The sequence below is a fragment of the Canis lupus genome, chromosome 27, assembly GCF_003254725.2.
Source record: "Canis lupus dingo isolate Sandy chromosome 27, ASM325472v2, whole genome shotgun sequence".
Taxonomy (NCBI): domain Eukaryota; kingdom Metazoa; phylum Chordata; class Mammalia; order Carnivora; family Canidae; genus Canis; species Canis lupus.
The window spans coordinates 29,109,805-29,398,162 of record NC_064269.1 but is presented as its reverse complement, the minus strand read 5'-3'; the positions used below and the strand labels follow the sequence as shown (position 1 = coordinate 29,398,162).

At 34.2% G+C, this 288,358-nt stretch overlaps 1 protein-coding gene, 1 long non-coding RNA gene and 1 pseudogene across 3 annotated transcripts; 1 reads left to right on the top strand and 2 right to left on the bottom strand.

The window, feature by feature from the left end:
* Nucleotides 1–89,002: 89,002 nt before the first annotated feature.
* Nucleotides 89,003–90,643, bottom strand: LOC112665660 (importin subunit alpha-1-like; annotated as a pseudogene).
* An 83,246-nt stretch (nucleotides 90,644–173,889) lies between these two features.
* On the top strand, nucleotides 173,890–287,837 carry LOC112665454 (uncharacterized). Of its 2 annotated transcripts, XR_004809697.2 has the most exons (4): nucleotides 173,890–174,110; nucleotides 178,745–178,848; nucleotides 279,130–279,254; nucleotides 287,543–287,837. It is a non-coding gene; the product is annotated as an uncharacterized LOC112665454 (long non-coding RNA). The 2 variants fall into 2 exon arrangements; XR_004809698.2 differs by lacking the exon at nucleotides 178,745–178,848 and having other exon boundaries at nucleotides 173,902–174,110.
* On the bottom strand, nucleotides 219,359–235,024 carry RERGL (RERG like). The gene is made up of 5 exons (XM_025455230.3): nucleotides 234,496–235,024; nucleotides 233,073–233,129; nucleotides 229,090–229,163; nucleotides 228,058–228,206; nucleotides 219,359–225,698 (listed from the first exon to the last, which is right to left on the bottom strand). Exons 1-5 carry the CDS (start codon nucleotides 234,596–234,598, stop codon nucleotides 225,416–225,418), a joined length of 666 nt encoding a protein of 221 aa, XP_025311015.1. The 5' UTR covers nucleotides 234,599–235,024; the 3' UTR covers nucleotides 219,359–225,415.
* Nucleotides 287,838–288,358: the final 521 nt, after the last annotated feature.

Here is a 288,358-nt window from a genome sequence, read left to right as displayed (position 1 = left end):
TAGATTTAACAAGTATTTGAATGTCTCTAGGTTTTATCATATGCACTTAGGAAACTAATACTTGTTGAAGAGTTGTTTTATACTATCTGGGCTCAAAGAAGTTGAAATCTTATAAAAACATTGAAAACTCATATAATAAAGCATGATATTTCTATAAAAGAACTGACTGAATGGTTAGGAAAATATTGAAAGTCACCATCAAATCTAAACAGTTTACCCTAGAGTTTATAGGTCTGAATGTTGAGCTTAGCTAAACAGGGTACTTAACCTAGTAGTGTCTTTGCCTCTTATTCCAGCCTGAAAGCAGTGCTATAAAATCCTCTATAGATATATAAGGGGGTCACTCTTTCTCTGACTCTCCAGTGGGAAAAGAGAGAGCAGATTCCAAAGAACAGGTTGATCTCTGACCCTGAAAGCACCATTGTACTGGTTAGGAACAGAAGTTGTTTCTTTCGAGAGAAGAAAGGAGTTGATGTTTCTTTCAGTATCCTCATTGTATCTTTCCTGAAGCAAAGCTAGATCAAATTTTAGGAAATCAATAACCCTGTGATTCTATTATTTAAATTCCAATTATAAAGGTAGAATAGATTAGGTAGAGAAATGTCATTCCCTGCCCAAGGCTGCATTAGAAACCTCTGTCACAGGTAGAATTGGAACACAAGCCTCCTTCACAGTATTGAGTCACACTCTTCTCTGTCATGTTCTTTTACTTACCTAAAACAGCTCTTTTTCATATTTAAATAATACATATACTTGAAAGGGTAAAAGCTACTGGTATATAATCTCATTTTCTGTGTCTTATAAGCCAGACTGCTCCCCAGAGTCTCATAAATGATGAGAGAAATTCTTCAAATCATGATACTGTGAATTTAATGTCATCTAAAAGAAGGATTCTTTATGCTATAAGCAGGTGTGCCGGTGTGAATGTGTAGCTGTCCCATATTGAGGAGCCGTATATTTCACAGTTAGGCTCTACACACAGAAATAAACAGCCATATGGCAAACAAACTTACTTTTTACTGCTTCATTTTATTTGTTTCAAAATAGTGCAATGCCACAAATCCAGAATATTAACAACGCTCCATCTGGAAAAATGTAAGTTTTGGAGTTCCGAACCAGCCCGTTAGCATTCCCACAAAACTTTGGAACATCAAATGATTCCAAATTTGGAACAGGCTTTATGTCAACCCAGCGTGTCTTCCTAATGTTATGCTAGTGGCTCCGAGAAAAATGTGCATAAAAATGGGAAAATTTATCACTCTGAAAATATTTTTTTAAAATTATGACTATGTTATAGTCTATAAAAGGGGGGTCATAGTCTAATGCCTAATAGACTATGATATAATTTTTATTAACAAAGAGCTCTATCAGTTTAGTTTGCTTTATTTGTCCCTATTTTGCAGGGAATAAAAAAGAACATACAGAGTGTTCTCTGGATATGTCTGTTATGCATTTGGAATTCTAGCTTTTTTTTTTCTTAAAGATTTTATTTATTTATTAGACAGAGAACAAGCAGGGGGAGTGGCAGAGGGAGAGAAAAGCAGATTCTCTGCTGAGCAGGGAGCCTGCTCAAGGCTCAATCCCAGGACCCTAGGATTATGACCTGAGATGAAAGGAAGACATTTAACCAACTGAGGCATCCAGGTGCTCCAAATCCTAGCTATTTAGATGAGAAATGAGTGAATGATGTTTTCTTTCACAGTTAGGCTCTACATACAGAAATAAACAGCCATGTTTATTTATAATAACAAACATGTTATTTAGATTTATTGGGATTTTCTAGGCAGAATATGAGAGATGAAAATGAACAGAAGATGAGTTCTGATTTCAAGGGACTTTACTAAATATAAACATCTATAATAGATTGCAGAGGATTTGAAGTTCTGTTAGGTATATACTTTATTTGATGAGAAGTTAAAGGCATTAGTTGGAAGTGACATCTTTTTTGAACATTAGGAAGGTGCAGAATTTGTATAGTGGAAACAGAAAAATCAAAAACAACCAAAAGAAATTCAGTGTTATGTGTTTATGGAAAGCCCTAGCATATTGTTGCTTTATTTTCTGTTTTCCATTTTTGTTTTCTTTTAAACCATATTAAAGACATTTAATTATAAAGTATTATAATTTGCATTAATGCATATACAGTTTACTGAACATTTGATTGAATACACATAAAAACAACATAGGCTAAAAGAATAGAATACTAGTAGCAGTGCAGAAGCTCCTTGTATGTCACTTTGTTTGTTCATTTTTAATTTTTTATAGATTTTATTTATTTTAGAAAGAGAGAAAGAGCAAGAATGAGCAGGGGGAGGGGCAGAGGAAGAGGGGGCCACAGTAACTTCTTGCACGATACATCTATGAAGGCAAAGGAAACAAAAGCAAAAATAAACTATTGGGATTTCATCAAAATAAAAAGCTTCTGCACAGCAAAAGAAACAGTCAACAAACTTAAAAGACAACCCACAGAATGGTAGAAGATATTTGCAAATGACATATCAGATAAAGGGCTAGTATCCAAGACCTATAAAGAACTTATTAAACTCAACAGCAAAGAAACAAACAATCCAATCATGCAATGGGCAAAAGACATAAACAGAAATTTCACCAAAGAAGATCTACATATGGCCAACAAGCACATGAGAAAATGCTCCGCACCACTTGCCATCCAGGAAACACAAATCAAAACCACAATGAAATATCACCTCACACCAGTATGAATGGTGAAAATTAACAAGACAGAAAATAGCAAATGTTGGAGAGGATGTGGAAAAAGGGGAACCCTCCTGCAGTGTTGGTGGGAATGTGAACTGGTACAGCCACTCCGGAAAACTGTGTGGAGGTTCCTCAAAGAGTTAAAAATAGACCTGCCCTACGACCCAGCAATTGCACTGCTGGGGATTTACCCCAAAGATACAGATGTAGTGAAATGCCGGAACACCTGCACCCCAATGTTTCTAGAAGCCATGTCTACAATAGCCAAATTGTGGAAGGAGCCATGATGTCCTTCAACAGATGAATGGATAAAGAAGATGTGGTATGTATATATATATATATATATATATATATATATATATATATACACACAATGGAATATTACTCAGAAAGGATGAATGCTCACCATTTATTTTGACATAGATGGAACTGGAGGGTATTATGCTGAGTGAAGTAAGTCAATCAGAGAAGGAAAATCATCATATGGTTTCACTCATACGTGGAATATAAGTGAAAGGGATTATAAGGAAAAGGAGGGGAAATGAGTGGGAAAAATTAGAGAGGGAGACAAACCATGAGAGATTCCTAACTCTGGGAAGCAGCGAACAAAGGGTTCGGAAAGGGAGGTGGGCAGGGGGTTGGGGTAACTGGGTGACCAGCACTGAGGAGGGCACTTTGATGGGATGAGCACTGGGTGTTATATTATATGTTGGCAATTCGAACTTCAATAAAAACAAATTAAAAAAAAAAAGAGGGAGAGGGAGAGGCAGAAAAACCCAAGCCGACTCTGAGCTGAGCCTGGAGCCAGACTCAGGTCATCTCACACCAGAGATGATGACCTGAGCCAAAACCAAGAGTCAGATGCTTAACTGCCTGAGCCACCGAGGCTCCCGTTTATTTGTTTTTAATTTTAATTCCAGTATAATTAATATACAAGGTTATGTTAGTTTCAGGTTGTACAATATAGTCATAAACAATCCTATACATCACCCAGTCCTCATCACAAGTGCCCTCCTTAATCCTCATCATCTATTTCACCGATCCCCTACTCCCTTCCACTCTGGTAAACATCAGTTTGTTTTTTTATAGTTAAAAATCTGTTTCTTGATTTGCCTGTCTTTGATCATTTTTTTCTTTCTTAAATTCCACATATGAGTGAAATCATATGGTATTTGTTTTTCTCACACTGGTTAATTTAGCTTAGCATTATACTCTCTAGCTCCATCCACGTCATTGCAAATGGCAAGATTTCATTCTTTATGGCTGAATAATATTCCATTATATATATAATATCCCATTATATATATGGCTGAATATTAATATTAATATATAGGACAATAATATTCATATATACCACCTGTTCTTTATTCATCTACCAATGGGCATGGGGGCTGCCTCCATAATTTAACTATTGTAAATAATGCTGCTATAAACATAGGAATGCATATATCCCTTTCAATTAGTGTGTTTGTATTTTAGGGGTAAATACCCAGTAGTGCAATTACTAGGTCATAGAGTAGCTCTATTTTTAACTTTTTGAGGAACCTCCATACTGTTTTCCACAGCAGCTTCACCAGTTTGCATTCCCACTAATAGTGCAAGAGGATTCTTTTCTCTCCACATCCTCACTAACACTTGTTGTTTCTTGTGTTTTTTATTTTAACCATTCTGGTAGGTATGAGGTGATAGATCATTATGGTTTTGATTTGCATTTCTCTGATAATGAGCATCTTTTTATGTGTCTGTTGGCCACCTGTATGTCTTCTTTGGAGAAATGTCTTCTGCTCATGTCTTCTGCTCATTTTTAAATTGTATTGTTTGGATTTGAGGTGTTGAGTTGTATCTGTTCTTTATATACTTGATTTATTAACCCTTTATTTGATATGTTACTTGCAAATATCTTCTCCCTTTCAGTAGGTTGCCTTTTCGTTTTGGTGATTGTTTCCTTCACTGTGCAGAAGCTTTCTGTTTTGATGCAGTCCCAGTAGTTTAGTTTTGTTTTTATTTCCCTTACTTTTGGAGACATATGGAAGAAAAATATTCCTATGGCTAATGTCAGATATTACTGCCTGTGCTCTCTTTTAAGATTCTTATGGCTTCAGTTCTCACGTTTAGGACTTTAATCTATTTTGAATTTATTTTTTGTGTGTAGTGTAAAAAACGGATCCAGTTTCATTTTTTTTGCATGTAGCTGACCAATTTACCCAATACCATTTTTGAAGAAACTCTCTTTTTCCCATTGAATATTCTTTTCTGTGTTGTTTAAGATTAATTGGCCATACATTTGTGAGGTTATTTCTAGGTTTTCTATTCTGTTCCATTTTTCTATGTCTCTATTTTTATGCAAGTACCATACTGTTTTGTTTATTACAGCTTTGTAATATAACTTGAAGTCTGGAATTGTGATACCTCCATCTTTGCCTTGCTTTTTCAAAATTGCTTTGGCTATTTATGGTTTTCTGTGATTACATATAAATTTTAGGATTGTTCTGTGAAAAACGCTATTGGCATTTTGATAGGAATTGCATTAAATCTATTGATTACTTTGGTGGATATAGATATTTCAATAAAATGTATTCTTCCTATCCATGAGCATGGAGTGTCTTTCCATTTCTTTATGTCATTTTTCATTTCTTTCACCATTGTTTTATAGTTTTCAAAGTATAGGTCTTTAGGTTTATTCCTAGGTATCTTATTATATTTGGTGCAATTGTAAATATGTATGTCAGTTTGTGATTACAATCCCTTTCTCCCAACCTCAGAAGGAAAAATTAAGCTTACTATCATTTTCATGTTCTTTGTTTGTTTCTTAAGGTTTTAGCACTAATGTATTCATCCCTAAAGAATAAGTTTAGTTAAGTGATCACCAAACATTTTCTGTAGAGACTGGATAGTAGGGGCACCTGGTTGGCTCAGTGCTTGAGCATTGCCTTTTGCTCAGATCGTGTTCCTGGGATCTGGGATAGAGTCCCACATCGGGCTCCCTACACAAAGCCTGCTTCTCCCTCTGCCTATGTCTCTCCTCTCTCTGTGTGTCTCTCATGAATAAATAAAAATAAAATATTTTTTAAAAAGACTGGATAGCAAATATTTTAGTCATTGCAGGCCACAGGGATCTTTGTCGCAACTGCTCTGCCATTGAAGCACAAAATAACCATAGATAATGTAAAGGAATAAGCAGGTTTATGTTCCAATAACATCTGAAACTAATATAATACTGTATGTTAATTAACTGGAATTAGAATAAAAACTTAAACTAACAAACAGATGATAAGTCAGACTTGACCTACAGGCCATAGTTGTTCAAGCCTGTTCTGATTCTTCCTCCTTTTGACTTTATGTAAACAAAATCATAGTTCAATATATTTAGTTTTTACCTTTTGTTCTTCTCACTCAACATTATGTTTGTAAAATAAATACACTGAAGCTATAGTTTGTTAATTTTCATTGTTATTTACTATTCTATTTCATGAATTTTTCATCATAATTTATTTTTCCATTCTATTACTGATGAACATTTGACTTTATTTAAAGTTTTTGGCTATTACAGTGCTGCTATGAATATTCCAGTATATGGATTCCAGGTGTATACGTGAATGAATTTTACCACTGTACATACTTATGAATATAATTAATGAGCCATAGGGTGTGCATAACTTCAAATATAGTGTTTGATGTCAACCTACTCTCCAAAGTGGTAGAATCAAGGACACATCAAGACCAGAGTGATAACGTGAATTTCAGTAGTTCTTTATCCTTATAAATATTCAAGTTTTGGTAGATTTTCTATCTTGTACTTCAAAATAAAGTTTACATAGTATTTCTTTTTTTATTTCATTACTTTCACCTATTTTATATTTTGTATTTTAGGTTTGTCTCCAGTTAGTAGCATATAGTTGATTTCTGCCAGTGTGACAGGAAAATATTTAGCCCATTTACACTGAATGTAATCATAACTGACATTTTGGATTTAAACTGTCCCATGTTGCACTGTTTTCCAACTTTCATTCATTATTTTCCTCCTCTTTCTTTCTTTTGGTTCAAATAAGTATTTTTAATCACTTTCTATTACCATTCCCTATTTGGAATACTTACACTGTATTCTCTTTTGTGTTAGGTGATCTCCTACTGTTGTTTTCCAGATAAATATTATTGGTGGAAATTTCCTGAGATCTAGGATGAAGGTTTTCCGACAAAAGATTTTCATTTAGTTCTGTTAGGAACAGAGATCACTATCAGTTGCAGACTATCTCAGACCCATTCCAGTTTTGAATTTATCTGGCTTATAACACAAGCTATGCATATCTGGACACAAATCCATGCAAAGACCATAGAATCTCAATTTGTATGGTTTGTTTGTTTGTTTGTTTTGTTTTGTTTTGTTTTTATTTCACTTTCTATACTCAACTTCTAAGTAAAATTAGCTGGTGGCTCTGACATTTAGCGAAGGTGAGAGTGTTTAATTTTTGTTAATCTTTAGCTGAGAGTGGTCATTTTATTTCAAGCTTCTTATGAAGCGGTTTTCTTTAAATTCCACATTCTTGTCTCATTTTGGACCTTTACGTCACATACTCATATTTGAACTGGAGCAAATACCAAAACAAGAGATAATAGTATTTTGGACATTATTCACATCTTTCTAGGATAAAGATACCTTCAGATTTTGGCCTAGCAGCTTTTCATTTTCAGCTCAATCATTCAATGTTATTGAAATTTAAAAAAATTTTACCAATAGTATTTCTTTAGGTTTTTTTTTCCATTAGTAGTTTGATCCACCCATTATTACTGGGAGAAAAAAGTTCACAGAAAATTTTTTATCTAGGTTATTTTAGTAGGTTTAGGGAAATCATGGGAAAAAAAAGGTTTTGGAAAGAAAATCATATATTTTGCTATAAAGTATAAAAATAATTCAATGGAATCTCCATTTATCAAAAGGAAAATGGTGAGAAAAAGCTCAATGAACTATTAACGAACCCAAGGAAGTTAAAAAAATAAATTAAAACTCAGAAAAAATGGAAAATGATACTTGCAAGTTCTAGAGTAATAATCACTTCTTATAAGGAAAAAAAGAAGAAGAAGAAGAAGAAGAAGAAGAAGAAGAAGAAGAAGAAGAAGAAGAAGAAGAAGAAGATTCTACTAGGGAATGCCTAACCATATTAGAAGGAAATAGCCAGATCCAGTCTCAACTCTACTCAGAATTTTCCTTTATTGGAAATATAACTTAAAAAAAAAGAAACATATCCCAATGAGAAGAGCTTTATGTTGATCTTTAATAAGCAGACCAGGTGAAACACATATAGAACATAATTAGTAGGTAGTAAGTCAAAATGTGAAATGTTGTTGGATATTAACATGGATATGAAGAAACAAAATGCGTTTATCACAGAAACATCAACAGCATTTTCAACAAACATGAAAGGATTGTGTGCTCTTAAAAAAATGAATAAATAAATTCTCTAAAAGTTTAAAATGCAAAACACATTCACACACACTGTTACAAAAGATCTCAAAACAGAGCAATGAAGCCAGCCTTACAATATTTTGGAAGTGATAAAAATGTCATGAAGTACAAGCGAATACATGGGAAAGTCATGATTAAAACCAGTTTTTCTAAGTTTGAATCATGTCCTCTTTTTACTATGTTACACATGCACTTTTCCTTGAAGTTAAAAAAAAACCACAGATATCTCTATTTATCTATAACCAGAAAATGTATAGATTCTTGCACAATAATGAGATATTTTTAAATGAGAAAAATAGTTTATGTTACATTATTGTAATTTCCTACTAAGACTCAGTGGTAAATCTGATAGGCCAAAAAAAGGGGCAGATATTATATTTTATATGCTTATAAATTAAATATGTCCTGAATTTAACGGGACCAAAGTCATTATATATTTTTGACAGCAAGCTAAGTTAGGCACCTGAGGATGCACAAATGTGTATCAGTGAACACAGCATGCTTTCAAATGTCAAATACTTAAGCTATATTCTTCGGTCTAGAAATAGAATGATATTTGGGCTAAACATGATTTATATAAAGAGACAGAATATAAGGAAGAGGTGGTTAACCATACTGAAGATAGTAGGAATCTTTTCACCTATGAGATAGTGCCTAAACAAGTTCTAAAGGAAAACCAGATCTATAGTGTTTAAGGGAGAAAGAAAGGGCATTCCAAACTGAATGCATAACACTGACAGAAAAAGATAGCACGTAGTAGCCTGGATCCCCTAAGAAATTTACTTTGATAGGTTATATGAGATGTGAGGAAGGGAGAGGTGCTAAATGGTCTTCCTGGCCAATCAAATAAAGGTAGATACTAAGAAGGAGAGCCTAATAACCCCAAGGTAATTAACACTTATCCTATATTTAATGGGGAACTATTGTTACATGTTGAATAGGAAGTAATATGACTAGAACTTCATTTTAGAACGTTTATTCTGGTAGTTAGAGGTCTCTGAGACTGGAGAAATAAAAGCCAGTTACATGTCACTATTTCATAGAAATAACAAAAGCTGAACTGAGGTAAAGCTGAAGAAATAAATGTATTTCTTCAAGAAGCACAGAAAATTAAGTTCAGCTTACTAATACAAAAGAGACTACACAGGAGAAAAGAGAATATAGACAATCAACTATTAAGGCCAAAATAATCTAGAACAATTCTGTCCTTTTTAAAAAATTTTATTTATTTATTCATGAGAGACACAGATTGAGAGAGGCAGAGACATAGGCAGAGGGAGAAGCAGGCTCTATGCAGGGAGCCTGACCTGGGACTGGATCTGGGACTCCAGGATCACACCCTGAGCCAAAGGCAGATGCTCAACCGCTGAGCCACCCAGGTGTCCCATGAATAATTGGGTCCTTAAAGCTTCAGTTAATTGGTCTCTTGTTTGAATGGAACCATTTGTATAAGAGGTTAGATAATTTGGCTATGGAGATAGGTGAAGGCAAATCCAATGACAGCATGGAGCTATAAAAGAATGTCATAATTAACAAAATACAGAAGTTAGCTTTATCAGTGAACATAAATCTGAACTGAAGAATAATAGACTATCCCATAGAATAACCAAGCTAGGAAAAAGACAGGGATGTGCTAAATCTCAGGAACACACAGAACATGGGTCCTCTATTACGGCATGCTGTCCAGACTTTGCTATTCCTTGAACAGTAGTTTCCTCTTTTGCTCTACACATGGGGAAAAATGTCACTAATATCTCCCAATCTTTATGTCTCCCAACATTGATACCTGAGAGAAGGACTGTTTCAACTATTTGGGTCACTTTAAAACCTAGGGGAAAGAACTGGCCCAGGCACAGAAAAGAGAGAGAGAGGAAGAGAGAGAGAGAAGCCATAAGAGACTTTTTTTAATTAATTAATTTATTTATTGAAGAAAGCACGATCGGAGGTGAAGGGCAGCAGGAGAGGGACAAACAGACTCCTTGCTGAGCAGGAAGCCTGATGTGGAGCCCAGCGTGGGGCTCCATCCCAGGACCCTGAGATAATGATCTGAGCCAAAGGCAGACACTTAACCCATTGAGCAACCCAGACACTCCACCATAAGAGACTCTTTTTTTTTTTAATTTATTTTTTATTGGTGTTCAAGACTCTTAAGAATAGAGAACAAACTAAGGGTTGATGGAGGTAGGTAGGTGGGGGATGAGCTAGATGGCTGATGGGGGTCAAGGAGGGCACTTGTGATGAGCCCTGGGTGTTATATGTAAGTGATGAACCACTGAATTCTACTCCTGAAATCAATACTATGCTGTATGTTAACTAACTAGAATTTAAATAAAATATTTTTTAAAATGAAATGTTTTTTGGTGATTTACTCTGGTATTTGAAACCCTTTAAAATCCAAAACTAAAATTTTAGTGAAGATAACATGCTTTAAGCATAATAGACAATACAAAGAAATTTAATGTATCTAATTTACTCTGTGGAAAAATAAAAATTTCCTTATCACAAAAATGAACAAAAATCTCTTGAAATAAAAAGCTTCAGCTTCGGATATCAATTCTACCTCCATTACTTTACCAGTTTGTCTCCTCCCTTCAAAATCACATGCATGACACAATGATGAAAGAAATAAAGGTATTTATAAGTACAGGAAGTATCCATCTACCCTATATGTTAAGGAAAAAGAAACTATTAAAACCTCTTATAGAAAGAAACTTCAGACAATTGCACCACAGATGGTGCAAGATTAAGGAGGAATATCCATCATAAGTGCACAAATGATCTTCCTCTTTTCAGAAAGGAAAAAATATATACCTAAACCCCACTAATTCCCTGGGCTTAAAGAGCTGGTGAACTGTGGAGAGGTGTGTCAGGACTGGATTGTACATGTCAAAGTTACTTTGTCAGAATGAATGCAGATAGAAGTAAACAGTAAGAAATAATAAGTGAATAATGAAGATACTATTAAAATATCCAAAATTCATAATTGTAAAATTAGTCTTGTAATTTGATTAAAAAACATGATTGAATAAATTTAATTATTGGGAGGATGATTTAGCATTAGACATATACTTTATCATTTGAATACATCAAAAAAGTAATCCTTATGGTTACCTTTATAGATACCAAAGTTGTTTAAATAAACATATTTATCCTAAGAAAAAGTTTGTAGAGATAAAGATAGTTAAGTAAATGCACACATACATGCAAACACATGAACACAGACACTCAATAAATACAGTGGGCAGTGCACAGGAGGCAAGATATGGCTACTTATATCATCTGTGAACAATTGGTAATTCTGAGTAGATATTTATACACTGCAAAACAACAGAAAAATAGACAAAAGCATAATGTCTATAGGACTACCTATAAATTGAATTAAAATTTCATCAATTTTGAAGATTTGGTAGTTAAACTATTATTGAAAAATCACTTACCAAATGATTTAGACCAAAAAATTGGAAAAATTTACACATCTTTAGAAGAAAGCAAAACAACATAGCCTCTATACAAGATTGGTAACCCAGGAAAACAGAATGTGCTGAAAAAAGGGAAAAGTTTAAAATTAGTAAATTTAGTTAAGAAATATGGAAGACATATTTGGCTATTGCTGCTGTCACATTTGTTCCAACCTCCTATATACATCAATTAGATCATATAGTTATTATTTTCTCGTTTCTCTATAGTTAGTAACTTTATACTCGTTATACTTTTTCCTGGCCATTTTCATCCATGACCTTAGATGGGATCTCAAGTTATCCTTTATATTACCTATCCTACTAATATTATAAAGCTTTAAATTTTTCTTTTTTACAAGTCCTGACATAGATTTCAATTCTGCTATTGCATCTTTTACTGTCTTTGCAATCTTGTTTTACCTTATCCAAATCTCTTTTCATCTCATGCATTTGTCTCATTTATCATTATAAATCATGTAGCTGGAAGAGAGTCTGTGTCTTCCTACACACTTTAAAGGTGTCAAACATTCTTGCGAAATTTCTCCTCAATCTTGCAATAGATAATTTTTCAAAGGAATATTCTTCCCCTGATTCTTCTAGATGCTGACAATTTTGACAAAGCTTTACCAGGCCATTTTTGTTGGTTGACAGGTAGGTTCTTTTCTTGCACAGTATTAGCCAATATGTGTGCTAAATGGTTTGCCTTGTTGTCTTTTGACCTTTAGTGTTATTGAACCTACAATCTCCAGAATATATTAAAATGCAATACCATTTCTTTTGAAGACCTTTTTTTTTGTTTGTTTGTTTAATTTGCAGTCTCTATGAGAATATAGAAAATGGTGGAATGGGCCAGCATTCTGACTACCCTTCATTTCCATGTCATTTAAATGACATAGAAGTTGAAACTAGATATACGTAGAAGAATTTCAATGGAAATCAGTTTTTCTTTTTCCTCCAAATCATACGTATAAACCAGCTCCAGATACACTAAATCAGAACCATCAGGAGAGGCAGATGGGGAGAGCAGGAAAGCATATATATTTTTTCCACTCTCAGCAACTTTAATCCTGGCTTTTGGTAAAAGACTGTCTAATAGAGAGCTATCTGGTTTTCCAGTTGCTACAGCCCCTGATTTTCCAACAAACAAACAAAAATAAACAATGACAACAACAACAAAAACAATGGAATGAACAATAAGAGATGTACATTTCTTTCCATACAATTTTGTGTTTCATGAGAAGCCAAGAAATTATGGCCTGTCAAAGGTAGAGGTAATTTCTTTGGTTCCATTTTTCTTAGTAAGGATTTCTAACTACATCTTGATGTCACATTGTAAATCTTAGTATGAAGTATGATTGTGAATTTCTAATATTTTCTTTTTTAACTCATAAGTTGTTTCATGAAAGTTTGGAAGACTGTATCAGGGGCTTTCAGATACATTTTGAACCAGAATTTCTCAAAATTATTTCTAATGGTACTTACAACTATGTTGTAGTTGTTCAGAAAATTCACTTAAAATAACATATATCTTGATCTATGTAATAAAAAGGAATTTATATCTATTTGAGTGCTGTTTCGCACTCTCCCAAATTGCACATTTATATGAGCTTAAACATTTTGAATTACTTTTTTCATATACGGGTATGCCACTAGCTTTAATGTCAATGACATTACAAGGTAATAATCACAGATTCATTCTTTCCTTATTTCTAATTAAGGCATTAAAACATATCGGCTGTGTTGCAAGCTATTCAATTCTCCAACATATACCTGGGATTGTCTCACTTTATATTTTAAGGTAAGAAGCACAAATAATAACCAAAATGCAAAATTTCTTTCATTGTCTGCCAAAATTTAAGTCCTATTTTTGCCAAACTAGAAGAAAAGCACAGGATACAGGATATGCCTCTCTGGTTGTTAGCTTTCCTGCCAGTTTCATGTGAGTACCATAGAGCTATGACAGCAGATGGACTCCCAAGTTAACACTTGGAATCAAAAGGTGTTTTAAGGACTGTGACACTAAGTGTAATCCTTTAATGAGAGATTATAAAGACAGGAAGAAGGAGAGAAACCTATTAAATTGTGCAACTAAATAGTGGATTTTAATCAATCTGCAAGTTTTTTGTTTGTTTATTTTATGTGTGTTTTGATCCTGGATTTGGGATCAAAAGATGACTTTGAGTCTGCTTCTCAAAACCAATAGCTAATCCTTAGACATCATATTGTCAGCATCTGGCACAGTTGATTACTTTCTAAAAATTTTTCTTCACATTTATATGAACTATATTTGAAGGGTTTGTTTGTTTGTTTTCTAACCTCACTATTACTTCCATTTTTTCTGGAACTTCTTTCATCTTCAGAAGTTCTAAACTATAGAAGGCTATGGGTCTGAGTCTTCAAGATTTCTCTCTCTCTTTTTTTCCCTAGGTGATATCATTTAACCTCATGACTTTAAAAGTCATTTATATGCTGATGACCTCAAAATTTATATATTTCATTCAAACATCTTATATGAACTATAGATTTGAAATGTTTAAAATATTTAAAAAATAATTCACTTGAAAGCCTGTTCAGCATTTCAAAAGTATGAGTCCAAAATTTCTACTTTCTATTATCTAATTTACCACTTGTTCTTTCTATCAAAAAAATGGTACATTGTTCTACTTCTACCAGAGAAGGTGTAAATTTTGTGGGATTTACCTTCCCATTGTATACAACTATAAAACATTACAAATTATATGAAGTGACTGTTTTGAGACATTGAACAAGAGATAGCTAATTACCTGGATGCAAGGAATCCTTTCACAATGGACATATATAAAATTATCACATTGTACACTTTACATAGCTTACAATTTTGTCAATTATACCTCAATAAAGCTTCAGGGTGGAGGAGGGGAGAGAAAGAAAGAAAGAGGGGGAGGACAAATAATAGTAGCATGGAAGCTAGCATCAAAAATGGCCCTCAAGGATTCTTTCTTTCCTGTACCCCCATCTTAATGTATTTTCCTTTCCAATCTAAAAGGAACGACTTAGGGAACCAATGTGATTTTGTAGAAATTCTGGCATTTTACTTCAAAGCAGGAGTCAAAAAGAAATTGTGATTTCTATCTTGCTGTCTTATAGAAAACCTTTTAAAATTTATTTATTTATTTATTTAATTATTTATTTATTTATTTATTTATTTGTTCATGAAAGAGGCAGAGACTTAGGCAGAGGGAGAAGCAGGATCCCTGCAGGGAGAATAATGCAGGACTTGATTCTAGGACCCTGGTATCACCACCTGAGCCAAAGCAGATGCTCAACTGCTAAGCCACCTAGGTGCCCTTAGAAAACTTTTGATGGGGGAAGCCGGATGAAACAGACATTGAATATAATCAAGGACCTTATGGAGGGTTCCACATGGTGAGATCTGAAATCTCCTGTTCATAGCCATGTGGATCAGACACTCCAGCCCTCTGTGTGCTTCCAAATGATTGTAGCCTAAAACAACATGTTGACTATAACCTCGTGAAAGACTTTGACCTGAAACCACCCCAAAAGACTGTTACTTGATTCCTGACCTCCTAAAACACTGTATAAAATAATACATTTTTATGGTTTAAACTGCTGTGTTTGGGAGTATTAACCTTCTCAGCAATAAATAACTAATATGGATCTAGGAATGCTAGATGAGAAAAGCTGCTGTAACAAATAACTGTGATGGGGAGGATTTTAGACTCAGACAATGAGCAGAAACTGAAAGGAGTCTGATGAGAGAGTTAGTGAAGGACTGAAATGGTTGACTAGAAGGCTGAGGACTCTGAAGAGGCTGCCAGCAGGGGCTTATAGGAGAGTGATGAAATGATTTTAGAAACCAGATGACTGGAAACACCAATGATTTAGTTGCAGAAAGTTTAGCAACAGAGTCATCTGAAGTAATGTGTAAACTAGAAAATGTGCCTAATTAACTGGATGATCAAATCAAGGAAACTCTCAGGGAGTGTTGGTGCCATGTGGTTTTTTATTGTTGCCTCTGATAAAATGTGAAGTTTGATGGATATACATAGTTCCCAAACTACACTCCAGTACAGACACAAGCTTGGTCTGGGGCAGTTCTGCAGATCTCTGTGCTCACAACCACTGCTTCGTACTTTGCCACTTTAAAAATACTTAACATGCAAAACACCACACTCTCCATACCACATATATTGGTACCATTTCTTGACCCTTTGTTCTGAACTTCCAGAATGCTTTGCAGCTCAATCTTCACTTACTATGTCAGAATTTGTCTGCATGTTTTTCTCATAGCATATGATTCTATGAGAAAAAGAGGGATTTAAAATAAAATAAATTTAAATCTTATTGCCTCAAAAATCTGCAAAAGTTGCCCCCTTTCTTAGTTTGAAAACTTATATTTCCGAACAAGTGGGCAAAATGGGAATGATTATAGGGTCTTATAGGCTTTCAAAGGGGCAGAGCATGAATGACTTGGACCCACATGTTCCCTTCTGTTGAGCTTGCCTTGTATTTAGCATGTCTGAAAATAAGTTCCTAAAAGTTTGGCTCATTATAGTATATGAGAATCTTTTAAAGAAACTGGAAGGAGGCAGCTCTGGTGGCGCAGCGGTTTAGTGCTGCCTGCAGCCTGGGTTTGTGATCCTGAAGACCCAGGATTGAGTCCCACATCAGGCTTCCTGCATGGAGCCTGCTTCTCCCTCTGCCTGTGTCTTTGCCTCTCTCTTTGCTCTCTCTGTATGAATAAATAAATAAATCTTAAAAAAAAAAAAAGAAAGAAACTGGAAGAATTTAGATGACAGACAAGAAAACCTAAGGAAGAGCGAAAAGCTATGACAATTATCTCCAAACATTTTAAGGGAGATCATTTGCCAATGGTACCATTTGGCCTATTTGTAAACACAAAACTAAAGTTAATCTTTAAAAATACAAGAGAGAGAGTGAGATGCCTGGGTGGCTCAGTGGTTGAGCATCTGACTTTGGCTCAAATGGTGATCCAGGGGTCCTGGGATAGAGTCCACATTCGGCTCCCCACAGGAAGCCTGCTTCTCCTTCCGACTATGTCTCTGCGTCTCTCTGTGTCTCTCATGAATAAAAATATAAAATCTTTTTAAGAAAGAAAGAAAAAGAAAGAAAGAAAAGAAGAAAGAAAGAAAGAAAGAAAGAAAGAAAGAAAGAAAGAAAGAAAGAAAGAGAAAGAAAGAAGAAAGAAAGAAAGAAAGAAAGAAAGAAAGAAGAAAAGGAAAGAAGAAAAAGAAAGAAAGAAGGAAAAAAGGAAAGAAGAAAGAAAGAAAGAAAAAGAAAGAGAAAGAAAGAAAAGAAAGAAAGAAAGAAAGAAAGAAAGAAAGAAAGAAAGAAAGAAAGAAAGAAGGAAAGAAAGAAAAAGAAAGAAACTGACTTGTAAAAAAAATTTAAAAATTAAAAATACAAGAGAGGTGTCTTTCTATTCGATGTGGAACCATATAATGAACTTTGCTTTATAATATATAAAATTAAAATTATATAAATTAAAATTAATATATTAAAAATAAAAATTATAATATAATTTGCTTGTGGAATGACTGACCTATTCAGTTCTTGAGATTTTCAGCACTGTTAGAGAAGAGATTCATGGGCTCAGGAAGAATTTGTTCCAAATGATTTGTAATTCATTTCTAATCTTGAGATTCTGGGATGCCTGAGTGACTCAGAAGCCAGGCTACTGTCTTCGGCTCATGGCCTAATCCTGGAGTTCTAGAATTGAGTCCCACATCAGGCTCCCTGCATGGAGCCTACTTCCCCTTCTGCCTAAGTCTCTGCCTCTCTCCTTCTGTGTCTCTCATGAATAAATAAATAAAATCTTTAAAATAAAAAATAAATAAATAATCTTAAGATTCTGTGCTTTTCTCTTCTTCACCTTTTGTTATTTCAGAAAGGAAAACGACTTTCAGTGCGGTAGGAATTAAAAATTAATTCCATAGTTTAAATTAATTTTAATTAATTAAAAAACTAAAATACTGGGATCCCTGGGTGGCGCAGCGGTTTGGCGCCTGCCTTTGGCCCAGGGCGCGATCCTGGAGACCCGGGATCGAATCCCACGTCAGGCTCCCGGTGCATGGAGCCTGCTTCTCCCTCTCCCTGTGTCTCTGCCTCATTCTCTCTCTCTCTCTCTCTCTCTGTGACTATCACAAATAAATAAAAATTAAAAAAAAAAAAACTAAAATACTAAATTTTCAAAACATACACCATCTTTTTTAAAACAGCTTGCATTAAAAGAATTGGAATATTTAGAGTCTTTTTTCCTGTGTAAATTAAGCCAAAGCAACTGAAATAATATTGGATATTAACTTAGCTTGCTTAATTTTATTTTTCTTTTATATTCTGGAAAAAGTAAAAATATTAGATACATGACTAGGCTGGTTCCTAAGAGTTGACATTCACCATTAACATAAAATATATTTAATAATGATTATGATACAGACACCAAATATAAGAAAAAAATAAACAGTTGGTAAATGATTGATTCAGCTGTACCAGTACCATCCTAGGAATCAAATGTGTTTATATTTATCTATTTATTCACTGGGGGGAAAAAGAACTCTGTTAGATGCTGAGGTTTCAAAAAATAACATTAGTTCTATTCTCAGGATCTCACAACCTAGAGGACAGATAAATCTTTAAAATAGTAAATTCAAGAGTTAGATAAGGAAATAAAAACGAGGTAAAGAATAATGTGGTGTTTTAGGGGTGAAAACTTATTCCCCACCTCTCGGCAGGGGGAGACCTATTAACTGTTTTCTTTATAGCCTCCTTAAGGGGCAAATATCTTACTTGATTGGTGACATTAGTTGCATAAGAGACTGGGAGTATATAGCTCTGGCCTTTCTCCTGGGATCCAATCTGTCTATAGAGAGCATGTGTTCTGTTCTACACTGGAGAAATCTGTGGTGATCACACATAGGCTGTGAAAATTTCAGTATCAGGAAGTCCACTTGCTGGCAGCAAAACACATGTGTCCAGTATTACCTTTATCATTAACAAAATTGATATTCTGCTCTTCTGTTATTTTCTTTTTCAAATATCCTCTTCATATACAAGGGTTGTTTTTTGTTTTTGTTCTTGTTTTTGTTTTGGTTTTTTTTTGTTTTTTTTTAGCTTTACTGAGGCATAATTGCTATCTAACTATTAGAGATTGCTTAGAGAATGTTCTCAGATTCTTGCCACCTTGTCACCTCCATCAGCATTTCACAATGTCACTGCTTTTTCAAGGCTGACAAGAGAATGTCTCATACTCTACTCATACAACATAAAAACATCACTACCTCATCACCTTTGCCATATTACTTAACCTCATCACATTAATTACTCTTCCATCATTTTCACAGAGATTGAACAGAGCATGTACTCCAGGGGCAGGGAAGCTTGGAACCATCTTATAATTCTCCCTTCCATCCTCCCTCATTTTCCTACATGAATTTCATATTAGATATTTCAGAAAATATATTTTTCTCTTAAATATCTGACTTCTTTATTTTGACCATTAGTGATCTTACCGTAAGGTAAGACACTTTTTCATCTCTAGAAACAAAAAGATAAAATTTTAAAGATATCACTTCAGTGATTTTTGTGTTTCTGAGTAAATCTTTCCAGCTACTATTAAAATCGTGCATTATCTAAGAACTAAACATCAGAAACAACATGTATTGCTAAGATACTTGCTTATCACTTACTAATACATAGGTGCTCATATATACTATTTGTTAAAAAAAGGAGAAAAGTTCTAAAGAAATGTTCCAGAAAATATCTTTCCACAAGAATTCTAAAGATGTATATATATGTAACCCATTGAGAGGAGCCATAACCTTCAGTTACCATTATAATCGTGAGTTCTTATGATCAAACAATATCTGATACCATATATTATACACAAATTGGAATAAAGACAGTGGATATTTATATGCAATGCTTGCTTTTACCAGCAGTTCTGTCAACTACGTTGCATTTTCTAAACCAAAATTTGAGTTGACTCAAATGTTCTAATTTGAATTTCCCCCTTCTGTTCAATGTCATCTTAGCTTTGTTCAGGTTAAATTTTCAAATTTAGTAGTAAAAGAAAGTGTATTTTTGTAAAGAGTTTAATTTGTTTATATTCTTGAGTCAAGTGATAACAGGACTGTTTTACAGAAAATATGTATATGCTCTGAATTTTTCTCTGGGAAGATACTCAAATGTAATTTCAGACTAATACTCTTTGGACTTCTGAAAAAAATATCAAAATCATAAAAAGTTAAAATTAGACACAAGTATTGAGGTGTCTAACTCACCACCTAAAGCATGCTGTGTACCAAATAGAAATATAAGTACAAAAATTAATAGAGTAAAAGTGACTGACAAATCATCATGGTATTCTTACCAAAGAAGATAAATAACAATTTCAGGTAGATTTATATGAAGAATATAATAGGATGCATCTCTAATTGTTGGAAAACCATAGAGTCCAGAATTCAGATGACTTGATATCAACACATGAAGCTAGATTTAGGTTTTCTATTTCCCGTTGGTATACCCACCCTATCAATAAAATATATTTATTGAGCATTAAAAATGATGGTTGCTGTATAAAAACATTATATTTATTACTTCATTAATCCTCTCAAGTATCCACTGCACTCACACAGAAACAAAGGCATAGTATTTAAGATCATGTATTAACAGTAGATCTGGGATTTAAACTCACATAGCAACACTTTTCAAAGTGTGTTATAAGGGTTAGCTTTTCAGAGTCAAAGCCATCTCCAAAATAAAAAGCATTTCCAAAATAATTTTACTAAGAGAAAATAAAGAAAAAGAAAAATTTCCACATTTGGGTCACCTGGGTGTCTCAGTCACTTGAACATCTGACTCTGTCTTAAGTCAGGTCATGATTTCAGGATGGTGAGATCCAGCCTTGCAACAGAGCACCTCTGCTCGAGTGCGCACACATGCTCACACACATATTCTCTGTCTCTCTAAAATAAATAAATCTTAAAAAAAAAAAATTCCACAACTGAATCCTTAATAGTGAATCCATGCCTAGGTTTAAGGTTTTGAAATTTTAGATATCTTGTGGAATTTTTTTTTTTTCGATGTCTTCTGGAGTTTTAAAGAAACTTTCCAGGTCCGTTTTCAAAAATTTTACTTAGCACATAAGTAAATTATATTATTATTATTAACCATATAAATAATCTATGCACTAATATGATACTCATATTTCTTTAGTTAATATGTAGAAATGTACTTGTGATAAATTAAATATGGATTTCAATTAATTATGACCTATAAGTTGTTTTTGATCATTTATCTTGCCATTTAGTGCTATATTCTTCTATATAAATCCCCTCTACTGTATAAGTTATCAAATATGAAACATTTTGGCATCTTATCTTTCCATTTCATTGTCTTTCTTCTCTCTCTCTGTCTCTCTCTCTCTCTTTATTTATTTTTTTTTTTTAGTTAGAGGACTTTATGGTGGATCAGAGTAGTCGACTACCTTTGCTTCTGATTGAATCTGACATCTTGCACATGAAAAAGTTCAGGGAATTTACTTTGGACAATCACTAATACAGCTTTCTCGACAATATCTGCAATTGAGGTATTTTCCAAACCTGCTTAAACTCTGAAATTGTTCAGCTTACACTTCCTTTGTTCTTTGTTCAGACTTGTAGCTTGTTACCCAATGCATATGCAACTTAACATTCAAAGACTCAACATAGCCCTTATTCAAATACTGAAATTTTTTTCTGGGAAGTTCCTATATTTCCAGTATTCTTTCTCAAATTCCAGTGTCCTAATCTTTCCAAACCTCCACTTCATTCTCCTCAATTTAGTAAGACTTTTGGGACTCCTTTTGGGATTCCCTTCCTATTGTTATCCACTCTAAAAATAGTTATTTTATTAGTTTTGTCCATTTTGAAATTTATTTATGGTGGAAGGGGAAGTATATGGTCCCAGTTATTCCATTAAAAACATAAAAGTAAGTCTCTCACTTTTATTTTTTTAATTAAGATGACATTTGCTGCAGTACAATTTGTCTCTTTTTCTTTTAAGATGACATTTGCTGCAGTACAATTTGTCTCTTTTTCTTTTGATGTCCAGTTCTGAAAATATTGACAAATGCACTCTGTCTTGCAATGACCATTATCATCAGGATATAGATCATCAGGTTCTATCACCTCTCCAGATTCCTCCAATGCCCCTTTGGAATTGATGTGTGCGTGTGTGTGTGTGTGTGTGTGTGTGTGTGTGTGTTTTACTAGCTCTTGAAAAAAATTGTTCATTATGCCTTAAATATTTTCTCTTCTATTTTCTCTCTTGTTTAAGTTTTTGATTCTTGAATAATATGAATGTTAGAAATTTGATCTTGTCACACAGGTCTCAAAAACAGTTTTCCTCTTTTTCTATCAGTTTACTATTTGTGTTCATATGTATTGATCAGGCTTCAAATTCACTAAATCTTTCTTTTGCTGTGTTTAGTCTAATGCTAAGGCAATCAAATTAGTCTTTCAATGCAATTTATGATTTTTCCCCCAGAATTCATACATAGTTGTTTTATAGGTGTCCTTTTTTAATTGAAATTTTCTATCTTTCCTCAATTTTGTCCATCTTGTCACCTAAATTATCTAATATAGTTCTTCATATAAGATAGTTATTTTAAGGTCTTGTTGATTCCACTGTTAGGATCATGCGAATATGCATTTATTATTTTTTTATTTTTATCTATAATAATTTTTTCTTGTATTTTTTTCTTCTTTGATAAGCATTGTGGATAATATATTTTGGAATCTGGATTATATTATCTTCTCTTAAGTAGCTTTGAGTTTTTACCAGGCAGTTCATTTACTGGAAGTTTTTGTTAATCTTACTGAGATATTTTAAAATTTGTATCTATGTATCTGTTTCAAATTTTCCCTTAGTCTATGGCATAGACCTTATTCCTAGCGCATAGCCCTTGGTCTTTCTGGCATGTCAACTGAATACTCTTCTCCAACATCAACTTTTCCTGATTGGAAAGAGCTCTGATGTCTCCCTTGGAATTCTCTGTTCAATTTTCAGATTCCCAGGAGATGTTCATGATATGCCTCAGAATCTCATCCTGAAGATGTGTGGTTTGGAAGTTAGCCAAAGACTAGACTAACTCCAATGCAATTTTTGCCTGGGGCTTCTTCTCTGTCTCTTTCTTTTCTAGCACTGTTCTTCACAAATTTAGCCATCCTAACAGCCTCAAGCTCCATTTTCTCTCTTTCCTATTCAGAGACACTGCTATTCTTAGTATGGCTCCATTTATGGCTCCGTTTACTTGCTTTGCAATTTTGAAAATGGTCCAATAAATATACTCATGACAAACTCGATTTCATCATAGGCAAGATACTTAACCTATCAGCCCCATTTTCATCATCTGTTTAACTACATATTTGGACGCAAGGTTTTCTAAATTTCCTATTAATTTTGAAATAGTTTTTGTTGTGGGACACCTAGGGTGATCAGTTGGTTAAACATCCAACCCTTAATCTTAGCTGAGGTTTTGATCTCAAGATCATGAGTTCAGACCCCACTTTGAGTGTGAAGCCTACTTTAAAAAAAAAAAGAAAAAAGTTTTACTATATCTATGAGCCCAGTTATTTTCCCTTATTCAACTTCCTTCATAAAAATTTTTGACAAAAAAAAAGTTTTACACATATAAAATTAGGCCAGTGTGTTCATAACTAGATGCTAAATAAAAAATAATTCAGTTATAAATTACTTCATTCCCTCAATTGAGGGAATAATCCTTAAGGAATGAATTTTTCTCCCCAAATTAATCTATTTTCAGTAAATTATATGTTTTCATAATTTAAGATAGATATTATGTTCAGGGCTTATATCTTATCATTATTGATAACATACAATCATTTTTAACTTAAAATTCAAACACAAAAAAATCACTATTCAATAAATAGGCTTTAATTGTTACATTGCTTATTCACTTAGACCTTAAAGGATTAAATAAAATATAAATTTAAATATTATAAGCTATTGACACTGGAAGTAATTCTGGTATCATCTTCTCTAGCCCCTTGATTACAACAGGTATTATGTTATTGAAGGGAAGTAAAAAACCCAGGAAGTTAAATTATTTGCATCAGACCTCAAAGATAAGCAATGGCAAAACTGGGATCTCATTAGGCTTCCTTAGATCATGTCATAATACTTTCCTTTATGCTATAAATCATATCTAATTTCTTTCTTTTTTCTTTTTCTTTTTTTCTTTTTTTTTTTTTTTTAGAAAAAAAACATACATATAGGATGATAATGGCTTTCTCCATAATGGGTGAGTGAAAGTTTCTTATTTATTTTTACAATGTCACTATGTAAAGGAAAGCTTAAATTTGAACAGAATTTTTTTTTCATATTATCTGATCAATATAGAGTAGAATAGTATTTTACTTTCCAAGAAGCTGAGTATACCTGGTTGGTAATGTGCTTATGGATAATTGAAACAACTGTGAATATTTTGATACCTCTCTATCATATATTTGAAGAATTGATAAACATTAAGTTCAAGCCTGTATGCTATTTACCACTCAAGTTTATCTTAGATTTTGAACATGATTCTAGCATGTTATAAGCTTCTTGAAACTTGAATATGCCTCTTAAAATACCATCCTCCGTCCTAATATTTTGATTTTGAAGAATTGATATAGCATGTTCTATGTATTTCATAGAAAGTATTGGTTAAGATATTGTAAAGGTATTTATTTTCAAAACTGCCTTGTAGGGAAATACAGACAAGGTAGGAAAACAAATAAGGATGCTGGAGGTGTTTGAAGCTGCTGACATGCAGAAAAAAAAAAAATTAAACACAGATTAACTCCCAGTCCAATAAACATAAAGTCCCACACTAAGGCCTATATATCTCAGATTCTATTACCTGACATTATATCTTTATATATATGTGTATATATATATATATATATATATATATATATACACATATATATACACATATATATATACACATATATATAATGTGTGCCAAAAGTCAAGGAAAAGAGAATTTGAAGAGGCAAAGCAAGCATCAGAACCAAGCATCAGATATGGCAGAGATTTGGGGATTATCAAACAGGGAATTTAAATTAATATATTAAGAGCTTTAATGGAAAAAGTAGACAACATGCAAGAACAGATGGTAATAAGAACAAGAGAGATGATCACAAAAAGAGAATCAATAAACACTAGAGATCAAAAGCACTGTAACAAAAATTAAAAGTATCTTTGATTGGTTCATAGTAGACAAAACAAAACTAAGGAAAAAAATTAGTGAACTTGACATATCAGTGAGGATTATTAGCAAAACTGAAATTCAAGGGGGAAAAATTGGGTCAAAAATTGAACAGAATGATGAACCATGTGCCAATTGCAAGAGATGTGACATACACATAGTAGAAACAATAGAAGAAAGAGTAGAGACAAACTGAAGAAATAATGATTGAGAATTTTTTAAATTTAGTAATAAAAAAAAACTTAGTAACAGACACTATATGTGTGTGTGTGTGTGTGTGTGTGATATCATACTCAAACTTCAGAAAATAAAAGATAATAAAGAAAACTTGGAGGAAAACAGAGGAAAAGAAAAAACTATCTGGAGAGGAACAAGGGTAAGAATTGTATAGGACTTCCCTTTAGAAACCATGTAAATGAGACAACGAAGTAAAAGATTTAAAGTGTGTAATGATAAAATCATCAACCTAGAATTCTGTATCCAATTTTCCTTTATAAACAGAGAAAAAGAATGATAAACAAATATAAACAAATAAAACTTTCTCAGTCAAACCAAAACTAGGCAAATTTCTTTCCAAAAGAACTGTCTTAAAGAAATGCTAAAATAAGTTCTTCAAAGAAAAGTAAATTATGCAATTCAGAAACTTGAATCTGCATTTAGAAAGAATAGAAAAAAAATAAATGAAGATAATATAAAATCTTTTATGTTTCTTATTCTTAATTGTTGTAATGGGCAACTACAAAATAATAGCAGCAATGTGTTTGATGATGACAGCTTACAGATTAAGTGAACTGAATTACAGCAGTGTTATAAGGGATGAGGGAAGAATGAAGTAGTATAGGGTTATTTGAATAATATTACTCAGGACGCCTGGTGGCTCAGTGGTTGAGCGTCTACCTTTGGCTCAGGGCGGGATAGAGTCACACATAGGGCTCCCCGCGAAGAGCCTGCTTCTCCCTCTAAGTCTCTGCCTCTCTCTGTGTGTCTCTCATGAGTAAATAAAATCATTTTTTTAAAAAAGAATTATATTAGTTGTAAAAGTATATTTCAAGCCTTATGTCAACCAATAAATTTTCAAATATATGGAAATTGTTATGCTAAAAGAGAGAACATAAGATTATATAAAATGCTCAATCAAACCAAAAACAGAAGATAAAAATGAAACAAGCAACCAGAACAACAAATAGAAAGCAGTGGTACCAAAAAATTAAATACTTAGATTTGAATTTAACAAAATATATACAAATCTATGTAAGGAAAACTATAAAATCCAGCTGAAAGAAATCATGGAATATCTAAAGAAATAAACCCCATGTTGAGTATAGGAAGACTCAACATTATAAATATGCTACTTCTTCTACATTAATCTGTATATTCAGCACCAACATAAAAAAAATCCCAACATATCATTTTGTGTATATAACTTTTCAAAGAAAGAGAAAAGACTGAAAATAGCCAACACAATCCCAAAGAGGAAAAGCAATTTCAGAGGAATGATACTTGCTGACATCAAAAACTACTATAAAGTTTAGGGAGTAAAGACAATATGATATGGTGAAAGAGTGGAAAAATAGATTATTGGAATAAAATAAAAAGCCTAGATATAGATCCACACAAATATAGGCAGTTACTCTTTGAAAAAGAGCAAAGGTAATTAAATGAACAGAGAAAGGTCAGTTTTTTAGCTAATGTTACTGGAACAGCTGGACACTGAAATATAAATAAGTGAATTTAGTAAGTCAAAGAAAATCTAAAAAGTCAAAACTCTAAAAATATTAAAATTACAAGTGGTCACTAGGGATTTAAGGAACTGGAAGATGCAGTGGAGTATAAATAGGATAAGCACAGGAAACCTTACAGTGCTGAATCTATTCTGCATGATACTATAATGGTGGACACCTGACTTTACCCATTTGCCAAAATCCGTAGAATTTTATATAACACAGAATAAACTCTGATGTAAACTATGGACTTCAGCTAATAACAAGGTACCGGTGTTAGTTCACCACTTGTAACAAATGTACCACACCAATGGGAGATGTTAATAATAGTGGAATCTGTTAATAGGAAGAAGGGATATATGGGGAACTCACTGTACCATCTGCTTAATTTTTCTGTAAATCTAGAAGTACTAATATGCCTATTGATGTTTTTCATATTTTAAAGATTTATTTATTTGTTTGAGAGAGAGAGAGAGAGAGTGTGTGTGTGTGTGTGTGTGTGTGTGTGTTTATACACGCCTGCACAAGAAGGGACAGGGAGAGGAAGAGAATAGAATCTACAGGCAGACTCCCTGCTGAGCAAGGAGACTAATGTGGGGCTCAATCTCACCACCCTGAGATCCTGACCTGAGCGAAGAGCAAGAGTTGGATGCTTAACTGATTGACTCACTCACACCCTACTCAGCTATTAGAAATGACAAACACCCACCATTTGCTTCAACGTGGATGGAACTGGAGGGTATTATGCTGAGTGAAGTAAGTCAGTCGGAGAAGGACAAACATTATATGTTCTCATTCATTTGGGGAATATAAATAATAGTGAAAGGGAAAATAAGGGAAGGGAGAAGAAATGTGTGGGAAATATCAGAAAGGGAGACAGAACGTAAAGACTGCTAACTCTGGGAAACGAACTAGGGGTGGTAGAAGGGGAGGAGGGCGGGGGGTGGGAGTGAATGGGTGACGGGCACTGGGTGTTATTCTGTATGTTAGTAAATTGAACACCAATAAAAAAAAATAATAATATTTTTCAGAAAAGATATTATAGTGCATTTCCCATCATCAACAGGTTTATAATTTGATTGGTAAAACATCTCAGATATCAAGCTAATATAGACCTATGACAGGCAGAAGAATTTTAGGCAGGGAAATATTCAACTTTAGCATTGAGGTGTCTTTAATCTGCTTTATTTAAACATTTTCTCTTAAACATTTAAAGCACAAATTTTATATGTGCGAATCTTCCCAATTAGAATATGGCAAAAAGAAGTTCTGTTGAGTAGTCAATATTATAAGAAGCCTACCTATTCTATTTTCATCATAAGTTTCTTCAAAGTGCTTGGTGGAGTGAGAGTCTTTTAATGTTACACTTAGCATTAAAATTTTTATTTAAAAGGGGCTCAGTCAGTTAATCATCTCATTCTTGATTTTGGCTCAGGTCATTATCTCGGTCATCTGATTGAGCCCACATAGGGCTCCAAGCTCAGCAGGGAGTTGCTTGAGATTCTTTCTCTGCTCCTACACCTGCTCAGAGGTATGTGTGGGTTCTCTATCTCCAAAATAAATAAGTAGGGGCCCCTAGGTGGTGCAGTTCGTTAAGCAGCTAGCCCAGGTAGTAATCTCAGGGTCATAAGATCAAGTCCCATGTGGGTCTCTGCAATCAGAGTCTGCTTGGGTTTCTCTCGCCTTCTCCCTCTGCCTCTATGCCCATGCTCAAATGTGCACACACTCTCTCTCTAAAAAATTAACCTTTAAAAAATTAAATATCTTTTTAAAAAAGAAAAAAATACATTTAAAAGTAAAGGGAGATCTGTTAAAAACATTTAGTCAACTAAATTAAAGTTCTAATTTTAAATTCACTGTAAAAACCATAAAAACCAAAAATTCTTACCTTCCTCTTCACTTACTTAAAATGTTTTTACTGGGATCCCTGGGTAAGGCAGCGGTTTGGCGCCTGCCTTTGGCCCAGGGCGTGATCCTGGAGACCCGGGAGACCCGGGATCAAATCCCACGTCGGGCTCCCAGTGCATGGAGCTTGCTTCTCCCTCTGCCTATGTCTCTGCCTCTCTCTCTCTCTCTCTCTCTGTGATTATCATAAATAAATAAAAATTAAAAAAAATATTTTTACTTTGAGGGGCACCTGGGTGGCTCAGTAGATTATCTGTCATCAGTTCAGGTCATGATCCCTGGATCCTGGGATCAAACCTTACATTGGGCTCCCTGCTCAGAAGCCCTGCTTCTCCTTCTGCCCACCCCTCTGTTTGTTCTCTTTCTCTGTCTCTCAAATAAATAAAATCTTAAAATAAAATAAAATATTTTTACTTTGGTAGGAGCAATGGGATTTGAACATGTCCATCTTTAAGATGTCTTTAATATTTCTCATTGTCATTGATAGCCACAGTATATTATTATTATGGCATCTTATTTTGATTAGATGGAACCATAAATTAACCATAATTTAAGATTTTTTTAATTCCTTAAATAACCTGCATTATCTTTTGCAGACTGTATTGTAAATATCCTCTACCACAATATATTTATAATAGGTGGTTATTAGACATAATATCATGACATGTATTTGTGAAATATGAGATTGAATTTAAAGCAAGAGAACAGCTATATATTCTGAATTTGATTGTGTATTTAGTTGTTTTCTAGTGGGAATTTCCACAGAAGATATAATTCAACCTAGAAAAGATTGAGCTAATGAATGTGAGAGAAACAAATTAAACTTCTGCCAGACATTGATGGACTGCAAATTTGTTTAATTTCTAAGGAAAGAGATCCAGGTGCCATTGTGAACAGCTCAATAAAGATGTCAACTTAATATTCAACAATAGCTAAACATGATGTTTATTTGAATTATGAAAAGTGGGAGGAGTGGAACATAAGAAAATAAAATTCTATAAAGAGATCAACCAAATGTAATGTTTTAGCAATTGTGTTTATTGTTAGGTATTTCCTCCTCAAGATATTTCATCAATTCTACATTCATTAAATATATATGGAATTCCTACTTATATAATCGGGGGAAATGGTCAAGAATATTCCATAGAAAAAGCAATTCTTGAGCCTCATTTGAATAGTTAGCAGCAGATGCTAAACTGACAATGGTATTAAAAGTGCTGAGGAAAAAAGAACAGCACCAGCCAAACCTTGGGGATTTAAAACAAACTTATATTTGGAAGACAGCATGTAGCTCAGTAAAATTTCTCTTTGTGTTCCCCAAAAAGTAGACACAATCAGATAACAGAATTCCCAAATATCATGAAAGAGAGGATTTGGAATTACATAATGATACAAATAAAAAGAACGTATTTTAAGAGTTTATTGTATCTCTGGTACGATACTAAGTAGTATAGCCTTCTGAGGATTCTATAAAGTAGATGCTATTACTCTTTCTATGCAAATGAGGAAACCAAAATATAAAAATAGTAATTTACCCCATGTCCAAAATAGTTGATAATAACTAGTGCCAAATGTATGTATGGCAGGAATCAAATCCAGCATATTTAACTTTCGAAAATTACACTTAAAAAATTGATATCAACAAGGCTACTAGTCTTATGTACTGAGCAAGAATTCCCTGTGCATCACCCATGTACAGAGAGCCTTGTTTTAATAGCTTGAAGGAAAGTCTCTGTGACTCACTAGTAGATTCTTTGCCCAGGAAGCATACTTGTTCTTCACTGCTATATATTTATTTTTATATGTCTTTATGTCCTTTGAGTGATGAGACTTTTTTTATCTTATCTCTTGAGATTTATCAATCATTTTTAGCCTTTCTTTTCTAATTTCTGCACTTAAGGCTCTGTATTGCCCTTTAAGCCTTGCTTTAGCCATTTCCCACAAGCTTTCTTACAATTTAGCTCAAAATACTTTTTTATTATTAATTGTAGTTTTAAATCAATAGCATCTATGGAAAAGTGTTTTATAACTGCCTGTGATATGTAGACTTTAAAAGTTTTTAAAACTGATTTTCAGTTGTATTTCACTGTAATCAAAAAGATACTGTGTATGATATCAATCATTTAAAGTTTGTTGAGATTTGTTTTATGGTTAAGAAATTATCTTTGAGGGGTCACCTGGGTGGCCCAGTTAGTTAAGCATCCAACTCTTGATTTTGGCTTGGGTCATGATCTCAGGGTGGTGAGATCGAACCCCACATCACATGCTTGAGCCTCTCTCTCGCCCTTCTTTTGCCTCTTCCACCCCTAGCTCTTGTAGGCATGCTTTCTCTCTCTCTCTTTCTCTCTCTCTCTCTCTAAAAAAAAATTAAAAATGCTGTATATACTCTATAATTGTATACTGTATAGTTCTGGTCTTGTAGTATTTTGAACATGATAATTATTTCAGGTTTGCTAGTCATATTGTTAAAATATCCCACATACTATTTTTTTACATGCTGGATTGATCAAGCACTGATGAAGTTGTGTTGAGCTTTCTCACTATAATTTGGAATGATTTATTGGTCAATAAAAACTATTACTGGGATGCCTGGGTGGCTCAGTGGTTGGGCGTCTGCCTTTGGCTCAGGGCGTGATCCCAGAATGCCTGCATGGAGTCCCACATCTAGCTCTCTGCATGGAGCCTGCTTCTTCCTTTGCTTGTGTCTCTGCCTCTCTCTCTCTCTATGCCTTTCATGAATGAATAAATAAAATATTTAAAAACTAAAGAGAACTATATTACTATTAAATAACCTTGTTCATCTCTAGGAAAACCTTTTCACTTAATTTTTATTTTCTTTTACTTTCGTTCTTTCTTTTTTTTTTTTTTTTTTTTTTTTTTACTGAGAGTATATTTTTAGGGCAGTTACAGTGTCACAGCAAAATTTAGGAGAAGGTATAGAGATTTTTCAGATACTACCTGTCCCCACACATGCAGAGCCTTCCCCATTACCAACATCTCTCATCAGACAGCTACATTAATTACAATGGATGAACCTATATTAACACATCATTATCAAAGTCCAAAATTTACTTAACGGTTCATTCTTGGTGTTGCAAATTCTAAGGATTTGAACTTTTTTTTTTTCATTTTAACAGAATTAATGTGTTGATATTTGCACAATACCTCGATACCTCTTCTTCCTTCTTTTACTTCAACTTTGAGTCCTTATGCTTACACCATAAAAAGCATATAGTGAAACTTTGTTACCATTTTGAAATTATTATCTTTTAAGTAGGTAATTTAACCAATTTTCAAATTAATGTCATTACTGATACATTTAGGTTTAAATATCTTACTGTTTACTATTAGCGCTGCCTATTCTATCTTCCTAATTTCCTCCTTTTTCCTTTTCACTATACTCCTTAGAGTCATTATTTTTAGTATTCCAGAAGGACATTAGTCTTTAGGACATTAATCTACAGAAGAAACAAATTTGTGCCCAGAGATTATAAATATACATGATATACTGGGAAAAAATTAAATATATAATAAAGTTAGCCTAAAACAATATAAAGAGAAGGCAATAAGAAAAAAATAAGGTGGGGGCACCTGGATGGCTCAGCCGGTTAAATGTCTGCCTTTGGCTCAGGTAATGATCCTGAGGTCCTGAGATCAAGCCCTGTGACAGGCTCCCTGTTCAGTGAGGAGTCCGCTTCTCTCTCTCTCTCTCTCTCTTTGCGCCTCCTCCTGCTCATGCTTTCCCTCAAATAAATAAATAAAGTCTTAAAAATAGACAAGGGTCTGTTAGATAAAAGAGCATTTATTAAGCATGTGGTAACATAATAAAGTAAACAAAATAACAAGAGCTCTAAAAAAGGTATAAATAAAATGTGGGAAGACAGAATACTAATATATAGCCAAAACATAATCATTGAAGTAAAAATGTAAAGTCTTAGGAATAACTCTCCATGCTTCTCTAGGGAACTGGAAAAAATGCTGTAGAAAATATATAGAGAGTTAAACTATCATTGAACTTAGTTAAATTCTTGGAGCTCCAGATGTTGGGAAAGAAGCACACAGCCAGCTGCCCTCAGTCCAGCATAAGAGTTGGCTCAAGGAAATACTGAAAAGAAAGGAAGTTCTCAAGTCCTGATCTTTGGGACTCCATCTCTCAAGCAAACACCAGTGTTTCAAAAGGTAAATAATCACAGTCCTCATCATGTTATAAACTCATTAACAATGACATAGAAAAAAATATATCTAAAGCTTCCCTCGAGGAAAGATCTATCTTCTAAAGAGGATGGAAAACAATCGTTGCATAATAAGGGAAAAATATTTAGTAACTCATAGAAATAGAAGTGTTTATAGACAGTAGGGTACAAGTTGTAGTATTTTCTAATAAATTTAAGTTATTTCCGCCTTTATCCTTGCATAGTACAGGTTTGAATTATTGCTAACTCATTATCTTGTAAAGGAAATACCATCTATCTAATTCAACAATTTTCCATGAAGAGTGAACGCTATTTTATTTCTTTATTTTTTTATTTTTCATCATAATCTTCTTTGTTGTACTAATCATTGTAAACATTGTCTTCAATAAATTCAATTTGACTGCACTGGGCTCATTTGATAATTATTGCTTAGTTTTAAAAAAAAGTAGTAAATGTCTGGTACAAAGGATAATATGAAATATGGGGCTACAAAAAATTAATCTTTTCTCCCTAATTGTCAAAATAGTTCTCTATTTAAATCAAATTTCATTTTTCATCAGATAAATGAATCTAGGTTAGGATTAATAGTTCTTAAAAATGCTGTTACTAAATATGAGTGATAGTATGTTCGAGTTTAAACTAAAAGTTATGATACCTTGGGACTTAGTTAAGCTTTAGCTGAGCTTAGTTGAGCTTAGTTGAGCTTTAGGTTTCAGGCTAGAGTTTTAACCAGAAATGGAGGATTGACTTTTAATTATTATTGATTTGGGAGCATAAAATTAAGATGTACACATATCTGCAAAAGAATACAAAACATCGCTATTCTCACACACTTGATTTTAAAGGTGCTTATCTCTTGCTATATTCGTTTTCATGTGTTATAGATGTATGTACATACCTTAAATGTATGTGTACAAGTTTTACATGTCTTTATAATTGTTATTGATAATATTGAAAATAGTGTACCTAACTCTGTGCTCACAATAACTCTATGATTAACTTTCATTGGAAATCTTACACCCACTTGTAGGGAACAGGTTTCTCACCTGACCAAAGTTCTACAATGCCCAGAAACCACAGTTCCCATATGTACCAGTGCAGCCTGGCTGATGCAAAGTATTGTGGGATGACAAGTCTTAAAGTCTATCAATAATGTAGGCAGAGGCAAAGGGTAAAAATATCAATGACCTATTAAAGTTGGAGAGAAGTCACTCACTTAGAAATGCACTTCTGTCTCTCATCTTTATGGTGGTATTGATTTCAGTTGTGGTAGAATTTTGGGGGGTATTTTAATTGACGGTTAAAGCAAGATAAATAATGCACTGCGTGACAGCTAACTAACATATTTGTTGCATTTGCAGAATGCAGAATCTTCTGAGTTGCATTTGTTTAAAAGTATTTTTTAAATAATGTACTATGTAGAGAGAGACAATTTAGAAATTATAATAGAAAACACATAACACTTATCATATGCCAGATAATGTAGTAAAAGCTTTAAATATATTGTCTCCTCTAATCCTCAAAATGTACTGGGTAGGTGTAGTATTATTATCCCTACGGTGATATACTAAGTATACTTGGTATACTAAGAATTCTACATTCCATTAATTAACTTCTCTGCGCTCAGTAAGTTAGAGCTTTCATTCATTGGGAAAATGAAGTATTCCAAAATTCATAAGTCCAAAAGGTGTCATTTTATCAAACAGAAAACATAGGCTTCAATGCTAGAAAAAAATGGATGAGAAATCACCCTGAATGTGTTAGCACTATGTCTGGAAAAGGAAATAAAGAAGCAATACAAGGTAGATGCTAGGGCAAGTTAGAAGTTTTCTAACCAAATGGATAAAGACAATTGAATATTTCCCTATTGTCTAATATAGTGACTTTGTTCATCCGATTATTTTAAAAATCTTTTAGTAGTTCTAAATCTAGGAGCTTCCAGATATTTTAACAAAGATACCAGAGAAGTATAATGAACTAAGACATAAATATACTTGTTTTGTTTTAATCAAGATAGAGACAGAGAACATAATTTCATTCTTATTTAATTATGGCCTAAGATGAGTAGTTTATTTACTTAGTCCTTCTTTTGAAAAAGTTTTCTAAAAAAAAAAAAAAGAAGAAAAAGTTTTCTAAAGGTTTCAATTCACCTTGAAAATAATTGATTGTAACTCAATGATAAATATGGATGCAAGATGTTGGAAATATCTATGCCAACTTAGAAACAACTATTTGTTAAAATCAATGCTTTTTCCCCTAATTTTTAAGATTATCAGGCAAAAATTTAGAAATTGTTTTCTCTATAAAATTTATGATAATCTACTTCTTTCCTTGGATTCTCATTCTAAATATAGTTGGAATGGCTCTTGGTCTAAATACTCCATTCTTCCATGCAGCGGATATACATCTTGTGTATAATAGCCAAGTGGCAATATTGTTCTTTCCTTCTTTTAAAAGATTCATTTATTTAGTTTTACAGAGAGAGAGCATAGGGCAGAGGAGGGGAGAAGAGAGAGTCTTAAGCATACTCCATGCTGAGCATGGAGCCGGATTCTGGGGGGCTTAATCTCAGAACCCTGAGATCACAACCTGAGCTGAAAACAAGGGTGGGTAGCTTAGCTGACTGCAACCACCACCCAGTATTGCTCTTTCTAATGAAACAATTTACTTAAGGAAATCACCATCTGGGTAAGATGCAGCCATTCAAACTCCCAGGCTGTTTCAATTAGTATTTAGTATTCCACTTGAAGAAGTATTTCCCATCTTTTGCAAGTCTGAATTAGTACAGAGCAAGAAGAGTTGGTGCCCAGAGTATGTACAATGAGATAAAGATGCCTACAGAAAATTGGGTAGGTAGGTCAGAGGTTTTAAGAACCCTCAGGTAGAATTCTGTATGTATTCACGTATTAGAAATGAACCTAATTAAACATCACAAGATGGAAAAAATTATGCATTTTGAGAAAGAATTCTTAAAATGGGCTTCGTAGTCTTTATATCAAAAGTACAGAAGTTTGATTTTAAATTAAGTTAATAAAATTTAAGACTATCCAAAAATCTCTTCCCCCTCTCCCATGTCTTCTATTTTCTTGCTTTGTTCTCATTTATTCCTCTCCCCCTCTATTTTTTCTCTCCTGCTTATTTTCACTATTCTATCACACTTTTCTTCCTCCCTTTCTCTGCCTCTTTTCTCAAAATTGGGCTTCCAGGAATGGCAGTAATGTTTGTGCCTTCAGAGCAAACAGGAACGCGTAAATATGACTTTCAGACCCAAAGAATATAAAACAATTTACAAACACACACACACACACACACACACACAGTCTATTCACTTACTAGCATCACCAAGCTATTAAAACACGTAGACTATTTCCTAGAGGGGGAAAAAATACTAAGCTATTTCTTTTCCTGGCAAAACAAACTATCACAAATGGTGTAGCATAACTGCTAACCCGAGAATATACCTTACCCTGACTTTTGGGTATAAGATAGAACTGTCTTCTTTAAAGTAAGTTTTGGCCAAATGACTTGCTTTGGTCTACAAAATGTGAGTGGAAGTGACATGTGTCACTTTTGAACAAAAGCTTGAAAATAGAAATGATTCGCCCCATCCTCTCCTCCCTGCTGTGGCCATCCTAGAAGTGTGTTTCCAGATGAAGCAGCTGTCAGTTTGGGAGCTGCTGGGCCTGCAATGAGCCCAAACCTCCTTGTGAGCCTGAAATGGACACGGAGTGAAGAGTGAGAAATAAGATTTGGTTTGTTAAGGCTCATATTTTCCAGTACTTTTCAGTTACACAAACCAAAACTATTTTTGAAATATTTCTGAAGCTAAAAATGTACCTCCAGTGAGAAATCCTAGAGGTACTTTGGAATGATCATTCCAAACAATATACACCAATATTAAATATATGACCAACAATCAAAGCAGAAGGACCAACATTTATTTGAAAACAATCAAATGCCAAACATCCATCTGAAAACTATTTTTTTCTGCTTGAATTATCTTCTATATAATTTAGTTGACAGTTCTATTTCCTGTGAAATTAAGACTTTTTCAATTTGAAGAATTTTGATTTTCATTCTAAACTAAATATCGAAGTAAAAGATAATCATTCAATTGCAATAGACAGGCATACAACTTTATAACAAATAATTCATACTAAAGTCTTAATTTTAAAATTTGATGGATATAAATCTCAATATCAATCAAAAACTTGGAGAAGATAATATTTGCAAAAGTTTGAAAAGAGGCCATTTGTCCAAAGGAAAAGTTGAAAAGGACTTAGTATTTAGTGAAATAATTTTAAGTTTATATTCTAGTTATTGAATAGTTTTAAAGTATTTGGGTTTTTTGTGAATACACTGTAAAGTTTAATCTGTTTAATAATTTAACTCAAAATAAATGGCTTTATTTTTCAGAAAATGTTACTGGACATGGGGTAAATTAAATTGTTTATAAAAAGTCTTGTAATAACTTCCATTTGAATCTTAAGAACAACATGATTTCTCCAAAGAAAATTTAACATTACAATGCATTTTTTAAAATAATAGATTGTTAAAAAGATTTTATTTATTTATTCATGAGACACACAGAGAGAGAGAGAGAGAGAGAGAGAGAGAGGCAGAGACACAGGCAGAGGGAGACGCAGGCTCCATGCAGGGAGCCTGATGCGGGACTTGATTCCCAGACTCCAGGATCACTCCCTGGGCTGAAAGCAGGAGCTAAACTGCTGAGCCACCCAGGGATGTCTAGATTTTATTTTTTAAAGCAGTTTTAGGTTTATAGAAAAATTAAGCATTTAAATGCAGTGAATTTCCACACACCCCCTCCCTTCCCACATACATACAGTTTCCCCTATTACTAACATCACATATCTAATTGATGAACCAATATTTATATATTATTATTAGCTAAAGAGCATAGTTTGCATTAGGGTTCACTCTTTGTGTTGTACCTTCTATGGATTTTAACAAATGTATAAAAGCACGCTTCCACTATTACAGTACCATACAGACTAATTTCACTGCCCTAAAATATCCTATGCTTCATTTACCTATTCACCCTTCCCTTCCCACAATCCCTGGCAACTGCTGAACTTTCTACTGTCTCCATAGTTCTGCTTTTTCCAGATATACCGTTGGAATCATACAGTATGTAGCCTTTGCAGTTTGACTTCTTTCACTTAGTAAGATGCAGTTAAGTTTCCTCTGTGTCTTTTCATGACTCAATAGTTATTTCTTTTCAGCTCTAGATAATACTTCACTATCTGGATGTACAACTTTATTTATCCATTCATTTACTGAAAGGCATCTTGGTTGCTTCCAGGTTTTGGCAATTATGAATAAAACTGCTATGAACATTTGTATAGGTTTTTGTGTGAACATCAGTTTTCAACTGTCTTGGCTAAACACCAAGAAACTCCAGTGCTAGATGGTATGATATGAGTAATGTTTAGTTTTCTAAGTAACTGCCAAATTGTCTTTCAAATTAGCTACACCATTTTGCATTCCCATCAGCAATGAATGAGCATTCCTGTTCCTCCACATTCTCAAAAACATTTGGTACTGTCAGTGTTTTGGATTTTAGCCATTCCAATAGGTGTGTAGCAGTATCCAATGGGTTTTAATTTGCCTAATGATATATAATGTAGAACATCTTTTCATATGCTTATTACCATCTTTATGTCTTCTGGAGTAAATGTCCAGATGTTTTTCACACTTTTTGGTTTTTTTTTTTTTCTTATTGTTGAAGTTTAAAAACCTTTGTATATTTTAGATACTTGTCCTTTAATGAATATGCGGTTTGAAAGATTTTTTTCTATGGCGTGTTTTAGTCTCTTATCGTTACCTTTCATAGAACCAAAGTTTTTCATTTTAATGGAGTCTAATCATTTTTTTCTTTTAGGTATCATATTTTGGTGTTTTTACTAAAAATTCATTAACAAATCCAATAACACCAGACTGTCTCCTATGTTATAGGAATTCTAAAGTTTTGGGTTTTTAAAATTAATTTTTTTGGAAAGATTGCAAGACCTCTGTCTAATTTTTTTTTTTGCAGTTATTCCAACATAGTTTGTTGAAAAGACTAGCTATTTGCCACTGAATTGCCTTTGTTCCTCTGTTAATCATAAGTCGACTATATTTGTGTGGACCTAATTTGAATCCTCTATTCTGCTCTATTAATCTATTTGTCTAATCTGCCATTACTTCACTCTTTTGGTTTTGTCGCGTTTTAGTGATTTTAGGAATCAGGTACTGTTAATGCTCTAACTGTTCTTCTCCTTCAAAATTGTATTGGTTATTCTGGATCAATATTGAATATTCTGAATCAGTGGCCTTTCCATATAAACTTCAGATTCAGTTTACTTATATTCATAAAATCATGTGCTAGGATTTATATTGGGATTATGTTGAATCTATAAATAAAGTTGGAAAGAATTGACATTTTAACAATATTGAGTCTTCCCATTAATGTATGTGGAATATATTCCCATTTCTTTAAATATTATTTTCTTTTATCAAATATTTTTCCTTATATAGTTCTTATACATGTTTTGTTAGACTGAAACCTAAGTATAGTGTGAGTTTTTGTTTGACTAGGAGTTCAGCTATGTTACTGTTTACTGTAGCTATAGGTGTCATAGTCTACATTTTCCCCTGGTAACTTGTTTTTTTGTCTCCTCTTTTATCTTTGGTTGTCCATGGAGACTTCTTTGATCTGTCATCAGCAGTTCTTTCAGTTGTTATCCCTTATTATATAGAGCCTCATTGGTGTGGTATTACTTTGTGGGGAGGGTGAAGAGGAGGGTTGTGTAATCTTATGATCGGTTCTCAGTCTTTTAGAGAGCCTTTGAGCCTTGGCTGTGAATTTTACAAGTAAAGGACAGAGGCTGGGTATTTTCTTCCCCATGTGGGATTCTAGAACACACTGACATTGTATTCCTTTTCCCCAGGCTGGGTAGGCTCTGGTAAAACTCCAACTGGTTTATTCTGGTAAAATAGTTTCAAGGGCAAGCCTATTAAGGAGAACAGAATGCTCTGGGTGTGTTTCAAAATGGCTACTTTGTTGTAAGAACCTGGTAAAGCTCCTGGAAGTAAAATTCCCAAAAGTTTGTTCACCCCCATAATAATGGATGTCTCTGGAGTTTGTAACTCTCAAACTTGTCCAAATTGAGCCCCCAGCAATTCATCAGTTGCAATTTAAGTTTGCCTATCCCTGTCCTGGCTCCAGTGGTGGTTTCTATTCCTCCACTTTTGCTCCCATAAGCTGTGATTCTTCATATTGACCTGTCAGTCTTCAATTTGGGTTGGGGGAGGGGCGGCAACAGTAATTGGCTCCATGACCTCAATTCTCTGATACACGTAAGGTTTGCTGATTTTATTCCGGCAAGAGTTTTCTCTGTTTTTGACATTCCAGAGAGAATGGAAATAGCAGAGACTAGAGAAAAGACAATGTTTGGATTTTTTTTATTTTTTTAGAACTGATACAAGACATATATCTGCAGACATTTATCTGTAAATAAAAAGAAACTCACTCCTATGTCCTGTCGTGAAATTGCTAATATGAAAGGCAACACGATGATCTTAAGGGTATCCAGGAAGGAGAGAAAAACTATCCCGAGAGACATCTAATTAGACTCTGACTAGACCTCTCCATGGTAAATAGTGCCAGAAGCCAGTGTGATAACACTTTCTTTCACAGTGCAGACAAAAACTACAATCAGATATTAGTATGTAACCAACATACATGGATAATTTGAGGAGCAGAAGGAAAGAGGCAGAGAGGGAGAGGGAAAAAGAGAGAGAAGAGGGTAAAGATAAAGAGAGAAAGAAGAAGGGAGAGAAGCAGAGAGAGCTTCATTCTCTCACTCAAGGAGAATGAAAGGGGAACATGAACATCAATGGGGATGTATGTCAAAGGGTCCCTTAGTTTCTTCTGTAATCTTTGTTTACTTTAAATACTATGTTCATATGATATAGAATTAAGGTAGTTTAAATTTTTAGAGAAAATCAACCTCTTTCTTGATTTCTCTGTTTCTCACTTATTTAAAATACCAGAAACCATAAGACCCTGACTTACTAAAGCATTGATAGAAAAAAAATAATAAATGGTATCTTTATACTTATCTTCATTTGGCTCGTTAGCACAATAAAGATTACCAAAATAATTAGGATATTACCTTGAATTTTTCTAATTGCCCTGTTGATCTAAGTAAACCACTTTTTGTTCATAGGTAAAAATGTTCTTACTTTATACTTTTATTTTCCTGAAAGTGGAAAATTTTTACAATAACTGTATTTACTTGTGAATTTGGCTTGTATTTTAAAATAGCAATTATAATTTGTCCAAAACTTTTAATATTTTATCTTATACCTTTTAAATAAATTTTACATAATATTTATATGCTATGTATATATACACACATATTAAATATACATATATTACCATATAATTTATTTATAACATATAGTAATTTATATAAAACATTATATGTATATACTGTATACATTATATGTATACCATAACTTCTATGATCTTTTAACCTTTTTCATTAAGAATGTGGATAGAGGGCAGCCCGGGTGGCTCAGTGGCTTTGAGCCGCCTTCAGCCCAGGGTGTGATCGTGGAGACCCGGGACTGAGTCCCACGTCAGGATCCCTGCATGGAGCCTGCTTCTCCCTCTGTCTGTGTCTCTGCCTCTCTCTCTCTCTCTCTCTGTGTCTCTCATGAATAAATAAATAAAATCTTAAAATAAAAGAATGTGGATAGATGATGTTATATAACTATTATAATTCATTCCAGATTTTAGGCCTACTTCTATGTTATATTTCAAAACCAATAATACTTAGATGTCATGTACAAATAAATGAAAGCAATTTCAAATTATAGTGCCAGAGTGAATAATTTTACTTTTTAGGTAAACCAAAGAAATTATCATCACCTATCTTATTATTTTCATCCTGATATCAATTTTCTTTATATTTGAGCAATGGATCAGTTAGAGGTCTCCAGAGGGGAAAAAAAAAAAGAGGATGTATATATAGACAGAAATATGTACAGAATTATTGTACATATTTAGGTGATGTGGATGTGGATGCCTAGGTGGCTCAGCAATTGAGCATTTGCCTTCATCCCAGGGCGTGACCCTGGAGTCCCGGGATTGAGTCCCACATTAGGCTGCCTGCATAGAGCCTGTTTCTCTCTCTGCCTGTGTCTCTGCCTCTCTCTCTCTCTCTCTGTGTGTCTCTCATGGATAAATAAATAAAATCTTAAAAAAAAAAAAAAGATTTAGGTGATGTGATTATGGAGAGTGGAAGTCTAAATCTGTGAAAAGAATTGGTAAACCCAAGACTCAGGAGAGATAATGCTGCAATGAGAAAATTTCCTTTTGTCAGGGAAGCTAGTCTTTCTAGGGCCTTCAACTGTTTGGATGGGGCCCATCCATACTATGAAGGATAATCTGCTTACTTAGAACTCACAGAATTCAATGCTAATCTCATCCAAAAACACTCTCAGCAATGTACTTCAGCTAAGACTTTGCCTTATCATTTAAGTAACTCTTTGTAATTCACTCACACATACAAAATTTGAAAAATCATCTATTGAATACTTGTATTTATTTCAGATATTATTTTTAAAAACATACCATCACACTAAGGCAGTATATTTTTTATTTATGTTTTTGAAGACTTATATGTTCCAATTTTCTAGTCAATACTATATTCTCCAGTTGTATCCATTCTCTCCTTTAGCCTACATTATTATTATTACTATTATTTTAATTGTTATTTTTAAGAGCTCTAATTAATTACCTCTACATTTTAAGGATACTTACCTTATCTGCAGTAAATATTTTTATTACCCTGGTCATATGATTAGTTTTCTTCAATAAAATATTAATCTTTCTGGGTTCTCACAAAGAAACAATAAAAACAATGAATAGCCACATTCTGAAATGAAGAGTGCTACAGTACATTAGAGGAGCAAGTTATGGAAGGAAAGAAAATATTTGCAAGCCATATATCTAATAAGAGATTAATATTCACAACAAAAAAAGAGATTAATATTCAAGATATATAAGGAACTAATACAACTCAAGAGAAAAAATTTTGATTAAAAAATAAAGGATATGGATAGACATTTTTCCAAGGAAGACATTCATTGAGAGTGAGGATGAACTAGATTTTCCACATAGGTGATATTTGTCACCATTTTCAATCTTAAATTTTACGATTAATATGAAGCTTCTGGTAAAATTAGTACACTATATTATTTCATATTGTTTCCTCTTATTGTCCCTTCTACTCAAATTACTTCTTTTAAAAATAAATATTTATCAAGTATCTAATATATTTTCTAAAATACATTAGGTATCTAAGCAAGAAATAAGCAGAATCTTCTCCCCTGTAGTTTATTCCATTCAACAGTATTAACTTTCCTTACTCTTCAAATTTTGAGTCAATGTCATCTAAAAATCCTTATTGGAACCAAGAGAATTTGCTCTAGGGTCTACTCTCAGTGCCCATATACTCATATTTGTACTTAACATTTTTCCTTTATATTAAAAAACAGACAACAACAAACAGTTCTTTCATTTCTCCCACACTAACACTCCTACCTCCAGCAACATTTAACATGTAACACAATATGTTGACTTGATTTGCTTGTAAGTCTATTGCTTTCATTTTACTATAGCCCTACATCAAGACAAGGACTATAACTTTATCATATTTGTATTTTCACAAAAAGTCTATACCCCTGATGAAGTAAATACTCATAAACATTTGAACACTTGAACATGAAAGCAGCTTCTGTAATACATAAATTGTGCTAAAATATTTAACTGTATTTTTTCACTCAAATTCAGGAAATCATACTCTAGCAAATTTTCTCAGGAAATTTAATTAAATCTTTGTACGCTACCTAATAGAATTATGAGTAGACTTGTGATGGGTATGCTGAATGGAATAATGTGCAATGACCTTTATGGGATTAATATAAATTCAAGTCTCAGAAGAAAACACAGGGCTTAATCTATGAAAATAAGTTCAAGAAATACAGTTTCACAGTTTCATGTTGGAAACAAGAACTGCTATTTTTTCCCTGTTTATATAGACATTTTCTGTATAGTAAATTTCTTACACATCTATTTCATAGACAATATTTTTATTTAATTGTATTTGCTATGACAAAAATTCTCAAACTACAGAATTATTTTTAATATGGTAATAGCAAATTACAGAGCATAGAAACATTCCTGAAAATTAAATGGATATCATAATTTCATATTATATATATAGAAATTAGGATCACTTTTTCTACTGGATACAATTAACTTTAGTTTTCTGGCACTTCTATAGAGGAAACAAGATAGCCAAATTGTTATCAATTAAAGAATAAAAATTTGGGCAGCTAGGTGGCTCAGTCTCTTAAGCATATGCCTTGGACTCAGATCATGATCCTAGGTTCGTGGGATCGAGCCCCACATCAAGCTCCCTGTTCAGCAAAGTGCATTCTTTTTTTTTTTTTTTAAGATTTTATTTATTTATTCATGAGAAACACACAGAGAAAGAGAGAGAGAGAGAGAGAGAGGCAGAGACACAGGCAGAAGAAGCAGGCTCCATGCAGGGAGCCTGATGTGGGACTCGATTCTGGGACTCCAGGATCAGGCCCCGGGCGGAAGGCAGGTGCTAAACCACTGAGCCAACTAGGGATTTCCCAGCAGGGAGCATTCTTCTCCCTCTCACTCTGCTGCTCCCTCTGCTTGTGCACGCTTGCTCTTTTCTCTCTCTGTCAAATAAATAAAATCTATAAAATAAAATAAAATAAAATATAAAAATTTAATGCAGGTGTTCTCAATGCCAACATGTTCATAAACAAACTCAAAACAGATATACACACAAACAAAAAATACACACCTATACAAAAATATTAGACTCCTAGAATTAATAAGCAATTATAACAAGACATTTCAGGATACAAGGTTAATATTTAAAAGTCAATTTATTTTCTATATACCAATAATCAACAGGTATAATTTGAAATTAACAATGCAATATCATTTACATTAGCAGCCACCAAAATAAAATACTTATGTATGAATCTAACAAAATATGTACAAGACCTACATGAGGAAACTATAAAACTCTAATGAACAAAATCAAAGAATAACAGGAAATATTCCATGTTCATAGATAGAAAGACTCAATATTGTCAAGATGTCAGTTCTCCCCAATCTGATTTATAGATTCAATGCAATCTCAGAATATCAACAAGTTATTTCTCAAAAATCAACAAACCATCTAAAAAATGTATATGAAGAAGAAACAAAAGATCCAAAACAGACAACATAATAATGGAGATCAAAGTTGTAGGATTGATATTGTCCAACTTCACAATTTACTGTAAAACTATGATAATCAACACAGTATTGGCCAAAAGAAGAGACAAATAAATCAAGTCGCCTGGGTGGCTCAGTGTTGGACTTCCGCCTTTGGCTCAGGGAGTGATATCGGGGTCCTACATTGGATCCCACCTTGAGCTCTCTGCAGGGAGCCTGCTTCTCGCTCTGCCTATGTTTCTCCTCTCTCTCTGTGTCTCTTATGAATAAATAAATAAAATATTTTTAAAAAAGAAAACAAATCAGTAGAACAAAATATAGTTTAGAAATAGACCCACATAAATACAGTCATCTGATCTGTGACAAAAGAGTAAAGATAATATAGTGCAACAAAGATATTCTTTCCAACAAATGATGCTAGAACAAATTGACACACAATTGTAAAAAATTAATTTAGACATGGGCATTACTTGCTTCACAAATATTGTCTCAAAATGGATCAGAAACCTAAATGTAAGATGCAAAACTATAAAATTTCTAGAATATAACATAGAAGAAACCTACATGAGCATTGGTAGAGCAATGACTTTTTAGTTGCAACACTAAAGATATGTTCCATAAAAGACACAATGAATAAGTTGAATTTTATTAACATTAAAAACTTCTGTGGCACCTAGGCGGCTCAGTTGGTTAAGCATCTGCCTTTGGCTCAGATCATGATCCCAGGGTCCTAGGATCTAACCCCTCATCAGGCTCCCTGCTCAGCAAGGAGTCTGTGTCTCCCTCTGCCATTACAACCTCCCCCAACTCCTGTGCTCTCTCTTTCATGCACACTCTAGTCTCTCTCTCAAATAAATAAATAAAATATTTTTAAAAAATTAAAATTTCTGCTCTGCAAGAGACAATACCAATAGAATGAGAAAACAAGCCACAGACTGGGAAAAAAACATTTGCAAAAATCACATCTGACAAAAGGACTAATTATACAAAATAAGCAAAGAATTCCTAAAACTTAACAATAGGAACACCATTAACCTGATTAAAAAATGAGCCAAATTTCTTAACAGACATCTAACCAAATAAGATATACAGATGGCAAATAATCATTTGAAAAAATGTTCCACATTCTATGTCATCAGGGAAATACAAATTAAAACAACAATGAGATATCACTCTACAATTATCAAAATGGTCAAAACCCAGAACATAGACAACACCAAATGCTGATGATGATGTGTAGCAAAAGGAACTCTCACTCAATGCTGATGGGAATGCAAAATAGTACAAATACTGTGGAAGATAAACTAAATATATTCTTATCATAAGAACCAGCAGTTGTCCTCCTCTGTATTTACCCAAACTGGAAACTGTTATCCACAGAAAAACCTGTACACAAATATTTATAGTAACTTTATTCATAATGGCCAAAATTTGAAGGCAACTAAAATGTCCTTCAGTAGGTGAATGGATAAATAAACTGTGGTACAGGCAGACAATGAAATATCATTCAGTTCCAAAAAGAAAAGAACTATTAAGCCATGAAAAGATATGGAGGAAACTCAAATGCCTGGAAGAAGTCAATTTAAAAAGGTTACATACTGTATGATTCCAGTCATTTGAAATTCAGAAAAAGCCAAAAATATGGAGGCAATAAAAATATCAGCAGTTTCCCAAGGATGACTGGAGTTTTAGGGAAGCAAAAATTCTCTGTATGATATCATAATGACGGATATATGATATTTCAAATCCATAGAATATAGATCTCCAAATTGAACCCCAAAGTAAACCTTGAGCTTTATGTGATTGTGATGTATCAGTATAGGTTCATACATGGTCAGAAAATGTACCCTTCTAGTGAGATCATGAGAATGGGGAGGATATGCATATATTGGGACAGAAAAATATGAGAAATCTCCACACCTTCCTCTCAATTTTGTTGTTAACCTAAAACTGCTCTTGAAAGACAAATCTTAAAAAAAAAAAACACATACATTATAATTTGAACCTATCTACCAAGCCTTAGGTAATTTTAAATTTTGACCCTTATGAAATCCACATATTAATTATTGAAATTAAAATTTCTAATTTTTAATTTTCATCTGTATCAAAGTTCATGAAAGAAAGATAGTTACTTCTTGAAAGTAACTTCACAATATTAAAGACAATTAAGCAATATTTGTAATACTAAGTCAAATTACTTTTTATTCTCCTCCTACTAATAAATATAATTACTTGAATTATATATTAGCTTATATAAAAAATGAATTTTGATCTCAAGTATCATATTAATTGAATATTCCTCCACTATATTTTTGGGATTATAAATTAAGTTTAAAATTAAAAGTTGCTAAAGAAATATTCTATGCCTGGGTAGCTCAGTGGTTGAGCATCTGCCTTTGACTCAGATCATGAACCCAAGGTCCTAGGATGGAGTCCCTCATCATGCTTCCAGCAGGGAGCCTGCTTCTCCCTCTTTCTATGTCTCTGCCTCTCTCTGTGTGTCTCTCATGAATAAATAAAATCTTAAAAAAAATTTTCTAAGAAAATTACTGGCTTAACTTTTATTTATCTTGTTTAATATATCACAAAAGAAACATAGTGTATCAAATAAATTCCTAAATTTCCAGCCTGATATGTAGGTCTGGTATTGTTTCTATAATTTGATTTATTTCTGTAACTGATTAGAATTATACCTTTGGATGTCTTATAGTTACTATACAATTAGATTAATCAATTAAGCTTTTTACTTATATTGCTTTGTTTCTACTTTTGTACTCCAACTATCCTTACTTTTTCCAATTTACTGTAAGGTGACAAAATACATTCAGATACTGAAATAATTTACACTATACAGATCAGTCAACTTGATTTAAAATCACTCACACAAAACATACTAAGACCATCTATGTCCAGACCAAGTTTTATTTTTATTTTTTTAAAGATTTTATTTATTTATTTATTCATGAGACACTAAAAGAGAGAGAGAGAGAGAGAGAGAGAGGCAGAGACATAGGCAGAGGGAGAAGCAGGCTCCATGCAGGGAACCCAATATGGGACTTGAACCGGGAACTCCAGGATCATGCTCTGAGCCAGAGGCAGATGCTCAATCGCTGAGCCACCCAGGCATCCCCCAGACCAAGTTTTAAATAAAGGGTTTCCTATCACAAAAAAATAATGGAATATAGAATGCAGACTCCTACAAATATGTTTAGAAGTGGTCACCCAAAACGGAACAGAATATGCAAGAAGTTGATTCCCTGACAAATAAATACTCCAGTTTTCATTAATAAAATATTTTAGGTAATACAAAATTCATTTTTAGGAACCTGTTTTTCTATAAATGTGATGCATAATAGAGCCCATAAATTACCAAAAAAAAAAAAAAGTCCTTAGATTTTGGCCAAAAGAATAATCTTTAATATTAAAATAGGTTTATAGTGTCATTTAAATCTTTGATGTCTTGCTTGGAAATGAGCATGTTTCATGAATATTTCAAATAAGTGAGGATGTCAATTGCTGATGTTGCATCACTTCCAGCCACTCAATATTAAACAGAGAGAGAGAGAATAATCCACTCAATTATACATTTACCTTTTAATAGATGATTCAGATTCTTCACATGAGTAGAGGAAAGATTGTAGTATGGTTTATAGGGTGTTGTCATCTATTGCTAAAATTATTGTGATATTTTCATAAATTCTGAATTTACTTTTTAAGTAGTGGTAAGTAAGGAATAGTGAGTTGCAATGATCTTTGAAATGATACAGTATGGATATGTAATTCTTGATTTTATTCTTTTAGCACAAGGAGATTTTCTTATTTATTTATATTTGTTGGTCTACTGTCTATCTTATTGTATGTATATTTTGCTAGTCTAACATTTTCTTTAAAAAATTATGCAGTAGTTAAATTTGTTTAAGAATATTTTTCAAATTTTTTTCTAATATTTCCATCATTTAACATTTTTATTGCTTATTTAATATTCTCCAATTATGAGTTTTGTTCAAATATAGGGTTTAAATCTCACCTGGTATACAAAAAGCTGAATTAGCTCAGTCATTGAAGAACTACACAGGGAATCAATATCCCACTGGGACTGCGGTGAAAACATCTAAGTGGAATTCCAGGCAGATTTTGGCAAAAAAAGAATCTTAGAACAAATACTCACAGGATGTTTCAATGTCTACTTTTCAACTTTCCAAAGTTCCTTAAGAGCTACACTTCTGCTGGAAACTCAGTCCAAGTAAATAAGGCACAGTAATGTTTGTTTGGAGTTTTGTTGTTGTTATTGTTATTAATCCATTGAGAAAATATTGGCAATGTCCTGAAGGAGAAACATGCAAAAACTAGATGTGATATTATTTGGGGTTTAAGCTGTGATTTGAGAAATGAATTTTGAGGAAACAAAAGAGCGTGTCTATGTCAACAATACAGTCAAATTTTGAGGAGTTAATGTTCAAGATAAATAATCTTTAAAAGAATCTAGAAAAACAGACATAAATCAAATTTTAATAACTCTTAATCTCCACCTACAGAATATCTAAATAGCAATAAACAGTACTTGTAAACTGTAAACATTGAGTGTCTTATAGAAAAAAAATAATTGACCTATATACATATGTTACAATTCAAGTGAAAATTCCAGTGAATTTTATACTATAAATTGAAAAGAAGACCCATTTTTTATTTTTTTTAAATATTTATTTATGAGAGAGAGAGAGAGGCAGAGACACAGGAGAAGGGAGAAGCAGGCTCCATGCTGGGAGCCTGACTGTGGGACTTGATCCTGGGACTCCAGGATCACGCCCTGGGCCAAAGGCAGGTACTAAACCGCTGAGCCACCCAGGGATCTCCGAAGACCCATTTTTTTAAAAAGATTTTATTTATTCATGAGAGACATGGAGAGAGAGACAGAGACATAGGCAGAGGGACATGCAGTCTCCTAGCAGGGAGCCTAACGCTGTACTCAATTCCCAGACCTCAGGATCACTGAGCTGAAGGCATACACTCAATCACTGAGCCACCAAGGCACACCAAGACCCATATTTTTATGTTGAAGAGCAAACAATCGGAAAAAAAAAAAAAAAAAAAAACTAAGGCATTCCTGAAAAGAAGTAAAAGAGATGAGCACTGACCTTTCAAATTCAAAGCTTAATTAAGACAGCATATTATAGGTATTACATCAGACAAATCAGAGAACAGCAAAGAGAAACAAAACCCTGCCCCATAAATATATAGATAGCTTATTAACGGCAGAGCTTTCATAGCTTTGCAGGATTAAGGATTAGCAATATCTGGTACTGGGACAATTATTGCCAACATGGAAAAAAAACTGAAATTTTGTTTCCACTGCACACCAGGCACTAACAGGAAGCTACACAGATTAAAAACAAATCAATCCATGTGGCCTAAATGTAAAAACATAAACCTTTTAGAAAACAATAAAAAAAATAATATTCTTTGTGACCTTTCTTAAACTTTAAAGTAAATCTTTAATAAATTTAATTGTTTTAAAATTCAGCTTCTGGGATACCTTGGTGGTCAGGTAGGCTGAGCATCTGCCTTCGGCTCAGGGCGTGATCCTGGGATCCAGGATCAAGTCCCACATCAGGGTCTCTGCAAAGAGTCTGTTTCTCCCTCTCTCACTGTGTCTCTCATGAATAAATAAATAAATATTTTTTAAAAATTCAGCTTCCTATCAAGTGAAATATACTTGAAAGAAAGTAAAATAAAAAGTGAGAGACTGAAAAGGTATTAATGACTGTAACTTAAAAAAATAATAATATCTAGAATATCTAAAGAACTCCCTCAAATAAATACTAGAAGGCCAAAACCCAACAGAAAAAAAAAAAGAGTAAAACAAAAGTAGGTTCTTTTTCTTTTCTTTTTCAAGTTATTTAAATTCTATTTAGTTAACATATAGTGTAGTATTAGTTTCAGGTGTAGAATTTAGTAATTCATTATTTACATACCATAAGCAGTGCTCATCACAAGTGCAGTCCTTAATACCCATCACCCATTTATCCTGCTCACCTCCCCTTCAGTAGCCCTGTTTGTTCTTTATAGTTAAAAGTCTGTTTTCTAATCAAAACCACAATCAGATACCACCTCACACCAGTGAGAATGGGGAAAATTAACAAGGCAGGAAACAACAAATGTTGGAGAGGATGCGGAGAGTAAGGGGAACCCTCTTACACTGTTGGTGGGAATGTGAACTGGTGCAGCCACTCTGGAAAACTGTGTGGAGGTTCCTCAAAGAGTTAAAACTAGACCTGCCCTACGACCCAGCAATTGCACTGCTGGGGATTTACCCCAAAGATACAGATGCAATGAGACGCCAGGGACACCTGCACCCCGATGTTTCTAGCAGCAATGTCCACAATAGCCAAACTGTGGAAGGAGCCTCAGTGTCCATCGAAAGATGAGTGGATAAAGAAGATGTGGCTTATGTATACAATGGAATATTACTCAGCCATTAGAAACGACAAATACCCACCATTTGCCTCGACGTGGATGGAACTGGAGGGTATTATGCTGAGTGAAGTAAGTCAGTCGGAGAAGGACAAACATTATATGTTCTCATTCATTTTGGAATATAAATAATAGTGAAAGGGAACAGAAGGGAAGGGAGAAGAAATGGGTAGGAAATATCAGAAAGGGAGACAGAACATGAAGACTCCTAACTCTGGGAAACGAACTAGGGGTGGTGGAAGGGAAGGAGGGCGGGGGGTGGGGGTGAATGGGTGACAGGCACTGAGGGGGGCACTTGACGGGATGAGCACTGGGTGTTATTCTGTATGTTGGCAAATTGAACACCAATAAAAAATAAATTTATTATTAAAAAATAAAAATAAAATGAGTCTCTTGTAGACAGCAAAAAAAAAGTCTGTTTTCTGGTTTGCTTCTCTCTTTTTTTATATAATAAATAAAATGCGATAATGAATAAGCAGGTTTTTTTAATGAAAACATTTAAATATCAATGAAATATCGTTTTGCATCTATTGGATTGACAAACTTTTTCTTAAAGATTTTATTTATTCATGAGAGATACAGAGAGAGAGGCAGAGACATAGGCAGAGAGAGAAGCAGCTCCCTATAGGGAGCCCAATGCAGGACACAATCCCGGGAATCTGGGATCACGACCTGAGCCAAAAGCAGATGCTCAACCACTGAGCCACCCAGGTGCCCTGACAAATATTTTTATATAATATTTGAAAATATCATCTATCAGTGAAATACGAAGCATCTGTACCTTCATATGCTGCTGGCTGGAGTGTAAATTATAAATCATGTTGGAAAATAACTATTTTTCCTAGTACAAGCTATATGTGTATATATTTACAACCTAGAAATTATTCTATGCTCTAGAAAAATGCTTTTATTTGTGTACCAGTAATATCCACGAGAACATTACTTGTGGTAGAAATAAAAAGCAGACTAAATATCCATCAACAGAAGAATGGATAAAGATCTAATGAAGTAGTCAAGTATGAAACACTATATAGAAGTAAAATTGAATGAATTACAATTATGCATGTTGTATCAGTTTTAGTCCAAATGGGGAAGAGAAATTACACAGTGTTTGAAAAATAAAAGTTAATATAAATAATTATTAGCTTCAGTGGGAAATTGGAGAGGGACCCACAAAGGATTGGCTAGGAAAATGTAGGAGAATTCTAAAGAACATAGAAATAGCAGATATAAAGAGCAGCCAGTATTCCTCAGGCTAAGATGGTGCTCCCAGAAGAGCTCTCTCTCTGTCTCTCTCTCACACACACATACACACACCACCTTGAAGAGAGATCCAGTGAAACAGTGTTAAAATACTTAGCAATTGGAAGCATGCTAAATGCCTAAGAACTATAAAATTGGTACAAAAATTATGGAATACTAAATCTTTAAAACATAAACTACATTTCATTGATATTCAAAATATGTTCAGAATATGTTTATAATTTGAAAATAATAATAATAATATACAGTATAATCTAATTTATTTTTATGTTTATCAAAACTCAAATAAGCGATTACATTATCAAAAACCCAGAAAGAGATGCATCCATAAGTTTCAGCTCTTTCCTTCTTGGGGTAGCTAAAATTGGAAAGTAAGACAATACTAACTAAAACTAGAAATAAACTATATATTGTCTAAATATTAAAAATTAATAATAATTTAATAATAATAATTAAAAATTTATTTGAAATTGTGAACAGAATGAAGTTTTCCAATTTGATGAAAAATAAAGACAATTTGGAACATGTATATAATCCTAAAAGGCCTATGATCACAGAGAAATTGCTCAAGCTCTATTAGAACTGGTTTAGTATATAAATAATATTTTTGCTGATCTGAATTGCTTATATTTAAGTATATAAAATAAAGTCATATTTAAATTGTTTAAGTAGTCTGAGAATATTACATACCCTAAATGAAATTTTTTTCAATTATACATTTTTATCCATATATGGTATAAAAGCATTTTTCCTTTACATTGCATAGATTCAAATTGGATGTGAAAAATCAGTTTCATAGGTCAGTAGAGGAAATTAATCAAACACGTTATCTACTCTTTTCTTATCAATTATTTTCAAACAAAAAGTTAATGGAGAAAGTTGTTTATAAAGAAATTTCAGCTATCAGATTGAAATGGAATGGCACAATTAAAATATCACCACTTTGCAGCCCCACAAATAGTAAATCTAGCTAATAGTAACCAATGGCTGACTTATATCATTAGATGAAAAGCTAAAATGGATGAAAACTTATAATGGATGGATCAAATTGACAAAACTTTAAGCCAGTGCTTGATTTTATCATTATAAAAAGAAAAATAATGAGATATCTTGTGCTTCCTAGTGTGTCCCAATTTGGAAGCGTAGAATACTGTCTTTCAAAAATTGTTTATGTAAATACAGAACACGAATTTAATCATACCTCTAGATCCAACTTTCAGTTTATGGGAACTATATAGATCAAAGAAACACATGGAGACACCATGAAGATGCAATTAACAAAATTCAGAATTGGAAACTCCATAGGACAAATGATTTGTTTTTTCAAAAATAGTGAAAAAATATACATGGTGGAATAAAGATCCTCAAAAGCTTTAAGAGATATAAAAACAAAATGCATATTGGATCTGAACCAAATTAATTCTAGCAAACTAAATGTAAGGGAAAAAATAGATGAGAGAGTTGAGAACTACACACACACACTGGACTACTGGTAAACATTGTATATTTGATAATATAATTTAAAATTATAAAAGTTTGTTGGGATAATGTGTAGATTATACTAAAGAAAAGTCTTCCTTATTTAAAGATATATTTGAAAAAAAATATTAAACTTATCTGAGCTTGGGGTTCTAATTAATGTCAGAGGGAGAAAGAGGGCTGCAGTTAGAGGAAACTTGATTAGCCATATGTTAAAATTGTAAAAGCTGGATAGTGAGTACAGGAGGATATATGAAATTATTCTGTTTGGTTTATGTGTAGAATTCTCCATAGTTAGTTAACTAACTCCAAAGTTAGTTATTAAGATCTTGAAACATTTCAGCTCACAGGTGATAACAAGGGGAAATGAATGCTACTACATCAAGTATTACTAATTGACAATGTGTAAAACAGCTGTCAATACTCTGTTAAATACAAATACAAATAATAATAATAATAATAATAATAATAATAATAATAAAAGTATCTGATCAATTGTTTTGGTGAGATACATGTTTAGGTCACCCTTTCTCAATGTAGTTTGTATATTGTCTTAGTATATGTGCTGCCGAAGTAAGCACTAGTTTGTATATTGTTAAGAGTAAGCTATCTTACAAACACTGACAAATAGAGATTTAGCATATCTTCCAAAGAAAACAGAGTTACAATTATTTATCTCCTAATTTTCAGTTGCACTCTCTACATAGTACAAGAGGCTTTCAGTTTGTGCAAATAGAAGATAAAGGGGCCATGGAGTAGAGAATAATTTGTATCATGACCTTTCTTTATGAATGTATTCTCTGATGATAACAGTGATACTAAAGAAGTAAGGTATAGATTTAAAGTCTCCTGCAAAAAAACCAAAATAATCAGCAATGACTTTTTGCCTTTTATTTATACATCATGATATTTACAGGTATATGAATATATGACATTTGTATATAAAGTAAAGATACTATACAGAACACTGTTTCATTTAAAATGAGAATGGGGCACCTGGGTAGCACAATCAATTAAGTGTCAAACCTTGGTTTTGGCTCAGGTATGATCTCGAGGTCCTGGGATCAATCCTCACATTGGGCTCCATACTCTATGGGGAGTCTGCTTGGATTCTCTCTCCTCCTCCCTCTGCTCCACCCCCTCTTTAAAATAAATAAATAAATCTTTAAAAATGAGATGATATACTCTCCATATTCATACATATGAACACATTTTTATGTGCACATGTATGTGTTGAGTGCATGTGTGTGAGTCTTCACTTGTGAACACTACTTGCAATGCAAATAGATTGAGGTCACTTTTTTAATCTAAAAAAAGGATCTATATAAGCTAGACATTATTTTCATAATAAAATTCCAACATTCTTTTAAATAATTTCCCCATACCTGATTGGTTATGATTTATTAAGATAAGTAATAGTAAATGGTCTACAAAAGCATACCAGTAACTTCTCTGATAACATATCCTAATATAATCTTCATGCTCGGTTAAATATATTGCCTATATACAATTTTGTTAAATAAGAAAGGTAGTCAATTTCTTTTGATCTTTAAAGACCAGGGCTTGAGGGTATCCTGGCAATTTGACAAAACAAAATATGTCTGTTGGAAATTAGAAATCATTCAAACCAATAACAAAATACTACAAATGGAAAAAAGTAGGGCCCAATGAGATTAAGTAATCTGATTAAGGTTAAACAACTATATGTAGGATTCTTTGAAGTTGGATTGGGTTGAGTACAGTCTCTTGGTTCTGTGCTGTTCTGTAACTACACACTACATAAAGCAGGAACATTGAAAGAACAATGACTTTTTTTGGCACTTAAATTTTAATGCACTGCTTCTTTCTTCTTATAACAAGATCTCAACAAAATGAATTTGGTCTCATAAATGATTATGCTAATTCTCCTGGAAGTATATTGTTTGCCTCTTCAAAAATGATCAATTTGAAAACACATGAAATAACCATATAGAGTCCCTGCTAAGATTGAGATACCAATAGAGATTTAGATGAACCAGATAGGGTATTCAAACAGAAGTCTGACTTTTACATGACACCTGTTAAACACAAGTTTTCACAGGATAGAGGCTGAAAACCTTATCCAAGAGCTTCTGGAATAATAGAAAAGTTGTTTCACAGTTTTCTGATCAAATTTAAGTTTAGAACCCACAAGATTATAAACTAGAGACCCACTAACCAAGGAAGCCTTGATTCAGTATGGAAGCTAATGGGATGTAAGTCATCAACCACAAATCTATTGTAATTGTTTGGAGAAGAACAAATCATATATATATATATATATATATATATATATATATATATTGCACTTAAGGACCAGAATTTATAAAAAAAAATGACAGACTAGATAACAGAACCAAATGACTAAAACACAAGTAAAAAAAAAAATCAGATAATAGAAACTAAAACACAGTTTATTCAGATATTGGAATATTGGAGTAGATTGAAAAGAACTTTAATCATGTTTGGAATATTTAAGGGTATAATGAAAAAATGGCAAACATTGAAAACAGATGAATAATTATGCCAGAAAATTATAATTCATAAAAATAAATAAGTATATTTAGAAATGAAAGACACATTCTGAAATTAATAAATTAAATTATATTAATGATAAATTAGAGGAAATAGAAATTGGAATTTGTGAGTGGAAAAGCTAGAAAGTAGAATATAAATCATCCAAAGTTAAGAGAAAAGAAAATTTAAAAATAAAATAAATGTAAATGTTAGAGGGTTCATATAAAACTATGACACATATGAAACTGAAGTTCAATAAAGAAATCAGAGATTCAAGAAAAAAATTTCTAAATATATAAGGAATGAGAATTTTCCAAAATGTATGACAATCTTATGTTTTATTGAAAACACATACAGAATAAATACCAACAAAAAAAGTAGAGTTAGATTAAGACTGCTGAAACATAAAACAATAAGAAAAGCTTGAAAGTAGAAAGAGGAAAAGGGTGCCTGGATGGCTTTGTTGGTTAAGATCTGCCTTCTGCTCAGGTCATGATCTCAGGATCCTATGATCAAGCCCCACACTGGACTTCATGCTCTGTGTGGAGTCTGATTCTCCCTCTGCTTCTTCCCCTCCCCCCATGCTCTCTCTCTCTCCCTTGCTCTCTCAAACAAATAAATAGTATCTTAAAAACAACAACAGAAAGAGTCAAGTCAGGGGAGGGTAGAGAGACAGGGATAAACAGCTTGTGCTCTCTCCTTTCTCACCCATTCTCTCAAATAAGTAAATAAATTTTTTTAAAAGAGGAAAAAAAGATAGTATCTTCAAAGGAACAATACAAAACAGGTACTTATTTCTCAGATTAATGGAAACAAGATGAAATTAGAGTGACATCTTTAAAGTGCTAAAAGAATTTTTACATACTGAAAAAATACACTTCAGAATAATGATAAAGGGGAGATTCTAAGAGGAGTACTAAGAACCAAGAATCTGTTTTCTCACCTAGACAACAATGGCACTGGTAGAATTTGGCCAATGTAATTATATTGAAATTCTGGAGTCTAGTAATGGTTTGAAAATTCTAGAGGAGGCTTGGATGGCAAATATTAATCCATTTCAACTCATAATTCATCAGTACTCATCTTCCACCCTCAGCCCTGTAGCAACAGCTAGACTTCTATTCCTGGAGTCCCTTGTATGCAGCTTTCAGGAGTCAGGTTGGACAATGCAGACACCGTTCTCCCCAAATCAGGGATCTGTGTTATGGTTAGCAATTGCTGCTTCTGATCATGGAGGTGGAGACACAGAAGTAGTATTGTTGTATTGTCCTCTTGCTAAAAGCCCTTATTCCAACTAAATTGACCTCTAGGGAATTTAAAGGGCAGGTACCTTTTCCTTTCTATATTAATCTCTTTTCTCCCTGTTTGGAGCCAGACAAAAAGATGGAATTCAAAAGTAACTCCATACATGGGATAAATTAGAAAGTCACTTCTCATGCCTAGGGAAGGGTGCAAGCTCACACAAGACCCAGGAAGACCTCATGTTTATAGTATAGGATGACTTTTAGCAGAAAGCTGCCTATAATAATATTTTTAAAAAAACAGCAAAACAAAGCAAAAACACATTTTTAAAAACCTAGCAAATTCAAGGAAAGGGAAGAATCTGAATTTTAGAATTACCACATGATTAGATTCATATATACAATTTGCAATTTAGAAAAAAATCAGGGAAAATGAAGAAACAGGAAAGTATATATTTTTTTCAAACGAAGCAAAAACCAAGAAAAAATTATCTTAGAATGCTTGGCAGATGTACTGGGCAAAGATTTTTAAAACAACTTTCTTAAAGGTGCTCAAAGTATAAGAGGAATACATGGAAAGAGAGAGGGGAAAAAATCCAAAACAAACAAATGAATAATAATGACATATGAACAAAATGGAAATATCATTAAAGCAGCAGAAAACAGAATCCACAAATTCTAGAGCTTAAAAGTAATTAAAATGAAAAATTCACTAGAGGGATTCAAAAACAGATTAAAGCAGGTAGAAGAAAGAATCTGTGAACTTGAAGGTAAAAGAAAAAAATATCAAATTTGGAAAATGGAAAGAAAGCAAGATTGAGAAAAAGTGAACAGAGCCTAAGGGACCTGAGGGACATCATCAAGAGGACCAATAGATATACTGTGGAAGTCTCAAAAGGAGGAATGAAAATGAAACAGAATATTCAAAAATAATAATAATTGAAAACTTCCCAAGTTTGATGAAAGACATGAATAAAAACATCCAAGGTGCCTGATAAACTCCAAGTAGTGTGAACTCAAAGAGAATCACACCGGGACAAATTATAACCAAGTTGTTGAAAGACAAAGACAGATTCTTGAAAGCAGTAAGAGAGAAATGATTCATCATATACAAGGGATCTTCTAAATATTAGCAACAGGTTTCTCATGAGAAACTTTAAAGACCAGGAGCTATGGGCTTATTTATTCAAAATACTAAAAACAAAAACAAAACCCAAAAACCATTTAACCAAGAATCCTATATACAACAAAATCTTTCTTCCAAAATGAAGGAGAAATTAAGACAGTACCAGGTTAAAAAAAATGTGAAAGAGTTTATTAATATCAGACCCATCCAGCAAGAAAAGCTAAAGGGAGTCTTCAAAGTTGAAATGAAAGAATACTAGCCTAATAACTTCAGGAAAAGTAAATACATGGGCAGTTATAAAAGCGAGTATTGTAAGAATGATCAATCTTTTTTGTTCTCTACAAATTTTGAGACAAATCTGTTTTAAAAATATGTTTATGTTTTTGAACACATTGTATAAAGATATGATTTTGTGACATCAGTAACTAAAAGTGATGAGAGACTGGAGCTGTTACGAGGGCAGAAAATTTTGTATGTTATTTATATTAAGTTGTTATAAATTCAAATTAGAGCACTCTATCTTTAGAATGTTAAGTATAATTCCCCAAGTTTATCAAGAAAAATATTATAGCGTATACACAAGTGAGAAGGGAATTAAATTGTTTCACTATAAATAAAAAACTATCTAAAAGTTTGTTTTAAAGACAGTAATGCAGAAAATGAGAAAATGAATGAGAAAAACTAAAAAGATATATAGAAAACAAATCGTAAAATGACAAAAGTAAGCCTGTTTTTTATCAGCAATTACTTTAAATGTAAACTCTCTTGTTAAAACTCAAAGATTGGCAGAATGGATTTAAAAAAAAGCAAATGAAGGAAAACATGATCCAACTCTATTCTGTCTACAAGAGACTTTCTTTAGATGAATTACTAAATTGGATACAAAAGTGGGAACATTACTCTCTGTTATGCAGAAACAAAAAAGATTATAAAAGGATACTATGAACAATTGTATGCCAACAAATTGGATAGCCTTGATTGTATGGACAACTTTCCTAGAAACATGAAGTGTGTCAAGACTGAATTATAAAAAATATATAATCTGAACAAACCCATAGTAATCACCATATTGATTTCCACAACAGCTATATCATTTTACATGACCACCAGTAGTGCAACAAAGATTCCAATATCTTCACACCCTCATTGATACTGGTTTGTTTGTTTGTTCTTTTGTTTGGTATTTTTTGTGTATGTTGACTTTGTATCTTGCTATCTTGTTGAATTCATTTATTTTAATACTTTTTGGTCATTCTTAGAGTTTTTGACATATAAAGTCATATCATCTGTGATCAGAGTTCATTTTGCTTCTTCCTTTTCAATTTGAATGACTCATTTCTTTTTCTTGCCTAATTGTTCTAAATAGAACTTTCAGAACCATGATAAATGTATACAGTGAAAGCAAGTGTTCTTGACTTGCTCTTGTACTCAGTGGAAAATTTTTTATCTTTTACCATTCTGATGTTCATTGTGGATTTTCATTTATAGCTTTTATCATGTTGAGGTAGTTCCCTTTGTGAAAAGGTATTGAATTTTGTTTAATTCTTTTTTTCTGCAATGAGATTACTTTTTCAATTGGTATTGTTTTTCAGTCGATCATTCTGTTAATATGATATATTACATTGATTTTTATATGTTGAATCATCATTTTATTCCAGGATAAATTTTTCTTTGTCATGACATATGGACATTTTAATATTCTGGTGAATTCAGTTTGATGTAATTTTGTTAAGGATTTTTGCTTCCATGTTCATAAGGGACATGATTTCTTGTCGTGTCTGTCAGGCTTTATTATGAGGGCAGTGCTGGCTTATAGAATCAATGAGAAGAATGAGAAGAATGTTCCCTTCCCTTCAATTTTTTGGAATAGTTTGAAAAGAATTGGTGTTAGCTTTTAAATTGTTTGGTAGAACTAACCAGCAAGGCAATCAGGTCCCTGACTTTTCTTTTTTGGGAGATTCCTTGAGGAAATGACCTTTTTTTCTAAAGCAGTTGCACCATTTGCATTGCAACCAATACTCTGAGGTTCCAATTTCCCCATATCCTCATCAACATGCCTCCTCTAACTTTAAGTGGCTCTTGGCACTCCTTAGGATTCCTAAGTTTATAGCTACACCACTCCAATCTCTACTTCTCTCTATATCACCACCTCCTCTTTTGTCTGTGTCTCCTCATCTCTCTAATATTATATATTATATTATATTATATTATATTATATTATATTATATTATATTATAATATTTTGAGGCCATGTATGTAATCCAGGATGATTCCATACCAAGATCCTTAACATATTTATACTGGCAAAGACTCTTTTTCCAAATAAGGAAATAATCATAGATTCCAGGAATTTGGACATTGACACATCTTTTTTTAGGGCCACCATTCAACCTGCCACACACTCATTATGTTAAATATATTCCTAATTATTGTATTCATTTAGATAATAATACATAGAATTATTTATTTAACATGGCTTTTGTATTGCTAGTTTGTAGAAATACAGTTGGTTTTTATATACTGATATCCTATCCTGCAACCTGACTAAACTAACTTATCAGTTACAATAAGTTTTTACATAAATTTATTATAATAAGTTATTTTTCAGTGGATTTTTAAAAAGATTTTTTTTTATTTATTTAAGAGAGAGCATGCATGAGAGAGAGCACAAGCAGAGGAGAGGGACAAAGGGAGAGGGAGAAGCAGACTTCCCCACTGAGTGGGTATTTTTATTAATGTCTGGTTAGAGCTTCTGGCATAATAATGACCAAAAACTGTAAGAGTAAGAGCACACAATCTTGTCTTATTCCTGATTTTAAGCAGAGAGCACTATTTCTTTTACTGTTCAGTGTGATGTTAGATGTGAGATTCTTTATAGATGTTGTCAGGTTGATAAATACAAATAACAATTTATCAGAATGATAATGGAATATCAGGTTCCCTTATATTCCTAGTTTGTTGAGTTCTTATCCTGGAAGTTTGTCGTATTTTGTCAAACTGTTTTGTGCATCTATTTAGATAACCATGTGTTTTTCTCCTTTATTCTACTGAAAGAGTATACTATCTGGATGTTCATATTTTAAACCAACCTTGCATTCCTGAAATAAATTCTACTTGGTTCTGGGTGTATAATTCTTTTTACATACTCTATATATACAAATATCTGGATTTGGTCTACTTTTACTTTATTGAATATTTTTGAGTCTATATTCATAAGAAAAATTAGTCTTCAGAAAAATGTGGCTGGTTTTGGTATCAGGAAAAATCTTGCTTGAGGGAATGAGTTGAAAAGTGTTACATTCTGCTTATTTTTAAGAGTTTGTGAATATTGGTGTTAATTTATTTTTAGATTTTGGCAAAATTCATCAGTGAAGCAATTTGAGTTTGGAATTTTTTTTTTTTTGAGTTTGGAATTTTTGTGGGGTATGTTTAAAATAATAATTCAATCTCTTGTTATAGGTCTATGTAGATTTTCTATTTCTTCTTTAGTCAGGTTGAGTAGTTTTTCTTTTCTTTCAAGGAATCTGTTCATATTATCCACATCTAATGTTTGGGACTGTAGTTGCCCATAATATTCCATTATAATCACCTTTTTATTTCTGTAAGGTCAGTAACATTATCCTTTTTCTAATTCTTGATTTTAGTCACCTAAGTTTTCTCCACTCCACTTCTTTTTTGATCAATGTACCTGAAGATTTGTCAGTCTAGTTATACTTTTCAAAAAACAAACTTTTGGTTACATTGATTTTCCTCTATTGCTTTTCTTTTTTTTTAAGTCATTAATTTCTAGTCTATTCTTTATTATATCCTTCCTTCTGCTTTGAGTTTAGTTTGTTACTCTTTTTCCAATGTGTTAAGGTGCAAGTTTAGGTTCTTTATTTAAGATCTTTCTTCCTCTTTAGTAGAGACATTTACAACTATACTTTTTTCTCTAAGCATTGTTATCTGTAACCTGTAAGTTTTGATATATTATATTTTCATTTTCATTCATTTTAAAATTGTTTATAGTTTCATTTATTGACTAAGAATCTGTAGTTTATTTTCTATTTGTAAACTCAATTTCTTTTAGTTATTTGTTCCTAACTTCCTTTCATTGAGGGTACAGAACAAACTTTGTATAATTTCCATCCTTTTAAATTTGTTGAGGTCCATCTTATGACCTAACATATAGTCTATCCTAGAGAACCTCTTATATGTACTTGAAAATAATGAGTATTCTGCTATTTTCATGTTAAGTGTTCTATTGGTGCCTATTAGGACTGATTTATAAAATTTTCTTCTTTATTTATAGCAATGTCTTTTTGCATAGTCTGTTTCATTTGCTATTAATATATAATATCCAACTTTAATTTGTACTGTTTTATTTTTTAGCCCATGTAAACTTTTAAAATTTGTTTTTCTTTTTCTACTCATTTCAACACCTAGATCAACTTGGTTTTAGTTCCAGTTGATTCTTCTTTTATTTTAAGGTTATATTTATTTATTTGAGAGAGAGAGAGCATGAGAAGGAATGGCCCAAGGGAGAGGGAGAAGCAAGTTCCCCACTGAGTGCAGAGTCTAACATGGAGCTTGATCCCTGGACTCCAGAATCATGACCTGAGCTGAAGGCAGATGCTTAACTGATTGAGTCACCCAGGTGCCCCTAATTGATTCTTCTTTTCCCTTGTGCAAATCACATTTCTGGTCCTCTGCACCTATAGAAGTTTTTTTTTTTAATTTTATGCTAAATATTATGTATCTCACATTTTCAGTAGCCTATAGTATTTGTTTGCTTGTTTAGAATAGTGCTTTTTGTTTTGTTGAGTAGTTAACTTACTGGCAGATTATTGCTTTTTTTTTTCAGTATATTTGTAATTTCTGTTAGACATATCTCCTAAAGCATGAGTTTTCAGGGATGTCAACTCAGTGCCTAAGGCCTTCAGCAGTCTCTTTTCTGGCTGGTCCAAGGACTGTCTCTCAGCACTGTGTGATCTTCAATATCTCTGCTTAGCTCATTACTCCTAGCAGTACTTCTCTAACAAATCTTATGAAGTCTTGCCCTCTGCATGATCAGCTTAATATTTTTCCAGACAGGCTCTATGAAGATCTCTGTAATCTTTCTGTTGCATTCCCTTCTCTCCCATGCCCTGCCCCTCAAACTCTAACTGCCTCTTCCATCACAAAAGTATGATCACTGCCTCCTCTACTCAGAAAGGCCACTGTGATCCTGAGCTCTCACTATGCTGTGATCCAGAAAGTGCCATTAAGCAGACTCTAGTCAATTGAAGGGTAATCTAATCTGTTTTCCTTGTCTCAGGAAGCATAGTCCTATGCTGCTTGTTATCCAAACATGTATATGGTCCAGTTTTATAGCTTACAATGTGAGGAAGATTAAATTACCAGTTAATTACTCTCTTATGATCAAGAAAAAAAGTCAACTCATATTTTATTATTTTGGAGAAAATATATTTTTGAAAAAAAAAGTGTCTTTGAAAAAAATTTCCCTAAACTTTATTTAGGCTTTTTAATTAATTAATTAATTACATTTTCACTTTTCTCAAAATATCCCTCCCCTATTTTTTTCTCCCCTAATTTTTATGATCTAAATCAAATTTTAACTGTTTAAAAGACATTTTCTGAAATGCATTATATACAATAATGCATTATATACAATAATGAGACTGATTTAAGTATCTTTGATCACTTGTTTCTGTTTTGGTTTGTTTTGGGTTTTGCTATTGTATGCAATGATCGATGGATATCTAGGATAATGATTTTAAGGTAATAGGCCATTTCTTGAGATTAATTCATAATTCTTGCAATTACAAATAAAACTTGATAGTTTACCAATGGAAATTGATATTATAGGTAACAAACAGAAATACTCTTAAAGTCATTTTAATACCAATAATTAAAGACCTTTGGAATATTTCACTGACCTGGGGGTTGATATGGGAAAAGCATAAACAAAAAATTATTGGTTTATCTTGAATTAATTAAGACAAATGCTGTTTTGTTTTATATAAAGATAAAGGCAATTCCATGAATTCATTTTAATCCAAAGTATTTGATTAAAAATCCTAAACAATTCTATTAATACAGCAAAACATGAAGGATCTTTAGGTTAAAATCTGCATTTAAAAGTCAGTTTGATTAATTTTTCTATTTGTCTTTTAAGAAGCCACAAACTGGAGGAAGGAATTAATATCACAATTATTTGGATCTATTATGGCAAAACATATTATTTTACTCTTCACAGTATAACCTCAAGACAGTGTGCCCCTCAGAACTGTTTGCTTCATAAAAGATGATAAGTGAATGATGGGGAATGTTTGTTATATTAGCTAAAGTATTCACTGCTGTCATCTAGGCCATTTTCTCCTTTGGATAGTAGGTAGATTGTAGTCCCTTATAATTACTTGTATTGTACGCCAAAGAATCTGAGTACAGTTTCTTGTATAGTCCAAATAAAATGAAGTTATTTCCTGAAACCACATTGCTCTGTTTACTTGGCCCTGATTCTTCTTAACAATTGCTTCCAACATTGGATAATGTATTTTTAGTTTTTTTTTCTGCCAGCATTTCAGTAACTATGCATTTGTACATTTTCATAACACCTTCTTTTTTTTCAAATGACATTATGTGTTTGCACATAAATTCTTCTCTTTTCCCTTGTCATGTCTGCTAATCTTTTTGCTGTTGTTGCTGCATTTGGCACTGCAAGTTCAATTTAACTTATGAAAATCAAGCTGTCTATTCTGCTTCATTCATCATCATCAACCAAAATCATTCTGGAATCAAAACTTGTTTTCTATTATCTTGTTATTTTTTGGTGATGATATATGGAAGGGAAAGTAGACAGTGGCAGGGCATAGGATTGAACTGTAGTTTATAGCAAACATCTGCCTCTGCATAGTAACCTTGTGGGATTTGTGCAGACTCTTATCCACAAAAATCAAAATTCAGAGAGAAACCTTTTTTGCCAAATGTTCTTATATGCAGAACTCAGTATATGGGTCATCAAAAGAAAATCCAAATGTCAAATACACATAAGTTACTCATATTATATATAATTAGAAGAAAAACTAAAATACCAAGCATATCCTAATTGTAATGAATCATTTAAATTGAATTTGGAAACTTCTACCTTACATTTCGAAGTAACAAACAATTTAATAGATCACGACATATTTTTTGGTAAATGTTTTCAGGGACAATTGAAAGAAGAGTGGTTCAATTTTGTTAGTAACTTGGGAGAGGTGTGAACAGCCCACTCTTCTAGTACAAACAAGCAGGAAAGTGTTCTTAATCATATTCAGATACAATAATGAATGCAAAGTAGGTAGTATCTTTGTGAGTGTAAAAGAAAACAAACAAGTTGATGCTTGTCTGCCATAGATTTACAAGATTATAAATGGAAATCACTTGAATCATTATCCTTTTATCATGCAGTTTTGCCTCCATATTAAGATGTAATGATTTTGGGCAGCCTGGGTGGCTCAGAGGTTTAGCATCGCCTTCAGCCCAGGGCGTGATCCTGGAGACCCAGGATGGAGTCCCAGTCAGGCTCTTTGCATGGAGCCTGCTTCTCCCTCTGCCTGTGTCTCTGCCTCTCTCTCTCTTTCTCTCTCTCTCTCTCTCTCTCTCTCTCTGGGCGTCTATGAATAAATAAATAAAATCTTTTAGAAAGAAAAATGTAATGATTATAACCATTATACATTATGTCAGTCATACTAATGTTACATCTTAAAGCAAGCATATGAAGTCTAAGTAGTATACTTAATTAATTACCTGGGCAGGTTTATGAAAGTTATTTAATTTGGTCATTAATTTATTTAAGCTTTTCAGCTTTTAAAGCTTTTTAAAATCAATTGAGAATACCTATATTTGGAAGTGATATATCAGTGAAATTATAACAATTGTGAACAAAGAATACATTATGGGTTATGGAAAATGAAGTAATAAGTCAAAAGTTTCCTTAAACTTTAATCTTGATTATAGTTCATTTTGGTATTGTTTTACCACCAAGTTTTTCTGAATACTATAATTTTAGTTTTACCATATATACTTTGTATATAAATGGCTTCCAATTCATGATTCACTAATTCTGCTGTTTGGATGACATCTCTGTTCAGCGAAGTCCTTTTATTCCACTGTAAAAGTCCAAACACTTGATATTGGAGGGCTCCTTAGAGGTCCTATAATCCAACTTCTGATCTTTTTTTTTTTTTTTTTTTTTTATTTATGACAGATACAGAGAGAGAGAGAGGCAGAGACACAGGCAGAGGGAGAAGCAGGCTCCATGCACCGGGAGCCCAATGTGGGATTCGATCCTGGGTCTCCAGGATCACGCCCTGGGGCAAAGGCAGGCGCCAAACCGCTGCGCCACCCAGGGATCCCTCCAACTTCTGATCTTATGCAGAAAAACTCCCTAAAACATTCCAGAGATGTGGTCAATCAATTTGGAACCCCTCAAGAAGAAGAAAGCTGTTTCCTCATAAGCAATTATGGTTGGGGAGTTCCTATTCATATTGAACCAAAATTCTACTACTTGTTCATCTAGATTTTTCTTTGGAGTCTCACTCAAAAAGAAAAAATAATTCTACAATCATACCACAACTCTTCACATGTTTAAGAATATCCATCATGTCCTAGAGCCTTTAAAGTATCAGATGAAAAAATTTCTATTTCCTTCAACTGCTTGTTTCATCAACATGGTTTCAGACCCCTATATATCATGCTTTCCCACTTCCTATTATATCAAAATTATATTTATTAATATATCTATTAAAATGTAATTTTCAGAAGTATGTACGATTTTCAAAAGGGTAATGGGCCTATACCAAAATTTGCCTTTTTTTTTTTTTTACAAAAATTTGATTTTCTTTAAGTCAACTTCAGACTGCAATAACATTTCTGCCAACTATATTATTACTGCTGGCTCAGTTTGAACACATACTTACAAAAGGCAGTTATTTTGTTCATTTATCAATTGATAAATATTTAAAAGTACCTATTACTACTATTTTTACTTCTGATTGAAAGCTGTGTTAGGTGCTGGGAAGATACAAATAAAATGTGGATTTCAAAATAGTTGGTGAAACTCATTAATTCATCTAAAGCTTAATAAAATAAAAACCGCATGTGATTGGATCACAGGGGAAGATTATTTAATACATTCTGAAGAATCAGAAGGTTTTCTAGGAGGTGCTATATAACCTACATCTTGAAGAACAGAAAGCACAAAAACGTGAAATAACATGATGATTCTTTAGAAAAGTAAAAGTGTTTATGAGTACCAGGACATTACGCTAATTCAAATAAAAAAACATCACTTAGACAATAAAGTCTTCAAGGTTCTAGATTAAGATGTCCTTTCCCACGGTGACGTTTGTTAAAGTTTAACCCAGAGTCACTTCACTCTTTGATTATAAAGGTAACTTAAAAGAAAAAAAAAGTACAAGGACTTCTAGTACAAGGCAGTAGATTGACTACAAATGTACCCCTCTTATCCCTACAGAAAAATGACTATAATAAATGTAAAGAAATAAAAAGCCCATAAGTCCAAAGCAATGAAAAAATAAGAGTGGGAGTGTATATGATAGATTTCAATATGCTTCTGGAGGATAAAAACTAAAGAGAAAAGTAGTTGAAATAGCTGGATAAAAGTAACTACACAGCTTAGAATGAATTACTAACATGAGGGAACAAATTTGACTCCCTCCCTCAACCCTATCCCCCCCAAAAATGCAAAAAATAAACAAACTCTGAAGTCTGTTTGTTACTTCATACTTAATATGAAAGTAAGTTTGTTACTTACAATCATACTTACTATAATAGAGTCCAGAAAAAAACACAGGATTGAAAATAGAGGATTAAGATTAAATTTGTACATGGAAGATACTACAACTTTTTCCCCCACTGTCCGATTACATATCTCCTTAGGCAGAAGTTCTACAGTTTTTTTTTTCTAGATAAAAGAGCAAGAGAAAAACACCTTTGTTTGAAAAACCTCTAAAGAATATCCAAGCACTTACTCAATTATATTAAAGCAAATCTATCATGCCACACCCAAACACATAAACATCCAATCTTTAAACATACCAAAGAATATGTGACATTTAAGAAAAGCCTCCAATATGAAGTAGAGAGACCACTAAACAAAAAGAAGAATGCAATTTTAAAGGAGGATAAAACTATGTAGACTACTAAAGAAAAAAAAAGTATTTGTGTATAAGGATGGAAGAAGATATCGCATCCAGAATCAAAAAACAAAAACTAGCTCATGTAAATGTAATCTATGACTGATGAAATAAAAAAAGAAAAAGATTTGGAATTATTTTAATGAGAGAGGAAACCAATAAATTCTCTTGGAAATTAGAATAAACTGTACAAAATTATGAAAGAACAGATACCAGAGCAGAACATCAATCCAAAAGTTCTAATGCCCCAGCATTAGGAACTCCTACTAAATGAAAACAGCAAGATGTAGGAGAGAATATTATCAGAGAAGTAATACAGCTTGAGGTCTCAGGTCAGGACTACATCTTTATTTTTTATTTATTTTATTTTTAAAATATTTTTTATTTTTAAGTAATCTCTTCACCCATTATGTACTCAAACTCACAACCCCAAGACTAAGAGTCGAATGTTCTACTGACTGACCAGCCAGGGCCTGGAAAGACACACATCTTCAGAGACAAGGGTTACTACAAGCACCCAGGAAAATTCAAAACAAAACAAAACAAACTTGAACACTATTGTGAAATTTAGAACACAAATAAATGGAAAAATCTTAAATGTTTCTACATATGTCACCTAACGAGCAATAACAATCATACTTACTTTGAACTTCTCAATATAGATGGTCAACATCCAATTCCATGTGCACTCAAATTACCAATCAATTATATGAGGTAGATTATAGATACTGTCAGTCATGTAAAAAACTCAGGAAATTTAGTTCCTATCCATGTTTTATTATCAAGTCTTTTAAGAATGCACTTACATTGCACCTTACAAAATCAGGGTAACCCAATATAGCTATAGTTATAGTTAGTTGATCAAACCTAACATAGCAATAAAAATAAGCCTGAGATGACAGCATTGAGCAGAATCTAGGGAAAAATCAGTCCAGTTTGGAACAAGGGAACCTTAAATTTTTAGAGGAAAGAACTTGGAGTACAAAAATAGATAAGTATAACGAGACATTTAAAAAGGGTTGATGATGTAGAATTAAGCAATTAATTTGGGAAAGACAAAGTTAATTATATTTTCAAGGAGAAACATAAACCTATACCATAAAGAAATGTAATTGTATTATATCCTCTGGCTTTTCAGAGGACAAGCATTCACATGATCACAATTAAGTCATCACTGATTAGTGACAACTAGAAACAGGTGTATCTATGTTTATGAAAAATGAGGGAAAAGCAATGGTAGAAGAAAGTCAAAAGATAATGTTCAAAAACCAACAGATCAGGATTTAGCAGTAAAAGCGTATTTATTTATTTATTTATTTATTTATTTATTTATTTACTTACTTACTTACTTACTTATTTATACACAAGTGATGGTGACTCATAGATGTATCTGCTAAAGGAACTGGGACAGAGGGACAGAGTGGTCAGGAACAATTCAGTGAAGCTTCTATCTCATCTTGATTTATAATCAGCATTACCTCTTACACTGTCTTCAACACAATAGGAATACTGTGCTGTTCATATTTTTGTCCATAAAATGAAGGTACAAGGAGGATAACTCAAGATAGATAGGAAAATTCCAAAGTAAACTATTTATCAGCAGAATGGAAGCTTCCAACCTGTAATAAATTTTAATGTAGTCAATCTGGACTTGCATTCAGCTGCATATTTGCTTCCATGCTTTGGGCATTCTAGTATATCATCATGCATACTATGTCAATTATACTGAACTGGAGACTGTCATTTTCCATCAAGTCAGAAGAGAGAGCATATGTCTTCTCTATTATTCTTGAAATGAAATTATTTTACAACCAGATCATTTCAGAAATTAAAAATATGATTTTGCACACTTGTGGATTTTTTGTTATTTTCATTCTGTTATATATCTGAGATTTTTCTTTGACCCACAATGTAGGAAGTAATTATGACAGCCTTAGACACATATTTTATTTTCCTTTTAGCTATATCTCAGGTCAGTTTAAATCCACACATACACTCTACTTACACAATGGTCTCTATTGACTTCAACGAATCACTTTCTACTGATGCCCCCTGTGAGATAGAAAAGAAAGAAGCTTGTTCATAGATTCCCTGTAGCACATCACCACCATTGATCCATGGTTTTAAGGGCTTTAGCCACTAATTTCCTCCCACCAATGGAGAGACCCATTGCTCAGTGTGTTTAGACTCTTATGGCTGCCTACTGTGACTTCAGTTCTTAATCTGCCTGAAAGTGTCAAAAGTCACGCTGCTGTTTGGAGAGTGATTTTTTTTTTTAAACCTGCTACTGGGAGCAATGCTTTTCTTAGTACTAAGATGCTCATGATAATGGAGAGAGCTCCGACATATGTGTGTTTTGTTCACTGTTGAATAAATAACCACTATGGCTAATCTACATGTGTCATAGAATTTTATAATAATGCATTTTCACTAAAAAAAAAAAAAAAAACTCCAGCATAGATAGGTATTATGCTTACAAAATTTGCATGATGATTCTCTGTCACCAATATTTAAATACAGGTCCAAAATTTTAGTGCCGTTAACAAAAGAAATAACTTTGGTATTTTAACATCTAAGCTTTAAAGCTCAAGGTAACTACTGATTTGTATCATCTACATAAAGTGAATATATGAATAGTTTTTCTCATTAATAATGTATTTGATTTCACACAAATGGGTCAGGTGTATTAAATAGCATAACATATATAAAGAGATTTAACCTCACCGTTAATCAAATGCAAATTGAAACATCAATGACTTATTATTTTTACTTTCTAAATTAGAAATATTGAAAAGGTAATACTACTTAATAGTTAAAATAAATCTAGTTGAAGAATAAATTAGTTCATTTGTTTTGAAAAACAATTCATCATTAGAAATTTAAACTATTAAAATGTGTATTCCTTTTGATGCATTAATCCCACCTTTGGGAATCTATCAAATGATATTAACCTAACATATGTAAATAAAAATATAAATAAATGTCTGTATCAGCATTATTTCTAACTGGTAAAACTTGTCTCACAATATGGAGATTTTTAGTTAGGCTATGATATAACCATATTGTTAATATCACACAGACATTAATTTGATAAGAAGGGAAACACTTATGCATAATGCTTACACCAACAGTCCAATCTTGAACATTTCTCAAACCAATTGAATGTAGAGGCTATAAGTGATCAGGAATAATTGGTACTTAGATTAAAAAACAGAATGTTAGGGATCCCTGGGTGGCTCAGCGGTTTAGCATCTGCCTTTGGCCCAGGGCATGATCCTGGAGTCCTGAGATCAAGTGCCACATTGGGCTCCCTACATGGAGCCTGCTTCTCCCTCTGCCTGTGTCTCTGCCTCTCTCTCTCTCTCTCTTTCTCTCTCTCTCATGAATAAATAGAACCTTAAAAAAGAAAAAAACAATGTTATTTGTGTACATGCTATTTTTATTGGTCAGAACTCATTTAGATAAAAGTGAGTGATTCAAATCAACTAGCTTATGATACGATTGGTAAAGTTTAGAATTGTTCATAGAAAGAAAATCAGACTTCTTAAGAGCAGAATTCAGGATGGCATGGGGAAACACAAAGATTATAATCAGGACCCTGGAGCTTCCAATTTTCCATATCTTACCTGTTTTCTTTTTGAATGTTGTCTTCACTCACTCCTTCTACAGACCCAATTCTATACACAGTAGAGCTTATGGCCCCAATATTTTTGAATCAGCATATGACTATGTCTGCATTCACAAAGGAAAGGACTTCTCCTAGGGAAAGTCTCCAATTGGCTTAATTTGTATCTTGGATCTATGAGTGGTGCAATTCTAACCCCTTCCTCAAAATTAAAGGGAGTAGAAACATGTCCATTGAGGGAATCATAGCATCTGTAGTGCTACCTCAATATGCGCCTCCTGGAATATAATTCAAATAATGTGAAGTATGTAAATAGGAAAAAAATACTAGGAAAGAAATATACCAAAATGTTTATGGTGTGGGATTGTGCCTCTGAAAAAATAAACATAAATCAAACAACAACAAAAATAAACAGACTCTCTCTATTTGTTACTTATCATATTTTCTATAATTAACATAGATTTATTTTATTTTTAATTGCACCATAGATGTTTCACTATTGGGGAGGAGCATTTAAATGCGTAATAATGTAAATATGTCAATGTATCATAGAAAAGGCAAAATAAGAATTAGTACTAAAATATGAGTTGCATGGTGGCATATGAACATTTCTAGGCATTTCTATACCTCAAAAAAGGTTTTTTGACCAATTGAATTAATGATCCAGCTGCAAGTGAAGGAAGGAAGTTACATATGACATAAGTTTAAGAGAAATACAAAAATCATGTTTCACATTTTTGCAAATACAAATAAGAATGTATTGATTACGAAGTAATACTGGCCTAAAGTTTCTTTTTTTTTTAAATAAAATAAAGCTGAGTGAAACACAAAGCATATTGACTTTTCCAATTTGTGTGACCTAACCTAGTTACCCTGAAAATAAGCCTCTCCTATGTGTTTACTTGAGAATGGGGACAGTTCTGGTGACATATTCATTTTTTTATACCCCAGAGTAGGTGACAGGTCTAATGGTGTCTTTCCCACTGAAAATGAGAAAATCACATTCATTGAGAAATTTGGAGGTCCATGAGATGGAAAAAAATGTATGTCTTACAAGAACAATTACCCCCCAAAATTATATATTATAACAAATATATCTAACCCAAGGTAAAATGTTTGATAGAAAAACCTCCCCGTGTCTCTACCTTGTTGTTAGTAGTAGACTTCAAGAGAACATACCTACCATGGGGTCATCATGATGGACAAATAGAAAAGAAATGGAGCTAGAAGCCAACTTTGGGAATATGCCGATAAGCTTATGAGCCTTACAAATCAACATGACTAACCCCAGTAACCTGTTCCTTATTCCACAATTTTCTCCATGAATAATTAATAAGCAGAGAAAGAACAAAACAATATTTGAATAATTATGTCCCTCGTCATGTCCTTCCCCTTACAGAATCTATCTCCTACCTTCAGAGACTAAGAGCCAGAAAAGAGCCAGTATCTTAGAATTACACAGCAGGTAAACTCAGAGTCTATTTAAACAACTCTTCTGAATGAAGTCTGATACTACTTTATTAACTTCTCATTGTGTTGCTCCTGTAGTGTTGATATAAATTGAACATGAGATTATTCTTAAGTTAGAAGTTTCCTACAGTTCAGACCCTGGACTTTACAGGTGCAAATGGGTCAGGAGTAGCTGCAGTCATCTGAGTCATGCAACAGAGTCCTGTGCTGCAGTGGGCAGCAGCCAACAGGCTATGCCATTGGAAAAGATGCTTCTCACATATTGGAAGAACATACATCTTGAACCACTTTTAACATGTTTAGATTACCTTTCTTAATATTGGATAAAATATGTCTAATGAATAGGTTGGATAGAATTACATAATCAAGTTAATTAGATACACAATAAATTCTTATAAACTATCCACTCCCTCATGGATGTACTGACTCTTTCTGTATATTTATGCCACCATGACAGCATCTTTTCATAAGCACTTGAAATCACAGGACTAAGGACTTGTCCAAATACAATGAGACACTGCCCATTTGACAGGATAACATGATGAATTGCCTTTGGAATTCTGTGGTTATTTAGAAGGTGTTGCTGGCGTTTTGACTTTTCCTCTGGCAATCTTCTTGATTCAGGTAACATTTACTTTGGAATAAACATCATGTTATTTTCAGTTGTTTCTTACTTCTCGGATTATTCCTTCTTAGCTCATCAAAAATATTAACCTTTCAATAAACTTTAAAATTTTCAATGAACTTATCTCTTATTACTCTGAACATATATCCACTAAAAAGTGATTTTTGTATCCACTAAAAAGTGATTAACTTTATGTCCTAATTAAATCATTAAAGTCCTAATCAATATTCAGCATTGAATTAAAGGAGAGTATAAAACAAATCAAAGAACATTTAAATTCTAATCATAACCTTTATAAACACTGTATTATTTAATAATTGGTACTTAGAAAATAAATATAATGTGTTCTGACGACTACTTACTAATAACTTTAATATCTCCAGCCCAAACATTTTTCTGGAACTTGATATTCCTATACAACTATATACTTACATCTTCTCTCGGATGTCTAATGAGCATCTCAAATTTAACAGATCCAAAGGGAAATCCAAACCTCCTCTTTGCAAAATATATTCTTCTTCTTACACCTTCTATTTCTGTCTCCACTTAGTTATTCAGGTCCACAGCACTGAAGTTATACTTGGTTCCTCTCTCTCTGACATTATTTGTAACCCTCAAGCAAATTCAGTTGACTCTGCCCACCCAAAATATGGACAGACCCTAAAACTTATCACTGTTAACCACCTTGGTGCATCTGCCATGATTTTTCTCCTGAATTAGTAATAACTTTCTTTCTGTTTTACCTTTGGCATGATAATAAAATCCATTCTTCACACAAAAGCCAAAAGAATCATTTTAAAGTCTAAGGCAGATCAAGTCATCAAAAACTCTCCTATAGTATACCTTCATTTTCAGAGTAAAAAGCAAAGATTTTACAATGACCTATGAGACTCTAGTTTCCCCCAGTCCTATCACTGTCTCACCTCCTTTAAATTTCATGTCCTACTATCCTATGTTTCTCTTACTGTCCTTCAGAGTCTATGGCCACCTCATTACTTTGATAAATGTTGGAAACATTTCAGTCTCATGATTTTTGCTGTAACCTCTACTAGCATATTCATTCTTCCTTTGGGTATTGACATCTTCCCTCAGATCTTTGCTTAAATATCAGTTTCTCAATTAGGCTCCCCCAAGAAAATTATTTAAAATGGCAATTCCCACAGTACCTCAAATGCTTCTCACCCAATCCTGTTTTTGCTTATCTGACATACAATAGGTCTCAGGTTAGATTTTTCCAATTGTGGACCCTGAGAAAAGCATTTGATTGTACAGAATAGTTTCTTAGGAAAATGTTCCTAGAAAGCAGCAGTAGACGAATAGAGGTGAAACAAGGAAGGGAAGGTCATCAATGCAGGATGTGTTAGGGAGCAGATTACTGTTGTGGTTGAGTAGGGCTCAACTGCCATGAGAACATCTGGGCAGCTATGAAGAAAATACATAGGTTGCCTTACACAAGCTGTGAGACAACTGGAGTATTTAACTGTCAGTTCATTTATGGCAGTTCTTTCCCTCTGCATAGCGTATGCAGAATATGTCCAAGCAGGCAGAGAAAGCCCTAAGGTAATTTGTTGAAGGTGTTTGCAGTAAGAAACCAATAGACCTGAGCACATAGAAAAAGCACTTGCTATTGATATTGTCTGCTACCCTCAACCTTTCACATAATTCAGATCTACTTATTGCCAACTTTAAGTTCATTCATTTTTATCTATCACTGATTCTTTAAAGTGATGGTTACAGCAATATTGTGATTTATAAGAAATATGTACTTGGTCATTTAGATGACCAAAATATATTTCTCATACATATTTGGCCTTTGTCCAATGTTCCTGATTCAGAGCCCCTAAAATCCTGGGGATTTCATATGATAAGGGCAATTAAAGGATCCTTTGTTATGTTAATAAATGTGACTTTTGCACCCCACTCAAGGGGGGAGGCTAGTTGCCTAGAGGATCAAGTATGTGACTAGGGGATTGGAAGTTTGGGTTCCAACTATCCCCTAGGCCTTTTCCTCCCCAAGAGGTGCTGGAGGTTGAATCAGTCTGTGACCAATGATTTAGTCAATCATGACTATGTAATAAAGCCTCCATAAAAGTCCAAAAGGACTGGAATCGATTGCTTCTGGATTAGCAAACATGTGGTTATGTGGCCAAAGTGGTGTAACTAGAGAGGGATAGAAATTCCATGCCCTTTCTCTATACTTTGTTCTATGATGTATCCTTTCATCTGGCTGTTGACTTGTATCCTTTAATATATCCTTAATAAACTGGTAAACATAAGTAAGTGTTTCCCTGAGTTCTGTAAGCTGTTCTAGCAAATTAATTGAACTTGAGAAGAAGGTTGCTGGACCCTCCAATCTCTAGCTTGTTGGTCAGGAGCACAGGTACCAATCTAGGACTTGCAACTGGCATCTGAAGCAGAGGTGAGAGGCAGTGTTATAGGACTGAACCTATAAACTGTGGAATCTGATGCTGTCTCTGGGTAGATAACAACAGAATTATGTTAAAATCTGATACAAAAAAAAAAGAAAGAAAGAAAGAAAGAAAAGAAAAAGAAAGAAAGAAAAAAGAATTCTGATACCCAGCTGGTGTTCCAGAATTGCTTGATGTTAATTGAGATGGAGTGATATCCTCCCACACTTTGGCCTTGGCCCCAGAAACTCTCAGAGTTTGTCATAATTTCTAAATAAATAGTAAAATTTTAAAACAGGAATGTTCCAGGGAAAGTTGTAGATCCCTTTTATTGCAGTTGTGTTTCAGATTTCTTTTCCTTTAGTGCCTGTGGTTCTTGATCATGCTGCTTCAAAGAATGAAGAGGTAGATCAGACAAAGTGTGGTGGGCAGCAAGCAAAGTTTATTGAGCATTAATTTAAAGCTCCCAAAGAGGGAGGGCATCTGAGAGTTGCCATTGTAATTTCTAAATCTAGGGTTTTTATGAGATTGTTGGTGGGTTGCTTTAATACAATTAGCTCTCCACGTGCTACATTTTTGGCTACATGCTCATCTACCTATCAGGTAGTTGTTTAAGTGGGATAGAGTAAAGGGTTCCTTTCAAGGTGGGGCAAAATAACAAGATGGGGTCATTTTCCTTCTAAGGATAGTTTTCTCTTAGGACAGGGCCCCTTGCCTCTGCCTTTCTTCTGACTCTTGTGCATTAGTTGGTTCTCCAGCAGTAATTTGGTTGCTTGATCAATGGGTTAAACCAGGCCTTCATTCCTGAAGGAATTGAATTCCTATTATCATGTCTTTGTCTGAATTTGACTGTTTCAATTTCCCTCACAAGGCCATTGCCAAGGCAAGAACACCAACGGGAATCCTGGTGAATTCAATAATTTCAAGACAAACTGCTCCCTGTAATGATTAGGTAGAAACAATCTTATATTCTCATGATAATAAAAATACCTACCTCCCTTCTTTTCCTACTAAGTTTTCTGGCAGGAGAACCCCAAATACAAGCCAATCTTTATAACCACATACTATTATAGAAGTGTTTCTTATTCCCCAAGAACCAAAACATTCAATTATATAGATCCTGAATATGCACAGGCTGAGAAGCATATATTCTGTAAATGGAACAGAGGGAAAGATTGTGGGAATGATCATTCCTTCCTCCAACACTTGGCTTCTGGGTTATGTAATCTAGCTATCAGGGACACAGAGCTTTATAATAGGCTTATACACACATAAATACAGAAGTATGTAATCTTCAAGCTGATGGCTTAATTGTGCTTGTAAAAGACCATTTCAGAGTTCTATTAGATTGTTAACTTGTGACTTTGTATATTCAACCACACAAATATGTTATGAATTATTTTATGTGTAGTAATATTAATTTTGCTTTAGTAATATTAACATGATGCAGTCTTGCTCTCAATAAATTAAATCTCTTTCTAATTAGACTTCATTTTCCTCCCATATGACAGAAAAAGACTGATACTGGGTGATTTATAAGAACTTTTCTAGTTCTCATTTTTTCTTTTCCAAATCCAGATAGACAAAGATATTTCTGCATCATGTGTTGTTTATACCTGTGGAGAAAATACATATTCATTGAACTTGACCTCTTGCTGTCCACTGTGTGCTAATGGTATGTACCTAGATGTTATTTTCTCATCATTAAGCATCTCCTTAATTTATATCTACTTGAAATGTCTTGTATGCAATTTTAAAACAAATCCTTAAAATTATAGGAACATTATATCCCAGAAAGAAATTTTGAAGCTAATGAAATCCAACAAACTAAGGCTGGTGAGTAAGCTAATCCTGTAAATAAGTGAACATACCAACAACTGATAATAGTTATATTTGGTTATCATTTTCTATAGTTTCTATAAGATGTTGACTGGTGAGAAAAATTTAAGTTACATAATTTATACCACTGTATGAACATTGAATAAGATAATTTTCTGAAACTTTATGAACACTAAAAACAACTTAGCATGATTTTGTAATTTCATTCTTAATTGGAGAGCTAGAAACCCTATTTTCTAGATGAATTTTACCCTGCTATTCCAACTTATCTGATTGCATTTTTGAAGTGCTAAAAACCATCAAGAATGGGCATATCCTCATACTGGAAGACAAATGAAATACCCTTACTGATGAACACAGGAACCCACTATGAATAATTTATTATCAGAATTAGTGGCAGATCTAACTTTCCCCAATAGGTGGGCCCAGCACTTTACTGTTAATTAGTGGCAAGAATTACAAAGCCAATGACCTCCTAGCTATGATCATCTTATCAGTTTTAAAAAAAGAAAAAAAAAAAAAGAATGTTGCCAAAACCTTCAAGAGACAGTATTACTTCATTTGGTGGGGTTAAAAGTTAGGTTATAGAGTGAAGACTAGGAAGCAGAAAACAAATTGCATAGAATTAAGAATGAAAAGCTGAGGTTATTATTTATTATTAGGATTTTTATAGCTGATGTTCTATATTTATTTATGCATTCAACACATATTTATTGAGTTTTGGAAAGTGCCAAGCATCCTTCTAAAGATTGGGAATATGATAGGAGTCAAATCATCCCTGCTAGAATGCATCTTAAAGTCTGAGAGTGTCTTACAAGAGGGGCTTTTTTTTCCTTTTAAGTATAGTATAGCAAAGTATACAGCATGAAAGAGGGAGTGCTAAGGACTATAAAAATAAACAAAATAGGAAGAAGTACAGTAAATAGGATAAAGAGAGTTTGCAATTTTTTAAAGGGGGAGTCAAATAGGGCACATTGAAGTGATGTGAAAAAAAAGTCTAAAGATGTGAAACAAGCAGCCATGAAGTCATGTGGATATACAGAGGAAGAGTCATCATTGCCACAAGAAGAGGATGTGCAACAGTTCTATCATGGAAGCATGCCTGGAAAGCTCAGGAACATTAAGGAAGACAAGTGTGATGAAGGTGAGTAAGCAAGGGATTGAATCATAGGAGCCAAGGTCAGAAAGCTAACAGGAGAGCAGATCTTTTGAAGGTTTCAAGTATCATCTACTCAGAGTGAGGTGGGAAGTTGTTGGTGGGCTTTGAGCAAACAAGGGTCATGATCGAATGTTAACACAAGAACTGTCATTGCTGTGTTCACAGTAAAAAAGAAGGCTTGCTTCACATTAGGAGGTTTAGTTAGGAATCTAGTAAAAATCTATGAAAGAGAGATTGTCCAAGGGTATGTTGTCAGCAAGGTAGAGAAAAGAAGTTCTATTCTTTAGGTATTTTGAAAATCGGAGGAGATGGATTTTGTGTGTGTGTGTGTGTGTGTGTGTGTAAAATGATGAAGTTCTTACTTAATGATATTAGAAAGAACAAGCTTTGGAGGTTATATAAAAGATTTGATGTGATATTCAAAATCTGAGATGCTTACCTGTCAATCAGGTAGAATTATTGAGTAGACAGTTGGCTATAAACATTAGACATTGATCTGAAGTCCATAAGAGTGATAAGCTTAGAGATATAATTTAAAGCATTAGAATACTGAAATAGCCAAATGGGTGGAGGAAAAAAGCTGCAGTAAAATAAGAATTTTAAAGTTATCACAAAATAAGCCTTTTCTTTTATAGTCTTTACATTAAAAACATCACTTGATCTCACAGTCGATAGCTAAGCCAATAAAGTAGCCATTCATCTCCTAGCTATTAGTTAATAATTTAGTCATGTTCAGCTATCACAATAATTCAACTATCATTTAATAATTCAGTGAAATTTCAAGATGAGTTTTTTTAATGCTTTCAGTTCACCCTTAGGGTAAATAATCTCTACAACATGCATAGCATAATCAGGAAGGAGCAAACACACTTTTGAATCTCTGATGAAAGCCACCAAGGATCTATGTTGTTAAGAACATCACATTGTTGGGCTCAGGAATCATTACATGCAATGTTAATGTGCAATAATATGTAAATGCATGGCTTCTACAATATGTTTTCCCTAAATCTAACGCATAGGTATAATGAACAGAAAACCAATATTTAGTATTTTTCTAGGAATAAGGGTGACAAGTATTAAATTTTGCAGGTCTTTGAAATTTATTGTAGTCACATAGGGAAAAAGTCAGGTTCCCAGAGGGAAATAGATGGCATACTCAAAGTGGGTAATTTGAGGAGGAGTTTAACAAAGGGGCAAAAGTGACAGCAAGATACACAGGGGTAACTTGGTAAATGTCATAAACCCAGTAAGTTGTATAACTGCCATTAAAACTTAAGTCTTTCTGACTACAAAGTTTGCAGATTTAACATGATTTCACACTCTTAACAACTACCTTCACTGTTAAAATAGACAAGTCAAGGGAAAACAAATTCAAATTTCAAAATATTCTCACAGACTGACTCAAGTATATAAAGTTTCGAAGATTAATGTTTTAGAGCAGAAAATGTAATATTGTTTCTATTAGAACAATAAATGTCAGCGGCTGCATAGCATTTAATATAATTAAAATTACTCATAAGAAAGTTGTCTAAAATACTTCAAAATTATCCTTTTTATGAGAAAAACAAACTTTATTGTAAAATATATAAGCACTTAATTAGAGGGATCAATCATTAAGAACTGGGATATTTTGAGAGCATAATGGGGTGTTTTAAATACTGGTGCCAGAAAATTTGTACATATGAGTGCTTGTGGTCACTGTGCTTAGCTTACTTCCTCAGCCTTTGTCCTGGCCTTCTGTTTCTGTTATTATAATTCGTCCTTATTTCTTGCCCATATCCATCTCAGAGTTGCATCACAAAACAGATTAGGTTTCTAATCACATTATCCCTATAGCATTGAGAAATTAAGGAACTCCTACCCACAAGAGATTTCTGGAGTTGATCATTCTTCTAATCTCATGGCCAGTTAAACCCATCATGCTTCACATCACCATTATGCTTCTTCAACATCCAATAAAAAAAAAACAACTATGCATTTAGCTTTTGCTACGTTGTTATTTATATCATGTTATTTATATCATTTCCTTTCCCTTATCAAACTTTTCTCTACCACCTAAACCATAATTTAGAAAACTTGAGAAGAATCAAAATAGGCATCTCCCCTCCAGTATTTAGTAATAAAATTATTTTTAAAAGGTCTACAGTACTATGCCTAAACTACTACATGCTCATAAGACTAAAATTGTAAAGTTTAAGTTTGAATTTTAAGTGTATTGGATTGATCGGGGTAAACACAGTGATGAATAGTTAAAATAACAGTGATGTCCAGTGAGCATCATAAAATAGAAACATTGCATGTCTCCTTGGGATAATCTGATGAAGCAGAAACACGCTTTCCACTCATGCAGTCACTGCTGAGATCATCTAGCAGATGCACTGTCTCTCCAACCCCCAGCCATCTTAGGGAACCCCAAGTATGCTGAAATGAAGTTTTACTCCCTGTTGCTCTTTTACTGCATGCTAAACACTAATGGGCAGATAATTGTGAAGATGCTCTCTAGCTAAACATCAAGCTTTCCTCACCTTATTGGCAAAGGCATGATGTGAGTTGTAAATCAAAGGGTTATATTTCGTGAATACATGCATTTTTATGTGTTTCTTGTACTTTGACAAAATGGAAAAACTTGAGATGGAATTGTAAACTTAAATGTAAAATAAGTGATGGCCTTTGCACAATTCCAAATCACAACTTTTGCACTCTACCTTTGAAATACTCATTAAATACCATTAAATTAACTACCGTTTCAGCTTTTTCCTTAAATATCCAATATACATTCTTATCACAATTGGAAACTAGGTCGTCCCTTAAAACAGCACTCCTGCTGAGGCCCCCATCAAGTGAAAGCTGTTAAATTTCTCATTCACCCTATCATATGACACATGTTCTGTGCTGGATGTTGATAAAAGACCTATCTTTTCAAAGCCATCATTCCAAACTATTTATTTTACTTATATTTCAGGTTTAAATAACAGTTCCTCTTTAACAATTGTTACACCATAGAAAGAAATGAAAAGTTGCCCATTTAATTTTGAAACTAGCAATCATGAGATCGGTCAACAAATTCACTACTTGAGATATAAAATAATGGATTTTAAAAGGAAATTAGATAAAATTCAGCAGCCATTCCTAATAAAAATTCTAAAAGGCAGAGAAGAGGTCCATACAGATGAAAACAAAGAATATTTTGTTTCATAGTACACATTTTATTTTTTTTCATAGTACACATTTTAAAGCCATATTTATTAATATCTAGTACAAGACAGGGTTACCTACCATTATTACATAGCTTTGTTTTGGAAACTCCAGCAAACAAACTAAAAACAAAAATATTCAAATAGGTACTAATATTAGAATAGAAAAATATTCTTCAGTTAAGTAATGGCTTAACAAAAAAACAAGGTTTTAGTTTTACGTAAGATTAGAATTTGACTAATGGTAGAATTCATTAATCTTGATACAAGAAAATATTCAAATCCAGTAACTTCAAAATTGACCAAAATAAATGGAAATTAAAATTTTCTGGTTAGCCTGGGCAGCTCAGCAGTTTAGCGACACCTTCAGCCCAGGGCGTGATCCTGGAGACCTGAGATTGTGTCCCACTTTGGGTTCCCTGCATGGAACTTGCTTCTCCCACCGTCTGTGTCTCTGCCTCTCTCTCTCGCGCGCGCTCTCTCTCTCTCTCTCTCTGTCTGTCTCTCATGAATAAATAACTAAAATATTTTTTAAAAATTCTATTCACAAAGGCTTTAAAACAAAGCTGAACTGCTCATAAATAAATAGAAGAATAAACACTTAAGAACCTATTTAAAATAACACATTTTATTGAAAGACATAAGCAAAAGCTAAAAAAATGGAAAAGCATACCATATTCTTGGACAAAAATAATTGTCAAAATGCCAACATTACTAAAACCCATATATAAATATGGATTTATTCCAACTAGATTCAAAAAAAAAAAAAAGTTTGATAATCCCAATTTTAAAAGTTCTCCAGTTTACCTAGAAGGAGAGATGACAGAGAAGATTTAAAACAAGGAAAATAACAACAGAAAATGAAAAAATGGTAGAAATAAAGATAGATCTGATTTTTCTAATCATTCACAGAAGTGATGAATCCACTATAACCTTAAGTTGGCTATTAACATAAATTAGACAAATAGATAATTAGTATCAGATAATCAGTCCAGGCCCTATTTTCCTTAAGTAAATTTTTTAAAGTTGCAACATATATCAAAATGTATATACATCTTACTTATACACATGAATAGGGATGTGTATAAGTAATATTCCTAAACATTATATATTAGTGTAATGTTTCTGAATAGATATGAGCACCTATACACATATTAAGTGTTTTTTGTGTATGTGCGTATACATGGAAACAAACAAAACCCAAATACACAAAGAATATGAACCAGCAACTGTGTTAAGCTATATTTATTCACTGCTTATTTTAGAATTGCACACATATACATAAACACATATGTATATACATAAGCATATACATATATTTTTATCTTTACATATTTACAAAATATTCTTTTTTATTATTTTTGTTTTTTAAAGATTTTTTTTTTTTAGAGAGAGAGAGCATGAATGTGAGTGGGGGGAGGGACAGAAGAAAGGGGAGCAAAGCAGACTCTCTACTGAGTAAGGAGTCCTATATGGGCTCAATCCTGGGAGCCTGAGATCAAGACCTGAACCAAAATCAAGAGTTGGATGCTTAACTGACTCAGACACCCAGGCACTCCACAAAATATTCTTATGTGTTTGATGTTTTATAACTTTTCATAATTTAATAGACTTCATTTTTAGAGTATTTTTAGATTCACAGAAAATTGAATAGAAAATACAAAAATTCCCCATATACTCTTCTTATCACTCCTCAGACTATTTCCTCTATAATTAACATTTTGTATTAACGTGGTATATTTGCTAGAATGAATGAACCAATATTGATAAATTATTAACTAAAGTCCTTAGGGTTCACTCTCCATGTTGTACAGATTGAGGAGTTTGAAAAATGCATGTCAAGTATGTACCATTACAGTATCTTACAGAACAGTTTCATTACCATAAACACCTATGCTCTTTCTCTCCCCTTCCACAAGCCACTGGTAACCACTGATCTTTTTACTACACGTTTAGTTTTGCTTATTCCAGAATATCAGATAGTTGAAATCTACAGTATGTAACCTTTTCAGACTGCCTTCTTTGAGCAATGTGTTTAAGCTTCTTCATGTCTTTTAGTAGTCCCCTGTTCATTTACAACTTTTTTTTTAAACAATATTCTGTTGAATGGAGGTACCATAGTTTATCCATTCACCCATTGAATGACATATCCTTGTTTCCAGTTTTAGGCAATTATGAATAAAACTGTTGCAGATACTCCTCTGCAGGTTTTTGTGTCACTAAACATTTTCACTCAGTTGTGTAAATACCAAGGAGCAGGACTGCTGAATCATATGATATACGAATGTTTAGCTTTGTAAGAAACCACCAAACTATTTTTCAAAAAGGCTTTTACAATTTTACATTCCCACCAGCAAAGGATAAGAGTTTGTGTTGCTCCAGATCTCTGCTAGCATTTGGTATCCTCCGTATTTTTAATTCGGGCTAATAGGTGTGTAGAGGTATCTCCGTGTTTTAATTTGCAATTCTCTAGTGACATATGGTAAGCATCTTTTCATACACTTATTTGCCATCTGTTCATTTTTGATAAGGTGTCTGTTCAGATCTTTTGCCCATTTTTATAATTGGGTTGTTTGCTTTCTTATTGAGTTTTAAGAGGGTTTTTTGGATATTTTGGACAAAGACCTTTATCACATATGTATTTTGCTAATGTCCTCTAGTCTACGGCTTGCCTTTCTATTTTCTTAACAATGCCTTCTCCAGAACAGAGGTTTTTACATTGTAATGAGTACAATTTGCCAACTTTTTCTTTTGTGTGTTGTGCTTTAATGTGTATAGAAACTCATCACTAAACCCAAGCTCAGCTAAATTTTCTCTTATTTTTAAAATATTTATTTATTTATTATTTATGATAGACATAGAGAGAGAGAGAGAGGCAGAGACACAGGAGGAGGGAGAAGCAGGCTCCATGCCAGGAGCCTGACACGGGACTCGATCCCCGGACTCCAGGATCGCGCCCTGGGCCAAAGGCAGGCGCCAAACCACTGAGCCACCCAGAGATCCCCTAAATTTTCTCTTATATTATTTTCTAGATGTATTACAGTTTACATTATATATTAATATCTATAGCTATTTCCCATTAAAAGTCTATGACTTTTTTTAAGTCTATGACTTAAAGTCTATGATAATTTTTTTGTTGTATGTTGGTGTTCACGTGTTCCAACACCGTTGTTGAAAAGATGATCCTTTTCCCGTTGAATTGCTTTGGCCCTTTGTCAAAAGTTAGTTGATTATATCTGTGTGAGTCTATTTCTAGGCTTTCTTTCTGTTTCAACATAGCTCTTCATTTTCCATTACCACACTGTTAATTACTGTAGATTTATAGTAAGAACTTAGTTCAGATAGCATCAGTCATCTGACTTTGTTCTTTTTCTTCAGTATTGTGTTCATTATTCTGGGTCTTTTTTGAGTCTCCGTATAAACTTTAGAATCTGTTTTCAATATCCAAAAAATCATTTGCTGGAGTTTTGATTTGTGTTGCTTTGAATCTATATATCAAATTGAGAAGAATCGACATTTTAGCAACATTTTCTTCATATCCATTGACGTAGAATACCTCTCCATTTACTTACATTTTCTTTGGGTTTTTAAATTAGAGTTTTACATTTTTCTTTTCTACCTTTTACTTAATTTTCTTGTCTTCATGCTAGGATTTCTAGTATGGAGATAAATAGAAATGGTGAAAATAGACTCCATGCGTTTTGCCTAATTTCTTACCAGTAAGAATGATATTAGCTTAAGTTTTTATAAATATTCTTTGTCAATTTGTGGAAGTTCCACTTTATTCCCAGTTTTCAAGAGATTTTACTGTGAAATGTTAATAGATTTGGGCAAATACTCTTTCTGTATCTATCAATGATTTTTTTTTCTCTTTAGCCTATTGATGTCATGGATTATATCACTTGATTTTCAAATATTAAAAAGCTTAGCCTGCTCAGATTGTATTCAACTTGGTTATTGTATATCATTGCTTTTACACATCGTTGGGTTGAACTTACTAATATTTTCTTTTTTAAGATTTTATTTATTTATTCATGAGAGACAGAGAGAGAGAGAGAGAGAAAGAATGGCAGAGACATAGGCAGGGGGAGAAACAGGCTCCCTGCAGGAGCCCAATGCAGGACTCCATCCTAGGATCCCAGGATCACGACCTGAGCCAAAAGTAGACACTCAACCACTGAGCCACTCAGGCATCCCAGTAATATTTTCTTGATTATTCTTGCATCCATATTCATAAAAGATTTTCTCATTCCAGTATAATTATATTAGTTTTGGGTGTACAAAATGATTTAACAATTCTATACATTGTTCAGTGCTCAGTGCTCATCAAGAGATATTTTTTTAAGATTTATTTATTTATTTATTTATTTATTTATTTATTTATTTATTTATGATAGACCTAGAGAGAGAGACAGGCAGAGACACAGGAGGAGGGAGAAGCAGGCTCCATGCCGGGAGCCCGACGTGGGACTTGATCCCGGGACTCCAGGATTGCACCCCGAGCCAAACCGCTGAGCCACCCAGGGATTCCTGCATCAAGAGATATTAATCTTTAATTTTTTTATCCTAGAATATTTTTGTTTGGTTTTGGTAATACTGGCCACATAAAATGAATTAGGAAGTGTTCCCTCTGCTTCTACTTTCTGGAAAAGATTTTAGAGAATTCACTTATTTATTTGACAAATGTTTGGTAGAATTCTCCAGGGAAATTATTTGTGCCTAGTGCATTCCTTTTGTGGAACATTATTAGTTATTGATTCAATTTATTTGCTAGATATAGGTCTATTTCTACTTGTCTGATTTTTAGTAGGCTGTATCTTTCAAGGAATTGATCCACTTCATCAAAATTATTAAATTTGTGAGCATAAGGTTATTTATAATATATATTATTGTGTTTTTGTCCCTGGGATCAATAGTGTTAGCTCTTCTCACATTTATGATTTTAAATAATTTGTGTATTCTCTCTCTTTTTTTTTCATGGAGCATAGTCAGAAGTTCACCAACTTAATTGATTTTTGTCATTGTTTTTGGTTTTGTTGATATTCTTTAATAATTTATTGTTATCAATATCATTAGTTCTTGCCCTAATTATTGTAATTTATTTTCTTTTCCTTTATTTTTTAAGAAAAGGATGGAATTTAATCTTTATTTACAGGACACTGCAAGATAGGAGATTCCACATAGAAATAAGAAATCCATTGAGAGGAGGAGCTTTATACAGTTTGTACAGTTTGGAAATGGTCAAGTATAGTTTTGTTGTAAAAAGTACTTCAATAGCAAAACACATTTAAAAAGAATTCTTAGTAGAGAAACAGTACGGCAAACTTGTACCAAACAGAGTACACAGCAAATAACTTTCTGCCTCTGCTGTACAATCTAAAAGTTAAAGGTCCCAGGAGTGCCATCCTGAACTTGGAATGTATAGCCTTCAAATGTAGTTTCGGGCACAACATTCTGATCTTCCTCTTCCTCTACAGAGAGAGACTTCTCAATTAAGTTTAAAGAAGCTTTGTACACAGACAAATTTTCATGGTTTTGTAGAGCTTCAATTTTGTCCAAATCTCCACGTTCTTCAACCATTATACTAAGTGTCTCAGTTTCACCTAGTTTCTCAGCAGCCTGGAAGATGTTTGAAATGGTATCCAGAATAACCAGAATAATTTTGGTATCTTTTGCAGTTAAGAGGTTCATCAGTGGTTCTATTATAACACAATGAATGAGGTATACAATCTGTTCAACCATTCCTCCACTTGTATAGCTGGTCACAGCCCAAACAACTTCCTTTTGTGTTTTAAAGTCTGCCTTAGAGAGAACACCAAACAGGAATGGGACTAATCCATGATTCACAACTTGCTGTATCTGGTTCTGGCGACCAACTGTGATTTTAACATCGTCCATGTAGCTTCCTTCTGAATATTAGTTTTGGGGTTCATTAACAAGCTGGGAAAGACAACAAGTGCTCCTGCATCTGTTACAACCTGAGTCTGTTCATTTGTCTCAGTGATAATATTTCCTATGACTCTTAGTGCAGGAGTCACAATGGGCAATTCAGTAGCTCCTAGAAGCTTCACAAGTTGGGGTATGACTCCTGTTTTCACAATTTCAATCCATTCATTTGGACCACCAGTAAGATAGGAAATGGCCCAGCAGATATCTGCTAATACTTCCGGATCATCATGATGCAGGAGATGAACTAAGGTAGGAAGAATCTTCTCAACAGCATCTTACCAGGGTGTAGGATTCTTGTTGCGACAAAGGTTTGAAAGGGTCCAAGTAAGGGTACATAAGTAACCTACATGCTAAATATGACATATCAGGAACTGCAAGGAGAGCCAACAGTGGGTCAACTGCACCATACTTGATAACTAATCAAGTCTCACAAAACTGAACCATCACCTGTAATGTTTCCTAGAGCCCATACAGCTGGTTCACTAATGTGGGCATGGAAAGATGACAATAGAGAAATGAATGCTGGGATAACACCTCCATCTACCACAGCCTTGGTCTGTTCTGATGTCCCAGAAGCAATGTTAGTGGGCCCAAGCACATTAAAAGTGAATAGGACTACAATCAGTTCTGCCCAAGAAGGACACAAATTTTGAAATCAAACCAGCCTGGATTATGTTGTCTATGGGGGGCTGTTTTTCCCTAGAAAATAGTTTCCTAGCAACTTGAGTAGCCTGGAGGTGACTTTCCAGATTGTTGTTATTTATGCCTTTGACAATGTCATCAAAAGACCTATTTACAGTGCCCTTGTTGTTGCGGTTGTCCTGCAGTGGAGAGGTAGCATCATCAGTAAATGAGCTTACATTTCTCCTTTTCAGCATCTGGTCATCCTTCTTAGCTTTCCTCAGCTCCACATTACCTTCTATTCAGCTCTGCCTCATTTTGTACTGTCTTTCTCCTTGTTCTTGAATCTGTTAAAGCGGACAGCTGGTGAATTAACATTCTCATTGGTGGACATGGTTATGAGACAAAGGGAGAAAGCTGCACGGCTGGCTCAGGCTTCCGCAGGAGACGGTGCCAGGCAGGTAGGCTGCGGGTCAGCTGCCCTCAAAACGCCCACCACGGATCAGCCCAAAGATGGTGTGGCTATAATTTATTCTCTTTTGCATACTTGGGATTTAATTTCCTTGTCTTCTTCAATTTCCTAAAGTAGAAACTTAGATTACAGATTTTAGATTTTATTTTTCTAAAATATATTAAATGCTATAAATTTCCCTCCATGCATAACTTCTGTTAGATCAAACAAATTTGGTAAATAATATTTTTATTTTCATTTAGTCTAAAATATTTTATATTTACCTTGAGATTTCTTTTTTGATCCATATGTTACTTAGAAGTGTGTTGTTTAATCTCCAGGAATTTCAGGACTTATCAGCTGCTCGCTCTCTGTAATTAATTCCCAGTGTAATTCTATTGTATTCTGAGAGCACATGTTGCATCATTTCTATCTTTTAAGTCTGCTAAGGTGGCCCTTAGCAAATGTGGTCTATCTTGGTGAATGTTCCATGTGCACCTGAGAGGAACAGGCATTTTGTACTTGTTGGAAGAAGTATCTTATAAAGATCAATTAGATCCAATTGATGATGTTCCATTCAACTATATCCTTAGTCGTTTTTACCTGCTGGATCTATCCATTTCTATTAGAAATATGTTGAAGTTTCCAACTGTGATAATAGATTTACCTATTTTTCCTTGCAGTCTACCAGTTTTTGCCTTAGATGTTTGGACACTGCTTTGCTAAATGCATATAAACTAAGGATTGCTATGTGTTTTTAAGGAATTGACTCATTCATCAATATATAATGCTCCCTCCATCCCTCTTCATTTTTCTTGTTCTGAAGTCTGATTTGTCTGAAATTAATATAGCTACTCATTATTATTATACTATTATTGTTGTTATTGTTGTTGTTAGGATAGTATCTCTTCACCATCTCTTTAGTTTTAATCTCTCCATCTTTATATCTGGGATTTCTGTTAATATGTAGTTGAACCTATTTTTATTGTCCACTCACAATCTTCATCTTTTAGTTCGTGCATTTAAACCAGGCACATTTAGTGTGATTATTAATATATTTGGATTGATATCTACCATATTCGTCCCTGTTTTCTATGTTGCACTTGGTTTTTTTTCTTTCTTTTTTTATTTAGGTAAAACTTATTTTTTGTTGTTGTTAAAAGATTTTATTTATTCATGAGAGACACAGGGAGAGAGTCAGGGACAGAGGCAGAGGGAGAAGCAGGCTTCATTCAGGAAGCCCATCGGGGTCTCCATCCTGGGACCCTGGGATCACTCCCTAAGCCAAAGGCAGATGCTTAACTGCTGAGCCACCCAGGTATCCCTGAGGTAAAAATTATATAACAAAATTAACCTTCAACTAATTCAAACTAGCAGAAAGTAAATTTCACAGGATAAATATATTTATTTGTGTTTAATTTTTAACATATATATCACAAAGCCCTAAAAAGTAATTGGAATGCATTAAATGTTTAATAATATTTTCTTATGTAAATGCACATGCGTGTAATTGAATTTGGCAAATAATGAGAACAGGAAGACAGATGGAGCTACTTGATATTGAACATTGAAGACCATGGTAAAGAGAAAAAAAAAAGTTTCTTCTATGTACAAGAAGCCATTGGCAATTTAAAGCAAATGAGTGACATGGTCCAATTTCTGTTCTTAAAAAAAAAGGATTAGTCTTTTATATAGAGAATATATAGTAATGGTCCAAGAAAAGGAAGCACAAAAAGTGCTAAAAGTTAGGAGGCTACATGATAGCCTAGATAAGAGATGACGGTGACTTATATTAATGTGGAGAGATAAGCATAAATTCACAGACAGCTAGGATGGCAGAGTAGTAGGAGGACCCTAGATTTGTCTCGTCACTAAACACAGCTAGATAAATATCAAATCATTCTGACTACCTGAGAAATCAACTTGAGGACTGACAAAACAAACTGCACAACTAGATGGAGAGGAGAGGCCACATCGAGGAAGGGTGCAGAGATGTGGTTTGGGGGAGAAATGGATCACACATGATGTAGAAGGGAAGGAGCCCTGGTCATGAAAAAAGGCAAGAGAGAGTAGAGTGCACAAAAATGCACACAAGAACACTTCCCCCAAAGCCATTGGCTGGGAAAATGAACAGGGCTGATTTTGGTGAATTTTTGCAACCAGTGGGGATCAAAGACTAGGTTTCTAGAAGTCTGCAGACTTGGCTAGTATAGGCCACTGAGGGCTCTGGCCTACTCCTAGAGAGAAGGCAGGCACATAAGCAATCCCAGGGCAGATGGTGCAATTGGGGATCACCTGAAGTGCACAGGAAGAGACTTAATTCTTCTTGGAGTACATCTGTGAGAGGTGACATTGCCTCTCTAGGAACAAAAGAGCCGGTGAATGTCATTTCACCCCTCAGCCCCTCAGCATAGGTGCAAAGACACCTGCTGAAAGTGGCTACCCAAATGCTTACTGTTTAGTCTACTTTGCTCCAAGTCCCATGCCCCTGTGCTCTGTGCCACCTCCCTTCTCAGTCACACCTTCATCCATCCCAGCACAGTCAGGCCCTCACCCAGAAGACCAACACTGGTCCCTGCCACACCAGCTCCCTAAAATTTGGAGTTTTAAAAATCAGCAGGCTTGGCAAGGATAGAGCCAAAGTGCACTGCACTGCTCCAGGCAGACAAGCAATGCAGAGACAGACAGCAAGAAAACAGTGATCTGAAAAAATGCCTAGGATGCAAGAGAGGAAATTATTCACTCTTCTGGAGTACTTCTCTAAGAGCAGCAAGTAGAGGGTCCCCTCTCTGAGAACAAAGGAGCTGGCTATGGCATTTCCTTCCCCCACCCCCCAGCATAAACCAGTTTTGGTAAACAGCACAGCATCAACACTGGCTGCCTAACCCATTTCTACTAATTCCCACCTCCTTGCCTTCTGCTAGTACTGCATTTCTCAGGCAAGTGTGCCTAAGAATCAGTGCAGGGGACCCCTCCCCAAGAAGACCAGCACAAACCCCTGCATGCACTATGTCTATCGACCAGAGTTCTACAAGGCTTCAATTTTACTGGAAGTAGCATCAGGTCTCATTTAACAAGCAAATGAGAGCACACTTAATTAAAACTTGCCACACTCTGACCAACATCCGAACACTGCCCACTACAGACAAGGGGAACCTCAGCTGACTGACCTGAGGGATTGAGCAGCCAAATCACAACAGCAGAGCATATGCAGCACACATCAGAGAAACTCCCTGAAGTGTCAGGTCCTAGACATTTTAAGACCTTTTCTTCATAAAGCCATTACTCACAGGAGCAGGAAACATAACAGACTTTTTTAATACATGGAAGAAGACATTAGATTTTTCTATTACATAGAAAAGAAAGAACAACAAAAGATCATATCCGGAGATCTAATCAAAACAGATAAGAGTAGTAATATGGCTGATGGAAAATTTAAAATAACAATCATAAGGATACTCATCAGGCTTGAGAAAAGTATGGAAGACATCAGGGAGACCCTTACCATACAAATAAAAGAGTTAAAAAAACAATCAGGCAGAAATGAAAAATATAATAACCGAGATTCAAAACCAACTGAACATAATGATCATAGGCATGGAAGACGTATAGGAATGGATAAGTGACATATAAGATAGAATTATGAAAAATAATGGAGCTGAACAAAAAAGAGGAAGAAGAATCATGAAAGTAGCCTTATGGAACTCAATGACTCTTTCAAATGTGATAACATTTGTATCATAGGATTCACACAAGATAAAAGAGAAAAAGAGAAAGGAGGTTATTTGAGGAAATTATAGCTGAAAACTTCCCTAATTTGGGGAAAGACAGACATCCACATTCAGGAGGCACAAAGAACTTCCATAAAATCAACAAAAGCAGGCCAACACCAAGATATATTGCAGTTAAATTTGCAAAATATAGTGATAAAAAAATATCCTAAAAGCAAGAAGACAAAAGAAGTCCCTGACTTATAGGGAAAGATCCATAAAACCAGCTAGGAGATCTCTCCACAGAAATTTGGCAGGCCAAAAGAGAATAGCATGAGATATTCAATGTGCTGAACAAGAAAAATCTGCAGCCAAGAACATTCTATCCAGCAAGGCTATCATTCAGAATAGAAGGAGAGATAAAGAGCTTTCCATACAAACAAAAACTAAAGGAAACTAAAAGAGTTTGTGTCCACCGCACCAGCCCTGTAAGAAATATTTAAAGGGGACTCTTTGAGTGGGAAGGAAAGACAGAAGTGACAAAAACAAGAAGGGAGCAGGGAAAATCTCCAGAAACATCCCCAGAACATGTAATAAAATGGCACCAAATACATATCTATCAATAATTACTCTGAATTCAAATGAACTAAACACTCCAATCAAAAGACATAGCGTGTCAGAATGGATAAAAACAAGATCCATGTATGTGGGTCTGCCTACAAGAGACTCATTTTAGACTTAAAGATACCTGAAGATAGGAAGTAAGGGGATGGAAGAACATTTATCATGCAAATGGACATCAAAAGTAAGCTGGAATAGCAACATTTATATCAGACAAACTAGATTTTAAACCTAAGACTGTAACAAGAGATGAAGAAGGTCACTATATCATAATAAAGGGGATTATTCAATAAGAAAATCTAACAATTATAAATATTTGTAGTCTCAAATTGGGGACACCCAAATATATAAATCAATTAATAACAAATATAAAGAAATTCACTGATAATAATACAATAATAGCAGAGGATTTTAACACTCCAGTTATGTCAGTGGACAGATCATCTAAGAAGAAAATCAATAAGGGAACATTGGCTCTGAATGTTACCCTGGACCAGATGGACTTAATACATATGTTTAGCATATTTCATCTCAAAGCAGCAGAATATACATTCTTTTCAAGTGCACATAGGACATTCTCCAGAACAGATAGCATGCTAGGTCACAAATCAGGCTTAACACGTAAAGAAAGATCGAGATTAAACTATATTTATTTTCTGACCACAATGCTATGAAACTTGAAGTCAATCACAAGAAAAAAATTGGAAAGACCACAAATACCTGGAGGTTAAACAACATGCTACTAAACAATTAATGGGTCAACTAGGAAATTAAAGAAAAAATTGTTTAAAAATACATGGAAACACATGAAAATGAAATGAAAACACAACAGTCCAAGACCTCTGTGATGTAGTAAAAAAGGCCCAAAGAGGGAAGTATATAGTAATACAGGCCTACTTACAGAAGCAAGAAAAGTCTCAAAAAGAACCAATGTGACCTTATACCTAAAGGAGCTAGAAAAAAAAAACAACAAATGGAGCTTAAAGCCAGCAGAAGGGAAATAATAAAGATTAGAGTAGAAATAAATAATACACTATTAAAACAGTAGAACAGATCAATGAAACCAAGAGCTGGTTCTTTGAAAAAATAATAAAATTGATAAACGCCTCACTAGATATATCAAAAAGAAAAGAGAAATAAATATAATCACAAGTGAAAGAGGAGAAATAACAACCCAAACCAGAGAAATACAATTTTAAGAGATTATTATGAAAAATTATATACCAACAAATTGAGCAATTTGAAAGAGATGGACAAATTCCTAGAAACATATAGGCTACCAGAACTGAAACAAGAGGTAGAAAACTTTAACAGACTAATCACAAGCAAATAAATTGAATCCGTAATCAAAAATCTCCCAACAAAGAATCCAAGGTTGGATGGCTTCCCAGGGCAATTCTACCAAACATTTAAAGAAGAGTTAACACTTACTCTTCTCAAACTATTCCAAAAAATAGAAATGGAAAGAAAACATCCAAATTCATTCTATGAGGCCAGCATTACCCTGTTTCCAAAACCAAAGACTCCACTACAAAAGAGAACTATAGGCCAATATCCCTATGACATAGATGAAAAAATTCTCAACAAATAGGAAAGCTAATCCAACTGTACATTTAAAGAATCATTTGCCACGATCAAGTGAGATTTACTCCTGAGTTGAAATGATGGTTCAATAATTGCAGTCAATTTGAAGCACCACATTAATAAAAGAAAGGATAAGAACCATATGGTCTTTTCAATAGATGCAGAAAAAGCATTTGACTAAGTACAACATCCATTCATGGTAAAAACCATCAATGACAACAAAAACCATCAACAAAGTGGGGATAGAGGGAACATACTTCAACTTCATATAGGCTATATATGAAAAAATCACAGCTAATATTACTCTTAGTGGGGAAAAACTAAAAGCTTTTCCTGTATGATCAGGAACAAGACAAGGATGTCCACTCTCATCAGTTATTTAACATAGTACTGGAAGTTCTAGCTTAGGCAATCAGACAACAAAAAGAAAGAAAAAGCATCCAAATTGGCAATGAAGAAGTCAAACTTTTACTCTTTGCAAACAACATGATACTCTATGTAGAAAACCCAAAAGACTCCACCAAAGAATTGCTAGAACTGACAGACAAGTTCACAGGATATGAAGGAAAAGAAATCAAGGATTCGATTCCATTTACAATTGCAACAAAAACCATAAGATACATACAAATAAACCTAACCAGAGAGGTAAAAAATCTGCACTCTGAAAACTATAAAACACTTATGAAATAAATTGAAGATGACAAAAATAAATGAAAAAGACATTTCATGCTCATGGATTGGAAGAACAAATACTGTTAAAATGTCTATACTGCTGAAAGCAAACTACATATTTAATGCAATCTCTATCAAAATACCACCAGCATTATTCACAGAGCTAGAAAAAACAATCCAAAAATTTGTATGAAACCACAGAAGACCCTGAATAGCCAAAGCAATTCTGAAAAAGAAAAGTAAAGCTGGAGGTATCATAATTCTGGACTTCAAGTTATATTACAAAGCTGTAGTCATCAAGATGGCATAGTACTGGCACAAAAACAAACACATAGATCAATAAAATGTAATAGAAAACCCAGAAATGAACCCAAAACTCTATGATGAACTAATCTTCAACAAAGTAGAAAAGATCATTCCATAGGAAAAAGACAGTCTCTTCAACAAACAGTGTTGGAAAAACTGGACAGCTGCATGCAACAGAATGAAAAGACCTCTTTTTTACACCACACTCAAAAATAAATTCAAAATGGATGAAAGACCTAAAAGTGAGACAGGAAACCATCAAAATCCTAGAAGAGAACACAGACAATAACCTCTTTGACATGAGCCATAGAAACGTCTTACTAGATATGTCTTCTGAGACAAAGGGCAAAAAGAGCAAAAATAAAATATGTAAGTTCATCAAAATAAAATGCTTCTGCATTGTGAAGGAAACAATCATGAAAACTAAAGGACAACCTATGGAATGGGAGAAGATGTTTGCAAACAACATAGCTGATAAAGGGTTAGTATCCAAAATATATAAAAAACTTATCAAACTTAACACTCAAAAAACAAATAATCCAGTTTAAAAATGGGCAGAAAATATGAATAGATATTTCTCCAAATAAGACATACAGATTGCTAACAGACACATGAAAAGATTCTTAATATCACTTACCATCATGGAAATACAAATCAAAACTACAGTGAGATATCTCCTCATACCAGTCAAATGGTTAAAATTAACCACACAGGAGAGGACAGATACATGGAGGATATGGAGAAAGGGAAACCCTCTTGCACTGGTGGAATGCAAACTGTACAGCGAGTCTGGAAACAGTATGGATGTTCCTTAAAAAGTTAAGAATAGTGCCACCCTATGACACAGCAATAGCAGTACTAGATATTTACCCAAGGGATACAAAAACACAGATTCCAGGGGCACCTGGGGGGCTTGTTGGTTGAGCGTCCGCCTTTGGTTCAGGTCATGATCCTGGGGTTCTGGGATGGAGTCCCACACTGGGCTCTCTGCATGGAGCCTGCTTCTCCCTCTGCCTATGTCTCCCTCTGTGTGTCTGTCATGAATAAATAAATAAAATCTTTAAAAAAAAAACACATTGGAAGGGATATATGCGCTGTGATGTTTATAGCAACATTATCCACAATAGCCAAGATATGAAAGAAGCCCAAGTATCCATCGATTCATGAATGGATAAAGAATAATTAATATACATATTCTATTTTTATAAATAAATAGAAAATATATTTTATAAAAAATATAAAAATATATATTTATATATAAAATAAACCATTAGAATTCAATCATTAAAAAAGAAATAAATCTTGCCATTTGCAGCAATATGGATGGAGCTAGAGAGTACAATGCTAAGCAAAATAAGTCAGAGAAAGCCAAATACCATATGATTTCACTCATATGTGGAATTTAAGAAAGAAAACAGATGAACATATGAGGGAAAAAGAGAAGCAAACCAGGAAACAGACTCCTAACTATAGAGAACAACTGGATAGTAATTAGAGCACAAGGGTGGGGAGGTGGGTGGCGGGATGGGTTAAAGGACTGATGGGTATTAAGGAAGAGCACTGGGTATTTTATGTATGTGATGAGTCACTAAATTCTATCCCTGAAACTAAACTGAAAAACCAAAACCAACCAGACAAAAAACACTAAGATTCACACATAGGCCACAGCTGAAAGAATTGTAGAGAGTGCAACTTGGTAAGAAGAAAGAGGGCAGAATGAAGAAATGCAAAGGCACTAGGAAAGCATTTTGACAAATATAAATAATAGTTATTAATCATCAACAGAAAATATGAGTGTCTTGCTGATGTTAGCTTTATCATAAATAATTTATTGTGTGATAAATATGAGACCAACCTGGCAGAATAATGATATTTTTTTTTAAGATTTTATTTATTTGAGACAGAGAGAGAGAGAGAGAGAAGCACAAGCAGGGATGGGGAAGGGACAGAGGGAGTAGCAGACTCCCCACTGAGCAGAGAGTCTGCCTCAGGGCTCCAAGCCAGGACCCTGAGATCATGACCTGAACTGAAAGCAGACACTAAACCAACTGAGCCATCCAGCCACCCCAGAATAATGACATTTTAATAATAAAAAACAACACAGAAAGAAAGTCATAAATTCAGAAAATATTTCAGAGATGACTCAGTAAACTTCAAAGTTGATAGTGCAGGAAAAAGACAAAATAAGGACAGTAAATATTAAATATAATTGGTATACAGTTATTTATTAAAACTCAAGAAATCATATTAATAAATAAAATAACAATAAATCAATAAATTAACTAAAAACCAAAAAAAAAAAATCAACAAAGGTAAAAAAAATCAGTGAATTAGCCAAGATAAATATATAAGTAAATCCAAGAAATGATCCTCAAGTTAATAAAAAGAAACTTCCAAATATCAAACAATTTAATAAAAAAACAAGTTAAGGGATCCCTGGGTGGCGCAGCGGTTTGGCGCCTGCCTTTGGCCTAGGGCGCGATCCTGGGGACCCGGGATCGAATCCCACATCAGGCTCCCGGTGCATGGAGCCTGCTTCTCCCTCTGCCTATGTCTCTGCCTCTCTCTCTCTCTCTCTCTCTCTCTGTGACTATCATAAATAAATAAGAATTAAAAAATAAAATCTTTAAAAAAAAAAAAAAAAAAAAAAAAAAAACAAGTTAAATCACAAGATACACTTGTAAATGAATAATGAGAGGGGAAATTAAGGCAATTATGAGAGAACAATTTATAAAATATAAATATAAATCAATTTGAACACTATAGGAAAATAAATTATTATTTAACTCAGAAATGAGAAAAATAACTAGATAGTTTATTATCACATAGTAGCACCTCACATTTATTGAAAACCTCTAGCTTTGTGTTAAAATTTACATTAAAGATCTGATCATTTTCAACTTAAAAAATATTGACTAGCAAAAGTTGTAGCTATTGTCAACAACAAAGGAAAAATAATTAAATTCACGCAGAGCACATTTAAGGCTGACAGTGCAGAGGTTGAGTGTTTCTTTGTCCGCCTGAGGATCTGTATTGCCTAATAGAGATGTCTATAAATAACTCTCTGGAATGAAAAACTTAGACAATGTTATTATAATAGTGGAAACCAAAGATGTCAAAAACACTTGAATGTGGTATTGACATTTGGTCAGAAACCATTTTTCTTATAAAATCTTTTAAAATTGAAGATTATAATAGCTTTCATGCCTGCGTGTTCTAAATAGTTTTATTCATCTAGAAATTTTATGACAGTGTATCTACAGAAGAAGAGAATCACAGGTGCACAGTTGGCAGCAAGTAATGGAATATTTCTTATCAATAAAGTACTTTGGTTAGTGTTTGTAGATGTGTTTTAATAGTTTAACAGTTTCTTACCAGATATCAGATCACTTCCACAGCAGTAAAAAGAGATTTGGGAGGCATTTTGTTTGTTTGTTTGTTTAGTTTTGTTCTGCTTGAGGAATCTGAGTAGGTATACAGATTTGCCCCATATTTTAATTTTGCATTTGTCTTTGAATTTTAAATTTTCTCTTGCAATTGCCAGCGATTTCCTCATCTTAAGGGAGATTTTCCACTTTCACTTGCTTGAAGACTAATATACGTGTGTATCTGTGTGTGTTTATCTCACACACAAAGGGACTTTCTCATCTTTGTCAATGCATGAACTATCTTCTAAGTGTTTAGTACAATTAGTGAGTGAGCTGCTTTTTATTTTTTATTTTACTTTCCCATGGAATTCTTATACTACTTTTTTGCTCTAAGAGTATGTAAACAAGACATTATGCCAAAAATTTTCAAGAACTGTATTTCTTTGGGAGTGTTTTGTTGCCAGGCAAGCTCTTTCATTTCCCTGTGCCTCAGTGTTCCCCATATACCATGTAGAGTAGCTGTATATACCTTTTAAGTTTTCTGTGAGGATCAGTACATTCCTATTTATCAAGTATTAGTGACCTATGATAAGTAAGCATAGTGGTAGCTAATACTTTAGGTAACCAATAGTTTAGCATCTATCAGAAACTGTCAGAAACATGAAAAAAATACACTCTTCAAAAATTTTGTTTTTAAATTGAAGCTAATTGATTCCTGAAGTTTGTTATCATTCTAAAATGTTTCCTTTGATGTTCTTTTGAACATGTAAGTGAAATTTAGATGTGTATTTTTATACTCTACCAATGTATCATAAAGTTGCTTTGTGTTTCATTACATTCTGCAATCCTATAGATTGCTACTGCCTTTTGTTTTTGTCACAAATATCATATTTAAATATTTAGCTGATACTTTTAACAACCTCAAAGGCTCACCAATATTAGTCTCAATCAGACTCTGACATTCCAGGTATTTCATAGTTCTGACTCATTTATTTTTCCATTCAGCTGCCTAACAGGCAACCTAAACAAGTAAGAATGTTTCTGTCCATTTGATATCAATTTATGTGACTCTTGAAACCTCAGATAGACTGCCCTCTCTTTCAAGTTGGTAGGCTAGAAATTCTCATGAAAATACTAACTACACCTCATATACAAGTAAGTCCTGATCTGAAGTATGATCAACATGTCATCACTAGTAAACACATACACATGGGTTACCTTCAATCCTGTTCCAGGCTTGTTGGTGTCTGTAGATAAGCTTAAGGCTCCATCTGATACATGAAGTGGATGAAAGTTTATGATTGTAAAATTTTCACACTAGCCCTGCTCCAGTGTCACCTTGGAAACATCTTATCTTGGGTGAAATAATGAGATGGTAATGAAGAAATCTCCTGTATAATAAGCCAAAAACAAAACAAATATAGGGTTACTTACAGACAGAATATGAATGACAAAAAAAATGAGTAAATAGTCACATCATTATTAGATGTCATGGGAAGGGATTTTACAGTTATATAAACATTTAATATCAAGTCTGCAATTGGAGTCAGAAGTAAAAACCTTCTTTTGGTGAAAAATCAAATTTTCACACTCTCACTGAGTGGTCCCAGTTCCAAGTAAGATGAATTAAGCACATGCTTTGTAAAATCTTAAAAAAAAAAGAAAAGAAAAGAAAAAAAAAAAAAAGGGCAGCCCGGGTGGCTCAGCGGTGGCTCAGCGGTTTAGCGCCGCCTTCAGCCCAGGGCGTGACCCCGGGGTCTCAGGATGGAGTCCCACGTCTGGCTCCCTGTATGGAGCTTGCTTCTCCCTCTGCCTGGGTCTCCGCCTCTCTCTCTGTTTCTCAAATAAATAAATAAAATCTTAAAAAAAAAAAAAAGCACATGCTTTCCTTTATTTTTCAACAAAAAAAATTATAAAATATGTACAATATGCTTAGCTACTTAAGGTTTCTGCGAACAAAATAGCAACAAGAAGTTTGGGGAAGAACACTGGAATCCAATGTACCACTACATCTGTGCTGAGTTTACCATTATTTTTCTTCTCTGGGCATCTCTCAGCCTAAAGTCAACCCAACTAAGAACCCAAAAGTATATAATATGGCACAAGGAGAAAGATATAGGAATATCTTATGTTGAAGAGTAGGAAAAGGAACTGCTTGTTTTGTTTTATCCACTCTTTCATACCCCAACTTCCAAGGAATCCCACAATGGCAATAAGAGCCTCTAGGAACCAATTCTGAGGGATGGAAACCTTTCTCTCCATTCAGTAAAACTGGTGCTCAAGGATTACAGAGGAAAACCCTACTGCTTTTCTTTTCTCTCTCTCTTTCTATCTCATGTCTCTTTCTCTTGCTCTCTGTCTCAGTCAGTTGGCTGTGGCTGCAGTGTCATCACAGAAGTAGGCAGTATCTGCTACTACACCAAAAAAAGGAACTCTTGGAAAAAAAAAAAAAAAAAACTTGATAAACAGCAGAGAGAGAATAGCTTGGGAAAACAACTCAAGCTTGAAAACAAGCTCACTACCAACCCTGTGAGTCTAACACAAATGAGCATATCAAAGACTTTAAACAACTGACTTAATGAGCAGATCTCCACCCAGGTTCCAGACTGACCACTGGATGACACAATTGGACATATCTGAATAGCACTGCAAAGCTCTAAAAATGGATTATTAGCTCAATGAATGTAGAGTGAAATTTTTACCCTAAACCTAGCAAGATTAACGGCCTGCTACAACAAAAATATCCAGCATACAATTCAAAGTTACTCAGTATACAAAAAATTGTGAAACTATCAAGTAACATGGGAAATAGTTAATAGAGTCCAAGACAAGATGACAGGATATTGGAATTATCTGACAAAGACATAAAAGCAACTATTATAAAATTCCTTGATAAATGATTGCAAATATTATTTTTTTAAATTTATTTATTAATGAGAGACACAGAGAGAGAGGGAGGCAGAGACCCAGGCAGAGGGAGAAGCAGGTTCCATGCAGGGAGCCCGACGTGGGACTCGATTCCGAGACCCCGGGGTCACGCCCTGGGCTGAAGGCGGCGCTAAACCGCTGAGCCACCGGGGCTGCCCTATTGCAAATATTCTTAAAGCAAATACTAAAAATAGTTTCATCAGAGGCATAAAGAAAAACCAAGTGGAAATTTTAGAGCTGAAATGTACAATAACTGAAATAAAGTCCCGATTGTGGGAAATAGCGAACTGAAGTAACAGAGTTAACGAATCGCAAAATCAGGGGATCCCTGCGTGGCTCTGCTCAGCGGTTTGGCGCCTGCCTTGGCCCAGGGCTGATCCTGGAGTCCCGGGATCGGGTCCCACATCGGGCTCCCTGCGTGGAGCCTGCTCCTCCTCTGCCTGTGTCTCTGCCTCTCTCTCTCTCTCTCTCTCTCTCTCTCTGTGTGTGTGTGTGTATGTCTCTCACAAATAAATAAAATCTTTAAAAAAAAAAAGGATCAGCAAACTCATAAATAGATTAATAGAAATTATCCAGTATGAAAAATAGAAAAAAAAAAAAAAAGAAAAGACGTGAACAGAGTCTCAAAGACCTTTGGAACAACACCAAAAAGTCTAACGTTAGTGTGATTGTAGTCCAGGAAGCAGGAATAATGACTACAGTTCAGAAAAAAATATTCAAAGAAATAATGACATAAAATGTCTTTAACTAGACAAAATACATAAACCTACAGATTTAAAATGGTGAGTAAACCCCCCCATTCCCAGATACATCACAATCAGACTGCTGAAAACTAAAGACAATTGAAAAAGGAAAAAAGAAAGAAAAAACCCTAAAAGTAGCAAAATAAAAAAGACAAACTACCTGTAGAACAATTAAAATTACTGTAGATTTTCCATTAGAACTCTGGAGCCCAACATCTAGTGCAATATATTTTTTTAAGTTTTTATTTTAGTTCCAATTAGTTAATATATGGTATTATATTAATTTCAGGTGTATAACATATAACATTGTATAAACACAACACTTTTATGCTTTCGGAGCTGCAGAAAGCTAATAAAATGGCAGACCTAATTTCAAACATATCAATAAGATTAGGCACACACATGTTCTAAACACTACTATTAAAATATAGATCAGAATGAATTAAAAAGAAAATGACTCAAATATATGGTGTCCATAGAATGTCACTTCAAAAAAGATGGTATGATTAGGTTAAAAGTAAAATGATGGAAAAAGATATGCTATGCAAACAACAATCACAGGAAAACTGAAATGGCTCTATTATTATCAAAGTAGTCTTCAGAGCAAATACATTTTCCAGGGATAAAGAAATAGGGAGATCGTATATCGAATGAAGTGTGAATTTGCGAAAAAGATATAACAATCTTAAATATGTAGTTAATAGAGTTTCAAAATACATGATGCAAAAACTGACAAAACTGAAAGGAGAAATAGATAAATCTACAATTATAGTTGGATATTTCTTCTTTCAGTAATAGAACTGGTAAAAAAGAAATATCAACAAGCTTACAAAGAGCTGAACAACACTATCAACTAACTGAATCAAATTAACATTGATAGAACATTCAACAACACTCAGATTATACATTCTTTTCAAGTGCACATGGAAAATTCAACCTGATAGACTATATCCTTAGCCATAAAACAAAGTTTAACACAATTAAAAGACTTGAAATCATACAAAATATATTCTTAGAACGTACTAGAATTACATTGAAGGTAAGTAAGAGAAAGATAAGAAAATGTCCAATCATTTGGAAATTCAATAATAGTTATAAAACATCCATGGGTATAACAGGAAGTCTCAGGGAAAATGAGAAAATATTTTTAACTGAATGATAATGAAAATTAAATATACCAACCTGCACATGATACAACTAGGGTGGTACTCAGAAAATTTATAGAATTAAAAGGTTATACTATAAGATTACACCTTGAGAAACTAGAAAATAAAGAATAACTTAAAAGCAATCTGGAAGAAAAGGAGTAATAAAGAAAAGAGTAGAGATCAATAAAATTGAAAACAGGAAAACAAAAGAAAATCATCAAAACCTAAAGTCAGTTCTTTGAAAAGAGCAATGAAACTAATCAACCTCTAGTAATATCAGTAAAGAAAAAAGAGTAGTAAATGATTAATATCAATAATGAGAGAGGGAATATCACTACAGATCCTGACATAATGTTGTTTTAAAGAAAACAAAGATATTACTACAGACCCCTCAAAAAATATTGGAAAGACAAAAAGGGAATAATGCAAACAACCCTGTGTACATAAATTCAGCAAATTAGATAAAATGACCAAATTGTCAAAAATCACAAACTACTAACACTCACCAAAGATGCAGGTTTTCTGAATATCATTATAACTATTGAATAAATTGAATGTGCAGTTAAAATCTTCTGAAAAGAAATCTCCATGCACACGATTTTACTGTTGAATTCTACCATTTGAAAAATAAATAGCACCAACTCTACAGCATCTCTTCAGAAACAGGTGAAGAGGAAACACTTCCCAACTCATTTTACAAGGCTAGAATTACCCTGATTCCTAAACCATACAAAGGAAGTATAAAAACAAAGAAAAAAGAAACAAAAAACTACAGACCAATTTCTCTCATAAACAGAGGAGCACAAATCCTCAACAAAACATCCTCAAATTAAATCCAGCAATACAGAAAAAGAATATTGCAGCATGACCAAGTGGAGTTTATCCCAGTAATATAAGGCTGATTGAATATTCAAAAATAAATCAATATAATCCATCTAAAGAAGAAAGGAACACATGATTATTTCAACAGATGCAGAAAAGCTTTCACAAAATACAACTTCAGTTCTTGTTATAACTTTGTTAAATTAACATTTGTTAAGTGGAGCATAGGGTGCCAGATGGAGAGTCGAGGTTCAAAAAAAGACCGCAAAAGAAATTGAAACAGAAGTTTATGACTCACAAGTCCTGAAGGAAGTACATGGTACTCCTCAAGGAGCCACACAGAGAGGACAGGACTCAGTGCAAACAGAGAGAGAGGCAAGACCTGGGCACATGCCTTTATTCAGTTCCATGGGTGGAGTACTTTGGGGTTCCACAGTTTAGGTTGAATTAGACAATCCAAACCAAAAAGAGTGGGGATTTGGTAAACTATCAGGGGTTTTGACTAGGGCACACAAGGGTAACGTCCTGTGAAGCAAAGACTGTTGATCACAAGGGTATTAGGAACTTACTTTTACTGGTGACTCTGCAAGATGTTATGTGGAACATGTGCTTGCAGGAGGGAGTCAGTATAAGTTCAAGATCTCCACAGGCCACTTCCTAAATGGAAGCCAAGACAGTAATTCAATGGAGTAGCTAAATTTCTTTATAGTTTATTCTCTCCAATAACAAATACAGCTGACCCTTGAAAAACAAAGGGGTTGGGGCACATATTGCCAATGTAGTCAGAAATTCATATATAACTTTTGACTTTCCCCAAACTTAACTAGTAATAGCTTCCTGTTGACTGGAAGCCTTACCAAGAACACATACAGTCAACACATATTTTGCATGTGATATGTATTATATGTTGTATTCTTACAATAAGACAAGCTAGAGAAAAGAAAATGTTATTAAGAAAATCATAAGGAAGAAAAAATACATTTACAGTACTGTACTGTGTTTATTTTAAAAAATCCATCTGCAAGTGGACCCATGCTTTTCAAATCTGTGTTGTTCAAGGGTCAACTGTAAGTTCCTCTTTTCTCACACTTGTATTGAAGGCTGAGGAAATAACACAGATTATTGGAACTCTGTCAGGAAGGTAGTGATAAACTATAAGACTAATGTGTCACCACCACCTGATCTCTTCATATTTAAATTCTATCTATCTTTCAAGGTTGTCCCAATGCCATGTCCATCATGATATCCTAAGTCAAAGATTTCTTCACCACCTCAAGAACCACACTACAACTGGTTTTGTGTTTTTATTCTTTCTTTTTTTTTTTCTTCTTTCTTAAAATGAATTTTTCTTATAAGCATGGTTGTGGACATTTACATTCTCTCAAAGTCTTGCTATTTTAAGTATTTCAAAAGCTAAAGCTGTGCCAATCATCTCTACTGCTTAAAATAAGCATAAGGACTTCAATTAACAAGCCTTCAAAGTTTATTTAATGATCAATAAATGAATACATCTAAGACCCTTCTCTAACTTGTCCCCAAAAAGTATGTTCCACTTATAGAACTGAACCTCTTATATTTCTCACCCATATACTTCTCATGATAACTTTCTCCTGGAATTCTTTCCAAAGATGCATTTCAACCAATTAAAATAACTGGCCTATTCTTGAAAGCCATGTCCTCTATGATGATGCTATACTTTATGCAGTATTATTTGGACCTCACTTGCCAGTAAAATAGTTTTTTTTTTTCCTTTCACATATCTTTCTAAATAACCTGAGCATAAGCTCCTTGAAAACAGGGACCATAATATATGGGGAGGGTGTGTGTATGTGTATCATTACAGGGAAGCTGACAATAAATTCAATAAACTGGGTTGTTCAGCATAAAAATGAGTATTTTCACTCTTCTATTTCCTGTTGTTCTCTTGAGGTTTAGCCATTGAACTGAAAGGACCACCTATTTGTTAGATTGAATATTGTAGTAGCAAAAATTATTTACTTTCAAAGGTACTGCCTTCAATCCTTTGTTTCTCAAATATGATTTTTACTTTAAGCATCTTTTATACTGGCATAAAAAAACAAACCTTTCTCTCAAACTTTCTAAATTTCCTCTTACTAATATTAAGAGCATCTGTGCCATGAATGTGACTAAGGGAAAGCATACTTTTATCCATCTAAAAAAAAGTATCTTGATAAAATAAAGTTTTCTAAGCTTTTTCTTTTGCTGCCTCAGGGTGGAGACAAATTCCTATCAATAAGAAATAATAATTGTTAGCATCTTGGTTCCTTTCTTTTGATTGAAATCATATTGAACACTCATATACAAAATAAATGCATTGAAAGTGCATTGTGTGGTTATATGCTATGCAAGAAAATTACTTTTTCAGGATAAATGGGAATTTCAGGGAGATTATTTTTAATACTTTCCTAAAGTTTCTATTGATACTACAAAAATCCTGATGATCCTTCCTATACTATAAATCTGAATTTTGAAAAACCATGCTGACTTTATTAAAACATATTCTCTCCTTTCTTTTTTCACATATAAGAACTAAAATTAAATCCCCTAGGCTTCAACTCGAACTGGAGTCTATAAGACTATTCAAAATTCAAAGTTGCATTCTGAACAGATTGCACCAGCTAGTTGATGAAACTTGAGCTAATTACACTAATGTTGACAAATGTACTGGCACAAAAACAAATGTCACATTTTTCAAAAAATTACACCTCTTCAAAAGATGCTAAATAGATTCAGTGATTTGTGGGTGTAACTGAGCTATTTGTGCAAAAACAGTTTTGAAAAATTCTGATTTAAAATATAAAAAGTATAAGTACAGTATGAGTGCTTATATGCTATTTTCAAATGTATTTTAATAAAATATATGAATTTTTGGAACAATAAAGAAATTGCTATATTTGTTACTGGAATATTATCTCTAAGTTTATTTTAAATTTTGTAGCATATACAATTAAATTTTTCTATCTTAAGGAATGCCTTTATGTATTTTAAATTAAGTTGGTATGGATATCTGATTTGAGAATGCAATTTTTGGAGATTTGAGTCTATCTACTATTTCAGGAATATATATATATATTTTTTTTTTAATTCAACCACAGACATGCTTACATTTTCTATTACTTGGAACAGCAGCTACTATGTGCTAAAAGTTTTAGGCTAACCATTGTGCTTAAAGTTTTAAGTAAATGATCTAACTCTATCTTTTCAATATTCCTCCAAGGGAGAAATTATCAAAATGGCATGTTTGAGAATCAGAGAAATTAGATAATTCAGCCTACTTAAAGGAGCTGAATTTGATCCAAGTTCTTCCCAATTCTCAAGCTTCTACTCTTCTACTATCCCAAAGTGGATCTCAAATGGAAAGTTTTTGAGTATTATGTATTCAAAATTATCAGCTTTCTTCTATTTCACATTTGAGAAAAATTCCAATGAAGTTTCCATAATATGTCAGTGATTCTCTTAGAGTTGGGATTCGTCTCTCATTTGTTGTTTTGAACTGTCCCAAATCACTGTTGTGCCATCCCAGAAGAGGCCCATCTGTGGTAGATATGCTCACTATGGTAATCAGTCTTGTCTGATTCTTTAAAAATTTTTAATTAAAAAATTAAAATGAACTAGAAATGTTGACAACAGAAATCGAGCTTGTTATTAAAAATTTAAAAATGAGTTTAAATTACAGAAACGTTGTTAGTCATCTACTAAAATTCTGGGGAGAATGTCAAAATCTTATTGACAAAAATTGTTCTTAATCAGCAACAGAAGGGTAAGATTCAACCCACCAAGATATCACCATATCACCAGCCCTTGGTGATCAGGGTTCAAAATGATCATTCTGGGAGCTACAGTTAAAAAAATAATAAAATAAAAATAAAAAGTCACCAACTTGTCCTACTGGATCATTGATGTAATGATTGTTTGATGGTTAAATACCATTTACCAACAAATAATAAAGTTATAAATGAAAATCCACTTATTAAAAGTAGCAGTCCTTTTTATTTCTCTATCATCTGTTATGAGCCACTTAAATTTCATTTCGTATTTATTACAATTGATCTTTATTAGATCTTGCTCTTCTTTCTGGTTTGCTTGGATAGTTTATGTTGTTGATGCCTTATCTTTTATAACTTAACATTTTAATTTTAATCTAAAATTTGTTCTTTCCATCCTACATTAAGTGCTTGTCCTCCAGACTTTTTTCCCTCTGGGACTTCTGGCCTTTGCTAGTTTGAAGATGTAAGGCTTCTCAGATATTCCTCAGCATGCTTACCCATCCAGAGCTTCTTCAGGTTTTACTACTTCAGAAACTAGTTGTATTAAGCTGAAACATTCTTCTGGTGGCCAGGCATGCAGTCCATCATTCATATCTGAAGCAATATTATTGAGACCTGAGTAGTCTGAATCCATAAAATAGTTGAAAAATATTTTGATTTATTTAAGATTAGTATTCATAGTCTCAAAACTGTATAGATTTTGTTCTACTCTGAAGTCTTCACTTGGGGGCTTTAAGACTGATTAAATAAAAAAATGCAAAGAAGTTTTAAATGCAGCAAATTAAGATGATTTCTACTTATTCTTCATGATATAAACTTTGCTTAAAGATCACTAGTTTACAGTTATTCATCATACTTATGTGTGTCTAATTTAGTAACTAATTTTACAAGGGGACAAATGCCTACACTCAATGAGGCAGTTGGATTGTATCTATTTTTTTCTGTTAGTCTTTTCTATTCATACCCAATTATAATAAAAAGTATTATCTTTGTTCATTGAATGCATGTTTTAAATCCTAAATTATATTATCATTTTAATTAAATTTTGATCTATTTTTGTAAATTAATATACTTTTAAAATGATAATATTCAGCTATTTTGCATTACAATTTAACATAGTGCAGAGTAAAGGCCTAGACAAAAAAATTAAAATAAATAAAAAAAAAACTGGTTTCAAAATTAGAAAAGTGACTCTTGAGGTACTAGATTTCAAGTTAGTTATTTGACCTTCTTCAAGTTTTGACTTGTATAAAAATAGAATAGTATTCCCTGCCTAAAATTCAAATATACAAAATCTTCACAAACTAGAACATGCAGTATAGCAAGAGCTAAAGTTCTTAATTAACAATATACAAGTTTAATACAATGCTAATGCCTAAAATTCAAATATACAAAATCTTCACAAACTAGAACATGCACTATAGCAAGAGCTAAAGTTCTTAATTAACAATATACAAGTTTAATACAATGCTAATGGAAAAACTACTGAAGTGAGGAATTTTTGTTTCCACATAAACAAATATAGAAGGAAAAACTCATGATCAATGGAATTCAGATGTATCTCAATGGGATAACCTGCATTTCACAGCTGTTTCATCAGTTTAGCATCAATAACATCCTTTCTCTTTGTTCTTTTTTATTTCTCTGAGTTTGGTGTAGGTTTTTTTAATAAAGCAAAATCCTCACATTTAGCTTGTGTGGAGATAAATGTGGAAATAGAGAGAGATCATTGTCTAATTGAGTATTTTTAAAGCAGAGAAATTGTCAAAAGCTTACCAAACAAATCACTTTGGACCTTAGAAAATGACTTTCTGTAAAAAGAAATAATGACTTTCGAGATCTTTTAGGATGTTTCACTATCTGGTGGATATATTACAGAATTAATTCAATTAAAGACAGATTAACATGTCTAACTATAGCTTTGATTTTACATCTATATGAAAAGTGAAAGATCTAGTCATCCAGAGGTTTTCAAATATGTGTTATCATGTAGGGAAAACACCTGAATGAGTAAGATTTTGTTCTGCTTATTGCTGTTGTTGCTCTTCCTCAAATATTCCAGCATACTACAGAGATAATCTAGATATCAATCAAAGTAGCCAAATATACAAAATATATTTGTACGTTAAAATCACTGTTGTCTTTAGTACATATTAAAAATCTTTAGCCTATTGATTTATACAAAGGAAGATACAGAATGAATATTTAGTTCAGATAAATAGATTGATAAAGGCATCATAAATATTGCTGTAACCTTATAAAATTTCATTATATAAAACATGGTAAGCTAAAAAAGAAAAAAACAAACAAAAAAAACAAAAAGCAAAAAAGCTCTATGAGTTTATTACCAGATGTTCAGAAGAGTGGGATTGGCTCTGCTTTCAAGCTATGTATTTTATAATCAAATGTAGGTCATTCCTATAATTTATTATAAGATTGGTTCTATCCTTAAACTTGGATTTGATGACCTACATAGCTAACCATATATATTATTTTTTAAATATTATTAATATAGCATCTTCATGTATTTCTTCAATAGTCCAGATAGAATTGATATAAGCTGTCTCTACCTCTGCAGGTCTTTCTTCCAATTTTTAACCTTGCTAAATTTGACTTTATTATACAGAATATTAAAGAGGTGGGTTTGCTTTTGGCTTTCTGTAAGTTTTCTTTTTTAATTTTAAAAACAGAACTCTCGCTTCTGTTTCTACATCTATTGCTATTCTGGTCATTTAAAATCAGAATGAAAGAGACTGTAATAAAATACCTTAAAATTTCTTCTGACATTTATTAATCCAACTAGTGTTTAGTGAGTCCATATACTAGCTGATAGAAAAAAAAAATACTTTTTATCCCAATAGACATTGTTAAGATGATATTGGAAAGGTGAGATCAGATCTTGCTCAGGAAGTGTCCCTATAGTTTTAAGGATATGCAAATATTTTTTTCTTTAAAAATTTAATTTATGAAAAATTAATTTTGGTAAAGTACCCAAGTCATAAGTCACATATTTCAAATTACTCAACTTTAATGCATATTCAGTAAGTAAACCACCTCCAAAGTTTATCCATTGCTTGGAGTGAGATTGCAGTGATAGTCAAAACAATAAAGCCAACCTTGAAACAGTTAAATTTTTGGTAGCATCTGGTCATAGCATGCAGGAGATTCATTAACCATTCCTATAACTGTTTATATATATATATATATATATATATATATATATATATATATTTGAAAAATAATAAATACTACCTTAATTAAGCTAACCAAAATATTGAGAAAATAAAAATGAGGAACTCAGAATTTAAGGCCTGTTTTTTTCAAATAAGTTAGTCGTAGTAATAAGCCCCCCTCAAAATTACTGGACACAGCTTTTTTATGTTCCTGAAATCTATAGTAAAATATAGATTCAGAGAAAGTTCAGGTAAGACCCTGAGCCTTTTAAAAGTAGTCATATTGGCCTACATTTCTGATTTTTCCATCTTTAATTAGCAGAGCTGTCCAAACTGTTTTGATATAAATCTCTTGAGAAAAATAGAATATAAACTCTTTCTCCTATTGTTAATGCTCGTTTTATAGATGACGAAGTATGAAATGATTGATCATGTACTATAATGATGGATAAGGACAATTTCTGGAAAGGTCAAACCTATTAAATAAATCTTAGAATATATTTAAAAACATCATATCTGCCTCACTGGAGCATGGTAACTCTTTTCAATGACAGGTGGCCTTCACATCACAGGAGTCACAGCAGTGGCAAACAATAGACATTCATACTTCGCTAAAAGAGTGGTGGAGAAAGGAATGAGGATTGTGAAATCACTATTGCTAAAGTAAGAGGTTATCCTGAATAGAACAAAATAAATAAAGACCTTGACTACAGCTGCACAATCCTTGAACATTCTAATGAAAAGCAATGCAAAACAAACAAAACAAAACAAAAACAATAACAATAAATAATCTTTTCAAACACCCAGATAGTTGTATACATGGTAACATACAAATATTTGAAAAACTTATTTTTTGTGTCTGCTCTATACACACACACTAATAGTAGGTCCTTTAAAAATAAAAGAAAACTCAACCTTCCTATCAAGCACATATTTTTTTCTGCACTGTATTCAAAGGCTTTATTTCTGTCTGTTTAGGAAGTTAGAATACATTTCATTTAGATTTAACAGAATTATAGAAGCATAAAGCTAGAAAAAACATTGGCGGTCATCTTGTAAACACAATGCACATTTCCTAAATCTTGTTTTCTTTCACCATAAAACAAATTAGCCGAGCCACCCACCTTCATTTAACTTAATATGTATGATTTCTTTATCTTTAAGTTATTTGTGAAAGATAATAAGTGTGTATTGTTGAAGGCAAGGTTAATAGTCCCCAAATGGAGTCACTTATGCTAAGACCTACATCAGCAAACCATAACTTAATGTCAGTTTCAGCCTCTCGCAGAAATAGTCTTAAACTGGCCAATCAGGAATTACCTGGTCAAGACTAGTGAGGCAATCTGCCTGCTAGAATCTGCAATCACAAGAAGGAAAGTGACCTTGAAAACCAATCCACTTTTTGCTAGCATAACTTTCTCGTTTCCATACCCTTCTACCAATAAAAGTACTTCGTTGTGTATACTGTCTTGGAGCTTCTTTTTTATCTGCTAAATGGGATGCTGCCCATTTCATGAGTCATTGAATAAAGCCAGTAAGATCTTTAAAGTTCACTCAACTGGATTTTGTTTTTTAACAGTTGTTTTCCATCGCATACATCCCTCAGGTCAATATCAATGTATATAGCAATCCTCTTTGGGCTTACTCTCAAATCTCCAAATCTTTTTTTTTTTTTTGGTAGTTGTTTGGATAGGCTAAAATTCTTCATGTTGCTATATTTTGTAGTTACTCTTTTTTTGCTAAAAATTTCCTATTCAAACATAATATTCCTGGGAAGTTTCCACTGATTCTGTACAACTTAACCCAAGCATCATCTCTTTCATGAAGCCTTTCTAACCTTTCCCAGATAGGGTTGGGTTATCCCTTAGACTCTTACAATATTCCTTTATGCATACCTCCTTTATTGGATTGTGTTAGAACATCCCAAGCCTTTCTCCTATCTAATTGTCTTTTATTCTATGCTATTACCACATTCACAATAGTTCTAAAACCAGCTGTATGTTGTTTGTTTTTTCCATAACACCAAGCGATTTTCTGTGATACCAACTGGCTGTAACTCTATTCTGACACTGTCTACCTGGAGATAGCACCAGATCCCACAGGTTAAGGGCTCAGTCTCACAAGACTCTTCCACTCCATTTCAGATGTCACAGGTTGCAACCTGTTCTTCTGACTGATTGGCTATAAATCTGAGGTTCCCACAACCTCCTGCTTGTTTGATTAATTTTCTAGAACAGCTCACAGAACTCAGAGAAACACTTATATTTACCAGTTCATTAAAAGATTAATTTTCTAGAACAGCTCACAGAACTCAGAGAAACACTTATATTTACCAGTTCATTAAAAGATACAATAAATGATACAGAAAAAGAGCCAGATGAAGAGATAGATAATGTGAGGTCGGAGAGGGTGCTGAGCTCTGAGTTTCTGTCCATGAGGAGTTGAAGTGCATCACCCTCCTGGTACATGAACATGTTCATCAACTTGGAAGCTCTTCCAACTCTATACTATTGAAATTTTATGGAGACTTCATCATATAGGCATGATTGATTAATACTTCCATTTTTTTAGCCATTTCTTCTTCTCAAAAGAAGGGGGGACCCTGAAAATACCAAGTTTCTAATTCATGGCTCGGTCTTACCACAGACAAGCCATCATCCAGCAGCCATCCTGGAGTGTGTACCCACAGTCACTTCATTTGAATAAAAAATGCTCCTAGTTCTATTATCACTTAGAGATTTACAAGGATAGGGTACCTGGGTGGCTCAGTGGTTGAGCATCTGCCTTTGGCTCAGGTGGTGATCCTGGGGTCCTGGGATTAAGTCCTGCATTGGGATCCATACAGGGAGCTTGCTTCTCCCTTTACCTATGTCTCTGCCTCTCTCTGTGGGTCTCTCATGAATAAATAAATAAAATATTTTTTAAAAAGAAATTTACAAGAGTATTAGAAGTTGAGTGTCAGGGACTGAGAAGAAAGACCAAACATTTATTTCTTATTATAAATCACAATACCATGAAGATCCAACACGTTCCCATAATTAGTTCTTTAATACCTATCCCTTCAACCAGATTCTTAGACTCTCAAGTTCTGTGATTATGGAACAATAATTTATTTATCTGTAAAGCTTAAAACAGCAACTAATATATGATATGCATTAAGTTTATAGGTGAATGTGTGAATGACTTAGAGAAACTTCATAGAAACTTGCATAGAAAATGTTGTCACCTAAAGCTATAATAATCACATACATATTGCTATTAAAATCACAGATATATAAATGTGTTACTTATTAGTTCTTTATATTAGCTTCCTATAACTGCTGCAACAAATTACTAAATAGTGAGTTAACACAGAATTGTTCTCTTATAGGTCTGAAAATCATCAACCTAAAATTAGTTTCACTAGACTTGAGTCAAGGTGCCAGTAAGGTTGGTTCCTTCTAGAGTCCATTTCTTGGCTCTTTCTAGCTTCTAGTAGCCAGAAAGATGCCACTTGGCTTGTGGCATCTTTCTGCATGGTCAGATTGGGCCTACCATGTAGAAAGGTGCTCAAATAATATTTCTTCTCAAGATCTTAACGTAATCACATATGCAAAATCCTTTTAACCATAGAAGGTAACATGAATAGGTTTTGGGAACTGAAAAATGGACATATGAGGGCTACTATTCAGCCTATCACTAAAACTCCGTTGCATTCTCACAGAGAATTGTGTACGTAGGTTACTTTTCTTAATGTTATAACATCACCATTATATGAAACAACTGCTTCACTGTGATGTAACAGAGTGATATCCGTTGCAGAAATGAAATGCCTTCCTCTATAACAGAATTTTTCAAACATTTTTCTTGGGGGAGTCACTATGGGAAGTGTCAAAGAAGGCAACCCATGACAATAGAAACTATTCTCAAAAGGTTTTGGGAAAAGCCCCTGTATCTCAAATGAATAGAAACAAATTCCTTGTTAGAAGTGCAGTGGAGGTTCCAGAGTTTGCTGTGTGGCTTCCCTCTACCTCTGCAGTGGCCTTTCAGGTGTGTTCGTGTAGCCCTGGTGTATGAGGAATTCAGTTTGAAGAATGCTACCTGCTTTATCCCATGTTTTGAGATGGTTTCTACTATGTCCTTTGAATTTTTTCCCTATAATTCAAATGAAGACTACTGTAAGCTGACTTTTTTAAAAGATTGTATTTATTTATTTTGTCTGGGGGCAAGAGATGGCAGAGGCAGAGGGAGAGAGAGAATCTCAAACAGACCCCATGATGAGTGTGGAGCCTGATATGGGGCTCAATCTCATGACCCTGAAATCATGACCTGAGCCAAAGTCAAGAGTCCTACCTGAGCCACCTAAGAACCCCTAAGCTGATCTCTATTTGTTTAATATTTTAACCTAATATGTTGGAAAACTTTTTAGAAACTGAACCTAGAATGTTTCTGTGACGTTTTTCAAAATAACAGAAAAATATATTTAATGAGTATGAATTATGAGTCTACTGAATCAACTTTACTACACTTGGAATTTATTTTGTGTGTTCTAGTCTATTTTGTCTATCTCCTAACAAGGAGATTTGAATAAACTAAGACTTAATGAGAATTGTACTCACCAAACACAGTGCAGTGACTCTACAAATGAGTATTAGGTATTAATCTAATTTTTCAAGTATAGAAACTGACTTCGTGAGTTTAAGTATTACTTAAATATGCCCAATATCCCAGTGAGTAATTTCAGAAAGAATTCATATTTAATGGTAGTCCTTCTACTAAAACAGTTCATTAAAAGGTACTGTATATTCTCATCCTTATATGTGTTTGAAATTTTGAAGTACAGATAAAGGATCTCTATCTTTTCTCCCTCTCTCTAATATATTTGTATATTAAAATCATCTACATTCTTAAATCTCTTTCATCTTGAAAACAATTCTGTCAAGTATGTAGGGCAAGTGCTATTGTCCCCATTTACAGATATAAAAATCTCATTTCCAGGAAGTCAAATGTTTTCTCACTAAGCAATTATGATTAATTCCTTCTTGTTTATAATAATGCTGTCTTAAAGAAGCTATTACTGTTAAGAAGCACTGAGAAAAATTCTGTCTGAAGAAGCAGTATAGAATCAATCTTTTAAAGTAGTTTTTACCAATTTAACTATATGGTCCAGATGGCTTAATATTCATAGCTGTTATGACAGATAAATGTTGATGTCAAAAAACATTATTTAGAAAATCTGTATTTCTGACTATAGGTAATTGTTTTTATACTCACAACCAATTAGACAGTTTTAATATAAAGGACTGGAGATTGTTAGCAATTGAATTAAGACCAAAAGATTTACTGCAGTTAAAAGACAAATTTTATGATTTTTAAAGAAATGTTTAACCAATGTGAGTGAAAAGCAAGAACACAAGATGTAAGGAATTGAATGGTAACAAATATTGATTTAAACTAGTTTGTAAAGAGTGACTTTGATAATTTTGCATCTGGGAAATGGCATAACCAATATATTGTTAGAAATAGTAATTTTACCTAATGTAAAGAAAATGTTATCAAATCAGTTACGAGGATATCATTGTTGTCTATTCGAAAGAAATAGTGGCCTAAAATTATAGCAGAGATGAAGTCAGTGTGTGCAGAGAAAAGAAGGGACGGGTGCAAGAGTTACAAAGTTCAATCTGATAAGACTTGTCTGATTGCATATGATGATAAATCAGGAAAGAGGAGTAAATGAAAGATGATTCCCAGATTTCAGATAAGACTGAATGGAGAATGATGGCACCATTAAAAAAAAAATACAGGACATCAGAAAAATGGGTATAAGTAAAATGAAAGAAAGACAAATTAGCTCAGTTAGAACATGCTGAGTTTCAGAAACTAGTGTGATATTATATCAGGTGGAAATATCTTACAACTGCTAATCTGAAGTTGGATTTCAAAAAAATAAAAAAAGATTTTAGTTGGATATATAGGCTAGGAAACAGATATATAATAGAGGTGTCTGTAATTACAAAAAGTTTGGCATGGAATATATTACAGGAAATAAGAGTGTTCAAAGGATAGAGCCTTGTAAAATGCACACATTCAAATTATATAGGCATCTTTACTTATCACTAATTCTCTCTCTCTCTCTCTCTCTCTCTCTCAAACACACATACACACACACACACACACACACACACACACAAACACACACACCTATTTCCAAGTCCTGGTGCTTATAGTTTCTAAATTTCTCTCCATGTCTCATCTCTGTTTCAACAGTTACTCTTACTCTGAATCCCATTATTTATCAACTAAAACACTACAATTCATTTCTTTTCTTTTTTTAAAAGATTTTATTTATTCATGAGAGACACAGAGAGAGAGAGAGAGAAGCAGAAACACAGGCAGAGGGAGAAGCAGGTTCCATGCAAGGAGCCTGACGTGGGACTAGATCCCGGGTCTCCAGGATCAGGCCCTGGGCTGAAGGCAATGCTAAACCGCTGAGCCACCCAGGCTGCCCTACAATTATTTTATAATATTTCTTGAATTTATTCTTCCAATCTATGCTTTTTCTTAAAAGAAAATAACTGCCTCGTATTCCTACTTAAAGCCATTGAGTGCCTTTCTATTGCACCTGGACAAAAAGTCTAAATTTCTCAATTTGGCTTAGAAAATGTTGCGTTACCTAAGATTATGCTGTGTCTGCCCTGTATCTCACCACCTCCTTCTTCACATTTCAGCCATAACAATGCCAATTGAAATTCTTTCAATTTCACAAATGTAGAATGTTTCAATGCCCAGCTTTTGGACATGATTTTTTTGTGTTAATAAAACATTCTCTTCGACATTTTTCTAGATAACATTCTTAATGTTCATAACACAAGAATGTGCTAAAATGCTTTGGTATCACTGTAACTTCCTAAATGGGTTATTCCATTTGTTTCCACATCTCCAATTCACTCTCTAATAATTTCTCATCTTCACCATGCCAAGAGGCTGACTTCATGACTGGATCACTAGAACCTTTTCTAATTTGGCTTTGAGTGGTACTCATCCAATGGGAGACACATACAAATCAGTGGACAGAAGCAAAAAGACATCAAAGTACTTCTTTCCACCTTTCCTTGACACCACTTTCTGACAGTTAGTTGCATCTCTCTGTAACAACAATTTCCATCAAGTGGCCCCAATTCTGTGGCTCCAATAAAACTACACCCTTTGACCTTTCAGTTCTGGGAAGGTAACCATTCCTTGATGGTACAAGTGTCTGAGAATCTTAATTTTCAGTGTTTAATTAAACATACACCCTGTATATATAGAACACATTCACTGAGGTCTCTTATCTGAGTGAATTCTCATCACTGGTAATGCATAATTGATATTGAAATTGGTATCCAAGAGTAGAAACCTGACCATTAACATGGGGTTATGCATCTGGATTGCTCATATATTTGATGGAAACATGACCTCTAAGTGAGGGTAAAATTACACACTCTTGTGTAGCATGCTTTGCATCCACATTTATCCAGGTTACCACTGGTAGTAGTTTAGGACAGATTACCAATACAACACAAATCCTTGGGTGATTATATGGCTCTTGTAATTCATTGTGATAGCAACAGTGATGCATATAAAGAATATAGAATGGGCCAGTAGCTCAGAAAGTGCTGAAAAGTGTAAGAAATAATCCCACAAATTCAGATACCTAATTTAAGCCTAGAGATGAGAACTTAAATGTTTCTATGTATTCCTTTTAAAAATTATCTTTTCTCCTGTAATCATAAGATGCAGGCCTAAGCATTAGACCCAAAACCTGATTGTTTGGATTGCATAGTTATGCCAATTAAAGACATCAATGTATCAAGTTTCTTCTTCTTCTTTTTTAAAGATTTATTTATTTATTCATGAGAGACAGACAGAGAGAGAGAGAGAGAGGCAGAGACACAGGCAGAGGGAGAAACAGATTCCTCGCAAGGAGCCCGATGTGAGACTCAATCCCGGATCCTGGAATCACGACCAGAGCTGAAGGCAGGTGCTCAACCACTGAGCCACCCAGGGGTCCCTGTGTCAAGTTTCTTCTTATGCTATACTTAAACAAATAATTATAAAGAAGCAGATCCCTAAGAACTGAGAATTTAGGCAAACACTGGCCCAGTTCATACACTCAATGTGAACCCATTAAAAAAGAGTTCATTGTTCAAACAACTATATGATCTCTTGAGATAATGTCTCTTTTCCAAAAGACACAACCTCAACATCTCTCTTTGCTTCCAGAGTTAAATACCAGCATGTCACAGAAGGAGCATTGCAAGGTCTTTTATAAGGGGAAATAGAGTGCATACCAACATACCTGTGAGATCTTACTAGAAGTATGGATTCAAATGGACTCTACAGTATTAAACCAAAGAAAGCACAACCTGAAAATCACATAGTAACAAATTTTCCATTGTTGGTATACCCACCTGGGTTGTGGAATTTCATAAACTTAACTAACATAGTTTAAGCACCTGGAATGCTCTAATAAGACCTTGCAGGGAGCCTGATATGGGACTCGATCCCAGGACCCCAGGACCACGACCTGAGCCAAAGGCAGACATTCAGTCACTGAGCCACCCAGGTGCTTCCCAGTTTGCTTTTAGTTAAATTTGGCAAATGGCAGGCATTAGTGGTAGATTAAAGGGTAGGGGGATTTGAAGGATAGAGAAATGGAGAGTTCTGGGTATTTTCTCTCTCAGCACTGCAGCTTTGACTCTTGTGACTCTAGCTCCCAAACGGTTGGCCTTTCTTCAGGCTTCAGCTCCCCCTGGACTCCAGTAAGCACTATTTCTCCCTGGCTTTTTCAGCCCTATGGGTTGTAATGACCTTTTTTCTGTTGTTGGTCTCTGGATGTCTCTTAAAATCTTTCTTTATCTTTGTAAGCAGTCACCTCCCTAAATCCTTTTAATTTTAGTCATCTGACTGCTGTTTATGTCAGGGTAGTGCCTTGAATGAAACACTTTCCTCTCATTACTTCTATTCCTCCAGTATGGGTATGTGTTTACTCCATACAATCCCATGGCTGGCCCTCTGAAAATCCCTATTATCAACCAGAGTGCACTGTTTTGTCATGGTCTGTTTTGTTGTTTGTATCTCACATAAGACATAGCTGAAAGAAATATGAGACTTTTTTTTCTTTCAAAATTACTTATCTCCGGGCTGGGATAGCGTGTGGCATACAGCAAGTATGCAAGAGATTATTGTTAAGTGAATAAATTAATAAATGAACATTCACAGAATTCCAAGTCTTTGAGGTATTAAAAGGTAGATTAAAATTTTGACCTCCTGAGAAATCCAAGGAAGAAAAACATTTCAAAGGAAAAGTGGCAAATGAAAAAAAAAGTCAAAGGGAGGACAAAATAATGACATGATTATGTAGATATTTCAGTTAAGGAGAGATCAAAACAATCAATGCAAAAGAAAGTGAGGTAAATTGGCTGACCATAACTATTTCAGTAATGAGATGCTGGTGAAAGGCAGCATGCAGCCCTCAAGAAAATAAGTTGGACTGGATAAAAAGAAATCGCAGAACACAAAACTTTTATAATAATTTTGGAAGATAAATATAGGAAAATGATGAGATCATAAATTCAGGGTTATCAGAGTTGAAAGGTTTATTTAGGGGAAGAAAAGAGAAGTAGGATAGCAGGAAGGCAATTTGGGCGATTTGAAAGAACTGACCAAAAGTAGCAGGAGGTAAAAAGTCGAATGATGTTAAAATAACTGCCTAGTGTGGCAACTAATGCTGAGAGAGAGGGAGAAAGAGAAGGAGTTGGCTGAACAAATGGGAATTATTGAACATCTGTAAATTGTAATGAGAATAAAGAAAATGCTCATCACAAACAAGAGAGAAGAAAAGAACAAGATATTAAGACAAATTATATCTTTCCTACTTTTAGATATCATGAAGATACAAGATAAATCAGCAATTATTCACCTTAAGGTTTTATTCACTAAAATCATACTGAAATGAACAATTATGGGAGAAACAGAACATAGAACTAAGCAAGATTTCCTAAGCTTAAGTCAGAAATTGACACATAGCCTTCTTCAGAAGTAATTTCTCTTGACCTAAAGTTGGTTTGTAAACTCAGAAAAGATCAGGGCTACTAAATTTCCAGAGCTGTGGAGTTGCTTTGAAGAGTTCTCCAGGGAGTTTCTATTTTATTGTACAAAACTCATGAGTGTTTCTTAAACCGACCTATGTTCAAGGGTCATTTTAGTACTCCACTTTTTTATTTTCTTGGTGATCTTCACAGTTATTTGGTCTGTATATATTTGGTTTGGTAGTTAATATTAGCACTTGGAGTCTTGTTGTTTTATGCTTACCTAATTATAATAAATTTAGCATCAGAATCTTTGTGGAGAAATTTCCATTAAAATTCAATCCGATGAAAAAGTTATTTGGTCATTCAAAGCAGACCTAACAAAGATGACAATTTTCCTCCAGTCTCCTGGGTTTGTTTGTTTGTTTGTTTGTTTTGTAAATTTTTTGTCCATATTATTTAGGTAAGCTCAATTTTAAACTGAGGATTATCAAAGTCTATCATAGCTATTGACTTCATGGCATTCAACTATGTAATGAAAGAAGATTGTAATCAGAAGATTGATTTTCTATCTTGAGTCTTGTAGGTAGAATTTTTTAACTGGTGATTAAATGTAATATAGGGTTGCTTTGAAAACTGGTTGAAGAAGAAAAAATATTGAAATTATTGGAGTTACAAAGCACTGAAGGCAACTGGGCCAAGGTATCAAAAGAAGTATCAACTTTGGTATCACAGTGTTTATAAATAACAATATCTAGAATGAGCAGTACATTTATTAAATACCCACCAAATGCCAGCAATTAAACTATGCATTTTGGGTAGCTCATGTAATACTTCAAGAGCACTACAAATAGAATTAATTGCCCCATAATCAATGCACAATAATGTTGAAGGTCTTATAGGCAGTCCTGCTGATCTGATCCAAGCTTGATAGATCCTGGCTGCTCTCACCTGTGGATTTGTGACCAACTGGCTAGTAGACTACGGTCTGGTTGGTCATAGATGACCTCACCTGAGATGATTCATTTCCGGTCTTTGTAGTTTATCTCCCTTACTGGGTTTGTTATCATGGCAGAGGTCAAGTTCTGAGGAAAAGATCCCTTGAGCCTTACTTAGAAATTGGCAAACTGTTATATCCTCCATATTTATTGACCAAACACAAGTCAAAAGTCAAGTATAGATATAAGAGGTAGAAAAGTAGAATTCATCATTGATAGAAGGAGCTGAAAAGCCACATTGCAAAGAATATTTGAATAAGAACTATTAAATGAGTTAATGCAAATAATCTATCACAATGTCTTTTAGGTAAATATCAGCTAGAAATCAACCCTAATGATTCTGACCTGAATATCAATGTGTTCTCTCTCATTACCAATAATGAATTGATAAAGAAGAAAACTGTGTGCCAGGATCTGAATTACTTATAATATGGGAGTAATATAGATGTCGATGAACTACAGTACTGAGCATTGGGAAAAGGTGGTATAACCAAATGACATGGACTTCAATAGAGAAGACAACAATCTGACTTCTATCTCTACCTGTAACAGAAATATATGAAAAAAGAGCCACATTCACCTGAAATGCTTGCTTGGGAAATGAACAAGTTCCAAAGAAAAACAAGTTTCTGTGAAAGAAAGAAAATATAAGGTAAATACTAAGGATTTGGTAATGAAATTCAGTTCTCAGTCTAAAAACATAGTAAAGCTTGTAGAGAGGCTGATAATGGATGTACACAGAGTGAGGAAAAATAGAGGAAGTATAGGAATTATATTCAGGCAACATATAGGTTATAAAATTATCTTCCTACAAGGCAGTATATCTGAATATAAGCTTATCATTAAGATGAAACGGTGGTTTCTGTTGATTAAATAGATACATGTACCATTTCCTCTCCCAAAGTCCCATTAAAATACTGGTAGGAAATATTCAAAAGAACATAATAACTGAAAAACAAAATGAATGGACAGGAGATATGAGTGACAAAATCTAGACAAATAAAGCTCAAAATAGTCCAAAATAATTGACTTAGCAGTCAAAGAAAGCTAAGAATGAATTTCATCCCTGAGTTGAACACCAGAAATGTGATGACATAGAATCAGGAATAGTTTAGTTGAAAAAAAGCAGGCAAAGGAGAACTCGAAAAATACTTATGGTTCTTAAGCTCTACTTGAGGCTATATAGTATTATTGAAAATATATTGTAATTGTTAAAGATGTATACTATAATCCCCATAGGCAATCAACAATAAAACAAAAATTATAGCAAATAAGCCAACAACAACAAAAAAACATAAAATGGAATCCTAAAAAAATTTCTATTAATACAAAAGATAGAAAAAGAAAAAAAGAAGAAACAAAGAACAGATGGGATATATTAAGAACTAATACTAGATACAAATCCAATCACATTTATAATAACATTAAATGTAAACAAAATAAACACAGGAATCAAAAAGTAAAAATTATCAGATTGGATTTTTCAAAAAGCAAGGCTGGATTTTATGTACTTATAAGAAATTTATTTTAAAATAAAAATATGAGTAAATTAGAAATAAAGGAGGGTGAATATATTATACTAATGCTAATCAAAAGAAGGGTGGGGAGGGCATATTAATATCAGATGAGTATATTTTAGAGCACAAAATATTACCAGGGTTAAATGGTGTCACTTCATAATGATTGAGGTCAATTTAAGAAAGCATAAAAATCCTAGCCATTTATGCACCTAATAACAGAGCTCAAAGTGAAGCAAAAACTCAGGGGAACCGGAGGAGAAAATAGACAACTCCACAGTTACGACCAGAGAGTTTAACACCTTTCTACCAATAATTAATAGGATAAGTAGACAGAAAGTCAGTAAGGATATAGAAGATTTGGACATCACTACCAACCAATTTGATCTTCTATCTTTTATAAGGTACCCTAACCAACAGAAGTAGGAAACATTTTCAATTACACATAGACTATTTGCCAAAAGAGACCATATTCTGAGCCATAAAATATACAATAAAGTCCAATAGTTTAAACTCATGCACTGTATATTCTCTAAACTGTACATTCTCTAATCATGGAATTAAGTTAGAAGTCAACATTTGAAAGATATCTGGAAACACCCTCAAAATAATTGTACTCTAAATACTACATTTCTAAAGAGCACAAAGATCAAATAAATAATTAAAAGTGATATATGTAACTCTTGAATAAAAATTAAAGCACAATGTAAGAAAATTTATGAGAGAAAGCTACAACAATATTTAGAGGGAATTTATAGCAACACACATTAGAAGAAGAAAGTTGTCAAATCAGTGTAAGCTTCCCTCATAGGTTGGGAACTCCAATGGATGGTCCCAGGCTCCTTTGGCAGTTGCCTTGGGCATTGTTTAGAATACAGAGGACAGGCTATTACTGCGCTGTAACAACATTGTACTTCAAGGGCAATCCAGCTGCTTTGACAATATAGTGTCCCACCCAGCCATGACTGTGGTCATTCTTTTTATGCACCAAATCTGCTGTATCTATGAAAGGTTCAGTTGCTAGGGCTTGTACACGAACTAGGACATCAGCTTCCCAATTGCTGGGGGGGAGGGGAGGATGTTCGAGCCTTACCAGCTGGGATGTGGAAGATGATGAGAACCACCTCAGAAGTTTCTATGTGAACCCAAATGTCTTTCCACACATTCTCATCCCTAAACCCCTGGGCAAGGGCTTATTTGTGATTATTAATCCTTGGTTTCCCATTGTCCAAGTCATAGGGTTAATCCCTTTAGAATACTCCACTATCGGGGCCAATGGTTAATAGCCAGGGCTCACTGACTGATGATGTATCACCCCCAGACTGATGCAGTTTACTCCTGTTTACATCCACAAGGGGTCAGTGCTGAGTTGAATAGCAACTACAGTACGTGTGGATAGATTGACCAGACCAGATCGGTCCGTATATCAGGCATCAGTGGAAGTGGCCCCTTTTCCCTCTCTATGGACCACAGGGGCTGCCACAGAAATAGGACTGGAGGTATTTGCAGGATCCACATACTCTACACGACCTAGTGGCACCCACATTTCTAGGTGAAAGGTGATCCCCTGCAGCAAATTCATATGCCACTTAGTCAAAGTGGGAGTTTGATCCATGGCAGAACATGGAACATGTTCTCTACTTCACCCTTTCAGAAGCAGGGAAGTTACCACCATGTGCTGCTCCTTCATGAATGGCTTTACCTAGAGGAGTGCTGGGTACACCATTAGGAGTTGCAGTTCTGTGAGAGTCTAAGGGGTTTCTGCCCTCCTTGCAGAGCTGAAACCAAAATCTAAAGGACACTCTCTCCTTCTGTTGTCTCTGTCACAGTGCCCGACCCATTCCCCCCGGAGTCACAGACACCTCTAATTCAAATGTTAGCCCTGCTGGGGAGATGCCTAGAGCTTCCATCAGCCTCACTCATATTTTCATCTTCTCAAAGGTGCTTGCTCTTCTAATTCCAAGTTCCACATGTGCCCATTTTTTTTTTGAGAGTATAAGGGATGGAGACACTGCTCCCAGAAGGGGATAAAAGTCCTCCAAAGCCCTCAAGTCCCTATAACAGCTTGTACCTCTTGCATATTCTTAGGGGTTAAATAGGTTTATACCTGATCGATGACAGCTTCTGGGACCAAACATGTCTTAACATGACTAAAAGACTCCTAAAAATTTTATGGTGGTGCCTGGGCTTTGGATTTTTCTGTAGGTTCACTGCCCGTCCATTCCCTCACAAATGTCCTGCAACAGAGGCAAATCTTCACATGTTAGTAGTCGGCCATCAATGTAATGGGCCCATTGTATTGATGTGAGGAAGGATAACAGGGATCTTGGGCTGTCATCGCATGACACATGGTGGGCTGTGCAAGTGACCTTGGGGAAGCCCTCAAAAGCCCCATTTTTGCCCCTTCCACGTGAAGGGAAATTGCTCTTGTGACTTGGGTGCTGAGGATTTTCTGAAAAAGGTGTTTGCTAAGTCCAGCTCCGCATAGTGCCCTCCTAGGACCCTGGGCCAGGTATGTAAGATGGTGGCCATGTTGGGCACAGCTACACAGATGGGGGGGCATTACCATGTTCAGTTCTCAGGCGTCCATAGTCATCTGCCATGAAGCTTATTTACAGGTCACACGGGCTATGGAAAGCACTCGGAGCAGGAAGTACAGTGCCCACAGGGCAGTTCCTGCATAGTTTCTCCTATCTCCTTATGCTCCAGGGAATTTATATTGATTGACAGTGACCACTCCTCATGGAGGCAGCAGGCTTACTGGTTACCAGTTGGCATTTTTTTTCCTGGACTGGCTTAATTACTAACACAAAGGTAGAATTTACCAATAGAGTTTTGCAATTTGACCTGCAATGCACAATATGCACATATGTGCCTACATTGCAATATGGACATAATATTAATGTATAATACATTCTGTTATCATAGAGACAAAACCTCATATTCACATGAGAAAGAATGCCTAATTTGTAGTATCAAATATACACTACAAAGAATGTCCTGACCATAACTGTTTGCCCTCCATTACTCTCAATGGTGCTGTGGGGGCACCTTCTGTGGGTTACCACTTATTAGAGTACATTCAGATTCAGTGTCAACTGGAGCAGTCACCCTTTGTTTACTTCTGGAGGACCAGTGAATGGTGAATTTGTTTTGAGAGCTCTGATCACCTTCAATAGCTCTTACCTGGAGGCAATCTAGATCTGCATCCTGTACTCAGGACCTGGGAGCCACCCATCCCTAATAGTATTATGTCCCTGAGGCCTCTGCTGGAGCAGACAGGGCATCAGGAATGGTAGGAGAAGATGGGGCAGGTCTGAACCATTGTTCTGGTTTTAAGACTTTCCATAGACCAACCAACACAGCGTTGCCAGTTTATCTATTCAAATGGAATCCCTGAAGCAATGAGGTCAAACTAAATTTCTTCCAGACCCTTTAGAACCAATTGGTATAGCCTTTTAGCTTTTGCAGCTCCCTCTGTCTCAGGTCTTTTCCATGCCCATACTCATTCCTGGGATTTGTCAGTCTCCCCTAGATCAGCAATGGATTGCCCAACAACATAAATATTTTGTCCCATGACTGAGCTCAGCAGGGATAATCAGCATCCCACACTAGATGCTGGGGTGGACTGGGGAATCTTAGTTTTCTATTTTTTTTTTTTCCTTTTTAAGAGGTTTTATTTATTTATGTGAGAGAGAGAGAGAGAGATCACGAGCGGGGAGGGGGAAGAGTAGAGGTGGAAGCAGACTCCCCACTGAGCCGGGAGCCCACTGCAGGACTTAATCCCAAGAACCCAAGATCATGACTGGAGCCGAAGGCAGACACTTAACCAACTGAGCCACCAGGTGCCCAAGAATCTCAATTTTCATTCCTGCAGTGAATGTAGCTTGATTAGCATCTTCAGAGACACAGATGTATATGGCCTAGCTCATTCTCAACTCCCTAAAAATTTGTTGTACATCCTCTATAGATTTCCAGGGCCCCACATGCCGAGAGAAGTCCTCTTGTTCGAGCAAACCTCCCTGCAAGCTAGAATAATCCAAAGACATGAGTACCTTGAATCTCCAAGCACTATGTATGCACTAATGGAGAGCTGAGTGTGTGTGAGGCTGCCTCTGCCTCTTGCTTGGTCAGAAAAATGCCAACAACTCTTCCTCCCCCTCCCCATATTCCCTTAGCTGCACTAACCACGCCTGGATACTTTCCCTGGCCTTTTGCTGGAACTTGGCAGCTGTATCAATAAGCTCCATGGGAGTATATTCTCTCATAGTGAACGTTTCCTGAATTGGAGCTGCCCTGCCGGCTGGAGTTGCTTTGCTTTTGCTTTCCTTTGTTTGGGGTCGGATGGCAGGAGGCTTTCATCCACTTCACTGTCAATCAGCACAACACCTCCTCTTCACTCTCCTCACCCTCCCAGGGAGTCCACCTCTTAGCGTCCTATCAGGCTTTGTCACAAGCACTCAGATCTTCATCTGTGTCAGCCTGAGCCCTCCTAGCTCAGCAAAAGAGCATACTGAGGTCTCCAACTGATTATCCTGCTCTCCCACCTTGTCTGTTGCCCTGAAGCCAGCAGAGTAGTAGCTTTCACCTCAGCTTTCCTTCCAACTTTCTAACCTGAGCTTCAGCCTCTAGTTGAACATTGATGGCCAGCCAGACGGCCTACAGTAGAGGCCAGCCCCCTGGGGCAGCAATTTGCTTTCCTTCTCTGCCACATTGTCCTCTGGGCAGTTCCACAAACAAGTACTTTGAAGCAGCTGGCAGCCCACAAGCTTCTGATCTACAGGAACTTTTCCCCACAGAGAGGCTGATGGCCAATGCTGGATTTCCCCCACAGATGCCTCTTTTCCAAGGCCCATATTTTGGTCTCCTGGCTGGCTTATTAATTGTTGATTCACAAACTGGCCCTGTACATGGAGAGATTGAAAAAAAAAAAAAAAAGCAGGCCACTCCAGATAGGTAGGTGCCAGGTTTAACCAACAAGGAAACTTCCTCAGGAGGCTTGTCTTGGGCAGCTGCAAGATGAGGATCTCCACATCTGCTGACCAGTATCTTAAAAGTTCATATAGATGCATTAGCTGGGTGCAGTCACCAATATAATCCAGACATATATCTCAACAATATGATAGTGTTCCAAAGTTACATCCTTGGGGAAGCTTCTAGTGCATGGAAGGCAAGAGGAACACACAGTCCAGGTCAAGTGAGTAGATAAGGAGTCTTTAATTGCCTGGATTGTACTTGAGAGTAAGCAGGTGGTCATATCCTCTCAATGACCTCCTCCAAAAAAAAAAAAAGGTACAAAGTTTCAGTTATGGAGATGAATAAGTTCTAGATATTTAATGTAAAGCATGGTGACAATAATTAATACTATATTAACTATACAGATAGTGTGTTGAAGTGTGTGGAGAGGAAAAGAATACTTCAATAGGGTTTGGGAATAAATTATAAACTGCCCAGAATTCTAGGTACTCCATATTAAGAAAACCATAATAAACCATAATCCTCTAGAATACACAAAGTTTTACAGAAATTAAATGGAACCATAGTACATTGCATAGCTCAACTGTGAATAATGTTTACATTTTCATAGCACAAACAATATTATCTATTTAACAAAAAATACTATGGATATAACCATACTGGGAAAATAGAGAAAGACGTATGCATGATGGAGGTAAGTAAAAACCTGCAGTAGGAAGTCAACAGATATATCTAATACAGGAAAATCAAGAAAAAATAAAATAATTACATTATTTAAAATAAGATACTAAGAAAATACAGGAATAAAATGTGTGTAAAAGTTCCTCTGAGGGGCAGAGATTTGGTGTTGTTGAGGTATAAAGTTTTTTTTTTTAATTTCGATTATAAACCATACATAACTATTTGACTTTTAAGAGTATGTGCATATTTTGAAGTGATGAAGTATAAAATTAAAATTAAAGAGTTAAAATAGGAAAAGGCTAGCTCTGCATAATGTAGTGACTACAATGAATAGTATTATAGTTTAATGTTAATTGTAACAAAACTTTAATAGTTTGGAGGAAAAATAATTTCAAGGTTTACTCTAAGATTATAAAGTTATGATATTATTAAAATGGAAATATGAACACTTGACTCATTAGGTTGTCCTCATAATATGACAATTTCTTTAAAGTCTCTCTCTCTCTCTCTCTCTTTCTTCCTGCCTCTCCTTTAACTTAAGCCTTCCTTACAAGGAGTATTTAACTTAAATTCTCAGCAATGTCCACATGTAACACAAAAAGAGACTATCAGTCTCTTTGCCACTAGGCAACTGTCAGTTTTCACTAAGTCCAATTATCATTGGGTATCACTGTAAGTTAATTTGTTACCTGATTCGTTTCACTGCATCTTCAGACCTGTTTTACTTGCTCTTATGACAGATGTATTTCTGCCATTTTAGCCGCTGAAGCGAACTGCAGAAGGCAATTGATTATTGAGGAACAATAACTCAGCTACACAGCAGCACCATCTTTTGGCCTTTGAAGGAAAATGATACAAACTTGTCAATTATGAAGTCTATATTTCTGGCATGCTTAGTAGAAGAGTCACTTTTGCAGTATAACTTAAGAAAATGGCTTCAAAAGGAATGAAAGCAATATTTTGCATGACACAAGTTTCCACAAAAAACAGATGATTTGAAAAAACAACTATATTTTATTCATTTAATAAAAATTATAGTTTTAGTTAGAAACTGCTTACCTTTGAAATTGTTAGTGTCTTCATTATTATAAACTCAATATGCATTTTGTGTGATTTTTTAATATTGAAAATTTTAAATTACTTGATATTTCTGACTTCTGAGAGAACTTTCTGCAATATACTTATTTGTCGGAATACAGTTTCTTTCACTTATCTTTAGAGAGTAGTAATATATTTCTTCCCAAATATTCATGATTTTAATATGTATTTATCAAATGTTCCTATCTTTTCAAAACCTATTATCAAGTATTTCATGAAGAAAATTTTCAGAAAGTACAAACCCTATGAAAACTGGATTTTAAGTCAATATGAATGATAACATATGCTGTGTCTTAGAATATAATTTTATTCTGTCATTACTAATTTAGTTACAGAAATTAAATATATGAAATAAACAGAATGCACCATCAAAAAAATGTAAGTTTTCTTCTGATCCTAAAAATGACTAGCTGGTTATATGAGACGGGTAATTCAATCTCTATTTTATACAGACAAAAATATATTCTAATATTGATCTAAATAATTGCCTTTGTAATTCACTTAGATGTATCTGATATATTTTTTTACAATGTTAATTTTGCACTGTGATTTCTTTAATTTTATCAAATAAAACCTTGTGGCATTTACATTTTTTCTAATTACATTTTCCCACTATAGTCTTTGCTTTATACCTGTATGTGTAAGCTTTAAGAAAATGCTTATTTCTACATTCCTTAAAAAAGTACTTTTTCTACAGTCTTTTTCATTAAAATCAATCTTATAGTATAGGCTTAAAATATGCATAATTCCTTTTCTCCTCTCCAATACTGGTGTGTCATTTAGACCACTGGTTTGGATCATATTCAGAAATAAAAAAATATGAAATAATCCACTGTATTTTCCAAGTTATCGAGATTTCAGATCTAGATCTGTGCTGGTTAATATAATAGCTACCTACTGTATGTAACTGTTTACATTTTTTTAGTTAAAATTTAGTTTGTCAGTCATAGTAGACACATTTCAAATGTTAAGTAGCTACAAGTGGCTAGTGGCTTGTTAAAATGAAAGACTATTAAAAATGAAGACTATTTCTAACATCATAGAAGTACTATTGAACAGCAGTAATGATTATTTATACATGAAATAATATTATCTGAAAAGTTAGTAGAAATCTAATGGTATACCAGATTTTCAACAGCAAGTTGAAGTAAATAAGATCCATAAACTTTTAAGTGGCTATTTTTAAAATAATAGTAAGAACTCAATAACTATTGGGCATTAGTTTTTAGCAATTGAAATCATTAAAACTTAAATCTTATGCTACTCGGGATCCCTGGGTGGCGCAGCGGTTTGGCGCCTGCCTTTGGCCCAGGGCGCGATCCTGGAGACCCGGGATCGAGTCCCACGTCAGGCTCCCGGTGCATGGAGCCTGCTTCTCCCTCTGCCTGTGTCTCTGCCTCTCTCTCTCTCTCTCTCTGTGTGACTATCATAAATAAATAAAAATTTAAAAAAAATAAAAAATAAAAAAAAAAAATAAATCTTATGCTACTCTAAAGTTTTTTTTTAAATTCAAGAATACAGATATTTCTGATAAAAAAATGCATTTCCCTTTATTAAGTTGTGAAAGTCATAAAAACATTTCAAGTCAAATAGGTAGTATCTAAAAAAACTTGCTAGGGCCTTAAAAAAAAAAAACAAAACTGTAAATACCTCTCTACATATTTATCTTCACAAAACATCTCAGTCAAACCATAGTCAGAAGGGGAAAAAAATCAAACAAACACTGTTGATTGTCTTACTTGGTAGGAAGGAAGTCTAGGCATCTTGATTCAATGTATTTCTGTTTGCTATATACAGTTAATAAGAGGTTATGAGTTGTTTTTCCTAAACCACATATACATTTTAAATTATTGATGTGTGAATGTAATATATTTAAGGTCTCTGGCTTCCTTTGTTTAGTTGAAGTTATGTAATCAATTTCTACATGTATGTTTAGATTCTTGTGTTTTCCTATATATCCTGTCAATTCTTTGTATAAATGGTATACATGGGGTACAGGGGGCAATAGTTGGTTGCCTACCCAGTCCACAAATATTACCACTTCCCATGAACAGAGACATGTACCTGGCAGACATATTCATGTTAAATGGAGCATCACACTCAGTCAATTGTCCTGGGGTTATACCAGCTTTATATACTGAGCACAATTTAGATCTACCTAATGGTCCCTCTCAGAATTGGAAAACAAATTCAGAGAGCTAGCCATCCCTTATGTGTGGCTAGAACCCTAGAACATGAATTTTGGTATATTGAACCTGAAAAAAAAATTCTAGTTGCTTTCTTTTTCTAAAAAGATTTTATTTGCTTATACATGAGAGACACAGAGAGAAGGAGAGAGAGAGGCAGAGACACAGGCAGAGGGAAAAGCATGTTCCATGTAGGGAGCCTGACTTAGGACTCGATCCCAGGACTCAAGGATCACGCCGTGGGTCAAAAGCAGGCGCTAAGCCGCTGAGCCACCTAGGCATCCCTAGTTTCTGACACAAATGTTAAAATAGTCAAATGAAGACTAATAAAGCAATATACTAGGCTCTTAGATCTAATTCATTAAGCTGCATTTGTCAGTGTAATCTCAGCAGTGCTCTAGTAGCAAATGGCCCTGCAATCTCACTGCCTTTCAGCAACATTTCATGCTCAAGATTATATCCATTTCAGGTCAACTATATAGTTCTTCACATTTTCTGCAGAGTGGGACCAACACTCTAGTTGCTAACCGGAACATGACAGTCACATTGTAGCAGGAAAAGTGTCATCAGAACTACATGATTCCCCTTATTTCTTCTGTACAAAAGAAACACTTGCAACCTCCACTCATATTTCAGGGAATAAACTAGGTCATATTGCCAAGACAGATAACAATGGAGTGGGGGAAAAAAAGTGATTCACTTTCCAGATCAAGACCAATAGGCAGAAGTGAAAATATATTTCGAATTTACCTCAAGGCTCTTTCTAAGACCTGATACATATTTAATCTTGGAACATTGAAGACTTGCCTCTGATTGATATCAGCAAAAATTTCTATTTTGTTATAATATGCATTTTTTCACTTTTGCTTTATTGCAGTTAAATATGCATAACATAACATTTACCATTTCAACCTTTTTTAAGTTCAGTGGTATGAGGCATACTCACAATGTTGTGCAACCATCACCACCATCTATCTCCAGAACATTTTTTATTATCTCCAACTAAAATTCTGTACGCATCAAACATTAAATCTCCATAGCCCCTCCCCCTTATCCTGGTAGACCCCAATTCTACTTTCTGTCTCTATGAATTTGACTACTCTAGATACCAAATTTAAGTGGACTCATACTTTGTCATTTGGTATTTGTCATTTTGTAACTGGCTTCTTTCACTCAGCATGTCTTCAAGGTTTATCCATGTTGTAGTATGTGTCAGATTATGTTTCTTTTTGTGGTTCAATAATATTCCATCGTATGTATAGCTACATCTTCAAAGATTTTTAACATTTATTTGAGTGAGAGGGAGAGTAGGGCGGGGGGCAAAGGGAGAAAATACCAAGCAGACTTTGCACTGAGCATGGAGCTGGAGATGGGGCTTGACCTCATGACCCTGAGATCATGACCTGAGTCAAAATCAAGAATTGAATGCTCAACCAACTGAGTTCTCCCGGCAATGCTGTATATTTACATTTTATTTATCTATTTATATGTCAGTGAACATGGGGCTGCTTCTAACTTTTAGCTATTGTGAGTAATGTTGCTATGAATAGAGGTGCAAAATAATTATGAGTTCCTTCTCTCAATTCCTTTGAACATATAAAGATAAGTGAAATTGCTGGACCATATGGCAATCTATTTTAACTTTAATTTCTTGAATTCTGTTTTAACATTATTTTCCACAGAAGCTACACTAATTTACAGACCCACTAGTAATGCACAAGGGTTCCAGTTTCTCCACATTCTTGCCAACACTTGTTACTTTCTGTGTTGTTGTTGTTAATAGCCATAGTAATGAATGTGAAGTGGTATTTCATTATAATATTGACTAGAATTTCCCTAAACATTAATGATGTTGAACATCTTTTCTTCTATTTACTGGTTATTTGTATGTTTTTCTTAGAGAAATATCTATTCAAACTTTTTCCATTTTTAAGTCATATTTTTTGTCGTTAGTGAGTAATAGGAGTTCGCTAGTTATGCTGAATTTGACCCTTTACGCTATATTTGATTTGCAAATTTGCTCCCCCATTCTATGAAGTACCTTTTCACTTTGTTGGTAGCATGCTTTGATGCATAAAAGTTTTAAATTTTGACATAGTCTGATTTGTGTCTTTTTTCCCTCTACTGTTTTTGGTGTCATATCCAAGAAATCATTGCTAAGTCCAATGTTGAGGTTTTCCCCTATGTTTTCTTCTAAGAATTGTATCATTTTAGCTCTGGTATTTTAATTTTTGTATATGGTGTAAGGGAAGATCCTAACTTTAATTTTTTGCATGTGGATATTCAGTCTTCCCAGTACTATTTCCCAAAAACATCCTTTTTATTTGAATGGTCTTGGCAACCTCATTGAAAGTCATTTAATCATATATGCAAGGCTTAATTCTGGCATTATATTACATTCCATTTATCTGTATGTCTGGCTTTCTGCCAATATTACATAGTTTCTACTAGTCTGGCTTTGTAGTAATTTTTTAAATCAGGAAACATGAGACCTCCAACTTTTCTTTTCAAGATAGTTTTGGCTATTTGGAGATCCTATATAAATTACAGCGTGCATTTTTCTCTTCCTGCATACATGCTGGAATTTTGAGCTGGATTGCATTAAATCTGTAGATTGGTTTGGATAGTAATGATACCTTAATATTAAGGTGAACATGGATGTCATTTCACTTATCTGTATCTTCTTTAATTTCTTTCAACAAAGCTTTCTACTTTTGGATGTATGATCTTTTTATCTCCTTGGCTAACAATGTTTTATTATTTTGTGTCCTACAACTTTGTTGAATTCATTTATTAGTTGTAACTGTTTTTGTTTGTTTCTGGTGTGTGTGTGTAACTTTAGGATTTTCTACATATAAAATCATTTCATCTGCAAACATATAATTGTGCTTCCTTTCCAATTGGAGTGCATTTTATTTATTTTTCTTGCCTAATTGCTCTGGCTAGGACTTTCAGTACTATGTTGAATAAAAGAAAAAAAGTCAGCATTTCTGTCTTATTTCTAATCTTAGAAGAAAGGATTTCAGGTTTTTAGCATTGAGTATGATATTAACTGTGTATTTATCATACATAGATCTTATTATATGGAAATATTTTCTTTCCATTCCTAGTCTGTTGAACTTTTTCTTTATCATGAAAGGATATTAAATTTTATAAAATCCTTTTCTGCATCATTGAGATTATCATGTGGTTTTGTCCTTTATTCTGTTAATGCAGTGTATCATAGTGATTGATTTTCATATGTTGAACCATCCTCTCATTCCAAGAGTAAATCCAATTTGGTTATAGTATAAATATTTTTAATAATGTTGTTGAATTTGATTTGCTTATATTTCTTGAGGGTATATTTTTAATATTTATTTATTTATTTATTTTAGAGAGAGACAGAGAGAGAGAATGAGAAAGGGCAGAGGGAAAGAATTTTCAAGTAGAGCCCCTCCACCCCCCGAGCACTGACCACTATGTGAGGCTCCATATCAGGACTCATGAGATCATGACCTGAGCTGAAACCAAAAAGTGATGCTCAACTGACTGAGCCACCCAGGTACACCAAGGAAATACTTATTTTTAATTCAACAACAACCACACACACACACACACACACACACACAAAACATTAAAAATATAGCTCTTTCCATATAGTGAATATCTTTAAATATTAAGTCATGAAATATACCTGTGGTTGAGATAATAGATAATATCTTGCTTTCTTCCAATCTGCTATCCTTACTGAAGCTAGAACATTTTATCTAAAATATGAGTCTTAACATATTACTCTCTGTGGTATATTGCTTATAAAAATATCTCCACTTTTCCTCAATGTTCCTATATTTGCACCCTTTGGAATATGAAATTACAGCTCTTCCTATCAAAGAAGCAGTCTATTTCTTCACCTTTTGAATTTTAGCTGAACTTTGACTTGCTCTGGCCAACAGGCTAGAGAGTAAGTGATAACAAGCCAGTTCTGAATCCATGTGTCAATAGTGTTTGTGTATTTCTACTACTTCTCTTGAGACCTCTGCCTCTGATATGGGCCAGCCTACTAGAGGATAACAAATGTGGGGCATAGCTGAATCAAAGCCCCAGACAAGTCAGATCAGCAAAGCTAACTCTCAGCTCATAGCAGATGCATGACCAAGAACAATAACAACAAAAACAAACAAACAAAAAAAAAACCCACTCACTTAGTGTAGACTAAATTGCTGACCTGTAGAATTTTGAGATAGAGTCATTGTTTTAAGCTACTAAGTTTGGGGTGATTTCTTAGTATTAGCTAATTAATTGATTCTTCTACTTAAATCCTTCAGTGGCTTTCTATTATCTTTAGGAGAAAGTGTAAATTGCTTAAAATAGACTAACACATAGCAAAGAATGGATAAAATACATTTAGATTAATAATTAAACAATGACCTTAACATAAGCTGCTTTTGTTATCTTTAAAATACAATATAGCACATTGAGGAAGATGAAAATGAGAATGGAAAGAAGAGCTATTTCTCAATTGTGCATGAATAATTCTAAAACAAAATATTATATAGGATTATCAAATAATCAAAGAATGTTTCTCCTTTGTATTCAATAACTGGAGAAAAATAGCTTACCTTAAGTAATGCTATGTTGCCCAGGATGCTATCTTATTAATACAGAAGATTTATCACTGGAAAAAAAGAATAAATTCATTGTTATATACAGCAGCTGGGCCTTTAGTTACACTTACTCCCACACACATACAAGTTGTGCTTGTGACTTTTTGAATTTTCACAACATTCCTGGATCAAATGTTTGGCTGATAACATTTTCAACTCCTATGAACTGGAAGTTAAAAAAAAATTTTCTGAGTCAAATCAATTTCTGACAAAAAGTGTTGATGGACCTGCCTTTACATTTATGGGCAGTGTTTAAAAATAAAAACAAAGTAATTAGTGTTACTATTTTTACATAACTAATGAAGTAGTAGATATAAATTCTCTTATCTTGCTAATCAAGTACTGTTAAGTCTTACTTGGTAATTTGGCCAATGAATGAATTTTGTTCAAGCAATTGATTTAAATATTTAAGGCAAATGATGTGGTATAACGTCATCAAAGTTAAAAATGAAAACATTAAAAATTAAACATTTTTGTTTTTCTTCCCTCTGTTTGCTTTTCTCAGTAAATAGATTCATCATGTTAAAAGTCCAGTTATCTTTCTTGATTCTTAATTTTCACTCATTAACTTTTTTCAATTACCAGATAAATTTAACTATGAAATATATATATACAGATATATAGATATATATATCTGTATATATATATAGATATATAGATATATAGATATATATATCTTCAAAATCTAACCTTTAACCTCTATCATCATTGTAGTTTCCTTAATTTGAGTCACATTTTTCTTATTTGACTACTAAATTCTTACTATAAATTCAAACCACTAATATCAACTTGGCTGTCAATTACATTTCCTATGTCTATTCCTACTCAGTTTCACATATGTTTATTTCATACCCATTATTTGCTTTAAAAACATCTTCATCTTCACTCCTAGCCATAACTTTGCTACCTTCTTCCTTAAGAAAATAATTAGAAGACAGCTTCAATATACTTATTCCTTCTGATCATTCCACCTGCAAACTCTGGCTCATATATTTTCTTTCCTGTTACTGTTTATATCAGTTTTGTAAGCTGCTATAACAAAATGTCACAATATGTGTATCTTAATAGAATTTTATTCTCTCCCATTTCTGAAGACTAAAGGTCTGAGATCAAGATGTCCTGTTCCTTAGTCAAGTTCCTTCAGAGGATTGTGAGGGATAATTGCTACCATGCCTCTCTCCTGACTTCTAATGGTTTGCTAGCAATTTTTGTTATTCCTTGCCTTATAGATGTGTCAACCCAATCTCTGCTTTCATTTTTACATGACATTCTCCCTGTGTATTTGTCCCTAAATTTGCCATTTTTGTAAAAATACAGTTGAGATTGGGTTAGGGCCCACCTTAATAACTGCATTTTAACTTGATCATCTGCAAAGACTCAATTTTTAAATAAGGTCACAGTTGCAGGTACTTAGGGTTAGGACTACATCTTTTTGGGAGACAAAATTCAACCAGGACATGCTCTCTAAGACCAAATTTTCTCCCTGTGAACTTGATCCTAACCCGACTCACCTATTTAAAGACCTCACTTTTTTGGCAAATCTATCCATTCTTTATATTCAGTTTTTCCTTTTCCAACATATTGCCATATTTACATAAACATTTTCTAACATTTGCTACATTTAAAAATCACTCTCTAGACTTCTTCTTTTAGCCCTACATGTAGAGGGCTTGGGAGTTGTCACTCCTACCTTAACAAGAAAAATGGTGGGCAAACTGAAAGTGAATGACTTGACACTTAATGAAACATTTAAATGGTAATTTTGATGAATTGCTTGAGACTAAGGGTGGACAAGCATAAGAGTGAGAAATTCCTAGGGATTTTAATACTATGGACCCCAGACTTTCATGAGCTTATATGAAAGAAACTCATCAGTTCTTATGGTAAGGTAGTGAGAATGTTCTTTCATGGATTTTGTAGGACAGCAGAAGAATGTTCATTGTGAAATGTGCCTAGAAGTCTCTAACAAAGACATACTCTCCAGGGAAAAACAGTTGGTTAGAGCTTTGTCCTATATCAGGCAAAGTTCTTTCCTCCCACTCCAGGACGTTCTAGGCATTCTGTCTCCCTTGAGAGAGGAAAAAACAAAACACAGTCAAAATGAATCAACACTTCATGGAAATAGATTCAGAACACTGTGGCCTGATAAGGAGTAATGGACAAGGGGAGAAAAAAGCCTGTACCACTGCAGGAACAGTTGTGAAAGTCACAACCCTGAGACACAGACCACTAAAACAGATTTAATAGGAAAATTGTAGAATAATAACTCTTCTCCACACATTGCCAGCACTCTAACAGGGCTCCAGTATATTAACAATCGATTATACAACTGAGGTGTTGCAAGACACAATATTTCTAGTTGAAGAGGAAGACAAAGGCAAGTCTAAGTAAAAAAAGGAATTGAAAAATAAGAACACTAGAAATTCAGAGTTTCTGTCATGTATACCTATAGCAAACATAACACAGTCTAAATCTTAACCAGATTGGTATATATCCTCACACTAATGGCTTATTCATCTCAGTACCCATAACCCACTACAACATGTCTAGTTTGACATATACATATACCAAGAGAAAAGAAATAAAATAAAATAGTCTGAAAGACAGTCATGTCAGAACAGACTCAGATGTGACACAGTTATGGAAATTATCAGACAGGTAATTTAACATAGCTCTGATTAATAAATGAGCTAATGGAAAAAGCAGACAACATACAAGATGAATGAGTAAAGTAAGCAGGGACAAGGAAGCTCAAAAAAAAAACAAATGTTGAAAATCAAAAACACACTGAGGAAAGTATCAGTAAAACCATGCAAAATTGAAATACATAGATAAAAATAATAAAAATAAAAAACAGAAGCATAATAGAATATCCAATAGCTATGGGTCAATTTCAAAGGATGATACATGTACAGCGGGAATATCAAAAGAAGAAAGAATGGAGTAGAATAAATATTTGATGTCATAATATTTGAGAACTTTTCAAAATTCATGACTGACATCAAGCCACAGACCCAACTCAGAGAACATCGAGTAAAATAAATGAAAAACAAACAAATTCTTCCAAAATCCACCCATATTATATTCAAATAACAGAAATCCAAAGACAAAGCAAAGATTTCTTTTAAAAAGCCATAAGATTAAAAAAAAAAAAAAAAAGACAGGGATGCCTAGGTGGGTCAGTAGTTGAGCACCTGCCTTTCAGCTCAGGGCTTGATCTGGGGTCTTGGATCAACTCCTTCATCAGGCTCCTTACAGAGAGCCTGCTTCTCCCTTTACCTATGTCTCTGCCTCTCTGTGTCTCTCATGAATAAATAAATAAAGCTTTTAAATAAATGAATGAATAAATAAATAAATAAAATTTAAAAATCCATATATTTACAGAGTAACAAGGATATAAGTGCAGTGGAATTCTTGTCAGAAACCACAAAAAAAGAGTAGAATAATACATTTAAAGTGTCGAAAGAAAATAAAAATCAACCTAGAATTCTATATCCAGTGAAAATATCATTTAAAAATGAAAGAGAACTACTTTCTCAGATAAACATTAATTGAGGAAATTCATCATCAGCAAACTTGCTCTGCATAAAATGTTAAAAGTTCTTCAGACAGAAAAAAAGAAAATAAAATAGGAAGAAACTTGGATCTACATAAACAAAGGAAGAACTGCACAAAATTAATAAAATTTAAAAATTCTCTGGTTTTTACTCTTAACTGAACTAAAAAGATATCTGTTTAAAATAAAACTAGTAATACTGCAATGAACTGAACTAAACTAAAAGATGATTATTGAAAATACTGATAAAACTAATAAATCTCTAGTCAGGCTAATCAAGGAAAATGACAAAAGACACAAATTACCACTACCAGAGACAAATGATGGACTATCACAATTGATACCATGAAATGGCTATTGAAAAAAATCAATAACTCTATGCCCACACATTTGACAAGCAAGTCCTTAAAGGACACAAGGTTTTAAAACTCACACAGAAGAAATAGACAACCAGACTAGCTCTATAAGTATTAAATAAATTTAACCAATATTAATAATCTTCAAAAAAAGTATACCATTTAGCCCAGTTGATTTCACTGGTGAATTCTAACAAAGAAATAAGGCAAATTCACCATGTTTTCCAGAAAATAGAAGTAAAAGGAATACGTTATAAGTCATTCTGTAGGGCCAACATTGCTCTAATATTAAAACCAGATAAAGACATTTCAAGATAGGAAAACTATAGACCAAAGTTATCAAAAACAGAAAAGTCTGAGAAACTGTCACTGCCAAAAGGAGCCTAAGGAGGCATGTTAACTAAACCTAATATTGTATTTTCAATGTGATCCTGGAACTGAAAAAAAGTAATTAAGGAATCTAACTAGTATATAGATATTAATTGATAATGATGTATTAATACTGTCTCATTGTGACAAATGTACAATACTTATGTAAGGTATTAATATAAGAAACCGGATTTGGTGCATACAGAGACTCTCTGTACTATAAATCTAACACTATTTGAAATTAAAAGCATAGTTTAGGAAACACTCTATATCTGCTTCATCTTCTTACATCATTTTGTTGACAAATGGACACTGATGAGTCTTAGTGCAAAGTCCAATGCTCAAGTACCATAATTCATGATTGGGCAATCATCACCATTTGACATCAGTTATAATTCTGTGCTTCTTGAAATATTATTTCTGAGAGAGAACACTCATCTAATTGTCATACTGCCTTAACGATTATTGCTTCCTTGTCTCCTTTGCTGATTCCTCTCAACACTCTCATTTGTTAAATTTGGAATGATTCAGGCCTCTGTCTTTGGACCTCACCTCTGTTTATACACACCCCTTTGATAATCTTAGATTTCATGACACATTTCAAATTTAACATGTCACAAAAAAGTCCCTATTTCCTCTTCTCTTAATATGTCTTGCTTAGTTCATAGCAATTCCTTTCTAGTTGCTCAAACTAAAAAGCCTGTAGCATCTTTAGTTATTCTCAGTCTCTCATACTCCACATTCGTCCATAGAGAATTCTGCCAAGTTTACTTCTAAAGTATACCAGTTTATCAATCACAATGGAAACAACTAAGTAATCTTCAATAAATGAATGGATAAAGAAGGGCAATGTAGTATTCAGCTGTAAGAAAAATCTGGGAAATCCTGTCACTTGCAACAAAAGGATGGACCTTGAGGAAATACTGTTAAGTGAGAGAAGTTAGAGGAATACAAATACTGTATGATATGGTATCATTTATATGTGAAATCTAAAAAAAAGCTGAACTCATAAAAACAGAGACTAGAATGGTAATTACCATGGACTAGGAGATGGTGGGAAAAATGGAAATATGTTGACCAAAGGGTTCAAACTTACAGTTAGAAGATAAATAAATTCTGGAGATCCAAGGTGCAGAATTGTGATTATAGTAATAATGTATTACATACTTGAAAGCTATTAAAAGTAAATCTTAAATGTTATACAACAAAAAAGTAATATTAGTTATGTGACATGATAGAGCTATTAGCAAATCTCAGTTGGTAATAATTCACAGTATATAAGGGTATCAAACTCACACATACATCTTACTTTTCTTAAGATTTTATTTATTTATTCATGAGAGACACACAGAGAGAGAGAGGCGGAGACACAGGCAGAGGGAGAAGCAGGCTCCCCATGGGGAGCCCGACATGGCACTCGATCCCGGGACTCCAGGATGACACCCTGAGCTGTAGGCAGGCGCTAAACCACTGAGCCACCCAGGGATCCCCACACATACATCCTAAATATATACAGTATTATATGTCAATTATATATCAATAAATCTGGGGGGTGAAAAAAGAAATACAGAAATATTAGTTTACCTAGAAAGCAAATGTCAGAATTGGGCAATGAATAAAGTTATCAAATTAACAACAGCACTAAAAATGTTCAACTAGTATTTTTTTAGTAGAATTTAACTAGTTCCGAAGTGAGGAAGAATGTTGGCTACAACTAAAATATCATATCCATAAACATACTAAATTAGCTAGCAAATCCAAGAGAATTGACTACATACGTATAACACAAAAACTTCTATGTGAATGTCCACAGCAGGTTATTCATAGTAGCCAAAAGGTGGAAACTATGCACAAATTGCCACCAACTAATGAATGAAAAAACCAAATATGGTATATCCATGCAATGGAATACTATTTAGATATAAAAAAGGAATAAAGGATAAGACTTGAAAACATTAGGCTAAGTTAAAGAAACTCACAAAAGGCTGATGACTCCAATTATATGACATGTTCAGAACAGGTAAATCCACAGGGACAGAAAATAAATTAATGGTTGCTTATGAGTAGGAGGATCAGAGAAAAATTAGAAGCAATTGATTATGACTAAGAGATTTCTTTTTAGGTGATGAAAATGTTCTGAAATTAAATAATGGTGATAGTTGTACAACTTTGTCATATGCTAAAAAAAAACATTGCATTGCATGCTTGAACATGGTCAATTTTATGTGAGTTATATCTCTAAAGTTACAAAGAAAAGAATGAAGGGAATGAATGAACTAGGGATATAAAGGTCATTGAGTTCTATTTTGTTACTTTTATGGTATGTTTGAACTATATTTTATTTTATACATGTATATATCATCAACAGTCCTAACAGATGCTTAATAAATATTGTTGAACAAATGAACTTGCTTCAATATTGATTTTTAAAAAGGATTTTTGCCTTTTCTTATTGTAATTTAAATGACATTGAATTCCACCTTGACACAAAATTATTTAATCAATGGATTCATGTAGATACAATCAGAGAATACATTACTTTTCAGTTCTATAGCTAACTTACTTCCTTGTTGGTTTGGAGAAGTATCCCTTTTATAGATTAGTTTCCTTGCCAAAGTTTTATTTCAATGATGCTGCTCTTGACACTGCTTTAAGTGAAAATGTTACTATACTACTTCATAGATATTCAGAACCTTTCAGGTTTTGGATGAAGAGGTCTGATTGAAAATCAGATACAGACACATATGGAGAATTCTAAGTTCCCAGTTGCCTTGAAGTTAACTGGAGTGGGCACTTGATTATTATGAAGGCTAGAATTGGATTGAAGAATCATACTTAGAGGTGTAATAGAGCTCAGAAAGTGCCAGACCTTAGAAGTACCTGGCCCTTGATTGTAGCAGCTGGAAGTGATTTAACAAGCACTTGAGGTGACAGAATCAAATGCTTTATATGATGAATGGGCTGTTTCAATATAGTAAATTATTTTGCTCTTTAAAAATCAGAATTAAATAGTTTATGTTTTGTGAAAAAAAAATAAAAAGAAGCTCCAACAGAAGGACACACGGTCATCTACATAATAAATAGGACCTCAGATCACAGACACATTAACATTTTTCTTTGGCGCACTAAGCACAATTTATGCTCTGTATTAACTATATGCTCCTTATTAACTAAAGGAAATTATAGCTCAGTGATTATTTCTTGTAGCATTTGTGAAAGCACAGTCCCTTCAAGAAGTAATATTGAGCTGCTCACATTTTAAAGCAGGTTGATTTAGAACTTCTAGATGCATTAAACAAGTTATTTTATTTAGTGTATTAATGTATCAATGTATTCCATTCTTTAATTCAGACACTAACCTGGGTTATGCCTGTTGGTCTGTCTTTCTTTTTTTCTTTCCTTTCATTTCTCTCCATTTTCTTTCTTTCTTTTCTTTCCCACTTTCTCTTGTTTCTTTTCTCATTCCTCTTCTCTTTCCCTTCTCCCTCTTGCTTCTTGTTTGCTTTCTTCCTTTCATATGTTTATTGAGCACTAATATTTTGGGGGGCACTAATGACTAGGTTTTGGAAATATAATAGTGAATAAGAGAGTCCTTGCTCTTAAAATAAATTGCTATGTATAAGTGTCTGTGCGAATTTAAATGGGAATCTTCCTACTATCAAAATATCTGTCTTTCTGAAGTATGTACTGCTGCCAAAATTTTTTTTTACTTGAAAATTTTATTAAACTCTGAGCATTAATATTTCTTCATTTGACCAGTTTTATGCCATTGAGTTGCTGCTCTGATATGCTTATTTGCATGTTCTAAAATAATAAATACTATTAAAGACCTCAAATTAATTTCCTTATGTGTTTTTTAAGAAGATATGGTCATATACATGGTAAATTTAATGGTATGTAATTCAAATCAATATAGTTGTCTTTTATTTTACTGATTTATGGGATCCCTGGGTGGCGCAGCGGTTTGGCGCCTGTCTTTGGCCCAGGGCACGATCCTGGAGACCCGGGATCGAATCCCACATCGGGCTCCCGGTGCATGGAGCCTGCTTCTCCCTCTGCCTGTGTGTGTCTCTGCCTCTCTCTCTCTCACTGTGTGCCTATCATAAATAAATTAAAAAAAATTATTTTACTGATTTATGAAATGTCCTATCTTAATAGCATTTCTTTGCCTTTACTGTCAAAACTACTAAAACCAATACAACCCAAAACACACATATTTTGGAAAATCAATTTTTACTAGACACTTTAATAGAATGATAATATTAATAAAAACCCATAGGGGGCAGTCCCAGTGGCTCAGCAGTTTAGTGCCGCCTTCAGCCCAGGGCATGATCCTGGAGACCCGGAATCGAGTCCCATGTCAGGCTCTCTGAATGGAGCCTGCTTGTCCTTCTGCCTGTGTCTCTGTGTAGAACTAAATGTGAATTTTCTTTTACTTGGATGTATTGATTTGTAACGTATAACATAGAAACTCAAACCTATTATATGTATAGTGGGTCTTTATTAAGTTAGCATATGCTCTAAAAATAATGATGGCTCTTCATGGGAAACAGAAAAATCTTAAAACAATTATAATGATTGATTACTCATTTACCACAAATATTTTAATCATATCATTTACATAACTCTGCATAATCTCTATACTTATTTGCATATATACCTTCCTTACTTAATTTTAAATTATATTAGTGAAGTATCAAATTCCATATCTCTTTAACCCCTATCATTTCAACCAAGTTAATTGAACAATATAAATAATCAAAAATATATGTGTAACAAATAGATAAAATATTAAAGTTGAAAACATAATTTATAGATATATTTATTAAATACTATGGTATTTAGAAATCAACAAATTATTTTTCAGAAATAACTTTATAATAGGAGTACATTTAATAAAGTTTTGTCAGTGATATAATTCATAGCATCAAAAAACTTAAATAAGCATCCTGGAAATTTTTACCTGTGTCTTTTTCTTTACAATATAATTTTACATTGCTAAATTTAAACTTTAGCTTTAAGATTTGTATAAGAAGTTTAACATTTTAAAGTCAAATTTAACATTTTCATTATAATGACTTCCTAAGTTTTCAATATAATTCTTCATGAGTAAAGAGTATTTGTCCTCCAATTCATGATACTTTACTTATCACATATTAAATTGCCTTAGGTATTAGGTCCACTTTACTGGCAATTCATCAGAGTTATAGATTTTTCCAATATGTTTTTATTTAGTGCATTATAAGACTATTTTACCCGGGGGGCTACACTCATTTCTGACTTGTTTTCAAAATTATCTTAGTCCCTCTTAATATCATACTTAGATAAATTCTGATACATTTGATATATGTTGATATTATATTAAATATATGGTAAAATTCTGGAAGCATCAACATTTTTATAAACATCCAGTTCTCTAACATAGGAGCAACAGAGTATCTTGTTCCATTTTCCAAGACTTCTCACATATCTCTACATAAATAGGAACATATGCTTTTTCATTGTTTCCATTAATTTTTGTTAATATTATTTCATATGTTGTTACTTGGTTTAAAGTTTTATTGCAAAAGGTTTTCACCATCATACTTTTTCTGTTTATTTTCATATTTTATGGAGAAACAACTGAATTTTTATATTTTCATCTAGCCAAATTCCCCCATGAGTATATTTCAGTTGATGCTCTTAAATGTCTTAAATAAACAATTTATGTTAATGGAAATCTTGCCACTTTCCTCTCCGAATCCATAGCTATTATTTTTCTTTCGTGTATTTAATTGTCTAAAAGAATGATAAACTATAGCAGCACTACCATCCATTTTCAAGGTTAATTTGCTTCAACTTTAGTACTTGCTTGCTGACCTGAGTCCCTTGGTCTGTCGCAGAACTAGCCAACTCTCCTTTGAGATTTCACTGGCCTTGAGAAGTTTAGGGCCAAATTTTCCTAGAAGATAAGGCCTGACTATGTCTGGAAAAAACTGCTGATGTCAGCAAGTCTGTTCAGGGTCACACCTGCCTGGGCACCTGCTTCTCCCGCGGGTGGCTGCCTCCCACAACCACCCCCCTTCCCAGGCCTTCTTCTTAAATCTCTCTGGCTTTGGCTTCACCTGGACAGGGAAGATGGCCTTGGGGACGTTAATCCATCTTCCCAAGTCACCTACTTCCTGAATAACGCACACCTTCCTTTCCCATTATGTCTTGTCTCTCTAATATTGATTTTCCGGGGGTGAGTGCCAAACTTGAGTTTGGAAGCAGTTCTCTGTCCAGTAACATAATCATTTTAATCATTAGAAGAGATCTAATTTAAACTATCTTTTAATTGTCTTAAAAATAAAACTTAAGATTGATTTACAGACACCAGATCATTATGATACATAGTGAATAGTACCATAGGCCAAACTATGAGTCTTTTTCCTCAGAGACTGAATTATGCTATTTATTCAGGTCCTACTGATTATTTTGGCTAAATATATTATCATTATGATAACTGGATGAGCAACATTAGACAATAAAAAAAATCAAAGACAAAATAAGAGATGTCGCTAATTGTTTGTCTAATACCTATCCTTCTCTTTCTTGCTTTGTTAGCAGAATTCCAATTTGGGGGAATGACACTACACATAATTTTGGACACTTGCCTCGCCAGACACACTTAAAACTATGAAAATCCACTGCTTTATATCCTGATAAAAAGTTGGAGATCAACTGACATGTATTTTTCCCTTTCCTCATGACCCATTTTTCAAAATGGAAAACATGGTTGTAGTACCCTGGGCTTCAATAGACACCTTGTTATAAGCATAGAAAGGCTTATCATATATTAGTTAGCAGATCCGGTGGGGAAATGGGGAATTGGAGGAAGTTGGTTAAAAGGTACAAACTTAGTTACAAGATAAATAAGTACAAGGGATGTAATAAACAATACGGTGACTATAGTTAACTCTCCCATATGATATAAAGGAAATTTAAAAGAGCAAATTCTGAGTTCTAATCACAACGAGAATTTTTTATTTCTTTTCTTCTTTTTTTCTTTTTATTGTCTCAATATGAGATGATGGATGTTAGCTGAGCTGATTATGGTAATAATTTCACAATATATGTAAATCAAACCATCATGCTGTACGCCTTAAACTTACATAGTGATGAATGCCAACTATTTCTCAATAAAACTGGATAAATAGCTTTAAGGAGTTCAAAAAAAGTTATCAGACCAAAAAGGTGGGAAATGTCTAGATCTTTCAGCACTAGAAGCACAATATCAGCTGATTTCAAGAACTTCTTATTACATGAAATTGGTTACTTGTTTATGTCATCCAAGTCAGGTTTCTGTCACATAGACTCAAATGCAATTCTGAATATGTCTACATAACTTAAAAGAATAGATTCATTATAATAAAATTAGGCAGCATACAAAATAACCTTTGTAGGTTTGTACTTTGTAAGTTTGTAGGTTTGTTCATCTTTTTCTTTAAGTAGTTAGGTAGTTGGTTCTCAAATGTCTGGCTTTTGGCATCATGGACTCAATTATTTATCATTTAGGCCAAACATATTCCTCAATCTCAGCTATAGGTATTATTGATGCTACAATAAGAAAAAAAGAAACCAAAAGACTATACCTTAGAATCATCCTGCATTCAGGACTCAAAAGGACCCAAAAGAGGGCTCTGTATTTTTTTTGGGAGCTCAAAACATCTTATTCTTCCTTCCTTTCTTTTTTCTCCTATAACTCTTTCAGAACAAAGTACCCCTGAATAGCAAAAAGGAAAAGACTTCTTTTTTCTCATGAAGTTTATTATTCTATGCACCAAAATATATTGCCATATTAACTCAATGTACCCAAAACACTTCAATAACTCCAGCTACATCTTGCACTAGTAACTTCAGTAAAAACCGTTTTAGATGAAAAGGTCCATATCCTTTTACACAGGATCTAGTGTTTGAAAGTAGAGATTGCTGATCTTCTCAAATCATATACCTTTGCCTTTTTTGCTCTCCAACTGAAATGAAAATAATGGAAAAATTGTCCTTTGGATGTTTCTTCTGTTTCCAATGAGTGTTCGGATGTGAGTAAAATCTGAAATGTTTTATGAGCTATTAGAAATAAAGTCTTTTTAACTTGAAATAATGCTTGGATTTTTTTCTTTTATTTAAATGAAATAATGAGCTTTAAATCTTTTAAATATATAATATAAAAGGATAAGATGTAGACAAATACCCATTTTTATAATAAACTAAAATTAAAGATTACAAAAAATCAATTATCTATTAAAAGGTTTTAAAATACTCTAATCAGTGTAATAAAAAGCAGAGTTCATTAATTTATATTACTGAACATCTGTTCCTAGTTATAATAAATTTGGAGTGGTTGCAGAGTGTATTTTCACTTTCAGATCATCTAAAATCAGGTGCTTCAAAAAATTTCAAGCAAATTAAACTTGATGATAGATACCAGTCTTGGAAAAAATTGCATTTTGTATTATTTGTACTGTCAAAAATGATGTTATTTAAAGATGGTGTCAGTATTTAGAAAAATTTAAATAAAGTTGGCATATACTAAGACATGTGACAGTAGGGACCGTGAAGTATTTTGCAATATCACATCTACTTGTATATAAGCTTTCCAATTTGCAAGTTTTATTTCCCATGTACCATATATTAGCCGAATTTGGCACATTGGATTCTGTATAATCCTCCAAAGTACTATGAAATGCAAATCTAAGTGTATATTTTAAATCTGTTAAGCTATATGTAAAATATTCCTATGTTTAAATAAATGTCTTTAAAGCACTAAAGAAGAAAGGCACCCACTCAAACAACATAGAGTTATTATGTGCTAGCACTGTTCTAGGTGCTGGGGATTCAGTAGTGAACAAAACTTTTCTCATATTAGTATGCATTCTAATAAGCAAATTGCATTTTTTAAAATACTTTTTTAAAGGTTTTTCATTTATTTATTCATGAGAGACACACAGAGAGAGGCAGAGACATAGGCAGAGGGAGAAGCAGTCTCCATGTGGGGACCTCATGGTGGGGCTCAATCCCGGGACTCCGGGATTATGCCCTGAGCCCAAGGCAGATGCTCAACTGCTGAGCCACCCAGGCATCCCAATTTTGCTTTATTATCAATCCCATGCTTGAATGTAAGAGTTTTAGCAGGGGCTTTACCTTATTTGTTTTAATAGCTCCTATACTTAACACAATGCTGGCTGTATACAGTTATTTTGAAAAGGATTATATGATCAATGGAACAATTTTGGTATGTTTTCATAGACAGCATATTAAAAGGACAAAATGGTTCAATAAGGAACTAATATTTGATTAGTTTCTTATTGTTGCCATAACAAATTGCCAGAAACTGTGTAGCTCCAAACAGTGCAAATTTATGGCTCTTTTGGTTAGAAATCTGACAGGAGCATCACTGGGCTAAAGCCAAAACAAGGCTACATTTCTTTCTGTAAACTTGTGGAGAGAATATGTTACCAACATCTAAAGATTACCTGCATTCCTTGATGTGTGGTTCCCTTCTTCCATCTTCAAAAATAGCAAGGTCTCACCTCTCTGACCTTTCTTTCTCTGACTATACCCAAGATTTTTCTGCTTTTAAGAATTTAAGTGATTAGATTGGGCACACTGCGGTAATCCAGAATAATCTCTCCTTCTGAAGGTCTTCAGCCTTAACCATATCTGCAAAATCCCTTTCAACATGGAAGATAAAATATTCACAGGTTCCTGGGGTTAGAATCTGGACATCTTTGTTTGGTGAGGGAGGGAAGGCATTATTCTGCCTATCATGAATAAAAGTATACCATTCATATGTTATAATGACTGCTAATAATACATAAAAATAAAGATGGTCAGTAATAGAACAAGTTGTAACAATCAAGTAAAGACATTACTGGAATGCATCTAGTGAAGATATTGTCTTCATAGTTGATGAAGAATTAAATAAGTAAATAAATAATTGAATAAGTGGAATCAAGGAAAGTTAAATTAAAAAGTAAACAAGCGGAGTGCCTGGTGGCTCAGTTGGTTGGGAGTCGGACTCTTAATTTCAGCTCAGGTCCTGAACTCAGGGTCACGAAATTGAACCCCGTGCTCCCTGTTGAGCCTGGAGCCTGCTTAAGATTCTCTATCTCCTTCTCCCTTTATACCTCCCCCTTCCAGTGCACAGACACTTTCACTGTCCTTTTGCTAAAAAAAAAAAAAAAAAAAAAAAAAAGAAAGAAAGAAAGAGAAGAAAGAAAGAGAAAGAAGAAAGAAAGAAAGAAAGAAAGAAAGAAAGAAAGAAAGAAAGAAAGAAAGAAAGAAAGAAAGAAAGAAAGAAAAGAAAGAAAAAAGGAAAAAGGAAAATTTCAGCAGACTAAATATAAGCCTATAAGCCTAAAAGCCATCAAAGCCAAAACCAAGTTCCTATCATGGAAGATGAGCTTCAGAATTATAACTCCCTTTCAATTGAAAAGCAGCAATTATGAGACCAAGTTCACAAGTCTGTTTTCACAATCTTAACTTCAGTTGCCAGGTATCTTACAAGTTTTGAATGTACTGGAAAAAAAAAAAAAAAAAACCATCTTTTGCAATTTCCCCAAAGAGGTCAAAGCACTGTTAGGGCATTTGTCCTGATATGCAGGCTGTGATTTCACTGGCTCAGTTCGTCTCATCACTTCTGCTTACATTCCCATGAGCCTCCCACAATAATTCCTCACCATCTTGATAAACACATCCGTCAAATACTACTACTTGTCAATGACATCAATTTAATTTTATTGGAGATAGGGTCAGAAGCAAATATCTAATAGACCACTATCCTCTAAATCAGATCTAAAAATACCCACATTTGAAAAAATAAAAAATAAAAAAAAAAAATAAAAATAAAAATACCCACATTTGTTGTTGTCACCACCATTTCTTTGAAGGAAGGAAAGGGGGAAAAAGAATTTACCCTTGTAAATGTCAGCAAGGAACAAAAGAATGGATAAAAGGAGAGTGGTGAACACTCAGTGAGTTTTAATTTAAGAGAAATATTAAGCAACTTTGAATTTCTAATCTTTTTTTTTAAAGATTTTATTTATTTATTCATGAGAGACACAGAGAGAGAGAGGCAGAGACACAGGCAGAGGGAGAAGCAGGCTCCATGAAGGGAGCCCGATGTGGGGCTCGATCCCCAGTCTCCAGGATCAGGCCCTGGACTGAAGGTGGTGCTAAACCACTGAACTACTGGAGCTGCCTGAATTTCTAATCTTATTTAAGTTGAAAGATGTTCTTACGATTCTGGTTTTAGAATATTCATTCGACTTTTCAACATCATATGAAACTGCCATTCAGACAATGTTTATCTCTGTGTGTGTGTATATATATATATATAATATATATATGCTTAACTTCAAAAATAAAATAATCAGTTCATTTGTTTAAAATATAGTTACAAACCTATGTATTGTTATAGGACCAAAGTTATGTTACTCTTTTTAAGTCATTTTGAAATATAATCAGACAATTTCAGGGCAATATTATGTTTTAGAAATTATCTCGTTTAAGCGCACAGTTTAAAGATGAACAACTTCCATGGGATTTTGTGATTTTCCCAAGGTCACATAGCTAATTGGTAGCAAAATAGAAGGTCAAAATCAGTTTAAATGTCAATACTCTTCCTCACAATCAAGCTCAGCTTCAGAATTTCTCCTTTTTTCTACCAGCATCAACATTTGCACTCATGGTGTTCTATAATATACATATATTCTCCCACCTAATTAATGGGAATGGGCCAAAATACTATAGTCTGACAACATCTACCATGATGATACTTGTATTTTTAAAAGATCCAGCTGATTTGGAGGTAGGTGCATGGATTAAAGGAGGGAAAACAGAGCACATGGGATGAACTGTTAAGAATAGATTGCAGTGATAGAGGTAAGAGATGAAAGTAAACTTGTCTAGAGGAATGTCAATGGAGAAGAAGAAAAGATGATTCTAAAGTAATTAAAATTGGTAGAAGATGGTGATGGAAAAGGTATGGAGGAAGAGGAAGAAGGAGGTAACAAAGACAATTTCCAAATTTCTGGATTACTCAATGAGAAATATAGTTATGGGCACCTGAGTGGCTCAGTGGTTGAGCTTCTGCCTTTGGCTCAGGGCGTAATCCAGATCAGGGGATTGAATCCCCAATCCGGCTCTCTATGGGGAGCCTGCTTCTCCCTCTGTCTGTGTCTCTGCCTCTCTCTCTCTCTCTCTCTTTCTGTCAAGTCATGAATGTATAAATAGAAAAATCTTTAAGAAAAAATATATAGTGATATTATTCACTAAGATAGGAAATATTAAAAAGGATCAAAGTATTAATCAGCTTTTGATAGGTTATGAGGCAATAGCAATTTCCTAGCTTTAGTAAGAACAAAAGTTTAGTTTTTTCTTCATGATTAAAGATGCACAAATATATATTGAAATTTTATGTATATAATTTCAAACAGGACCTGATGCAAAGCAAAATTGTAACAAATGTTACCTAATATTACTGTTACTATCCTCATCCCAATGAAAAGTAATTTAAAGTTTAAGAAGGTTAAATAGCTTGTCATACAGTTTGTTAGAGACAGAATTTAAGGCCAATTTTAATGAGAGTAGACCTGATTCATAATCATTATATTAAAATTTCTCTGCTTTTTTTTCAATATTTTATTTATTTATTTGAGAGGGAGAGAGCACACACAAGCCAGGGAAAAGGCAGGGGAAGAGAGAGAAGCAGACTCCCCACTGAGCAGGGGGCTCATTGTGATGCTCAGTTGGAGGACCCTGGGATCATGACCTGACCCCAAGGCAGACATTAACCAACTGAGCCACCCAGGACCCCTAAAATTTCTCTGCTTTTCTTCCACCTAATCAATGCATGTAGACCATGGGGCTCTTGAGTACTGACATTCTAAAACCAGGCTATTGCTGGTGACAAGCATGGATGCCTGCTTAGAGCATTACTTCTGAAGCAAGCCAGGAATATACAAACATTTGATAGATAACAGAACAAAACTGTTTATCAGTAGAGAAGGGAAAGATATTTAATGAGTAGCCTGAACAATTAAATTTGCACTAGAAAAATAAAATATTTAGACCACTACCACCAATCAACAAAAATCTGTTTCAAATAATTCAGCAACTTCATGACTCAGATTAAGAAAAAACTATTTTTCCTTTATTTACTTACTTATTTAATTGTTCCAGATTTATTGAGATATAATTAACACATAACAAGTTTAAGGTACCATTGTATAATGTGATGGTTTGATACATGTATAGGTTGCAAAATATTTACCTCAATAAGATTAGTTAAAACATTCTTCTCTCACATAATTATTATTGTGTTGTTATTATGGTGATAGCATTTAAAATCTCATGGTAGCTTTCAAGTATACAATTCAGTATGATTAAGTGTGTGTTATTTATTTGATCCCTGTAACTTCTTTTTCTTACAACTGAGTTTGTACCCTTTGATAAATACCTTTCTATTTCCTCCACTCTCTGGCCCCTGGAAACCATCAATATACTCTGTTTCTATGAGTTTGACATTTTAGACTTTATATATAAGTGACATCATACAGTATTTTTCTTTGCCTCATGTATTTCACTTAGCATAATGCCCTCAGATTTTATCCATATTATTCCAAATGGCAGGATTTCCTTCTAATTGTATACATATACACATCACACACACACACCTATCCCACATTTTCTTTATCCATACATCTGTCAATGGACATTTACGTCATTTCCACATATTGGCTATTGTGAGTAATGCTGAAGTAAACATGGGTGCGCATATATCTCTTCAAGATCCTGATTTTCTTTGCATATGTACCTAGAAATGAGATTGCTAAATTATATGGTAGTTTTATTTTTAATTATTCTAAGAACCTCTATACTGTTGTCCATAGTAGGTGTACCAATTTACAGTACCACCAGCAATGTATCCTTTACTACAAATCCTTGACAGCATTTATTTCTTCTTTCTTGGATACTAACACATCCTAACAGATGTGAGTTAGCATCTCATTGTGGTTTTGATTTGCATTTCTTTGATGTTTAGAAATGTTGAGCACCTTTTTGTGTACTTGTTGGCCATCTGTATGTCTTCTTTGGGAAAATGTCTATTCAGGTCCTTTACCTATTTTTAAATTGAGCTATTCGCTTTTTGGCTATTGAGTTATATGTGTTCCTTATATATTTGGGGTGTTAACCCTTTATCAAAGGTATAATTTTCTATATTTTATCCTATTCCATAGGTTATCTTTTAGTTGTGTTGGTTGTTTCTTTTGCTGTGCAGAAGCCTTTTAATTTGATGTAGTGGCATTTGATTTTTGCATTTGTTGCTTGTGCTTTTGGCACAGTTTCCAAGAAATCACTGCTTAGACATTATCAGGGAGCATTTTACTTATGTTTTATTCCAGGAATTTTATGATTTCAGGTCTTATAATTGGTTTAATCCATTTTGAGTTCATTTTTGTGGTTGGTGTAAGATAGGGGTCCAATTTCATTCTTTTGCATGTGAATATCCAGTTTTCCCAGTACTATTTATTGAAGAGACTGTCCTTTCCCCATTGAGTATTCTTGGTTCCTTTATCAAATATTGGTTCACCATACATGCAAGGATTTGTTTCTGGGCTCTCAATTCTGCTCCATTGGTATATCTGTCTGTTTTCATGCCAGCATCATACTTTTTCCACTATTAGAGCTTTGTAATATAGCTTGAAGTTAGGAAGCAAAATGCCTCCAGTTTTCTTCCTTCTCAAAACTGCTTTGGCTATTCAAGGTCTTTTGTTTCCATATGAATTTTAAGACTATTTTTTTCTATTTTTGTGAAAAATCCTATTGTAATTTCAACAAGGATTATATCTATAGATGTTTTGGTGTAGTACAAACATTTTAACAATATTAACTTCTACTCATGAACACTGAATATCTTACCATTTATTTGTGCCTTCTTCAATTTCTTTCAATGGCCTCTACTTTTCAGTGTACAGATTTTCTACTTCTTTGGTTTAATTTATACCTAAGCATTTTATTGGTTTTGATGTTATTATGAATGGAGTTGTTATATTTATTTTTCAGAGAAATTGTTGGTGTATGTTGATTTTGAATTCTGAAACTTTACTGAATTTTTAAATTAATTCTAATAGTTTTTAAATAGAGTGGATATACAATATGATGTCTTCGGAAAACAGAGAAATTTTACTTCTTGCTTTCCAATATTTATGCCTTTTCTATCTTCTTTCCTGATTGTTCTGGCTATAACTTCCAATATCACATGGAATAATAGCTGTAAGAGTAGGTATCCTTGTCTTGTTCCTGATTTTAGGTGACAAGCTTTCAACATTTCATCAAGTGTAATGATTGCTGTAGGTCTATCACATATAACATATTATGTTGACATATATTCTTTCTATATCCACTTTGTTGAGAGTTTTTAGCACAAAAGGATGTCAATATTTGACAAATGCTTTTCTGCATCTACTGAGATGATCACATAGTTTTTGTCTTTCCTTCTATTAACATGATGTATCATATTTATAGATTCATTTATGTTGAACTATCCTATATTCCAGAGATAAATCCCCTTTAATCATGGTGGATGATCCCTTTAATGTACTGCTGAATTCAGTTTGCTAGTGTTCTATTGAGAATTTTTTTCATTTATATTCATCGCGGGTATTGGTCTATAGCTTATCTTGTGTCTTTATCTGGGTTTTGTATCAGGGTAATGCTGGCTTCGTAAAATAAGTTTTGGAGTATTCCCTCTTCAACTTTTTCAAAGATTCGGAGAATTAATATTGACTCTCCCTTAATTATTTGGTGGAATCCACGTGTGAAGCTGTCTAGTCCTGGGCTTGTCTTTGTTAGTTTTTTGTTTTGTTTTGTTTTTTAAAGATTTAAATAATTATTTGAGAGAGAAAAAGAACAGTGGGGAGGGGTAGAGGGAGAGGGAGAGAGAATCTTAAGCAGGCTCCATGCTGAACACAGAGCCTGATGCAGGCCCTAACCAAGGACCCTGAGGTCATGACCTGAACAAAAATCAAGTCAGTTTTTCAACTGACTGTGATATCTAGACACCCCTGTTAGGTTTTTTAAAATTATATACTCAATTTTCTTTCCATTAATTATCTGTTCAGATTTTTTTTTAGTATGTTATGCACTTCTAGGAATCTATCCACTTATGCTGTGTCGTCTAATTTTTTGGTGTATAATTTCTTTGTATTTTTGTGAAATTATGTAATATCTCCTTTTTCATTTATAATTTATTTAAGTCTTCTTTATTTTTTTTCCCTTGTTACATCTAGGTAAAGGTTTGTCAATTTTGCTTGTCTTTTCAAAAATCCTATTCTTAATTTCACTGATCTTTTATACCTTTCCAGTTTATATTTCATTTATTTCTGCTTTGATATTTGTTATCTCTTTTCTTCTGCTAACTTTAGACTTAGTTGGTTCTTATTTTTCTAGTACCTTAGGGTATAAAGTTAGGTTGTTTAGTTGAAATCTTTCCTTTTTATTTTTTTTTTGTTTTGTTTTGAGATCTTTCCTTTTTAAATGTATGCATTTATCACAATAAACTTCTCTACTCTCTTCTTTTGCTTCACTCCATACTTCTGATAAATTCTTTTCCCATTTTCCTTTTTCCAAGGTATTTAAAATTTTTTTTCCTTTAGATTTCATCTTTGATCCATTGACTGTTCAGTGGCATACTGTTTAATTTCCATACGTTTGTGAATTTCCCAGTTTTCCTCTTGTTATTGATTTCTAGTTTCATACCATTTTGATGAGAAAAACATTTGGTATGATTTCAATCTAAGTTTTTAAGAATTATTTTATCACCTAAAATATGCCCTGTCCTGGAGGATGTTTCATGTGTGCTTTAGAAGGTTGTCTATTCTGCTGCTGTTAGATGGAATATTTTCTTGTATATTAGATTCATTTAGTCTAAAGTATAGTTCAAGTTTAGTGTTATCTTACTGATTTTCTGTCTGAAAGATCTATACATTGTTGAAAGTGACATAGTGAAGTCCCCTTATTGTTTTATTGTCTAATACTCCCTTCAGAATGGTCAATATTTACTTAATAAATGTAGGTGCTCTGATGTTGTATGAAGATATATTTACAATTGTTATATTTTTTTTCTTTTTAATTAACTAGGCTTCATGCCCAATATGGGGCTTGAACTCATGACCCAGATCAAGAGTTGTGTGCTCTACTGACTGAGCCAGCAGACATCCTAATTATTATATTCTTTTGATAAATTGATTCATTTTATCATTATACAATGGCCTTCTTTGCCACTTTTTATCATCGTTTACTTAATGTTTTGTATGATGTACATATATCTACACTTGCTTCCATCCCTTCATTTTTTTTGTTTGTTTATTTTTAGTTTCAGGTGTACATATAATGATTCAACAATTCTCGAATTCCTTCTTTATATGAGTGAAATCATATCCCATCCACTTACTTTTAACCTTTGTATGTTCTTGAAGCTGAAGCGAGTCTCCTGCTGGCAGTATATAGCTGGGTCTCTCCTTAGGAAAAAAAAGAAAATATATATACACACACATATATTCAGCCACACTCTGTTGATTGTAGAATTTCATCCATTTATATTTACAGTAATCATTGATAAGTAAGAACTTACTATTGATATCTTGCTAATTGTTTTCTGGCTATGTTGTAATTCTTTGCTTCTTTCTTCCTCTCTTGTCTTCTTCCTTGTTGAATTGATGATTTTCTTTAATGGTATACTTTTATTCTTTTTATCTTGTATGTATCTACAATAGGTGTTCGTTTTGTGGTTATCCTGGGGTTTATGTGAAATATCTTATAGACATAATAGTCTATTTCAAGCTACCAACAATTTAACTTGGATTGCACATGAAAATTCTACTCTTTACATTTCCCTTACACATTTTATTTCAATGTCACCATTTTCCACATATTATATCTTTTTGTATTGTATATCCATTAACGAATTGTTGTAGCCATAGTTACATATACAGACATATATAGTTTTTATTATGTTTACCTTAAACTTTTATAGTAAAGTGGTTAACACATCATATTACAATATTAGAGTATTATGAATATGACTATTACTTGATTTGGGGTATGATGTCTTGACAGCTCAGACCACTGGGTCTACAGCACTGATAATTCTGTGGTCCTTGCCAAGGACTGCGATGGTCCACAGCAGCTACAAGGGCTGTTGAAGTCCTCAGTAGCACCTCCAGATCTCCAGATCTGTCACCTAGGGACTAGGACAGTCACCAGTGATGGCTGGAGGTGATAGTGGATATACACTTGACTGTGGGGACTGTAGCTATGTCTCTGTAGTGGCAAGGGTCAGTTGAAAACACACATATATGAGTGAGAACCAAAACCAGCAGCAAGGACCAGGACACATGGCACAACATGGGCACACTAGCAACTACAAGGCCTTGGTTGTTGCTATGCAGCCCTGTGACTTCAAGATCTGACTATAGGTGTGTTCACAGCAGTGGAAGCCATTGATGAGAGTTATGCTGGCAGGATGAAGCTGCAAATGAGCCCAGAAGTGCATGCCAGAGACAGGAATCAGGGCCAGATTTAGTCAACAGGTAACTGTGGGGCTGCTAGCTGTTAGCATGCACTCCATTCCCATGACTGCAAGGTCTCATCACAGATGATGGCACAGCAGTGGGAAGATTTCTTAAATATGGTCCAAACTAAATAATGGATAAATATATCTATAAATTTAACTGAAATAAAACTGTTCATTGAAAAACTGAATTGGGGGAGGAAAAATGGGTAAGGAGGATTAATTGATGGTGATAGTGGTATTTAGACTTTTGATGGTGATCACTGTGCAGTGTATACAGATATCAAATTATAATGATGTACACCTGAAACCTACATAATATTATATACCAATCTTACTTCAATCAAAAGAAAAAGAAAAAAAAGAGTGAAAAGGAATGCATAGAATAAAAGAATATATTTCCAACACAAATAAACTGCCATAATAATGTTAGCATGCTCTAGAAAATGTTAAGAACACTTATATCAATTTATTAAAAGCTCAATAGAAATATGGGTAACGCAATGCCTGGGTGGCTCAGTGGTTGAGCATCTGCCTTTGGTTCAGGTCATGATCCTCTGTTCCTAGAATCAAGTCCTGCATCAGACTCCTCGTAGGAAACCTGCTTCTCTCTCTGCCTATGTCTCTGCCTCTCTCTCTCTCTCTCTGTTTCTCATGAATAAATAAATATAACCTTTAAATATATATATGTATATATATATGGGTACATATATATATATGGGTACATATATATACATATATATATATGGGTCGGGGCGCCTGGGTGGCTCAGTGGTTGAGCGCCTGCCTTCGGCTCAGGGTGTGATCCCAGGATCCAGGATCCAGTCTGGTGTTGGGCTCCCTGCGGGGAGCCTGCTTCTCCCTCTGCCTGTGTTTCTGCCTCTCTCTCTCTCTCTCTCTCTCTGCATCTCTCATGAATAAATAAATAAAACTTTTAAAAAATATATATGGTGAAATAATTTTATAAAAGCTTCACAAATGAGGCTAACAAAATGGCCAAATAATATATGAAAGGTTGCTTAACACTAAGTCTCATTACTAATCAGGAAAATACAAACTATTCTGATACACACACACTATTATAAACTGACAAAATTGGCAAAGTTTATAAAGTTTAACAATATCAAGCAATAATGTGGAGGAATTGGAAATTTTTTATATTCTGATAGTGTTAAATTTAATACTATTGTGACTTTGTATAACACTATTATCAGTTGATAGTAAAAGGCACACACCTCATGACTCAGTATTTCTACCATACTCAGTGGTATACACTAGATAAAATCTCTCTAGCTTGCATCTTGAAATGAATGTATATGAATATCCATAACAACATTGTTTGTAAAGACCAAATTGGTTTGACATTATCAACTGAATGAATGAATTAACATATTTCAATGTATTCTTACAATGGAATACATATGGCATGCACAATGCTTTAAACAAACTACAATATTTAACTCAAAGATTTTTATTTTATTAAAGATTTATTTATTTATTTTAGATAGAGAGCATGAGCTGAGGGAGCAGCAGAAGGAGAGGGAGAGAGAATCTCCAGCAGTTTCCCCACTGAACATGGAGCCTGACGTCGGACTAAATTCTGGGAATATGGGATCATGACTTGAGCTGAAATCAAGGATCAGAGGCTTAACAGACTCAGCCACCCAGGTGGCCCTTAACTCAAAAACTTTTAGATAAACCTACAACTGAGATATGTAGAATAAACATGATGAAAAGCTGACACATCCTATATATGAATATAAAAATTTAGTGTTTCTGATCGTACTTTAAGACCTTTATACTTAAAATAAACTCTATCGCATTACCAAAAATATATTTTAGCCTGGTTCTTGAATTCTCATGTTTCTTACTAAAGAAATATTTATTGAAATATTCAAAGATATTATTTCTAAGTGTCCCTTTAACTATTCCCACAATTCTTTTACTGACATGTAAAACAGCCTATCAAAAAAGACAAATAATGATTCTTTCTGAAGCAAATGGGACTTTATGACATCATACTTTGAAGAGCCAACAAATCTGTAATCTTATCTAGTTTGACAGTTATAAAAGGCATTTCAAAAATTGATTGTATCTACTATGACTTTAAGAGGGTTAGCATATGACTAGGGAAACAAATCTTAAAACCTCTTCTCTAGGGAATGTACTCTAAAAGATTGTATTCTTAATTCACAAATACTGTCACCCTTTCCTTCAGATTTGATACAGATTATAATAAAACATTCCATTTTATTTCATTCTAAAATGAAATATCTCATGTTATATGTATAGAGTTAGTTGTTCTTCATTATATTATATGAAATAAATATTGCTTCTAATTTCTGAGGTTTCAATATCTTTGTGTTTCTATGGTGCTATACAAATTTAAACACTGCTGATTTTCATGTTTTTTAGTTATAAGTAATAATGTTCAGGTATAAAATTTGAATGAGAATTCAATATTACTGGTATTTCTTGGTTAAGTGAATTGTCTACCATTTATGCAAAAAATATATTTACTTCAGCCATATATCCCTTTGTTTTGCTTACTTTGAGCCTATTTATAATAGTCCAATCCTCAAAAATGCAATTATGTAATAAAAATACTTTTGAACCTGAAAAGGATTTTTTTATTTACTATTCTCATTTCTGTTTTTAATAGTAGAAACACTGATCTTTTGCAAATGAGATCAGGCATTGGTGATGTCAGCATCCAATAAAAAGGAAAGATCACTTTCAAATTAGCTCAATAGATTTGTAACAGGACTAAAATCTTTTGATTATATTGCGGAAAAAAGTAGTTTTCTGGTACTGATTTATGGAATATTAACTTTTGGTAATTCCCTTTGGTAATTAACTTTTAATAATTTTTAAATAATTGTTTTGCTCTCCCAGTTTGTGACTTATATGTTTAGTATCTTAACAAAGCAGAAGCATTGGCTTTAATAAAGTCAAATGTGTTTATTATGTCTTTCATGGATCATGTTTTTGGTATTACATCTAAAATTCTATCATTAAATCTAAGGTCACATAGATTTTCTCCTAAGTGTTTGCTTATAAAAATTTTGTTGCTTTTCATTTATATTAGGTCAATTTTGAGTTACCTATTGTTGGAAGTATATGAATTGTGTCTAAGTTCAATTTTTTAGCATATAGATGTCCAATTTCTCTAGCATCATTTGTTGAAAATAATATCCATTTTCCATTGAACTGCGTTTGAATTTTTGTCAAGAAATACATTTGGAATATTTGTGTAGGTCTATTTTGAGCTGTGTCTTCTATTTCATTGATCTATGAACCTGTGCTTTCATGAATACCATACTGTCTTGATTACTGTAGCTTTGAAATAAGTCTGAAAATAAGCTAATGTGAGTGTCCCAACTTTGTTCCTCTTCATCAGTATTTTATTGGCTCTTCTAGGCCCTTTTGCCTGTCCATATAAATTTTAGAGCAGTGTTTCATTACCTACCTAATATCTCCTGGGATTTTGACTGAAATTCTGTTGAATATAGTTCAAGTTGGGAAGAATTCACATGCTAACTATATTGTATTGTATAATTTATGAAAGTAAAATACCTCTTCATTTATTTAAGTCTTTGATTTATTTCATCAGCAGTATCTACCTACAAATCTTGTATATTTTGCTCTATTTAATCCTACATATTTGGAGTGAGTTATTATGGATGATATTTTTAAAAATTCCAAATTCCAATTGTTCATTTCTGATACAGAAGAGCCATTGACTTGTATAGATTGACCTTATATCTTGCCACTTTGCTATTCTTATTTATTCCAGAAGTTTTTTGAAGATTCTTTGAGCTTTTCTACATAGACAATAATGTCATCTCTGAATAAAGACAGTTTAAGTTTATCCTTTCTGAGTGTTTTGGAAGGATTAGAAATTTTTTGCAAAACTTTTTCAAAATTGTCTCATTGTTCTAGCTAAAGCTCCTAGTATGGTGTTGATAAAGAATTGTCTCTATCTTTCTCTATTTTAGTGAATTTTGATCATTTTATTTATTTATTTTAAAATTTTATTTATTCGAGCAAGAGCCAGTGAGTACATGTGCAGTCATGCAATGAGAGGATGGAGGGGTGGAGGGGGTGTGTGTGCCAGGCAAGGACCAAGCAGACCCTAAGCATGGAGCCCAACACAGTGCTCCATACCAGGACACTGAGATCAGGACCTGAGCTGAAATAAGAGTCAGATGTTTAACTGACTGAGCCTGCTATGTGCCCAAATTTTGGTCATTTTTAAATTATTTATTTTCCCTTCCCACTTGGTATTTAATTCATTTTGCTTCTTTTGGGTTCTTAGGTTAAAAGCATAGATCATGGATTTCAGGTTTTATGTTTTTAAAATAGATGCATTTAACGCAATATATTTTTCTTCCTTCTTTTTTTTAAGAAAGAGATAGAGCTGAGGGGAGAAACAGAGAGAAAGAGAGTGAGAGAATCTTAAGCAGGTTCTATGTCCAGCCCAGAGCACCTTCCAGGGCTCTACCTCACTACTCTGAGATTGTGACCTGAGTCAAAGTCAAGAGTTGGATACTTAACCTACTGAGCAACCCAAGAACCCCTAATGCAATATATTTCTATCTAGGGACTATTTTAGCTGTATTTTAGCTTTGATATGTTGTATTTTTCTCTCTTCTTTTAGTTCAAAATATTTTCTAATTTTCTCTGTGAACTTTTTGCTTTAGTCTATTAATTATTTTATAGTGATTTAAAAACTTTTTCAAATGTTTGATGATTCTTCAGGATATCTTTTTCTAAAAAATGATTTATAATTAATTATGTTATGGCCAAATAATACACTTTGAAGATTTCAATCTTTTTAAATTTATTAATAATTTTCGAAAATAAGTAAGTAAATTTATTAAGAATTTTCTTATGACCTAGAATATTATCTATCTTAGTAAATGAGTGATGTACACTTTTAAAAAGTATATATTCTATGGCACCTGGGAGGCACAGTCAATTAAGCATCTGACTCTTCGTTGTGATCTCAGGGTTGCAAGTTTGAGTCCCACCTCAGGCTCCACGCTCAGTGGGGTGTCTGCTTGAAATTCTCTTTCTCCCTCTCCCTTGACCCCTTCCACTCGTGCTCTCTCTCTCTAAAAAAATAAATAAATATAACTTTAAAAAACTAAAAAAAAAAAAGTATATATTTTGCTAGAATAGCAGAATGGTTAATGGTAAAGTTTCTTGAGGGTGGGTGCTTGGGTTTGCATCTGTACTTTACTGCTTTCTAAGAAATGAAATATTAAAAAAAAAAACTTAACCTCACTGTAACTTAGTTTTCCTATTTGTGAGATGGAAATAAAATGAAGATACCTACCTCAGAGTGTGGTTCTAAAGATTAAATTTTTTTTCTCTCATATAAATATTTTAATCATTTTTTACGTGTCATATATGTTAGCTGCCATTATTTGTATTATGATTATCATGACATTTTCCTTTGTCATTATCATTTGCAGCAGCAATAATTGTATCAAATAAACTTGAAAAACATTTTGAGAAGCAATAGCTAATATGTACACAGAAAGTGAGAAGTGTATAAAGTCATGAAAAAGGGAAGGGGTGACTGGAAAAGACATCAGGACATCATTTCAAGGTAAACTTTTTTTACCCTATACTTCACTTATAGCCTGTCTTCTCCACATAAATTCACATAGGACTTCACAAACTATAAATACATTTGCTTATGATTTCCAAATTCAGAACTTTGAGCCAAACGTCTATGAACTCCAGCTGTCTTAAGCTACTGTTTGTTTGCTAAAAAGTATTACTTAGATCTCTCAAAGGCTCTTCAAGCTCCACATATCTATGCCTAAATTCATAATGTTTGCCTTGAAATTGTCCTCAACTGCTAAGTGTGTTTATCTTAATTACAAATCCATGACTAGAAAAATGACTGGTGGTTGGTTCTCATACCCTTTGGATCTACTCTGAAGCAAACTTAAGGCAAGAATGCATTTATCATCTGACCTGTGTGTTCCCTGCCTCTAATGGAGGGCCATAATGGTGTTTTATGTTCCTCAGTATTGCTTAAGTTCCTAATACATCTATTAGCCCTTGGAAGATATATTGCAAGTCAGGAAACTGGATTGTGATTTTCTACTGTGGTAACTGACATTAGCATTCTGCTTACCAACTGTTTATTGTTTCTGATACTTAGTCAAATAATGATATCATTGGCTGCGCCATCTCCTTACACCTAATAACATAATGGTATATGCACCCTCCTCACATATCCCTGTGTGTTGATTGCCTCCTGCTGGCCATTCTAATCTTGCTGCTCATTATAGTAATTACACACACCTTGCTGTTGACAATTATGTGCTGCAATCTGGCATGCTACTCTTGAATCCAATCTTCTCCATTGATGGTATAATTCAAATTGCTATATCTGCCTGCAATAACCTCTTTTGAACCCCCATTCTTTTCTTCCCACAAAGCCATCCTAAGCACCTAACCTTCTATGCCCACATTAAATTCACTTCTTTGTCATACAGTTCTCTCAGATCCCCAGACAAATCGGTTGCTCTTATGTTTTTCTTATTTTTAGTTTGTACTAGATCATCATATCTTCTCAGGATCTATATTAGATGCAGTGTGTTTTTCACTATAGTATAAGATCCTTTAGCACAGAAACTTTGTCCAATTTTCATTGTATTCCTTGAAGGGTTCTCCCTACAACCCTTCTCTTTTTTTTGGAATAGTTGAAGTCATCCGAATAAAATTATGCATGATTTGAGAAAATATTAAGTGTATAGTACAAAGATTCTGGGTGTTTATATATTTCAATAATTAATATTTGATTGATTTGTAAATACTAGAAATTGAGCAATAAGAACAATTCAGAGTTGTGATTCTTTATATCTATGTAAGGCAGGTACTAAGGTATGTTCTATAAAAATGTATTTACTGTGCATAAGAATTTCATCCCTAAAGAATGGCAGATAAAATGGAAATTTATACATTTTAATGAAACAAATGATATGTATTACACAAAAACCCTTCTACATCTAGTAGATTATATTTTCCAGTGACTAATTTAAATAAAGTAACATGGATGAAGTACTTGTAATGATCTATTTATATATACATAGATATATAAATCTATCTATATCTTGAAATGATTAGAGAAAGAAACATAATAATAGTGATTTCTTTATGTTAGCAATGTGTGCTAGTTTATTTTATCTAAAGATCTCCAAGGCTTTACAAACATTAACATCTCCCTCTTATCCAGTGAGATAAGTATCATTATCCAAGTTTTATAGTGAAGTGATGGAGGCACAAAGAGATTAAGTGATTTCCTCAAGGTTACCGCCAGTTATGACAAAGAAAAGGATAGAAGTTAGATTTATGAATCTCAGTCTTATGCTTTAACTATCCTTGGGTGCTGTGTATTTGTCACCAAAGACATCCTGATAAAAAATACTGAGAACACAGTAAACAAAGACCATATAGGTAAAAACCAAATATTTGGATATTCGACATCAAATTGATTAAATAGGTAAAAGCATTAATTCCAAATGGAAAGCTAACTTTATTATAAAGAAGCTTATCCATAGTTTGTAATTAAATAAAGCTAGAAGAGATTGTGTTACATTATATGCCAGTCAATTTGTATATAAGAGTATAGGACTATGCTTCAAGAAAAGTCTAAAAATATGTATGTTTCTATGTTTACATCATTTGAAGCTGAAATCTGCTGGAATGGTGTGAGTCTGGATCTTTGAAACATGATGTGCTTATACAATACCTACACTAATAACTTTGCAATCATGAGAACAACCAGTTGTTTGGTAAAAGTATAAATAAATGGATAACTCTCCACATATTTATTGAAGCCATTAGCTGGTTAACTTGGTTTTATAGAAAAAATATACTGCAATTTCTACAACATTGTTTGCTTCTTCAATGCAATAACCATCAGCTTTGTGTATTTGTCCTTCCAGCAATGAACATAAGAGCTGGCATTATTTTTAAAGTAAGAAAATAGCTTATTTTCATGTAAGTAAAAAGGTAATTGACTAAATTCTAAAAAATCTTTTGTTATTGTCTATTATTCCTAAAATATTGTTATGATAAAAAATAGAAATAAATGCATATTACCTAGATGCAGACCCAAACCACAAAAGCCAGGTTACCAAAATATATGTGCATCAAAAGTATTTCTTCTAACTTTATAAAATGCTGCATATGTGCCACTTCATGTCCAAAGTTTAGTGCATTATTTTTGGATAGACATTTTTGTGTGTATTTTCTTTTTTGAGTTGTGCATGTCACAAATGTCAAGGGTTTTATAAATGGTGATGAATTTCTTTCTTTTAACCATTTTAAATCCAGTTCATCTTTCCTAGTGTGTGAATCTGTAAGATTCTACTAAATTAGTAAAATGTCTTGTTCTCTACTATAATATATAAATCCTACAGTTTTAAAAGAAATAGCAATTATGCTCTGCATTTTAAAGTGCCAGTGTTGTATGATTTGTACTAATCCAAAAATTTTACAACACAGAAAAATAAAAACATGTTCCATAGTAAGATTACCAAACACAAAATATGCTTAATAGGCTATATGCACAATAAAATTTTAAGTTGTCTAAGACATGTGAATAATACATGCAGACTAAACTTCCATCTGGTATATTGACAAGCCAAGTTTGGTTTTAATATGCAAGAATCTGAGTGTGTGTGTGTTTCTCTGTGCACACATTCTTGCCATAGATATTTTCTAAAAGATAGAAAAAAGTTTGTATCTAGTCCCTGCATCTCGTCCCTTTGATTCCAAAGATAGGCAATGTAATATATTTGAAATTCACAAGTTCCAAGTTTTTGTGGGTCAATAACTCCTTCTATTGAAAAATTTTTGACAAGTTGTTTTTAAATAAATTGTTAAACTTTATTATTCAACTTGACAGAGAATACCTACATAGTGCAACCTCATTGGTGACCAGGGGTGAGTCTGATGATTTGATCAAGTAAGTGGAGATTCTCTTCATCCCTTGCCTAGAGGTCACATATCCTGATGCCTTCCTCTACTTATTCTATCAAACTCCTGCTCCACCTCAAGATAAGGTACAGATTCTACCTATTTTCTTAAACCTTCTTTGATTGCTTTAGAATATGCTCTCCACTAATACATACTGTATTGTTATCTATCTGTCTCTCGAATTGACTGTAAATTTCCTTACTTCAAGTATGGTATCCTTTTCACATTTATACAGGCATAACTCAATGACATCATGAGGTTGGTTCCAGATTACTGCAAAAAATGAATATCACCATAAAGCAAGGCAAATAACTTTTTGCTTCCCTGTGCATATAAGTTATGTTTACACTATACTGTAGTCTATTAAGGGTTCAGTATCATTATGTCTAAAAAAGAAGTATACATTTTAAGGAAAAATACTTTATTGCTAAAAAATACTAGCTATCATCTGGACTTTCAGCAAGTCATAATCTTTTCGCTGGTGTTGGGTCTCACCTCTGTGTTGATGGCTACTGATCCGGGTGATAGTTGCTGAAGGTGGGGTGTCTGTGGCAATTTCTTAAAATAAGACAACAATGAAGCTTGCCACATCAATAGACTCTTCCTTTCATGAGTGATTTCTCTATACATATGATGTCATTTGATAACATTTCATGCACAACAGAGCTCTCTCAAAGTTGGAGGCAGTTCTCTCAAACTCTGCTGCTGTTCTTTTTTTTTTTTTTCAACTAAGTTTAAGGAATATTCTAAACCCTTTCAACAATCTTCACAGCATCTTCACCAGGAGTAGATTCCAACTCAAGAAACCACTTTGCTCATCCGTAAGAACTCCTCATCTAATTAAGTTTTATCATGAGATTGCAGCCACTCAAATACAATAATGAAAATTTTGAAATATTCCCAAAATTACCAAAATGTGACACAGAGACTCAAGTGAACAAAAGCTGTTGGAAAAATGGTGCCAAAAGATTTGCTTGACACAGGGTTGTAACAAATCTTCAATATGAAAAAAAAATGCAATATCTGAGATGCACAATAGAACAGAGCACAATAAAACAAAATATGCCTGTATAATCATTGCATACATATACATAAATGCTGCTACTACTAAGTGTTATTCTAAGTTTGCAGAATTGAAAAATAAAGTCTGTTCCCCTAGGGAGATAAAGATCTCAAAGAAAAGCAGAAAAGATGGACAAGAAAAAATAATTAAGCAGCAATATAATAAGCACAAGTAGATGTTATTATTTGAGACCATACCCTGAGGGAGTCAAAGGAAGTTTCTAGTGTATGTGACACTTAAATGCAGTGTTAAAGAATAATTAGGCAGTAACCAAGTAAAGGATGAATGAAGGGGAATGGTCCAAGCAGATGGGACAGCATGAAAGACTACTTTGAGAGATGAGCTAGTAAAGGGAGATACAGAACTTAAATTTTGAGACTGGAATCAGAAAAGTTGAGACTAGAACAGAAGTCAGATACCAGAACATGGAAAACATCTTAATCTGGGCAACCATGTATTTTCATTTACCAGAGTTTACCAGTTGTGCAGGTACAACTAGAAATAGCATTCCCCTTTGCTCAGATGTGTCCCATTTTGGACAATAAATTCAAAGGACACTGTAATTTAAGACTAACTCCTGATATTGATTGATTAATTGATTGCAAATAATAAGAAGCCTTTAGATGTTATTTATAAATATTGATTGAGTATATAAACCATTTACAAAGACAAATCTGGCACCTCTGGCAGATGACATTCAAAGGAGTAAGTCTGAGGCCATAAAAACAAGTAAGGAACCCCTGAAACAATCTAAGTGAGAAACAATAAGGACCGGAATGGCAGTGACATAGATAGGGTTGTGGAGAAGAAATCATTTCAAGAGGTGTTTAGGAAGCAAAAGAACCATCAGTTTTGAATGGTGAAGAAAAACAAGGAGGAAAAAACTAGATACTAAATATGATTCAGAAGAATAAAGGCAAATAAGTGAAGGCACAGAAATGAAGAAGACACTGGGATGTATTCTCTGATGATGGAATAGCATAAAATAGATCATAACGTGTGTGGAAGTAATTGCAAGGTAACTTTAGTAGAGTTTCTTAGACACAAATATCAGGCAATGTTGATGTCAGTGCAATGATGTGTATGCCTAAAGAGAAGCATGGAATAATCAGGAGCCTGTTTGGACCAGACACATGTGGGGCAATAGGGACAGGCTGCCAAGTTCTGCAATAATGTCCTGGTATGAGCGGCCCAGTGAGTCAGGTGTCAGAGCCAGCAAACCAGAGCTGGAATCTGGTGAACAATTCATTAGAGGCTAAAGGTTGAAAACACTATGAATGAGCTGATGATACAATAAGTAATTGGACTAAAGCACAGGAGAAACAAAATCAAGGACTCCCAGCTGGGGCAAGGAACATTGAAGAGAGCATTTGTGAATAAAATGGACAAATATATGATTGAAAAGCTCCTCCTGACCACAGAAGAGTGACAAGAAAAGAAGCAGACAGAGGTAAGACAAAATAACTGAGTGCTCACTCACTAAGGTTAAATTTTACCCAAAATTGGAGTGCCTCAGTTGCTTAGTTGGTTAAGTCTCTGATTCTTGACTTCAGCTCAGGTCAAGATCTCAGGGTCATGATTCCAGGGTCATGATCTAAGGGTCGTGAGATTGAACACTGTGTCAGGCTTCCCACTCAGCAGGGAGTCTGCTGGAGATTCTCTCTCACCCTCTGCCCTTTCCCCTGCTCTCTCTCTCTCTCTCTCTCTTTCACTCTCTCTCTAAAAGAAATAAATAATTTTTTAAAAATTACCCAAAAAAGTAAAAGTAAAGTAAAAGTCAAATGCCAAACTTAACAGATTGGTTTGTAGATTCACAAGCAGTGGGACGCTTGGCTGGCTCAGTGGTTGGGTGCCTGCCTTCCGCTCAGGTCATGATCCCGGGATAGAGTCCCACATTGGGCTCCCTGCGAGGAGCCTGCTTCTCCCTTTACATATGTTTCTGCCTCTCTCTCTCTCTCTCTGTGTCTCTCATGAATTAAAAACACACACACACACACACACACACACACACACACACACGAACAGCTACATCCAAGAGCAGTCTATGCAGAGGCAGAGGGTTTTGGTAGACCCACGGTCATTTCATTTTTTTTTTTTTTTACATACAATGAGAGCTACAGAAAAATAAAATTTAAAAAATAAGATGACAAAATGACAAAATAAGTGTTGGTAGCTATGTGATAAGGTCTGTCTGCTACATAAGATATCCAGAATATTATTTTATTTTATGTAGTCATATGTAAAAAGTTAAGCAGTTCTACTTATTTTCACATGTGACTAAGTATTTTTATTGAAATAAATGATGCCAACAACAAAAATTTATCTTCTATAGGAATATTTTATCTTACAGATATCCTTCTGATTTTTTCCATCAACTACCCTCATCTATTTCAGACACTTGGTATTTTGCTCCTCCTCCAAAAATCCACACTTTTAAGTGATATGTTCTATTGAGTTATAGTCACAGGTAATAGCCAACAGGAAGGAAATCAAGAGCTAAAAGCTATCATGACAGTAAAGTACAGAAAATTACTGAATAATAGTAGCTGGAAATTTAAAATAAAAACAACTTTCAGAGTAGTATCTGGATGTTAGATTCAAGCTAATATGTTTAATATTAAATATCTGCTTAAATAAGATGTTCCATCACTATTTCTTTATTTATGCATTTTTTTAAAATGTTGTATATTTTATATTATATCCAAATGATTGCTGGCCCAATGAAACCTACCCTTTTATTTACCAGATACTACATTAAAGTGACCAAGACAAAATGCAAAATGACCCTTTATGCCATATTTGGAGTAGGTCATTTATATAAGAAATAACTGTCTGTGGATCTAGGGTCAGGAAAGTTTATCCACAATGAATTGATGTATTAAGGAGCAATAAAGACAATAAATATTAACATAATCTATAAACGTTCAATGTAATTAGTGTTTGCAAAAGTACTTACTTTAAAATTTGATTAATAAGATTTAAGCAAATTAAGTTACTATACAAGTCTGAGTTTTTATAAGTAACAATATGTCGTTAAGGCCCATTGTTAGTTTCACTGGGAAATTATCTTTTCATTGCATCTGTCCAGAATGAACACAATTCATTTTATTGTCTCCCATAACTCACTTCTTATGGCTTTATGGAAGTGTATGTAGTAGTTTCACCTCTGGCTCTACCCTGTGTTATACTACATCACAAACTCATTTAATGGTGATATTAATGATTTTAGAAATCACTACAAATGGTTGGCAGCATCGTCGTCGTTAATGTCTCAAGGGAACCATACAACTGAGTTTTATCAGCTTGAGGCTGAGGTATTTGATGAAGTAATAACAAACTAGCTCTGAATTGTCTTTCATTACCCTTTATCTCTCCTAGAGAGAATATAACTTATTCAAATTATAATGGCCTCTGTTATCAATGAGCTTTACTATTTATTTACCTGCATCCAGACATGCAAATGCACATGCATACTGGTTTTTCAACCTACCTGTAATGAAATTTCTTCACTATCAGAATCATGCACAATCACAAATTACAAACTAGTTTCTGGTATAATTTGCTTAGCATAAAAACATCCTGTTCATTCTTTTAATATATACTATCTTGATTAAAGGAGTAAAATCCAATCATTAGAGTTGAAACACAGTATATGCTAAATAATTTTTAAAATAAGATCACTATTTCAATTAAGTAGTTTTTCTTTCCTTTAAGAAACATATGAAGTTAAATTGTGCTGAGGCTAGCTTAGGTTAAGCAGAGAATTGTTAAGGAGAGGACTTCAGCTCAGCACAGACATCTCAGTATCTACTTTTTGTTTTAGCTTAGTTATCTTTATTTATGGCAACAGTTCTCATATTTGTATAAGCTGGGTAATTTCAAAGAGTTTTCATACTCCATATCAGTTGCATCCCCTTAGCTGATCACAAAGTAGAGTAAAAAGGTATAATTCTATGTAATTGACAGATAGAGGAGATCCAAAAAATTGCTTTGATGTCCTGAAAAGAGAATCAAAAGAAGTGTTCCCTGGGCCAGTCCTCTCTCCTCTCTGCTTTGTGTGCTTTCGACCTTGAGAATAATTCTGTCTTGCTTGCCTCTTTTAACATATGTTAATGAATGATGCAAAAACAAAAAATCCTACAATGAAGTTAATGGTGATCTGTAAACTAAACCCTTTTTCCATCAATTCTTTCTTACAGCAAATATTAATTGACTAGCTTCATGTCACATACTGTTCTAGATATGGAGGATAATATAGACAAGAATTTCTATCTTCACTATATTCTGTTGAAGGTAATAAGTGTGTAAACGCTATGGAAAAAAATAGAAAATCATGTAAGGTGGAAGGAGACTGCTAGGGATTTCTTTTAATGTTAAAAAGTATAGTGGAATAGGCTTCAATGACATAGTAATATACTAGAAAGAGATAAGGTAGTAAACCACATGATAAGAAAAAAATGAGGCATTTGTAACAATAACTTCCAATGGCTTACCACTTTTTATTTTGTGAAATGTTCTTGAAATATTAGATTCAGTCCTCCCAATAACCCTAAGAAGTAGGCAGGACAATTGTGACTATCATGTTATAAATGAGAAAATACATTTGAAGAAATTAAATGTCATAAACAACACCTGTATTAATTTTCCCCTACCAGACTATATTTTAACCCTTTAATTTAATAGCTCCACAGGCCAATGAGTTAGCATCATTTGGTTTTCTTTCAACCCAATGAAACTTCCTAAAATTAAAGTGTTAATATTATACTAGACCATGACATCCACAAAGATAGAATCATGTCTGTTCTATTCACTAATGACTTCATTTCATTAAGCGCAGTAATGCCCAGCTACACTGGACTTCCTGATTCTTAAATACACCTGTTAGTAATTTTCTGCTTTCTCTGGCTAGAAGTAGTTAAATACTTCCCCACATACTCCCTTTTTCTATCTTTCCATTGTAAAATCAGATATTTCTCTAGATTTGCTGTTTTCCCGGATGGGAGACACTTTCTTATCATTTGGGTCTTAATTCTGTTATCACATTCAGATTATTTATTGTCTACCTACTTCCAACTAGTGTGTGAACTGTCTGAGAGCAGAGCATTGGTATATTGATCACAGCAGTGTTTTAAATTCTCAGAACTTTACAAAACACATTGTAAGCACCTTGCATTTGTTATTCTAATGAATAGATAATGGCTATCAAGTCATCTTACAACCCCAAATATGTTCTAAGCATCAGTAACTATAGAAAGCATTTGGAAATAATAAAAATAGTATTCATTATATCAAGTTATTTACTTAGCATTAACTTATTTAAATACCATTACTATTATCTTTTCACAGATCAGAAAAGTGAAGCAGAGTGCCTCTACTAACCAGTAATTCTCAGAACCAAGAATTGGGTACATAGTCTTAATCACTCCATTCTATGAAATTCCTCTTTGACACTATCCCAAAATATTATGAATATTTCCTTTGAATTATTATATTTTTGGTAATCTTTCCTTTCAAATATTATGAATATTTCCAGTACACTGACAAGTCTAATGCCCTTTGCATTATGGTTACATGAACACAGAAAATAATGTGAATAAACTCCCTTGGATTAGACAGCATGAAGTTTCATTTAAAATGTTTCATTTAAAATACCTTGAACAGCTTATATTTCCTCCCTAATTCTATTGCTTTCTGCTCTGACTGGTAAGTAGTTAAATACTTGCCCACATACTCTACCATTTTTCTATTCACTGCTAGAAGAAATATAAGTAAAAGTGTAAATGTTTTGAAAAAGAATACCTTAATTCTACAATGTTTATATTAAATATACATTGGAAAGCTTAGATGTGTATCCGGAGGAAGGAGGAATTCCCATCAAAATATCAGTGGAAGCAAAAACTAAGAAGACTAGAAAAATTTCTAAGGTATACATTTGCCTATGTTTTAAAATTATTAAGTAGAAACTCTCATTTCATCATCATAATTATTTGTTATCAGAGAAATTGGATATTATGGTGAAGGAAAAGATTTATGCAAGACTTAGACACATACTATAAAAGGTGAGACTTTCTTCTTTGCCTTAAGGTGAAAGAAAAAACATAAGATCAAGAAAGCCACATGAGGATATATGCAATGACATGAAGCTCTGAACCCTGCACCCCACTATACAGTGTTTGGGAAATAGCAAAGTGAGTAATGATCCTTCAGTGATCTATATTAGTTACTCAAAGTGTTTTTTGCCAGAGCCCATAAGTAGGATCTTAAATGTTACACGAAACAAGATTTCGATGGGAGATACATTTTTTTAAATGTGTGATGAAAGTTAATCAAGTGTTATTTCTGAAAAACTTCCTGGAACTTTTAGTATACCAATGTGACTTGCAAGTATTCAAAAGTCAGTTTTGGGTTGCAGGGTTTCCGAAATTAACTTGAATTCAAAATCACATTTTCATAAAAAGGAATGATGTGCCTTAGAGTTTACTTGGGATTGCTAATTATTCTGATTAGTAATGATAGGAAAAGCAAATTAGCTTATGTCATTCACCAGATGATAATGTTAAAAGAGTAACTAGTGTGGTTGCAATGGGTAGAAGATAAATGGAGAGCACTTACTTGACAGGATTTTGATATAATTATATTGGCAGTTCTTAGAGATAAGACTATCTATATTCAAATACAGTTTCAATTAAATTGTGATCATCTTAGAAGAAAAACACCTTAGGGTAGATTAAGCTGTATGAAGATTTTATGATTGTTTCTAATTATGTGGTTAAAAGGGATCTAATGGGTGCCTGGGTGGCTCAGTGGTTAAGCTTCTGCTTTGGCTCAGGTCATGATCCAGGGGTCCTGGGATCAAGCCCTGTGTCCAGGCTGCCTTTCCCATTCCCTCTGTCCCTTTTCCCTACTTGTGCACACTCTCTCTCTCTCAAATATATGCCATCAAATAAATAAATATAATTTTAAGATAAACAAATGAGGGGTCTTATTGTACATAGATAGGTGTATTTCTTTCAATCCTGTTTTGAACTAATAGTTGTTTGTATGTATCATTAAATTTAAAAGATTTGTAAAAAAAAAAAAAGGGTCATTATTGACTGCAAAAAGGACAAAAGGCTAGGTAGTCCTTTTTGCAGTCAATAGCTGAGATTTCACCTATAGGAATTTAGTCTTTTAGACCTGTTATTATTCTAAGAATATATACCATTTTATCAAGTATTAGATTTTTCTCAAATGTAGGTATGGATCTCTGGAAAGAAAAAGCATCTCATCAGTCCACCTGAAGGAACTTGCAAATCTATGATGCTGAGATGAAGAACATTAACTTTAAAGTCATATATTTGCAAACATTTTTTTTTTAGAGAGGAAGAAAGGGAGAGAGACAGGCAGAGAGGAGGCGGGGGGGGGGGGCAGAAGGCAGAAGTAGAGTAGAGGGAGAAAGAGAATCCCAAGCAGGGTCCCTGCCCAACATGGAGCCCCACTCAAGGCTCGATCCTACAACCCTGAGATCATGACCTAAACCAAAATCAAGAGTTGGAGACTTAAACAACTGAACCACTCTAGTGCTCCTGCAAGCAAAAATAAATAAATAACCCACAAAGAAAGACTGTTTAGAACAATATTCTCCTTTTGTAGAGAAGAAAAACACAAGGTTTTTTGTTATAATAGGTTTTAAGACATAGTGAGTAGGCAGAAGGTTTGCCTTTCCTGGTAGTTGAAATTAGGCCACGAAGGCTTACTTAGTCTTGTCTTTGAGTAGTCTCAGATTTATCTCTTGCTCTACTCTACTCTAGTCCAGATATAGTATACTGGCATTCTCTCTTTCTGTCCTATTCTTTGAACATATAATTTTTAAAGCCTTCAGAAATTCTCATGTTTTGTTCATTTTACCACTGAATCATTTATGAAAACATCAGTCAGGGTCCAGTTGTAGCTAACAGAAGCTGCTCTGGCTATTTCATGCAAAAAGTTACCTAAAAGGAATTCAACGCTAACAAATCAGTATTTGGGCATCCTTGAGTAATTCCAGAATCACATCATAAAAATGACCACTAACCTGCCCAAGACAAAATCAGAAAACTGAAGAACACAGTTCCCCTATGTTGTGACTTCAGAATGTGACATCACAGAATGTGAGCTGGAGTCTGAAGATCAGAGATCAACCACTGCACCTGTTGGTTTGCGGAACATTACCACCTGCCGTTATCCAGGCCTGAAGAGACTCTGCCAGAATGGCTGGCTCCAGGCTCTGCTACACCAACCTATTAATGGTAGGGCTCCTCTCTCCACTTAGATTAGCTCTAAAGTCAAGACTTACCTGAGTGCACATGATCAGTAGAACCTAAATGACATCCAGAACTCTTGCTACAAGGTAGTCCTGGAAATGCAGTCTTTAGCTTTTTGCCTCTGATATACTTAAGGAAGACCATAAGGCAGTGGAACATGTGCTGAGCTAGATTATTTACCTTTCATGAGGCACATATCTTGCAGTATTCAAACAGGGCTTCCTGACTATGAGGATGTGATTATCACAACAACAGCAATAAATCTCCAAAATAAAGTTGATGTAGAGGCTATTCTTTTTTTTTTTTTTTTTAATATTACACTGTGTTTAAGTGTCAGGGCTATTATCTAACAGCAAATAAAGAGAGGATAGAGAACCGATACCATGGTGACTGAATCCTATGCAAGAGGTAATAGACATTGCTTACAATATCTTACTATCCTGAAGTTATTTTTGCATGAAATATTGTTTGAAATAAGAGATTGGCTCAGACTTACCTTTCTTTTGGTTCTCTTTAAAATGTGTGTATGTGTGTTCTGCTAGCAGAGGAATTTTTCACTAAATTAACACTTTTTGTAACAGATTGGATATGCACATTCCAGATGTTTAGAGAGACAAGAAAATAGCAAACATTCTTTATTTTTTCTCTATTTAATTAAACTTTTTCCTTATGCAAGTTAAAAGTATTATATTGCAAACACTACATATTTTTTAAACTTTGCCTCTATAATGCTTTATAATAGTGATGTCACATATGAATTCCCTGAAAGATGTTCCATTTTTAATATATAAAAACAAGAGATCAGAATTTTTAAAAAAATATATCTTTCTTTGAACTTCCAGGTAGCTGAGCAAAGTGTCAATCTGCTTTTGAACTCTAAGGAATGGCAGTCATGTTACGGATTTTGTTTTGGGTTTTTTTGTAATTTATGCATGATAAAAATAACTCCAGTTAAAAGCAATAGCTCAAAAAGCCTTTGTAGTCCAGCATGATACAATATAGGGAAAAGTAAGTTAGCCATTGAGGCAGTCATCATGTGTCAGCAATAAGGTGTCAGATACATCCTTATATTCTCCATTCATTAAAACTAAAAGAAAACTGCTTCGTGTGCTAATACAAAACGTTTTAGGACATTTCCTTGTCAAGCTGACCTTAATCCATGTAAGCCTTTTTAGTAGGTGATAATACTATTTGATAGATGACCTCACTTAAAATTGAATTCCACCTAGAAAAACTAGGAAAAGATGCCATCTTAGCCCAAAACTACAGGTGTATAACCTTTGTTAAAGCAAAATTGGAGACAATAATGTAACAAACATTAAAAAAAAAAGTGGAGGTGTAATAGAATCTAAATGTGTAAAGATTCTCAATTATTAAATAAATAAATAAATAAATAAATAAATAAGCCTCTGCATGTCTCACAATTGTGTCTTTCCATCTACCCCTCGTCCTCTCCAGCTCTGACTTCAGTGATCACACAGCCCTCCAGCAGGAGATACCACAGCTGAGGTACCACAGCTCTAGCCAGTCAGGCTCATGGTTTACAGTGCCCTTGCTCCCACCTCTGCTCATTTCTGCACCGTCCAACCTGAGAAACTTTGGGGTCTGTGTGTGTGTGTGTGTGTGTGTGTGTGTGTGTGTTATGGGAGAGTCAGAAAGCTGTAGACATAACAGAACACTCTTTCTTCCCAATATCATGGTAATTTTTCTCAATTGCTCCCTACAACTATTAGAAAATAGCAGCAACCCCACAGGAAGAAATGATACAAGCCTGGTTGAAATGCAGGCTTCCTAGCTCTGTGGCCTGGGGCCAATCACAGCAGTTGGAAGTATCAGAAGGGCTATTTATCCTTAAATAAAGAAACTCGACCTTCAAAGCTTTCGTTAAGAATTTCATAATTGCGTAGAACAGATGTAAAAATGGCCAGCCTCAAGGTGTGCAGAACGAAGATTCTCTACACCTTAGCCCTCTCAACTCTCACAGAACTGTGTTTGCTCTCCCCCTAGTGGCAGACACCCGCATTTATCTTTGCATAAATTACTCCTATCAAGTACTTGCAACAATCCGCTCAGAAGGTCAAAAGGTAAGACAATATTATGTCCAAACTAAGTACTTTGGAAAACAAAACGCAGGCCTTATAGAAACAAAAGGAATACAATTACTAAATGGAATACTTCCCTCCTAAAAGAGTATTAAAATGAGAAAATAAGCAGCATAATTACAGAGAAGGAAGAAAGGAAGAACACGTGCCACTTGGCCAGCCTGTATTATAATTTTTGGTTCCGCTTGTCACAATTACAAGTTAAGCAGCACTATGTTGTTCATGCTTAATTTACTTCTGAGCTGTTTAAAAGGACCAACTCTTAGTATGTTTGTTTTGTGGAGGCACATCTGTTGACACTGCCTCCGTCTTACAGTAAACTACAGAAGTTGATGATTGCACAGTCAATCCCCTGCGTAAAAATAAGACTGCCAAAAAAGAAAAAAAAAAAGAAAGAAGGAAGGAAAGAAAGAAAGAAAGAAAGAAGAAAGAAAAGAAAAGAAAAGAAAGAAAAGAAAAGAAAAGAAAGAAAAAGAAAAGAAAGAAAGAAAAGAAAGAAAAGAAAGAAAGAAAGAAAAAAGAAAGAAAAGAAAAGAAAAGAAAAGAGAAAAAGAAATAAGACTGCGTGCAAAGAAACATTTGTTTCCATATTGCAAAAATCTGTGATTTCAAATGTTGCAAACCATGTTGTTTTCTTTTATGGCCAGATTTACTTCTTTTAGTGGACTTTTCTGGTCAAATGTTAAGGGTTAGACACAAGGTGATTTCTTTGTTCTTACTGCACATCAAGTTAACAGTGTACTATCTAGATCTCCATTCACGTATGCTCTTATTTTTATTTTTACGAATGCCCTAAAAACGAAATTCAAAGTTTTTCTAGTGAGTGCAAATGATTAAACTTTCTATTTACTTGTGACTTCAGAGTTGCATTCTATTCTGAAGACTACATTTTTATCTGATATATTTTTGAGAGATGAGCAGACTTTTCTAACACCTTTCATTTCTATATCCGAATATCTCTTAAACTCTGTGAAAAACTCAGATTGACTAATTGATGTAATGTTTATTATAAAAGTTTCCCGAAGAAAAAAATTTCTAACAGAGAGCTCATGTTGAAATTACAGAATTAGCTATTTAGTGGTGACTTTATTCCCATTTTCCTCTTTTTTAACTCGGCTTATCTTCATTTGTTGTCTTTTACAGATAAGAAACATTCAGGTCAGCAACATCAATAGGTTTTATAACCAAAAACACCCCAGATGTTATCATCATCTATTCTGTCAGTTTAATTAGAAATATTGAAATGTGCTCTATCTTTGTTGAACTTCAGACTGTGGAAAATAGCTTGTTTTCCAAATTCTTATGCAGCTACCACTTTGAAAAATGAGTCATTTTTCAAATTTTAATGGGACCAGAGAAGAAGTAAAATTTGGGTATTTTTATTTTCAAATAACCTAGGAATTTTTTTTTAGAAAGAACTGATGATATTTAACACTGATTTTAATCTTATGGATCGTGGTACTCTATGAGAGGCAGAAGCTCCATTTTTTTTTTTTTTTTTTGCCAGCTGAATAGGATAATAAGCTCTTAGTATGTTACAAAATTAATTAAATTACTGAAAAATTATAGGTGTTTCATTTAAGGACCAAAATTATTTTTTTAAAGATTTTGTTTATTTATTCATGGGAGACACAGAGAGAGAGAGGCAGAGACACAGGCAGAGGGAGAAGCAGGCTCCATGCAGAGAGCCTGACATGGGACTCAATCCTGGGTCTCCAGGATCACGCCCTGGGCTGAAGGTGGCACTAAACAAACCACTGAGCCACCCAGGCTGCCCCAGGACCAAAATTATTATTTCAAGACCAAACGGTTTATTTTCTTTCATAACTAATACTTCAGGGCAGTGATCTGTTTATAGTTCTTCAGGAACCCAAGCTAATGCCTTCTTTTCCTCTTCAGTAAGGGACATCCAAGATCTTTGTGGCATCATTTCAGTCAATCAGAAAGGGAAAAGCATGTCAGACCTACGAGTGGTCCAGCATTTAAGCAATGGCTCATTTCTATGGCCACAACTACCTGTAGAAAAGAAACTGGGAGATACAAACTAGTTATATGCTGTGTCTCTCTAGATTTCTAGATAGAAATATATATCTATATATATCTATGTACAATACTTCCCATACCTGGAATACACTGACTCTCCCTTTTTTTTTTTTAAGATTCTATCTAATTATTCATGAGAGATACAGAAAGAGAGGCAGAGACATAGGCAGGAGAAGCAGACTCCCTGCAGGGAGTCTGATGCAGGACTCGATCCCATGACTCCATGATCATGACCTGAGCCAAAGGCAGATGCTTAACCACTGAGCCACCTAGGCATCCCTGACTCTCCTCTTTAAGGAGAAAACCTGAAGTCCTATGTAGCTCAAGTTCAAAATCACTTGATGATGTGTGGGTTTCTCCATCATATTCAGAAGCAAATCCTATGGCCAGTACCTTGAAAAGACAAGTTATGTCTTTTATTTCAGCATGGAGTTATTGGGGCTCTGAACTTTGAGATCACTGGAGAAAGTCACTTGATTAGAACTGAGTTCACTCTCTGGTAGAAATTTGCGGAGTCCCCAGCTCTTCTCATGGGTTCTTTGTCATCTTTTCTCTTCTTAGACACACCTGAACAAGATGTCACTCAGATTTTGCAGCCTCATTCTAACTTATAGAAATTGGGTAACCTGAATAGGTTTTAAGACTTGAAAAATCTAAAAATCTTTTTTTTTTTTTAAACTCAGTGGTGATTTCCTTGACATGGCTAGTGGGTTTTTTTTTTCTTAAAATTAATTATACTTTCATTCCATTTGTGTCCATAACTTTCATGTGCACAAATCACACACACACACACACACACACACAAAATATATATATATATATATTTCCAGATAGTCTCCAATCCTTACTGTTTGGATTTCTCTTCAGTGTACCTGTTTAAATTAATGGCAGCTACTCAGCAACACAGAGTGTGTCTAAAGAATAGGCTTAGATGGGAAGGCACACTTTTCTATTAATGAACTGATGATACATAAATGATTTCTTCATTTAACTTTTAATTCTCAGCTATATTTTGAATTAGTGAAGTTGCAAAATGGACAATAAGTTAAGAACTATACAAAAATTTCAGTTCATGGGAGTCTGGGTGGCTCAGTCAGTAAAGCATCTGCCTTGCTCAGGTCATGATCTCTGGGTCATGGAATGGAGCCCCACATTGGGCTTCCTACTCAGCAGGGAGTTTGCTGCTCTCTTCCTCTCCCTTTACACCTTCCCTCTGCTTGTTCTCTCTCTCTCTCTCTCTCTCTCAAATATATAAATAAAATCTTTTTTTAAATGTTCAGTTCAAATAAGCTAAGAATCATGCACACACATACATATGCAGAATAATTGTTTCATAGGTATTTAATTATGTGCATTTACACAATGACTGTAGAACATTTAATTAATATTCTCTCTAATTGAAGTTATATCTTGTCAGTGGCCATATATATTTCACTGTATGTACCACTGTGCACATGTGTAAGTCTAGCTGAAGCTGGAGACCAGTACATCTCATTTCAGATATTCTCTAACTTTCGGTTGTTGTCTTAAATTGGAAAACAAGTTATTTAGTGGAATGAAGTCACTGAAGCTACAAAAGTGATAAAGAACCAATTAGTAAATAAGGAAAAGGCTATCAAATAAGGGAAGAATAGGTTGGAAAAGTTTGATAGGCTTGGATCCCAGATGGATAAATGGTAAGTTGCAACTGGAGATAATCAGCAATACGATATTCACGATACAATAAAATCCTGGCAAAGGCAAAAAGATAGAGGATCAAAGACACAGGTATATGCATACCACATGTATGCAACAAATCAGAAACAAAATCATCATATACAAAATTGTCTGAAACAAAACCATGTAAAATCTATTTCTATCCCATAGAAAATATTTTCAAAATGTCTTCTAACTTACCAACAAGAAAATTAGTCTTTCTTATGGAGTGTAATGATGAAATGATGCCCAAGGAGAGCAATTTAAGTTCAGAGATTGCCATATTTGTATTGTGTTCCCTCATGAAAGTCGGCATTACATTAAAATGTCAGAATTAAGGACTGTGACTTGAAACCAAGAATTCATTTTTCCAGCTTCAAATGCTGGTTAGGAAAATTCACTTAGAGTTATTAATTTAAAATCCTGAGATTAATTGTTTTCTAGTGATTGATGCTTATTATATAATTTAACTCGTTGAAGGATATCAATAGCTAGTTAAGGCATCTTCTCCACAATAATATTTTAAAAACTAGTTTCTGATATGCTCTGTTAGCATACTAAAGACAGATATGGAAAATAGCTGGTGATGAGAATGTGTCCACGCCCAGTGCACTGTGGGAGTTTCTAGCATCCAAAAGAAAAAATATCTCCCCAAATGGTAATCTACAGGTTCAAGTAAGACAACAGATTACTATAAATACAATTTCACTGTGAAACATGATACAAAGAGACAGCCCAGAGTGAAATTCCTCTGAAACATGCAAGAAAAGAACTTGGACATCAGAAAGACTTAAGTTCTAATTACTGCTTCGTTTATTGCAACCTAAGTTTTTTTTTTTTCTTGTATCAGGAGTTCTAACTCTGAGCCTCAGTATCTTGATGAATAAGTTGAAAATAATAACCTAAAACATGCTTAGAATTTATCATTTAGCTCAAAGTAGTATGAGTGAACACAGATGTGAGTGTAACCCAAGAGCTATGTTAGAATTTAATCTTCACACCTGAGTATATTCACTTTTCTTAAGTCTATATGCAAACCTCATGTGTTCCCTTCCCAGATACATGAGGATCAATTATGTACTGAATTTGGATCCTAAGAGAGAAAACAATCTGCACTTTCCTATGAAGATGTTCTTGGGAGGTATCAGAAATGCTCAAGGTGGAAGGAGACAATGTTACTTCGTCTATGAATTGCCTCAATCCTTTTCTTCTTCTTCTTCTTCTTCTTCTTCTTCTTCTTCTTCTTCTTCTTCTTCTTCTTCTTCTTCTTCTTCTTCTTCTTCTTCTTCTCCTTCTCCTTCTCCTTCTCCTTCTCCTTCTCCTTCTTAAGATTTTATTAATTTATTTGAGAGAGAGACAGTGATAGAGACAAGTAGGGGGAGCGGCAGACAAAGGAAGAGGGAGATATAGGCTCTCTGTGGAGAGTGAGCCTGATGTGGGCTGGGTCCCATCAACCCCCGGGGCTAATGATCTGAGCTGAAGGCAAATGCTTAACCACCTGAGCCACCCAGGCTCCCCTAAATTGCCTCAATCCTGATATCAAGATTGGAGTATACTATTTTATACTTACACACAAGATGTTTCTTTCCTGTAAAATATTAGAGCATTCTGAATACATAGTTCCTGAAGAACTATGACCTGAAATAAAAGTATGATGTCCTGGGACTACTGTGGGACTTAGGATAGTCGATGGAACAAGATGACAGCGATAAGGCATTAGTAGCTATCTTCAGAGGAGAAAAATCCCAAGCAGAGAGACTATTTTCGGCTGCTTCTCCAACATCCATTTCTCTCTTCTCTCTTCTTAATAAGGCCCTGGATTTCCCAAGGGTGCCCCCTGACTAGTCTATGTCCTTTGGAGTGTGTCAAAACCCCTTTGCTGCAGTGACTAGTGCAAGGGTGGTCAACATATTTGTCCTTCTCCAAACCAGTCAAAAGAATATTCAACATTTGTTGTTGATAAAGAAGTCATCTCTTTCTCTGTGAAGGAGAAAGCCTTTATCTTTGGATTGCCAGGAGTCCTCCTTTTTTTTTTAAGATTTTATTTATTTATTCATGAGAGACAGAGAGAGAGAGAAGAGAGAGGGAGAGAGAGGCAGAGTCATAGGGAGAGGGAGAAGCAGGCCCCATGCAGGGAGTCTGACATGGGACTCCAGGATCAGGCCCTGGGCTGAAGGTGGCGCTAAACCAGAAAACCTCACACTCAGGCCTGAGTGAAAGAAAGGAAAGCACTAAGGACTGTAGACAGAATGGCGCCATGAAGCATGATTGAGTCACGATAGCATTGTGAGAGTTGTTCACCGTTTCAGTAAAATCTTGTAGCATGCAAAAATCGTCAAAAACAGATGTCTAAGGCTGCTGCTGGCCCAAAAAATTGGATACCCCTCCCCTTTTTTTGCTTCAAAAAGATAAGGGATATGAGTTTGTAAAAAGAAAAGAAAAATCTCTATATATATGTATATGTAGAGAGAGAAATATCCCCTGTTGACCATTTTTAAAAGGTTCCAGATTGGATATCGTGTTTCAACCAAATTTTAACATGAATGAGAGCATAGTAGGCAGGAAGAACACTTGATACAACGATGCAGATTTTATAAATGTGCAATAAAAGTATTTGTTGTAAAAAAAAAAAAAATGAGCCAGCCAGGCTGCCCCAGGAGTCCTCTTCTTACCATGTTGATAAAACCAGTTCAAATTGGAGGGCAAAGCTGAGATTCACAGAAAAGTCTCATTCATGAGCGTCTGCTCTATGATCTTTGGTCATGTGAACAAATCCCAGGTTGAATCACATTTTTCTTTATTTTGGTACTGAAACAATCACAAAAATTTGATACTTCATCAGGTCATCTAATGAAATCAGACTTATACTGATTAATTTAAAATAGTCATTACTATAAGCAAAATCTATGAAGTAATGAAAGATAGTAAGAATTGGAAAAACAATATGCAAGTGTGTTATAGGAAGAGAACAATGAAAGCTTGCAGATAAAATAAAAAGTCAAAAGTGACTATAAGCACACCCATGTTCATAGTAGCATTAGTCACAATCACCAAGAGGTGGTAGCAACCTGAATGTCCACTGGCTCATAAATGGATAAGGAAAATGTGGTATTATGTGCCATAAAATATTATTCAGATTTTTTAAAAAAAAATAAAACCCTGCCAGATACTCCAACAAGGATGCACATGGAGGATATATGTAAGTGAAATAAGCTAGTCACCAAAAAATTAGATACTGTATTATTCCACTTACATAAGGTATCAAAAATAGTCAAATTTATAGAACCAGAAAGTACAATGGTGGTTGCCAAGGGCTGGTGAAGGGGGAAATGGGGAGCTTTTCTTCAATGGGTATTGAGTTTCAGTTTTCAAGATGAAAACGTCTAAAGATGTGTTGAACAACAATGTGAACACAGTTAATGCTACTGAATGGTACATTTAAAATGGTTAAGATGTAAATTGTATGTTAGTTGTGTGTTGTGTTTGTACCACATTTTTTTTAAATGGCCCTAGGTGGGAGGCATGAGAAAGGAGATAGATTACTTAAATGGGTATGGGGTTTTCTTTGGGAGACATGAATATGTTTTGGAACTAGATAGAGGTAATAGGTACACAACATGGAGAATGTACATTTTTTTTTTTTTAAGATTTTATTTATTTATTCGTGAGAGACACAGAGAGAGAGAGAGGCAGAGACACAGGCAGAGGGAGAAGCAGGTTCCATGCCAGGAGCCCGATGCGGAACTCGATCCCGGGTCTCCAGGATCATACCCTGGGCCAAAGGCAGGCAGCAACTGCTGAGCCACCCAGGCATCCCAAGAATGCACAATTTTGATGGTTAAATATATACTATGTGAATTTCACCTCAAAAAAAGTTTTAAGTGACTATGCAGTTTATTCAAAGTAATAGTGAAGTTCACACATACTTAAGGGGTATTGTGGTCCAGGTCCAGCCAAAATATAATAGCTCACATGTGCTATAATCATTTAACCATCACACACCTATGGTGTAGGTGCTGTTATGATCTATATTTTACAGAAGAGGAAAACAAGAGAATTTTCCAAGAACACATAGCTCATAGGTCATTCCCCTGAGGAGTGAAGTGAAACTGATATAGGAACGAGTTAGGGGCAGAGGGGGCTAGGCTGGGAAAGATAGGAAAGGCCCCAGAGTCAGGCTCCAACCCATCCCAAGGAAACAGAGATAAGACAGTAAAAACAAAAATAAACCTGGCTCTCTAGCTCCAAAATATTAGGGAGCATCCTCCTTTAATGGATACTAAGTAATAACAGAAATCTCAGATGAAGAGAAATATTATGGAGGAGATATTAACCAGAGAGAAGGGAACCCCTTGTTTAGGCTCATGTTATTTACAAGAAAAAAAAAATCTTGTTTGTGGGCAGCCCCCGTGGCTCAGCGTTTTGGCACCGCCTTCAGCCCAGGGCATGATCCTGGAGACCCTGGATTGAGTCCCACTCGGGTTCCCTGCATGGAGCCTGCTTCTCCCTCTGCCTGGGTCTCTCTCTCTCTCTCTCTCCCCTCTCTCTTTCTCTCTCTTTCCTCTATGTGTTTCTCATGAATGGATGAATAAAATCTTTTTTAAAAAATCTTGTTTGTTATGATAGTTATTAGTCCACTGTATTTGTTCTAAATATCCACCCTGATATTGATAAGAAATAGACCAAGTTCCCTAGCTAGTTTCCTTTAAAAGACAGACCATAACCCCCCTCAGTGGTAACCCTGTCGGGACCCCTCTCGCTTTTGAGAGCTTTCTCTGTATCTCTGCTTAATAAACCTCTATTGCTTTGCTCACTCTCTGTTGTCCGTGAGATTCATTCTTCAACTCCATGAGATAAGAATCAAGCTCTCCCGTATCAAAACTGTCTTCACTAATAGCCTGTACCCTCTCTTCTTGAGTGAAGTTGGTCTCCAGAGATGCTTCATTTACTGAAGGGATTCTTTGAAAATTTTATTTATTTTTATTTATTTATTATTTATTTATTTATTTATTTATTTATTTATTTATTTATTTGACAGAGTAGAGAGAACATGATCAAGATGGAGGGACAGAGGAGAGGAAGAAACAGACTCCCCACTGAGCAGGGAACCTAACACAGGACTCCACGCCAGGACCCCAGGATTATGACCTGAGCTGAAGGCAGATGCTTAACTGACTGAGCCACTCAGGCACCCCTGTTTACTAAAGGAATTCTAATTCCCAATTCAGCCCATGTGACTCCTAATTATAAATCACATGTTTATTTAAGCAGCTTGAATGAGTCTCTTTTTTTTGTAACCAAATGACCCTACCTAGATCTCAAATGGTGGATAAGAGAGATGTCTATGGCACCAGATAGGCAGCCTTTGTGCTCAGAATAGGAGCCAGAATCAGAGTGAGACTATCAGCAAAGAAAAGGTGATACTTGGGGATCCCTGGGTGGCTCAGCGGTTTAGCTCCTGCCTTTGGCTGAGGGCGTAGTCCCAGAGACCCGGGATCGAGTCCTGCGTTGGGATCCCGGCACGGAGCCTGCTTCTCCTTCTGCTTGTCTCTCTCTGTTTGTCTCTCTCTCTCTCTATCATGAATAAATAAATAAAATATTTTTTAAAAAAAGGAAGAAAGAAAAGGTGATACTAAATAAAAACATGAGAAAAATGGAACCTAGAAAGAACCAGCTAGTCAAAATCAGTTTGTCTCAGCTCAACGAGGAGAAAGTAGTAGGTTGAAATTAAGGTTAGCCTAATGGTGGAATTCAAGTCTCAGAAATTCTACCTAGAACTCTCACTACCTATATAGTCCCTGGAAACTAGATTAGATGAATTTTGCCTTCAGCTGCACATGCAAAAGAGATCCTACTGTTCATACAGGAAACTATTGTTTTGGCTATGCTATTTTCTTTCAGTTTTATTAGTTACAGGCTCATGATCTGTCATCCTGTTAAAAAGGTGAGGGCTTGTAGTTAGAATAGTTTGAGTCTAATTTGCCACTTTCTAGTCAAACCATTTAGATATGTCATTGAGTAGCAGTTTCTTCATATGTGGAATGGAGATAAAAATACTTCCCTTGACACATGTGGTGAAGGATAAAATGGAAAACATGTAAATTAACTACCCCAGTAGCCTCATTGGCGATTCCAAGTGTTCACTATTATGTTACTATAATAACTATGATTACTATTGCGCATGTAAAAATATCTAACCACATAGAAAACTTCCTAAAATAACACTCCCTCAGTGAAAGCAAGTCATTTTTTCCCCACATAGCCTTATTTTAAATAAGCTTCCTGATGGAAAACATTCAGAGTGATTGATTTTTCAGGAATTCTGAATTTTAGCATGAAAGTGCTTCTGGACAACTGTAAACTTAATTTAAATATTTAAAGTTTACTGAGATGTATGACCACCTCCTCACTATATCCCAGACATAATCTTACTGGTTATACTTTTACCTCAGACTGAGTTTCCTTTTACTTAATTATTACGCACTTCCTCTTTCTTTTGTCACTTCAAACTTTAGTTGTAGCACTCAGGAGGTGCCATCTCTGTGTTCTTACAAATTTGCAATTAGCTTCTAGCTCTCCTCTAATTGCTGTGCGAGCACCCTTTGTTCTCTCCTCCAACAAACACCACCCTAGCTCTTTCCCCTGTGATATGTTTCTTCACCACAAGCTGAAAGTACCAGTGTCTCCTTTTCTAGTGGTAGGAAAACTGCTCTTACATCACCTTCTTACTCTTTTCTCTGCCTAATGGCTGATATTAGAAATTCTGGGCTTCTGGTTCTCCAAACCTTGGTCCTTCATTACCAAAGCCAAGATTTTGGAATCCCAAAAGAATTTCTCTGGCTCAAGAGAAGCAGAAGCATACAAAATACTGTTTTAAAAACTCTTGCCTCTGTTAGAAAGGTATAAAATCTGTGTGGGTGGGGGTATGTATGTATCAGTGTATATGAATGTATTCTAAATGGTATTTGTCTGCCATTAATACAATAACCTAAGTCTTCTTTATTTACTGCAAGTGTCCTATTCCTTTTTCCACTCTTTTAACTTGTAGCTGAGTGTGTCTTTTTTTTTTTTTTTTTTTTTTTTTTTATTTGAGGGCGGGTGAATTTTTGGGGGGAGGGATCTTATTTTTGGAGGGGGGATTTTTTTTTTTTTACAAGATACAGCTGGGTCTTCTTTTCTATGTAATCTGACAATCTTTGCCTTTTAACTAAAGTAGATCATTGAAATTTAATGTAATTATCTAGTGTAAATTTATATTACCTCATTATTTATTTTCTATTTGCCTCATCCATTCTTTCTCTTTTCTTCTTTTTCTGTCTTTGGATGAACTCCTATTTTTAATTCTTTTTTTTTAAGATTTTATTTATTTATTCATGAGAGATGCAGAGAGAGAGAAAGGCAGAGACACAGGCAGAGGGAGAGGCAGGTTCCATGCAGGGAGTCCGATGTGGGACTCGATTCTGGGACTCCAGAATCAGGCCCTGGGCCGAAGGCGGTGCTAGACCACTGAGCCACCTGGGCTGCCCTGAACTCATATTTTTTATGATTCCATGTGTCTGTTTCTTTTGTTATTTTCTTGATTGGTCTAGGGTTTATAGTGTACACCTCTAACTTAATATAGCCCACCTTCATGTGCTTTTATGTTACCAAAAGTGCAACATAAGGATTTCATATCAGTATACTTCCATTTCTCTTCTCCTGACCTTATATAATAACTATTGTTATATATTTTAATGTTGCATATATTATAAACTCAAGAACACTTTGCTATTATTTTCATTTATACAATTACCTTTTACAGAGATTTAAATAATAAAAAAGTCAAATATTTAGCCATGTAATTATTTCCAATGCTTTTTACTCCTTTGTGTAAATCCACAATTTCCACCTGGTATCATTCTCCATTTTATTGACATGTGTGCTAGCTGTTTTATGTCTGACAGATTTTATTTTGTCTTCCTTTGTAAAATGTATTTTTGCTGGATATAGAATTCTATGTTGGCAATTTTTTTTTTCTTTCAGTGTTTTAAAGATGCTTTAATTTCTTCTTGCTTGCTGTTTCCAGTGAGAAATCTATCATCTTTATCTCTGTTTCCTGTAAGTAATATGATATTTTTTCCTTGGCTGCTTTTAAGATTCTCTATCACTCAGGGCACAGTCAGTTGAGCTTCTGACTCTTGGTTTTGGCTCAGGTCATGATGTCAGGGTTATGGGATCAAGCCCTATGTGAGGCTCCATGCTAAGCACAAGGTCTGCTTGAGATTCTCTCTCCCTCTCCAACTGACCCTCCTTCTTACCTCTAAAATAAATAAATAAAATCTTAAAAAATAAAAAAAAAAGATTCTCTATCACTCATTTTGAGAAATTTGACCCTGATGTAATTTTCTTTATGTTTCTGTGCTTAAGATTTATTAAGCTTCTTGGAAAACACAAATTTATATATTTTGTCAGATTTGGAAAATCTGCACTCATTAATTCTCAAGTGTTTTTTCTGCCTTCCTGTTGTCTCCTTTCTATTGGGGATCACCATTATGCATATCTTGAAGTTGTCCAAAGTTCATTTTTATACTTTTACTTGTTAATTGTTTTCCTCTGGGTGTTCCATTTTAGAAAGTTTCTATAGCTATGTCTTCAAGCTCTCTAATTCTTTTCTCCGTAAGTGTCAGATCTGCTGTCAATTACACTCAGTGTATTTTTCATCTCAGAGGTTTCTATTAGGGTCTTTTATTATTTCTTCTATGTCTCTACTTAAGTATTTTAACATAACTGTTTTGTATCCTTTTCTACTAAATCCATCATGTATGTCAGTTCTCAATCAATTGTGTTTGCTTGTTTGTTTTACCTTTTAAGGCTTATATTTTCCTGAATCTTTGCATGCTTGATCATCTTTAATTAGGTGCCAGACTTTTTGGATTTTACCTTGTTGGGTGCAGAATGGATGTGTTTTTTATTCTTAAAATATTCTTGAGTTCCATGCTGGTATGCAGTGTTACTGAGAAATAGTTGATCTTTTTGTGGCTTGCCTTTTAAGTCTGTTTGACAAGACTAGAGCAGTATTTACTTTAGGGTGAATTATTCACCACTACTAAGGCAAGGCCCATCTTCACACTCTATCAAAGTCCTGTGAATTATGAGATCTCCTAGTCTGGCTGGTGGGAATAAGCTCTGTTCCTGACCCCATGTGAGCACCATGTGCTCTTTAATGCTTTCATATGTTTCTGTCCTTTCTAGGAACAGTTTCTCCACATATGTGCATCAATCAGTGCTCTGCTGACTACCTCTAGAGACCTTTTAGGAGTTTCTTGATGCAGTTCTCTCTTTTGTTCTCTGTCTTGTGGAATGTTAAGTGATTTTGTTTTGCCTTTTTCTAATGGCCGATGATGAACGCACTTCCAAATGCTTATTTTCCATTGGTATATCCTCTCTGTGAAATGTCTGCACATACCTTTTGCTTTTATAATTAGATATTTGTTTTTTTAGTGTTGACAGTTGAGAATTCTTTATATGTTATAGTTAAAAGGATTTTTTGTCAGATATGTGACTTACAAATATATTATCTTGTCCTTTCATTCTTCTGACATAATGTTTTACAGAGCAAAACTTTTTAATTTTACTGAGATCCAATTTATCAGATTTCCCATTTATGGATTGTGCACTTGGTAACAAATCTAAAATCTCTTTGCCTAGTCATAGGTCCCAAAGATTTTCTCCTAATTATTTTTAGAAAATTTATTCTTTTTTTTTATTGTACATTTAAGTTCATGATCCACTATATTTTTTTTAAGTATGCTTCATCCTGGGTGTGGGTGTGGAGCCCAACATGGCACTTGAACTCAGGACTCTGAGATCAAGACATTAGCCAAGATCAAGAGTCAGACCCTCAACCGATTGAGCCACCTGGTCACTCAAGATCCATTATGAGTTAATTTTTGTATAAGGTGTGAGGTTTATGTTGAGGTTCTGTTCTTTTTTATATGGATGCCCAGTTTCTCTAGCATAATTTGTTGAAAAGACTCTTTCCTCCATTGACTTGCTTTTGCATATTTGTCAAAAATCAATTGAACATATCATATGGGTCTACTCTGTGTTCTCTGTTATGTTGCACTGACCTATATGTCTCTCTCTGCCAATACCACATTGTCTTCATTATTCTAGTATCTAGTAAGCCTCAACCTCAGGGAAAGTCACTCTTCCCACTTTATTCCTCTTTTTCAAAATCGCTTTGGCTATTGTAGAGCCTCTTTTTCAATATAAATGTTCAAAAAGCCTTGCCTATGTCTACAAAAAAAAAAAAACTTGCTTAAGTTTTCATAGACGTTAGGCTCCCAGCATGGAGCCTGCTTCTCCCTCTGCCTGTGCCGCTGCCTCTGTGTGTGTGTGTGTGTGTGTGTGTGTGTTTCTCATGAATAAATAAATAAAATCTTTAAAAAAAAAGTTTTCATAGAAACTTTTAGTATTTTTACCAACAAAAGAGAAGGGACAACTTAACTATATTCAGTCTCCCAATGTATAAACATATCATTTACTACTTTTAATACTTTATTCCACAGACATAAATTTAATTTAATCTATCAAATATTACCATTAAAGTGTATTTTAGTTCAATCATCTAGATCTTCAATCAACTTGTCACCTTGTCTGAGAAAAATCTTCAGAAATACAAACTTACTGTTTTAGCATCTTGTTTAAAACCCATAAATGTATCTCTACTTGTCTTCATGACAGAGTTCAAACATCCTTAAAAATCTGTGAATCCCTACCTGTATAAATAAATACATTAATTTTTTTAGCTCGATGGCATATCATTTTTATAAGTACGTTCTTGTCATATACAAGTAGCATTGATGCTAGAATTTTCTCTGAAGGTGATTTCTACCTTATTTTATGAATAAGTATTTCTTATGAGAAAGGTGGTATGGGAAAAATATACAGGATTACCCTTTATAAGATGTCATCATATTATTCTTCTTCTATCTCGAATGCTCTATTGATATTCAGAAATCATATATCTTTGGTATAATTTAAAAACATATAACAGAAGTGCTAATCATAGTTTATTATAGAAGACATAACAAAATTTTGCATTATTCCAATTCACTTTTAAAAGTCATTATAAAAACATAAAAGTACTTTAGAAAAAAATCTGACATATCCTAGAATGTAATTTTTAATTTGCTTATGTGAAATTGTATTAATAGCTATTGTATGTATTCATGATATACATAGAGAAATTTAATGAGATGTGAGAAAAAGGCAAAAAACAGAATAGGATTAGTAGAACAGATTTATTACATGGTTAGTCTTATTGTTAAGGAGAAGCTTTAGATGAAAAGCATTTCATTATCATTAAAGTTTTTTACACATGCTTAGAATATTTTATTAGGTGAAAATTTAGTATGGTTGGTTAACAACTGTCTAAATACATGTTTTGATTAAAGCAGAGACCATTATTCATCATACTTTTGAAAGTCTAGTATTTTTCACATTATTCCAAAAACATAAAGAACTACATTAATGGCTAATTTTACACATATTTTTTTTTCAATTGGAATACAGACGAAAATGCTTTCTATTGCTGAACATAAAAGTATACATTTATAGGGCAGCCCAGGTGGCTCAGCGGTTTAGCACCGCCTTCAGCCCAGGGTGTGATCCTGGAGATCCGGGATCGAGTCCCACGTCAGGCTCCCTGCATGGAGCCTGCTCCTCCCTCTGCCTGTGTCTCTGCCTCTCTCTTTCTCTGTGTCTCTCATGAATAAATAAATAAAATCTTTTAAAAAAAAAGAAAAAAGAAAAAAGTATATATATATTACTTTCTAGTATATGCTATGCTAGGACATTCCATTGAAAAGGAATAAGGAACAGGATGGTTTGGGATGAAAATTCCTTAAAATTTTCTAATTAAATTTTGTAAAAAGTTTATTGTGAGCACTGGCAGAAGAAAACATTGCCTCATGTTTCAGGCCCAACTATTGAGAAATGTAATGATGCTAATATTAAATAGTTTGAAATTCACAATGGCATCATCCATCTTGCCAGAGTAAATAGGTTTCAGATCTAAACTTGAATTATGATTTGATTAAAGTAATTGGGTTTCCCTCATCTTAAAATGGTGTTTTTTCACAGAAAGGAGGAATGATCTGTGCACCAAAAAGAGATATACATACACACATACAAAGAGATATAGAATGAAAAGAAGCTATTTCTTTTAATGAAGAATAATTACACAAAATAAGTGTGCTGATTGTATTTCCTCTTAAGCCTTTACAATATGAAATTAGCCTATAAATCTGATGCATTTGAATTTTAACAGTCTATTCCCTCAGAATATTTATTTTATGTTATTTTAAATAAACTTAATTTAACAGTCACATGGAAAGAGTATATAATATAATAGCATACAGGTTGATGAATTTTCAGAAATTAAACCATAATGTAACCAGCACCCAGAAAAAAATGAATTGATTATCTAAATTCCCAAAACTCCTTCTATTGTCTTCCAGCTCCATCACACAAGTGTACACACTCTCCTCACTTACAACAGCATACAATGTGTACAATATATGTACACACTTTTGTGTTATATCTCATTCACTCAAATTCTGTTTGTGAGATCCATCATGTCACCACTGTGTGTCATTGTGGGTAATCATCCCTTCATGTCATTGTGGGTAGATGTGGTTTATTCATTATTATTATTTATACATTAATATTCATGTAATATTATGGAATATTACAGTATTCCATTGAATGAATAGACCAGAATTTATACATTCTAGTATGTTTGAACATTGAAAATGATTCCAGGTTTGTGGCTATTGAGAACTCTGCTGCTGTGAACATTCTTGTTCATGACTTTTTCTATATAGACATGGTTCCAATCAATATTCAGTAATGGCAAGAGCAGGAGCCATTCCTTTCATGAAGTCTTCACCAAATATATATTTCTGTTTTGTACAAGTTATTTGTAGAAATTTTCTTTCTACAAGAAAGAAAGTTAAAGAAGTACCCTACTATTCCTGATTTGTTAAAGTTTTTTGTGGATGTTTTTCTTTTGGGGATAGTACACTGTGGAAAGCGTACTGAATTTTGTCAACTCTCTTTTCTATAACTATGAAGTTGATTGAACAAGTTTTGTCCTCTTTTAAAGTGCAATGAATAATCCAATAATGGATTATTTTTTTGAATGTTAAACCAACCTTTAAGCCTAAAATAAACCTTAATTTGTCAGTTTTTCATGTGTGTATGTATACACATACATAGTAAATTTTAAGTAAGTATTCATACAGTGCGTATAAATGCATGTACTTACAGACTTCAAATATATGCATATATATTTCTAAATTTTATTGCTACTCTTTCTGAGATTTATTTTGCATTTGCTTTGTTCAGCAACATTTGTCAGTAACTTTCTTCTTCAAATTCCTTTGTCAGGCTTAATTGGCCCCAGAAACTTAGAAAGTGTTCCTTAGTATGTTTGTGCGACAGAGTTATTTAAAGAAGCATATAGTCATTCCATTTGCTTTAACTTTCTTCGAATATCCTCCACTGACCTCTGTTATTTACTAATATTTTGTTTCATTTATGAGCAATTAATAGTTTTCTGATTTTCTCTTAGATAAATTTCACTATCATAAGAGACCATGCCCTAAGTAATATAAATCATTTTAATTTTAGTGACAGTACACGGCTAACTTAGAGAAATACTATATATGCTCTTGAAAAGAATCCACATATTTTCCATATGTCTAAGAGGTTGAATGCCTTAATTATAATAGTCTTCTGTAGATTTTCTCATTTTTATCTGCTTACTACAATCTTCCATTATGATTATGCATTTGTCTGTTTCTTTTTGTTCATTTTCTGTCAATTTTTATTCTTCATATTTTGAAACTGTGTTATAAATATATAACAATTGAAGTCCTTCTTGTCCATTTTGTCAGGTGTTTGGCTTTCTTCTGATTAGTGTTCGCATGATTTGTTGCTTTCCATCCTACTACACTCACTCTGTGTTCTGACATTCAATAGATATCTCTTACAAGTAGGATATAGGTGTCTTTTGTTTATGAAGTCTGGCAATCTAAGTCTTTTACCTTTGGTTCAATTACATAAGACATACGTATTGATTTATTTAGGTTTTTAAATACATACAAACTTTTGTAGTATTTAATTCATCTGTCTTATGATCTTATCTTTCTTTTCTTGCCCTCTATATGTAAATCCCACATGTTTTTTATCACTTAGATTTATCATGCTAGTTTTCCAATTTATTTTTTATTTTGTTTAGTGGCCACTGCAGATTTTAAAAATATTTTATACTTTACACTTCATAGTCTAATACAATTATTTTATTTCCTTTTTTCACTTCCTTAGTAATACTAGACCCTAGAAAACTTCAACTTCATTTACCATTTTTTGTCATATTTCAAGGAGATTTAAAATTCATAAGGCATTATGATGTTTTATAAATCGGTATTCAATCAATGTTCATTTGTATTTGCCCTGATATATGCCCTTTCTGGGGGCTCTTATCCCTTCTTGCAAAGCTCTGTTTTCTGTTGGAAAGTTTTTTTGCTGGAATTACTTCATTTAGTATTTCTTTTGTTACAGATTAGCTAGTGACAATTGGTCTCAATTTTTGTTTTTCTAAACTTGTGAACTATCCTTCAGTTTTTAATTGTCCAAAAACACTATTTCACCTTTGCTTTTGAAAAATATTTTCAATGCATATAGATGATTCCTAGGTTGGGAGCTGATTCCTATCAGCACTTTGGAGACTTGGTTCAATTTCCTGTGGTTCTCATCTCACCCAAGGAAAGGTCAGCCAGCAGCTTCCTTATTGCTGCTATGAAGGAAATGTGATTCTGTTTCTCTGCCTGCTTTTATTTTTTGTTATCTTTGATTTTCAGTGCTCCTACTGGAATGTACATAGGTATAGTTATCATTAAATTCATAAACTGAGTATTTCAGTACTTCTTGAATGTGATTCAACTCATCTTTCCAATCTGAAGTATTCTAATTTTGTTTGAATCCTGACAGTTCCAATATTGATTTTGCCTTCTAATCAAATTTTGCCTATGCCTTCTAATTCTGGACTTCATCCACAGTAATGTTCTAAGTCTGTTTGGGTGACACTTTTTTTTCAATGTTCATAATTTTTCCCCTATGCAAATGTTCAAATATTTTCCATCATCCTATCACTTAATTTATAATCTTATTTTATGCTGTATCTAATCTAATGCTGTGTCTAGCATTAGATTAGATACAGCACTTATTTAATTCTATCTGTCATCCATCGATATATGTATATTTGCATTTACATAGATGTCCATTTATATTTTCTGTTTCCTTATGATCCTGGTTTTTTTTTTTTTTTGCTTTGTTTTTTAACCTCTGATGGGATTCCAGACACTATGCTTCTAAAATATTATAGACATTTGCGTACTATTTTCATGTTATTTTCTGTATCTGGAAAAATACTCTCCTTCATTTCACAGCTCAGATAGAGAAACGGGTATCATCTTAATCTTACCAGAGATGATGATAAATCAAACTGGGCTAAAGATCTAGTAAGACTTGAACCGCCTCTGATTTATACTGCTTCCCAGGTTCCTGTTTTGTTTTTGTTTTTAACTAAAAAATAGTATGTATTCTGTGGGTTTTCCTCTATCAGTAAAAACCTCTAATTTCTATCCTTATGTGAGAATGGTAACACTCTCTTCTGTTCTTCAGACCTTTTCTGCAACATTTTAGGCCTGCACTCCATGTAGCCTCAGAGTTTGGCAAATGTACTGAAGGAAAATTAGCTATGTACACGAGTCTCTAATTTTTCATCCATAATTCTTCTGTTTTCCCTGTCTTTTCTCAGTAACCCTCCTCTGGACTTTGTGGGAGACTTCCAGCTGCCTCTAATGCCTGGGTCTAGCAGATGTCCTGAGGTTTTAAGTGTGCAAAAAGCTATTCTTTATGTCTTTTTGTCCCTTCAAAATTCTCTCTAGTTCTTTTTATTCCAGCAACTGTCTACTCCTTTCAAAAACACTTTTTCTGCATTTTATTTGTTATATGTATTTTATTCATTTTTATTTTATTTATTTAATTATATGAAGTTGATTTATATTTCTCTATACCAGGTAGGGATGCTGACCCACCAATAACTACTCTATCCCCATCAGAGCTGAAAGTTCCTACCATAGAAATTGAAAATGCATGGGCAACAATGTATAAAGTTAGTCATTTTCTTCTGGAAATGCATGCTGTTTTCTAGATTTTTAGTTGTGTCTTGAACTTTCATGTGTTCAATTAACATAATATCATTATTGCTTTACACTGTCATTATTTGTCTAGATTCAACTGCATTTACAATGTATCTGATGCATGACTGTTACATCTTGGGCTTTCCTCCTGGGACCATTTTTTCCTCTGGATGATAAACATTAATTATAAAGTCAGCAAGTTTTCTGCTGTGTAACTGCATGAATTTCTAGGTATTTCTTTGTTCAAATTTGAAATTTAAATGAGACATCGACAATTGTTAAAAATATATTAATTAATTGCAAGCTCCCAAAGTCCGTTTCAGACCAAAAATAAGTCAAGTTCAAAAGGAAACACAGCATCATTTGTGTCTTTGGTCCAAGAACTTTGGTGTTAGTTTGCAACTCTGAGAGTCCATGGATTTGAAAATCTACTTTCTCCTCTTCTTTTTTGTGAAAGCAAAGCTAATGATGCTGCTCTTTAAAGTGCAGCCAAATCCATGTTAATAGAGTGCAGATTATTATGGAAGCTATAATAATCACAGAGAAATTGATAATGACTTGAATCAGTGTCTGGCTTGTTAATTGTAAAAGCTTTTACTATAAAAAGAAATTACTTAACAACTGCACTTAACTAGTTATGAAGTTTTATTAGAAATAGAGATTAATGGTTCCAACGGTATCGAGTACAGGATATAAAGCATCATTATGTTTAAAGTAAAACTGTAAAAAAAATAAAATAAAATAAAGTAAAACTGTGATATTCAGATGTTGATAATCTATAACCAGGTAAAGATTTGGAAACCATAATGCTTCACTTTTCTGTCATGTTTCATATGTTTAAATGATTTTATTGACAAGCATATAATGAAAGAAGATTTGTGACTAATAGAACCGGTTATGCAAATACTATCCTCTCCAACAGATAAGATTTACTGAAAGAAATTATATCTTAATCCTACCAGCTCAAACATTCTAGAATGCCCTTTAATATAGAATAAATTTGGTACTTTTCTATTACATATGTAGCTTAAAATTTGAAGTCTCTCAGGATAAGCAACTTACTAACAGAACTTCTCCCTTTAGCGTAGCTTTCTGATATTAGACCCTTTCAGGAAAGTATATTCCAATGAAGAAAAGAAAGTGAATATGTAAGAAACATGTATCAACTAGTTTTTGTTTGCTCTATAGTACATTAAGTACTTTATATATTCTCTCTGATATAATGCCTCCAATTTTATGAAATCGACATTATTCTTATTTTCAAGATAGGACAACTGCAACAAAGAAAGGTAACATAGCTAGTAAGTGTACAGCTCTAATTTGAAAAGAGGTGTGTCTAAATTTTTCCACCCCCTAAGCATTAAATGTGAAAGTAACAGACACAAATAGAAGGTGGAAAGGGTCAAAGAACACGAAGAGAAAGAAAGAGAGGCTCAAAACAGCTTCATTATCTTCACAACCCTCTGGTGAGGCAGGTCACTAGATCCCAGAAAGCTAATGATCATTTGTTTATTTTTTCACCTTTTTTTCTTTCAGTTTTTATATATATGGTCCATTTTACTTAAAAGCATCCATCAGGAATGAACAAAGAGAAGTGGAGTAGAGGAAGAAAAAGACACATATACACACGCAGAGAAAAGAGGGTGTCTGTGTGTGTGAATGCTTTGGATATATTTGGTGGAGTTCATATGACTACAATATTTACAATCACTTAACACCAAGAATTAACTTCAGTCCTTCTCAGGGACTTTGCATCCTGTGGCTAGATGAGGTCCAATAGGTTGACACAGGTGGCCAGTATAGAGAGCATTTCAAGCTACGGTAAGGATTACTGACTTTATCTTAAGTGATGGCTAATTTGCATTTCACTTCTGTCAAAGCTTTTGTGAACCACACAAGGAAAAAAACAAAAAAGAAAAGAAGAGAGGCCATAAAGAAAGTAGACAAAGGAAAGGGGAAAAAAAAAAAAAAGAATAGGAGATTAAAGGAAGAAAGAAAGGAAACCAAAAAAAGAGAAAGTTACAGTCCCAACGCATTTTTATACCACTAGTATGTCATGAACAAAGAGTGAAAATTTCCCCTTCACTGTTTTATATGGAGGTTTCTAGCTGAAACTATTGAGTTATTTGTGATAATGGATGATGAATTTTCCTCATCAGAGAGTAATTAAATCAGTCTACAAAATAATATAAAAAAACAGGAGATAAGATAATATTATAAAGTTGGAATTTGTGTTTTTGAAAGAGAAAGAGACGTCTTGGATGAAATTAGGTTAGTCAGGACTGGGGACTTCTGTAACATTTAGAACTTCAGGGAGTGTCAGAGGTAGGTGGATTTTTAACATTTGACTCTGTGACATGTTACATACTTTCTTTTATTTCAGAACTTACTTGCCAACTTACCTGAGAAATTTAATAAAGGTATTCATTGATCATCAGTGCTCTGGAGACTCCAAAATGATGACTCTGTTTGTCACTTGGTGGTGAAATGAATCTCGAGATGGCTCTTCACCTACACCAGCAATAGAGACATTACATTAGGATCAGGTGTATGTGTTTCCGTGGACAGTGAATCCATTGATGATCTAAGGTGTCAGATGTAATGAAGCCTATTTTCTTTTCTTTTTTTTTTAAGATTTTATTTATCTATTCATGAGAGACACAGAGAGAGAGAGGCACAGGCACAGGGAGAGGGACAAGCAGGCTCCATGCAGGGAGCCCCCAACAGGACTCGATCCCAGGTCTCCATGACCACACCCTGGGTCCAAGGCACTGCTAAACCACTGAGCCACCCAGGCTGCCCTGAAGCCTATTTTCTTAATCCTTCCTCTCTTATACTATAAGTGATGCAATTCCTTCTTGCAGGCTCAGATATATCCATGGGTAGCCCCAACTATGACCTCCATCTATAGGAATTTAAGACTGCCAAGGGTTTCTTACTACTATGTAAGATAACCGCACATGCATGTAATCTGTTCTTTATCTAAAATTTGCAGGTGCTTATATAACTCACTATGTCTTCCACCTTGCTCAGCTAATGACCTCTATGTCAAGGTATTCTTCTAAGGAACTAGTGAATCTGTTGGGTTCTAGTATGTGTGAAACCATAAACTACCAAACATACATACAATGGCCACCACAAAAATACTTTTTGCGAGTAGTATGTATATAAGATTTTAATTAAAACCTAGTGACTGTATGGATTAAATGAGTTCCAGGGCATCTGTTCTATTTTTAATTCCAAGCTCTCAATTCTTAAAGAAATATACATTCCACCGATAATAAAACCACTCTTATTTCAAGACTACAGTTAAATTATTGGCCAATACCATTTGTTTTGTGGCAACCACACTAGGTGTTCATCTCTTTTATGATTGTGTTCGGTGAGTATATTTATAAAGGTATTTCATTTGATCTAATAGTCTTATAACTTTAATTTTACTATCTAAGTATGTGGTCCCTGTTCAGTTGGAAAGGGTGAAAGGACACTGTTTGGTGCCTAGGAAGGGAAAAGTGTTACTCTAAATACCAGAGGATCATTCTTCCCAAGCTGAGACAGCCACCCACAGACCCATAGCTTGTCATCCTCACTTGTCATAGCTGAGAGTACTTTCCCTTACGTGCTTCCCAATCTCCATGTATGATGCATATATCATGGATGATTCTAGTAGCAGCAACGTGCTTCTGGTAACTCAACGGTAGTAAAGAAGAACTCTAGAATCATGTACTCTGCCTTATGTATGGATATATCCAAAATAAAACTCTTTTTAAGGAGTTTCCCTGCAAACACCATTATCTTTAACTATTACTAATTCAATTATCCATTCACCACTACAGCATTTATACTACTACAAAATGAGGAAGAAAGTATTTTATCAATATTTAAAACTGCTGCACCAACAGAAAGCCAAGAATAAAAAATATGACAACCAAAATACTAAAATTCCTTACTCACATATAGCCTGTTACGACATTCAAAACATACTGCCATTACTGTTCTCCTGAATGCCCAGAACTCTTATGGGATATAAAAGATGGTGACTTCTCCAAGGTGAAAAAGTTCTAAAGACCAACTGTCCAATATTGTGCTTTTAGTTACTAATACTGCACCATTAAAAGGTTATTAAAAGACTGGAGCACCTGGGTGGCTCATTTCATTAAGTGTCCCACTCTTGATTTCAGCTCAGGTCTTGACCTGAGTTGTGAGATCCAGCCCTGGGTGGGGATCCGTTTTGGACAATAAGCCAGTTTAGGATTATGTCTCCTTTTCCTCCGCTCCTCCCCACCCTCCACTCACTCCATGCGTACTCTCTTTCAAAACAAAAACAGAAAACCTAAAAATGCTTAAAAATCTATTAAAAGTGTTTAAATATACAGTTGCAAAGGTAAGAAAGTGTCATGTGAAAAATTACCTTCACACAAAGGTAGCCTTCATGTACAAGTGTGCTACCAGACAAACTACCCCGGAGATTTGGGAACCGAAAGGCTCACAAAACAAATTGAATGACTTGAGCTAATTTAGAGCACATAGCACAAAGCCAATTGAAAGAGATGGGTGCTTAACTGGCCGAGGATAGAATGCAATTAAATTGAAAGCATGCTACCTGATTTTTGGAGTTTGCAGGGTTCGTGGTGTGATGATGGTATGGACATGAGGACAAAGACTGAGATCTGAAAGTTCCTTGCAAGGGCAAAGGACTCATGGGGCCATGATGGCAGTCATCAAATGTTGGCTGAATTAAGACTGCAAGAATATTGAATGCCTCATGTATATTTAGTAAGTCATGAATATTTAGTGCCCCTGGTGCCTCATGTATATTTAGTGCCGTGTGAATATTAGGTATTTCTACTTTCTCCCATCCCTTTCTATATTCACAGATATATGATCCACTTTATCTTTCTAACATGCACCATAGTTTAACACGTAGGTTATTCCTTTCATTTTCCTTTCTTCCATAGCAGAATGGAAATATTCTATATTCTCAAATATAGTTGATGTATTTTGCCACAAGAAAAAATCTCCTAAGGACTATATGCAGAAGATGTTGAAAAACAAAAGAAATATTGGATAAGCAAAGGTACTATCATACTTTCAATTGTGCCAGATGGTATAAGTTGGAAGACTCTCCTAAAAAGTAATTTGGCAATAGGTATCAAAAATCTTAAAACATTAAAATTATTTGACATTTTTCCTCTTCTGGATATTATCTTATTTATATAATAATTCTATGAAAAAATATGTGTATTATAACACATATAACAACAGTATACATTATAACAAAATTGAAAAAAAAATAAACGTACCTATAGAACATTCAATAAATAAGTGTAATACCTATAAAACAAAATAACCAAATTAAGATGATCATGTGAAGACAATTTGTCAAATCGATGATTAAAATCATTAAATAAAATTTTATAATTCACTTTGTGGAATTTTTTTAATATACAAAACTGAAATAAGGAATTATATTTATGCTAAATATGCACATCTATAAAATTAGCAATATGTATTAATTGAATAACTAGTTGAATACCTTAAAATTTCCTACTAGTCCCATTAAATAAAAACAACTTGTAAAATGAAGCGTGAAATACTAAGTATGTCATGGCAAAAAGATACAAATATTATTTCAAAAGACTGAGTTGTGTGAACCTCTTTGTGTCTTGAAGGAGTTATATTAAAGAAGCATAACTCCTCTATGAATTATTTCTCTTTCTTTCCAATTTCATTAGAAATTTAAAACCTTCAAGTAGTGCATTTAGCCCTTAAAATATGCCAATGAAATAATAAAGGAGTACCCGAGGGGGAGTAAGAGCTCTTACCAAAATGTCAGCTTAGACTAGGCATTGAAGTAAACATGATCATTAGATTTTTTATCTTTATACTTTTAAAAATTAGAGACACAATGAACAAAATGCTGCCCACGATTCAGCCCCAGGTCAGAGCAATGGGTCTGTCAAAACAATGGGTCTTATGGGAAAAAAAGAAAACATTTTCTTTAGTTTTAGGTATATACCCACTCAATAATATATCATTTAAACTTCAAAAACAATTTTTCACGTAAATTTGTCTTTTGTAATCAAGTGGAATATAACGACATATAATGGTACAAGAAAATTAGAATTTATTTCTCATAACTTTTCACATAAAGACATAACTGAAATAATCTAAATATTAAAAGAAAACATTGTATAAATGTAAACAAACCTATGTTTTGATATACCATTGACTATTCTAAATTTGAAAATCTTAGAGAAAAATCATGTATAACTTTCACAGAACTGAATACACATGTGGAAAAGGGGAACACACATATATATTCTTGTGCTCTCCCTCTCTAAATTTAGTGATAATAAATAAACCTGGGTAGGTCAGCAGTTGAGCATCTGCCTTTGACTCAGGTTGTGTCCCAGGATCCTGGGATGGAGTCCTGCATCGGACTCTCCTGAAGGAGCCTACTTCTCCCTATGCCCATGTCTGTGCCTCTCTCTGTGTGTCTCTCATGAATAAATAAATAAAATCTTAAAAAAACAAATTTAATGATAATTAAATGTGTCAGGAGAAATGAATAATGCAGAATTATCCAAAGCATTATTCTATGAATTTAATTTGATTTTACTTGTTAATTTAAAAAGTCTACATAGTGCCATGCATATGGATAGGAGAAACCAGATTTTTCTTGATACATATTGACAAATTTAGTTTCCTGTAAAGTTTACTAAATGTGTATGCTACCAGCAAGGTGTGCAGAAAATGCCAGCCTCACTATCCTGGTTTGGGGACTGAATATTATTCTCATCTTAATATTTACCAATATGATAAATCAGGCCAAATATTTTAGTATTTTTATTTTAATATTTTTGGTTACTAGAAACTTGAATAATTTTTTTATCTATTCATTGGTTATTTATATCTTCTTCTTTGTGGCATTTACTCATTTATATGGAGTAACTACTGTTTTAAATTTCCTTTGATTTATGAGATAACATTAAGTATTGAATATATCACACTTATTACATCCAAAGAAATATGATCTGGAGAGTCACAAATTTCATTTTTTTCATAACACAAATCAAATATTTACATTTTTGTTACATTCTTACACATCTTAAATTGTTTTTTTTTTTTGTAGCTCTAGACTTTTATATTTTGTTTTTAATACATAGGTGAGAAAGAATACTTGTTTTCTTTTTTTTAAAGAGGGAGAAGGTGGGGAGAGGCAGAGAGAGGAGGGGAGAGAGAGAGAATCTAAGCAGCTCCATGCCCAGCAGGGAGCACAACACAGGGCTTGATTTCACAACTCCAAGATCATGATCTGAGCCAAAACCAAGAGTCAGTTGCTCAACTGACTGAGCCACCCAGGTGCCCTGAAAGAATACTTTCTGATCAGCCTCTGTGCAAAGGTAGACCTATTATAATGTGTCTTGTTATATTTTTTAATATTTCTAAGGATATAATAAACTTTAAGTTAGAGCACTTAATCATATGTTTTGTTAAAGTATATTTATTTACATGGTACTTTTAATGCTTCCATAAATAATACCAATTTATCTATCTCTTTACTAAGATTTACTCAATTACCTAAGACGGTACAGTCCATTTTGAAAATCCCCTAAAATAACAATAACAAATGCAGAAGAAAGAATGGGGTACTTTAATATCAAGCATGGTTCTACAACCTACCCACAGTAGGTTATCAGGACCAATTGAACATTTCTGTATCAGCTTTATACAAGGTACTATTCTGCACTTGAATAATCCTGAAATTTAATCCCTTCAATAAATGTTTTTTCAGTGTTTATTATGCTCTTAAACTGTGCATATTAATGTACTCCACTATTATGGACTTCACAATATTGTTACGGACAAAAACACATATATCAAAGATTTTTTTTCTGCATTTATATTTATGAAAACCTGAGTATATACACAATGGAGTACAAACTAGCATGATGAACAGGAATATTTCATGTGTTAAGAGACGATTATAAAATACCCCTAAGTGCTGTGTAGGAAAAAACTAACCACTAATACTACAGGGAAGGAGAAGGGAAAAACAGGAACTTATTTGGCTAGAATATACTGGAGATGTTTATAGAAGAAGAGGAAATTGAATGGAGTTATTAACTGGTGATGTTTCTCTTCCAATAAAGGACATAATTGAACCTGAGAATATTATCTCCACTAATTGTAAGAAAATCATATTACCAAGTTCATATCAGTATACCAAGATGAAATATGGCTTGATCCAAAATTTGAGGTCAGGATTGTAAAAACACCACTCTCTGAAATAACTGCAAAAATTAATAATAGATTAGATCTGTAAAAATCTTCCTGGAGGTGTAAATGTGAGATCATTTCTGGATAGCAGATGACAAAGGGGGCAGCCTAGTCTTTATCATGCTTCCTTAGTATGTCCCCAGAATGAAGATATTGTAAAATCTTTCAAAAAAATAATATGTGGGCGGTGCCTGAGTGGCTCATTTAGTTAAGTGTCAACTTTTGGTTTCCTCTCAGGTCATCTCAGGGTTGTGAGATGGAGCCCTGCGTGGGGCTCCATGCTGGGCATGGAGCCTTCTTAAACATTTCTCTCTTCCTCTGCCCCTCCCTACTCCTACTTCTAAAAAAAAAAAAAAAAAAAATGTGTTATGTAAGTTTTCACCACAAATGAAGAATACTGCAGAAAAAAAAAGAGGTGACATTTTCACCAAAACAGCCATTTAAATCCAGTTAGAAGTTTTACCCCTGTGTGTAATATGACACTTAGGAGAGCCAGACAAAGCAACATTCTAAGTGATTGTTCTCACTCATTGTGCACTCACCGTGAAGACTGAATTGTGACTGAAATTATGGGCTTCCTGAGAGCAAATACGTTTATGCACACAGAAACCTTACAATGATACTGTAGATGCTCCTAGATTCCATGTTAACACTTGGCTGGTTTTCCTCCCGCCTTGGAAAATGTTCATTTCTCAGTCTCCTTAGAGGAGAGTGGCTTTATGTTCTGGCCAGCCTGGGTCAGAACCCATTGATGCTCATCACTAGTAATAATCACTAGTGTCATTCTCAGAAAGACCCAGGTTGGAGACGATATTCTGTGGTAACACTCTTAATCCTTTCCTCCTCTACCTGTTTCTTGTAAGTAAGTTTTCTTATAGTAGACCTTCTCTTCTCCTCACTCTCTTCAAGCCTCTGGGCATTAGCATCCCTTCTTAAGACTTTGAGTTTCTTAGATGTACATCTGACTCTTCAAACTACAGTCCTACAGAGATTTGTATCCTGAACTCCAAACTATTCTATTCATCTGCCTATTGGACATGCCTGCATGGATGTTCCAGAAGCATCATAAACTCAAAATCCAAAACTGAATATATTCTCTCTCTTCCTACTGTACTCATGTTAGTGGAAAGCATCACAATCCACCTCATCTCATGCCTCCCTATCTTTTTTGTCATATAAACAACCATTGATCCTGTCATTTCTATCTACTTTGTAGGCTCCCTGATCTGCTGCTTCACTTTTTTCTTCAAAGGTTTTCTGTTTATTTGAGAGAGAGAGACAGAGAAAGCACAACTTGGGGTGGTGGGGGGCAGGCAGAAGGAGAAGCAGACTTCCCACTAAGCAGGGACCCTGATGTGGGTCTCAATCCAAGGACCCCGGGATCATGACCAGAGCCAAAGTCGGATGCTTAACTGACTGAACCACTCATGTGCCCCTGCTTCTCTTTTAAACAGTAACACAGCAGTTAAAAATATGGGCAGCTGAGTCAGAGAGATGTGGATTAGAATCCTTGTCTTCCTACTTAGTAATTATAAATAGTACTTAATTACTGAGTTGAGGTTTTCTCTTTTATCTGTGTAAGTTCCCACCTACCTTGTCGGGTAGTTTTAAAATTGAAGTGAGAAAATGCTTATAAAGCATTTTTATGGCACATAATGGTACAGTTAATGTCAGCTATGGCTTTTAATATTATTTTAATTATTATGAGTGCAACCCACTACCATTGTGGGACCAGATCACCACGACCACTTCCTGACTGGTTTCCCCGATTGCAATCTTTTCTTCTCATTGCCCTTCTTTACACTGCAGGTATGAAGGTATCTCAAAAACACAAATATGTGCACATCATTCTCCTGGTCAGTGGCTTCCACAATGTTCAGCATAAATATCAAACCCCTTATCATGATGCCAAGGCCATTCTTTTGTTTTAAGGTTTTATTTATTCATTTCACAGAGAGAGAAAGAGAGCATAAGCAGGAGGAGAGGGAGAAGTAGGCTCCCCACGGAGCAGAGAGCCTGATGTGGGACTCGATCCCACTACCCTGGGATCCTGACCCGAGCTAAAGGCAGATGCTTAACCAACTGAGCGACCCAGGCCCCCATGCCTAGGCTATTCTTGACCTGTTTCCTTACTGTGCCAGCTTTCCTGACTCTCCCTTTAACAAAAAGTTTTTTCAAGCTGGAAGTACTTGAAGCCTAAGAAATACTGAAAAAGATATTAAGGCTAATTCCTAGGATATGCCTACAGATTTTAATTTAGTAAATCCAGAGTGCGGCCCAAGACTGCATTTCTTAAGCTTTTACTTCATTTCCAGTTAGTTAACACACAGAGTAAGCTCAGCTTCAGGTGCACAACACAGAGATTCAAGAGTTCCACACACAAGATTCTGCATTTTAAATGAACTCCATCCCCTCACAACCACCCTCCCACCCCCAGGAGATTCTGCGATAGGGAACATAACTTCAGAAATCTTGGTTTATGTTGTATTAAACTCCAAATGCCTTTATCAGCAATTTTTGCTTAACTGCCTCTTATTTTTTTTTACTCACCTTGGCAGTTACTGTCTTTTGAGGAAGCAGTAAGTTGTTGGGTTTTTTTTTATTATAATTCTATGCAGAAAAAGCAAACCTTCTGATATCAATTTGGTATCTTACACAGGTTTCTATATTGAGAAGATAATTCATTAAGCAAAGTTACTAGATTTCTCAATCCATATTAACACATGGTTACCTTAATGTTTCCATTTCTCATGGGTTTGTTTGTTTAGCATGAACAAAACTTCCCTAAAATCTCCATCCTACCAGGCAAAGCAATACAAGTGAGGTAATTAATATTTACAGATGAAGTGTAGCTCCTTAAATTGAATATGTCTTGTGAAGTATCACCTCCAAAAACAACAGAGAGGAAACACATCGCTCTTTAAGTTTGGCTTATTTTCTTTTTTTTTTTTTTAAGATTTATTTATTTATTTATTTATTTATTTATTTATTTATTTATGATAGACATAGAGAGAGAGAGAGAGGCAGAGACACAGGCAGAGGGAGAAGCAGGCTCCACTCAGGAAGCCCGACGTGGGACTCGATCCCAGGACCCCAGGATCATGTCCTGGGCCAAAGGCAGGCGCCAAACCGCTGAGCCACCCAGGGATCCCGTTTGGCTTCTTTTCAACAATATCTGGGGACGAAACAGGACCGTTCCCTCTCCGTATCCAGTGGCTTTGTAGCTTTTATAACAAAGTCATTTCTGTTTACTGAAAGACCCAGCCATTTAGACATAAAACTTAGGAGAACAAATTCTACCTATTGCTATTTTTCCCCTTTACTACAAGAGTGCCCTTGATTTTATTTAAATTTTACTTTTTGATGTGTGTTCATTTGCCATAAATCATAAGTCATAAGTAATTTGATAGCCAGTTTTGTGTACACATGCATGTGTACGTGCATGTGTGTTAGAGGGAGAGAAAATTTGTATGTGGGTGATTTATTTTTTTTAAAATGCTTCCCAGTAAAATCTCTATGGTGTTGCTCTTATTCTCCCCACATTTGACAGATATAAACATGAAGATAAGAATCATGATAGGCTGTTGAATAGTTTATCTGTTTGTAGTTTAGCTTCAAATATATGACTCTAAAATTCAGAATAGATACATCACTTGGTGTAGTTCAGATAATTGATTCATAAGTCAGCTACATCAGGCAGGTTTTGATGGTATCTTTATAAATAGGCTGGAGCTTTCAAATGCCTGATGGTATCTCTCATGCTGACATGAAAGGCATTTAGAGGTTGGAATATGCTACCAGTACAACTTGTATTCTAGATGCAGTTCATGAGGCCTATTAACTTCCTAACGTACAAGGAACAAAATATCACTGAAATGTAATAAATTTAATGGTGATACAAGAAATGCTTTTATAACTGTGCTTTAAAGGAGCAATGTGAGATAATGACTTTTATATTAGATATTTAGAAGTAAAAACACAAGCAGTTTTAATGTTTAAAACGAAAACAAAAGTAATAACAAAATAAGAGGCTTAAAAAGTCTAGAGACAGAGCCACTGACGCATACTGCCAACATGGTTTCTCATCCATTTGTGCATTAGATTGAGCCTGCCTTTGCAAAGTGCATACACTCTGTCTTCGTAATTCCAGATGCACGCGCACATCTTTTATCCTAAAATTGGGTAATGGATTAGGAGTTTTCGTGGTGAGATATTTATCAAACAGCTGTAAACATAAACGATTCTGGGCTAGAAGTAGTATATTAAACATTCATTTGGTAATTCTAGGCAGATCCCCTGCACACTGCAAATTTCTTTATATTTTTCACAATTACTGAGGCCAAGCATTCTATTCCACACATTGTACCATCACCTTCCCTCTGACTGCCATCCTATCCTGACTTCTCAGTCAGCTCTCAGATGCACAGAGGATTGTTTCACCAGGCTTGAAATACGTTCTCCAGGTACTATTCCTCCACCATATTCTGTACCTTAGAAATAGGCACCCAGCCCCTATAATCCTCAAAGATATCAATATTCTTTTGAAGGAAATTAATGTGTCACTTCAAAATATGCCACTTTGGCATATTGATTATTCTGAATTCAAAGCACTTAAGAAACAGGTGAGAAAAGGACAGTCAGGCCTTCCTTTTTCTGTCAAAAAGCACCTTAGCAAATGCAATCTAAAAGTCCTCAAAAGGAAACACACTGGGGAGAAACCCTTCCAGGGTCTCAAAGGTGCAAGGTGTTATTTTCAGAAGCAATTCTTGGAGCATAAAGCCTGAAATTATATGAACGTCTGGGAACAGGCCTTCAGGTGCTGGGGGTTCCAGGAGACCTTCTGCTGGAGGATGGAGCTGTAGCTGCACCAGGCCCTGCACCCGGAAGAAAGATACCCAGCAGGTGTCCTTCCCCGCACCCTGCAGTTCACGAAGGGGGACTTGCAGAGCCACATGATCAAGCTGCACCAAGCTGTCTGTCCCATCAGCGCCAAGTGCTTCATGTCCCTAGGGAAGTGCAGCAGCATGCCGCTTTTAAGCACCGTGTGGAGAAGCTGCTTGTGTGCAAGGACTGGGCGCACGGGCCTCGAACAGAAACGGCCTGCAGATGAGAGAGGCCTCTGTCTGTGAATTCTGCAGCCACGCCGCTACCCAGGAGGCCGATCTCAATCTGCACCTGCGCGTTCACATGAGCAGGAGGCCCTTCCAGTGCCAACTCTGCGGCAAGACCTTCCATCCCCAAGCCAACCCGGGCAAGCACAGGTGTGAGTTCAGCGAGCAGCCCTTCCCCTAGAACGGGTCCTCGGCCACCGAGGGAGGGTCCCCCACCTCAGCCAGACCTATGGGAGGACCTTTGAAGCGGTGGAGAAGCTGTAAGCACAGGTCAGAAGGCCAGGGGGATGGGGGGCGGAAGCTCAAGTGCACCGAGTGTCTGTAAGCTTACCTAGCAGGTGGATGCACCTGTGGAAGCACATGGACTTTCAAGAGCAGATGGAGAACTAGAGCCCACCACAGCAGAAGCCCTGGGACCTAATCACAGAAGATCAGATGAAGATGATGGTGAGGACACTCCAGCCACATGTAGAGCTGGAGCTGGACTCAGCCAAGATCACCTTTAAGTGCCTGCCCAGGGCTGCCGGGCCTCGCAGTTCCCGTGGGCCAGAGACAGTGCGGCAGAAGCCTTGCAACCCAGGTGGCCTGCATCCCTCGCTAATCACCACTCCCAACCCTGAGGACTGTGACCCACCACAGCCTGCATGGCCTCAGTCCCCCACTATCCACATGGCTTTGGACCGGGGGAAAATTGTTGTTGTTCCGTGAATACTTCTCTTGGGATCTTTACATCTTTGCTCAAAAGATCTCAAATATTGCATACCTAACCCTCATTTAAAATAGCCACAGGTCTTCCTCCCACTGCCACTCCTGCAGCATGCCTGTCCTTTTCGGCTGACTGATTTTCCTCTGTAGTCTTTATGCATTCATGATTGTCCAGAATCCTAATTTCCATATTTTCCATATTTTATGGAAATATCACCCACTAAAATATGAACTTTATTTATGTGTGGAGTTTTATATATTTTGTTTGTTGCTCTATCTCCAAAGCTTAGAACAAGGCCTAGCCCATAACAGACTCTCGGTCAACATTATTTGTGTTTAAAGTGAGTGTATGTGTAGGTTTCACAGGTACTAGGACCTAACAGATTCACTACTTCCTTAGAAAACTACCTCTACATAGAGGTCATTAGCTGCACTAGGTGGAAGACAGTGAGTTACACAAGCAACTGCAAATTTTAGATGAGGAACAGATTACATGTATGGTTCTCTCACATAGTAATCATATTCGAGATGTAGAATTGTGTCTCCTTGCACTACCAGGATAAGGATTATTGTTTCTGTGGATTTCTGAGTTTATAGTCCAGGAATATGTATTATTTACTATTATTACTATTATTTTAATTATATTCTTATATATATCTATAATATGAATATTATGTGTTTTAATACATTCACTTATTTTTCCTTCTTCATGTTCTTAAAAATCTTCTCTTGTTTTATATGAATGCCATTTACCCAATTTTCTGCAATGTCAATTTGACTCTTCATTGCCAAAAATGTAGATTTTAAAGTCTGCTCTAAACTTTGTATTCTGATTTTCATTTAAAAAATTATTTTCAGATATACACTTCCCCCTTTCCAATTAATATTGCTATGCTTTTGTCTTAAGAAACATTTTTAAAAATCCATATTTTTAATGTGCATGTATGGCAGGGGGATTGACCTGTTTGTTTTATGTCTCTTGATCTCCATAAAAAGAAAATGTGATATGGTCTGGATTGCCAATATATGGTGGACCTGTCTAATCCTTATCTTTATCACTCTCTCAGTGGTTATTCTGGAAAGGGAATGGTGTAGCTCTCTCATATCTCAACTCCAGAAGTCTAACTACTCAGCCCATCTCAGCATAATTTCTATGCATAATCAAGATGGATTTAATTGGCTGTGGAAGTGGTTCCCAAACTTGCCATTCTCATATTACAGGGAAGAAATGATATGTAGTGAGTAACACGATACAAATTGTTTTGTTTTGTTTTTCCTTTAAAACAAATACTACACATGAATCATAGTAAGTAAAATCTCTGAGCCCCTGCCCTAACATTTCCGACAACCAAATCTCTACCTCCTCTGTGTTTGCTATTACCTATAGGCACTGTACCGGCTATGAAACAGTTTGCCACTGCCACTTTTCTTATTCTTCTGTGAATGTTTAAAGAAAGCGAAGGTGTTGGCAGTGGGTCCTGAGTGATAGAAGTTAAGGGATGTGGCTATTTCAGAAAACCTTGCTCATGAGAGGGAAAGAAAGATGGCCAGTTTTCTGGCTGTGCAAAGCTGTGTACAGGCTTTCTTAAGAAAAGGGCAATATGTTGTAGCTATTGGTACCAGGCAAACTATGCATTTTCAGTCCAGAAGGTAGCACAAACATAAACTATGATTTAACCACTCATTTCAATTCTCAATTCCCTTAGTGAAGTAGAGTTTCTGCTAACTGATTTCTGTTATATGAAATTTCAATGCTATTATAAAGTATCATTATTCAAATTAAAATTAGAATTTTAATAGAAAATTGAGAAGTGGCAGATTCAGTCAACCCAACTAGTCAATGTCTCAGTGAAACCCTCATGATTAAAAAATATATGCTAATGTGTTCAAATTAAATTTTTTCTAGATATCACTCGTGGTTCTCTAAAGGTAAAATAAAATTACTAAAGCTACGTGGTTTTATATTTTCCTTATAGAAGAAATTTGTTTTTTAAAAGATATTTAGTAAAAGAACATCATTAATCAAAGTTCTGTGGTTATCTTCCATCATTTTCCATCAACAGTATTTGGTGAGTGTCCTCTACTAGGTAACTGACACAGCAGCAGGTGTTAAAGAAAAAGAAGTAATACAAGCATTTGCTGCTCTATTCCTGATTTTTAGAATACTGAGTGTCACAAACTAACATATTTATTTTAACAAGAGAAAATATACTAGGAGAAAATATATTTTTCCAAAATATTTATTTCACTTTACATATAGTGTCGAAGTTACATGTTATTCACTATTATAAAATAAGATACTCAAAGAGCATATATTTTGTTTTTGTACAAAATTCTCTTTTTGTGAACTTTTCTTTTTGATTTAATTTTCAAATACTTTATAGAGGTCCACCAATTCTTCTTTGAATTGTGATGTTTGCTGAGAAGAATAGGAATATTACCTCACAGTATTTCAGTTATATTTCTGTTTCTTCTGAACTGTTTAATGTCATTTTTATCTCATGCCCACTTATTTTAACTATAATGCTAAATTGACAAGCAGCTACTCATTTTTTGTAGCTACAAACCAATTGTTCTAATACTTACATGTATCCTATCATTCCCCATTTTATAATTGCACTATTTTTTTCTCTTCTAAAGGGATCCATCCTGGAATCTGTCCCCAATTTTACAATTTTGAATGTAACTTTTATCACATATATTAGTCCTCCATTTTTCTATTATTTTGCTATTTCTATTATTTCCCTGCTTTTAGTTCACTTGATATTTTGTATTCCTTCTGACTGAATGGGTTATTATCAGATTAAATAGTAACACACACACACATATATATAGTTATATATTGTTATGTATAGCAATATATCTATAGGCACAGATTCACAAACACACATTGTGTTAGTCTTACTCTACAAATATGTTAAACTTTAAAAAGATGTTATTAAAAATAATAAATAATTTAGAATGATCAAATCCCATAATTTTTAAACTCCTTCTTAGCAGGTTTTGCTCAAAACCTCTCTTATTGTGAGGAATGTTGTATAAGTAAAATATGGACTTCTTTTAGTCTAGGCCTTAAAACTTTCTGATGAAAGTCAACCAACTGGTTATTTTTAAAATAATTGTCATTTGAATAACTTACACATTCTACTTCCACCTCAACCCAAGAATTTTAACCCACAGATGTGTTTGTCTATAGAACTATTCCCAAATTATGCAAAACTGGTTAATTTATTACCTTGAAAGTAAATTTATATCTGGAAAAATACCAGTCTAATATGTGTTTGAATGTTTCCAAGTGTCTAGTTATTAAGTAGTCATCTTCAGTCCTATAAAATGGTCTGGATACTACAGTGGTAACTCATGGTCATGCTTCCATAAATGGCAAGTAATTTCATCTTTTACTCGTTTTTGGTGTTCTGGTTTTTATTTTTTGTTTTTGTTTCTTTCTTAATTCTTTTTGTCTTAGTGGTTCCAGGATTACTAAATGTTGGTGAAATTCCACATTGCAACTAGTACTTCATCGTCTGCTAATTCCCTCCTTAGAGGAACTTACATTTATTTCCATTATTAAAAGTAAACTTAAATTGTATTTCTATCCAAAAGAAAGAAAAACAATTTGTTTGGTAGTTTATACATTTGAAAATTATGACGACTTTCTTTGCTTTGAAATAATATATTGTCATTATAAAGTATATTTCCAATTTATAGTGTGTCTTTTTTTTTTTCCTTGGGAATTTAAAATACTTTAAATAATTTGGACTTTGCCTGATTCCCCCAGAATTGTAGAGTATGACTGATAACTGCCTTTAGAATCCCTAATAGCTAAATTACAATTATTATGCAAAGTCCTACAATAGACAGTTATATGGATTATTAAATGACTTTGCCTTTTTTGCAAACTATAATCATTTTCCTTTATTAGCTGAAGGATTTCATAATTTAAGGAAGATGAGAAACCTATAAGTCACGCTTTCAAATAAGGAACATGGATATTGCAAACATTAAATTCCCCCATAAAAATGTTAAGGCATCATTAAACTAGGTTCAGATTAATACAATTCAGTCAACTCTAGATAGATATCTCCCATAATAAGCTGAAACAATACCTAGTGATCTAAGATGTAAAATATTTTACTACAGCCAATTTATAAACCTATAAAACATACAGGTATCATTCAACCTCTTTATTAATAGTGCATACCTTGTATTAAATCAAAGCCATTTTAAAGGCCCCTCCCTTTTGGCATTCCCTTCCTGGGCTGTTGCCCCTCATTCTGTGTTATCTCATTGAAGCTCATCCAAAGTGAATGACAGCATCTTTTTTTACTAGAAGCAGCATAGGCAATTCCCAGCCTAGTGATACAGCTTAACTCTCTCAGAGATTTATAGACACACTTGCTATCTTCCACCTACAACATTCTATGGTCTAATGTTGATGTATTTGTTTCTCTGTAAGCAGATGTAGTTTTCTCACTTTGGAAAACTGTAATTTATTATTTTTTAGGTTTTTGCAAGTTATTTTACATGTGAATTATAGTCACAAGAATTATAGTCACAAGAAAACAAGTGAATTATAGTCACAAGAAAATTATAGTTGGGACAACTTCAGGTCTGGACTATTTTGAAGCTAGTTGGAAGAATCCTTTTTTTCACCATTTTTCCCCAGTAAGAAAGCCAAATATTTTGTATTGTCTGAATTGCCAAAAGTTTTAATAAATTATCTACTCTAATTATCTATTATCACATAACAACCCCAAGACAATGGTTTAACAACACCCAAACAGCAACAATGGTAATTATCCTCACAAATCTGCAACTGGGGCAAGATTCTCTGGGCTAACTCATCTCTGCTCTATTCAGCATCAGCTAGTCCAAGGTTAGAAACTAGAATCACCTGAAGATTTGCTGACATATTGGGTCTCTAGTCAGGTGCTTTCAGGGAAGCCAGATTCATACATGTTGACTCATGGCTCCCAAAACTGATTCCCAGGGACATTTGAGAACAGATAACATAGGAACAGATGGGAGCTCTAGCACCTTTCCCAACCTGGTCTCCTAAGTCCTATCTATTACTTCCACCTTATTCCGTTTTTTAAAAGAGAGTCAATAAGGGCGATTCACAATCATGGAGAGGGGAATTAGATTTCACCTTTTGATAGAAGAAGTGTCATAAATGTGTGAACATGTTTTAAAACTGTCACATCATAAAAGAGGAAATTAATCCAGTAGTTTTAAATATCACTCTGGAAATAATCAGGTGTGCATTTCTAAAGTTGCTTCACAGACACTGCACTTAAAATGTAAATTTTTTTAATGTAAAACTGCTTTTTTCCAGGTTGAGGTAAATTGAAAAACAAAATTGCAATATGATGGGTTAATATACATATATATTGTAAAATTATTACCACAATCAAACTGCAATCAATTAACACATTTATCACCTCACATAGTTATCTTTTGTGTTTGTCTGTACAAGAATGTTTGTTTGCATTGCCATGTTCCACTGATTCCTTATAATGAGATGCATTATCCCAAATCATCCTGACAAAAAAAAAATCAAGGTACAATAAATAAAATTTAAAAATATATATGAACATTAGTATCCTTAACAGGAATTTTGAACTCTGAAACATCACAGACACATATGCTTGGATTAAGCTATTAAAAAATTTTCCTACCATTTTGACATTAAGAGTTCTTGCGTATAACATGAATCAATATGTTGTTTTTCATACAAAATCATCCCAAAAGAATCTTTCTTAAAGTAGGAAAATAATTCTAAAGAATGAAGACTAAATCTCTAAAACTGAGATTATCCAAGAGGATGAGGAAAAAAAATTAAGGTATAATGATTAAACTGGTATGTATTTACATATAAACATATACATATAATGTCATTGAATATTGAGACTATAAAAGATTAATAAAATCCTTGTAAATAGTTTTTTATTATTTTATAATCATTGTAAATAGTTGACTAAAAATATTATATCACTGAATTTTCTAACATAACATCACACAATAAGAGTTTATTTCCCATTTACATAGCAATCTAACCTGAATGTCCCTAGTTGACAGAAAGCTTTCCTAAGCTTGTGATATTAGTCCCAGTCATAAGAGGACTGGGCCTTATTACATGGAGGCTACCATGAACTTCATTAGCAAATTATCCCATTTGCCAGAGCTTCAAGATGTATACTTGGTGATCTACCCTTTGTATGTTAGGAAAGGTGGCACATGGTACAGATTTCTAGGAAGCAATCAGTGGTTTTGCCAGTTGGTCAGAGACCAGTATAAAGTAAAACTGGAAGACAGTGACAAGGAAGACTAGAGAAAAAAAATGTATGAATGGATCTCTTAGAGAGGGCATAAAATATACATATCTTTGTGTATCATGTCACTGCCCATCAGAGTGCATCCACCAAGGAAAAGTCACTATACAACCAGATGGACAGGATGATCTGTCCTGCAGATATCAACTTGCCCCTTTTCTTGGCCATCTTTGTGCTTACAAAATGGATCCAGGATAACAGTGGTCACAGTGGCATGGATGGAAGCAATGCATGAGCTTATATGGACTCTGTCTCCATCTAGCTGATTAAGTATGTCACTTCCAATCAGCCAGCCAGGATTAGGAAAGGAGCCTCTGCCCCAGATATAGCAGCACTTCTTTGGGGGCTGCGTGGGTGGATAACAGGAAACAAGTTAAATGCTGGCATCCAGATTCTGCTCTTCCAGGATTCTATCACTGGGCTGATAGTGAGAAGCACAGTTTCATGGCAACATCCCTTCTGCCAATCCTGACCTATACAGCACAGTCACAGTTAAGCTTCTCAAAGTTGTCTATGCCTCCTCACCTCCTCAGCAGAGGAAATTCCTCTGAATAGTTCCAAGCAACACAGTCAGACAGTGGGTTTTTGGGCCAACCTGCCACATCAGTTCTAACTCCCCTATCTTTATGACTGTTCTGAGCTCCTTTATATTCTATCATACAGTGTGTTATTATTTCCACTACTTTTACTGTAGTGTATCAAGGCCAGGCTTCCAGGGAACAGCAAAGCTACATGGATGAGCTCTAGGTGTGGCTCCTATAATGTGGAATCATGACTCATGGTGAGGAACACCATGTCAACGAATTCTCCCTTTTTCAGGCTCATGATCTGTGTCACCTGTCCCCCCATTTGCCTACCACCCTCCACTCAAGCTCTTCTTCCACCTTGGCCCCCAGGTTCTTGCCAATACATGTTAACCAGCACCTGTAGCATTGCTTGTACTCTCAGTTTAACTTCCTGGAGACTTAAACTTAGTTATCAGTGATTAGGCTGAGGTTAGGTCTAGACCGTGACTTGAAATGCAATGAGGTCAGCAGCAGTGGTACTTAGGTCCAGAGGGTAAACAGCTGATTTTTGAAGGAAATTGTCCTCAAAGAAATCTGGGAAGGCCCCAAATGTTTGTCTAATACAATATTTCTTTAAGGACAATAAGGTCTTCGAGGTTATATATACTTAGCAACCAGCTTTTACTTTTTCTTTTTCTTTCCCTGGGATGTATGGATCTCTCTATGCACTAAAAACAACTGATCTTTTTTGTATAAAGAGCCATGTAAGTGAATTGTGAGGATTACCCTTCTTAGCAAAGACTACAAGCAGAGGCAGAATTTTTCATCATCAGACCAAATAAAAAACGGCACTTATAGGCAAGGAACTTAACTTCTTATGACCTAAATTATAAGTAAAATAAGTAGTATGAGTAATAAATAATACCAAGATGTAAGCAAGAACTCACTGAATTACTGGAAAGGCACTTTCAAAATTAAATTCATGCATTTCTACTAAATTGTGAACTTTCACAAATTTATAAATTCAGCACTATATTAACTATGTGAAATATAACTACATATTTCATTCAAAAGAAATAAATAAAATAAAGGTCACTTGAGGTCTATGGGATGGTAGCTTAATAAAATTATTAAGCAGAGTTTATTCAGCAAGGCTAACTTCATAGCAATGCATCAATAAATTATAGTGAGTGCTATTCCATGTAATAAAGAAAAAGGTTTAATATATAGTTTTGGTTGTTTGTATCTTGTCACAATACAAGATACAAAGATACAAACAACCAAAAAGGAAAACTATATATTTGAAAACACAGCTGTGGCTTATATTCAGTCATTTCATATCTCTAAAAGAATTATTTTTAATTGCATACAAAGGGTAAATTTAATATCATGTAAATATCCGAAACTGTCTAATATAATAAATCCCCTAGGATTACATGTCTGCTAAACAGATTTCCGTCTCTTTCCAAAAACATTATTGATCAATTTAGCCATTGATTTAGATCCACTGGGTCTTCTCTTTTCTTTGAGTTTGAAGTTTGTCAGGATGTCCTTGATAATTCTGATAAACATCATTTCCACTTCCAGAGATTGCTCTGCTGCAGACAATTCACAGAACTGGCATCGGTTATCCAATGCCAGTTTTTGCCCTTCTTCCCAGCCAACCTCTCGTATGTGACAGAGATCTTGCTTGTTACCAACCAAAATCACTGCTGATTCCACAGCTCTGAAATACAGAACATAACTCTGGAATGATTATTTTACATCTCTTTTTTTTTTCTAATTAAGTAGGTTTATATCAAAATGAATTATGACCTCCCCCCCAAAAAATACTGTGCATGTATGTGTTCCTTATAGTCATATGTATGTGCATGACACATCACCATTTACTTACAAAAACTATTTTATATAGAATGTAATGTGTGACACTGTAGCAGCAAGAATCTTAAAGCAGAGGATCTGCATTAATATAAACCTATTTTTGAATTCTGGCTCTGTTTACTAATAAGGCATGATTGTTACTTTTCCCACTTTCAATTTTCCTCTATGTAAAACAATAATAAAATAGCAGTCATTACATAGAATTCTTATAGAGATTAAACTAAACGATATATATATAAAAATATCTAGTACAGTGACAGGCAACAAAAGATGCTTACCAAGTATTATTTTTCATTTCCTTACCAGTTGAAAGAGAAGGACTAACTAATGTCTCTTTACTGAACAGTAACTGTACTTGAACAATTTAGATATAATTTTCCCAAGGAAAATATTACTCAATACTTAACTACTGTTTGTTCTTTGTTAATATCCATTATACTATACTCTAGAGAAAAATGTTATGATCTCATGACCTTGTACAATTTTTCTATGTATTTAAGAAATATGCTTCTTTGTTAAGATAATTTCTTCAGCAAATATCAATATATTCTCCTTGGTTATAGTGGCACATTTCTAAAACAGAGTTTCATTTGAAGGCTGTCGTAAGACAACTAGTCCTCAAATGCCACGGAACTCTGCCAAGTTATCTACTTTAGAGGAAAAATGGATAAATGCAGTCTTCAACTCAATCTGAAGAGATGTTGTCTTTAGATTCTGCTTAAAGTTGTTTTCATTTCCAAGATGGTGTGAGTGGTGAGGGAAAAAAAGCACTGTATGTGTTAGACTTTGAGGGTATTAATATCTTTTTCTATATAGTTTATAAAATTATTATTAATGGGGAAGATGAAGTGAACTATTTTGAAGTATGAGTCACAGATATCAGATGCAACTTTATAAAACAGGCATATGTTTTTGCTACCCGAGTCTATCTACAGATTGAGAACTGGAAATGCTCTAAAAATTATGTAGTATTTCAAGAAAATTGCCTGAAAAATGTCAAGTATAGGTGTTTTTATTTTTATGTTTTTCAATATTCGTAAGGGATTCTTTTGATTTGGAGGAGTAGCAAAGGAATTTTATTACTATCTCTTACCTAAGTCATGCTGCTTAAATATGAGGCCATTTAATGCTTAAAACAATTTATTTCAGAAAAAACAAAACAAAACAAAAAACAAAACCTGTAATATTAGAGGAAATCAGAGCTGTGAGGTACCTTAGCAAAATCACATCCTTTTCTTCTACCATGTTTCCAGTAGTTTTATAATCAGAAAAATTAGGTCTAGAGATTAAAGTGGTTTACCTAAAGTCAATCAGATATAAACAAGAATTTACATCATTTGACTCCAGGGAAATACCCTTTATTAATTATCATCTCATAGTTTCTTGATAATTAATATTTAAAATAGATATAAAAACACATATACAAATTTTCAGTACTAGCATTGTGTTTGTGCTTCCCATATTAGAATGTTATTTCAGACTCTAAGGGCAACTCTGATCAAGAGCACAAAGAATCCTTTATATCAGTATGTTGAATAAAAATACATATTTTAAATCCGAAAGGCTAAAGTAAAAAATAAGAAAATTAAGTGGGAAATTGATAGGGTTAAACTTATATCTGCTAATGCAAGAATGGTTTGAGGCACAGTTATGTCTTCCTTCATAGTTACTTGTGTCAAAACCATTAACAACGGGAAATCATTGATCAGCTCCTTATTTTTGGAGGTGAAACAGAGAAAAATGTATTCTCATACTCAGAATTTGTAATGGCTTGATTATTCAGTCTATTTTGCTTTGATAGATTGAACAACCCAATGACTAGGAATTGGATGCCAACTGTAATAAATTTGGATTTATTTAGTATCCTTAACATTTTTGTGGGAATGAAAAGGAAAGGTTGGAAAGTGAACTGTCTTGTGTACAGAGGACCATTATTTTGCAAGTGAGTGTCATGTTAACAATAGAAGCTGTCTTGTAAAATAGCCATTTACTCAGAGCAAGTAACTGTTTATGTCAGCCAGGATATAAAGTATTCTCATCTTATTCCTTTTACTACATGTGTAACTCCTGTGGAATGGAAGGTGAATTGTTCAGGGCTGTTAAATTTTGTAATTGGAAGGCTGTATTAAACTCTTCCTAATGATGCTTATAGCTATATGATGATTTACTAAAAAGAACGGAGAGAGGAATGAAGAATATCTTACCTTTTACAATGACTAGTTTGAGGCTCTCGAATTCTGTAGATCAGTGCTTTTGCAAAAGCAAATGAGGACCTGTCACTGATGTCATACACAATAACAAACCCATCTGCCCAATGCAGCTCACTTGTGAGGGAAAATTTTGCTTTCTGTGGCTGAAAATGAATCAAGCAAATTGAAATTGGTGGACTATTCCACGTGTATTTTATACTTTAGACAATTAATTAATGGAAACCCATTTCACCTAAAAGGAACTTCTTAAAAAGATGTATTTGTTTGTTTGTTTGTTTGTTTATGAGAGACACAGAGAGAGAGGCAGAGACATAGGCAGTGGGAGAAGCAGGCTCCATGCAGGGAGCCCGATGCGGGACTTGATCCCAGGTACTGGGGATCATGACTTGAGCCAAAGGCAGATGCTCAACCGCTGAGTCACCCAGGGGTCACTAAAAGACACTTTTAATAAGCTGAAGACTGATATTTTCTCAAAGGTAGTTTCCTTGGTTCTCTCTTCCTTGTCACTCTTTCTTTAATTAAAAGTGATTAAATTTTTAAAATACAGAGGAAGTATAATAAATTTTTATCTATCTCACTTTTCACTAAAAAAATTAAAAAATAATAATTTATTTTAACTTATTTGTCTTTGAATAGACAAAGGAATTTGTACTAAAAATCTACCTTACTCATGGTTTATTGACAGTGGATGGTTACAAATGCAACTTGATAAAAATATAAACTGAACTGAGAAGCCATTAAACTATTAACTTCTAATAGCTATATACCGCGACCTCCTAGAAATATAAATGCGCCTAATATTGCTATTTCAAAGATATTTGTACTATAACATTTTTCAAAACTCTATGGAGAAGCTAGATAATGGAATTTATAATATTAAAAATAATCTTAAAATTTAATTTTAAATTTTAATTAGAATTGGAGATAAATTTCGGTTTTAAGACTGGCAACTTTATTTACATTTACTCTTACCCAATCTTCTTCAAATCATGACTGAAAAAATAAAATTATATCTGTTTTACTTACTTGAGAACAGGGGTCATATATTTCTAGATTCAGTTGCTTCCCTTCCAAATACAAATGCTTACTATAGATAGATTCTGCAAAATAAATAAATAATAAATATTTAAAAATGTATATATTCATTGTCAATATGGAAATACTCCAGAATTTTTCTTTAAAAATTAGCATATATTTGGATGACAGTCTCGCAAATTCAACTAGTCATCTTCTAGTAGAATACTACAGTGGCTTTTAAAAATTATTAGTGGTTAAATACATGTATTTGTTATATTTGCTCATATGTTTCTTACAAATAAACTTTATCACCATATCTATTCAACTACATGCTTTTGTGCTTATATACATATCTTCTGTCCTATAACTATGGATAAGGTATCTATGTTTCTTTCTAAGGCCAATCTATTCATTATGAACTGGTTGCCCTTTACTACTGATGTACTTAAAGACATTACCCCATCAATTCTACCTCTCTCTTCTGAATCATACGTTGCTCCTCTTCACTATATCATTACTAACAGCTGAATTTCTCCAAACTTAACAATCCTTTAGATCCCCCCCAACCTCTACAGAAATTGCCCTATTTCTCTGCTGGTCTTTTTGTGAGTATCTATAACCCCTGTGTCCAATTTTTCTCCCCCAAGTTCTTTGAGTTATTCCAATCAAGCTTTAGCTCAAATAACTGTTCTTATCAAGGTTACAATTTTAGATTCACTGACTAATTCTATATCTTGATCTTACTTGCCTCAGTAGCATTACTATAATCAATCACTCCTGCCTCCTTAAAATGTTTCCTTCCCACAGCTTTCAAGGCAACATACTCCCATGCTTTTTTCTTTATTCCTTGTTGCTCTGTATTAATCTTTTTTTATTTTTCCCATCATGTATTCTCACACTTCAAACATAGGTCCAGTTTATGGATCTCTTCTCTATCTATACTCCCTTGTTAATCTCACCCAGAGTTTTATAAAACAATTAGCGTTGATGGACCCAATTTATTTTTTAAATATTTTTTTTAATTTTTATTTATTTATGATAGTCACAGAGAGAGAAAGAGAGGCAGAGACACAGGCAGAGAGAAGCAGGCTCCATGCACCGGGAGCCCGACGTGGGAATCGATCCCGGGTCTCCTAGGATCGCGCACTAGGCCAAAGGCAGGCGCTAAACCGCTGCGCCACCCAGGGATCCCAATGGACCCAATTTATATCTGTAGTCTAGACCCCTTCCTTGAACTTCAGATGCAAACAACTACTGCTATTGTACATCTCCCTTTGGACACCCAATAGATATCTCAACCTGAACATACTTAAAACTGAAATCCCAATTTCCCTGAAAAGACTCTATCTTCCACAATTTCCCATTTCATTAAGTGACATATTGATAACTCAAGTTGATCAGGTTAACAGCTTTTAGTCATCCTTGATCCTGTCTTTCTCTTACCTCCCATATTTATCCTATTAAAAATTCCTTTTTCATTCTCTTTAAAGTATATTTTGAGTTTGTTTCTTATCTTCTCCATTATTAACACATCATTATTTTTGTTTAGATTATTACCAAACTTCCTAATTCAGCTCTCTGCTTTACCCTCTCCTAACTCCCTTTTCATGCATACTCTATTCTCAACACAGGAGCAAAAGTGAACCTTGTAGCCAAATCCATATCACTTGTCTGATCAAATCTCTCCAGTGGCTCCCCATCTCACTTGAATAAATCAAAGCCTTCAAAATGCCTGAGAATGGCCCTCATTGTCTAGTCCTCCATGACTTCTCTGGCTATTCTTCCTCAAATTATTTGTACTCAAACTACACCATCCTCCATACCATTCCTCACCTCTTCCAGAAATTTCCTGCCTCAGAATTTTGGTAATTATTCCTGCTGTGAGGAATGTAATCCTCCAGATATTTTCGTGGCTCAGTTTTTACCACCAGCATGTGTCTGTTCAACCCTAATTATCCAATTTTAAGTGGTCAAATAGTATAATAGTGCCATTCCCCCATGATGTTTTCTTTTTCTTCATAGCATTTATCATCATGTGATATAACTTATACTTAATTTTTTTAATGGACAGTTCCTTCTGGAATATAAATCTTATGGAGGCCTGGATAATTATTGTTTTCATTCATTTCTATAGCTTTTTTACCTAGAAGAGTACCTGAGACATTGTAGGTACTCAATAAATATTTGTTAAATGAATAAAGGCCTATCTTTCTGTAACTTTTCCTCGGGGTTTAATAAAAGGCCCTACTTCTCTCCAAAATGGCACACTGACAAAAAATCATGCCCCGTTCAAGCAATGTAGCACATAGTTAAAAACATGTAGCAAGCTTTTTGGGAGCCAACTGCAGAGGGTTGGGGATGAATTTTAAAATCCTTTGAGTTTACATTTAATGAAACTATAACAAGTTTCATTAAGCCTTAAAGTCTATTTTCAGACAGTTCCTTCTAACTTCATAGATTTACCACTGACTGTGAATCATAAAATTTCCTTTTAGACATTTAAAAATATCTACTCAAAACTCAAAAACTGCCCGCAGGGGTCACTAACTCTTAACTTTTTAGAATTTTATTATTTTCCCTTTCTGGTCTTCATTTACAAAATGGAGTCATTTTTTTGCTAGTTTGTTCTCATTCAAGGATGACCTTTTGTTCATTCGGTTGTCTTTTCAAAATTTCTCTCTCTCTCTTCTTTTTTTAATGGATATGTACCAGCCTAGAATTGTGTGCACTTCATTTGTTTATAAAACTACTTCTTATAAAAGACTAAGGGGATTTGTTGTTCTTATTTTTGGGTGTGGTTTTATGTTATGTTTTGTTATTCTGAAACATTTTCTCCTGCCTGGCTCCTACTTTGTTTTATATTGACTTTTCTGGCTGAAGTGTTTGACCTGAGAAATGAAGCAATAAGAATTTCTCTTTCTATGTATTTCTTCTTTCTTTAATCAGTTTCCAAGAACTTACCCTAAAATGTTCACAATGTCATATGGACTGAAATAGTATATTAGAAACATGTAGAAAGCAACACAATGCAATACTTTAAAGTTACTTCCTAAAATTCTCCAATAATGCTACCTCATGAATGGAGGCTAATTTTTTTTTTTTTTTTTTTTTTTTTTTTTTGTGAAGGGAGTTATTTCTCATCGAAAAACACACTGGCAATGATAACTTCCTATTACTCTAAGTAGAAATTATTGAAAAAAAAATCATTCCCCTTTCTCCTAATTCTCATATGTTTTTTTAGACATCTATTGTTCTTGTTTAAAAAACAAAGAGCAAAACACTTTTCCCACATGCCTTAAATCAGGTGAGATATTAGTACCATTATATTGATTAATTGCTGAGCCAAAAATATACTCAAAACTCTGCCAAAATTCTTCACTTTTTATTAATGCCCCACTGTGGTATTTCCCATATGTTATGCTAATTCTGATCAAAATAAATTTAGAGCAGAGTTAGTAAAATGATTTTAAGATCATATTAAGGTGCTCTGGCACCTGTTTTAGAATTTCTGTGAAACTTAGTTAAGCAACCTAGATAATTATAATCTTTAATCAGGTAAAATTGTCCCGTTATTTTCACACAGTTTTACAATTAACATAAGCTTTATTTTGTCGTTCTAGTGCTTTTATAATTAATTTGTCCTTATCTTTTAACAGATGTTTATTTAATTTCAGAAATGTTTTATAGTTTACAAAAATATTCATACATGCTTTATAATATTGGCAGGAGGAGAATCTCAGTTTTAATGTTCTAATTTTAGCCTGAAACAAACTGACTTTCTAATCCATCTTACCTAACATCAAGTTGGGTGAATTTTATCATAAAAGAACATTCAAGTACCTATTTTGGCATTTCCAACCAGAATCTGAATAAATAAGTTGCTTAAAAGTGCAACAATAGAAAATTCTATCAAAATGCTTCAGTGATCTTAACTGTAGTTTAATTAAAATGCTGACATTTTAAAGGTGATAAAGTCTCAAGTGGTGACTTACCGAAATTAGAGGCATATTCTCCAATGAATCGTTTGGTAAGAAACCTTACTGTAAGGGCTGCAAAACAAACATGCTGGACTTAGGGTCTCTTCTGTTTTGGGACATAGATAACTTAGCTATGTACATGAAGTTTTATCTTTCAGTTCAAAAATTACCAAGCATTAATGCAGACCTTAAAGCTTTATTAAATTCTAGTCAAAATAATAGTCAGCAAGATTTTCACCGTACAACCATAAAGATTAAAAGACTAGAAAGAAAGTGATCTGTCTATTCAAATCACTATGTAATTAATTCATGAATGCAAACAGGTAAAGCAGCTTGCCTTACTTAACAGAAACAGAGCTCTCATTAGGTTTGAAACTCAAGAACTATATCATCTCTTTATATTCTTTATTGTATTAAATCTGGTTCCAAGGTGCTGTATGCTAATAATGACAAAGATAAGATCAAGCTTTTACAGTTGTTTGTGAGGATATTGGGACTTCAAAATCCAGGAAACCAGAAAAAGGATCTCTATGGTCAGTTGCAGCTCCTGGGTCTGGCCAGCTGTATGGTTCATGAAGTTCGGGTAGCTCTTTGGTGGCATCCTGGCCACCATCATAATGGAACCAAAAACAAATTCCAGTAAAATAAAACAAAACCATGGCTTTCAAAATCAGGGCACCAAAAAAAAATAATAATAATTAAAAAAATCAGGGCACCTGTTGCTCAGTCTCCAGCACCTATAAAGCCATGCCTGTCCTAAGTTTTCTCACTTCAATAATACTGCATTTAAAAAGTAATCCACAAAAAAATTTAAAATTAATAAAATAAAAATAAAAATAATCCACAGTTGTACATGGATGGCTCAGGCAATTAAGCGTCTGACTTCAGGTCATGATCTTGGGGTCCTGGGATTGAGCCCCGTGTCAGGCTCTACACTCAGTGGAAAGTCTACTTGTCCCCCTCCCTCTCTCCCTTTGCTCCTACCCCTGCTCATGCTCTCTCTCAAATAAAATAAAATAAATAAAATAAAATAAAATAAAATAAATAAATAAAATAAAATAAAAATCTTAAAAAAAAAATACACAGGTCTTCATGAATTCTTCTCTGCCCTTAGTCTCAGAGCAGAAGAATCAGTTCAAGACTATTGTTTTGCCACTAGTGGATGTGAGGGCAGGTGTGGTGGAGTGAGAAGTAGTTGGGACAATGAAGGAGGAATTTACTATTATTCCAAAGAATTTTAAAAAAGCATAAATTAATACTTCAGTTATCTTCCTCAAACTGTTTATAAATTCTATAAATATACAGTTAATTGCATTATTACTCATAAAAATGAAAACTCTTAATGAAAAATAACATTATATACCTATATCTATGAGATCAATATACTTCTCACTCTTTTTGCATTCTGAACCATGCCATAGGAAACAACATAACTCACCAGATTTGCCTGTTCCTTCACCACCCAAGACAGCAAGCTTCACATCATTCATCTTGTCTTTCTGCTCCTGTCTTCTTGAGCTATACTGACTTGAGCCTAGCATGTGCTTTTAAAATACTTTTTAATAATGCTGCTATCATTTCTCTAAGGCCAACTCCGCCCCACACTCTTACCAGTCCAATAATAACTTTATAAATGTTTTCCTGGAGTCTTTTTAATATATTCCATTAAAAAAAAACACTGCAGTTACTATTTAGACATAAAGTCAATAGTTCTTAAGTCAATAGTTCAGAATTTCACAGAAATTTTGCAGAATTTCTTAACTAAGCTAAGAAAGCTTAGCCCCCAAGCCTCTATTTTTATGTACACAGACTCTACTTTTTCCTAGGACCTAGAAAAGTGATTTCTCTTAGAAAGTTTTTAGTGAATGAATATACATTCCTATAAACCTTCTTAGATTGGATCAGTTTTGATTTTTCTCCTAATACCTGAGCCTACATCTTCTTGGGCTTCTCCTGTGAAAGACAAAGGGAATAAGTAAACTTGGTCATGAATAGAAATGAGAGAAGGAGGAGGATGGCTTTTCATATGTATTACTTTAGGGTTGACAGCAGGGCACATAAATACCCAGCCCATGTTTCCAAGTCTTGTGAGGCTCTCAATGAAATATATGGATGGACACTACAGGGTTTTACCCTTCCAATGTCTTTCTTAAAAAGCAATCTCTCTGTCTCTCTCTCTAAAATTTTATGCCAATAGAAAACAGTAAGGTTTCTGAGAAAAAAAATAAAGCAAGAAGCTTTATGTTGCTTAAAGAACAATAAACAAAAATCTATCATGTTCCCTTCTATAGTACTTTATAATTAGGAAAAAAATCAAAAAAGGAATGATATCTGGAAGGGGTATTGTGATATAATTCATTCCTGCTATGACATAAAGATGTAAATTTAATATGCAAAATGATGAGTCTTTCATATTTCTTTTAACCATTTTCCCCTACTACAAATCGCCACATTAATTTTTTCCCTTTCTCTCTCCCCATTTGTCAAAGCCTATATTGGAAGGTTGAGAAAAGAGTACAACAACAAATACAAGAATTCAACTTTGTGTACTAAATTTTGACGCCCAGGTTAAGGGAATTTCATTTCTAAGCTGGGTTGATCACAGGTATAATATGCTTTTTAAAAATGCATGTATTTAAAAAAATAAAAATAAAAAATAAAAAAATAAAAATGCATGTATTTAACCAACATTGAGTAACTGCCACTTTTTATTGAAGCTGTGTTGAGTTTATACAAGATCAACAATTAAATAAAGAATTCTTCTGCATTAATAAGTCTATAGTCTACTAAAATGAAAATTGAAACAATTAGAATGACAATAAACATGACATATCTAAAATAGGGCTCTAACCAAAGGCTGGGGAAAGCAAAGCAGTGAATGGAAAGGTCTTCAAAAAGTAGGTAAAGCTTATAACATGAGCAGAACCCTACAGAGGAAAGAGTGATTGGGGGTTAGGGAAATGTGTCTATTCCAAAAAAAAAAAAAGGGGGGGGATCCCTGGGTGGCGCAGCGGTTTGGCGCCTGCCTTTGGCGCAGGGCGCGATCCTGGAGACCCGGGATCGAATCCCACGTCAGGCTCCCGGTGCATGGAGCCTGCTTCTCCCTCTGCCTGTGTCTCTGCCTCTCTCTCTCTCTCTCTGAGTGTGACTATCGTAAATAAATAAATTAAAAAAAAAAAAAAAAGGACTTAGACACTGTAAAGAGAAAAAAAAAGGCAAGAGAAAGTATGGCAAATTTATGAGATCAACAAAGTAACAGCTGAAACAAATTTTTCCTTTCATTACAAATTATTTTAAAAATTAAAAATAAGCTATGTTCTCTCTTTAATCCATGCACTTATATTAAAAGTAGCAAGCAATTATTTTTCTATTAAGGAAGTGTACCAGTTGATTTACTATACTATGGAATTGAATCTTTTCCCCTGTATTTAGAGAAATTCTATTTTTATCTTCTTAAAAAAGTTCTGATCACTGTCTTTAGGAAGTTTAGTATACCTACGGATAGAAAGGAAAAGCTTAACTTCATAGCATACATGATATTGAAAATAATATATAGATGGTTATCGAAATACCTGTGTTCTTACACCTATATCCTCCTCCTCCTAACTTCCACTGAATTCCAAAAATAAATATAGTAAAAAAAGCAGTCTAGTGTTGGAATAGAGTGAAGCTATAAACCTGAATGGAGAGAACATAATTATGTACATACTTTTCTAAAAAACAGAATTTTTATATATTTTTTGGCCTCAGGTAAAGGATGCTAAAATATTATATTCTGATAGACATATTACTTCTACTATCTAGAATCCTCTCACAACCAAAACAAGATTATTTTATTACTTTATTCATTTATTGAATGAACAAATGTAAACAAAAATGTATTGTTTACTATGGGTCTGGCACTATTTTCAGTGTTAGAGAGATATTAATGAACAAAGTAGGTTCTGCTCGTAGGAGATGGACATTAAATATTAAAAAATAAGAAACTACATATCAAGTGTTCATTAATGCCTTAATTTTATCTGTTTAATATTTATTTCTCTGAGGTCAGGTTAACCACCCCTTCTTAGCTAATATTTCCCTGTAATTTCTGTGAGAATAGATGCGGAATTTCTCCACCAAAAGTTTCAGATTCACAAGAGTGGAGTGATTTAAAAAGAGAAATCACTTGATTTATTCAAGAGAAAGAATATCTATTTTGTTCCATTATACTATTCTAGAACCTTGAAAAGATGGGCTACTTCCATGTCATTTTCTGTGTCTATCATAATCTAAACCAGACATGAATGGCGTACATAAACAAACAGAAAACAAAGAAATACAAGGTTAAGGGGCACTAGGGAGGCTTAGTGGTTGTTTCTTTTGGCTCAGGTCGTGATCCTGGGGTCCTGGAATGGAGTCCTGAGGGAGAAGCAGGCTCCCCCTGGAGCTTCTCCCTCTGCCTAGGTCTCTACCTCTCTCTCTCTCTGGATTGCTCATGAATAAATAAATAAATAAATAAATCTTTTCTTAAAAAAAAAAACGATGCTAACTAATATAGACCCTAGTTCCTAAGTATACTAGCAAATCAAATCCAGAAATGTTATTTTAAGAGCCAAGTGTCATGAGCTAGTAGAATTTATTCTAAGAATGACAATGAAACAACAGGAAATTTGGTAGAATATTCCAGTACATTACCAAGATAAAGGAGAAAAAAAATACATGAATTACATGCATCCAAAAGCATTACATGAAATTTCATAGCCACTTAAAATAAACAGAGGTGCCTGGGTGACTCAGTCAGTTAAGGATCTGACTTTTTTTTTCAAGATTTTTTTTAAAATAATCGAGCATGGGGAAGGGAGGAGCAAAGGGAGAGGAAGAGGATTGAGGCTGGATATGAGGCTCAATCCCATAACCCTGAGATCATGATGTGAGCTGAAAACAAGGGCCAGCCCCTTAACAGACTGTGCAACCCAGCATCCCCAAGCATCCGACTCTTGATTTGAGCTCAGGTCATGATCTCAAGGTTGACGGATAGAGCTCCGTGGCAGGCTCCCACTCAGTGTGGAGTCAACTTGTCCTTCCCCCTCTCTTCTTTGCTCCTCTTTCCCTCACAACTCTCTCACTCACAAGCTTGTGCTCTCTCTCAAATAAATAAAATCTTTAAAAAATAAAATACTTTGTAATCCAGATTTCTTAACTTGATTAAGGTTATTTTTTAATCCAAATATCAGAAAATAACAAATACCTATAGAATTATTACTCTTATATTCCTTACAAAGTATTTTGTCTGTTAATTTTAGCCCAGAATTTGGTAGTCCTATTCAATACAATGAGGAGAAAAAATAGCACATATGAAAATGGGGAGACAAATGGTAATGATCTACAAATGTTATTTTTCATTAACTATATTATCTACATTATTGGCATACATAAAAACATTCAGTAAGATAGTCAACAAAAGATAAACATAAAATTACATAAAAATAGTAATTCCAAGTAATAAAAATAACAACTAACATGCTTAACATGTTTAACACAGTGTATAACATATAAATTATAAAATGTTTTCCAGATATACTATGTTTAATCCTCTGAGAAACTTCAGCTAGGTATATTATTAACATACTGTAATAGAAACCCAGTCCTTTTCACAAAGGAAAAAAAGAAATACAAAGAATAAAACTAAAAAGGAATGTATAATATTTACCTGGTGAATTCTCAGGTTACTGACGTTTATAAAATTACATGGACAAACATAAATACAAAGACCCAATGTTGTAATTACTACCAAATCAATCTAAAAGTAAAATGCAAGGATAATTAAAATACTAACATAGATGGTTTAATTGAATGTAGAAAGCTTATTTGGAAAAGAAAATATACAAGAATAACTGAGAAATTTTTAGACAAAATAGTGACAAAATATCTTTCATGAACCAAATAATACTAAAAAATAATTAAATACTATTTTATTAGAATGAGATTGATATGGTCACTAATTTGATTATAGAAACTGAGTACACAGAAATTTATTATGAATATAATGTTTTTAATATGTGTTATCTTTAAGTTGTGTTGATGCTATTAGAAAAAAATCATAGAATAATGTTATGTGTGTACCTTATACCATGCAGAAAAATAAGTTGTGACTATTAAAAATCTTAGTGTGAAAATTAAACTGAAAAAAGTTTACATAATCTGAAATATATATTTAGCAATCTTCCAAATAAGTGTGGGGAGGGAAAATTCTTCAGAAAAAAACCCAAAGATATAAAGAAAAATATACACAGAAAAAAACAATCTAATGATGTCATAATTGGTCTTCAAATGTTGGTTATTTAGTCCCATGGGATTATTGACCAACATGTGTGAATTTGTAGAATTATTAATAGCAAAATAAATATTTAGATACAAATTGATTCTTTTCATCAGAATTGAGGTATTTGTTTCACCTCAATATACATCATGTAACTGAAGGAAATAAAGTTCTAGCAGAAAACAAATGTTTTTAAAATTGAATTACTTCTGGATCCTTTTGTGTGATAATATGGAAATTTTTCATGAAAGAGTAGCTTTTTTTAAAAGAAGAAAATGGTATTCTTCTAATCTCACAAAGCACATGTTTTCAAACAGCTAACAGATTTAAACTACATTGAGTGTTCAGGTGTTTTCACATTATGTTGGGGTTAGGTAAGCAATCTAGGGGAAAATTTACAGAAAAAAAAAAGATCATTTCATTGCTAAGCTCTATCTCTCTTCTGTTCCAAAAGCACTTTATGCCATGTATCACAGATAGCGTTCTCAGCCAGAGATTAGAAGCAATTTCTGTGTAATCAGCAGATCCGCCAAAATCTGTTGCAAAGAAATTATTCAAACCTGGACATTTACCTAACCAAATGATGAAGCTGTTGCACTTGTGGCTACTTATACAAAATCTCTATTACTATTAATAGTGACTAACACACAAAAAACTTCTATTAGTTCACAATCCAATACTTTTTTGGCTATAATGTATGTATCCTAGAACTGATAATTGCTTAGTTCATCAATGTATATTGTAGCAGTTTATTCATTACATTTTCCTACATAAATTCCTTTTTGGTATATGTGATTCCTTTAATGGATTGGCTATTTATCTGAACCAGTATATGAAACAGGTTGCTATGTAACAAAATGACTCCCACATTATTTGATCTGGGAAGCCTATTTTTAGAGTCTACACCTATTTATGGTTACAGTTCTTGGCATATAGCCTCTTGAGTGTTTGCTTAAAATTTAACAAATCATATCTGAATACCAAACACTAACCTAGTCTACAAACTGCAACTAATCTTGGTTTATCTTTGTTTATCTTTTCTTTTCCCTCTCCTCCCCTTTCTGCCCCCATCCCCCCCCCCCCTTGGTGTGAATGTGTCTCTTGTTTGCTTGCTTTCTTCCTTATTTTTGGCTGCTTTTAGGAGTTTTTAGGTGCTTTTCTTTATCAGCAGTGTTCTAAAACTTCACAACGTTATTTCCTAGTGCATGTCATTGTTTTCCAATCAGTGCATGTCATTGTTTTCCAATCATTGTACAGACACTCATTTGGCCCTCTCAATCTAGAGATCCCTGCTTCTCAGTTCTAGGAATCATTCTCATATTAATCCTTTAACAATTTATTAAACTCTGTCTTATGCGTACTTCTTCTTACACGTACTTTCCTGGTTGAAACTCACATTAATCAGATTTTGAAATTACAAGGTTGATTGTTAAAAACTGACATTTTTTCTCCTATTGACCTGTTCTATATCTTTAACTTTTCCTTTATAGCTTAGTTCATAATTCTACCTTGAATATATACACACGCAATTTTTAAGAGTGTTTTTTTAAAGATTTTATTTATTTATTCATGAGATACAGAGAGAGAGAGAGAAAGAGAGAGAGAGAGAGAGAGAGAGAGAGGCAGAGACTCAGGCAGAGGGAAAAGCAGGCTCCATGCAGGGAGCCCGATGTGGGACTCGAACCCCGGTCTCCAGGATCACACCCTGGGCTGAAGGCAGAGCTAAACTGCTGAGCCACCAGGGCTGCCCTTAAGAGTGCTTTCTTATTTGCTAGCAATTGTATTGAAATACTGTACACATTAATTTCAATTCAAAGAAAAAGATAAAGTTTGATACATTCTGAGGTAGAACTTGAATATATAATCCCTATCATAATTAACTCCACCTTTATGAACCAGGATTGTTCTAGGTTACAGTGTAATAATACATAATAAATACATGATTGTTAATATATGATATATATGTGTGTGTGAATTTCAATTAAACAAGGTAAACAGGTTATATCATTCCCAAACAATTTAAAAACTCAGTTGACATCATGAATAGAATTGACCTATGACTGTTACGCCTTTATAATTCTTAATCACTTTTAGAACAAGTTTTGAAAGATAATCTTTCATTTTGGTTTCATATTCTAGAGAAAAATTTTATTCAATATCTAATGCTAGTAATTGACTAAATTACATGGGCCTGTTTTTTTTTTTAAGAAAAATAATGAATACCTCATCAATTTGCAAAGGTTTTCAAAGCATGTGCGAGACTAAATAATTGAATGCCTTCACTAATTTTTCTCAGCGTGTATACTTATAATTGCAATTATCTTTTCAAGGTAAATGATTCAGTATTTATTTTACTCTTTTAAATTATTCTTGAGGAGTTTATTGTTTTATAAGGTTTTAATTTCCTGCTATGTTTATAATAGTTGAAACATAATAGCTAATTGTAATTACAACTCAGCTATTCTCCCTCTTTCTCTTCTCTAAAAATGTATACAGTCTTCCTGTAGACACTGGTAATTTTCTTCGAAACTACTTCAGTTTTTGTCAAAAGTTTGCAAGTAGACTAAAATTTTAGTTAGCTCTTAGCTCTTTCCTAATCACTTGAAGTTGGTCAGTAGGACAAAAGTTAGACTATGGTCTCAGGAAGCAGTCTTGCTCTGTAATGCAGGTGCTCTAACAGGAGCTTGAGTGAGCAATGCATGGTTTACTGCAGTAGAGTGCACATTCTGCAGAAATAGGAGCTTCAAAGGCTGACCAATGTAGATGTGAGAAGAATACGTTACTCATATTTTCTCAACTCCTTTTGTTACCCTTTAGAAATATTCCAAAATAAAATTTTTGGAATTTGAGCTGATCTGACAATTAAATGGAATTGAATGAATAAAAAGTATGATTCCTCTGAAAGACTGTTATAGACTTAAAAATATGTAATGGTTCAAAAAGATGAAAAGTATATTTCCTGCTCACATAAAATACTAAATATGTGTTCCTGATCAGCGAAACAGCTCTCCTCCAACATCTTCAATGCCTAGCTTCCAAACATCCTGCCTCAGGGCAGTTGGAAAGGAAAAAGCATGACAAATCATGTGGGGGAGGTTTGGGTGGGCTAGCCCGGAATAGGTGTGCTTCACTTCTGTTCACAGAAACCTGAATTGTAAATGAAACATCAGCCCTTTGGCTCCTCTTGTGCCTCAAATGTGCTAGCCTTTGGACTAGAAATCAGGCCATTAGTTCTGGTTCTTGGGCCTTCGGACTTGGACTGGAACTACACCACTGATTGTCCTGGATCTCCAGCTCGCTGACTATAGATCTTAGGATTTCTCTGCCTCCATAGTCATTATAAGACAATTTCTTATAATGTATATAGTATTTGTGCATTATTTGTTTATACACATTATACATTTCTTTATTATATATTATATATAATTATATATTATATAATATAAATCAGTATAACAATATTTTATATTCTATATTATTTATACAATGTATAATTATGTATTATATATATTTGTATACATATACACAATGTTTATATCATGTGTGTGTGTGTGTATATATATATGTATATATATATATATATATATATACACATATTTCTTGATGGATGGATATCCGGTCTTATCAGTTCTGTTTCTGTGGAGAACCCTAATGCAATTTCCAAGATTATATTTTATTTTCTCTAATAGCATATTTCAAAATGTAATTTGCTCAGGGTTATGCAAAGAGTAAACAGTGAAGCAGACTGGCCTAAAGCCTAGAGTCTTTCCACTAGAACACATCAGCATCCACCACAAATCCCTCCTTTCCCTGCTCATTTGTTCTTATGTGAAACAGACTTTTCCCTTTTCAACATTTTTTGCAAGATTTGGTGCAAATCTTGCCTCAATGGTGTTATTCCAACAGGTTTATGATACATGTTTATACGTGACTTTTTTTTCTTACTTCATCTCCTTGGTTATTTTTTCAAAAGTTGAGCCCATTAGAGGACTATCCCTTTATATTCATAAGCATAAAGCCATGGTTAATTTTTAAGATACCTATTTTCTTTCTCATTTGAAGTAAATGTAATTTTTTTCAGTTTTGCTTTATACCAAGTATTTTTTTCTACAGTTTTTACTACTCAGAGATTCTGCAATGTCTTTGTCACATTTCTGCCAATTCTGCATTACAAAGAAAGTTACGTCTTACATCAGTTTGCTATTGATGCGCAACAAATTACCACAAACTTATGACTTAACACACATTCATTATCTCAGAACTTCAGTAGACCAGATCCAGGGAGTACTGTTCAACTGGATTTTCTGATTTAGGATCTCACTAGACAACAATCCAGATGTCAGCTGGAGCTGTGACCTTCTCTGAAGCCTCCCAGTAAAAGCTATTTCCAATCTCTTTGTGGCTATAGAACTCAAATTCTTCTGTTTGTTGTTGTTGATGGTGGTAGTGGCAGTGGTTGTCAGCCAAGGCCTCTCTCGATTCTTGGATGCCTCCCATAGTTCCTTGTCACTTGGCTTTGTCCATATGCCTTTGTAGATAGATGGATAGAGAGAGAGAGAAAGAGAAATTGATCTTGTTTGTGTATATCTTGTAATATAATTAATTATAGGACTGATATTCTATCATTTTTTCCATATTCTAGTAGAAGCAAATCATAGGCCCTGCCTGTATGTACTCAAAGGAGGGAATTACATAAGATGTGACTCACGGGGATCACCGTGGGGTGTGTCTGTCATGGGCCACAACTCTTTATTTGATACTTGTTCTAAACAAAGTATATCTTTATTTGTTTTATTTATAGATGCAAGAATTATTGGTGCTGATTAGATAACATATCACATTAATAAATAAGCATGTGTGGACATAACTATTGTTTAATGTGTCACATATAATTCTGAGTCCGTGCTCTCCGTATAATCCCATTGGCCACTTTTGTCTTGGAATTTTTATCCTAAGAAAATGAATCAGTAAGCCATCATTTGGGAAGTGTTTTTATTTGCATTATCTCATTAGATAGGGTCAGGAAGCAAGCCACACTGGCTAAGAGTGCTTCAGACAGTGAAATAAGCATATACTTTCTTGTTCTCTCCCACTGGGTAAGTCTTCTACTTTGAAAATAAAAGAGCAGGGCTGCCTTCATTTCAAAAGATAAAGAGATACACACTGAGTGCCTACTATGTGCCAGACATCATACTAAGGCATTGACAGTAAGAAAGGAAAATGAATAAAATCATTCATTTTCTGCCCTTGAAGAATTTTCATTTTAGTGAGGAAGATTTAATATTTGTATATTGAACATAAATTGAGTTAACCACAGGGTGCCATGGGTGCCCAGATAAGAGAAGCCTAGTTAAATTCTAAAGGGTAGGTGTCATAGGTGGAATAACGGCCCCTTAAGATATCAGGTTTTAATTAATCTGGAACCTATAAGTGTTAAATTATGTAGAAAAAAAACGCATTTGTAAAAGTAATTAAGAATCTTTAGATGAGGAGATTATCCTAGATTATCGGAGTGCTCCCTAAATGCAACCACAAACACCCTTGTAAAGACAAACATCCTTATAAGAAGGAAGCAGAGAAGTATTTGACACGAAAGAGAAGACAATGTAATACAAAGACAGAAATTGGAGGCACACAGCCACAAGCCAAGGAATGCTGACAGCCACCAGAAGCAGAAAGAAACAAAAAATGGATTATCCCCTAGGGATTCTGAAGAAGCAGGACCCTGCTGACACATTGATTTCAACCCAGTGAAACTTATTTTTAACTTTTGACCTTGGAGACTATAGAAGATACTTGTATGTGGTTTTATGTCACAAATTTTGTGGTGATTTTTTTTACAGAAGCCATAGGAAACTAACAGAGAAGATTACACACAGAACAGCTTGAACAGTCATGCAGGTAGAAAGTGGATGATAGATACTGGACACTGAAATACTTCTTATTACTTGAGAGCAAGAAATGAGTAGAAATGGTGGGAATTGGCACTCATTCACAAGACAAAGAGAAACTATGGCAGCCTTCTGTGGCATGCTAAGCACATTGTCCAATAGAATGTAAATAGTTACTAAGCACTTTTAAGCAGCAGGGATGCCTGGCTGGCCTAGCAGAGCATGTGACTCTTGATCTTGGGGTTAGAGATTACTTGAAAATTAAAAATATATATATATATCTTTCTTAAAAAAAGAATTTTTAAATAGAGTAATGCATTATTATTAAATGCTCCATTCTAGAGTGTAATATTAAATATAGTTTAGAAGTAGAGAAATAGAGGAGGTAAGAGAAACTAAATAAGTGGAAGCAGCAACACCTATTATAAGGCTATTTTATATTTTCAAGGAGACTGAGTTAGAGTGGCAAAGAGATCAGGGGAATATTGTTTTGAGAAATAGCCAAAAAAAAAAAAGTTTAAATCAGCAGGATTTCATGATTATTTGTCTAGGGAGGTGGTATGAAAGCATGAGTACCTAAGTTCTGACTTAACCTAAGATGAGTACCAAGTCTGACTTAAAATGATTAAGTCAATCGTGCTGTCAATTGACTATTTACTGTTGTTTCAATTTCACTATAAGAAGCAGTTGGGAGGAGCTAATGCTTCCAGTTTTGGACGTGTTTGGTTTGAGATATCTTTGGGGGTGTCCAGTAGTGAGCTGGCTCTACATGTCTAACATGAGAAAAGAAGTAGAACTGACGGGAAAAGTTGTTCATCTTCTCAATACACTTTCAGAGCAGAGTTAAGCTTGTTTTTATGACAAGGATTGCAAATTGATATGTGATTTTCTGAAAAAAAAAAAAAAAAAGAACCACTTTGATCTCTAGAGAAGAGAGAAAGCTATTTACATAGATTTTTCCACATTTGTTTTAGATGGTTTCTTAAGCCAAAATGCCTTAGATATTTTGGAATTTCGAAAGAAACACTAAATAAAATATTTCTGCTTATTTTAATGACTCCATAAATAAGCATTATAGATCACATTTGTCCCAGTTTGTAGGCATGCCTTCTGAGGCTCAGCAGGGATTTTAAGTATGCAACCCAGAGAAATACTCTTAGGACGCAGAACCCAGAATTTAAGCTACAGTTTCTTTGATACATACAATATTTTTTCCTCTGTATCCTGTTATCTCTTCTCAAAGCTAAATGATTTTTATTCCTAGCATTTGTTCAAACTGATTTTTTGGGACACCTGGGTGGCTCAGCAATGGAGCATCTGCCTTTGGCTCAGAGCGTGATCCCGGAGTCCGGGGGTCGAGTCCCACCCCACATCGGGCTTCCGCATGGAACCTGCTCTCTCTCTCTCATGAATAAATAAATAAAATCTTTTTTAAAAAGTATTAAAAAAAAAGCAGCTGATTTTTTTTAAGCAGCTGATTTTTTAATCAGTTTGTAGTACCATATAACAAAACTGAAAATACTATGAAAATTAATTTTCAAAACAAATTACAGTCTTATAATGTATAGTACAGCACAAAACATATAGTAGGTGTCCCAAATGTCATGTATTAATTGTTGGCTGACAATTTTGATTGCATACAATCACACCAAGATAAATTACTAAATTTTCTTTTTAAAAGATGGTAAGATGTGTAAAGTCAAACTATTATTATACCTTGTATTACAAAGAAATCTTCTGTATCTGATAGACTTGTTTTTTTTATTATTATTATTATTCTTATCATTTACCTAAGCAAAGACTTGGTCTCGGTCACTCTAATAATTAAATTCTTCCCCTAGGAACTCCAGCTGAGAATAGAAACCTCCCCATTAGAATGTGAAGTAGAATTTCCTTTTGCAAATCTGTTAAATTTTGTGGTTTTTATTCTTACACTTGTTTTTCTTCTTCAATGGTGACAATATTTAGCTATGTTCTTTTCTAGTTGCAAAGGGAACAGTATTTTGTTAGGAACCTTTGAAAATACACTATAAAAAAGTATATTTGAATAAGAAATAATGTTGACAACTTTTTTCCTCAAAAATGCTTTTTTTGTTTGGTTTGGTTTGGTTTGTTTTCCTATCACCAATGCCTTGGTTGGTTTTCTGCCCTATATGGACACACATTTAAAAACCATTTCCACCACTAGCTTGGTTCCTAAGAACTTGGATTTCTTCCCACTATTCCCTGTCCACCAGATTTGAAGTTGTAATAGTGACCATTTGGGGAATTCAAGTTGAGCATCAGGCTCCTCTGGGCTTTAGGCCTGGGCAGGCCAGCTGCTCCTCAGGGACTCGTCTTCAGAGTTGGGCTCCACATGCCTGCCTCTATCCTAACCCAGTATATCTCTCAGTCTGAGGTGTTCTATTCTTTAGTGATTATTTATAACACATATGCTTTAATACATCAATCAAGAGAAGCCGAACCTTAAACAGAATTAATATATACAAGCATACCCCAGAGATACTATAGGTTGTGTTCCAGAACACAACAATAAAGCAAATATCACAATGAAGTGAGTCAAGTCATTGTTGTTGTTGTTGTTAAAGATTTTATTTATTTGAGAGAGAGAGGACATAAGTGGGGGGAGAGGCAGAGGCAGAGGGAGAATCAGATTCCCTGCTGAGCAGATTCCCTGCTGAACTTGGGGCTCTTTCCCAGGTTCCCAGGATCATGATCTGAGGCAAAGGCAGACACTTAACCAATCAAGCTACCCAAGTACCCCAAATCAAAGTAATTTTTGGTTTCTCGGTACATTTAAAAATTATGTTTACACTACACTATAGTCTATCAAGTGCACAATAGCATAATATCTAAAAACCTTGTGCATACTTTATTTAAAAAATACTTATTGCTGAAAATGCTAACCATCATCTGAGCTTTCAAGAGTTATAATCACCATAATAAATATAATAATATTAATAATTATAAAGTTTGAAATATTGTGAGAATTACCAAAATTTGAAACAAAGTATTTGTAACAGCATCTGCTGTTGGGAAAAATGGCACCAGTGGACTTGCTTGGGGCAGAGTTGCCACCAAGTTTAAATTTGTAAAAACACAGTATCTGTGAAGTACAATAAAATTAAGTATGTCTTAGAAACAAAAAAATATTCAAAAATGTCCAACCCAGCCATACATGCTAATAACTTTGGGGATGATCAGTGGTAAGGAAAATGAATGAGAAATTCTGAAAAATATCTGTGAAAACTTGTTTGCAAAAACAGAATGGGTTAAGGATGATGAAAAGTTTTCAGACCTATAATACTGGGGTACTAACTGCCTTATTAACAGCAGTGGAGAAACAGACTAGAAAATATATTTTTTAGTTTCAGGATATATTACATTTGAGAGTAAGCTTATTATTAAGATAGCTATTAAACTTGTTAAGTAAGAAATACATTACCCAGAATCTGTGATATTAGTTTTAGAAAGGGGAAAACAAGAGTGTCTGAATGTGATTTTGACAGCTATCTCTTAGTCCATGTGGAGAAATAACTGTTTCATTTTTTTTAAGATATGTTTACTTTAAAACTTTCAAACACAACCCCCCTTATAGTGCCCATATAACCTTAGTTACTACCCTGTGATGTTCTGTCCCAGCAGGTTAGGTTCTGTAACATCATTTTCTCCTGAGGTCAGGGATCCCTGGGTGGCACAGCAGTTTAGCGCCTGCCTTTGGCCCAGGGCGGGATCCTGGAGACCCGGCATCGAATCCCATGTCGGGCTCCCGGTGCATGGAGCCTGCTTCTCCCTCTGCCTATGTCTCTGCCTCTCTCTCTCTCTCTCTCTCTCTCTCTGTGACTATCATAAATAAATAAATAAATAAATAAATAAATAAATAAATAAATAAATAAAAAACCTTAAAAAAAAAAAAAAGAACAGAATGAGGGCACCTAGGTGGCTCAGTGGTTGAACATCTGCCTTTGGCTCAGGTCGTGATCCCGGGGTCCTGGAAGCCTGTTTCTCTCTATGCCTATGTCTCTGCTTCTTTCTCTGTGACTCTCATGAATAAATAAACAAAATTTTTAAAACAAAAGAAGAAGAAGAAGAATGATCTGGGGTATTTAAAAATGGTTCCTTTTCCTCTCCCCTTGTCAGAAGTAAGAGGATATTTTTCCTCTGATGGACACTCTATCTGGTAAAGTACCTGAAGGTAAAATTCACAAAAATGTAGGACCTCCCTATAACTGGGCCCCCCTGGAGATTTTTATTTTTATTTTTTATTTTTTATTTTTTCCCCCTGGAGATTTTTAACTCTCACACTTGTCTCCAGCAATTTATCAATTCCAGTTCAGGTTTTCCTATCCTGGTACTGGTTCCCACAGAGCTTTCTACCCTGGTAAATTGTGATTGTCCATATTTGCTTGTCTGTCTCTCCAATTGTGGTCTAATGGTGACCTGTGACCTCACTTTTCTGATGAATTTAAGAAAAGTCATTAATTTTTCAGTTTGTTCAACTTGTTACTTGTTGTTAGGAGTAAGGGACAACTTCTAAACTCCTTATATAACAGGAAGTTATGTTTTATTTGGGAGGGTGGGGAATGTGGTAACAAATACACATAGCACTCTGGTTGCAATGGACAGGGTAATTATTATGATTCTTATTTTACAGATGGTAAGCAGATTCAGAGCTATTAAATAGGTCATGATTTTACATCAACAACTGGTAAATGAATGCTTTAAATAAGTCTTGGCATTAATATTACATGCCTTTCTTAGAGAAGTGAAAGCAAGTTTATGGAATTTCCAGCATTTTTTAAACTGGAATACATATATTTTAGATACTTGTCATCTTGTAAGTCACTGATCAAGAACTCAAATACATTTAGCAGTATTAGGCAGGTAACATGAATGTATGAAATGCCATGAAATGTATAGACATAAAACAAAAGGAAATTCTGAACATGGCAGTTAACTGAAGAGTGAATTCCCACTCCATTTAGAGGTGTTCAAATACAAAATTAGAACAAATAACAAACTAAAATTCTCTAGATGGCCTTGGGCCCCATATTACGAGTTTTTAAAACCCTCCTATAAGGAGGATATCTTGTAAGTTTTTCAATTTTTAACATGATATAAAACATAATTTGACTATGATCTCCAATAATTTTGAATGCACCTAAACATAAAAAAACAAAATTTATGTCCTTAAACTATTGGTTCAAATCCAGGACTAAAATATCTCACAGCGAAAACCAAAAATGAAAAAGGAATACATTACCAAAAATAAAACTGAAAATAAATTATAAGACAAGCTAAAAATAAAACATATGGGAACAAAATAAATATACTTATCCTGAAAAGAATCTGATTGTAGAACTTCAACCCTTACTAAATATCGTGTTAGGTAAAAACACAACTTTTGCAAACCCTAGATTATTCAAACCTCACAATAATGGTATTAATAACAGTTCTTTTTACTAATCCTCAAAATTATATGTCATTGTTTATCAGTGTTTGCTGTCCAAGTGACTTTTTAAAAAATATTTATTTATTTACTCATGGGAGAGAGGCAGAGACACAAGCAGAGGGAGAAGCAGGCTCCATGCAGGGAGCTCAATGCGGGACTCAATCCCGGATCCTGGGATCATGCCATGAGCCGAAGGCAGACGCTCAACCACTGAGCTACCCAGGCATCCCCCAGGTGATTTTTTAAAAGATTTATCCTCATAATACAAATATTCAGGGGCACCTGGGTGGCTGAAGCCATTAAGTGTCTGACTCTTGATTTTGGATCAGCTCATGATCTCAGGATTGTGAGATCGAGGTCCACATCAGGCTCCACACTCATCAATGAGTCTATCCCTCTCCCTCTGCCCCTCCCCTGCTCTCTCTCTCTCAAATAAATAAATAAAATCTTAAAAAAGAAATACAAATGTTAACCATTGTCTCTTGTATTTCACGTTTTCCCTATAGAATAATTTCCTTCTATTGAAATTACATCCTTATAAATTCCTTTACTGACAATCTATTGGAAGTATGATTACTTTGTCTGAAATTGTCTTTATTTCTCTTTTGTTCTTGAGAGATAATTTCTTTGAATACATATTGGTTGGTATGTATTTAATCTTTGCCCTCTGAAATAATTATACCATTTTATTCTGCCTTTCTTGTTGCTACTGCTACTCAAAGGTCGATCTTTGTGGGTAATCTCTATTTTCTCTCCAGCTTTTGTTTTTCATCTAGGATCTTTATCTTGTATTTGCTGTTCTTCAGTTGCATAATGTGCTTATGTGCACATTTTTTTTAACTTCTTATGTTTGAGATTTCTGTGTTTTTATTCAATTTATAAAGTCTTCTCATAATTTCCACTTAGTCACAGCCTCTCAACTTTCTATTTTATTCTTCTGGAACTCAACTGAATATATGTGAACATTCTCTTAGATACACTATAGCATTTAATCTCTGTTTCATATAATTTCTCTCTCAATCTCTGCCCAACATGCAGGATTCTGTGTAGTTCCTTCAATCTTTATTCCAGTTTATTAATTTTCTCTTCAGCTATTTATCCAGTTCTATTAAAATGAATGCAATATTAAAATTGGATGATTCATGAGATATTAATAAATATATTACTTTTACAGTTAGGGAAAACAACAAGGAATTGTGTAGTACTTTAGAGAAAGCAGTAGCTGGGAGCAATTGCTTGCTATACCTGAACCTGAAGGCATAAGAAGAGGCAAGAGTCATAAGAAGCTGGAGAGAAAATTGTTTGGACAGCAGCACTTAACAAGATTTCTGATCTTTGTAGAAAGATATAGCCAATCCAAAGTTGACCCAGCAGAAAGGGATACTGAAGAACAATTTTACAGCTTCATTTTCTTACCACGCTCCAGTTTCCTGCAATGGGTCCCATTGGAGAGGCCCAACCATAAGTGAGGAGGCAATTGGGGGTGGGCAAGCCAATACAGTTCATCCTAGTTAATATCTCTGTGGAGGGACAAGGAGAAAATATCCAGAACAATAGAATATGTTATGATCATTTTAGTCTATATAATATTTTAAATTAAAGTCTATATGTGATTATACTTTTTAAAAAATATTTTATTTTTAAGTAATCTCTATACCCGATGTGAGGCTTGAACTCACAACCCTGAGGTCAAGTGTCCCATGCTCTTCCAACTGAGCAGTCAGGCATCCCAAATATGATTACTTTTTAAACTGTCCTTTACAAAGGCACAACAACAACAACAAAAACAAGAAACACTGCTGCCATTGTACTATGTCCTGGGGTAAAGTTCTTTAGAAATATGCTAGTCATTCAGCACAGAAATCTGATACAGTCCTAAATATTTTCCCTCACCATTGAAGTCAAAAGGGTCATTAAAGTACTGAGACTGTGGGTGCATAGGTGGTTTACTTGGTTAATCATCTGACTTTAGCTCAGGTCATGATCTTGGGGTCCTAGGGGATTGAGCATCCAATTGGACTCCTGCACAGCGAGGAATCTGCTTGTCCCTCTCTCTTCGCCTCCCGCTCACTTGTTCTCTCTCAGAATAAATAAATAAATAAATAAATAAATAAATAAATAAATAAATAAATAAATAATCTTCTTTAAAAAAGTACTGAGAATAAAGTAGATATTAGATTTATTCATTGAGGCATTCAATCTTGGAGTGAATGTAGCAAAATTTCCTTTTGCAAAAATATAGAAATCTAATATTCACCTGTTTCATTTTCATTTTTATTCATTCCTTCAGTTGCCCTTCTCATCATTGTTATCATCATTAAAAATATGACTCTTCAGCATCTTGGTGGCTCAGCTGGTTACACATCTGACTTTGGCTCAGATCATGATTTCAGGATCCTGGGATGCCCCAAGTAGGGCTCCCCACTCAGTGTGGAGTCTGCTTCTGCCTCTCCCTATATCCCTCCCTCTCTACTTGTGCATGCACTCTCTCTCAAACAAATAAACAAAATCTTAAAAAATATATATGATTCTCAAAACCTCTGTGGCTGAATTTAAATTTAAGAAAAGCATTTCAATGTTTTTTCATGTAATATAATTTAGACAATGTCAGATAAAAAATTAGGATAATTAATTTTAGTCTCTGACTTAAATTCTAGTTTGTGAAAAAAAAAAAAAACAAAAAAAAAAACAAAAAAAAAAAATAAATAAATAAATAAATTCTAGTTTGTGGCAATTTATTAGTTTAGAAGTATAATCCTTAAAGAGTCTCTATTCAGTTGCAAAAAAAGCTAAAAAATCTGGACTCGTGAAACTAATTGTTCTTCCCTTCTTTCCCTGATCATTTTTAACTCTGATCCAAATAAACAATTTAAATCTATCTGTAAAGAGAAAATTATGCCAATTAAATTCAGTTTGATAGTGTTCTGAAAAACTTAGAGCTCAGAAAATTAGTCTGTCAATGTTGTTGTTCCAATATTTGAAATTCCCAATTATAGTAGATTTTTTCCATGGAAAGTGAACCTAAGAATAATTTAATTATTTTGAAAGACTTGTGGAGAGTAAAAGGACATTATGGGCTTAACATTAGATGTATATCCAAACATCCTATTAGATGTAATCCTATATTAGATGTATATCCTATATCCTATGTATATCCTATACATTAGATGTATATCATATATATACATCCAGTAGATGTATATCCTGTATAGGATAAAAAAATATTTTTTTTATTTTTACCACTTAATTTATATTAAATAATTTTGAGTAATTTAACTTCATTTTTGTAGAAATTGTGGATTTAAAATTCCATGGTTTTTAATAGGAGGCTATCTCTTTAATTCCCCACCCAACCTTGGTGGAAGAGCCAAAGAACATCAGCAAATTTCAGGATCCATTGTTCCAAATACTCATTTTTTTAATATATCCTGTACTTCTTCAGACCTTACCCTTTCTGCTACCTATATCACATCAGGCCTCCCATTTCCTCTTTCCAGAATCCTGCTTACCTTTTTTAAAACATTTCTGCTTCTGGCCCTGGCTCTGGTATATGTTATTTCTGACCTAATTATCACCTTCTTGCCCATATTTCATCTCTCTTCAAAATTTGTTCATATTTGAACTAAATTCCTAATTAACCCACCTATCAACTTTCACCTTTGGCAACTCTCTTAGTTCTCTTTAATGAGGCTTTTGTGAATACAGGTCACCATGTTAAAACCAAAACCTCCCTCAGCTTTAGTCTAATAGACTCAGATTTTTGACATTTTTAAGCCCTCTATTTCACAGATCAGTAAGGCTTGGAAAACAAATTTAAAACATTAATGTCATTTCAAATTGACAATTTGCCTCCTCTAGAGAAAGCATCTTATCTGTGGGTGGAAAATGTCCTGTTAAGGAGTTTACAGAGAATATGCTTATAAAGTTGACTTTTACAGGCAGGGCAGTCTTGACAGTGTCCTACATGTGATAAAATGACCCCTAAGATAATAGAAGATCCAACAAAAAATTGTAGTGGCTTAAAGTTTGAACTCCTAATTCTCAGTGTCCCCCAATATAACCATATAAATTTGGAAATTTTTTTAACTTTTTTGTGTGGCAGTTTTCTCATCTATAAAATAAGTATAATTAGAGTGACTCTGTCAAGTAGGTGATGGGGGAATAAATGAGTTAATACATAAACACACAATAAGTGCCCCCTCATTGTGATTTCACTGTTCCTTTTCTAATTAGGAATTTTTTGATTCTCCAAACCTCAAGTTTCTATGGAAGACTGATAGAGTATTCCTGTCTTCATTCTTTTAGCGAAGGGCAAAAAACTTGTTGTATCAAAATCCACAATTATAAACAAACACATATTCACTCTGGGTTCTGGTTTCTGAGCATTTCTGTAGAATCTACTCATATATTAAAGCTAGCAGATGACACATCTGTATTATCTGTCCCAGGTGACATGAAGTATATACTAAGTGTAATTTTTTCTGACTTTTTTGTGATGAAGGCTCTGTCAACTTCTGTGCAATTGAGTTATAATCTCCAGCCAAGATTATACATGGAAAGATGATTTCCTCTTAATTAGTGGTCTTAATACCCTAGTGTCCCTAAAATCGTTGAAAACTTGTCAAAATGCAGCTTCCAGGGGCACAACCAAACGTACTAAGAATTTCTTTGGAGATCTCCCTCAAGAGAATGTGTTTTAACATGTACCTTAAGTAATCTTGAGGTGGATGATAGTTGATTACAACACGGTTGGAAAATACTTTCCAAGGTGCTATATCTAACACCCCAAGTAAATGAGATGCATAACAGAAACCTAATGAACTTCTTCATCAGTTAATCCACTGTAGTCAGAGATTGGCCACCCCTCACACATTCCAAAGTAATGCCTGTCCAAGAATATTCTATGGCCACTGTAATAGAAGATGATGCATCTGGGTGGAGGAGCCTATGCTCCTCAGATGTATTCTGTAGAATGAGCATGAAGTTTAAGCCATGCACTATGGAATGATGAGCCATTTTGCATATTTGGCATGTTTGAGGGACTGAAAATTTATACTTAATGTAGTAAGCCAAGGAGAAGAATTTATATTAGATAATGTAAAAATAGACATGGGGAAGATCACAGAACTTTAACCTACAAGTAATAATTTTGATTGTATATTGAGAGCTAGAGGAAGCCTTTATAGATGACCAATTTTGCCACTGTGTGGTGAATGTGTTATAAGAGGAAAGAGTAGAAGCAGAGAAATGACGTAAGTTAATTCAGCAATCTACTCAGATGGTGTGATTAAAATGAAGCAACAGAAATGGAAAGAAGAGTTTGGATTCAAGATGTATGAAGAGAGAATAAGCAAGAATTTGGAAATAAGTTGAAATAATGAAAAAAGGTAAAGGAAGAAATCAAGATCCTTTAAGGATTTTGAATTGAAAGAAATAGGATTTGTGGTATTATTGCTGAGATTAAAAAAAAGTTGGTGAGATCTTAGAACAACTTAGAAGATATGAAAATCAAGAACTTCATTTTGAATCTTTCAATGTTTAGAATGTTAGATATGAGTCAGCCTCTCAGAAAGATATCTGGATAAAGATGTATATTTTGAATCAGCATAAAAATGGAGGATCTATAAAAAAGGAAACATTTCTGCCAATCCAGCAGAGATTTGAACTGCCTGAGAAACAACTATTGCCGTTTATCTAGTTTATGCATTGTTTCTTATAAAATTTCATTTGAAAGGAGAGTTTTCTTTCTGAGAAACTTTTTGCCATTACACCAGCAGTGTCAGCATAACCTGGGAGCATGTTAGAAATATAGAATTGCAGACCCATGCCTGACTTACTTAGTATCTATATTTTAATGAAATTCCTAAGTCATGTATATGCACATGGAAGTATAAGATAGTACCACTCTAGTTTATGGAGTGGTGGAGAAGAGGAAAAAGAATTAAGGAAAGACACTACTATCACTATACATGGGGAGCTGGGACCTCTGACCTGGCCTCCACAGGTTTAAAACAACTCTAATCAAACTTTAATATGCATTTGTGTGCTGCTGCTGCTGCTGCTACACACAATTATGCAATAGGATTTGCAAACTGGTACAGTAAGAAAGACGTGCATGGTCTATATCAAGGTCAAGAATAATATTTTCTTCAAGACGTGCATGGTCTATATCAAGGTCAAGAATAATATTTTCTTCATCTACACATTCTCAGTACCTATCTAGGATTTATACATAAATGTCTGTATACAGTATCTTAAGGGGAAAGTGAAGAACCTCAACAGGCAAGTGAAGGCAAGTGACCAAAGTAAGAGCAATTTTTCATCTAGAATCACAAATTGTGTAACTGAGGATATTTTAGAGATTAAGTCACCCTTTTAGCTATCACATATTTTAAAGGTGACTCTTGGGTGGCAAACCAAAAATCACAGAGAACAAACAGGGTTAGTGGAGGTGAGATGGGCAGAGGAATGGGTTAAATGAGTGACAGGGATTAAGTCGGGCACTTGTAATGAGCACTGAGTGATCAGGAAAGTCTATACCTGAAATTAATATCACACTGTATTTAACTAATTTGAATTTAAATTAAAAAACTTGAAAAATAATAAATAAAATACAGGAAGGGCTCTTGAAAGAATTTTCTGTTTATTGTTTGATGTTATGAATTTATATCACTTTAATTCCAGACCACTTGTTGTTTCTCAACTACTCTTTTCAACTTCTTTGTTTCATGATGTAAATATAAATCCATATGCTTGGGGCTATGTATAGTTCTCTCTAAATTACTTTTATTATTATTCTTTAATATTATAATGTAATTTGACTTCTACAATTGTCATTTTCATTAAAAACTCTTTTTAAATTAAAAGCTACTTTTTACTATAAAACTAAATGACCATTTTTTTGTATATGAATAGTTAATATAAGTATCAAAATGAGTTATAGATTAATTAAATTAAGAATAGCTATAGATTTGGGAATCCCTGGGTGGCTCAGCGGTTTAGTGCCTGCCTTCAGCCCAGGGTGTGATCCTGGAGTCCTGGGATCGAGTCCCACATCGGGTTCCCTGCAGGGAGCCTGCTTCTCCCTCTGCCTGTGTCTCTGCCTCTCTCTCTGTCTCTCATGAATAAATAAAATCTTAAAAAAAAAAGAATAGCTATAGATTTTTTTTAGTTTTTATTCATAAATGTTTTAGTCATCTCCATAGGCATAGAATGTACCACCAACCAAAAATTTGGTTTAGATGTTGAAACCAATCACACACACCAAGGGGTTCTAAGAAGGATTGCAGCTCACATAATGATGCTTTCTGGGAAGAGCAGTGAGGCTTCCAAACAGATCCAAAATGGTTTTTGGTGATCAGAAAAAGGAGACTATCTGGAATTTTATTATGATTACAGGATGGATCTAGGGTGAAGGCTCCAATGCACATGGAGAGGGCTTATAGTGTTTAGACTTTCTGCTGGCACCAAATGTGCAAGCACCAGGCTTTCCTCTCAACTTTCCCAGATGTGCAGTAGAAGGACAGGGAATGGTATAATGTGAAAACTATCATCAGTGAAACATTAGAAATAGAGTCAGAGTCTTATTACAATAAGAAATATGCATTTTTATCTTAAATATTTAGAGGCATTGGTAAAACATAAGGAAAGAATCATTTTGAGAAATCTGAAATGTATACATTGTGTATTTTCCAACAATTGAACTAACTGCAATCAATAAACATTAAGGGACTTAAAGAAATTTTCGGCATAGAAACAGGTATAATAGTTTCTTTGTTAATCCAAATTGTTCATCATTATCTTTTACATGTTGCAATCTATTTCTCACAGCTCAAGATGTTTCTCAATTTAGAAGGTTTACAATTTAAACCATTCTACAGAACATGCAAATATTTTAACAGTTTAATCTGTATTTGATTATTTTAAATTACTTAAATTTTTTCTTTTAAAAAAGTGTATTCTTTAAACTAATCTTATTTACAAACTTGACATTCTCACTAAAGTAAAATGATTAAAAATCCACGAAAAAGTGTTCTAGAATTCTTGAGGTTTTATTGCAATTAAAAAATGTTATGTGACTGGGATCCCTGGGTGGTGCAGCGGTTTGGCGCCTGCCTTTGGCCCAGGGCGTGATCCTGGAGACCCGGGATCAAATCCCATGTTGGGCTCCCGGTGCATGGAGCCTGCTTCTCCCTCTGCCTGTGTCTCTGGCTCTCTCTCTCTTTCTCTCTGTATGACTATCATAAATAAATAAAAAATTAAAAAAAATTTAAAAATAAAAAATAAAATGTTATGTGACTTGACTTCCTAATATTGACTCTTATCTTCTGACCTAAAGAAGCCCTTACTGTATGACCAGAATTTTTCCTAAAACCTCAGCATTTCCCCAATAATGAGAAAATAGAGGTTGAAAAGTTCTGAACCTACTCATGACTCTACTGTTTCTACTTTTAGAACAGAGCTGACCTTTCTCAGGCATAGGTTTTGAAGAAAACATTCACATGACTTTTGGGGACTTAAAAAATTAGGAACTTTACCCTGAGTTTGATATGATTGATGTCCATACATTTTTCACTTTATAGCCATGGTGAATGGCTATGATAAAAATTGATGTTATTTTGACTATTTGATGCTAAAAACTCTAAAGAATGTTCTTTTCTAAAAATAATACAAAATGTCTATTATGGAAATACGAGACTGGCTAACCAAATCCTAGTTAACCTAGAAATTATCATTTCCACTACATGTTTGTTTTGTCTATGTGTGTCTTCTCTGTCTAAGATTTTGAGACTTAAAAATAAATGTATGTGAAAGAATAGTGCTTTGTCTATGTAAACTGGCATGTATTGAAAGAACATTAGGAAGTTGGAATATGCATTTCTTCTTTTAAAAAGAGCAAGAATATTTCTGCTGTTGAAATTTTAGTACTCATCCAGCCCTGTTCGAATTTACTTTGTCCTTCATATTATCCTGGTATATCCAGATATATTTAATCTTTCTGCTGCTTAATGATTTCAACAAAAAACAAAACAAAACAAAAAAACTAAAAAAACTAAAACCAACCAAGCCTACAGATACAGAGAATAACCTGGTGGTTGTCAGAAGCCGAGAGTAGGGAATGGGCAAAATGGGTTAAGGGAATCAAAAGGTACAAACTTCTAGTTATAAAATAACTAAGTCATGGAGATGTAATGTACATCATGATGACTATAGCTAATAATAGTGTAGTGTATATTTATTTTTAATTTTTATTTATTTATGATAGTCACAGAGAGAGAGAGAGAGGCGCAGAGACACAGGCAGAGGGAGAAGCAGGCTCCATGCACCGGGAGCCCGATGTGGGACTCGATCCCAGGTCTCCAGGATCACGCCCTGGGCCAAAGGCAGGCGCCAAACTGCTGCGCCACCCAGGGATCCCCCTGTAGTGTATTTTTTTAAAAGATTTATTTATTCATGAGAGAGAGAGAGAGAGGCAAAGACACAGGCAGAAGGAGAAGCAGGCTCCATGCAGGGAGCCCGATTCGGGACTCGATCCTGGAGCTCCAGGATCATGCCCTGGGCCCAAGGCAGGTGCTAAACTGCTGAGCCACCCAGGGATCCCCTGTAGTGCATTTTTGAAAACCACTAAGAAAATAAATCTTTAAAGCCCTCATCACAAGAAGAAAAATGTGTAACTATGTATGGGGACATATGTTAACTAGACTTATTGAGGTGATCATTTCACAGTATACACAAATATCAAAAATTTTATTGTATACCTGAAATTAACATCATTTTATATGTCAGTTATATATTAAAAAAAAAAAAAGACTTCAGGAGCACCTAGGTGGGTCAGTGGTTGAGCATCTGCTGTTGGCTCAGGTCATGATCCCAGGTTCCTGGAATCAAGTACTGCATCAGGATTCCCACAAGGAGTCTGCTTCTCCCCCTGCCTATGTCTCTGCCCCTGTCTCTGTGTCTCTCATGAATAAATAAATAAAGAAAATATTTTAAAAAAAATACTTTGTTTATTCTTATTTATAGCATTTAACTACACTCTGCCTTGATTACTACTTTGAATTTATTTAACTCTACTGAAGCTTTTACTTCAAACATTTAGTCTTGGATTAAAGATCCATATATATACATGAAATTATAATCTTTACAAGATTAAGAAGATAGATGAGAAAGTGATCTTGGAAAAAAGTATATGAATAGATCTCTGGGACCGAGCACAGTATTTGAAGATATTTGTGTCCTGTAATATGCTGACCAAAAAGCACCAATATAGAGGAGACTCCAAATAATGAAGATGATCTATCTTGTGAAATTCAGTCAGGCACTATCTACATGCTTACAAAGAGTTCATGGCAGCTAGGAGAAAGGCTATGCATGGTTTCAAAATACAGAACATCCCTCACCAAGGCTGATCTGTCACCTATGACTATTAAGGAGCCAACTGACAACAGCAAAAACAAACTAGGAATCTTTGATCTGTCACAATTTCCTGGCAGTATCAGCCATGACAACAGGTTGTTTCCACTATACACTTGCATCATGTAAGAAGTAATGATTTTTCTACAGAGTAATAGATTCATATACCAGATTAAAATCAAATTTGCTTTCCCTAACTGGAACATTTTTGTCAGCACCACCATTCATTCTTCATCTATTATTTTAACATTCTACACATTATCAAGAAAGTCCTTTCATAAAAAAAACAAAAAAAACAAAAAAGAAAGAAAGTCATTTCAAAGCAAAAGTATGGTAGGACAACCTACTTTTTTCAATTATATCATCTGGGACACACAAACTGTACATCGGGGATGCTTTCCTATAAGATGTAGTATATTTCTCAAAGCAGAGGCCACGTATGAGACCACCTACTCTAGAACATCTACCCCAGTAACAAAGGAACAGCAAAGAAAATGTCCACTGTCACAGCAAATAAACCACTTTCCCATATCTATAAATTTCATCAGTTGGTTAGAAGGTTCTAGTTCTTAAGAGAGAAATGTTTCCATGAGGGCACAGTTGTGGTCCTATTAAATTGGAAGCTGAAATAGCAGCTGGCCATTTTGGGCTCTCCGTGCAGGTTTAGGAAGTCAAAGTAACAGATCATTGTGGTGACGGACTCTAAGTCCTCAGATGAAATTGAGCCACTCAGTAAGGATAAGGAGACATACTTGAAAACTAGAAGATTCCACTGATGCACTGCTTAGTATTTCTTGTATGAGAATACTGGTACATTGGAAATTTTTAAAGTATTCAATCTATATAAATATGCAGGCTTCAGGCACCTCGTCAGCAGAGGAAATTTGTCTAACTAACATACTGATAGAAAGTAATCCTGAATCATAAGCACTAAATATAATTATTTTGTTTTTACTCATTAAAACCTTGATTAGCAAAAAAAAAAAGATAATTTATTGTCAAACATTTTAATTCACAGGTTTTTTTTCATGTATTTTAGTGGTGATAAAATATTTTGCCACCAGTAGCTTAGATATTTAATAACCTCTATATAGCCATCTAATTGTTTATGAGATTTTTATCTTCGACTCTTCAACCCATTTGAAATTTGATACAGTTTGAGGTATTTATATGTTCCTCCTTAATAATTAATAATTCTGTTATTGATTCTTAATTTACTTATTTTAATTACATATGAATGATTTCTCAAATGGTTTGAAATATAATCTTCATTATTTACCAACTTAGTTTATAAGAGGCAAAATAAATGCTTAATATTTCAACTGTTAGCAACAGAATTCCTTTTAGTACAGAACTCTCTCCTTTTTAAATATTTTTTATTTAAATTAAACTATATGCCACACGTGAGGCTTCAACCATGGCCCTGAGATCAAGAGTCACATGCTTTACTGACTGAGCCAGCCAGGAATACCCATAATTTTCTTTAAGGAGGACTATTTTGACAATTGCTTAGGGATGGAAGATGATTCTTTGAAATCATGAGGCAAGATGTATATGCTTTGAAGACCTAAGCTAAAAAAGAGGGAGCAGAATTCCTAAAGAAGATGGTAGTAGAAAAAAGGGGAGAAAAGAATGGCAAGTAACAGAGCAAGTCCCAGGAAACATTAGAATAGTTGGCCTAGTGGCAGAAGAACATTGAAAAATGGAGATTTCTCCCTCTTTTATTCAACAAATATTAATTGAATGCTTATGGCAAAGATGTTGATCTGAGTTCTGTAGATATTAGGTAACAGCTCTTAGAAATTTTACATTTTGGTGGGAAAGAAAGACAAAAAAATTTCTAAGACCAATATTTAGAAAGTAAAACACTAAATAAGATAAATGACATAATGTGTTTGATATGGACAGTGAGATGGAGCAGATGGTTAAGAAAGACATTCTAGGGATGCCTGGGTGGCTCAGCCTGCCTTCAGCCCGGGGTGTGATCGGCTCCCTGCATGGAGCCTGCTTCTCCCTCTTCCTGTATCTCTGTCTCTCTCTCTCTTCCTCTCTCTCTCTGTCTCTCATGAATAAATAAATAAAAAATCTTTAAAAAAAAAAGAAAGAAAGACTTTCTAAAATATTTCTATTGCTGTCACATAAAAACTCTGTTATATTCAAACATATATTCTACTACAAAGTCTAATACTTCAAGCAACAAGGATTATGTTCCTCAATAGACTAATACAGCATATAAAAAGAGAAGCAGGGATAGGAACTCCAAGGCTGAAGTGATTATGAAGCATAAGCCACTGGAATTAAGAGGCCAGCAATGGACTCACAGCTACTGAGTAGCAGAGGGATGACCTCAGCTGGCATGTAACTTACATTTACATACATACTTTGTATTCTATCTCATTTATCTTTCACCTATTCTTATAGCAATACTGAACTCTATTCATTTAAGCCCTATTATAATTTATTGATAATAGGTTTCCAATAACTTGACTTCTTTTGTAGCAGTTGGTTTTTTATATTAAAATAATTTGCCAGGGGATGCCTGGGTGGCTCAGTGGTTGAGCATCTGCCTGTGGCTCAGGTCATGATCCTGGAGTCCTGGGATCAAGTTCCACACCAGGTCTTCCTCTACTTATGTCTCTACCTTTCTCTCTGTGTCTCTCATGAATAAATAAATAAGATCTTAATAAAATAAAATAAAATAAAATAAAATAAATAAATAAATAATAAATAAAATAATTTGCCATATTTTTAAAGATTTGCTTATTTTTTTATTTGAGAGAGAGAGAACATGCAAGTTGGGGTGGGGGGCAAGGGAGAGAGAAAGAGAACCTCAAGCAGGCTCCACACTCAGTACAGAGCCCAATGCAGGCCTCAATCTCACAACCCTGAGATCATGACCTGAGCTGAAACCAAGAGTTGGATGCTTAACCAACCATGTCATCCAGCAGCTCCTATTAAGATTTAAAATGAATCTTAATTGCAACATATAAAATAATTACATTTCAATGTCATGTGATCTTAAGAATAATAGTATATATATTGTTTTCAAAGTTCCTTCAAAATCTATGTAAATGTGAGAAGGTATTGATAAAAATAATAATTTTCCCAATGTCTAGAAAGCTAAGGATAATTAAATAGGCCAGATGGCAGAAATTAATAAGTTCTCCTTATAACCAAATCCATATTAATTTAGGCTTGTCCAAAGTTAAAATATAATTCTTACTAGAACAAGTAGCTACCATTATGGAGCTTCTTATAAGGAAACACACTTGTATATCATTAACCCAGAATAACTGGTAAATGAAGAAAGAAAATAAGTATACAGAAAACAAATACATACACTTGTGCTTATTCTTCTTAAAATGTAATTGCTCTTAGCGAACACATAGCCACACAAGCATTCATTCTTTTAGATTTTTGCTCAATAGTTTCATTCTACTATGCATGTGAAATAGATGAAGAAGAGTGACATAAAACATAAAATATCAAAAATAATATTCTTTGTGTTTCCTATAATCATTCTGGAAATATTTTAGTTTCTGGAGTGAAATGTAATGTAAAACTTACTGACAAAACAGTGTAGGTATGTTCATGATTGTGACTTTGGGGCCCTGAAAGAAAGGTAAATGACAAAAATTTTCTAGATTTGAGTTTTCCTTATTTCTAGCCATTTTGCTTTGTGCAGTACATTACAGTAATTATATTGATCATTTCTTATTTTAATTTTTGTAATATTATTTTTCTTCCATCTCTGATGATGTGACCAGGTTATGAAAAAAATACAGACATTCAGGTTTTGGTTGAAAAATTGACTTGAGTGAAGATACAGATTTTTTTTTACTTCTATTTCTCTATTCTGATGACCAAGAGACTAGGTAAAAAAAAATCCTGAATCAATTTATAAATTAGGGAAACATATCAGGTACATTTGAAACATTTGTGACTAGATATGGGCTATGACCTATCAAATAGAAAAAAATGTTTTGGATAAAGTTACTCTTTCGGGATCCCTGGGTGGTACAGCGGTTTAGCGCCTGCCTTTGGCCCAGGGCGTGATCCTGGAGACCCGGGATCGAATCCCACGTTGGGCTCCTGGTGCATGGAGCCTGCTTCTCCCTCTGCCTATGTCTCTGCCTCTCTCTCTCTCTGTGTGACTATCATAAATAAATAAAAATTAAAAAAATAATAAAAATAAAGTTACTCTTTCTTCAGTAGGGAGTCAGAATCCTCAGAAAGTAATATTCGGAAATCTATAAAAATAATTATATCAGTGAGTCAAAAGGTAAATATATCTATATTTGATGGTTTATTATCTAATTTTATAGTATTATTTAAAAATTAATAATGTAATAAAATTTCCTTACCAGGATGAGAAACTAATGATCAATAACTTTGTCAAGTATACAATACTAGATTTTACATTTAATTTAGAACCACAGAAAGACAATTCTGGATATAGTAGCCAATGCAAGAAAATAGGAAAAATTATACATTTATAATTTTGAATAATTTTATAATTATGAGTTATAACAGCTGTGAAAGTAAAAGCAACATAAAATTATTTCCAGATGTTATAATCACATTTTGAGAAACCTAAGAAACAAAAAGAAAAAAAATTATCTTAAAAGTGGTCAGTATATTACGAAAAATATCCTTCATGTGTATCAGAAATTACCAGTTAGAAAAGCTGAAAGTAAAATATGTCATTCAGAAAATAGCAACGTATTATGGACTATCTAGGAAAAAACACAGAAGATCTATTCAATTTTATTGTAAAATGCTCGCCTTTTAAAAATCTCCAGTGCAGTAATTTATGTTTACTGCAAGAAATGACTCAATATTGAAAGAATCTCTCTAGACACATATGCAGGCACACACATGCACATTCACACACAGAGAGCAGTTCTTGCTTTGTATGGTTCTGATAGGCAAAAATTTCAGTGACTTCAATTTAGTTAATACCAGTCTCCAAATAACACAATTCAAATACCATTTATCATTTTATATTAGCTCTTCAGTCCACACATCACTAGGTAAAAATAGATACACATCACAATCAAATCAAAGAAGTTTTTTAAATATATGGCAGGGGCAGCTGGGTGGTTCAGTCAGTTAAGCATCCGATTCTTGATTTTCAGTTCAGGTGGTGATCTCAGGGTCATGAGATCGAGCCCCACATGGGGCTCCATGCTCAGCACAGACTGCTTAAGACTCTCTCCCTCTTCCTCTGTCCTTCCCCCTTCAAATAAATAAATAAATATTTAAAAGTAAATAAATAAAAATTTAAAAATTAAAAAGTCACTTGAATTAATAAAAAGTAACCTCACAAACATAATATGGTTAGTAGATAGCTTGGCATATAGTAAATGCTCAATAAATGGTAACAATTATAAATAATTTAGAATGGGAAATAATACTCTATTGTCCCCAGATATGTGATTGTTCATAATCAGGTGTAGTTTGCAGCTGTGTTCTTAAATTGCAACAAAGTTGGAACTATTTAAAATATAAAATCTCATTAGTAAGACACTGACTCATACATGTTAAAAGTTACATTAGAAAGTTAATAAGTAAGACAAGTACTGTCCTCCTTCATAATACTTCGAAAACTTTGTGGTACTCTTGACTAGTCTTTTCATTGGCTTGAAATTTATATCTCCAACTCAGGAAAAACTATCCATTCATTAATTCATTCATCTAACATTTATTCAGTGACTCTAATATGACTGCCCAGTGTGCATGATATGCGTTGATCTCTCTGAACCACCCTCTTCTTAATCATGTATGTCCATCAAAATAACCCCATTCTGTCTTACTCTGTCTATACTGCCTTCTCCCTTCCTTCCTTATTGCTTTCTCTCTTCTTTTCCTCTAAACCTTCCCTGGTAAAGAACAGATTTTGATAACATCATGTCTGCTTTCTTCCAGAATATATTCTATAAACTCTGAATTTTCCTAGAGTAACTGAACTACAAATTGGGATCACATATTTGATAAATTACTTAAATGATGTTGAAGTTTTTCTGATTAAAAGAATAGGTGAACAATTTATCACAATCCAATACATATCTTTATCACTTTCTCTTTCCTTTCCTCCAGGTGCACATACCCTGTGCAAATTTGCCACTTCTCTTGTTCGTTCTATTCCTCTTTTATGTTGCTCATTAAAATGTTACAATTTTATACCCAATATTGTTCACACTCTACAAGGTTTTTATCACTTAGATAAAAGCAATCTACTTGATGCACAGCTGGTTTCCAGTATGATCTAATTGCTTTTGTGATATGTCTCAGGCACCTAATGTCACACAGAGCATTGCTGAGCTTTTTCACATAAGTAAATTAAATTACTTGCAGATGAACTTGTTTTATAACATGTATCTGGAAAAAGTTTCAGCTCATTTAGTGAAAGGTCTAATATCAAATCTGACTGAAAATGTACCTGCATTCACTAGATAGTCCATTGTGTATCTTATATCTCTGATTTATTTTGGTTTCTCACCACATATTTCTAAACCCTAATTTTGTTTATAAATATTGATATTATTTGTTCATACCAAATTTTGTGCTTTTATGTTAATGGTTTCTTTTTATTTTCAATTCCAGTATGCTAAGCAAAATTTATAATTAAATAAGTTTAACTGAGCCACATTTTTCTTTGGTTTGCATGATTATTTTACAGGCTACTAAAATAAGCCATATCACTTACAGTCTGTGAACCTACAATTCTGAAAACTAGCTAATTGGTTTTAATTTTACATCCCAAATTTTGTCATTGTGACTTAAATTATATTTATTTTAATTTTTAAATTTAAAGATTTCAAGTTTGATACCATGTGTTTATTGACTATTTGCATAGCTTATATGTAAGTAAACACGTTTGGTTTTATTTTATGACGTTTTCAGGGTAAAAATATATAAGCAAAGAGTAGCAAAGAAAAACAAATAATGACGTAAATAAAAGTTTAACAGTATTACCTTCATCTTTCATTTTAGAAATTGAGATTTTGGTAAAAATAATCATGTTTACTACACCTGTTACTTTATATTAATTTAATGAAATATCAAGCAGAAGCATGGGTTGGATGCAGTAGAGAAACATTTGCAGGCAAAATAAAGTAAAACCACTAAAAAACACTTATTTCAATTCTTAAATAATTGAGAACCTGACAGTTACAGAAATTTTTAAATCGTGATTTGTAAATACTATTATCTTGTATAAGTAGGCATGTATTTTATATGATTGTTCAATCCTATCAATGTACGTATATAAAATGTTTGCCTTCAATTTACAAAAATTGGTAACTACTTAAGGTAACTGCATATTTTTTGTATTTTCAGCATAAAATCACTAAGTAAGCTTTTAAAGCTCTAAGATGTGTAAAAATGCTTGTACTATGTGTAACAATAGAATAAATTAGATACTAATGAGTATTGGAAGCAATCAAATAGTCTAGGGGACTAAATGGAAATATAATGACAAAGATGGATTAAGAATATTGATGAAAGAGAAGCACAATTAGAAATTAGATAATAAAAGCTAACTGCCATAGGACTAATCAACTAGATGTATCACTTGAAAAAAAAGTTCACTAGGATGTAATCACCAAGAAATGGCATAAAATATATGTGTTACATTTCTGCACTCTTAATTTAAAGATATTTCACAAAGTTTAGAAACATTGAATATATATGCAAGTGTAGTCATGACTGAAAGAACTCAAATCACAGTACAAGGTAGGCATTTACCTAATCTTGTCTATAAAGCCACTTTTCCAGTTTGCTGCATGGACCATGGCATAGAGCTGAAACAGAAAGGACTGGGTCTTAATGGTGTGAAAAGATAATAGGTTGGAAATCACAGTTGCCAGGAGATTTAGAAATTGGAAGGCAGGGTGCCTGAGTGGTTCAGTTGGTTAAGCATCTGCCTTCTGCTCAGGTCATGATCCCAGGGGCCTGGGGTAAAGTCCTGCATTGGGCTCCCTGCTCAGCAGGGAGTCTGCTTCTCCCTCTCCCTCTGCCTGCCACTCCCTATGCTTGTGTATGCTTGTTCTCGCTCTCTCTTAAATAAATAAATAAAATCTGAAAGAAAGAAAGAAAGAAAGAAAGAAAGAAAGAAAGAAAGAAAGAAACTAACGAACTAACTAGAAGGCAAAGTCCTGAGGCAAAAGGACCAAAACCTTGGTATTTGGGGCAACAGTGTTTTTGACTCATCCCTGAAATGTCAAGGCTCTGTTGGACCCCACAAAGTGATCAGGATTGAAACAGAGGCCATCTCTGCTGTCCACCTGCAGCATGTCACAGGTTTTTGTTTCCTGTAGACCTTGCTCATTATTTGGACCTTGTGGGAGATTGTCAAGAGGTCATTTTTGAAGGGTTTTCTAATAGGGGACATATTCTCAGCATAAAGAACAATATCCTCGGTAGACATTGAGTGATGGAAGTGGGGTATTATAAGTGCCTTCCAGAGGACAATCATAAACCTTTAAAAGAAATCTTCTAACACTGAAGTATTCCTAACAATCTGAAAATGTCTCAAAAAAGGGCACCTTGAACTAATTCTTTAACCACTTACTAAAACAAAAGGGTACCAATATCTAATCGCAAGGAAGGTCATTGAGAGGATGTGAGTGGCTGGATGACCTGTGAGCTGAATACAGCAATTAGAGGCTCCTCACCCACTACCTGTCCTTGGAATATGGATTCTGCTTGCCTTCCCCACTCCCAGAAGCTTCATGGACAAAGCCTTGACACAGTGATGTGGTGTTGAAAGCCTCTGGCCAGTATATGTGACTGAACCCAGGTAGGGCCTCTATATAAAACGTTTAAGATTCAGTGGGTGGGTGCAGAGACCTATTTGTATTGCTGCTGCCCAAGATAAGCCTCATATGTAAGTTCCTTTGCTTGTCAAACCCACCACTTACTAATCTAGAGTGGCCTGCCTTTTCCTTCTGTCTCTCCCTGTCCTCCATGAGCAGGGATCTTTTCACATTTCACCCAGGAAAATTCCAAGGGACATATGAACCAATAAGGCAAATGGGTAAGGCTTCTTCTATTCCTTACTTTTCCATTCTCCGGTCTCTTCTGACCCTGCTTGGACTCTGTCATGTAAAATCTCACTACCCTGTGATCTCCATGCTGGAGGGGCCACATACATTAAATCTCCACACAACAGACCCAGCTGAGCTGTTAGCCAACAGCCAGAGTCAGTGGCCAACCATGTAAATAAGCTGTTGGTTCTCCAGCCCATCCATCCATCTTCAAATGACTGAAGCCCCAGCTACCATCTCACTATGACCCCTGAGCGACTTCAAATAAAAACAGTACAAACAAGGCATGCCCCAAATTGTGACATACAAAAGCATGAGCAAAAGAAAATTGTTTTCTAATCACTTATTCTGGGGTAATTTTTTATGTGTCATTAGTAATTAAAACAAGAAAGCCGTGATCATTTGGATTATTCAGCAAATATTCACTTTCATTGATATTGGACTTAGACTTATGATTTGCTTTGGCCAGAGAAAAATTCTTGAAATGGGCCTGTGTAATGGACCTTGCCCTATTGCAATTTTGATATTGTGAGGAGAAGAAATTTGTGACCCTTTATAGGTGGGTAGCGAATGAACACATAAAGAGCAGAACAGAACTTGGTTAGCAACAAGGAGCCAAAACTAGGCAGACAGACAGCCTAACACCCAGCTATCCATCTGAGCCAAGACCAGCTGAGCTACCTCAACTGTGCTGCAGATATTAAGCATTGATTGTGCTGTAATTATAGCATTGAGATTTTGTAACTGCCATGCAGCAATTCCACTGATGAAGAGGATGGAATTTGGGGAGGTACTTGAGATAGTTGTAGTTACATCTAGAAAAACTGTAACTTATTTTTTGAAACAGAGGAGAAAAAAGTGTAGTTGTAGTTACATCTAGAAAAACTGTAACTTCTTTTTTGAAATAGAGGAGAAAAAAGTGGCTATAGAGTGTGAGACAGCTATCTAAGAAGGCTAGTTTTCTAGGGTAAAGATGGTAGAGTACAAAGGATCACAAGAAAGTATTACCATGCATTTTAGCCCTATCAAGTATAGACTTTAAAATTTTTGGAAAGCAAGGGACAGACACCAGGGTGGCTCAGTGGGTTAAGCATCCAACTCTTGGTTTCAGCTCAGGTCCTGATCTCAGGATCATGAGATGAGCCTTGTGTCAGGTGGGTGTGGAGCTTGCTTATAGATTCTCTCCATCTCCTTCTGTTCCTCCTCACCTCCCATTCCCCAGTCTGCTCACCCTTGCATGCGCATGAGCACTTTCCCTCTCTCTCAAATAAATAAATCTTTAAAAATAATTTATGCAAAGCAAAATAAGCTGAAGACTATTCCTAGTGACCTCTTCTACATGTCACAGGAGTTTCTATCTCATCTAACCACTGGAAAAGTGTGCTGTGGTTGTAACATATGAACATGGAGCAAGGCCCCATTCACATTCTAACTTCCCTTCCCTTCCCATCCTTTCCCTTATCTTATCTTGGCCAAGCCATCAAGAAGACCAGAAACATCCTCTCCTTTTTCTCCTATTTTGTAAAGTGAGGATGTAGCCTGCCTAGCTATCCTCTGCAACAAATAGTTGAACATATAATTATCTAGCACTGCAGTTTTAAAATTTACCATTAAACAATCATAACTGTCTTGTCTTCACTTTCATTAACAGATTGTAATTTTGTTCTTTGAAAGGGTGATTTGGCCTTAAGAATAGTTCTGAGAGAACAATTTGAATTTTTTTCGTCTTAAACACGTCTCAAGATTTTCCTTGTCTTAAATAGGAATGATGATCCGGATGACCCACTTATAAATGTTCATGTTCAGCTTTCATCTGCAAGAGCTCAGAGAGGGCTGCCCTCCGACTAATCAAAACTCACTTATACCACTGAATATGCTGATTGTTTACCTTGATTGTACATTTCAATTTTCATAGTAACACTGCATAAAGGGCCTCTTATTTAATAGAGAATAAAGGTAATGGATTCAGTTTTGTTGAAATAAGTCGATTCTGCCTAACATGACTTACTCCACTGCAAAATTTCTTACTACCCAACATCCTTTGAGACACACTTTGGGGTTTGTCAGAAAAATACACATGGAAGAAATTTAGTACAAATTTGGTCTCATCATCAGCCTGTCCTAAAATATATTTTGATCAATATGAAAAAAAATCACAGAAAAAAAAAAAAAGAGAAAGAGAAAGAGAGAGAGATGGTCCTATGATGACAGTTAAGATGGTCTCAGAATGTGTTAATATTTATTATTGTGAAAGTTTGTGATCATTTAATTAAGTTGCCTTATCTTTTGCCCTAAATTCTTAAAAAGACAACCATATAAATCCAGCCTAATAATCACTTCAGAATTTTAAATGTCTATTGATTTTTTTTCTTCTAAAATCTCTTTAATAAGATCTGTCTCTAGAGAATTCTATAAAAAGGGCAAAAGATGTCTTTGCAGCCTTGGCTCTTTCAGTCACTGGGCAGTTTAATGACTCATTGTACTTATAAATGTTCCTGATTAGGCTCCTTTATTTTTATTCTGTAATTTAATTTATATCATTACATTTCACACAGAATTTTCTCACTTCTGCTACCCGATTCACACATCATTAAATGTCTACTTATGCAGTTGATAGTCTCTTATAAACATCAAGTATGTTTTCTTGACTTAGCCTTTGATAATCTTTTGCAATCGATCTCTTCTTTCAAATGGACAGAAGTGATTTTTCACATGTCTGACATGTATAACATGGTGTGTGAAATCACTTATCTTAAAATCAAACCTCAGTTGCACATATGCTGATGCTGAGAAATAACTATTACTAAAGGATAATGCTAAAAATTAATTATGTCCCTTGGATTTCATTTTGCCCAGATCTTGGAGATGTTAATACTAAAGCAGCTTTTTGCTTACGAGGGTATTAGTTTCCCACAGCACAGTTTGAAACTTTAAATCAGAAGATGTACAACCAAAAAAAAAAAAAAAGATGTACAACCAAGTATAAAAATATATGTATAATTTTATACTGAAGCATAAACTGTCATGGATATGAAATTCTAATGTAAGTCATCAAACCAAAATATAATCTTCCATAAGATAATTATGAAACTGTGTCTAGGATGTTTGATTCCTCTCACCTACTTTAAGAATATAAAATAATCAAGTGGAAGTATCAGAAGGAAATTTTCTTTGAAGAAAGCTTTGGCTTCCCTCTCAGCCTTCTCCCTTGTTAGATGGGAGATGTGAGAACTTGCTCCCTTCAAGCAATGGGAGGCCTTTCTGGGAGGTCCCAGGTATAAGTTCCCCAAGATGTGCAGACATGAGACACTGAGGCCTGCCTAATGTCCAATAAAGTCAAAGCTACCTTTGACCTGGGATATGACTCCTACGTGGAAAATCTAGAGACCAAGAAAAAAAAAAATGATAGACTGGTGGCAGATCTAAGGCGAGGACCACTGCCATGAGACAGGTTTGTATTTGGAGTTTTCAGATATGAGTTGCACAAATGTTTTCTAGAGATGAGAGTCTCATATACCTGGGGACCACAAAGAAGCTAGAGGGATAATTCCTGATATCTTGGAAGTTATAAATGGTTATCCATCAGCAAACCTCAAGGGGGAAAGACAGCAAAAATCCACCAAAGAGGCCTGGAGATAGTTAGCTTTACCCAGCTTCCAGGGATGGAAAGCTGGAAAGAATCCACAAATAGAGATTATTCAATTACCTTACATCTCCTCCATCCCTCTACCTTAAATAAAATTGAAGGCAAAATTTAAGCTAGCCATGGAAAATCTAGAGTAACTCTGAGGCAAGAAGAGTAAACCTCAGGTCAAGTTTGAGGTTTTTATTTTTGTAAAGAACTTGAAATTCCAACTACTTGATTAAGACAGCATTTGAAAATTAAAATGCCTTGAAAGACTTACGTATAGGCAAACAGAAGAAACAGGAGACCAATCACAGCTCTCCTACAGAGCCAAGCAATTTTTTACCTCAATTTAGTGCATTTTAAAGGGATGATGGCTGACAAAAAGAACAGGTCATGAATTTTGCTTATTCAGCATGAAGATGACATAATTGTTGAAGGATTTATTTTAATAAATATCAGGGGTTGGACTTAACTGGAATTTCAACCCAGAATAAATAATATTTATTTGCTATTTCATAAAAAATTTTTCAACAAGTATTAAAAGAACATATTCTCTTTATCCTTCCCTTATTTAAGCTTTGCATGATACCTGACAAAATATATCACTTGTAAATGTTTGGTGACTGTCTCACTTTGGGGAGGCAGTCTGTTGGTTTTGAAAAGTCAAATATTCGAATTAACAGAAACTCACATTTCTAGTTTGCCTATGTACTACGAACAAGGTAATTATTATCTCCAATATCAGAAGAATATTGAAGCTCAGAAAGTTTAGTTTCCCCAAATCATCCTGCCAGTAAAGCCAGAAGTAGAAACTGATCTTCTTGACTCCAAAGGTTGTACTCTTTGAAGTACATTTTATCACACAGAGTGAGCCAAAATAATTCAGTAACATACCTGTATATTTTACTAATGGAATTAATTAAAATGAAATCAACTTATCAATATATTTCTGAACTAAGTCACTTTACAAAAGCCTTGATAAAAAAACAAAACCACTCAAATCTCTCAGAGCATATGAGTTTGGTTGTTAGAAATAAAAACAAAAACAAGTTTTGATTTGCATGATAGAAAACTAGGAAAACTCTGGAGTTAATTTGTCTTAAAATATTTATAAAGAGGGACACTTGCGTGGCTCAGTGGTTGAGTGTCTGCCTTTGGCTCAGGTCAAGGTCCTGATGAGGGAACAGAGGACTAGCTGAGGACAAAGCACAAGGCCAGGGGCGGCACATTGACAAGTCCCTACAACAGGCAGAGGGACATTGTTCTACAGACTCAACTACCTCAGTGTTAGTACTTTGCCCTTAGGCAATCTTAGCCCCTAAGATCCTATGTCTACTTTAACATATAAAAATTCCTTTAGAAATTTCCTTTATCACTAAACCCCCAAGGTACATGTTGGCGATCATTCCCCAAGCACATGGCCCATGGATATACATCTGAAGGATCTCATGAGTCGGGTTTTATTAGACAGTAATAAGTGACCTTTTCCCAACAATAGCTAGCACCCTCAAGGTCCTGGAAACCTTGCTTCCAAAATTCCTTAGAGAGTACACTATCCTCAAACCCCTCCCAATTCCCAGATATATAATCAGTCACCCCTCACAGGCCTGGGGCAGCAGCTCTTCCTCCCCACGGGTACTATCCCTGGGCTTTAATGAAACCACCATTTTGCACCAAAGACATCTCAAGAATTCTTTCTTGGTCATTGGCTCCAGACATCACTCCACCAAACCTCACCTATATTCCAAATATTCATCAATCCCAGGGTCCTGGAATCCAGTCCCACATCAAGCTCCCCACAGGGAGTATGCTTCTCCCTCTGCCTATGTCTCCACCTCTCTCTGTGTCTCTCATGAATAAATAAATAAAATCTTAAAAATATATACTTATAAAACATGGAAAACATCCATTCATTCATATTTGCATTCATCAGGCATTTGTTGGGCCTACTCTTGCCAGGCACTGCTTTGTAAGCCTGGGGGATAAATTTGTGAACAAGACAATGTCTCTAGTCTTATGTAACTTGCATAACACTTACATAAGAACTGGAAAAAGCAAACCAACAAATTTTAGGTGGTATTAAATTTACTAAAAAGCTTCCATGTAATCCGCATTTTTATACAGGAAATAATTTTTAAATCTGTTTTGAAGCAGATACTTATATTAAGATTGAAATACAAATGCTTATTCATTGGCTAAATACATTTCATACTGAGAGACGAGCACTAAAAAAGTAGTAACTTCATAATATTAGATATAAAAATACTAATACCTTCAGCAGCAATATCTTAAAACACCACAAGATGGTGACATTACTCTGTAAGAACAAGTCTGGTTCAACTAGAACATTATTCAGTTTTCTAAAGCAAAAATTGAAGTTTTTCAGTTTTTCTTTTTTTACTGTTTTGAAAGAAAAGATGAGATTTCAAGAATACATAACTGTTCAAATCACATCAAAGACTGATTTTCCAAATTAATATTTTAAAAATCCATGAGACATTTTAAATAGCAGTATGAATAATGCATCAACCAGAACTTTGGCAAACATTGAAGTTTCGCTTTTAAAATTCTTGACCTAAAGTTATTGTGGCTCATCTGTTATGCTTACACACAACATCTTTTTCTTGTGGAGTTTCACTACTTGGACTTTCCTTGGCTGTCCTTGATAACAAAGTGTGGAATGGTAGGTAGTATGTCAAAATCACTTAAAATATCTTGATATTAAAAGAGATGCATTGATGGTTTCTAATTACATTAAACAGATGACTTATTTCATTTTTTAATTTTTTAATTTTTATTTTTTGTAAAGATTTTATTTATTTATTCATGAGAGAGGCAGAGACATAGGCAGAGAGAGAAGCAGCTCCATCCATGCAGGGAGCCTGATGTAGGACTCAATCCCGGGACTCCAGAATCATGCCCTGGGCCAAAGGCAGATATTCAACCATTGAGCCACCTAGGCTTCCCAGATGACTTATTTTAGGCTGATATTTATTAAGTGTCAAAGCTAAGAATCTGCACCAAACCTCTAGAGTAACCATATACCTCTTCCCTCTACATAAGTTTTTATTTTTTGCCTATTTATCAGATTGCCTGTTGTCAAGTCTACATCCATTCTCCTCTGAATCAGGGCAATCCCTTTCCAGTGTGCTCCTAGGTTAAGGTCTACCAATGAGATGCTCTCATTTGAGATCTGAAAGATGAAAAAGAGAAGTATTTTCCAACAGCACCTGCAAACAGATACAGGCAAGCAGCATGTTGTGCCCAAGATTGCGAATCCGAGAAACCACTAAGGAGCCGACATCGATGCAAGCGCACGAGGGTTTATTAGCAAGCTCGAGCTTGGGTCCAGGTGTGCCCGACACAGCGGAGCAGGGACTTGGACCCGAAGTGGGTTACAGCTGGGTTTTTTATAGGCTGGTCTAGGGGATTTTCAGAAGGGATGGAAGAATTTCTCAAGTTCTGTTTACATTTTGATATGGGGCTTTCAAGGGCACTGAGCTCTGTTCTCATTCTAAGATGGGATTTTCTACCACGGGCGGGCGTGGGCTCTGTTGTCTTTCTGATATGGGATTACCTGCTGAGGACATTGAGGACATTCTGCAGTTCCCCCCACCCCCCCCCCCCCGTAAAGTTCAGCTCTTATTCACAGGAGCCTAAGATGGCTGTACTTGTGCTAATGCTAAACTTTAGATGGGGTGGCCTTAATTTTTCTCGGCCTCCACACAGCACATATGAGGTATGCAGCCACTTCCAAAATGAATTCCTATAAATAATCCATCTGAGTGCTATAGGGACCTGGGATAAGCAGGTTTTCCTGATATCATTCAAGTTGATAACTTCTAAGTGAACTTCTGCAAATTACCCATTTGAGGGTTGTAGCTGAGATTACTGACTGCAATGTAATTTTTGTAACCTCTAGCAGCATTCTTCTGATCTTTACTCCCCAGTCCATTTCAACAGATGTGTAAACCTCCCGTAACCTCTATTAAAACCAATATTTCTGGGACGCCTGGGTAGTTCAGCAGTTGAGTGTCTGCCTTCAGCCCAGGGCATGATCTTGGAGTCCTGGGATCGAGTCCCACATTAGGCTCCCTGCATGGAGACTGCTTCTCCTTCTGCCTCTGTCTCTGCCTTCTCTCTTTGTGTCTCTCGTGAATAAATAAATAAACTCTTTAAAAATAAAGAATAAAACCAATATTCCTTGTAAAACATAGAGCGGCATCTGTTTTCCTGACTTAGCCCACACTGATACACTCCTATAAATTCCAAAGAAATAAAATGAGAACCGATCATGTGAAAGTGTGTATCTATGTTTGAATTACCAGCCTAAAGTACATAAGGTGACATAACAACCTCAGAAGTACAGTTATAATAATCACAACAAGCCCTCCCATTGAGAAAGAAGAAAAGGAGGCAACATAGCAGCCACTGATCCATAGCAACTGTGAATTCCTGCTGGCAAGTTTTGCCAAGAGAGCTTATCTGGAAGATAAAGAATGTTCTTAGAATCTTGTTATGCTTGCTTGCTAGAAGTAGCTCCTCAATCCTTATTCTTTTGACTTCACCCTCTGGGTATCCCTTGCTTTTTCTTTTTGCTCCTCAGCCACTTCTTGCCAATAGAAATTTAGGAAACCTCAAGTCATTCATTGCACATCTTGAAGAGCCTCGCTCTTAATTCAGGCTAGTTGCACTTCGGCAGTATAATGCTCTCGGACACCTATTGGCCTTTTGTCAATTTTATTCTAATTAATCAAATGTCACTAATGTGCCAATGGCCAAAACCTACAATGATTTTCAAGACAAGGCTCTGTCTAAAGTCACCTAGCTTTCTTGGGGGAGTTAAACTCTTAGTCATTCTGTTCTGAGCCACTTTCTGCAATGAACACATTTGCTAGGACCACATTTGCTAGGACCAAATCCATTTAGTTTTTACTATAAAGAACTTTTTGAACAAACCTTGAGTTAAATTTTGCTTGTAGTTTGTTTTAGTCATTCTTTGTTACTCAGAGCATTTCTAAATGCATCTTTTACTGTTTGAATAACAGAAGGAATTATATCTTTCAGCACTGCAAGGATATCTCTAATAAATTGCTTTTTCTGAACTGATTCTGAAATATATGAAAATATATGAACTATGTATGAAAATATAGTTGAAGTTTTATATTGCTTGGTATCAGAAACTTTGCTATACTCTCTTATGAATTATAATAGTTATCTTTAGAGTCTATACTCAAAGTATGTTGTTTCTAAATACTGACAATATTATTTTTGTTATAATTATTCTTTAATTTTTATTAATTTATTTGTTTTTGTTTTCTTCATATCACTCCCTAGGATACTCAGTGATGTGGAAGAGCTTGGTTCTGAAATCAGAGTTGAAGAATGAATCTCGCAGACAAAGGAGAGTGACTAAAGTGATAGAAGTTTATTAAGCAAAGATACAGACAAAGCTCTCAGAAGTAAGAGGGGTCCTGACAGGGTTGCCACTGAGGGCTTTTTTGGCTGGCCTTTCATAGAAAACCTGACTAAGGAGTTGATGGACATAAGATTTCTTGTGCTGTCTTGAGTGAGTGACATATGGCTTAAGTTTTGAGTCTTGGTGATTATTTGATAGTCATCAAAGGGAGATACTCCCTAGTATGTATGTTGGACCCAGGGGGCCAGATTTACTTCCTTATCTCTGTTTCTGTTGTCTTATCTCTGTTGCATCTCAGTGTCCTTGGGATTTATGGAAGCCCAGAGATTTGTGGGACCCTGCCTCTGGGCCTTTCACTTATCTTTCCCTGCCTAGCCCCTTGTCCCTAACTCATCAGTACAATATTGAATGGAAACTATGTATCCTTTATTCATTCTCAATGTTTAAAGAGAAAACTATCAATACAATGAGGTAGCAGAAGGCAAGCTGAGGACAAAGCACAAGCTGACACCCTCACCCCCCATCCCAGGTTGGATATGTATGACATTCCTCAGGCACTCCTGGCTGCCCTAAAGCTATGGGAAAGAAAAACAAATAATTAACTAATAGAGATCACAGTCCAGCAAGACATGAGTCTCCCTCAGTTTACAAAATGTCTTAGTGATTTACAAGAAAAAAGCCTTCTTATCAATAACCTAACTCCAGAAGGAAACTCCCAACTGTCTTAACTAGAGGGAAAAACAACCTTAACTTGACAATGGCAAGGCCTCCAATATCTTGTAGCCCTCTTTAACATACAAAATTTGTTTTGAAAACATCCCTTTTCCTTACCCAACTACCAAGTACATAATCAGTCACCCTCACAACCCCAGGGCAGCAGCTCTTTCTGCCCAAGGACCGTCCCCATGCTTTAATAAAACCATCATTTGGCACCAAAGATGTGTCAAGAATTCTTTCTTGGCCATTGGATCTGGATTTCACCCCACCAAACCTCACTTATATTCAAAACTACCAAATGTTTCATCACTGATTGTGAGGTTGGACATAAGTTATCACACATATACTTTATATTAAGGAAATTTCTCTTTGCTCCTACTTTTCTAATAAGCTTTTATCAGTAATAGATATTGAATTTCTTCAAATGCTTTTTCTCAATCTATTGAGATAATTAAATCAGTTTTTTTTTTCTTTATTCTACTAATGTAGTGAAGTACATTATTTGGTCAAAGAATGTAAAAAAAAAAAAAATCCTTAAATTCTCAGCATAAGCCCAACCTTCTCATGATATTTGATGCTTTTTTATACGTGGCTTGATTAGCCAATTTGATTCGACAGGAGATCTATAGTATAAATTACAAGCTATTTGATAGCAAACTGACAGAATTGACCAAACGCATTGGGAAGACACAGTGCAGGAATAAACATGAAGCAATAGCTGATGAACTCTTCGCAAAAATATCAAAACTTCAAAGACGTATTAAAGCAGTATTGCAATGTCAAAAGAATTTCTTGGAAACAAATGTATTAACCAGTAATACAGCCTGTAAGGTTATAAATTCATAGACCATGAATTTGAATCAGAATCCAGAGTCAGTCAGTCCAGATGAAAGACAGACTTCTGTGAGTTCTGAAACTTCTGACCCTTCAGAAAAATCAAATGAGAAAGTTAACTTATCACGGGATCGTGATGAGGCTGTTTCAGAAAGATTTTATTTATTTATTCATGAGAGACAGAGAGAGGCAGAGACACAGGCAGAGCGAGAAGCAGGGAGCCCGACCTGGGACTAGATGCCTGGTCTCCAGGATCATGCCCTGGGCTGAAGGCGGCGCTAAACTGCAGAGCCACCTGGTCTGCCCATGTTGTTACCACTTCTTAATGTGTGTGCTGAAACTCAAAAAAGTGACAGAAAAGAAAACTAAAATGTTAGTGATAGAAGCAAAAAAGTGAAGACCCCATTAAAATAGCATTTTGTGGAAAAAAAAAATTCTAACTTTTTTTCTAATATTTCTTTCTAATATTTTTTCTAGGAGATTTGCATTTTATTCTTTTTTTTAAAAGATTTTATTTATTTATTCATGAGAGACACAGAGAGAGAGAGAGAGACAGAGACACAGACACAGACAGAAGGAGAAGCAGGATCCCTGTGGGGAGCCTGATGTGGGACTTGATCCCAAGACCCCAGGATCACGACCTAAGCCAAAGGCAGATGCTAAACCACTGAGCCACCCAGGTGCTCACATTTCTACTCTTAAGTAAAAATTTGTTTGTAATGATCTTTTCTTGAAAAGTCTTTGTCAAGTTTTTGTATCTAATTTTGCTTGATATACAATGCTGCTTTCACTAATGAGTTAAAAGTTTCAATCTTTCTCTCTTTTGCTACTCTTTAAGAAGTTTACACCACTTAAATTTTCAGTAAAATTCACTGGGAAAGACTGGGTTATTATATTTGAAGACCTTAAATTATGGTTTCATATTTTCTTAATAGTTTCTAAATGATTGAGATTTTCTCCTCTTATTTGTGTTTTTCAAGTTCTTTAACAAAATGTGTCCATTTCATCTAAATTTTTAAATATTTTAGACTAAACTCATTCATAAAATTCTCAATATATTTTGATATATGAACTATCTATGGTGATATGTCCTTTTTACTCTTTTTTTTTTATTACTCTCTTTATATTAAAGTTTTTTCTCTTTCTTTTGATCACTTTAACCAGAGATTTTGTCTTTCCAAGTTTTTCCTTAAACCAACCTTTGTCTTATTTGATACTTACTAGTAAGTATCTCTGCATACTCACCGACACCTGTTTTTTCTTGTGTTGTTAACCAGCCATTCTGAAAAATATGAGATGGTATCTCTTCGTGGTTTTAATGAGATAACAACTCCACAACTGCATCTTTCTTTATTCTTTTTTTTCTTAATTATTTATTTGAGAAATAAATAATTTGTGAGTGGGTAGAGGGGCAGAGGGAGAGGGAGAGAATCTCAAGCAGACTCCCTGCTGAATGTGGAGCCTGACTCAGGGCTTGATTCCATGACCCATGAGATCATGACCTGAGCTGAAATCATGAGTTGGATGTTTAACTGACTGAGCCACCCAGGCACCCCTAGGTCTTTTATTCATTTTTAAATTGACCTCTTTGATAGCAATTTGGCTTCAGCTTTTAAATGGAAAATTCTCTAAAGTTATCAATGATTTTCTAGTAAAATCTTTTGTCTTGTTGATGCTTATTATCATCATGTTCTACTTTACTTGCACTACATTGTAATAAAATTTGTAATACAGAAGAGAAAATCAATACAATTCTCTAGGCAAGTTGAAACTATTCCCAATAAAATATTTCTAAGTATGTTCAGATTCTTTAAATCAAACCTTTCAACTCTATGAATAAGCAAAATAATCAAGTTATCTGTAACATTTATGTGTAAAAATGTGCATTGTGACCTATATTAATAAAATTCCTAAACATGTTAGAGCTGAGAGTGCAATATTTATATTAACAAAGTAAATCTAGTAGAATATTTAATGACATGTAAAGTTTCATCTATTAAATGAAATAGGAGATTAAAGAATCAAGGTATTTGAAGCCACCAGTGAGAATGAAGCCCAAAATATCAGCAATTAGAAGCTGGATTCACAGATTCACTCGAGATGAAATATAAATAATTGAAGTTTTTGAAAAGATTTTTTTAAATGCCTGGAGTCTTTAGAAAGCTAAATAAAGGAATTGCATCACTACAGAATCTTCTCCAAAGTGGAAAAGGCAGAAATCATATGAAAAACAAGTATGAGGGGATTCCTTGGTGGCTCAGCGGTTTAGCACCTGCCTTTGGCCCAGGGCACAATCCTGGGGTCCCAGGATCGAGTCCCACGTCGGGCTCCCGGCATGGAGCCTGCTTCTCCCTCTGCCTGTGTCTCTGCCTCTCTCTCTCTCTCTCTCTCTCTCTATTTTAAATAAAAAAGATTTTATTTAAAAATCTTAAAAAAAAAAACAGGCATGAAAAAGTAAATAAATTGAAAATCTGACTAGTTAAAATGCTATCTCTCTCTCTCTCTTTTTTTTTTTTTTTATTTATTTATGATAGTCACAGAGAGAGAGTGAGAGAGAGGCAGAGACACAGGCAGAGGGAGAATCAGGCTACATGTACCGGGAGCCCGACGTGGGATTCGATCCTGGGTCTCCAGGATCGCGCCCTGGGCCAAAGGCAGGCGCTAAACCACTGCGCCACCCAGGGATCCCTAAAATGCTATCTCTAGAAGAAAAATGTACAGTAGAAGAGAGCTAGCTGAACAGAGACTTGGTGAAGTGCAGATAATGAGGAATTTCCTTAGAATTCAGTATTGAGGGACAATGAAATGTACAAACTACAAAAGAGAATTAGGAGACTTGAAGGATAAATCAAGATGCTCCACCTCTAGTAGAAATCCAAAAAGCATGGGTGAATTGTAGAAAATCATTTAAGAAAACAAGAGTGAGTGAAAGACCAGAGTCCCAAGAGAAAATTTTCATTATGAGCTCCAAGCAGGATAAATAAAATAAATTCTTACCTAGTTATATTATGTTGAAATGGCAAGTTATCAAGAAATTAAAGATAAACAATTATAAATGCAAATGGAGAGGAAAATCAGATAACAAAAAAAAATGAGGGACAGACTCACAAATACTTAATATTGACAATAATAAATGCCAATGACATTGGTATGATGTGCTAAAGGAAAATAACATTTAGCTAAAATTGTTATTTCTAGCTGCATTATTATTTAAGAATACCAGTGGGGCTGCTCGCTGGCCCAGTTGGTAGAGCATACCACTCTTGATCTCAGGGTTGTGAGCTCAAGCCCCACACTGGGTGTAGAGTGTACTTAAAAAAAATAAATACATTTTTTTAAAACCAAAAAATCAGTAAAGTAAAGATAATTTCAGACATAAAAAGAATGAGAGTTCATAGTCCACAGAAACACACTAAAAGACTTAGTAAAATGTATACTTAAACTGAAAGAAAATTGAGCCCGGATGTGAGGAATTATTGTATGCAAAATAAGATGAAAAATGATTGAATTAGATTGATTTGTGAGACACTTAGTAGCCAATTGGTGAGGAAAAAAATGACAAAGATTCTAAATCAATAACAGCAAGAGAGGGTTTATTCAGAGAGTGGTTAAGACAATTTTTTTTCTTTTGAAGAGATAATGTTACCTAGTTTTACACTGTGTTAGAAAAAATAGTTAAGGATACATATTACATATTTAAAGCTAACTGTTAAAGGAACTCTATTACTCTATATACTCTACTACTTCTAAAACAACAGAAGCCTGATGAAGAGAGTACATTATCTATCTATCCAGGTGCATAATACAAAAGAGAGTAAGGAATTAAAAATAAAAGGTAAAAATTAAAACTGGTAAATACAAAAGACAAAATAAATCCAACAGTATATATAATAATGATAAATATAAACTAATTATATCCATCTATTTAATTAAGGAAATCAAAACATAACTATGCTTAATCTGCTCATAAATATGCTTAATCTGCTCATATGATAAAGTGATATCTCATACAACTGTCCTGTGTTTCTTATGTGTGATGATTTCTCTATTAATTATTCATCTATATATTTGAGTGATGTTTTAATTTTGTAACATAAAGGAAATTCAAATGGTTTTAAACAGAATTTTTATTCAAAATATTTTTATACCACCTCCTACAATATTTAAAGCTGACTAAAGTTAAAGTTAGTATGTTAAATATGTGAAAGTTTATTTCTTTCAGTTCTAATAAGAATCATAATTATATTGAAGATTGAGAAGAGTTGTGAAAAATCCCTCTTGTGAAAAAATTTTGATTATCTTAATATTGATTTGTTTGTAAGGGAGTGGGAGGAAAAGTTCAAGTCTAAAATGTGAAACCTGGGGATGCTTGGGTGGCTCAGCGGCTGAGAGTCTGCCTTCCGCCCAGGGTGTGATCCTGGAGTCCAGGGATTGAGTCCCACATCAGGCTCCCTGCATGGAGCCTGCTTCTCTCTCTGCCTATGTTTGCCTCTCTCTCTATGTCTCTCATGAATAAATAAAATTTATATACATTAAAAAGATTAAAATGTGAAATCAGCACTTTTCAGAAACTAAATTGGGCCTGAACTCAAAATAGTTAAATATGTCACAGATATTTTCCTACTGGTGGAAAAATAGGCCAGTCTGTGAAAATACTGGCACTATATAAAGTTCTTGTTCTATCATGTTCTACACAAAATCTAGTATACAATAAACATAAGGAATTAGCATTTCTATGGTAAATGAGTATCATACAATCCCCATGGTATGCCATAAAGTAAATTCACAACACAGAGTTTAAGTTATTTTGATGGATGGACTAGATATTGAAGGCACAACATGATAAAATTACAAGTTTCTTGCTTTAGTTATCAGCTCTTAACAAGACTGATAACAGGTTGATTTATTAATTCCAACCAGGCAGAAAGATAGAGTGGGAGGATATTGGAAAGAAGAAATGTCAGGATTTCAAGTTATCAGATACAGATACTTATGAATAAACCAAGATATCCTCAAGTATGTAATGTAGAAAAAAAGGAGAGCTATCTAAATGTGGAAAGGGACTTGCTGTTTACCACACAGATAAAGATGCATAATGTCTTTTAATCAATATGTAAAGTGTTACAGATATAAATGTCATGGTTATTTTGAATTCAATTCAACAAACATTTATTAAGAAACTATTACCTGCCAGGCATTGTGAAAGGTCTTGGAGAAACATACAGATACAGAGTTAAACTGAGGGTTGCAAAAAACTCCTGGCCAAGTAAGGAAGAGAGGCAAGTAAACAAAATCTGAAGATTTAAAGGGATAGTATAACTGAAATATGTATGTGGAATCACTACAGAATAAAAAGAAATTTATCTTATGTAGAAGTCAGGAAGCATTCCTGGATGAGATAACGTCAGATCTGAGCTCTGAAGGCAGAGAAAAGACCCCGTGTCTTTGCAAAGATAGAGTATTACTAGGTTAGTGACTATAGGCAGAGTGGTGTCCCACCTGATGGATCATGACTGTTTAGGACTTGTGAAGGCAGAGAAAATTAAGGCCATTCCACTTTAAGTTCAGTGTTAAGCACAAGTACAGCCATCCCAGGCCCCTGTGAATAATAGCTGCAATTTACATTACTTCAGTTACAGGAAGAAAACAGCTTACAGCTTAACATCCTAGAAAGCCCCATATTAGAATGAGAACAGAGCCCAAGCCAGTGGCAGGAAGCCCCATATTAGAATAACAGAACTTGAGGAATTCCTCCACCCCTTCTGGAGGTCCCCTAGACCAGCCCTTAAACTGACCTTGGAGGTCAGTTAAGCATCTGTCTTCAGCTCAGATCTTGGTCCCAGAGTCCCGGGACTGAGCCCCAGGAGGGCTCCCTGCTTAGCAGGGAGTCTGCTTCTCCTTTTCCCTCTGCCCCTCCCTCCTGCTCATGCTCTCACTTTCTCTCTCTCTCTTTCATTCTCTCACTTGCTTTCTCAAATAAATAAAATCTTTTTAGAAAAATCTTAAAAAAAAGAAAAATTAGGAAATCTCTAAAATATTATATAATATTAACTTTCAGCATCACCAGCTGAAATTCCATTTGGGAAGGAACACTTATAGGCCACTATATCTGCAGAATTTAGCACAGTTTGTTCATAGTAAAGATTCAACAAATATTTGTTAAATAAATTAATAAATGTTTTGGGAAGACCCAGGTATGTCTAATTCCAAAAGCCACACTCTTAAATTACAAAGTAAGGAAGTATTTTGGAAAATTAGTTATTCATATCCACTGCCCATTTTTAAAGTAGGTTGTTTGGGTTTTTTGTCATTGAGTTGTAGGAGTTTTTTATATATTTTGGATATCAACCCCTTATCAGATATACCATTTACAAGTATCTTCTCTTATTCAGTAGGTTACTTTTTTGTTTTGTTGATGCCTTCCTTTGCTGTACAAAAAATTCTTCATTTGGTGTAGTTCCATTTGTTTATTCTAGCTTTGTTGTCCTTGTCTGAGGAGCCATAGCCAAAAAATATTGCTAAGACCAATGTCAAAGAGCTTACTGTCTATGTTTTCTTCTTTTATGTTTTATAGTTTCAGGACTTACATTCAAGTCTTTAATTCATTTTCAGTTTATTTTTGTATATGGTATAAGATAATGATCCAGTTTCATTCCTTTGCATGTAGCTGTCCAATTTTCTGAACACCATTTGCTAAAGACATAGTCTTTTTCCATTCTTACCTCCTTTGTTGTAGATCAATTGAACTGATAAGCATGGGTTTATTTATTTATTTTTAAGCTCTACTCCATTCTATTGACTTAAGAAGACATATGGATGGACAGCAGGCACATGAAAAGATGTTCAACATAATTCATCATCGGGGAAATGCAAATCAAAACCACAACGAGAAACAACCTCATACTTGTCAGAATGACCATTATCAAAAAAGACAAGAAGTAAGTGTTGATGAAGATGAAGAAAAGGGGATCCTCACACACTGTTGATGGGAATGTAAATGATATACTCACTGTGGAAAACAGTATGAGTCTTCCTCAAAAAATATTCAAAATAAAACTAACAAATGATCCAACAAGTCCACTACTGAGTATTTTTCTGAAGAACTCTAATTTGAGAAAATACATATACCTCTATGTCCATTGCACTATTATTTATATTAGCCAAGACATGGAAGCAATCTAAGTGCCTATTGATGAAAAAAATGATAAAGAAGATGTATGATTGTGTCTCTGTGTGTGTGTATTGTGTGATATTATTCAGTCATAAAAAAGAATGAAACCCTATCATTTGCAGCAATAGACATGGACCTGTAAAGTATTATGCTAAGTGAAATAAGTCAGATAGAGAAAGACAAGTACTGTACACTTTCATTTAAAAGAAAAGAAAAAAAAAAGAAATCTAGGGATAGGCTTTTGAACTTTCAGTGCTTGCCAACACAATGGAAGCATTGGGCATAGTTGAGTCCAGCCCAGTGAATAAACTTGGGCATAGAATAATGGAATAATGCAGGTTACACTTGACTGACATCTGAAGCCCTCTCTTGGTTCAATCTCCAATTCCTTTTCCCCTTATAATCTACATCTGTTAATTAGTATG

Coding starts and splice junctions, on each gene's coding strand:
- RERGL (XM_025455230.3), bottom strand. CDS start 234,598: ATGCTAGGCTCAAGTCAGTATAGCTCAAGAAGACAGGAGCAGAAAGAC. Junction 229,164..233,072: donor AGAATATGCCTCTAATTTCG/GTAAGTCACCAC, acceptor TTTATTTTGCAG/AATCTATCTATAGTAAGCAT. Junction 225,699..228,057: donor CAAACTAGTCATTGTAAAAG/GTAAGATATTCT, acceptor TCTGTATTTCAG/AGCTGTGGAATCAGCAGTGA.